General features: G+C 44.5%; 9 protein-coding genes and 5 long non-coding RNA genes across 44 annotated transcripts in view; 8 read left to right on the top strand and 6 right to left on the bottom strand.

The window, feature by feature from the left end:
- Positions 1-16,743, top strand: part of grid1b (glutamate receptor, ionotropic, delta 1b) — a 218,995-nt gene extending 202,252 nt beyond the window's left edge. For 6 of the 7 annotated variants that reach the window (XM_081697688.1, XM_035533703.2, XM_081697690.1 and 3 more), the window contains 5 exons: positions 5,594-5,789; positions 7,040-7,206; positions 9,411-9,651; positions 11,024-11,162; positions 14,205-16,743. In XM_081697688.1, the coding sequence (XP_081553814.1) occupies positions 5,594-5,789; positions 7,040-7,206; positions 9,411-9,651; positions 11,024-11,162; positions 14,205-14,605 (1,144 nt within the window). In that variant the 3' untranslated portion in view covers positions 14,606-16,743. The remainder of the gene's footprint in view (positions 1-5,593; positions 5,790-7,039; positions 7,207-9,410; positions 9,652-11,023; positions 11,163-14,204) is intronic. The other variant, XM_035533704.2, reaches the window with a different exon arrangement.
- A 60,537-nt stretch (positions 16,744-77,280) lies between these two features.
- On the bottom strand, positions 77,281-85,467 carry LOC145651264 (uncharacterized). The gene is made up of 3 exons (XR_014117105.1): positions 81,864-85,467; positions 80,334-80,506; positions 77,281-79,457 (listed from the first exon to the last, which is right to left on the bottom strand). It is a non-coding gene; the product is annotated as an uncharacterized LOC145651264 (long non-coding RNA).
- A 12,415-nt stretch (positions 85,468-97,882) lies between these two features.
- Positions 97,883-137,024, bottom strand: ccser2b (coiled-coil serine-rich protein 2b). Of its 4 annotated transcripts, XM_035533780.2 has the most exons (12): positions 136,726-137,024; positions 125,425-126,807; positions 124,700-124,902; positions 118,741-118,840; positions 117,695-117,806; positions 117,103-117,256; positions 113,234-113,314; positions 111,527-111,613; positions 106,946-107,047; positions 102,925-103,009; positions 101,551-101,590; positions 98,438-98,696 (listed from the first exon to the last, which is right to left on the bottom strand). In XM_035533780.2, the coding sequence occupies exons 2-12, from the start codon at positions 126,764-126,766 to the stop codon at positions 98,570-98,572; spliced, it is 2,433 nt and encodes an 810-aa protein (XP_035389673.2). In that variant the 5' UTR covers positions 126,767-126,807; positions 136,726-137,024; the 3' UTR covers positions 98,438-98,569. The 4 variants fall into 4 exon arrangements, with proteins under 4 accessions (XP_081553459.1, XP_081553460.1, XP_035389673.2 ...); XM_035533781.2 differs by lacking the exon at positions 101,551-101,590 and having other exon boundaries at positions 98,456-98,696; XM_081697333.1 differs by lacking the exons at positions 101,551-101,590; positions 102,925-103,009 and having other exon boundaries at positions 97,883-98,696.
- Positions 137,025-137,208: 184 nt separating this feature from the next.
- si:ch211-207i20.2 (uncharacterized) lies at positions 137,209-141,302 on the bottom strand. Of its 8 annotated transcripts, XM_027026171.3 has the most exons (6): positions 140,470-140,617; positions 140,106-140,231; positions 139,767-139,935; positions 139,588-139,646; positions 139,025-139,124; positions 137,209-138,709 (listed from the first exon to the last, which is right to left on the bottom strand). In XM_027026171.3, exons 2-6 carry the CDS (start codon positions 140,106-140,108, stop codon positions 137,700-137,702), a joined length of 1,341 nt encoding a protein of 446 aa, XP_026881972.1. In that variant the 5' UTR covers positions 140,109-140,231; positions 140,470-140,617; the 3' UTR covers positions 137,209-137,699. The 8 variants fall into 8 exon arrangements, with proteins under 8 accessions (XP_026881972.1, XP_026881971.1, XP_026881970.1 ...); XM_027026170.3 differs by lacking the exons at positions 140,106-140,231; positions 140,470-140,617 and adding an exon at positions 140,968-141,302 and having other exon boundaries at positions 139,606-139,646; XM_027026169.3 differs by lacking the exons at positions 140,106-140,231; positions 140,470-140,617 and adding an exon at positions 140,968-141,302 and having other exon boundaries at positions 139,767-139,932.
- On the top strand, positions 140,983-144,111 carry dnajc9 (DnaJ (Hsp40) homolog, subfamily C, member 9). Of its 2 annotated transcripts, none has more exons than XM_027026175.3 (6): positions 140,983-141,117; positions 141,974-142,149; positions 142,227-142,367; positions 142,819-143,073; positions 143,364-143,447; positions 143,595-144,111. In XM_027026175.3, the coding sequence occupies exons 1-6, from the start codon at positions 141,096-141,098 to the stop codon at positions 143,697-143,699; spliced, it is 783 nt and encodes a 260-aa protein (XP_026881976.2). In that variant the 5' UTR covers positions 140,983-141,095; the 3' UTR covers positions 143,700-144,111. The 2 variants fall into 2 exon arrangements, with proteins under 2 accessions (XP_026881976.2, XP_026881978.2); XM_027026177.3 differs by lacking the exon at positions 140,983-141,117 and adding an exon at positions 141,334-141,727.
- A 497-nt stretch (positions 144,112-144,608) lies between these two features.
- Positions 144,609-150,106, bottom strand: nudt13 (nudix (nucleoside diphosphate linked moiety X)-type motif 13). Of its 8 annotated transcripts, none has more exons than XM_081698411.1 (10): positions 149,596-150,103; positions 148,476-148,630; positions 148,258-148,348; positions 147,946-148,085; positions 147,738-147,845; positions 147,549-147,655; positions 147,201-147,326; positions 146,590-146,701; positions 146,152-146,306; positions 144,609-145,953 (listed from the first exon to the last, which is right to left on the bottom strand). In XM_081698411.1, exons 3-10 carry the CDS (start codon positions 148,332-148,334, stop codon positions 145,759-145,761), a joined length of 1,020 nt encoding a protein of 339 aa, XP_081554537.1. In that variant the 5' UTR covers positions 148,335-148,348; positions 148,476-148,630; positions 149,596-150,103; the 3' UTR covers positions 144,609-145,758. The 8 variants fall into 8 exon arrangements, with proteins under 8 accessions (XP_081554537.1, XP_026881966.2, XP_026881964.2 ...); XM_027026165.3 differs by lacking the exon at positions 149,596-150,103 and adding an exon at positions 149,130-149,262; XM_027026163.3 differs by lacking the exon at positions 149,596-150,103 and adding an exon at positions 149,109-149,224.
- Positions 149,144-162,267, top strand: p4ha1a (prolyl 4-hydroxylase, alpha polypeptide I a). 2 transcript variants are annotated; one of them, XM_027026159.3, is made up of 15 exons: positions 149,144-149,254; positions 151,165-151,252; positions 151,434-151,530; positions 152,568-152,719; positions 152,954-153,091; positions 153,365-153,616; positions 153,943-154,142; positions 155,454-155,630; positions 157,286-157,356; positions 158,699-158,798; positions 159,956-160,009; positions 160,317-160,382; positions 160,495-160,563; positions 160,719-160,815; positions 160,945-162,267. In XM_027026159.3, exons 2-15 carry the CDS (start codon positions 151,165-151,167, stop codon positions 161,013-161,015), a joined length of 1,632 nt encoding a protein of 543 aa, XP_026881960.2. In that variant the 5' UTR covers positions 149,144-149,254; the 3' UTR covers positions 161,016-162,267. The 2 variants fall into 2 exon arrangements, with proteins under 2 accessions (XP_026881960.2, XP_026881961.2); XM_027026160.3 differs by lacking the exon at positions 157,286-157,356 and adding an exon at positions 156,122-156,192.
- Positions 162,266-167,339, bottom strand: arg1 (arginase 1). The gene is made up of 8 exons (XM_027026167.3): positions 167,104-167,339; positions 166,863-166,935; positions 165,251-165,425; positions 164,951-165,110; positions 163,649-163,743; positions 163,444-163,548; positions 163,208-163,344; positions 162,266-162,655 (listed from the first exon to the last, which is right to left on the bottom strand). Exons 1-8 carry the CDS (start codon positions 167,230-167,232, stop codon positions 162,492-162,494), a joined length of 1,038 nt encoding a protein of 345 aa, XP_026881968.2. The 5' UTR covers positions 167,233-167,339; the 3' UTR covers positions 162,266-162,491.
- A 479-nt stretch (positions 167,340-167,818) lies between these two features.
- On the bottom strand, positions 167,819-184,027 carry heatr1 (HEAT repeat containing 1). The gene is made up of 45 exons (XM_035533253.2): positions 183,894-184,027; positions 183,505-183,658; positions 183,182-183,398; positions 182,840-182,981; positions 182,594-182,695; positions 182,353-182,499; positions 181,899-182,110; positions 181,579-181,709; positions 181,217-181,322; positions 181,001-181,105; positions 180,690-180,807; positions 180,412-180,519; positions 180,202-180,297; positions 179,836-179,924; positions 179,399-179,610; positions 179,135-179,256; positions 178,758-178,976; positions 178,506-178,674; positions 177,959-178,107; positions 177,478-177,670; positions 177,220-177,392; positions 176,842-177,000; positions 176,492-176,734; positions 176,183-176,314; positions 175,753-175,856; positions 175,462-175,599; positions 175,057-175,172; positions 174,830-174,951; positions 174,628-174,756; positions 174,084-174,311; positions 173,607-173,736; positions 172,996-173,156; positions 172,833-172,885; positions 172,612-172,735; positions 172,374-172,514; positions 171,969-172,270; positions 171,350-171,500; positions 171,071-171,229; positions 170,685-170,819; positions 170,459-170,563; positions 170,108-170,276; positions 169,608-169,798; positions 169,013-169,171; positions 168,620-168,728; positions 167,819-168,393 (listed from the first exon to the last, which is right to left on the bottom strand). The coding sequence occupies exons 2-45, from the start codon at positions 183,644-183,646 to the stop codon at positions 168,305-168,307; spliced, it is 6,501 nt and encodes a 2,166-aa protein (XP_035389146.2). The 5' UTR covers positions 183,647-183,658; positions 183,894-184,027; the 3' UTR covers positions 167,819-168,304.
- A 1,153-nt stretch (positions 184,028-185,180) lies between these two features.
- Positions 185,181-206,861, top strand: ppp1r9bb (protein phosphatase 1, regulatory subunit 9Bb). Of its 4 annotated transcripts, none has more exons than XM_035533265.2 (10): positions 185,181-187,017; positions 195,999-196,131; positions 196,948-197,068; positions 197,180-197,284; positions 198,043-198,178; positions 199,028-199,183; positions 199,444-199,497; positions 199,834-200,063; positions 200,613-200,709; positions 205,209-206,730. In XM_035533265.2, the coding sequence occupies exons 1-10, from the start codon at positions 185,614-185,616 to the stop codon at positions 205,431-205,433; spliced, it is 2,661 nt and encodes an 886-aa protein (XP_035389158.2). In that variant the 5' UTR covers positions 185,181-185,613; the 3' UTR covers positions 205,434-206,730. The 4 variants fall into 4 exon arrangements, with proteins under 4 accessions (XP_035389158.2, XP_081554207.1, XP_081554206.1 ...); XM_081698081.1 differs by lacking the exon at positions 205,209-206,730 and adding an exon at positions 206,759-206,861 and having other exon boundaries at positions 185,182-187,017; XM_035533266.2 differs by lacking the exon at positions 205,209-206,730 and adding an exon at positions 201,224-204,256 and having other exon boundaries at positions 185,186-187,017.
- Positions 206,862-215,911: 9,050 nt separating this feature from the next.
- LOC113587493 (uncharacterized) lies at positions 215,912-219,110 on the top strand. Its single transcript, XR_014117280.1, has 4 exons — positions 215,912-216,050; positions 216,152-216,204; positions 216,906-216,947; positions 217,072-219,110. It is a non-coding gene; the product is annotated as an uncharacterized LOC113587493 (long non-coding RNA).
- A 6,006-nt stretch (positions 219,111-225,116) lies between these two features.
- On the top strand, positions 225,117-243,920 carry LOC118242392 (uncharacterized). Of its 3 annotated transcripts, none has more exons than XR_014117277.1 (4): positions 225,117-225,656; positions 226,046-226,145; positions 234,952-235,098; positions 241,729-243,920. It is a non-coding gene; the product is annotated as an uncharacterized LOC118242392 (long non-coding RNA). The 3 variants fall into 3 exon arrangements; XR_014117278.1 differs by lacking the exons at positions 225,117-225,656; positions 226,046-226,145 and adding exons at positions 230,205-233,305; positions 234,525-234,626; XR_014117279.1 differs by lacking the exons at positions 225,117-225,656; positions 226,046-226,145 and adding an exon at positions 232,725-233,305.
- A 19,635-nt stretch (positions 243,921-263,555) lies between these two features.
- On the top strand, positions 263,556-267,288 carry LOC145651369 (uncharacterized). Its single transcript, XR_014117281.1, has 3 exons — positions 263,556-263,760; positions 264,888-265,220; positions 266,914-267,288. It is a non-coding gene; the product is annotated as an uncharacterized LOC145651369 (long non-coding RNA).
- Positions 267,289-281,874: 14,586 nt separating this feature from the next.
- Positions 281,875-285,637, top strand: LOC145651371 (uncharacterized). The gene is made up of 3 exons (XR_014117283.1): positions 281,875-282,079; positions 283,191-283,523; positions 285,186-285,637. It is a non-coding gene; the product is annotated as an uncharacterized LOC145651371 (long non-coding RNA).
- The last annotated feature ends 2,001 nt before the right edge of the window (positions 285,638-287,638 follow it).

Genomic DNA, 287,638 nt, shown 5'->3' with positions numbered 1-287,638 from the left:
CGCTTTCCTGCCTTAGCGATGGACGTGCTGTTTAGGAGAGCTGCCTCCAGGGCTGACCTAATCCCTCCCAGCTGCCTTTCAGCGAAAGGTATGAGCAGGTCCATCAAACCATACGAAACAGCTTAGAATTCAGTGCCAGGAATTCTAGTCATAGTGCGCTGGGGGTTGAGACGATCCTTGGGTAAATAGAAACTCCCTCTCCTCCGAGGCCTCTTAATCTACCCCTCTACAGGAGTCCCCGTCTAGCATCCTGGAAGGGAAATGTATGTTACAGACAGTTAAGACTGCAACAGTAGAAGTAAATGCTCCCAGTTATTGACACACGCACAAACAGACACACACACACACACAAACAAGCTTCAACTTAATTAATGATTCAATGAATAACGATTCAAACTGTGAGCTCTAAGCAGACATCTAAAAATGGCCTTTCAACCTACTGCCACTAAACCCCATTTTAGGTTTACAGCAGAGGTTACCAAAAAGGTGTGTGTAAACAAGTTTTGTGAGAGGGCTAACTAATGGCTGTGATTGGTATGCCTACAGAAACATGACATTAAAATGAAGATTACGAATATGAAAACTCAAATGCAAATTGCAGCGTCACAAATCCATCTAAATGAATTAGAAATGAGAAAGGAGACACTTGGAAGCATGTCAAATATAGGAAATGTCGATAAAACAGTCCAGGTTACAGCAGCCAGACCCATTCAGAAAAGGATACTGCTCATACATAGTACTGAGTGCGTTTTTATTCTAATGCCCCAGTTTTGGTATAGATGGGGTGCCATAGCTCATTGGTTTCCCTGGATACGTCCTGTTGATCACTGGATGAGTCGGGACTTCCTGTGCCTCCGCAGAAAGAAAAAAACAAAACAAATGGGGAACCAAAATCTGTACATTAGTAGAGGAGCAGAGGACAGCGAGGGAATATCTGATTAATTCCTCCTGGGGTCTATACAGCTCTCCAGAGTTCTGCAATTGGATCTGGACCCAAGGCAGTCAGAAGGCCCAGGGTCCATGTAAACAGGAATATTATTTAGTTTAGTTGTTGACATGAAGTATAACCATATGGTATGTAAGTCAGTACCTGTATGGAAACACATCTACAAGCAGATAACATTCCTTTACATCTAACCTTCACTTCAACCAACCATATCCTGCACAAAGCCTCAGCAGATCCATCTATGTAACATGTCCCTTAACCTTTATTGCAACAGGTGCTCTTACACCTGTTACAATAAATAAAAATGAAATCTTACAGTTTCAAACAAGAGCATTGCCACCAACTTAAACACAGAGAGAAGATATGGAACCATGCTTACTGATACTATAACACTAGGCGAGGCAGGACAGTGAGGAGACATCTTGATTAAGCGCAATTAACATCTTGATTAAGCGTCTAGCTTGTCAGCAGGTGTCAGTTATCGTTCGAGACCACTGTTGGAGTGTTTTGGGTGTGCAGGCCTTTCTTAAGCTGTCAGTTACAGACGTGTGGAAAAGCTCCGGCCACACTTCTGGTTCTGATCCCAATCCCAAACTCGTGGTTGTAAAAGCAGTCCAGATTTAAGAATCCAGTAGTCACAAAAAATGGTGAACTCATTATAACCAAAAACAACAACAGTAGCATGTAAGACAGGGAGCCAAAAAATGTTACCTTTACCAAGACTTTGCAAACGCTAAATGAAATATGAGCGGCGTAAACACACCAGGACTAAAAAAGGCACAGGCGAGGAACCTTAGGGGTCGGTAACACCTAAACTCGACAGAGCAGAAGCATGAAAATAAACAAAACAAAGTGGCACGGTCACCATTGAAACTGCAAAAACAGGGGGCCATGACATACATGCCCTCCAGTGGGTGGGAGGGGATGTAGTTAGGTTGGTTGTTAGAGTGTATAGTTGGGATGTAAATGGGGTGTGTTGAACAGGACAACATATACAGTAGAGTCTAGGGGACTTGAATTACTGCAGAGCCCCTGTTGTGTCCATCTGCATGTGCTTTCATGTCCAGAGGTGAAAGGTTAAAGGCATAAGGGGTAAAGCCATTACCTACCTAAAGTTGTGTTTGTTGTGTCAGGTGAACCTGAGAATGATCCAAAGCTGCTCTGACTACTATGTGGAGAAGATGTAGCCAAATGGTGTAATTTGGTGTAATTGTCTACCCCTCTACACCTACCCTTCCCCTTAATAAACCACACCTGAACCTAATCTACCCCTCTATACCTATCCTTCCCCTTAATTAACCACACCTGAACCTAATCTACCCCTCTATACCTATCCTTCCCCTTAATTAACCACATCTGAACCTAATCTACCCCTCTATACCTATCCTTCCCCTTAATTAACCACACCTGAACCTAATCTACCCCTCTATACCTATCCTTCCCCTTAATTAACCACATCTGAACCTAATCTACCCCTCTATACCTATACTTCCCCTTAATAAACCACACCTGAACCTAATCTACCCCTCTATACCTATCCTTCCCCTTAATTAACCACACCTGAACCTAATCTACCCCTCTATACCTATCCTTCCCCTTAATAAACCACACCTGAACCTAATCTACCCCTCTATACCTATCCTTCCCCTTAATTAACCACATCTGAACCTAATCTACCCCTCTATACCTATCCTTCCCCTTAATAAACCACACCTGAACCTAATCTACCCCTCTATACCTATCCTTCCCCTTAATTAACCACATCTGAACCTAATCTACCCCTCTATACCTATCCTTCCCCTTAATAAACCACAACTGAACCTAATCTACCCCTCTATACCTATCCTTCCCCTTAATAAACCACACCTGAACCTAATCTACCCCTCTATACCTATCCTTCCCCTTAATAAACCACACCTGAACCTAATCTACCCCTCTATACCTATCCTTCCCCTTAATAAACCACACCTGAACCTAATCTACCCCTCTATACCTATCCTTCCCCTTAATAAACCACACCTGAACCTAATCTACCCCTCTATACCTATCCTTCCCCTTAATTAACCACATCTGAACCTAATCTACCCATCTATACCTATCCTTCCCCTTAATTAACCACACCTGAACCTAATCTACCCCTCTATACCTATCCTTCCCCTTAATTAACCACACCTGAACCTAATCTACCCCTCTATACCTATCCTTCCCCTTAATTAACCACACCTGAACCTAATCTACCCCTCTATACCTATCCTTCCCCTTAATTAACCACATCTGAACCTAATCTACCCCTCTATACCTATCCTTCCCCTTAATTAACCACACCTGAACCTAATCTACCCCTCTATACCTATCCTTCCCCTTAATTAACCACACCTGAACCTAATCTACCCCTCTATACCTATCCTTCCCCTTAATTAACCACATCTGAACCTAATCTACCCCTCTATACCTATCCTTCCCCTTAATTAACCACATCTGAACCTAATCTACCCCTCTATACCTATCCTTCCCCTTAATTAACCACACCTGAACCTAATCTACCCCTCTATACCTATCCTTCCCCTTAATTAACCACACCTGAACCTAATCTACCCCTCTATACCTATCCTTCCCCTTAATTAACCACATCTGAACCTAATCTACCCCTCTATACCTATCCTTCCCCTTAATTAACCACACCTGAACCTAATCTACCCCTCTATACCTATCCCTAACCTCAACCAATGATATCCTGAAGATATATCATACATGTCACAGGGTACCGTCCACGTCACTGTGACTGTACCAGGTTGACTTTGTGCTGACAAGCGTCTCTTGCGGTAGGAAATTCTTCACCTTAGTGGATGCTGTCCAGTGTCTGTGCTAGAATCACATCACATGGTTGTGTGTTATTTTCACTTCCTCCACCAGACGGATGCCAAAAAAACTAGCCGGATCCTGTCACCTAGCAACTTTAGATCAGCCGGTTAATGAGCACTTTAAGCTGTCACTCTGTTGTAAACTCAAATGAGTCATCATCACTCCAGGCAGGGCTCATATAAGAGTTGTTACCTCCATTCTGTCTGCCATTTCCCCTAAGAAGCTTTCATAAAGAGAGGATACAATGTACTGCAAAGAGGTCAGTAGCAGTAGTAACAGTGATTATAGCCCTTCTAGTAGCAGTAGTAACAGTGATTATATCCCTTCTAGTAGCAGTAGTAACAGTGGTTATAGCCCTTTTAGTAGCAGTAGTAACAGTGATTATAGCCCTTCTAGTAGCAGTAGTAACAGTGATTATAGACCTTCTAGTAGCAGTAGTAACAGTGATTATAGCCCTTCTAGTAGCAGTAGTAACAGTGATTATAGCCCTTCTAGTAGCAGTAGTAACAGTGATTATAGCCCTTCTAGTAGCAGTAGTAATAGTGGTTAGTGCCCTTCTATTAGCAGTAGTAATAGTGGTATAAGCCCTTCTAGTAGCAGTAGTAATAGTGGTTATAGCCCTTTTAGTAGCAGTAGTAATAGCACCTCTATGTTTATAGGTGCATAGATACACATGATAAAACTTTTGCAAGAGTACTTCTGAAATTTGCCCTTTTTGCTTATTTTTATTGTATTATTGCACTGACATTGCACAATGCTCATCGGAAGAGGTCACTGGTAATGAATGGCGAATTAACTTGAACGGACAAAACGGAAACTTTTCAAAACCTCTCCATGGTGTGTTATATGCCGTGGCAACAGGGCTGTTGGCGTTCTCCAGCACTGGAAACTAAATTAAAGGTCACTAAGCCAATTCTTTCTGGAATTAGCTTTCATCATAAGAACAGTTGTTCAGCAGATGGTGAGCACAGAGATGTTTATATCTTTCTTCAACCCTGTGAGCATAGTCTGTGGGTTTGCTTCTATATCTGATCATCATGTCTGCTGGGCGGTGTGCTGCTTTAAGAAGGTCCACAGTTGATAAAATGCTCACTTTATTAAAAAAAAAACACTTCATAACAAACTGCTAAAAGCCACGCACGGCCTACCCTCCATCTGTCGTCGAACACTGGCTTTGCTAGCCAGCGTCTAGCCTGTCAGCAGGTGTCAGTTGTCCTTCGAGACCACGGTTGGAGTGTTTTGGGTGTGCAGGCCTTTCTTAAGCAGTCAGTTGCAGACGTGTGGAAAAGCTCCGGCTGCACTTCTGGTTCTGATACACCGCCATCAGGTAGACCAGACCAGTATAGTGCTGTGTGGAGAATTATCCAGCATCCATGTTATATCCAGCTTGGGAATGTTCTCGGATACTGACCACGGCTGAGCACTACTGACCACTGAGCGTTACTGATACTGACCACTGATGCACCGGATGGACAGACAGGCTGAAGTTTGAAATTGTACGCTTATAACGTGTGTTTATAAAATATATGTAGCTAATAAAAGGTAGATGCAGGGTGTTTCTAATAAAATATCTGGCGAGTGTATGGAATACTAAATGTAAAATAATCTCACGAATACACCGTACTGTTAAGTAACTTAAAGACTAAAGCAGTAACTCAGTTGCTTTCATTTTATTCTCTCTCCTTCTTTCTCCTTCCCACTCTGTCTCTATACTGCCAGTCCATTTCTCCCTCTTTCTCACGCTTGCCCTGTCTCACGCCCTCTTTCTGCCCCGGCTCCCTTCAGGACCTTTCAGGACCTGGCGAGGCAGGTGGACTTGGACTACGGCACGGTGCGGGACTCGGCCGTGTACGACTACTTCCGGGCCAAGGGGACGAATCCTCTGGAGCAGGACAGCACTTACGCAGAGCTCTGGAGAACCATCAGCAAGAATGACGGGCAGGACCACTCTGTGTCCAGCCCCTCCGAGGGCATCCGCAAGGTACAGCCCGCAGAGCCCTGCTACATCTCCAGACGCACTCCCCGACCACTGCATTGCTTAAACAGGGGAGACTTGCGGTATGGAGCAGGGGAGGGTCCATTTTGGTAGGGCGAGACTCTAATTGGGTTAGAATATGAAGTGATAAAATGATGACCTCAGTGACATTTAATGGAGCGTGATGGGTGTTAATCTCACTCACACTGATCGTGTGAATGGTTTACATTCGTTTTGGATAGAGGTCTTTTCACTGTGACCCAAAAACATTGTCACAGAAACAATACACAGCATAAATTAACCTCCATTATAGCTTCTGGCACAAAGACGGAAAAAGAGAAAGTATTCGCCTCGTTTTCAACAACTCCAATGTGATATGACAACAAATATCCCATTCTCCAAAACGAGTTCCACCCGATCTCTCTGACACAAAAGCTACAGAAGCATATTAATATTTATGAAGGTTAATCTCTAAACTGGCTCGTTTCCACACATGTGGGAGCAGAATTTGTTGCTCACACGTGTGCTGGACGTGTCACTGACTCATCCGTGGCAGTTATTCACAGTTTAAGCAGTTTAATGCGTCAGTGTTTTGAGTGGGCCCCTGCTGTTGGTTTTTTTTTTGTTTTTTTTATGAGCACTACCAACACAGCAGCTTCCGCTCAGTGTCCAGTGAAATACCCACTCGCTAAAGAATCTGTCCCACGCAAAACAGCTTTGTTTGTCCTCCCAAGTCGTCGCGCTAAAGCCGACGTGTGGCATCTTTCAATTTAAACAAGGGGTGCTTTTAAGCGTTTGTTTAAACGTGCAAGAGAGGATACCAGAGAGTAAAGGATCACAAATACTGCAGAAGAAGGACAGAATCGTATTTGTGTCTTTCGGCGAGTAATGATCTTGAGCAGCGGACGGCTCTTTTACGGGTCTTCCTGGAGCTTTTTGGTCGGAGCACTATTGCACTTTGACAGCTTTACATGTATATACGGGAAATCCGTTTGCCCTTCAAACAGCAGCATAACACATTAATCCCTAAAATGTTACCACTGTAACACATTCATCCCTAAAATGTTACCACTGTAACACATTAATCCCACTTCTTTCCTCATGGTAAAACGTACTGCAGTTATCATGAAATTGTCCAAGTTGCTTTATTGGTGGCAATAAAGGCTGTAAATGAGAGGTCTGGATTCCAGATCCAGCTCAGCAGTCACATAGAACGACACGTACGCTCATCCTACTGCTACTATGTACATCCGCAGGCCAAGAAGGGCCCGTATGCCTTCCTGTGGGACATGGCGGTGGTGGAGTATGCGGCGTTGACAGATGACGATTGCACCGTCACTGTGTCGGGCGGAGGCGTGAGCAGTAAGGGCTACGGCCTCGCCCTGCAGCACGGGAGCCCCTACAGAGACCTCTTCTCCCAGAAGTGAGTGCCCGTCTGTCTGTATAACCCCGCCCCATTCTGCCTTCATCACCGTTCACATCCAATCAGCCAACTCACACCCCACAGTTATCCAGGGAGCCCTGGGTGGCCGGAAAACATTCCGTATAGGTGAATTTTATCCGGACGAAGCATAGCCAAGCAAAGCAAGGTGGATATTCTCCTGAGGATATTTCACTATTTGCTTTTGTTTTTACAAGCATCAAGTCCTTCGGTAACCTAAAGTCATTAACCCAAACTTGGTAATTTGAGGAAAATGTCAGCAGAGATGTCTGAAACCTCTTCTTTTGTTTATCACTGCCCCCTTTTTTAAGTGCAAAGTGCTGCTTAATTAGATGTGTTTTCCTGAGCCAGGTTTTACCGAGCATAAACTGGTTCCTTTGCCAGCAGAACAGTTGCGGGCAGATTATACAAATCTCTACTTGTAACCAACTAAGATTGTATAATCATACTGTTCCTGTATGTGGAGAACAGGCAGAGCAATCTTTTCCTCTTGACTTCTCTTTCATGCAGTCTGTATTGATCCATCTAGAATATCCGAGCATGACTCAACATCTTGCAACTCCGACCGCGTATGATTGCTGATCGTCAAGAAGCTTGCGTAACTCTCTCAGATCCTCGCAGGAGCCTTAATGACTGCCAGACTTCTCAATTAGCCTGGACCGTGTGGACTTAACCCCCACGAATCCAAAAGCCAATTACTTCTTCAAAATGTTGGAAAGTCTGGCTGCATGAGCTCCAGCGATGACCAGATGTAGGAGCTAAGAACAGTGCTAGTATGTTTTTACGCTCTGGCACTTGGTGAGAGAAAACCGGAGAAAGAGCCGGACTCCACTCAGACTTGTTTTCATGTAAAAAGTTCATTTCAGCCTGATTACATCATCATGTTCACAGAGGAACTAGTGGATAGTGGATAGTGAGCACAAAGTTATTGAAAACTATTATTTAATTTCTACCTACTCTGTACCAACTCTGGTACCAACTTGCAGCAAAGAATTAACATAACAGGCACAATGTGGCTTAAAACCTAAACTGACCTTAAAACAGGGTCACTGACCAGTGAGCAACAGATTCTCTTCTATTGCAATTGCTGGTAAAATAGATATTTTAGTTTTAAATATTTTTTTTGTTTCTTTCTTTGTTTACCTGCCTGACAGATCAGCGTAAAAAGTGAACTTCCGTCCATGGAGGCCATCTCCACGTTAACTCCCCTGTGGTCATCTGCCAGGCAGCTCTAGGGCTAATGGGCCTGTAGCCCGCATGTCATCTTCTCTAGAGAGGACGATTCATCTTACTTTCTCATTTTCTGCACCCCCCCCTCCCCAAGCCCATAGTGCTCCCATTTATCTGCTCCCCCCGCCCGCAGGTCTCTTGCCGATAAAGGTGCGACTTGTGGCTCTGTCGTGGCTTTCCCTCATTAAATGTTTCTTTACACATCCAGTGCCTGTTTGTTTCACTTCCATTTCCGTCAGTGGGCGACCTCACAAAGTTGACATTTAATTAAGCTGGCCGAGGAATTAAATGTAGTCACGTCGGGCTCGGCGCAGGCGAGCGGTCCCAAATGACATTGCCTGCAGACATACGAGTGAGCGCTACGTCATAAATCAAACATCCTCATAGTTTAATGCCACTTCATACAGTTGGGGTGCAGTTAAGAACAACATATGCAACTTTAATAAACCACCTTTGATGAAAACTCGCCAAACTTTTATGTCTAAAAACCTAGTGCCACCCATGGGTCTAAAAGCGCGACTAATGCATACAGTGACACTGCTTCTCTTCCTTTTATTATTTTCTTATAGGCTTCTTACTGATTAGTTCCAATGTGAGGATGGACCTTTGAAGTTGCAGGTTATGGTGAATGATGCAGCCTAATCTGGGATGGTTGAGTGGTTTTTATGCATCCAGGCCAAATCTGGGATGCCTCTTCTCATGCTGAGTGGTTTTTTTTTTTTTTGCATGCAATCCTTTGTGCTGACTTGCTCACTCCCTCCCGTAGGAGCATAGTGTCTTTCCTTCCCCAACACACCTGGAAAGCCCTGGAAAGGCGTCGGAATCACCCGATGAATCAAAGAAGAGAGTGTGCAGAGTACTAATCCACTTGAAAGGTCCATCTTCACATGGTGCTAGTTAGCAGGCCTATTAACTGTCTCTCTCTGAGCTCCAGACCCCACTTCCTCTTCCTGCAGGATCCTGGAGCTGCAAGAGAAGGGCGACCTGGACGTGCTGAAGCAGAAGTGGTGGCCACGCTCGGGCCGCTGCGACCTGAGCGGCCGCCGGGGGGCGCCGCCCGACGGCCGCTCGCTCAAGCTGCACAGCTTCGCGGGGGTCTTCTGCGTCCTGGCCGCCGGCCTGGTGCTCGCCTGCTTGGTGGCTGCTCTGGAGATGTGGTGGAGCGGCAACCGCTGCCGACAAGAGCAGTCCAAAGAGGTGACCGAGCTCAGAGCGCGGAGGTCCATGCAGCAGGGCGAGGACAGAGCCACACTCTACTTTAAGGATCCAGCCACAGACGCAGGCCCTGACTTAGTCGAGCTCCAGTACACTCAGTTATAGGTGTGCTCTGCTGAAATCAAAATTGGTCTCATCCATCCTGACAGAGGAAAGCCCCAGGAGCAGGTTGTCTCGGGGTCGCCACATCCACCCGCACCAAACCGCCCCGCCCCCGCTCACCTCGTCACCACCCTGCCAGGCCAGGCTCAAGGACAGAGTACTGTCTTTTACCAATACAGCATGAGTCCAGCAGTTATTGGGTTTTGGGGGAGCCGCTGAAGGATCTTTGAACCAGATGGCTTTTTAAAGCATTTACAAGAGTATTTATGTAATTGTGTAACAGAATAAGAGCTGTATTCTTTTGTTCTATTTATATTGTAAATGATCTCTTTGGCTTTTTATTTCATTGTAAGATTTGAATTCTTTATTCAGAACTCCACCAAATTGCGTCAGTTGGGGGAGAGGGTTGGTCTATATTAATATTATTCCGTCAGAGTTCTGTCAGATAATACTTCTGAGTGCAATAGAGATGACCCCCCTGATTCTGTTTCACCAGTTCATTAAGAAACAGGTTCCAGGTGACTGAACTGGGATTAATTCATACCAGAAGGTCCATGAGAACCTCTTCCAAATCCCAATAACTAAAGACTGTAATAGCTAATACTCTGTAAGGAGAGATTTAATTGCCTAGTCCTTTGACTAAAACCCCTTTCTCTGCCAGAGCTGACATTTGTATTACTATTTTGACTGTTTTCTTTGTATCCTTTCGAATTTTTTCTTTCATCATCGTTGCTGACCCTTCATGCTGGCAGACAAACGTTCACTTTGCTGAGCCGTTCTGCTTCTTTGTTTTTTCCTTCAGCAAACCACAACCGCAACTAAGCTTCTTAGCCAGGCTCGCACTCGCACCTTAGGATGAGTCGGGTGTCCTCTCAAACGAACCCTGCCACTTTACCCCAGAACCCCCCGCACAAACTCTTCGTGATAGGTTGGCGCGGCTTGACGTGGATCCATAAACTAAAGTGTCGGCAGGAGGTTGCTTGCGTGGGTCTGTCTGTTCAGTAGTTCAGCCCCTAGCAATGAAGACACACCAGTGCACACCCCTCACTGCAACCTGACTAGTCTGCCATCGCCAGCAGCACACAGCGTGACGTCATTTTGCAATGATATGTCAATGTGGACCAGTTTGAATTTCTCTTTATTATTCCCCTCCCCCCATTTCTTCACATTTACTTCTATATTTATTTCCTTTTTTTGTTTTGTTTTGTTTTAATTTCGCTTGCTTTCTTGATATGTTTATGATCTCGTGCAGGTTACTAAGGATTACAGAGGGGCAAGGGTGTCAGATCCATTGAGATATAATGATATTGCTACTGCGTCAGCGGAGGGGAGCAAGAACATTTGGACAGAGAGAGAGAGAGACTGGGATGAAGCAGAGGCTATTGACACAGGTCAGAATAGCGCCCGTTAAGATCTGACATGCTACGCGGGGGCAGACCGGGGGCCGAGAACGACGGGGTTGGGGCAGAGGAGGGGTAGATACCCATCTAACAGGAGATCATATGTCGGACTCATCTAACATGACAGCATGATAGGTAACGCTCGTATAACATGATAAAATGATGACATGATATATAGGACCGATATAACATGATATCATGACATGTAGGAAGATGATATTATAAAATGTAAGACATATGACATGATAACATCATATGTTGGACCCATCCAGCATGAGAACACAATGTGTCAGCCCCATATAACATGATAACATTACATATACGACCCATATGACATCATAACATTATATATAGGACCAATATAACATGAAAACACAATATGAAGGAGCCATATAACACAATATGTAGGACCCGTTTAACATAACAAGATATGTAGGACCCATCCAGCATAAGTGGATATGTAGGACCCATCTAACACGACGAGTTCCAGTTTAGCTTCTCTTGTTTCATTTGATCTTCTCTCAAAAAGTAAATGTACTCTTGACAGCCATCACGCTAAGAAAAGGACATCATCCCTTGTGAAACCACTGTGAAATTCCTGACACCCAGTTTATAAATAACTGATTTGATTATACATTGTTTAAAAGACTGCTGTCAAGTTGATTAAACATGAAGTAGTCTGTCTCGTCAGCCACCGGACATGCATTTCTGAGCTGATTTGTGATTCAGTAATAATTTGCAAATTTAAAGTTTGTCTTTACAAAACACAGACGTGGGTTAAGTGGTGGCATTTATTAGTGTTGCCTTCTGATAAGTGCACCAAGATCAGGAACATAGAATGAGAACATTTTTCTAAGACAGCAGCATTATCAAAGGGTGTCGTCTACCGTAAATGTTGTGTTGTCTGGACTGATGGCGTGGGGTTTGTCTTTTGCAGTAGCTTCCCCAGAAAACCAACACAGACCATTTTACCCAACACCACAACACGCACGAGACAGTGACAGCCCTTATTATATATGACGCATTCGACAAACCCGGGGAGGTCTTTTAAAAAGCATTTTGCAAAGTGCCAGGGGGGAGATCAGTGTAAACGCAGGCGAGTGCATTTCAAGCACAAGTGTGTCGGAATGATCATTTGGAGCGAAATAGCTGGTCCACTTTGAGCAAAGTTAGTTAGAAGTTGGGCAGGAACCCATTGACCCATGTCCTTCAGGCCTTCCTGGGACAACCAAATGGTCAATGGCTAATAAACATTCCTAAGAATCTCAAGTAATTGTGCTCTAGCTATAGGCTCTTTGGTTCTAATAGTGCCGTAGTAATAGTGAGAGTAGTGCGCGAAGTGGCAGCGGAAGCAATGCAGATTCACTGATATAGCTTAATTGACCTGGATGAGTTCTTTCTGAGGTCCTGTCCTCAGAGGAGAGTTAAGGCCTTGTGCTGAGGTACTCGCCGACTCCATGTAGGCCATGTAGTTCCCTGTCTGGGAAGCCCCAAGCTATTCCGAGTCATCAGTAGCTCTCCTGCCTTCCTCGAATTAATAAAGAGCTTCTGGTATTCTGCCTCCTTGGTTAATAGAACACCTCATCCCATTCCTCCACCTATTAGATAAGTCAAATTGAATTACTCCAACGAGATGTACAGACCACCATTCTGAAATAACAGCAATTCCTGTAATAAAAAATCCGCTTTAACCTGACATGCCTAATTCACCCACAGTAAATGGCTTTGTTATCCCAACTCGAACTTCCTGCCACCCCACCCCCCCCCAGATTTTGATTACTTCCCGCTGTGGCTCTGTAATTCCCACTTGTGGCTCAATAGTAGAAGTGTTTAAACATGCTCACACATCTCGCGGAGACAGAAAAGGAAAAAAGGCAACGTTGATTCAGATCGCCTCGGGAGTCAAGCTGGGCAGCTTTTACATATCTTTATATCATTTTAAAAATATTTTTATAACACCATTAAAACCCCACTGTTTCACATACTCGAATTTAAAAAGCCGACACGAATTCAAGGATCTAGAGTGGCAGACGTCTTTATTAGGAGGCGGTCTTTATTCCAACTTCATAATTCTTCCCCTGTAATTCCATCTCCCTGTGCAGTAATTAAAAGCTTAGAACCGGAGCATAATATCGTTTAATGACTGTGTGGTTCGCGGCATGGTGTTGGTGTGAACTAGCATTCGAACGCTCACACTAAGCAATAAATTAACACGCAGGTCTGTCTGCTTGCTGTTATTAGCACCATTAGAGAACGCAAGAGAACGCAAACCATATTGGCTAATATGTTTAATCATTATAATTACACAGAAAAGGAACATTTGTAGTTACAGATAGATCTTCAAGAAAATTTCACCAAGAGATTTTCAACTGATCAGAAAGCACATTTCTTCTCGCACTGATGATATTGTCAATAAAGTAACAGGAAGCCCTTAAATTACAACATAATCGTGAACAAACAAAACGTACACGCTCTATTGAAGGAGAGTCACTCTGATGATGACATCGTAATCCACGCTCATTGCCGCTTGCGATGGATAAACACACCCATGATCACGAAAGCACTTGGCAGAACATCTCTCTGAGATTTTGGTCCAAACGCAGCAACCAAAAAAGATCTGGCCAGTCCTGCTCGTGAATCAGCTGGAATCGAGTCTCCTGGCTCCTCAGACGTTTCCACAGAGCAGTCCGGCTCCACCGTTATCTCCATGTGTCTCACTTTTCTCCCTGAAACGCCAGTCTCACTTGGCTTTAAAATGGTTTCCTGTCCTCTGGCCAAATTTGATTTCAAGGTGCACATTCTATACTCTCATTCCAAGCCTCATTCAGCCCCTCGATGATTCCAATTGGCCCTATATCGTGTGCGACCCGACCGGCGAAACAAACCAAAAACAAGGGTACAAATGAATTGCATGGAGCTTCGGTTCTCAGACAGAAAGCTAAGAAAAGCAGGCTGCCTGCAGGCCCAGCCAATCTCAGCCTCTCTGTCCCTTCCTCCCTCTCTCCCCTTCCTCTCTTCTCTTGCCCTCCGCAGGACAGGGAGGTGAACCTGGAGCAGGTGCGTCCGCGTATGAACAGTCTTATGGACGAGGACATGGCGCACAAGCAGATCACCGGCCACTCTATCGAGACCTCTGCCCTGGACATCGCCGGCATGCAAGCCAGCCAGCCTCGGGAAGCTGGCCGAGATTTCCCGGGCGTGGCGGCGCTGTCTGTGAGCACGTTTCTCCCCGAGCAGACCCATGGGGTGGGCCGGGCCCTGGCGCCGGGGCCCGGCAGCGCCCTGCCCTTACCTCTCAGCCTATGTCCCATGCCATCCATCCAGTGCAAACACAGGGCTCCCAACGGGGGGCTCTTCCGGCAGAGCCCCGGCAAGATGCCCATGCCAACGTCCTATCTGCCAGTACCGGGAGGACCCATCCCAGAAGCCACTGAGCCCACGCACAGCACGTCCATCTGAGGCTGCCCGCCAGGCGAGGGACCCCTTTTGCCAGAGGGGTGCAGGGACGAACGAGGGGACAAACAAGGGAAGAGGCGACTGGACCGGCCGGAGTGAACCATGTAAAAACAAAATGCAAGGATGGATTGAGGAGTAAGAGATTTTTAATAAAGATACAAAATGAAAACATCCCTTTTCTTGTAAATATTTGTAAATAATGAAAGAGCGAAGTGAGTAAAAGTGTATTTTGAATATTCTCAATTTTTGAAGTTGAGTTATAAAAACAAAATGAAAACAAAAAAAAAAAGAGAAACTATTAAAAAAGACTCAAGGATGACTGTTTGAATGGCTTTGTACATTTTGTTCTCTATGGATAAAGACGCAAATTCATTGTGATTGTTTTCTAAGTGCCGAAATAAAAGATGTCTCTCTACCCTTTGGTACTAGATTATCAGACACTTCTGTATGGATTATCAGACATTTCTGTATGGAAATCATGATGAATATTAATAATTTTGCACCCTTTTTATGGTTCCAGACATTCTTTGGTCTCAAAGTGCACTGTGTCCATTTGGATGTTCCGCTGTTTAATTTTGCTGTCTGCTTCTCTTGTATGTCTAATTTTGCTGTCTTTTAAGCGTCTTGCGTTAGCACCAGGCCTGCGATATGCCCGTTCATGTGAGGTATTCAACATAAACATTTTGGAATGGTAGCAGGGCCATGGGACTCACTCTTGAAGTCCTTGCTGGATACGCGTTAACGCTGAATTGTCCGGTGAGCCTGCAATTCTTTGAGCACAAGAATCCTTAAGGAGAACGTGGGATATCCACATCACACGGTCACATTTTCTAACTCATATTTACCAGTGTTGGGCTGCTGGAACAGTTTTGTGATGGATAGTGATACAATGGAAGTTTTGTTTCTTTTTTTCATAATTTCTTGATGAATTACATGATGATATAATGTGTAACATATAGAGATAATTCCCTTTACAGAGTAAACTGCAAATAAATTATATGGTTTTATTGTTCAAGAATATAAGAACACTGTAGAAACAGTCATGTAATGTACAAAAGGTATGAAAAATACATACTGTGACTATTTTTTAACAGAAAAAAAAATACAATCGTGCAAAGAAAATTATGATTGTATCTTTATGAAGTAAGTCACTGTATTTTTTATGAGGGAGATTGTGTTTCTTTGATGGAATTATAATGAGATATTTCTTCACAAAATGACAGGTTCTGCCCCTAACGATATAATTATTTCCATTACATGATACGAGATCTTGCTGGCTAAATTACTATATCGGTAGAAAAAGATATTTTTTTCACTAAATTTTCAATTGTGCAGTCACGAATATTCTTTGTGTTTTCTATTCTGTCTTTTTTTTTTTGTTGCTTTTTTAACTTTACCCAACGTGACCACCTCAGGCTGTGAATGAGTGCGTGTTACATTTCAGCCGCAGTTGACCATGCCCGCCTAGTGCTATCCAGCCAATAATCAGGCTAGCTGCCTGGCTGACAGACCAAACACCCTACACCAGCTCCACATAGAAGGGTTTGTCTCTAGGAGGTCCACCAAGCAATCCCTAACATTTTACTCATCTTTTCCAAATTGCCAGTTGCAGGACGCTCCTTTTAGAAAGCAGGTAACATATCAGCAGGTTCTATGGGAGGAGGGGAGGGATTGTGACATCAGCAAGCTCCACCTATGCTTTCTTGCCAATCACAGTCGTAGCCTGTATGTTTTGTACGAGTCTAAGTAGTTTCTAATGTGAACCAAAGTGAATATCATATTACACTGTGTAATGCAGCTTGTGGCTCTGAGACGCTGTTAGTGGAAGTGTGGAAGAACTTTACAGTACAGCCTTGCGGGCTCTCATCGCCTTACACACACACACACACACACACACACACACACACACACACACACACACACATCCCTCCCCTTCCCAACTTCAGAAAAGGGTGATATAAAATTTAAAATATTTATAAAATAAAAAATAAATTAAAAAAGCAAAGTCTATCATAGTGTAGTCTGTAACATTACACCTGAGGGAGACTCTTATTTTGTTTATGAATATGCTGCTTGGAGTTTCTTAATCTTTAATAAAGAAATATGGTTTACATGCTTTGAATGATGGCCGGTCAATTGTTCAGCCGGGGTTGTGCAACGGCATCGCTCTCACAATGCTGCATGCAAAAATGATGCTGAATTCAGTGTTTTGCTTCCTTGTTTTTAAGGCCCAACTTCTCAGCAGTAACATTTGTGCCACTGAGCTTGTTGCTTGGGTCAAGTACTCTGAGAAAGCCTTCCAATAATATGGAGGGATCCCATAAAAAAAGCTACCCTCACACGCACACACACTCACCCATCAATGTCTCTCAGATCGGGTTGTATGTAGTTGCTGAAGGACGAAGGATCGGGAAGTCCAGCCTGTCATCGGCTGGTCCGGTCTGCCGCTGCCGTCTCCACCGTGAGCCGACGCAAAATTTGTCCTCTCACATGACATATAGCAACCAGAGTGCAAACGCTCAAACTGGCAACTTCCAAAGCCGTGTTGCTGCGGTTGAACGTGTTGTCAGACGGGGGACAGCTCCTGAATGCTCCTGATCCCTGACGTCCATGCCTAGATGAGACACATCGTGTCTCCTCTAAAAGCAGGCGGCTGATGAGCGAGATGACTAAGAGACGCTGGGCACGCACCGATACGTGCAACGTAGCTAAGGTTGAGTTGAGTGCGCTTATATAAACCATTAAGTCCAGTTCAATGCCGTATGTTATCCAGAACAGCTTAAGGAACTACAACTACATCACCCTACTGCAGAGGGTGATTGGTTATTGCTCCATAGAGCTCATAGTGTAAGCAGGCCTTCTCTGAAACGCTGGCCAAGTCGTTGTGTTACATGACATCGTACAAACAGAGCCTGAGTGTTTTGTATGAGCTATATAGCAGGCCCCATAGGGCCAGCCAGAGACCGGGTGCCCCCTGGCGCACCCAGCCATCCTGCCTTAGCAGGGTCATGGAGGTTGCGTTCCAGAGCAGAGTGGAACGAGTCAAATCCAGAGTGGGAAAAATGACACACAGTGGGAAAAAATAACTAAAGATCTAAAACACCCACCTCGCACAGAAGTTCTGTTATCAAGACAGCGAGACGGCGTGGTCAGCGAGAGAAAAGAGACAGTAGAGTCAGCGAGACGAGGCGTCGGCCTCGCAGGTGCTCTGACCACCTGATCAAGTGCCAAACACAACACGGCCAGTCAGCGAGCTCTGTTCATAATGCGGAGGAACAGATGTGCCCCATGGGTGAAACCCGTGGAACATAATGTACCAAACCTTTCCTCAAGGCCAATTGCACCTGTGAGAGTTTGACACTCCTAAACCTGTCATCTCCGTAATCATCAGATGGGCTGTGTTGACACACCACAGTTGCCCAGGTGTTGCGTGCAGAGATGAGGACAAACAAAACGCTGTGGGAGAAGCAACGCGCACACATCATTCATTCAGGTGCGTGCGCTGTTCCAGCAGCGTACATCGGTGTTGAGGCAGAACGTGGGGCGAATATTTCAACTGAGGTGGAAATACTTTAAAGGTCTTGGTTGTCGACTGCCACCCGAGCTGAGCGAACTCTTGTGTCAAATTGACAAAACTCTTGGTTCAGACAGACACCAACCCCTGCCACCTAATCTCACTATCCTCTACTGTGACACTCCCAACTGTGTGATCACAGAGTCGAACCACAGAGAGGCTAACACCACCCTCCCCGGGAGGCCAGTAAGCAGGCGGCTGCAGATGAGCAGCAGGGGGTGATGAACTGATACTGGGGGAAATTGCATCAAACGACACAACTCCCTGATCGTCTTCTCTCCAGGTCCATTTTTCGCTCTCTGTAAAAATGGTCCGACCCATCCGCGAAAGTGCATCGCACATGCAGCGAGCACTGAGCTGTTAATCAATGGCAGGGACCTACAGTCAATAAACTGAGAGCTATCAATAATCGTTTCGGTCCCACATGACACCAAAGGGCCCCGTGTTCTGCTAACAGCATACGTGAGCGCGCCCTGGCGCTGCGTGAGCCCGACTCGCGTTTATCGGTCCTAGCAGGTGGCTGAGGTTAATGAACCCCTCTTGCACCTCATAGAAAGCGACCCCTTTACGCACTGCGTTCTGCCATACGGCACCACACAGCAAAACCAAAAGAGTTAGCACCCATGGCGATCGTTTAAGTCCAGCTGGATGCTGAGTCGATCCAATGGCGGGGATTTCACAGAGCGAAACGCAGCTCGAGGACAGCCGTCACGTCGCCCATGGGTGATAAACCGTGCAGCCGGGAGCCGGTGGGGAGAGGCCGCATGGATTGAGATCTGAGAGCATGCGAAAGTAGCACAAAGGGAAAAATCAAAGGGGGGGGGGGTGGCACTCACTAGCACACGTCCTCCGATTCCCCGCAGCCCAAATCCAGCGCCTCCGCCCAGGGCCTCTGTAGACACAGCCGAGAGCTGGAACTCGAGAGATATCGGCACTGAGTAAAGGAGAAGAGGATGCAGGGATGGACTGTTCAGATGGGCGCCAGTCAGAGGGATGGGGAGACGTCCGTGGAAAAGTCTAATTCCATAAGCATGTGACATTTCACTTGAAGAATTTCTCATAGTGAATGCTGTTGAAGTAAGCAAACGGTAGGTAGGTGGCCTATTATACTATCATCTTTAACCTCTTAAACTCATTCCTACTTCTGCAGTCATGATCTGGGTCCTCAAGTGTGACAACTTGTGCCAGAGAATTTTTTTTGTCATTGTAGAGAGAAGGATTTCTTTAGCACTGAATTAATTGTTCCCCCGGTATGGATAGCCACTCACAGAAAGGTAGTAATTGGTAATTGGTAGCACAAACATTGAGCTGTAGTCTTTATCGTTCCCTCAGGCATGCCGATATTCCTCTCAGATTTGGACGACCCGAAGAAGCGGTCAGAATGCCAGCCTGAGCGATGCACCTCTGGAGCTGCTCTGGCAGCCAGATTTCACTGCTAGAAGATGCCTGGCTTAAGCTGCATAACAGAATAAGGTGGATTCGATTTTAAACCACAATCTTTGTCATCACATGGTTAACACCAGTTCACCACATTCCGTCCCTTGCCAATCCTCTTTCGGGAGGCAGACGTTGCAGGCGATGCAAAGACCTGCCTGGAACCTGCACGAGTCCACCAACAACAGGATATAAACGGAAAAACTCTCTCCCAAGCAGCTCTTCAGCTGAGAGTAAAAAATGCCTGACAAAAGCATTACTCAATCGGCTGCCTGGATTTTTCTAAAGAGGGCTGCACAATGAGAAATCACATCCTGTTCTTGCCACGGCACACAGTATCGACGGAAGGTGACAACAGCACCCACCGGTTTGCTTAGTCTGGCACGTGTTACACTGCGCGTCGCCGCTCTGACGGTCCACGTTGGCCGTTTATTCCGCGTTCGGGTATTTTTGCGGGACGACTCTTGGCTAAAGGCTCAGGCCGCTCGCTGAAGAGCGCGACGACGACTGTCAGGACTCCCTCTGCAGGCGTGCAGCTGGCGTGGGAAAACATGGAAGCCGAGCGGCGAGACGCCACGTGTCTGCTTGTGCATGCTTCGCGCCGCTAAATGGCCGTCTGCTGATTCCTACTCCTCCAACAGTGATTCATGGACCAAATAAAAGACGCGCAGCACATCCCAACAGGTTTTGTGGCGGAGGTCATGTTTTCCGGCAACCCCCGACCCCTTTGCCATGCTGCATGTGTGTGTGTGTGTGTGTGTGTGTGTGTGTGTGTGTGTGTGTGTGTGTGTAAGTGTGTGTCTGTATGTTAGGGTGGTCCAGACCCCAGTGTAGACATTACCAGATTAATCACAGTGACAGCACTGATAAATGGAAGCCCCTCAAGAGGGCCAGCTCACTATGCTGGGGCCGTGTACAGACCACCATTAATTATCATTCAGCCAAGCCCCGTGGGCCCTCAGATCTGTCATCGGCTAGCCACACCCTCAAGAGCCGGCCCCGTCTACTCACACACTAGTTTCAAGGACAGTTTCAAAAATTTCTGACTGATATCATGAAATTATATATTTGATGATGTTCAGTGTAGTTGTAAAGCTTATGTAATTTGTTGCTGACAAGTTTACCCTCCAAGAAATATAAAGCAGGTCTGGTTTGTTTAGGTTGTAAATGAATGAGATATTACCGTAGTCAATTTTATTGTTTTCATCTCTGAAAAAAAAGCCCTTCTGTTTTACCTATTAGCATACAGCCATTGCTATTCTGTACTCACAGTTAGAGACGCATATATGGTTAATACACTGTTCACCTTATTGTAAAGTTATTCAAACAGTCCCATTTAAAAGTTACTAATGCCTTGCCCTTTTTCTTAGCAGTTCTGAATTCACAGTTAAGTATTTAATTGTACTTCGTGTCTGCAGTCCGTGAACATTTAGCGGCAGACAATTTACCCCGATAGCCTCATGAATCACTCGCCGTCATTTCCTAATGAAATCAGCCCATGGGTTTGAGCGTGTCAGTGCAGGTGCCACGGCATTATCTGTGACCTCGCCGTTCAGCTAATCTCACGCAAACAGAAAAATTGCCCCTAAATCAGGGTTACGCCCCGCCAACACTTTTTGAGATGAAGTAATGATAATGCCGTTTTATATTGGCCATGCAATTAAATATCTGAACATGGTTTATTAGCGTTCCGAAGTAATGGTCTTAGCGAAATGTGCAATATTATTGGTGCAGGCTCACAATACATCGCCACCAACAACTGGTTAATTACGCACAGACATTTATGTCATTGTGCAGTGAAAGATGTTCCTGCAGAAGGGAGCGGCTGCGTGCATTCTGAGTAGGCAGCACGCAATGCAGATTCAGAAAGCCATCAGAACCTAACTGGCACCGCACTGATTAAACTATTGTTTTATTGAATATGTGGTATTATGTGATAGCACAATGTGAGCGTTGTATCAAAGTTACTGTGTTGCAGATCGGTGATGTCTGTGGGTGTACACACAATGGAATTTCCATTTGTAAATGAGTTTTTGCAAAAAGTGATTTATGTATTTGTCTAATTCATATAATTAATCTTAATTATGAATGGAGCATTTTTAGTAAAAGTTTCTGATCCCATTTTTTTTATATTATAGATAGAACATTTCAAACACACACACACACACACACACACACACACACACACACACACACACACACACACAAACACTTTGTCGTCATTCTTGCCACTAGCTTTGAAATAAATGTTATGCTTTAAACTTTAAATATCTTTTGAATTTGAATATCAACTCATTCACCTCGTTCAGCAACAGAAACACTTGTATGTGTGATTAAAGGACTACCTTCCAAAAATATTCACCATACATATGCACCACACAAGCAACTCAAAGAAAGAGCACTTAGGATCAGCTGTTCACTCTCACAACAGAACCACGTTCATTAGGACCTGAGTGGCATAATCTGGTCCCAGATCTGCCCTCACACTGTCTCAAAGGTCTGGTCTGCATGGCGTGAGCTTGCTGCTCACACAGGGATGGATGCTGGGCGAGGAATAAGAGAAGCCTTGGCCTGGGCAGCCGGGACGCTGTAAACAACCTGCCAGCTTCAGATCAATAACTCGAAGACAGGTCTACGCTGGATTCTGACAATCCATTAAAGTTTCATCCGATTCTTCGGAAGCGCCAGGCACAAGCGTGAGACTTGGGTTTAGGAATAATCAACAGACACAGTCTCTCTGTCTCTTTAACCGTTGCGTTTCTTGTCAGTGGTCTCCATAAACATCAGTGTTTGTGTTTTTAGTTAACTGGCGCCAAAACCTAGGGCTCAGCGCGTAATACATACAAGCGCGCAAACACGAGGCGTGCTGTCTGAAGGGAGGTTCAGCAGCGTGCATACTGGGGCTGCCCTGCCTCGCCCAGGGTTCACGGCTTCTCCTCCTGCGTGGGCCGAATGCTGAAACAGGGGCGGTGGTCTTGGCTATGTGCAGCCTGGTTTTGTTTCTCTCGTATCAGCTTCCCGCAGTGTTCAGCCGACAAGGGCACGCGTCCCCATCAGGGACGTCCTGGCGGTTTGGAATTAACAGATTAAATTGGGGGGAGGGGGGAATTTATTTATTTTTTTGCATTATTATTATTATTATCATTTATGACTGCATTAGGAATGACTTCTATTTTTTTAACACATGCAAGAGTGTGCAGTGCTGCACTATCTTGTGTCAAGACGCCTTGCACCTTGGGGTTTATGCGCTAATCCAAGTCACTGCAAAGAAATTACACATGGCACAACAAAAATGCAACAGACTAAAGATCGCTAAAACGCATTCTGTGCAGAGTCTCCGTCCAGACGCAGTCTGTGCAGAGTCTCAGTCCAGACGCAGTCTGTGCAGAGTCTCATTCAACATGCAGCCTGTGCAGTGTCTCAGTCTCATAGCACAGTTCTCTCATTCAAGATTCAGCATGTTATTGAACATTGCCCAGACAGATCTCATTGAATCTGATTCTGAATGGATCATGGGATACTTCTTGAATGTGCCTATTAAATGTAAGATGATGGTTTGTTTGAGAAGTCTTTATATTATGTTATATTAGATGGTAAAATCATACAGCATCCCTAAAAATGCTCTGGATGTTGTCCCGGGGGCGTCAGTGAAGAGTACGCCTCAATTGATATAGAAAGCATTTTCTGCTCTGAAGCCTTCAGAAGCATCACTTTAAAGTGAAAGGCTGCAGTGAGGAGAATCTTACAGGTATGAAGTGATGTGGTATAAGTCAGAAGAGATCTGGCTATTGGAAGCAATCAGGACAATTACAGGCTCACAGTGCAGAGAGTAGCGGAAAGAAGAGATGGTCTCATCACGTGGAAATATCTCTAAAATATCTCTCTCTCTCTCTCTCTCTCTCTCTCTCTGTGTGTGTGTCTCTTTCTCTTTCTACTTTTGTTATGATTTGATCTGAGGTGTGCTTGTCGGCTTATTTGTTCAAGCATTTTTCAGACATGCACCACGTGCAACATTTATTTATTTAAATCCAGTTTACTTCAGGTTGATCTGTACAGTCCTTTTTGCAATAGACATCAGCTAAATGTAGCAGTACCTTCAACTAGGTACAGGCCTCTAAGTAAGACAGGGCAACAGGAGAAGGCAAAAATGTTCAGAGACGGTAAGTAACCGCGAGCAGAAACAGGACTCTAAAGGGGAAGCCATTAGAACTAGAAGATTACTGTCTTTCTCACTTTTTCCTGTTTTGATTCCGCAGTAGCATCACGGCAGCAGCACTGATAATGTTATAACTGAAAGGAATGCATGGTAAATCTCTCCCTTTCTCCCTTTCTCGCTCTCTCTGCTCCCATGCAAGCCTTTTTGCACAGTACAATTTCAGTTAACTTAGATCATATTTGCTACAGCAGGCGTTTGATTTTGAAAAACAAGATCTAAAAAAAAATTGGTCACAGTGCCAATGTGACCGGTAGTAAAGCACCCCATCAACACGCTGTAATACCTTGGGGGAGGAGGCTTTAAATCAGAGCCGCTTGGCTTCTAAGGTCCAAGCGATGGCAGCGCTAATCAGCCAACACCACTTAACGCGGTATTAGCACCAAAAGGAAAAGCTACAAATTTGGTTTTCCATTTGCCGAGACGTCGCGCTAAACAGCGCAAGGGGCGTGTGCCTGCCCGAGATCACACAGTAACCAGCCTGCACATTAGTGCCAGTGCTGTTGATTAGTTAAAGATAGAGCGGCTTGTTAGCGGGCCCCTCGCAGGCGTTTGGGGGAGGGGGCACCAACTTCATCGCCGAGCTCCTTGCCAAAGATATGGTTTTCTGATGTACGGCTGAGCAGAAGGGTTTCGGAAATGTTAACAGCACTTCGCAGCCTTTTGTGGCAAGTGCACTGTTGTCCGGGAACTCTGCCGAAATAGCACGGCAGACGAGCTGGAACAAATGAAGCAGCCTTTCATCAGGCACGACTCTGCAGTCACGCCGCACCGTGGGAGCCCGCGCCACACGGCACCGATGATGAATGGAAGTTGCAAACCAGATGCCTGCAAACGGTTTATCTTCCAGGAGCGGAAGAGATCACGCGCAGGGGCGGAGGCGGGGGCGGGGGTGGGAGGGAGGTGAGGGATGCGTTTGTCTCCTCGGAGATATCCGAAGGAGAAATGGTGTGCAGCATCACGGACAATGGACCGAATTTGCGCTCTCCGCCCACATTGTTACAAACATTTATATATCAGAAAAGTCTCACGGGGGCTGTAGTCAGAGACTGAAGCCCGTCTGTTACTGTGCAAGTGGGACCGGAGTCCACAGCACCTACAGATCTGCCATTAGTGTGTTTGTTCTCAGCTGATCAGCTCTTCCTCTGTGGTCAGCTCATGAGCGCCAGACTGATGCGGACCGCGGGGATTTACAGCATCACAGCTGTGCCTGGCTCACCACTGAGGAATGGTAGCTTGGGTTTGCCTGCCAAAACGTGCCCAGAACAAATGGACTGTCACTGCACATCTGTAAAATGCACATATAAGGGGAATGTACGTAATAAATTTCCCAGTGAGTGTAGGTGAAAGGTACGGTCTTTCTAATAAACGGGTGGTGAGTTTACCGAAGGTTACCAGTTTTTGTGCTTTCAACACTGTAATGGCTGCCTCTTCTATGCCCTTGACCATGTCATGCCTGTTTGGTTTTGTTTGTCAGCATGTCACCATATGTGCTGTGTTTCTGCTTCGTTCCTCTTCTGCTGCCACAACCCACTTTGTTCCCCTTCTGTCAGGTCCGGTTAGCGTCTAGTTAGCGTCCTCATCACTACCTGTATAAATGTCATCCATGACTTTCTCATAGTTGTCGGTTGTTGTAAGTGAATGTCTTCATGGATGTATGTTATGTTATTTTCTTGGCTTTTGCTTTCATTAAACACATTCATTTAGGATCACTTTTTTAGCTGTAGGAACATAGCAACAGTAATAAAACTTCCATGTTATTTTTTATCATCACTCTAAAATCATTAGCGAGGTATCTTATCAAATAATAAATGTATCACAATGACTTTATCACAGTAATATTGACCAGCTTGAAAAGCCAAAGGCAGAAGAAATTTCAAAGTCTAGTTTTTAAAATGTAATAAAAAGGAAGATGGAGCCAAAAGGTAATGCAAGTATGAGGGCACTCTTGTACAGTCCACATTTAGAGCTGAGTATTCTCAGTATACATCTCATTTAGAGCTGAGAACTTCTCAGTCCACACATCTCATTTGGAGCTGAGTACTTCTCAGTCCACAAATCTCATTTGGAGCTGAGTACTTCTCAGTCCACAAATCTCATTTAGAGGTGAGTACTTCCCAGTCCATGCCGCATTTAGAGCTGAGTACTTCTCAGTCAACACATCTCATTTAGACCTGTGTATTTCTCAGTCAACACATCTCATTTAGACCTGTGTATTTCTCAGTCCACACATCTCATTTAGAGCTGAGTACTTCTCAGTCAACACATCTCATTTAGAGCTGAGTACTTCTCAGTCAACACATCTCATTTAGAGCTGAGTACTTCTCAGTCAACACATCTCATTTAGAGCTGAGTACTTCTCAGTCAACACATCTCATTTAGACCTGTGTATTTCTCAGTCCACACATCTCATTTGGCACTTACTTCTCAGTCCACATGTCTCATTTATGGCTGAGTACTTCTCAGGTCTGACCTGTGCTTCTCTAAGGCAGGGTGCTCTTAACCCCGTACGTCAGTACATACTCCATTTACAAGAACTGCTTTAAACGAGGGAGATCTAAAAGTCATAACCACAGTCTGCTGCCTGACCTCAGCTCTGGGATCTCAATAACAAATGACAATGAGAATGACAAAAAGTGAGGCTTGCCTTTAAGAGCCTCCCAGTTATTACCGAAGCCCATAAGGTGTGAGCTGGCTAGATACTTTATCCCGTGGGGTCCATCACCACGAGGAAGGTGGGCAGGACCAGAGCGCACACCGTTAGGAGTCGTATTGCTGTATTTAGCCTTCCAACCCCGTCTTTCTATAAGCAAAAAAGGTGTAATGTATGTAAAACATAATAAATGTATGTGACTCCAAATTATGATTGCCAATTATCCTGGGAAGATGTCAGGGGCGATTCACTGGGAATGGATTAGTGCAAGTTATGAAAAATGGCTGTAACCAACTAGAAAGTTTCTCATCGCTAAATTACCTGAATGTATGGTTTTGGCAATACACAAAACTGTAGCTGTTTTTTCACTCCTGTTAGTTAGTGCTTAAATATTTACATTATGTGCTTTATTTTTAGAATGATCTGATCTTCATATGAGCTTACCTGTTCAAGGTAATACAGGCTTTATTACCAAAATACAAGCCAATCAGTTGCACATCACAATTGGATAGATATTGTAATGAAGCTATACAAATAATATTTTAAATATAGGAATGCATTATAGAAAATACTACTTGAATGTTACCTAATAGATGGAGAGAGAAAGACCATGGGAGAGATTTTTCCAATACAGCCTTGTTTCAGCTCCACTCCAACTCTCATCCCTAGATTTCATATTCCTTCAGTCTTACCTTGACCAATCAAAAGTGACTTCACACTACGAGCATCGGGTCAACCATCAGGCATTCACTGTCAGGATTTACAGGCCAGAATAACAATTTACTATTGGTGGTGGGGAGGACCAGGGGGACCACTGTGTTTCAGACTCCCTTATCTGTTTGAGAGACCACAGATGTGCATAGCAGGGTGGGCAAAAGAGCATAAGACTTCAAAGACCAGCATCTGGCCTACAGCTGTGTATTCCTCACAGAGCAGGCAGAAAGGTTGCGGTCGGTCATTTTGAAATCATGATCACGTGACCAAAATTATACTGCTATTCCACAAAAAATATACACTGCCTGGTCTCACACACTAATATTTAATTGGACCGCCTTTAGCTTTGATTACGGAATGCATTCACTGTGGTATCGTTTCCACAAGCTTCTGCAATGTCACAACATTTATTTCTGTCCATTGCATTAATTTTTCCCCATGATCTTGTATTGATGATGGGAGATTTGGACCACTGTGCAAAGTCTTCTCCAGCACATCCAAAAGATTCTTAATGGGGTTCAGGTCTGGACTCTGTGGTGGCCAATCCATGTGTGAAAATGATGTCTCCTGCTGGTGAACCACTCTTTCACAATTTGAGCCCGATGAATCCTGGCATTGTCATCTTGGAATATGCCCGTGCCATCAGGGAAGAAAAAATCCACTGATGGAATAACCTGGTCGTTCAGTATATTCAGGTAGTCAGCTGACCTCATTCTTTGGGCACATAACGTTGCTGAACCTAGACCTGACCAACTGCAGCAACCCCAGATCATAGCACTGCCCCCACAGGCTTGTACGGTAGGTACTAGGCATGATGGGTGCATCACTTCAGCCACCTCTTTTCTTACCCTGATGCGCCCAACACTCTGGAACAGGGTAAATCTGGACTCATCAGACCACATGACCTTCCTCCATTGCTCCAGAGTCCAATCTTTATGCTTCCTAGCAAATTGAAACTGTTTTTGCCGGTTAGCCTCGCTTTATTAAGGCTACACAGCTGTTTAGTCCCAATTCCTTGAGTTCCCTTCACATTGTGCATGTGGAAATGCTCTTACTTTCACTATTATACATATCCCTGAGTTCTACTGTTGTTTTCTATGATTTGATTTCACCACATATTTAAGTGATCACCAATCACAATCATTCAAGAATTTTTTCCGACCACATTCCTTCCTCGAAAAAGATGTTTCCCCACTGTCCTTCCACTTTTTAATGCGTTGGACGGTTCTTAACCCGATTTTAGTAGCTTCAGCAATCTCCTTAGATGTTTTCTCTGCTTGATGCATGCCAATAATTCGATCCTTTCCACGACCACAGGATGTGTCTTTCAACATGGATGTTTAACAAATGAGAAGCTACTCACTGCATCAGTTAGGGTTATATAACTTGTTGCCAGCTGAAGCATAATCACTCATGCAGTAATTATCCAATGGGAGGCTCTTACCTATTTGCTTATTAAAATCCAGTTGATGACCTTTTTTTTGGCCAGGCAGTGTGTGTGTGTGTGTGTGTGTGTGTGTGTGTGTGTGTGTGTGTGTGTGTTTGTGTGTGTGTGTGTATGTATGTATGTATGTATGTATATAAATATATATATATATATATTAGTTTGATACGGTCTGGACTGAAGGGAATAACAACGCTGGTAATTCCTAATTCATTTGAATAAGAAGTAAACAGAAGCAAACTGATACTTGTCCCCTGAAATACGCACTTGCCTCTGAGCTGGATGAATCTAGCTGCAAGGTGGAAAGTAATTTAGCACATTTTCGATCAATAACATTCATGTTTACACAAATGCTTCGCACCTTGTCACACATCTGAAATCTCTTGAGGTCTGTGTAATGCATAACGTGGTCTTGAAAACCTGTGTCACTACTCCTTTCTTTGGTGTTATTTATTCATGTATTATGGAGTTTATTATGGAGTTGGTGTTATTTATATGGATATTATAAGCCTCTGGGAGACTGTGTACATGGAGTGTAATAGGCTGCGTGGACAGGTTGATGATTGATCTTTCCAGATTGATGATTGATCAGGAATTGGCTGCAAGCAGCATGGTCAGGAAGCTTTAGTTATCCCGACGCGTCCGTGCGTGGCGCCGGTGCCAGCCGCGATGCCACTTACCGCCGGCATTAAACGCAAGTTGATCAATCAGCACAGCACGCGGGGGCAGAGCTACGAAGCATTACAAAGTGCTATGAAGCGCTAATGCACTGAATGATATTAAGATCCCCGAGAAGCTGTAGGGAACAAATCACATGGGCCCGTGCATGTGGAAAGACTGATCTTTAAAACGCTGCCTACTTGCGCATTAATTCCATAGGCAGGTTAGGTCGGACAGGGGTGGGGGTAGGATTGTGCTGAGCAGGGGACCACGAGGAGCAGGGCCAGGTATTAGGCCTCTCCAGGAACAAGAGCGGATCCGTCTCATAACACGCTCACGGCCTTGTTTGCACTTCACTGAAACGGTTAACCTTTGATCACTGCTCAAGCTCCTGGGTCACGTACCCGTAGCTGAAACCGATGAGCATTCATTGCGGGGAAATCCGCAGTTTGATGCCCTTCTCACGTAGACAGCCGGGCAGTGCCCTGCTTCACGGCAAGCCCACCTTTCGTTTTGGTGGTCGAAAAGGGCATAAGTCATCTGGCGGGTCCCCTTAAAAGACATGTCAATGTTCACTCCGAGCTTGTCGTCTTGCTCTATGCCGTTGAGGAGACCCTAGCAAACCTCGCTGGGACACGCTTGGACAGGTCCGCCCAGATTTCAAACACCGTCCTCTACAATGTGGCAGGTTATGTTTAGTTTTTACGGTCTGCTATTGGCGTGGATTCCAGTGCGGGCGTGAGTGACTGATGCTGTTCTCATTCGCATTAAAATAAAAATCAGACCTCGTCTTCTTTTCCTTTGTCCTGTAATGCAGTAAGACGAATTGGAGGAAGTGGTTTGTATGCAGATCACACGTTTGAACCGGCGTGAACAGTGTGCCGGGAGTCCTCTGTGCACGCAGTCTGAGAACAGCCATAGGAATGATAGCAACCAAGATTGTTGTATCGGTCAAACTTGTCCTAGAGAAATATATAACATGCTGGTTCTAAAGAAGACTCATAAGAGCAGTAATCAATTACAGTGCAGAGTGCCACAGTATCTTTCCAAATCAGACTTAAATGCAGGCATAAACTATTTATGTAGCATTTTTTATGCAAATCAAATGAGACAAAAATCGAATATAAAAAGGCTACCATGAAACAATCATTCAGAATTTAAAAAGAAATTGGCCCAAAAAAGAAATAATTTTTTAAAGAAAAACTGCATAAAATAATGTGATTTCAAAATGGTGTAAAAATAAAAGGGGAAAAAAAAAAACATTTATGAAGTCCAGTAAAAAAAAAAAAAAAAAAAAAAAGCCAGTGTAAAAAAGCCATGGGAAAAAAGCCAGTGTAAAAAAGCCATGGGAAAAAAGCCAGTGTAAAAAAGCCATGGGAAAAAAGCCAGTGTAAAAAAGCCAGTGTAAAAAAGCCATGGGAAAAAAGCCAGTGTAAAAAAGCCATGGGAAAAAAGATCTCGAACCCCCCTCACAGTCACATGCTTCAACAGGTGGCCCAGTGGCAGGGGTTTTTTCCATCAGGGACTGCGCATGCTTCATGGCTGCAGAGAATGACTCTTCCCCTGCACGTTGGCTGCATTTTTGTTTCTGTTTATGTCACCCCAAGAGGCACAGGGAAGCAGGCGGCCTGAACTCAACGGCGTGGAAGGCATTTCCATTTAATTATGTCGTTTGGTAGCTTATTTTCAAATTATGACTCAAAGCTTGCTGGTAGCACTTGCTATGACCCCTTTTTTGCATAATACATTATAAATACATTTATAATGGGTTACATGCTATACGTAATGCCTTATGATGATTGACATTAGCCATTATAAATACTCATAATTAAGAAAATAAGATTTGTTAAATATATGTTCAAAATAGTGCCGCTTACAATTTTTTATGAAGTACATGTTTATAGTCAATTATAAACACGTTATAATATATATTTATATAACATATTATAGAGCACTGATAAGGTATTATAGTCTTTTAAATATTCAAAAAATGAACAGTAATAGTAATGATAATGATGTGTTATGAACTGTTCTCATGATGTATTATAATTATAATTTATAACAAGCTCTATAACTAAAGCCAAAGCAAATGTGATTTATTAAAACAAGGACAGTTTTCTAGGTTGCCTGAAACAGCATAACCACTGTAATACTATATAGCTCACGTCAATCGTTGGAACGTATATATACTATATATAGTATTGCTCTGTTATAGTATGTAATATGTCTTTTCAATGCCTAGATTTGCTGCTGTGTTCCACACTTAACTAAAATGATATGCAATTGTAAAGAATAGTAGAGGGCATTATAAGTTATTATAAGGCACTGTAATGGCATCTTATAAATGTCTTTACAATATATAGATAAGAATATATCACATATATAGAATTTATTAAGTGTTATGCATGTTTTGAACCTCATTTGTCCTATTTGGTGCATACTGGCATACTGTTTTGTCTCATGTCCAAGATTTGGAACACCACTCCTTCTTCCCTGTTAATTCATTTTAGCACTCCAACCCCCCACCCCCCCGTGCAGGGCAGCAGATTGAGAGGCTAAAACCAGCAGTGCTGGGCTGGTCAGTGAGCCATTAAATTCGCTCAGGTTCGTGCTGTGCTCGCCGATTCTTCTCTTCCCCAAAGGGCTTCCCAGAGGACAGAATCATCTACTGTGGGAGGTTAACAGGAGCACAAACACACACACTCCCTGTTCCCACTTCATTACCTGCCGTGTTTCTTACACTCCCCTCACTCTGTTAGGCCTCCACCGAACTTCACCCTAAAAGTGGAATTTCAGGTGCTCACCCAAGGGAGTTTTCCTAAACCAACCTGAGAAAGTGTCGCTAATTCAAAGAGGACGGAAAAAAAGATTATCCATAATCAAAAGTTAAGTTTGATATACAGAAGCGTGTTTGGCAGAGGGGACATGGCCGAGCGTTGCCTGTGGGCAGAGAGGCAGCGCAGGTGAACCAGCAGGTGATTAAAATTGGTCGTACCTGTGGGTCATTTACGGTAGCCTGTTTACATGCTGTCTTTTATCCAAGTAGGCTACCAGACTCAGAGAGCCGACCTCCAGAGACTCCTGCTAGGAAGCAAAGCACCTTTGCTGAAAAGTGAATTTAGAAAAAGAAATCTTGCATTCTTTTCGTTGCTGCTGTTGTTCTTGTGTTTACAATAAAAAGGGACTGATTGTCATATCCCTGCCTGCTACATCCTCATTCCATTCCCAGCAGCATGGAAGTGCTGCAGTATGTTAGCGTGGCTATAAGGAAACCTGATGTCCCTAAAAATGCCATATTATAGGAGAAATGTAACATCTTGTCAGTGAACCCACTAGATTTTATTCCAAGTCATTTTGGTCCATTTCTGTTGGTCTATTCATCATGCAATATTCCTACAACCTAAATGGCAGTCTATGTTTTGGATAGGTATATTTCTGTTCTTGAATACCGCAAGTTGTTTGTTTAATGGACCGCCACTGCAGTAAAATTACTGTGCAAATGGCAAATGTCCCTTTTAGAATTGAAAGCTCACCACCAAGCTAAACGTAGGTTGATCGCGCATGACCTCTTCCAAGTTTGGAAATCTGACTGAAACAAGCCACCTGCGCATGCATTCTGCTCTCTATGTCAGTCTGCTCTCTGTGCTCTGTGAAAAACATCACGGAACGTTTCACAAGCGGAAACTGCTGTCTCAGCTATGATGCCACTTAATTAGCTGCTTGGCTAAAACCTCTCATTTAGGCAGATTAAGATGTGCTGAAGTGTTAGGAGGTAAATAAGAACAGTGCGGTATCCTGTTGCTGCTTGTTCACTGAACAACAACTACTTTGCTACCTTCGGTAACTGCTTTACCACATGTGCTCACTTAAACCCGAGTTCTCTGTAGAAATGATCCATGATAGTGGGATCACTTAACCAGTTCCATGCAACTCAGACTTTGCTGCTCAGATAAGGCCTGGTGGGTGTAGCGTCCCACTACGATAGTGAGAAACAAGTGACAGACCATCAGAGGACAACGTGGGAAAAAAATCCCCAATCAAAGCGGGAAGCAATAACCACCAACACCTCTGTGACTAACCTGTGCTGACACAAAGGGTGTGCCAAACACACCTGCAGCTGCAACAACTTTTAAAATTAGGTTAAGGTTCTAAATAATGAGTCCTAACTACAATTTGCAACCCTTGTGTACAACCTACTTTTGTACTACAGTGGTCAACACTGATTAGGCTTGTTCTGTTTCAAGTACATTCAGTCTCTAACAGCACCACCTCATGCATCCAATTCTCTGTGAAATGAACCTAGCAAGACGCCCAGCCTTGAGCCCACATTTTAGCATATTCAGGCAGGCCCATAGCACTACATTTATAGGCCAATCTGGAAAGTCACAAGCCAGCCCTTTTAATATTACTCTCCTCAAATTCTGCCTGTGCTCGCTTTCCACATAAATCACCAACATCATAAATTCATCGTTGTTTCTGGCCAGCCTTATCACTGTCAGCTCCAATCAGTTGAACAGTTACCATGCGAATCTCAGACCTTGTTCTTACTAAAACCATGGAGTCTGTTAGACTCCAGATCACTGCTCAGTTCTAAGACCATTTGTTCTAAGACCACTGCTCAGTTCTAAGACCATTTGTTCTAAGACCACTGCTCAGTTCTAAGACCATTTGTTCTAAGACCACTGCTCAGTTCTAAGACCATTTGTTCTAAGACCACTGCTCAGTTCTAAGACCATTTGTTCTAAGACCACTGCTCAGTTCTAAGACCATTTGTTCTAAGACCACTGCTCAGTTCTAAGACCATTTGTTCTAAGACCACTGCTCAGTTCTAAGACCATTTGTTCTAAGACCATTGCTCAGTTCTAAGACCATTTGTTCTAAGACCACTGCTCAGTTCTAAGACCATTTGTTCTAAGACCACTGCTCAGTTCTAAGACCATTTGTTCTAAGACCACTGCTCAGTTCTAAGACCATTTGTTCTAAGACCATTGCTCAGTTCTAAGACCATTTGTTCTAAGACCATTGCTCAGTTCTAAGACCATTTGTTCTAAGACCACTGCTCAGTTCTAAGACCATTTGTTCTAAGACCATTGCTCAGTTCTAAGACCATTTGATGACCAATGATCTCTGGCTAGCTTTCCAATCCAGCTTCTGTAAATGCTCTTTCAGCAGGTCTGGATCACTCTGTGTTATTTTATTGGACCTCGGTGCAGCTTTTTCACACCATGAACTTTAATGCTCTCTTCCGAAGGCATTACTGGCCTGGTCTGTGAATGGTTAACCCCTTATCTCTCTGACATTCAAGAGCTCATATCTCTAAACTCTCTCAAATCCAAATTCCCCTGTTACTCCTGGTGTTCTACAGGGATCAATATTCGGCCCTGTACTCTTTATCATTTATCTTTTTCTGCGGGGCCTTACAATCAAACAGTACAATAGTGGGTATTCCATTGTTATGCTGATAATACCCAGTTCTACATTTTCACTTTGTCTACTCCCTCCTCTGTCATATCTTGCCTCTGTAAAATATCTAACTGCATGACTCACCTTTTTAATGCTCAGCTATAACAAAACAGGCCATTTTAACAGGCTCAAACAATCTCAGCAACCTCTAAAGCACCTATCTAATATTTCCTTTGATGGTATTTCTCTGCCCCCTTCGGCATGAGTTTAGACACCGTTCCCGACAGCACTCTTTCCATGGAATTTCATTCTAACTCCCGTTAATGACACTGCCTGTTTTCATCTCCAAAACATCTCCAGACTTAACCTCTCCTTTTTCCCCCCACATAAAACTGAAATCCAGATCCATGTCAATGTTATCCAGGCTAGACTACCATAATGCTCTATTAATGGTTTACAAAAAGATTACTCAGTAGATTCCAGATGGTTTAGAAATCTGCAGCTTGTATTATCACTACATTACCCTTTACAGTCCATGACCTGGCTTCCAGAAAGGCAGATGTTTTTCAAAATAAAGTTAAAAATGTACACATTTTACCATTTTGTTTTCTATATGCCTTTCATAACAATATTATTATAACATGTTTTATACAGAGGAACAGAAATCTGCTGGCACTGGGAGCTCATCAGTATAAAAAAATATGCTTGTTTGCTGAATCACCATGTTCTATTTACCAGCCTGAAAAGAGCAGATAATGGCTGAACTTCTGAAAACCCATATGCACACACGTACTTACGCGCGCACATGCTCGCACACAGATGCTCACACACACATACGCACACGCACACACACACACACACACACACACACACACACACACACACACACACACACTAAATATGATTCATACAACGTAATATGGAAAGTGTTAAGTTCATAAATCTCTACAACGTGTATTTTTAATTCTATTCATTAGCAGATATTTCCTTGACAAATTTCTTTGTGTATGGACTTTGAGTCAGAATAGGAATTTAACTCCATGTGGGTGTTTAAATTACAGGAACTTCTTGGTCTTTGTAAAGACAGCAAGGCTCCGGGTAGGGGCTATATGAAAGAAGGGGAGAGAGATTGAAAGAGGTTCCAGTAAGAGCATCTGATAGGTCATCTTCGCCACCATGCTCTCACCAGTGAGGCTTCTCTGTCCCGAGCCCAGTGGGCCAGGCCCGACAGCAGCAGGGCAGACTTTCAGCGTGTAGCTGCACGTGGCTTGGTCGCCTCGTCTCTCGAATCATGTACTGAGGCGCTGTCCCTATCAGCAGTGCTGAAATGTTAAGCATGGTCGCTGTCCATGGTCCTGTTCTAGAGACAGGGCAAGAAAGATACCAAATATGGCAAAATAGTTTCTTCTCAAAGTGCCTGACATCTGGCAGTTACTAGAAAGAACGCTATGCTTTAGTTACAGGAGTTGAAAATATATCGAGGAAATAGAAAATCTAAATATATAATTAAGCCTTATGTTCATACAGGTCAAAGGATAAATTAGTTAGCCGGAATCCAATGTTGCAAAGTTTTTATTTTCTCCATCTAATGAATATTTTAAAAAATTATAAATAGCATTATATAACAATCAATGGCCCAGATAAAAAAAAAAAAAATTAAAAATAAATAAATAAATAAAAAATTGCTGAATCAGTGGACACAAAGTCATAAAATTTCATAAAAAATCCTAACAGTGCTGATTCAAAAGTGTAATAAATGGTAAATCTAGAAGCTGGAGCAGCTCTAGGAAGATCACACATTATATTTCTCTCTTTTTTCTCACTCCCAGCCCTTCCCCAGCTCATCTGTCTTCCTCTGGCCTCCCTCACCACCACAAACCCCTATGATCTCTCATCGATTGCTTTCCCCTGTCTGTCCCTCTCGTGACACAACTGGCCATTGTGACGATCAGTGCTCTGAAGATCAGATCTTATTGCTTTTTTGTCAGGAAAAAACTAACTAAAGCTTTTGCCTAGAAAAAAAAAAAATTCCCAGCACGCAACAACCTGTGTCATCTGAGCCCATTTGAAAGCCACTTTTTGAAAAGTGCCAAAGGAAATATGGCGTTAGTGAGCAGTCCGGTCATTGACGCTGGAAAGCTCGTGTCAGGCTAGGGCCAGTTATAATGAGGGTCAGCTGCAAAGGCCTCCATGATACTGCGCTCTCTTCACAGACTGTGATGCAAGCTTCATGTTGAAGAGACCTGCCAACTTCATGTTGGACAGACATGCCAACTTCATGTTGGAGACAGATAGCCACCAGCTTCATGCTGGAGAGACCCACCAGCTTCATGCTGGAGAGAGACAGCTACCAGCTTCACGCTGGAGAGAGACATCAACTACATGTTGGAGAGACCCGCCAGCTTCATGTTGCAGAGAGACGCCAGCTTCATGCTGGAGAGCATTGCTAGCTTCACGCTGGAGAGAGACGCCCACTAGCAACATCTCAGCATCTGCCTGGTTGTCCTTTAACTGCCTGAGGCCACAACTGAACCAAAGCTTTGTCTTCCTGTAGAATGCAAAATGAAATGGTGTTTTTGGACTGCTGAGCGAGAGAGAGAGAGTGAGAGAGAGAGAGAGAGAGAGAGAGAGAGAGGGCGAGAGGGAGAAATGTGCCTCTTCGTGTCATTACCTTTACCTCCACAGAAATGAAACAGGGGAAAAGCTGATAAATAGTGTATTAACTGTTACTGTGTGTTAGGTGCACAGTAGAAGAACATTTCAGTCCCTCTATATTTTTTATTATCTTCTCTTTTGTTTCTGACACTGACACATCAACACTTTGGGAAAAAAAGCTTGCTTGATATGGAAGTAATAAAAAACAGTAAAAAACAAAAAACCTTCAATAAGATCTGTTTCAAATAGCAAAGGAAGGCTTGGTGCAAGGGGAGATTTACAACTGCTGCACATGACGTAAAGACATTTTGTACTTCCAGTGACTATTGTTTAAGCACAGCTGTTCAATTACAGACCATTTAGCACCAAGATTAGACATCCATATTCTGTCCTGTTTGATTAATGCCTCAGCTACTGGACTCAAAGAGGGCTCCACCACCCCCACCCACCCCACGTCCTCCATACACCCCGCTCTGTGTCACTGTGTCCCATGCTGTCTGCTGTGTTAAATAACCATGTTTCAGCCACCGTTATGAATCATTATCATGTCAATGTGCCGATAGGGAATGAATGGATTGTGAAATTCTGCGTGCACTGTACTCAGGAGGAAAACTGACTTACATGACTTATGGGGGCGGGCCGGGGGAGGGGTGTTAATAGCTGCCATCTATATGTGCTGAAATAATGGCGTCACTGTTAACTGCGCCGTCGGTTTTCACCTCATTTACCAAACGCTGTAGTTTTACAGTTTCATTTGAACCACAGGAGTGCGAATAAGGAGCATGTGATGCACATCCTACGCAACATCACCAATGAATGTTCATATGAAATGTTTCTATGGAAAGCTGAGCATTTCTGGGTTGTGCAAGTTGGGTCTTCCTATTGAACCCTTGTACTGATAAAAACCGCTCAAAATCATAAGAGCACAATCACGGGCGGAACTTTGTCCTCCGGCAAAAGAAGCCGCGGTAATTGATGTGTGCTGAGCAGCAGGCAGACCCTAGTCCATGGTCGGCGAGTCCCACCAGGAAAGGCTGCTGTTTCAGAGCCGAGGACGGGAACGCAAGCGGCACAGGGGTGGATCTGACATCATCGGACTGTGGTGCGAGTGATTGGCCTCAGTGAAATCAGAGAGATAGACAGAGGGGGGCAACGCTATAGAGAGGGGCATAAATATATTAAGAGCGAGGGGACAGAGATAGAATGAGAGAAAAAGAGGGGAAAATATAGGCAGAGAGCAGCTGGGAGAGAGAGAGAGAAAATAAGAAGATGAGAAGAGGAAAAGATCGAAAGGGACCAAGGCAGGGAAAGAGAGAGAGAGAGGCAGAGACAAGGAGAGAAAGAGGCAAGGATAAAGGCAACGATAAACGAGAGGGAAGAGAGAGAGAGAGAGAGAAAGAGAGAGAGAGAGAGAGAGAGAGAGAGAGAGAGAGAGAGAGAGAGAGAGAGAGAGAGAGAGAGAGAGATCGCCCTCTATGCGTTGGAGACTGAAGACTCAGTGTTCTCCCAGAAACGCCAGCATCTCAGTATCCCACATTCACCTGGGCCACACAGCCTCTGACGCGATTTGACAGCTAAAGCACGCCACGTTTTGTAAGTGCATTACACGGAGTGTAATATGACGGCTTGAACTGGCCATTTATATCCTGACCTCTATGCTTAATGCAGTAAATGTCAGTGTGGTGTGATTACTGGCCCGAACGGACAGTGCCAAATTCATAGGGCATGACTCAAGGCTTTAAAAAAACAGATAAAAGGACGAAAGGGAGTTTGATGGCCCCTCTGCAAAAGCTGTGTGTGTGTGTGTGTTTACTGTTCCTACTCACTGCTGCCACCAGCCTAATTTAAGCTGTTTCTGTTGCTTCATTCATGCCATTTGTCTGCAACCAATTACACACAGTCAGAGAGTCAGGAGATGGGCATCTCCAAGGCCCAGGAGGGAGCCGGGCTGTTCTCACAATCCCAGGCCCAGATCAGGCCTGCGTGCATGTGGTAGCCCTGTATAAGCCCGGCAAGGAGTTGTGAGGTCCACCTTGAAGCGTTCGAGCGTGTGCAGCGGTAGTATCTGGAGTGAATGTGCAGTGCTCAGGTGCAGCCTGTCATGAGTACATCACTACTGTCACTCTCACAATAATGCTAATACTACCATAATATTTTGACAGAAAACTAATACTGGCAAATTTCCTGGTTCGTTAAAATGATCAGAACCCCTAATGCATATCAAATGCTTGTATGCAGATTTTCAGCGCCATGGTCAAACATTTTAATAAAATTGTTGTTTATTAACACTTTGGTTGTAATAGCTGTTTTAATTAGCCATTAGAGTCCATCAAATATAAAAATGTTGGTCACTAAAATGTTGTAACGAGATGTGAACCAAAGCCAGAACATTCTGTCAACCCAATTAAAAATAGTCAATAGCAATATAATTAATCTTCCCCTGCAGAGAGAAATCTGCGGTCCATTGACCTGCCGCGACTAAATTCTGCTTTCACAGTAAGAACAATGATAGCGATTATTACATTACTTTTAATAGCTGTTTCGCAAATAAAGCGTCAGGAAAGTTAGGAACGCTCTGTGCCGCCTGAGTTTGTTCCGCCATGTGCTCAGTAGTTGATTCTGTGTACAGGATAGCAAGGATCAGGGGAAGGAGAGATTCTGTGCTGGTTTCAGCACCGGGGCCTTTTGCCAATGACTCGTCGTTTATCGTTTAATGAGCCATGCGTCACCCTCATCTCTTCGGTTTGGGCAGCCTCCTATACTGCCTGCTCGCTGCGGAAATGACCGCAGCACTAATTACTTCGCTTCAGTGTGGATTTTAGTGTGTGTGTGTGTGTGTGTGTGTGTGTGTGTGTGTGTGTGTGTGTGTGTGTGTGTGCGTGCTTTTCCAAATACTCTGCTGTTACATTACTAAAATCTGGCATGCAGACGTAGTGACTAGCTATCACTATCTATCTGCACATTCATATGCAATTTCATATTAGAAACCAGACAGCGAAGTGGTGTATAAATCTTTTTTTGATGGAAACCACCTTGGCGTGTAACGCACATAGTATAAAACAGGCTCTAAAAAGCCATTATGGGACATAATGTGTCATGCAGGAAATTCTGGGAGGAAAGATGGCCAAAACTGTGCAGGCATGTCATTTCAGTGCACGATTAAAGGTTACGCACACCTTCTGACGAGCGGTCCTTAGCTTCCCGAGGGCTTCGCCGCATTGTCAGACACCCGCAACTCCGGGCCAAAACGAGGCTGTATGTTCCGAGTCATTTCCGGGCCCTGCTGGAACACAGAGAACCCGACCGGGAATCTGACACGAAGACATAATTGAGCATGAAACGCGTGCAGCAAAATCACCCTGACTCCATTTACATAAGTCTACAGTTTTTTATGTGTTAATTAGCCTCTATTTTAACATATAGGCTGGTGACAATTCCATTAGCACTATTCCTTTAAATGCTCTAATTAAGTAATAGAACTCTGGCCATTTCTGTCTATTGCAAATCTTTCCCAGGAGTGTTGTTTGTTACACTACGCTTTATGGAAGATTTCAGCGAGGCCTACTTGTTTGAAACCAAAGTTGTGAAACCTTTTGGTGGACACATTCCTCTGTTTCATTGGGGTTTTTTTATTTATTGAACAGTGATGTCAAAGATGGAGTTTACACGCTCACTCGGAAACACAGCATCTCAGAATAAAATGGAAATACTGTAGCACCACTCTTGCAGCATGTCCATTACAAGCTACTAAATCCATATATTGGGTCAAAAGATAGACACCATTTGCTTTGTTTGCTGTGTGTTTACTGTCATGATATATCTTCAGCAAGTCATCTTATGTAAAAAAGGAAAAGAAGAAATGAAATCCTTTAATATAACTATGTTCTCCTAGATTGCCATGAAATGAGATTTAAAGGGCTTCCAACGTCGTCTTTGAGATTCCCACACACTGTGCCTCTTCTTCAGTATCAACAGAGACCGCGACAAAGAGCACAGTGTGCTCAGATGTGAAAAATGATGGCTACATAATCATTTTCATGCATTTCTGAGACTGATCAAAATACAAAGCCCCAAGTATGAACTCAAAACACTTTTCCCTCCAACACTAAATCACTGAATTTATGATCGTCTTAGCAATCCACATTAATTGGATAACTCTGTACATTTACTGATTCTCTATTGACATTAACATATTAGTACATTTTCTCATCATTTCACAATTTATATAGACACTTTAATACAATTCTTGTGCCATTAAAAAAAATCGATATATATTTCTTGTATTATCCAGCGGTACATTTTATAGTTTGTCCACTCATTCAATCCAGTGCTTCACTGAATGGAAAAAATTAGGAGATTCCAGCAAGACAAAAAAAATGTCCTGTGTAGTGCAGATTATCCTATAAGGACATTTAGGAGAAATATATTTGGCAAAAGCTGACAGTAGAAACAGATGTGGGATTTACCGTTACCATTACTCCTGAGCTATTGAAGCTTGACCCTTTGAGCAATAATGTTTTCCTATGGGGAGGTGTAAGATTCAAAGCACAGAGATTAAAAAGTCGAAAGATAAAACGCACAAAATCCTGTGGCAAAGAACTCTTGCGCTCTGTAAACGTGGTTGCACCTTTCAGTTGCAGCCAGGAGGAGCTAATTGAACAAAATGAATATTTGGCCTTCCTGGCTAGGGTGGGGTGCTGGGATATGTAGTCTGAGCTCTACAATGCTGGGTTATTTTTGGAGAGTGTGAGAACACTTCACCCTCGCTCACTAATTTTCACATTCTGCTAATACCCTGTTTAAGAGAGCTGAATACTGCAACTGTTTTTAGGATATTTGCCGGTGTGGCGTCGGCTCCTTATTCCGTGGCGTTTCAGAGATGAGCAAAACCGGAATATTTCAAAGATGATTCACCGATTGACTGCGAATGAGTGACTGCGACAGCTTGCCAATTCCCTATAGGCACCTTTCAGTCTTTCCCTGTCACTAGCTGTTCTGGATCGCTGCTGCCAGGCCTCGAGAGGAATTTTTGGCCCTGACACTTTCTAATGTTACAGCGCGAAGTGAACCAGCTATACATCCGATCAGTGTGACTACACGCTCAAAGAGAGACCAACCGGGGACAGGATGGGACGACCGAGGAACTGGCATGTCTGTGAACAGGACGAGTCATCCCAATGTGCTCAGTCAGGGATCTATAGCTATATTACTACCAGGTGAAGCGCTGAGAAAACTGTGGATGTGACAGATTCCTGCAGCTGCCGGATGATCCTGCAGAAACCGCAGGACGGCAAAAGGAAGTCATGGCGCAGTAGCGTGGGTTACATTCAGATTCATCATGCCGTATCGCTCCCAGCGAAGGGGACCATCGCTCCCGCCCGTCTACGCCAATGCGGAGGAGCTCCACCACAGCAACAGTCACTGATGCAATCGCCACCGGAAACGAAGGGACTTCGCGGCCTGTCAAATCTGGCGGGCCTCCCCGCAAACGCCCGCGCACGACGGCCCTCTCCCGCTGCCCCCTCCGCTCCTCCTGCATGCCACTGCGGCGAGAAGCGATCGGGAGAGCTCTCTCCAGGCCGCGTGTCGACGACGCGAGCGAGCCGAGCGGGGGCCGTAACAGCAGCGCGACCCACGCTGAGAAAACGGCCGACGAGGAGGCCCGGCTGAGAAATAGAGAAATAGAGCCGACATGGTCGGCAATCCCACGCATTCCACCGCTGTTTCGGAACGTGACGCATCACCGACATTAGCCGGCATGAGGAGCCAGGGATAGACAAGGACAAACAGGAAGACAGAAAGGAAGGGCGTCTGCGGCAAATGCGCCGGCCAGCCCATGAAAGCGGGACCGGCTCTCCTTTCACCGTTATTGCTCTCCAGTAATTCCTACCCTCTGTAGACAGGGATAAATCGGAAGACAAAGACCCCCACATTCATAGTTACCTATGGGAAAGAGGTGTCGCTCCAAGCCTTATTTCAGTTTTTTTTTTTTAAAGATGAGAAGGGAATTTAAAAAAACCAAAAACAAACAAAAAAAAAAACTGCCAGAGTGATTTTGACAGCTTGACATTTTAAGCATTTCTTAGATCAAGTTTGTGGTCTGAAGCCGCGGCACAGAGAGTGAAAGGTCTAAACGATGTGGACGTCATCGACCACTGAGGAGGGGGAGGGGCTTTACATCTGCAGATCACATGAAATGCCAGTAGTGTTTGCATATGTACCTAGCCCTTACATGTACACACTTGACTGTTGACACTGCGTGGAAATGAATATTTAACTGGCACTCTCTGTATAGATCAGACCGCCACCTCTCAGACTAACTCTGCATGTACCCTTGCTCACAAAACACACAGCAGCAAACATCTGACCCCAGACCTCATCTCAAAGCAACACCTAAAATCTAAATAAATCACAATTAATAAAGCAAAATCTAAGCTAACTACCAAGTGGTGTGATGCAGACATGCCCATATTCACCTATTCCTTCACAAGCATATGCACCCAGGTTTCCTGTTCACCACTGAGAAACTGACTTGCTCATCTACCGTACCTAAATCACACTTAACGACTTTTTGTGGCAGCTTGCGGCCAGTTAGTGGGAGCACACAATACCACAGCAATCTCTGCTGTTCACAGACACACAATACCACAGCAATCTCTGCTGATCACAGACACACAATACCACAGCAATCTCTGCTGTTCACAGACACACAATACCACAGCAATCTCTGCTGTTCACAGACACACAATACCACAGCAATCTCTGCTGTTCACAGACACACAATACCAGAGCAATCTCTGCTGTTCACAGACACACAATACCACAGCAATCTCTGTTCACAGACACACTTGCACACACACAGAAATTAGTAATGCAGCAGCAGAGGCTTGGAGGAACACACACACAGACAAAACACACACAAGAGTGTGTGTGTGTGGCGGGGGCGGTTAGTTAGTTAGGTTGATTCTTGGGGCTTGTGGTGTCTTTCTGGGACCCTAAAAATGTATTTGGTGGTGGGCCGTATTTTATGCAAGGGGCCCATATCTGGTGGCATGCATGTGTATGTGCCCACACACACACACACACAGGAGAGGAGGAGTAGATGTTGGAGTTTAATGTGGGCATTAAACTCCCATTGATCAGACATTTGCCTCACCACTACGGACTGACCACGGCGCAGAGGACATCAGGACAGATCAGTGCAGGACAGTGGGGTGACATGCAGCATGCTGGGATTCAGGACGGTAAACCGCAGGGCAATGTGGTGATGCTTCTTGCAGAATGAGAGAAACTATGTTCCAGACAAGATTAGTCCCTAAACCTAGCCACCCCCCCGCCCCCAAAAAAACCCAAAAACTAGTTAGTCTATGGCTAGCCGTTACCCATGTCTACAGAACATATATTATTATAAATGTAATAAAAAAACAACATGAAGATGTTAAAATAATGTGCCGCAAAGTCTTGCTGTCTTTCTGTGGAGAGCTGATTGCATACTGGAGTCAGCGACTACAATCAGCCTCTACTTCATGCCCACAAAGGATTCTGAAGGCTTGCCAGAAAAAAGGGGGGGAAAAAACCTAGACTGTAAGTGAAATCAAGTGCCCAAAACTCAGCACACATCAGTGGAATGCTGTTTGGATCTCAGTTCAGTGGCGAGATTAAACAAAACCAGAGGCTCAGGAAAGTCAAAGCGCCAAGCCTGAGCCTGGTCCGGATCTTTCAAGAGGACAGCATCCGAAACCCACTCAGGAGCGGTTGCCGTGGTCATAGCAGGCGCAGAAAGCCGGCAGGGGTGGTTGAATAGAGGAAGAGCCCCAGCCACTTTTTATATTCTCCCTCACTTCATTCTGTACTCAGTGAGAGTCCGTTATCTTGACAAAGGAATAAAAGGTGCTAATAATTATGATGTATTTTGAAAAATGAATAAATAGATAGATATATACAGTATATAATGTAGTTTTCTCAAAAACACGTCACAGTAATAGGCACTGACGCACTCAGAACTTCTTTTAACATCCTCTTTTCTTTTGCATAATTTTACCTCACCGAAAGGTTAGAGTTCTTTCTGTGTCCATTGAGATGATCAACAAGAAAGATGTTATTTTCAAAGCTTTTCAGTTTTTCACTCTTTTTTTTTTAGTAATTCGTAACAGCGGCGTTCTAATCTTGCCACCGAGACCTCGCGACAGTCGGATCAGACAAAAGCCTCCATGCGTACGGCGGGGAAGTAGGGTTCCAGCGAGCAGCCCTGCGTGGACGCGGCAGGTGGTGGGACCACGGTAGGACGCGTTGGGCTCTCCTCAACACTCATCGCCCCTACGAGCCTTTCGGGTGGCAGAGGAGATCTGCACCAGCGTTCACACCAATCCAATTTCTCCATCCAGCGTTTCTCACATGTAGTGGCATGGTTTTCTAATCACTGCTTGCTTATCCCCTTTAATTGAGATTTTAGTTATTTGTCTTGAAAGGTTGCTCAAATTGTGATACAAATGATCAGATCATTTACAGCATGCTGTTTTAATGATTAAAACAACCATATGGTGCCATATAAATAATTACTGTGTGTAGTGCAATAAATTAACAACAATCCAGATTACATGCCTCACAGCTGCAGAAGAGAAACCACATTGGCATCTCAATCCGTCTTTGCTTTCTCCACAGATTAATGTGATGTTTGCTGGCCTTAGTTTCCTGCAGAGTAGATTTTTAAAACTGTTTATGCATTTTTCAGTTTTAACTAATCCTTTGTACTGAAATTTCTAGCCTGGAACACTATATGTGCCTGACTTCAGATATTTGTTTGGTATGTTGATGCACAAGGTGTATTCTACTCTTCTTCTTCTCTCTCTGTTTGTGTTTTCCCCAAGTCCACAACAGTGGGGGAGCAGACATTTGACCCCTACTTTAAGTCCCGGGGCAACACCCCACCACTCACTTGGTTGGTTTATTTCGAAAAAAAATACTCCACTCTGCTTAGATTTCTTTTTACAGTAGGGTTACATGCATTTATCAACACTGAATTTACTTTTCCAAAACTCTTCATACAGCTTTCTGAACCAACATACTGCCCACCACTGCAGTTGATCTCGCACAAGAACATTTGGTTATTCATTATACTTTATGCTGAAAAACAACATCAAGTAGCATTATAAGATAGTTTTGTCTCTGATGGTTTTATTATAAACCAGTATTCTGTTACAACACAAAAATGAAAGTGCTTTACTGTGTAGAATGTACAGTCCTTATAACATGAATGAATCAGAAATGATGAAATACGTTTTAGTGTACTTTATGTCTGCCATTTTTGCAGATAGTAATTCCAAAATATGCTAAATGAAACAATGGTTGTCCCAAGAATGTATATAAAAAATACATTTCATTCCTATACTGCAGATACACTGCCACATACAGATATAGACAAGTAATAAAAATACCCTGATGTAAAAATGTAAAAAAAAAAAAAAAAAAGTGATGCGCTAAATTTACGATTCAAAATTGAATAAATAATTCATACTGCAGTGGCTGTGCAGTGACTACACTGATGTATTATTTTAATTATATTGTAATGTGGAAATTATGTAAAACTGAACTACTGCGCTGTAACGCTAATCAACTGTCTCCTGCATTTGGCTGCATGTTCTCACCCACATCACACAGGACACCATGTGGAGCAGTGCACCTGGGACAGAATCTCTTTTCATGCCTGATCCGCCGCTGGCGACCTGCTACGGTTATGTCCATGGCATCCAGCATGCACCGCAGTAAGGGGGGGATATCGGGACATGAGGGTGCTGATCACACGCCGCCCACTTCCACTTCCAAAAGAATTCCTCCACGGGACTGAAGAAAGGAGAGTAAGGAAGGAGGAAAAGGAATATAATGCTTGGATGAGCCGTGAACTGTTTGGTTGCTGCAAGGGTGGAGTGAAATGTCACACTGTCCAGAGCTATTCCGAAAGTCTGAACGTGTTGTCTCACATGCACGTTCTCCTCGGGGGGCCATGAGCGGTCCCTACAGGTCACGCAAGAATGTCATGAGGCGTTCTGCACTGCATGGTCCAGTTAGTGGTTTATGCATGATCAAGCCATCTGGGGCTACTGCTGCGCTCATTTTGTTATCCGCTCCCCTCTGGTGCTGGAACGTTCGCGCTTGCTTGTTCCCAACTCACATTGCTCCCTCTTCCACGTCGGCGTGCTTTGGCCAAGATGGGACCGGCTTCATCCACAAAGATGAATGCATGGGGTGTTTGGCTGGCTTCGCGCTCCGTGACTCGGCCAGAGGAGGACGGGCCCACCCTTTGAGTCTTGGTTTCTCTCAAGGTTTCTTCCTCATGCTCTATAGGGAGTTTTTCCTTTCCCCTATCGCCCTTGGCTTGCTCAGTAGGGGCTTGAACTTGGAGATTTGTAAAGATACTTTGTGACATCATCTGTTGTAAAAAGCGCTATATACATTTTGATTTGATTAGATTTGATGACTCCGTAGGTATCAGCATTGACTCCTGTATCCAAGTTCAGTGGTATCCTTGACTCTGACCTATTGCACTGGCTAGGATACATTCTATGGTTGGATGAAAAAGCACTTTTGTAAATCACTCTGGATAAGAGCATCTGATAATTGCTGAATATAAGTAAAGTAAAAAATTACATACATTTTCAAATATTCTACATGCATATCTAAAACATGGATGTGTGTGCTGTGCCAATTTTTATTACATTTTTCAAAACCAGTTGCTGGTTATGCGTCCTACTTTTTTCTTTGTCAGTACTGTATCAATCTTCATCACATACATTTCAAACATTTCCAAACATAGTGTTGTCTGTCAACGCTCCATCATATTTCATGACATTTATGAAGTTTTATGAAACTGGTAGCGACCAGATAGATAAGATTTAAACCAGGAAAGGGCTGTTCCCCTAATCCCAACAACATTTTCGTATCTATCTAGTAAAATGCTGTGAACTATAGAGTGAAATGCTGCACTTACATCAAGTAATATAAGCAAAGAGACATAACCCTGGTCAGAAGCCAACAACAGGTCATTAAGTACTTTAATTAGTGCTGTATCCGTACTATGATTAGGCCTAAATCCTGACTGAAAGACTTTATGTATTTGGTTCCGATTCAGATATGAGTTTAGCTGCTGAGCTACATCTTTTTCTAGGATCTTGGAAATAAATGGAAGGTTTGAGATCAGCCTGTAGTTTGATGGCTGACATGGGTCAAGGTTAGATTTTTAGATTAGGTTAGATTACAGTTATGGCTAATAGAAAAACTGATATACAGCAGGCTTGGGATATTTCAAGGTCAGTGAGTTATGCTCAAGTTAGGACACGATATAGCCTGTAAGAATGTTGTTTAGGTGTTTGTTTGTTTAGGCCTACTGTTTGTTTCATCGACATGTTGAAAATGGAGAAGGTACTTTAATAGGTTCAAAATAAGAAATTACATTTCCAAATTATTTTCTGCAATCACCAGGAATTTACTCTTGAATGTGTCTAAACAGCCAAGCTACTACTAAGTTTCAATCCACCACATTTGGAGGTCTGGTGCCACTGCTAGTTGAAATTGTGGATTATACCAAGAAACATAAATACCTTGCACTGACATAGCACTGACTGTCACACCGGCTCCCACTAAATCCTAGAGGATCAGGCGTGATCCCATATTTGACTAGGAAATGCCAGCTTGTTTTGTCTTCATCAAAAACTGTGCAAAGCAGTCACTGTAAATTTCATCACTTAATAAATTCTATCACAAATCCGTAAAAACGTAATTTAATAACCCGTAAATCTTAATTAAGCTTTTAATGTGGAGCTCTTGTAACAGATTGACTCCATGACCCGCCGGGAGGTGTTGACATTCGGCAGTGAAGAGCGGTTAATAATAGTTGCTTCGGTATCAGTCCAGCTCTTTTTCCTCTTACCCGTAACCTTCACACTTCCAGCCACTGATCATTCACACCAGTAACACCGTTCTGCTCGGTGAAGAAGTAATTCTGCACAGTTCTGCAGTGTAAAGACCCTCCTTCGTAGATCGCCACACTGTGCACTTCACCCATCTTTGGCATGTCATGCTCACCCTTCCTAAACAAACGCAGTCATAATTTTAAAGAAGCTTATTAAATTCAGCAATGCTAAATGAGGATTTTAAAGAGTTTTATGCAGTTTCACTACAGGAACAGCCCGTTGTTTATCATATCCCTAAATTAGCGTAATTAATGAAACCGTGGATAATCACAAGGCACTGGATCCTAGCAGAGTTGTGACGGAATTAGTGTTTGTGAGGATCAGTGGATCCTCACCTTTAGAGAGAGAGACGAACTTCAGTCCAGCTCACAAACCGGGTGCGCAGTTCGTGTTTATTGAATTGAGTCTTTTTCCTGCTCTCGGTCCAGAAGAGGAAAATGTCAGCACGGGGGGCTGCTGTTCTCCTTTTTTAAAATGAAGAGTACAAAAATGAGCACGGTGCCATGCACACGGCGATCGGGTGAGCAGTGGTGTAAGAGGATCCCTCTATCCACCATTTGGGGTAAATTTTAGAGCAGCATATGGTTCAGTTCGATGATGATAAAATATTAAAAGCTTATTCGCGGCCTGGGGCGATAAAGAACTTCTGCAGTCTTCAGCACTGAGGGTCAGCAGAAATATATTTGAGTGCCAGTAAAATCCACTCAGACAAAAGAAGAGCCAAACCTTCCTAATGAATCGATCTTTCTTGAGCAAAGACAAAAGCATTTGCATGCAAACGTGATATCAGGATTTTTATATCCATGAATTTTAACACATTCGTTAGAGATTTACCTCAAGGAATGAGACCACCATACAAGAAGTTCTTAAACCTCTTAAACGCCAGAATTATTCAGACATTAGGCATACTATTCTAGCGTGAATTATTCCATAACTACACCGAATGTAATACAAAACGTGGAGTTACACAAGTGAGGAATGAGACTTCTGGGTCCACTAGTGTAAGGGTCAAAGTGTCATGGCCAAATGGCCAAACGTGTTGTATAACCCCTATCAAACACCTCCTCATGGAGCAACTGTTTACTGCAATAATACTATGGTTCAAGATCCTAGGTCCTAAACCCTAGTTCTTCCTGTCTGAATGTGACTGCAGTACCATTTAACAATATGCCAGTTATTCAACACGGTCTCCAAAACTGCAATACCAGTCCCTCTGGTCAAAACAATATAATAGCTTAATGCACCATTATACTGGTGGCCAGGGGCTGTTAGATACATCTTTTCACTTGGTTATTTCTATTTGCCCTTTCAACAGACCGAGCCCATGCTGATACAGCGGGCCACTCACCACTGCTCCTGCCAGTCTGTGATGCACTTCCATTCCTTCAATAGCGAGTTAGCTAATCGCCATTTCATTCACAGGGGTGTGTCAGGCACAGGTCAGTGGGGCACCAGTAGGAGATTCATCAGAAGGGGGAAGGCTGCTACCCAGAGAGCCATTTTGCAGGGGAGGGGCTCTTCACTCCAGAGGGCGGGGCCAGAGGTTGCAGGAACATGTGGTGTGGCAGAGATGGCACGAGACGGAAGGTTCCACTGAAGCAACTGGGCACTTTAGCGCCACAAGATGGATTGGTGCGGTGGAAAGCAGCATCGGCCAACATGGACTATTTTTTAAAGACAAATACTGAAAATGTTATTCCACACAAACAAAATACTGCCCCCTCTCTACACAACACAAACAAAATACTGCCCCCTCTCTACACAACACAAAACAAATACTGTTCCCTTTCTACACAGCACAAATACTGCCCCCATTTCTACACAGCACAAATACTGACCCTTTTCTACACAACACAGTGAAATACTGCTTCTTTTGTTTACAGCACAGCACAAATACTATCGCTCCTTTGCTACAAATCATTGACAAATACTATCCCTTTTTACAACAAATTAATCTTTGTTTATATATAACAGCATAATACTGCCCCTTTTATTTAGAAGTGAAATGCTACTCTTCTGCATACAACACAACCACACACCACAGCCTCCTTATACAAAATAGTTTGTCCCCCAAAGGCAAAGTTTGCTGTTGAATTTGCCTCCTTCATTTTGGAATAAAAGCATGCTTTGAAATTCCTAAAAATGGCCAAACATTCATTGAATACAAAATAATTGTCCAAAAAAATTTTAGGAGAATCTTGTATGTTTTCACTGAGAGTGCATGATATTCCGGGAAGGAAGAAGGTATTTATGTAGCCAGGAAGAGGAACATTCGGTCAATGTGATGGGTTTTTCTGGAGAGGACCAGGAACAACATGTGTTTGAAGTGTTACCATAGGTCCCCATTTTGTGAGCTACTTTTAGTTTGTTCACCAGAGCTCCTTGTTTTTATATGATCTTTGTCATGTACTTTCTTCACTGATGCCTTCATGTCAAAACAAATCAAGTTCATGTGATATTTTTAAGGTAGGTACATATTGCCCCGTAGCAACAGGAAAAAGTCTTCACCTGGGAATTTTGGAGTATCTCTGATCTCTTCATTGTAAACCTGGATCCAGCTGTTCACATTCAGACATTTCCTCAGCAGACCTTTAAACCAGTGGCAGCTGTTGTTTTATTGCATGGGCTAGAGACTGAGACTGCTCTTGTGCCCAATGATTTCTTGTCTTTTATTCATGCTGATTTTCCAACAAAAGGAAATAAAGAGCTAAGGAATCTGACCTTAATCCATAAAGGAGAGAGATTTTACAGGTCATTTAGCATTCATGTTAAGTACTGCTGTCTTGAGATCATATGACTTCATATAAATGAGTTCATTAGCTCAGTGTATGTCTATTTCAAGACAGCCCATATAAAATAGTACTTTAACTCATAACATGAAATGCATTGATCTTGATTTGCCTAAACATACTTTTACAAAATTGACACATGGAAAATAATTTTCTTTGTGCGTACAAAACTTTTGCATTATTGCTTTGTAAAAGCTTTCATAAAGCACAGTTAAAAAATTTGCTAGGCTGTACCATGGTGAGATGGATAGTCATGGAACACAAAAGAATATTAATATTCTCTCAGTCTGCACCTTTAAGCTATTTATTCTTTTAAGTGGTCTGGCGTGCTCTAATGATATTGGCTGAAGCTGCTTAGCATGGGATATCATGCCCATACAAACTTCTTTGCTAGAAAAATGTCATTTGAAGCACCTCTGACTGTGTTCATCTGCTCCTTCAGCACTGAGCGTGTGGGCCATTGGCCTTGTAAAGCTCTCTTTAGCTGGGAGTGAAGCAGGTGCAGATGGATGGACTCGGTTGTGAGAGACCTCTGGGACGAGTCTCCTCACTGCAGGTGGCATTCTGTTCTAATCATGTTCGTCAGGTCATCCATCCCTGGGCCTGAATCACATGCTCCTCCAGCCGCGGGCCACCCGTCCATCTCCAGATCCCACCTGTGGTGCCAAGCCCCCCAAATTAATTGCCGTCACCGGCCATTGCTCCCTAACTCGGTGTTAGTCGTTTCAGCGCCAGTCATTTCGTTTCTGTTTGCCCTTTTTCCTTCTTCGAGTATCTTTTTCCCCCTATCCTTATCCTACCTTCCTTATGTGCCAGAAAGGTTTTTCCCTTTTACTTGACACATTTGCCCCGGATAAAAAAATTTCTCTGCATGGATTCCATGCTCCCTCTGCTTTAATGTCACTGGGAAAATCTCAAACTTTTCTGGAATGACTGCATAACTGTGACACTCTGAATAATACCAGTGATGGATCAGTGCTGGGTTTTTGACCTTTTACTAAAATTACAACCACTCACAACAGGGCCAGTTCTGGATTATAACGCCCACCCCGTATTTAACGTGTCATTCTGCCATTCTTTCCCACTTGCTAATGTGCGTTACCTTGCCTGTTACCTTCCTGATCGACTTGAGAACCTAATTACCGTGAGATCTGAGTACCACTGGACTATTTGGTAAATATATCCATTTCAGAGCTTTATTGACTAATCTAAGGATAGCCATTCCACATCCTCACCCCCGCCCCACCCCAGACCATCATTAGATGAAGCTCAGTCAGACGGAGCCAAAACGCTCCTCTTGCTGAGCGCAGATACAGGACTCTTTGCCCAAACTGTGTGTTCCTTTCACTAACGCTCAATAGGCTGCTTGACTCATCATGCACCTCTCCAGACCCCTGGAGACCGGCTGGTGAGCTTGGACATGTCCGCCAGCGGACCCTCAGCAGAGCGGCGCCAGGAACGAAGGGTCTGATAACAGAACGGTGTGGTGGACAGGGGACACAGAGGGAGGCCTGGCACTAGCGAGTATGGCATCGCAAAAAAACACCTCCTTCCTTATCAGTTGGCAGCACTGGAACAGTACTCTGACACTCCTAACATAGCCCAACAGTTATTTACAAAACCATACGTTCAAAATGTAGCATTGGCTCAGGTATAGTATGGGTAAATCCTAAACTGTGCAATGTAGTGCTGGGGTCCTCTGAGACTGGAGAAGCCCTTCCCTTTAACACAAATCCCTTTAATAATGTAACATTGTCACAATGACCTGCTCCTGAACAGCTACCAGGCTGCAGACCTTCAGCTGCAATCCATTCCCCCTGTCTAGGTATACTATACATTTCGACTATTTATCCATCTGTCTGTCTCTGTCTGTCTCTCTCTTTATTGCTGTCTTTAGAAGGATTAGGTACATTAGATTAGGGCTGTAGATTTTTATCTACAGGACCTTGTTGGGCACCTCTGTTACAGCGGTGGGAAAGTACCTAACTCATGGCTTTCTGTCTCTCCTACCATTTTATTGGATAGTGAAGACTGGACCCTTTTCTAGGAAGGTTAATTTAGTGACTAGGCCTACAGTCAGCTAAAGGTGCTGCATCCCAGTCCTAGACAGTCACAGTAGTGTCCTGGTGCCAGATTCAACTGATTCAATTCATCGACTATTGAAAAGGTTTCCCAAGCATTGAATCACCTGTGTCAGAATAGGGGAAAAAAACACCCAGGTCACCTTCGAGGTCTGTGACTGCACTCATCATCCTACCATTCTTTACAGGCCCTAAAACCAGTTACAATCAGCTGTCTAACTCCTAGATCACTGCAAACAAATTGAGATAAATAGTCTCATCCTCACAGTTGCACGTGTGATGCTTGCTAATGTACATACATGCCATATTATTAGCATATTTTAAATTGCCATAAATACTACACTGGGCCTGGTGATCACACTGGGAACAGAAAGGTATGAATATTTAATGCTGACATGTTTTATGCATTTTTTCCCATGCCTTCTGGCTGAATGTCCTGATTACCTTTGATGACAATGATAGTCTCTAAACTGCACTAAACTGTTCCAGAGAAGCAGGGAAGACTCACTCCCTGACAGACTCTTTCTCCGTTTGCACATCTCTAGGGTCCAAGGATATACTGAATTTGGTCGTTCACCCTTCGGAGACTGTGGCGTGCCTTCCATTACTTCCACATTTACGATGTAACAGTGCTCCCATTTTGACTCCTAACTATGTACAAGCTACAAGTGCAGACTCCCCGATTCAGCAGTCCCTGAAATGGCTATTGGCTGGGTACTGATAGGAAGAGCATCTTTCAACAACCATTTGTTTTGGGTGGGCCATAGTACTTCTGGCCTACAATAAGAGAACTTAGAAAGTATGGCAAGTTTTAGAACTATATCTCAGCTGTCAGGAAAGATTTGATGCTTGCTCCCTCCTTAATCAACAGTACAGCCTAGCTCCCAAAGACCGGTACTCACCCCTGTCACACATACAAAGCCCTGTTTTCTTACTGATTATCAATGAACATGACAACTCATCCCAATGCACAATTATCCCTTCCCCAATCCAATACAAATTGCATTTGTTGCCCATGGCTCCGTATAGGTTTTGCAAAATCCTGGCAAAATCCAGCCCCATTGGACTGGGCCAACCCAGGTCGCCGCAGGCTGTGCGGGTGCACATGTGTGTAATAAAATTTTCTATCATTACTGTTTACAGTTTCAGACACAAGCGCAGTAGCCTGGGTGATTCAGACACTGCAAACGGTGACAGAGAGACCAGAAAGCGCGAAAGCGCCATGAGAGAGCAGAGAGGAGCAAAGAAGAGCGCTTACATCACCACGGCAATGTACTGTCATTTCAAGCTTTTTCGCACTGTAATCTCACCCAGCTATCAAACCTGATTACAGCTCTATTACTTATATGTCTATTTTTTACTCTAAATGGGCAAATATATGCATCTTGTATGCACTAGCCTTGTGTATGTGTATATAAAGATATATATATGACAGCAGGGTTTTTTTAAACTCAGATGATTATGGTTATCGTTTGTCTCGTCGTTATATCTGTCTCTCTCCGACGTTCCCCGTGGAGCCTTGTCTTCCATGCACTTTTTTCTCACTCCGCACGCCCAGACCGATCTCCATTACCGGGGAATTGGCTGCGGCGTTCCCAATTTGTAAAAGCCTGTCAGTGAACCGGTGGGGCCCCCCACGTACCCCACCGCTCCACTAAGCAGTCCAGCTTGCAAAAGCTATTCAGCTCCAAGACCCCATACCTGTCCAGAGAGGATATTCGGGGTATTTTGGAGGGGACAGATGGGTAAGGAGGAGAAGGTTGAGGGGGAGTCTGTTCTGAGTAATGCTGTAGATCTACAGAAAGTTTTTTTGTTTTCTTTTATTTTGCTTTGTTTTTGTATCAGAGTAGGCAATGTATATCAAAAAAAGTTGTTTTTTTCCTGGTGATTCCAGGAAGTGTTTTTTGGGAACACTGGAAATAGCACACATTTCTGTTGCTCTTGATGGTGTCTCTTAAATGGCATGTGGGGGAATGGAGGCAGGAAGCCTAACCCGCCTCTTTTTTTTCTTTTTTTTTTTGCTGCGTTTGATTTGCACCTGACTGTGGATCAGTACATCTGTTTTTGTTTGCCAGCTCTCCAGCTGTAAAACTCTTAAGACGTGTAAGGCCAAAACGTGTCCCTGTAATTATATATTTAGAAGGATATGTTCAGGGATATGAAGGTAGAAGTTATGCACAGCCCGAGGAACTCTGTTAGTTCACATGAGTGTTGTGCATTTTCTGCTGAGTACATTGTAAGTGCAGAGAAATTCACATGGTATGTTCAAGGTGGTTTATAGTGGCATAAATTATATCGCCATAATAAAAAGGATGACCATCTGTCTAATGGAACATAAACGCTGCTTATCTAATGTCTAGGATTTTTATCTGGTTTATGTTGGCCTTCTAATAGGCTACTAGAGAGACTTCAACACTGTAATCCATCTTCAAGACTACTACTATTGCAACAGCCATAATCTAAAATTGGAATTATTAATTTACTGATTACTGAAACAGATAAAACTGTTTTTAAAGCACCTCTGACATCACATATTCAGAAATTTGATATTTCTAAGTCAGCCTGAAGCATTTTTTCATTATCACCTCAGTAAGGATCTAGTTTTTATGCTCTGGTTTTTTATCTATGTCTTTATAACTTCTGCTGTACTTATTATTTGTTACATTTTATGTTGATTTTTGATGTCCCAGAGGGAATACAACTTTGGTTTCAGTTATTTATGTGCTGAAATGTTGCAGAAATGTCATAAAAGAGAGAAAAAAAAGGCTTACTCTCACTCACTATCACATACTATCACAAACATGCTATGTTGTACAGGGCTTACTTATAGCATGAAGAGGGAGAACCCATTTATAGGAAAAACTACCGCGGGGTTCAAGCGGACCATTGAAGGAGATCATTAAATCCGGAAGACTTGGCTGAGGGGTTCTAATTGCTGGGCATCTACCCAGCTGCACATGCTAGCAGGTAGTATTAGCATGACACTGCTAACATAGCACTTGACTGACAGGGCCTGGGGAATAGTAGTCACTAACTGAGCCTTTGATTACGAGCTAAGAGCATCCAGGTATGCACTGTGGCTCCATCTGAAACACTTTCCCCTCGAGTTCTCCAGGGAATGGTCCTCCAAATAGCATGAGGAGGTTGCTCTGGATGACAGAGAACATTCCTTCTGGCAGTCTGTCACAGTGTTATTAATCCGTCCAGTGTTTCCATTTACCACAAAAAAAACCAAAAAAAAAAACAGTCGAGGCATAATTCAGCATTGGTGGCAACTAGAAGGCAACTGCAAACCTCTAGCCTTAATAAACCATTTGTAGATTTTTGCATGAACTAAATTGTGCAAATTACTGCAAGTCATTGAGAGCCTGTTGAGTCCCACAATCCTAGGGTTTTATAAAACTAAGAGGAGTAGAAGTTCTCTGTGAAATTCGGTGACTATTGTGAAATGTTGCGCAAACTTGATGCATTGCACCGAACATCACCTCTGCTCTGCTGGCTCCTTCATTTTGTGACGCCTTTCACTATTCTGTGAAAGACGCACTAGTTAGCCCTGCCATTTCCTTCAACGCTAATTAGCCAGATTTGACTTCACATTATTCTCACGAACCCAACAAGTGAACATTGAGAGCAAACTGGCGCTTTTTTTGGAAGCATAGCTACCTTCTGGACTGCTGAAAACAAATGCCCCAAGAAAAAGGCAATCAGGCATGACTGAAATTAAGACTTAAGACAGGGCAGATAAGTTGAAATTTATGATCGGGGAAGATGCCAATTGAAATCTACCTCAGACCTCCAGCCATACCAAACAGGTTGTGTTAAGCTCAGTGGCTGCTGGGATTTAGGTGTTATGTAGGTGACCCAGGGCATGCAGATAAATAAGTGTGTACTGTTTGGAATTTACTGATAGAGCGAGATATTGCTTTCTCCTGCTGGAAGACGCAGTCTCGTCACTCCAAAACACATCCTGTAGATATCTACACTTAATTGACAGGGGATACGAGCTCGACAGGCCAAAGCAACAAATCCCTGCTGCTGACAAACAGTAACTCGATATTGGACAGCTTGTCTGGGGACACCCCCTCATTAACCCATCAAACATCAGCCGTTCAAATGGCAGAAAAACAGAAGTCGCGTCAATTCCATTTCAGACTGATTCAATTAGAGTGCTGATGGCAGCGGTGTTTAATTGAAGGCACTTTTAATTAAATGGCATTGTTTGTTTGTTTTTTTTGGAGTTTGAGTTCCAATCTACGGAGGAAAACAGAAGGCTTATGTCAGGGCCAGCGTGATGTCAGAATCTGCTTTGGACTTGCAGTAAAAGCAGCTTCCAGTGATGTGAATCTACCCTCCTTACTTGCCAGTCACCTACAGATCTCAGGTGCAGCATCATGATGGCCAGCCTTTTCAAGTCCCCAGTGCATTCTGGGACTTTGGTATCATGAGGACCATTAGGCTGAATCAAATCCGTCAGAGCGCACATGACGCGCAATGCATCAGAAGGGGGAAAAAAAGACAGAAAACAAGTTGCGCTCATTTATGATCCTAACAGCTGTTGACATTTGTGTCCAAATATAATCATATTTATTTCTGAATGCGTTATGGCAGGCTGGCATGTAAACTAACTAGGCAGACAGAATCTGTCATACTCAGATGAATGTGTTATTGACCCTGCACCCCAAAGACTGCGGTGTCATTATGAGAACGAATGCTCTCGCATTTCTGAGCATGACAGGGCAGACCGCTGTGCAGAGGAGACCGATGGGGTGGGCTGCTACATGGAAGGTTACAAGAAAGCTCTGCAGATACCGTTGGTTTGCGGCTGCGGTTGTCTTAGAGGGCAGAAGGATGAAAATACGCAGCTGCTCACAGAATCCCTTTTTAGGACAGATTCAATGCATTTAGGGCATTACAAAACAAAACAAAACAAATGCAAGGATGTGATCTTAACCACGATTATCCCAATGATCTGCTCTCATTTGTGCTATTTCCTGAAACTGTTGTAGGCACCAGTTAGCTACTTTGTTTGTTTCCGTGACAGCACTAATTACTGTTAATTACTTTTACTGTTAATTATATAGTTATTTCCCATGCTTGTCACAAATCACTCACCTTAAACATTTTAAATAGGATATAAAAATACACTCTGCAATTGTGTGCCTGACGTGAAAATAAACCTTGATACGTCTGACTTCCTATTAAATCAAAGTGGATTCAGTGGTTCAGAACCAAGCTGGCACAAGGTCTCAGGGCATTAAGACAAAACAGATTGCATACACTCGCTTTGGACAATCTTCTCTATTGATCCAAGGGCAAAATTTCCCTAGCCAGTTCATGACCTACACTTTAGCCATGAAAAGCTGTGTGTCTCTGATCCTCATGTCAGCCAGGACTGCGCCCCCCCCCCCCCCCGACACACACATACACACACACACACACACACACACACACACACACACACACACACAGCGAGCAGCCTCAGTCTGTTTTTTGTTTATGCTGTCTCTTTTGTTTCACAAGCTTTATTTTTGGTGACACGCCATACACAGGTGGCACAGGTTTCCATCCCTTTCGCCGCACCACCTGCGTGTCATGTTCTCATTTCCTTCCATTCAAAGCCTTCAAACCTTTTTGTTTTAACCACTTGGTCGGTTATTAACGCTGCTTGGTGTTTCGTTCATTTTCACCCGTGCGCCAGTTTTGAGTTTCATTCCACTCGCTTTTGCTTAGTCTTTTCTTGACCGTTCTTCGTCCATGACACCAAGTCAAATGGGAAACATGGACCAAGATTTCAGGCCTGTACCTTTCTATCAGATTCCAAACGCGGTCTTCATTAGGGAATGTCAACCCCCCGCTGCCGTGTTTGGAAAGGGAGTCCGTCGCAGTGGGTTTGTCTATTTGTCACAGGCAACTACGCCGAGATGTGGGTAGGCTACTGCCTCACAACTCCACCAGCCAGCACAACTACAGGCAAAACAACTCCACCACAAAAAAGCTCTGTCACTCGTACACTACACTATAGTCCTATACAAGAAACAAGTGAATTTTTTTCCCCCCAATCTATAAACACATTATACTAAACACTTGTTGTAATCCCTTTCTAAAACAAGTATATGTGGCATTTCGGTAATTTTAGCCCTTGTCATTATAATGACGGCCAACGAGGCTGTAATTGCAATAGCAGAAGTGTAAGAGAGGGAGAAACAGGACGTAATTAAGGTAGCCAAAAAGGTCTGGAGCCCTAGGAATCTGTTCAGTATGTAGGCTAATTGCCACGGAACTATTCAGCAGTGCTACGTTCCATTTGTTTCTGCTAAAGAATAAGAAATAGATAATGAGATAACGATCTCCCTCTGCATTTGCTTGAATAGCACAAAAGGGTGAACCGTGCTGTCTGCATATCTGTGCATGAATGAGGTGCCCTTTCCTAATTATTAATGTGAAATTGAAGTGTTGTGATGCAAAGACATCAAGGATATTCTGACAGAAAAATAAGGCGCATACAAACTAAATATAAGCAACAAATAAAGCAAAATAAACCCATGAAGCAGCTGGTGTAGTGGCATCCAGCTATGCATGCTCCAAGATAAAGCATTCTTTCAAGCAAACAACTTTTAATAAAGATTAAGGTTTGCTGTGGATTTTATACATTGACTTTTTTCAACCACCTACAGGTGCAGTTAGTTAAGCAGCGTAGTTACCTAGACGGTTTCAATAATCGTCACTTAATTGCAGTGTAAATGACAAATGTTATGAACAATATAATTGTAATTACCTTTGGCAATACTTCCAGAATATTCACACAAATTATGCTAACCACAAGGTGATCGCCAAATCCACTATTATACATATTACACTTATATTACACTTATATGATATATACCAATATCAAAAACCTAATTTAACTAATGATTACACATGGCATATTAAGTTAGCTACCTAGTCCCACATCTTGTTATTGGCAGTTTCAAATTAAACATACAAAGTTCTGTACGGTCCACCTGTTTAGTTTGTGGGATATTAAACGAGATCTGATTAAAGAAATAATTCACGTCAGTCTTTATTGGCTACCTGATCTCATAATTTTACTTAAGTAAAAGAGCAGGATCATTTCAATTACTGTTTACTTCTAGTTGAATAATTAATATTTGACACTAACAATACCTTGAGTACAGTTTATGGGTCCTTGACCCACCTCTGTATCCATCGCTTGGCCATGCAGATCCTGGCGCGCTGGAGAACGCAACGGCATCATCAGCTGCTCCAGCTGACTTTAGCGAGCTAGCAACGTCAGCCTGTGCTGCCACAGCGCTTACAGCGCCGGACGCCTGGCCCTGAATGTGACCCAGCCTGTCCCACTGTTTGTATAAACATGCTAAAATTATGTTTATTGGGTCAGTGTGGATGAGAGTGTGGAACGGGCTCTTTATTGGGCAAGTTAGAAACCACGGTTGTTCAAGCTTCAGGGAGTTAGCATATTAGCTTTAACAGTGACGTGTCCCTGCCTCGCCTTGCAGATACTCAGCACTGCCATGCCAAGAGCATGCCCTGCAAGAATGACATCCATTGTAAAAGTCAGCTTTACTGGGTAAAGTTCTTCCGTACAGCTGACAATCAATGATGATTGATCCGTTTCCTCCCCAAGTTACCACGGCTACTACACACAGATACAGGAAAATGAAAGGAACTGAGAATGAGTTCATCCAGACTGTGCAAAGGGGATTAGCTGTGTGAGGAATAGTACCTAGTAAAACATGGTGCGGTGGCTTTAGAGAAAATATTAGAGCACAGAAGAACATTAGAGAACAGAATTGTCTTTGTGTGGTGATTTATACATAGCCTACACAAATTTGGTAATATCTATTGGCAAAGAAACATTGTATTAAAAATAAATATATTGTTATATTCTTATACAGCACTTAAAAAAAAAAAAAAAAGATAATAGAAGTATCAAACACCATGAAAATCTCCCCAAACCCTGGCAATTGTAACCATAGATCATGACATGCTGTGGATCAACAAAGATGCTGTGGTTTACTATTTAATTGAGGGTTAAATGGTTGTAACTTTAAGGCACAAATGTGCTTGCAGGACATATTTTTGTCCAGCTGGTTTCAGTGGGGTAGCATGTTAGCGTTAGCCTGTGGCAGGAGATGGCAAGCTGTTGAGTCAGAGGCAATAGCTGGACCAAATGGTTGTGATCGGCTGCTCTCCGCTCTGCTGTGGTACCTGCAGTGGTTGGAGACGGTGCTGTGGTGGGCGTGAGTGCCAGCTGGCCTCAGATCAGGAGCTAAGCTGGGTTATTTTTCGCCGCTGTCAGATGGAGCACCACCCTACGCCTGGCAGCCTTTGTGCAGACACCTCTGCACCTGTCGAGGAGGTGCTATGAGGGATTTTCAAGCTCAAACCTGACCCAAATTAAAAAAAAGTGTAACCCCGTGAAGTGACAGAAAGTTAGGTGGAGCATTGGCAGGGGGGATTGAGAAAAATGCAAACGACGTGTCGGACAAGAAGAGAGCTCTTCGGGCCCTGAAAGTGAAGAAGCTATGATGCCCTAATCCAGCATGTCGAATCTAGCTGAAAGCATCTCTCGGGTTCATCCAAGCTCAGTGTCATCCATCACCTCCGAGCAGCTCCCAGCAAACCGCCGTCCTTCCCAAATCTTAACTAGCAGTAACTGGCGGAGCCTAAATGCACCGAGTGATTCGGCAGTCGAAGCCTTGACTTTCTGACTCAGAGCATTGCTTGCTCCTGACTGAAAGACTCACCTCCCTCCCAAACTCCTGCAAAGGGCTCAGCAGCTGGTGCCCGGAAAACATCCTTTTATCGGCGCGTCACAGACCCCTTTTCCCACTTGCGTTACTTCTATCCCACTGATAAAAGCGAGAGCTCGTCACATCCATATCCCATCCAGTCCCCTTTGAGTGACGTTCAGCAGTGCAATGTTGGCCATCCATGGTTCAAATTTGAAATCAATTTTGAAACATTTGGAGGCATGTAGCAAGGTGTCGCAAGCAATCTTTCTGCACGCATAACAACGCGGCATGAATAGCGCAGATTGGTCCGACATCTTGTGTTTAAGGCATCCATTTCTGGGGACGGTTTTGCCATTTCTTTAATTAGAGCACTAATGCAACATTTACTACCCAGCATGCTCTAATCTTTGATTGAAGCTATTAAAACGCACGTGTGGGCTGATGTTAGGCTGAGACTTCCGTGCTTATAGTCGGTATGTCTGCGTTCGAAGACAGGGAGAGGAGGAGTCTACGTACATGGCATGGCATGCAGCCAGGTTTGGGTTCCAGCGTTTGACAAATGCATTTAAAGTAATAGTTTCAATCACCTTACATAATGAGTTTTTGTGGTGTCTGCCACTAATTGAAAAAGAAGCAAATAGAAAACACAATCAGTCACTTTAATTAATTATGTTTCCCACCAAAAGCCTGAATGAGTCAGGGCTACAACTCAATATTCATGCTGAGAGAGAGTGTGAGAGAGCAGGGGTGATAAAGAAGTTGTGTCGAACTGTTGCAAGCATAGGTAACTTTACTGGGTTTCCTGTGCATCACTTGAGAATGGCTAGGACAAGTAACCCTAATCTTTACCTGTAACTTTTTGAAGTAACTTGTGAGTTTCTAACAAGTGTGCAACAATGATATCCCATTGGGGAAATAAGACAAGGAGATCTACCGTGCCTTTCCTATGCAAATGTAAGGCTCTCTCTGTGAATCTGTCGCTTCTAAGCAAGTGCTGCCTGTTTCTTAGAGGCTTTTGGGTGTCGCTGTGTCTAGGTGCCTCAACCTTATTCATACTTTGTCTTAAAACTTTTATAGTGTCAATCGTTAGATCCCCCCTGGAGCATACACACTAATAAATGTATATGTGTTATTCCAGATTAGGGCATCTGTCCTGTGCTGTAAATGTACTGCAACTGTTTATAACAAGGCAATTCAAGACTCATCTTTCAGGAAAATATATTAATCATTGCTGTTAAGTCAGCATAATACCTTTCACACAGCACCATTTTTATCAATACGGAGAATTAAATAAACAAATTATGTGTACATTAGTCTTCCCCAGGCAATAGAGAAGAATATATTTATGACTGTTTAGCTAAGAGTGAATGTGTTCTAAAAATGACATGTTCTCCCCCAAACACAGTTTGCTTCCAATTTTGCAGTCATTTATGTCAGCGCGTCCATACTCAAAACATCGAAACATCACGCCTTTTATTGTATATTTCACTAGAACATCAAGTTCCTTCACAGATGAATTAGTCTTCTATCTCTACACTGACCATTTTCTATAATCTTTTCTAGGCATTGGTCCAGTGATTTGCTACAGGGGAAGCATTAGTAGTTATTTCTCAGTGCTGACTGTTATATGGAGATTTTTTTCCTGGTAGTTCCTACAATAAATAAGCAGCCGGGTATCACTGCAATTCTCGATGTCTTTGACCGAGTAACTTACACGGCTGCAGAAACCGCTGCATTGGCCATAGCGTTTCTGTTAACGTCTCCTTCCCTCAGCCGTGGTTACTGCCAATGCACGATATTGTACATGCAAGCAGAACACTTCCTAACAAGGTGTTGGGTGTCTCCTTCACTCGCGACCGTTTCCCTCTCAATTTTGAGATATTGCCTTCTTGCGCTTCTTATGCGCTTTAAGAATTATTTATGAAGCAGGCTCTTTTTTTTTTTTTTGGTTTATTTTTTGATCGCGTGACGCAGATACTGGCGTGCCCTCCCGCGCTGCGGCAGACTGGCTCCTCCGAACGTCCCGCGAGCTGCAGCGCGTTTTTTTCTGCCCTTAGATGCTTGGAGCAGGACTAAAACAGGCCAGGCATGTAGACAACGGCACTGGAGGAGGAAGAGGAATGCTATACCGTGCTGTTAACACACGTGCTGTCCTCCCCGGCGGGGCCTCAAGGCTTCTGCTGCTTTGAAATATTCATACACCGAGAATACGATGGAGGATTAAGCGCAGACCAAGATGCATTTCCACCAGAAAACAAACAAACAAACAAACAAACAAACAAACAAAAAAACCTTCACACCTGTTTTTCATTGTTTTGTTTTGTGTGTGTGTGTCTCTCTCTCTTTATCTCCCTCTTCTTCTGTTTCTCTTTCTCTCCCTTGATCTCTTTCAATTTTCAAATTTCAATTTAAATTAGCTTTAATGGCATGACAAAATCATATTGTATTGCCAAAGCATTTGTCATAAACATAAGTAACACAAACAGGAATATTTAAACACACATGATAAACAGAGTAGTCAACAGAAGTTTGCACATTACATACCCTTTACAGTGTGTGTGTGTGTGTATATATATATATATATATATATATATATATATATATATATATATATATATATACATACTATAATATGCATACAAATACTGTATATATACACATACATACAATATGCTATACATAGTACTGCAGAGAGCAGCATGTACTAATGTAATGTAATGTAATGTAATGTAATGCAGCACATCACTGATGACTCTTCCCTCAGTCTGTGAAAAGCATGGACATTTTGCAGCAACTTCATTCTCTCCAGTAAGATCTGCAGTAAGTGATTATCCTTCAGTGTTTTAAATTCTAGAAGAAGTGTTTAGAATCTGGGGCAGAATATATCTTGTAGTTGTGTATATTGACTACAGGTGGTGAGGAAGTGTAGCCCTGTCTCCACTGTGGCTCGACTACAGTGGACACAGAGGCGCTATGGTATGGCCAGCCAGGTGCGTCTGTATCTGAACCATCTCTACTGCATGGCTGTGTTTCTCAGTCTGTACCTTCTTAGAGTTCTTCTTTGTTTGTTGTTAGTCACTGTGCTCAGATAATCTTCTGTTGTGTATTCTCCGTGGAGGGGCAGAAGGTTGATTTTGGTTGTTTTAGTTCAGATTCCATTTTCTTTTTATTAGTATGGGCCGAATTCTCTGTCACAGTCCTGCTGTTATCTGTTTGCCCTGTTGATACCAGCAGTGTGTGAGAGTGTGTGGAGCTTCAGTTCTGTCTGAATCAGGGGACTTGTTTCAGTGTTCATCTCTTGGTTCTTTAGGGCTTTGAAATAGTAGCAGCTCGATTTACTGTATTTTTTTATCATTTCAGAATTTGGTGTTTTTCAATGTGGAGTAATCTTGTGTCAGTGCCTAACCCTGCCCTGCATGCGCTGTCTCTGAGGATACTCTTACAGGACTCTGCGTGCAGTGTTTCAATGGGTGTTTGTCCCATTTTTCATATGCATAACTGGTTAGTGGCTGTATAATGCAACAGGTTCTATCATTGACTGGAAAATTTAGAGTCGGGTTCTTAATGGTAATTCACACTGAATAGCTCTTTTAATAGCCCAGAAAATCTTCCTGGTTTTCACTTTTACATTTTTCATGACCAAGTTGAAATTACACAAACTGATTTTCAGCCCGAGATGTGTAAGATTTAGCCTGCTGGATTGTGGGTGTTACAATGGTTAAATTGGATTTGTTTTCCTGACACTTCGATTTTTTTTCTGGAATGTTAGTATCCAGGTTTTTTGATGGTTAATAGTCAGGGCCCAGACACAGAACTGTCTTACAGAACAGATTTAGTGTGTCTATGTGCTGCTGTAAAGCCTGGTTCTGTTGGGGATAAAAGAACCACATCATCTGCAAAAAGCAGAAATGTAATAATGAAGTCATGTAAAGGGAGACAGGAGCTGGAGAATGGTAGAGTGACGTAGCCGATTGGTTAATATAGATGCTGAAGAGGGTAGAGACTGGTCGAGTGACATTCCTGATTGGTTGATATTAGATGTTGAAGAGGATGGGTGAAAGTGGGCATTTTTGCCTCACACCACATTTTGGACTGAGGAACTGAAGATTTTTTCCAATCTTAATGGCACATTGGTTGAGTACATGTTTTTATAATATTGTATGTTTTCCAACCCTTTCCATGTTTAGTCAGTTTTGAAAATAGATATTCGTGCCAAATGGAGTCAAAAGCCTTTTGGAAATCTACAAAGCAGACAGAGTTTAGATTTATTTTGGTGCATATATTTCTTGATTAGAATATTTGCTCATTAGAATATGTGAGAATGTGGTCTGACATTCAGCAGTTTAGTAAAAATCTTGCGTTAAATAGCTTGCCAAGATGACTACTTGCAGATTTAGCTGGCACTTTTATCCAAAGCAACTTATAGTCAATACAGCTTGAGCAATTGAGGGTTAAGGGCCTTGCTCAGGGGCCCAACAGAGGCAATACCAGCAGGGCTTGAACCAGCAACCCTCCAACTATAAGTCAAGTACCTTAACCATTGAGCTACCACTGGCCAGACTGCACTGGAATTATTGGAGTGTAGTTTGTCTCCACTCCTAAATATGGGTGTATTGAGTTCAGGTATCAGGGAAGTAATCCACAATCAGTTTTAGGATAGCCAGTCAGAATTTTTTTAGCATCTCTCTCTCTCTCTATCGCTCTCTCTCTCTCTCTCATATATATATATATATATATATATATATATATATATATATATATATATATGTGTGTGTGTGTGTGTGTGTGTGTGTGTGTGTGTGTGTGTGTGAAGCACACAGTCCACTTTGAGTTCTTAGCGCTTGGTTTTTAAGCATGTTTACTACACACTTGGGCTACAAACTCTCTATAATCTCCTCACTTACGTGTGTGTGTGCAGTTCTGAGGGCTCTGCAAAAAATATGATTAAAGCATTCTCATTTGATAGGTTCAATCCATCATAAAAATACCATAGACTCAAATGGCTTCATGCTTTACCTTAAGATTTGCATTGTTATCCTTGCCGAGTTGAACCTAGAGCAGGTCCCTAAAGACACATTTACTCTGCAGGGAAAGCAAAACACACCATAAATGTTTGCACTATTGATATTCAGTAAGGGTCTTCATCAGAATAAAGTACACTAACACGGCAATGCTTTTGATTAAAATGCTATCCTTAAATTCTGCAGCCTGTATGAATTTAGCACCTTTCAAGAGCTTCACCATTGAAACGTCACAACACATTTGCTAACATGTGCATGATGCTCAGGTATTGTGTGGGAATAGAGTTTTCCTAATGATCAGTGGAGTTCAACAGTAGCTCATTCACTTCACGACTCCTGGTATTTAGCCTGGAGCTATCTCTGCCTCTCACATCCCCCAAAGAGGCTTTGCCTGCTGAAGGTTCCGAGTTTTTTCCAAACTAATGTATTTTATATTATCACTGTTGCTTTGCCACGTTGCACAAACCCAGCTGGAGTCAATAGTGCTGTTGTGCGGAGAGGAGAAGCATCACTCAAACATAAGTCGAACATTCTCCTTTGAATCGAATAATTAATGAAATGCAAATCAGACCACAGAGGTGTGACCAAATTCAATTAACTTTGCTAAGCAGGCCCGTGGATTCATCATCCCCAGAATCCAGCTTGGGAAGCACAATGGAGTGATCTGGCAGTGGTAAATTTCTCCCTCGGTTGACAGCCTCATTAGTGAGAGGTTTGGCTTTTTTTCTAACATCTTCACTGAACGGGGCGTGAAACCTGACGTTCCAGGTGACACCACAGGGAGTCCAGAGGTTACAGCTACTTCTCAGAAACCGAGGGCTTCTTTTGATCATAGGTGAACACGTCGCTCCGCACGGCTGCAGCTGTTTGATCACTGCTGTTGACCTATTTAATTGTGGCTTGCTCCTGGGTGAGGTCCGACTCCTGGCAATCCCTGCATCCACTTTGGAAATGCTGAAAAAAACTTCTTCTCTGACTTGCCACCTATGCAACATTTTATTTCATACTACCGTGAAATTCTCTAAATATTTAACTAAGAACAGAACTAAGATCAGGTGGAGTGGACACGAACCCCAAACATAATCCTAACCTGATCCTCAAACCTAAATCTCATAAGGGAACTCAAAAGAGTGCTCTAAGATAATGAAAAGGGGGGAATCTTCCACTCAGTTGGGTTTTAATTGCACAGTACGCGGGGAGCATAACTCCTGGCCAAGCTTAATTTCCTCAGATTATCTGTACAGGGCAGGCAGGTAATAAATAACCTAAAACCCTGGGCTGAACCTGGATCACACATCCCAGCTCTCTTCGCTCATAGACACAGCTTTGAAGCAGCACATCTGAAAGGATGCCAAAGGAATGGCGGGGAGGTGGAGAGTTGCTCTGTCTCTTCCCAAGCTCAACCTCCCGATAGGAGCTATTTTGAGTTCGACAGGGAAAGGTGGTTCCTGGATATGCACGTAAACCAGTGGTTTTACCCTCAAGAAAGAAGAATGACTGCTTCATGTATAGAGTATGCAGTTAAGTTCAGTTACTGTGGGTGTTTACAGTGCATCCTAAGAGTCAACAGCTAAGATTGTGCCGAAACTGTTGGAAAAACTTACTATGGCGGTTCATTATACGAGTTCATGTCTACAGGATTCTCGGCTGCACCTGTAGCATCGGCAGTGAAGAAGGACCAGGAAGTGCCGCTCTTTCAGATGAAAATGCTCTTTTAAAGAAGCCTAACAACAACAGGAAAGAGACTGAACTACTGGGGAAAATGGGGAGGGTGACTAAAATACACACACGACTCTCTCGCCCCGTCTTCTCTCGCTCCGAGTCCCCTATCACCATGTACCCTCTCACCCCGTGTCTTTTCTTGTCCCAGGTCCTCTCTCATCCTGCTTCCTTTGACCCAGGCGGACAGCTGAACACAAGCACGTGAGGTATCCTGAGCTCACAGCTTGGGCGAAGCCCTTAGGGGATGCCCGAGAGGTGAGGGCACGTCATGCAGTAGTTTCACACTTGCTTGCTCCACCGTCGTATGGAAATCAAAACCTCCTTCTCCTCCATGAGTCCCCCCACTACCTAGCACTGTGTTTTTCTCCATAGCGTCTTTACACCGACAGTTAATTTCTGCCCTCTCAGCCTGAAAGGCGGTCGCTCGGAGGCTGGCAGTGCGGCGATCAGCAAGCACCTGCAGTTCTTTCCTTTTCTGTGTTAGGCAAACATGTGTCGCATTGACGTTCAGCCATGATGCCAGGTGGCTACTTGCAGCTGACCGGGGTATAGTTCCCAGGCATGCAGGGAAGACACGTATCGTCCAAGCCATTGCCTCTCTCTTGCCGGGCACCAGCAGTCTCAGCCTTCCTTGCAGGCTTCTTGCTCTCGGCTGGCTGGACCCATCCTGCAGCGGGCGGGCGTAACGCACGGCACCCACTTCCTGTGAGCTACTGTGCCACCCTCCGTCAAGTTCATTGATGTGCCGCTGGATTTCTTTCAGTTCACCAGCCACATCCCACTTCAGACGCCAGCTCAGCGGTTAAGGTACTCGATTTGTAATCGGACGGTTGCTGGTTGAAGCCCCACCGCTGCCCAGTTGCCACTGTTGTGCCCCTGAGAAAGGCCCTTAACCCTCAATTGCTCAAGTTGTACTCGGTCCTAATTGAAAGTCACTTTGGATAAAAGCGTCAGCTAAATGTAGATCAGGATGTGACATTCCTTCAAATGAAAATCATAACAACAAGGAAGGGACTGAACTAACTGGGAAACTGGGAGATGGTAAGCATTAGAATATCGAACCATTTCATGCTCATGTTGCTGGAGAAGCAACACGTCAAACCACAGGCTCTGTCCAGTTCGAATGAACTCAGTTTAATGAGCTCACATATGGCACAAACCTAAGACACACAGGCCAAGGCTTCTCAGCTACGTCATTAGAAAAACCAGCCCCTTCCCTTGATTTATGAAAGCCCCTACCGGTCCTGGTTTAGCATTAGATTTAGGGTTTAGGGATTAGGATTAGGTGTTAGCAATTAAGATTAGGTCTGGGCTCTCCACCAGGCCTGCTCATTCGATTTGTTCCCAGCAGCCCAGCGACACAATCATGAGCAGTTAATCTTTCCCTTCCTCCACAGGTGGAGAAATTTTTTTTTTATCCACAGCCCTTCTGCTATCTCTCTCTCTCTCTCTCTCTTTCTCTCTCTCTCTCCCTCCCTCTCCCCTGACAGAGCCGTATTAATAAATCTGCCTCTTTGTCAAATTAGCTCACGAATGTCCCACAGTTTACCATCCATAATGCTCTTCATCATGCTATGGCTGCACAGTTCGCTGGACCATGGAAAGCAGTCTCGACCGTCCTTCTGCGTGCTAATTGGTGTGGGCGGAAGATCTGAAACCGTGTGGGGCTCCTCGCCCGGGAAAAATGGGAGCGACAGAGGAAGGCTGTCTGGAGGGGAGCAGCGTGGGCGGAACAATGCCAGGGGAAGTTATGAGGTGTTTCTCGAGCTGGATTTCAAAGCCCACGTGCAGCTGTGATAATTGCAGTGGCATTCCGCGCCATCTCTGGCACGGAACCGATCCGAAAGTATTCCCCCGCAGAATTCTATCAGGGGCGTCCTCGTCACTCGGAAAGCCCGAGGGCTCTTTTCTCGGTTGCTTTCTGCTTTAGAAACTGCGGCAACAGAGCATGCCCTGCCTATCTGCCTCAGCCCCCAGCTCTTGGCGGGAGAGAGCGTACGCTGTGCCGCATATATCCTCCTCTCACGTTAAGGAACCGTATATTCTTAAACCCTCCTTCACAGTCTGCCTGTGGCTTTCGCTGATTCTCTGGCAGCCTGTTTGGCATCTCACAAAGACATGCATGTGCACACACACAAACACACACACACTCACACAGAGTGGAGGCTCAGCAGGTGTGAATGGCTTCCACCGGGTGCTCATCTGCGGCCTGTGGATTAGAGCAGGTGGGGGGGGCGTTATGGCCCTGGAAGCACACACCTGATTTACTTTCACACTAATTACTTTTAAAAACAGACACCGCTCCTCCTCTCCACCACGCGAGCGCGCTCGCTGCAGGTTTAAGCGTCGAAATCCAATTATGGATTGGCAGATTAAGTGGACTGCAGGACTGGAGACTCCTACGCTCCGAGGACTGTGTGGGAGGCCATCCCCAAGGGAGCGGATGGACACAGACAGCTCTATTCACCGGGTCAGGAGACGAACGCCACGTAGTTCTTCGTAATCTGTATACAGCCGCCGCGAGTGCATATGCAGGTTGGCTTTATTGTTAAGAGCAATATCCGTGCTCGGCCATTCTGGTTTTGAGGTCTTAACACAGGATAGGCATTACACAGTTATCCATTTTGTGGAACTCCTGTGTGTAACAAGTGTCTGATCCACAGGGACTGGATGTACCGGACTGGATGAATGAGAATCCATGAATCTCTGAAGTTGGGAACAAAATCTATAGACTGGAGTTCATATAATGACCTCAGGAGGAGTGGCCATATTTCTCGGAAACTGCCTCGTTTTATAGTGTTGGTACTTCAGAGGCCAGAGGTTCTAGCCACGTTTTGAGTGCCTGCCTCTGAACGAAGGCTGAACGAAGCCCGGCTTCTTTACGAGTCCTGCAGTGGATGGAGAGAGTCTGAAAGGGCGCCGGGGGTTTCTCTAGAAAATAAGTGCTGTGTGCAGACCCACACTCTGCTCGGATTTGTTTAGCCTCCTCAGTATCACACCTGAACAAAGGGCAAAGCAGTCATCATACCCCCCTCCACCCACCCTTGCCCCACCCTCGCCCCCACCCCCGCCTCACCCTCGCCCCCACCCTGAACCCCTAAAGTCTTGCCTGGCCTTGCTAACACGAGGGCTCATAAAAGCCTCACCAGGGGCCTCTTCAGCAGTGTGCCAAGCCATCTTTACTGCCTATCAGCCTTATTTTTACTTTTTCAATTGACAGCGTTAGGGGCGGAGCTTGCTGTCTGGCTCTGCTCGGCCTAGACGCGGGAAGCCTCACGGTAAACCCATGAGTCAGCTTTGGCCCACGCCGGCCCCGTTGATAGCTGAAATGACAGCTGGACACATGATTCTTTCACATGATTTTTATTTCCAGCAAATCAATTCACAGATGTGACAGGACAGAATTTGCTGTTTTCCATCAGTATGGCCACGACCCCAGTCTCGCGGCGTCGCCAGACCGGTGTCACTGGGAGGACTCCGGCTCGCGTGCGTACGGTTGAACCCGACTGCTGTTGGTGTCACACACGAGGCCACTCCCTCACTTGTCTGCTGGCACGCATTTAAATGTGCTACAGCAGATCTGGGTGAAAGGGCATCTTCTTCCCTGAACAGAATAGCATTAAGACGTGCCTACCGTTGCTCTCCTGCAGGTCTTGACAGCTCGGGTCTCGCCGGTGGTCATTTTCGATCGCGCTCACCTCTGATCTGCCGGCACTCTCCACCTGAGAAGCGCTGCATCTCCCTCTCCAGGCTGGCTGGGGATTCAGCCCTTTTATGATCGCCGGTCCGGTCGATTCCGTCAGCTCCGCTACCCCGTCACGCCCTGCCATTACCTCTGTTTTCCCCCGCAAGCAAAAAGCGCAGCGCCCCCCTCCCAGGAGAGGCTTTCCCCTTTTCACAGCTTAACTTAACTTTACTTAACAGCACTTCCCGGTACGAGCCCCGCGCCTGCATTTGCATGTACGAGTCTAACATGCTTCGACAACCTTGACCTCGAAGGCTTCATTGTAAACAGAACATGATGAGAGCGACGTGCGCCTAGCAACGGGCAGCACCCCACGCATGCTCAAAACATGCCTGAAAGTCAGTAAGCAGACAGCCTCACACATATACGCTGGAACAAACAGGCAGGCTCCCTGCTACTCGGACAACGTGGCGGGCACACACGGGCCCAAATCCCGCCCTCCCCCGGACCGTCCGCTTCCCTTGAAAGGCTTTCTGTTATTCTTTCCCTGTCCTTTATCTTGTTCTATCCTTCTGTCTCCATTCTTTCTTTCTCTCTCTCTCTCTCTCTCTCTCTCCCCCCCTCCCTCCCTCTCCCTCTCTTTCTCTCTCTCCCTCTGTCTCAGTGTGATGCCTTTGGTTCCCCTCGTCAGCTAGTTAGACTGGAGATCAATGGTGCCCTCAGACACTGTTCTAACGATAGAAACACAAGGCCACACTCATCAGACACCACCATAATCCCCAGGAATTCTGTGTGTGTGTGTGTGTGTGTGTGTGTGTGTGTGTGTGTGTGTGTGTGTGTGTGTGTATGTGTGCGTAAGAGAGAGAGAGAAAGAATGAGAGTGTTTATGTGCCGATCAGACAACCCCTAATTGCTTCTGATGCATATTTGAGTCGATTTAAAGTGTTAGTGAATACATCTGTCCACTCCACAATTAACAGTTTTTTTTCCAGGGACAGGTGTGCTTTTTCGGTGGGTAAGGATTTGAGAACCATTTTCATGAGGAATCCTTGAGTGGGAAAAGTGGATCCTTGTTTGAAAGCATGCCAGGGTTATACAGATACGCTTTCTCTTGTGGTTCGGTCCTTGTAGGTGATGAATCTGAACAATGCACAGGCCATCTGATGAAATCGCAATCCAAAGCTACTCTAATTAGAAAAAATAATATAATACGTGGTGCGCATCTACACAGCCTTCTTATCCATCATTGTAATACGATCCCATGGAGCCCTTCTGACAGAATTAATTATGCGCCAAGCCCTGTTGCTTACCTTTCACTGCCAATATGATATAATTAGAGATGGTCAGATTTGCAGGTCTTGGCAGTTCAGCTCTGTACATCATCTAGTTCAGCCTATCACGTAGTAGCTGACTGAAAATAAACCACAACTACAGCTTTATCGAGTTATTTTTAAAGCTTCTAAACACGCTAGAATCAAGATGATGAAATTTGTACAAAACATCTTGGAAAAAAAAGACACAAGCGAAATCCCAGATAAATACTGTCAGTAGGAGCAGCCGAACAGACCGAACTGGACAAAGACTCAGAGGTGCTTCAGACAGAAACACCTCTTCTCATGTCAATAATGAGCATTACAAAGGCAGGATGAGGGCGTTGGGAAGGGGAGAAGGAGGAGGGAAGAGTCCTGACATTCAGGACCATTTAGACCAGGAACAAAATGTCAGCACACACCTCTGCTGAGGCTGAAGCTCTAATCACAGTCTCCCCACGCAGCCATGGTGCGTCAGAAAGTGAGGCCTGCTCGGAGCCCTCGGTCAGGTCGCCCCGCTACTTTTATATTATAATTGCATTCAAATTAAATCCTGCCTCCCAGCTCTGTTCATTCTGCTGGTAAGGGGGGAAAAATGTCCATTTAATTTTGTAAGGGCCAAAAAAAAAAAAAAAAAAGATTAAATAAATAGAAAATGAGTATGTCTCAGTACTCCTAGTGTCAGAGTAGTATGTGTGGTCAAACAATGGCTTTTAGATAGAACATCCTGTATAATTGCACACTGCTTTTTCTTTACATATACACTGGCCGTGTTAGCACTGGCACAGAATAAATTAAGAATAAGCAAAACTCACTTTCATCAGGTGCTCGGAATATAACCTCGGGGTAAACCTATTCACCGGGGCCGGATTTCTCAAAGCATGGCTACGGCGAGACGGCGATGACATCAGCATGCCTGCCACCCCGCCTCCCTCGGCCCATTCGCACAACGGGGGCGCCATACGGAGTCGTAGGAGTGACGGAGGTGAGCGAAAGCACAAGAGCAGCTGGTGCCTAGCTACGCTGGCACGGGGCTCGCTGGCAGGACAGTGTGTTGAGGGCCCGGGCACCGGAGGCGAGATGAAACTCCACAGTAATCCAACTTTTTTTCAGCAGCGAGTCTGCAGGTCGGCTTTGTTGTGAAAACGCCGCGCCAAGGTGGAACCGGTGACTTTATCGTAAATACAGTACGAAGTCTTAGCATGGTGCTACAAGTCAAATACAGTAGGCTGTCGGAGGGATGCCAAACACAGCATTCTAGAGTTTTGCTCAAACGGACGAGAGTAGAGGTATGAGCAGGAGCCAGACAGAAGAGGAGGGGAGAGGTTGCTGTTTTTCTCTTATCCTTTACCCACTCCCAGTTCTCATTAGCTCAGATATTTCTCTGTTCTTCTCAAAGGTTTAAAACCAAAAAAACCAAAAAAAACAAATTAACAACTGCACAGTATTTTCTGATTTTCCATGTGCACTTGATGTCCCTCACCAAATTAGGATACACCGACCGTACGCAGACTGCTGTATTAACAGTTGCCATGGTAGCTGCATACAAATGGTGGTGGTGATGGGATGGAGGTGTGGGTGGGGGGGGTAATAAATGAAAGGTGGGAAAAACGTTTCTTCTTCCTCATGCGCCACTCGCTATGCACACAACCCTCCAGCTCCCCCTAGTGAGTCTGTAGCGCAACTTGCCAGCGGCACTACAGGTCCTGCAGCTGGACGCCACGGGGCTCCCACATGTGGCGTTTGCAAATGTCACCGCCTTTGTAATTAGTTCGCAAAACTGGGCCTGGTGGTCCCAGTCCCAGGCTGGTTACTATGGCAACCCTTCCAACAGCGTCAAAGGACCCCTTTTATCTGAGAGGGGTTAGAATGACTTGGGGAGAAAGATTTAATGGTAAAATGAATGGGTGGAGAGGGGAGGGATCGAATGATCCCATGGCTATAAGTGCTCGGCGAAGAAAGGATTTTATCATAAAGGACACAGGGTCTCTTCTGGTAGAAGAAGGACAGATTTCACACTAGTGTCTATTTTTTATACAATAAAATGAGAATTGTGGTACAGCTCTGTTATCTTAATTCTAAGACGGTGCAGTGAACCTAACTTCACCCAGAAGGCCAAATTAGCACGTCCATATGCTGCTCCGAAAGCCCCGGTGTTATAGGAGGGCGGCCGGTGAATTACACTCTGTCGTTCTCATTTTCTTTAATGAGAACCCTGGCTATATTAGTACACACCACATGGTGCCAATAAAGAAAAGAGAATCTCAAAGCTTTTTTTTTTGTTTCTGTGTCTGGTTTGTTTGGTTTTTTACAGACCATGTGTGCCACAGGCATGTGTTCGTTTGCTGGAACCGCTGCATCCGTACAAGTTAAAAAGATTTTCTTGGACGTTTTTGGTCATCGTTTCTAGAAAATGACGAGAGCTACTTAACTGGATGAAGCCAAAAAATTCTTTGCAGTAATGCACAATGCAGTAATAGAAAATTCAGTGACAGAGAACGCAGTAAGGGAGAAGTGCAGCAGTAGAGAGTGCAGTGAAGAAAACTATAATGCAGTAATGCAGAATTCACAAATGGAGAATGAAGTGGGGAGGATGCTGTAATGAAGAATGCAATAGTGAACAATGCAGTAACGGAGAATACCGTAATGAAGAATGCACTAATGGAGAAGGCTATAAAGAATACAACTGATTAACCAGAGAAAAGAGCATCAAATGGGTAAACAGAACTTTGTCATCTTCAAATCAACGTCATCCTAGCTGCTTTTGATAAAAATAATACCAAAGAGAAGAACATTATTCTTTTTTGCAGTGAACACATATGGGGGAACCCCTTCCCCCCGTTCGGAATGAATCATACGCTGAAAGGGTGCCGTGTCAGAGGTGAACAATTCATTATTTACAAGGGCTCCTTTTAGAAAAGGTCATGAGGCCTTTTGGCATGGCAACATCCCCATCTACCGCCTCGGTCCTTAGCTCACACGGAGCGGTAATGTATGTTATTATCGATTAGATAGGCTCGAGTGCGGAAAGCAAAGAGAACAGAAGGTGCTGTAGGCGCTTCGTACCACGCACTCACAAGGCGAGGCGTCACGCGGTGAGGCGTCACGCGGCTGCAGCACTGAGCTTCCGGACAAGCCAAGCGTGGCCAGGGAGGACTTCGCCGTCCGCTCCGCCGAGGGTCTGCTTCCAATTCCAGGTGATGCCTTCCAAAGCTCACAAACGTCCACTCGGTCTTCTCCCTCACACGCCAGCCATCCGATGCTATCCACTGGGGTTGCTTAGCAACAGCACACAACACTTAAAGGAATAGTGCTCATGTGCTGTGCAGTGAAGAGTGTGTGTTAGCAAGCTCCACTGAAGCCTTCAGTGTCCAGAGCCTCATACTGAGCGTTCCACTCCTACTAATCACTGCTGCTGGGGAAGGACACACACTCCTGCTTAACCCTGGAGTGCTAAACAGAACCACAGTATCCAGTACTAGACAGAACTACCGAGCCCAACACCGTAGAAAGCCCAGCACTTATTAGAGAGCCACCAAACCTAACGCTTAACGTATATCAACAAATCAACCAAGCGAATACTCCTACATATCAGCCAAAGTCGGCGCTCGTAAGAGATCAACCAAACTCAACATTTATTACAAATCAGCCAAACAAATCACCCTTTACAAAACAGCCAAAGCTAACACTCATTACAGATAAACCAAACAGAACACTCATAATAGATCAACTGACTCTAACATTCATTACAGATCAATCAATCCCATAACTCTGGACCAATTTATACCAAAAAAAGAAAACATGAAAAAAATTACTGCAATTAAATAGAAGAGTAGTACTAGAGTCAAATCTCAGTGATGGACTTAGAAGTAGACTTCGAAGGACACTTGCGAAATGACACAAAACTACAGAAGCCAATCTTCACCTTGGTGATCCAATCCTGACAATAAAACTGAAATCTGGGATTAATGGTTGGGCAGAGCGATAAAGCAAGTTTTCAGGGTCGGATCCTGGTGTAAGGAGCGCAGTAACTGGGCATGTTCCATTTATCCTGAGGGTTGTGTTTCACCTTTTTTCTTCACATGGATGTGTTATGTATGTGGAGAAATGCAGAATGTCTGCTGCTAACAGGTAACGATGGCAGAAGATCTATAACGGTATTGCAGCCATATCAGTGTAGCAGCAATGTTCAGCTGTTGTTCTGCTTGGCCCAAAAGTCCCTGGGGAATATGAGGCCATTTCACAGGACCAGGTATATGTAATGTACCTTTCGACGTACCTACATTTCAAGACAATAATACTCACTAATACAGAAGCTCAGGGTTTTGGAAGTTCTGTAATGGGGCAAAGTAAGTAGCTTTCCATATACGACCCTCAAAGAATGATCCAATATCCCAGTACACACAGTGCGAGACTTACATACAAGTCCCTACGTTTTATTAGGCTAGTTGGTTTTAATGTATTGTTGTTTATTTCCATTATTTAGTTTTACACATACAGTGGTGTGAAAAAGTGTTTGCCCCCTTCCCGATATCTTTTTTTTTTTTGCAAGTTTGTCACACAAATGTTTCAGATCATCAAACACAATTAAATATTGGACAGAGATAACACAAGTAAACATAACTTGCAGTTTTTAAATGAAGGTTTTTATTATTAAGGGAAAAAAAATCCAAGACTCTAGTTTTACCTTGTTATTTATGTTCGCTCACGGTCCTAACTCACCTCCGTGGGAAAGGTCAGGGCACTTTATCTAAGCAGGAATGAGAGACATTTTGTCTTTAACGCAAATAACTGATGCAGGACACTACAAACAGGATGAGAGCAAAACCAAGCCTGGCTCCCAGCATTCATCTCACATGTGCCAGTCATCAACTGACAGGCACTTAACCATGGCATTCCAAGAAGTGTGCCAAGCCAAAAGGCCTCTTAACCGACTGTGAGAGTGTGTTTATATCATTTGGTCTTGGCTGATACCATTTTATTTAATTTATTTTGTAAAAGTTGATTTTTCACTTCTTCCCTTTCAGGATCTTTTTGGTGCAGTTTATGAAGTGCAAAAACTGCCATAGCTGGTAGTATTGATTTTATTTTCTATCGCTTAATCGTTATTACTGTGCAATTTAGTATTTTATTAATATGCTTGAAAGCCCAGTATTGTTTGTTTATTTAGCTTCCTGCTGTGTCCCTAAAGATCTGAACTCCACTACTGGCCGATTCCACGACCCAATCACTTCTTCACACGTAAACCTAGACGAAACGAATACATAACACGTCCTTTGATATTTGCTTAATTTGACAATGGATAATCTCATACAAAATAACAGAAACAAAACATATAAAACATTTTTAAAAAACAGGTATGCTAGTCTTATTCCTCACCCTTCTTCTTTGTTCTATTTGCCCACATTATTAAAAGCTCTCCAGCTGCAGTGGTCAGCTGTAGATCACCACAGACATGAGGGTGCTGTTCCTCTCCACCCACTTAAACACTGACATATCAGCTACTGAAGACTGCAAAGGCTTCGATGTCTGATAGTTACCAGTTAAAGTGTTAATACGCGTTTTAATATGTTCGGACAAGGGAGCAGCAGGCGGGCGGGAGGGTCCAGTTGTCGCGGACACTTACAGTTTGTGTGCAGGTTTTGACAAGCCTCCTCTTCTGAAGCAGATGGCACAGGCTCTGCAAAATCACTTTCAGCTTTCAAATGTTCTCGTGTTGGACCACAAGATGAGATGATAGTGGCAACATTTTGCTCCAGCGGGACTAATTTCAGTACATGGAGGAAATCACAACTGCACCTGGTGGATAAAAGAGATGCAATCTGCCGCATTATGCGCTTGATGTACAAATAATATTGTTTCCATCCTATCAAATGCCAAATCTTGCTTCACTTAAGCTAAAAGCTGGAAGGTGCTTTAATGTGTTTAGGTCATCCATGATTCTTCCTGTTTTTAAAGCAACTAGCCTATAGAGAAACTCTGAAACCAGAGTAACTGCTGAAAAAGTAAAGTGTATGATAACTTTTTTTTTTCTTTTTTGAAAGATAGGAAGGTGCCCTTCCAGCATAGTAGGATAAATGTAAGCACTTGTGGAGGACCCTATTAGCCCCCCAAAGATTCTAATGGGAGGTGGGGGACACTATTACGCTGCTATTCTTTATGGTCTGCCATCTGTCCTGTCTCCATTCTCAACAAGCGCGCCACACTTAAGCACATGCTATTCAATCCACAAGCACTCACTACTCAACACATACATTCACACACCAACACACAAAAAGCCAGACAAAAACGATGAACTGGTCCTCTCAACATGGGCTATTTCGTGTGCCAACAAGGTTCAATAACTCTCGAGAACACACAAACGCCGCGAAGCCTCCAAACTCCCTAACAATGCGGCACCATAAGATCCATATAAACTCTTTAACATGAGAAGTGAGGGGGGGGAATGTCTCCGCCTCTCTCTCGGCGACACCCCCCTCCCACACCTCCCAGTGGCCTACTCCACATTAGCAGGGAGGCCGGGGGCAACGCTGACGGAATGACGGAAGTACGGCGGCGGACGCCGGCGTCCAGAGGACCGGGGACGGACGCCTATTCGTAAGGCTCAAGTCAATCGGTGTGAAGTCTGACCAAGGGAACACCTGGATGTTTCGCAGCATGCAGCCAAATTGCCCTCTTTAATAACTCCAGCAGCTGCCCACACCTGCACGTCCAGCAGTGGTCGACAAATGAAATATATATATATATATATATATATATATATATATAGAGAGAGAGAGAGAGAGAGAGAGAGAGAGAGAGAGAGAGAGAAGGTAATAAAAATGTCAAAGATTTACACAAGGTTTCAGGGAAACAGACTGTTTTGATACAGATGTCCTTCATCACCTTTGCCAGCAAAAGCCCTCTGTCCAAATTATCCTATTATATCCAAAATATCCCTGTGTCCAAAATATCCTTTTTCTCTGGAAATCCAGCATACTACTCTGCAATGTTTACTACTTCTACGTCTTTGACCTCGGTTCCCCTCTTTCTGTGAGAGTGTGTGAGCTATCATGTGCCTGAAGGTTGTGAAGGTGGTGGCCAGGAGCAGGCTGAACCCAGCAGGAGCCACACCAGAGAAGCGGCTTGTCTGTCTGAGGGTCTGTCTGGTTCCCACCTGCCAGTCGGCTGCGCCGGCCCTAGCACCACCCTCATTAGTCCCCGAGCTCCAGAGCGCTTTGACGAGGTGAACCTTGTCAGCCGCGGACCTCGTGATCCGAGGCCAGGGGAACCAAGAGAGAGACCGTGGTGGGAGGTGCGGGCCGAGCCAGTGCCCAGTGGCGATGACGGATGAGGTGAGGCCATGTAAGAGAATGAAAAAAGAATATCTCACTGTAGCATCATTAGAGGTGTTGACAGCACTTCAATAGCCACCACAGATAAACAATATATATAAAACAGATTCAGCAACACCTCGGACTGTTTTGTCGTTAGTACCGGGGGAGCACCGGGTGGTTCAGCGAGTGTAGTTCACCTAACAAGCTCTCTGAACAGAGCTGAGGTGGAGAGCACCACGGCCCGGTGAACACCGGTGTTTACATAAGAACTTCACAGCGCACCGTGTGGTTATGTACGTGCTTCTCAGATCTAGCCAGGATTACATACTCCCTTCCATGCCGTCATGGGTGGGATCGCGCTCCACTCAGAGCACTGAACGCACCCCTTCAGCGCTGTTTAGGTGTGCAGTGCAGCAAGCCGCAGAGTCAGGGTGAAGTGCTCATCACAAAACAAAGAGATTTCGGAGGAAGAGCCGCACTTTTGTTCAGTTGTGTGCAGTTCTGTGTTGTTCAGACACAGCCAAACAATCCAACTGTATAATCCAACTGTATAATCCGACTGCATAATCCAAGGTTTCCCAACAGACGGAACTTTTTGGATACAGGTCCTTCATCAGCTGTGTAAGCAATGTAATTCACTTTTCAGCTCTGACTATATTTATGTGTGTGTGTGTGTGTGTGTGTGTGTGTGTGTGTGTGTGTGTGTGTGTGGGCGTACGCATGTGTATGCATGTACTTGAAAACCATAGCTTTTAAAAGGCCCTAGAGTTCAGAGCAATCCTCACTGCATGCTAGAACTTGAGTTTCAGAATGAACAAAGCAATCTGGAGGAAAGTAATGTGTTTCTTCAGGAAACCAAGTGTCTGCCCTACTTTGGAACTATGGAACTATGCCGAGTGTAACTTCTGTTTCATTAGTGTTGGAGTGCTGTATGCTATACACACCTTACAATGTCCATGGTCACAGAGATAATGGATTTTATAGTTTTCACTATAAATGGCAGAAAGCAGAATTACTGTATTTTATGGTTTTCATATGTTAAGTCGTGCACTATGGAGGTATTTGTTAAGTCTGCTGTAGTATTGTCTTTAGGTTTCCTTCCTCTACCAAGTGTAGCTATAAGTGTGAAAAAATGTAATTTATGAGACAAATGTATTTGAAAGGCACTACAACCAGAAGGTCCAGTACTCTATTTGTGAAAACCGTCTGCTTAATTAACATACTATTAGCATTTGTTTATTGTTTGTATTTAATTATGTTAATGCTGCCAAAATTTTGGCAAGGACTTATAGAAAATGAATGCAGGGGAAGTTTCAGCACTGTAGTGTGCTTAGGACCATGGCAAAAACTCTTTTATTTACTGGCATGGTTTTCTCCAAAGTACTCCTTCTCTATGATGCCCATCTTATGGTGTTTCTGCCATCACGTCTCTGCAGAGAATTAAGTTTGCAATAACTGCTTCAATATCAGTGGCTGCCTTTTTCAGTGGCTGTAGTGTGAAGGGCCAGCGAGGCTGAAGTGTGGAGGGCCTGCAAGGCTGAAGTGTTGAGGGCCTGCAAGGCAGCAATGTGAAGGGCCAGCAAGGCTGAAGTGTGGAGGGCCTGTGAGGCTGAGGTGTGGATTGCCTGCCAGGTTGAAGTGTTTAGGGCCTGCGAGGCTGAAGTGTGAAGGGCCTGCGAGGCTGAAGTGTGAAAGGTCTGCAAGGCTGAAATGTGAAGGCCCCGCAAGGCTGAAGTGTGGAGGGCCTGCGAGGCTGAAGTGTGGAGGGCCTGCGAGGCTGAAGTGTGGAGGGCCTGCAAGACTGAAGTGTAGAGAGCATGCCTCTAATTATGCCCTGTTTTGCTACATCAAGAAGTTTGATAAAACTGTTTTGTGATCATATAATAAGCAATTGTGAACATAATGTATGTTTGAGCCTCAGTGGTAGTTTCTTAAAGCCTTCTTTTAAAACAGAATTTATACAGGTTTCTGATGATTGTGTAATGCACACAGACTAACAGCAAATGAAACACAAATCGTTATGTTGATGCACTAGCAAGCAAAATATCTGAAAAGCACTATTTAGGATAGAGTGCTACATTACCAACACCTACTACACGTGCATTGCGCTAATCCTGTTGATAACATGTTTAACATTAATTGTTCTCATTGAATTTACAGAGTTGTCGACATAATCAGTAACAGACACCTTCAGCTCTGTAAGAACATCTGGTGACCAGAGAGACTGAAGAGGGTAACTAAATTGAAAAGTTTAATTCAATATAATTTTGTAATTAAAAGAAATGTTTCTGGTCACTGGTTGTTTGGCTTCCATCACTTAACCATGATTAGCACATAGTTAGCGAGTCTTCAAATAAGCCTCCGTAGCAAGCTGTTAGTCAGCTAGCCGAGCATCTTACACTCACAATGGAGCAGACAACCATGAGAGTTAAGGGATTAATTTAGTCCTTTCAATGGCATCAATTTTATCGATCAACTTAATGAAATTGGTTCAGTGTATTTGTTTATAGTGGCTCTTTTCCAAATGAGATGTACTTGACATGTTTACCAAAGGATTATGAAAGAAGCATACTCTATCATACAAGGCCCTGTGGTGAGCTGTACACTGAGAAGCCTTTTACTTATGAACTCCTGTTATGAAGCCTGTCTCATTTGTTTTAATTATGGCCTATATGATTACTAAGAAAAAAAAAAAAAAAAAAAAAGTACCAACATCCCTGAAGCAGGTGGGCTGATTCAATGGTGGTTCTATATATCCACTGAACACTCATATGGAGGCTACTTAGAATGCAACGTAGAAAAACGATACTCATTTTTTCATTGCACTCTTAGTTATGGGGTTATCTTTTCAATATATGAAGCTATCAAAATAGCTCAATTATATGGATCTATAAGGACAAAACTATATTATCACAGTAAATGCCAGGCTGTGAAGGCCTTTTCTCATCCCCACCACACTTGTCTCTTATCCGGAGATCCTTCCACTGAATGGATCTGAAGTGTAGAATGACCTGATTAGAATTTCAGATCGGACCAGGGTAGACAGAGGCGCTGGCCCCGCAAATTTGCCAGGTGCCACGTGCATTCCATGCTCTTTGCTGCTGTTGAGAGGAATGAGCCATTAGCTTATAGCTTCGTCTGCCCTTGAGCCAGTCTGAACGGCCGCGTGTGGGTACCACTGTCGCAAACTCAATCAAGGGCCTTTTGGAAAGTAGCATGACACGTGACGCTGTGTTTGAATCAGAAGCGTGTCACGGAGTCATGGTGTAATTATGATCAGGGACAGCGATGATCATCTAAAAGTCCAGTTGTTGAGTACAGCACAGTGTGGAGTCAGCTTCATGCCAGCACAACGAAAAGCCCACAAAGAAAAGAAAACCCAATAAATGTGAAAAACCTCAAAACCTTTGTAGTAAACTGTATGACTTTGGATGAGATTCTGCACTCGTGTTTGTTAGTCAATGTTAGCCACCCCCCCCCCCCCCCCCCCCCCGCATAAGATAACTACTGAACTAAAACTAAGAAACTGATTTTTGTTTTCGAGATGAGCTGGTGGAGGCTTTTCGGTGGTTGTCGCGTTGCTCGGTAGGGAGTAAGTCATGCTGTAGTTTACGAGTCATGAATATTCAGTGTGAGGTAATCTGTGATTCAATATGAGTTAGTGTTACGTGTGATGCATGGTGTCTAATGTAATTCTGAAAATGTGGTGAGTGGGCAGTGTAGATATTTTGAAATTTCAGGGACCAGTTTAATGCACAACATGTGTTGCACCAAAACAGAAGTATACAGAAAATAACAGACCTGCTAACAGGGATTATGTTAGATGGGAAAATATTATACAGGACCTTTCTGTAATTAGTACTCACTGAGGAGCAGACCACTGACTACACAAAGACTCTAAATAAAAGGCCTTGAAATATATTCCTGTTCACAAATTCCAAACATAAAACAGTTAAAAACATTCACCTTAACTTAGACTCTTTTGAGAGATGGTTTGAACAGCTGTAATGAACCCATTTCTCATGGCCTCATATCAGATGATATATTCTGACAACCAAACCCACATGGGAATTCTGATATCAGTTTCATCCCATTTGAATTCCTCCTTTATAATCAGGCATGGGATTGATTGTGTGGGACAAGCTTGTCCTTTGATACTGACTCATATTCACAGAACTACAATAAGAGGTTCACAAGGCCAATGCATGAGTTTTTAAAGAGGAATCACAGGCAAGCATCCCAAATTCACATCCTTTCCCCCACTCTTCCAAGCTTACTTTCCACTGGAAAAGCATTAAGACATCCTAGTCTTTGAAATTTCTGTAAGAGGTATATACAATTGCCTGCTGCAAAGCCAATCTTTGCACATAGAAATATGACTGTCCCAGGTTGGGCCTGAAAATCAGCAATACGCAACATTAGTGCAGAACACATCACCGAGAAACCGTTAAGCCTCCATCACGGCCAGTTTCCCTCATTCCTCTGTCTAGGTTCTGAAATTTTCACACAGCTGCCCCAAAACAACCCCAGCAAAACGTTTCCTACAGAGGTATAACCACACAGACACAGAACACGCCACAGGCCAAATTTTTTCAGACACAAGGTTTTATTCTTATGCTCTCTTTTGTCAGGTGACCTTTCTTCTCAAGATCAAGAATAATTTTTTTTTTTTTTAGCATTTAGGATATGGAATTTCTGCCTTACAAGTTTTCCAAACAGCAGACTGCCTCAAAGTCGATGCCTTTGTCATCGTTGATTGCAGGGTGGAGCAAAACACTCCACCGAAACTCCATCACCTGGAGGTCTTCCAGAATGTCCCCCTGACAGTGCCTAGTGCTGGTGATGAGGGAATGCTCCAATGCGCCCCATCTCAGGACCCTTTGAACTGATTAAAGTGCCTGTGGCTGGCAGGAACAAGAATTATTTCTGTCAACTTGAGAGACCAATGGCGAGCAAGCCCTGAATTCATGAGATTAGTTCTGCAGTGCAGCACTGAATAAGCTCTGATGTTGCTACCAGTGACGATGGAAAGTTCCACCGGGATTAAGGCCACAAGGCAAATGAATATGTGTATAACCTCAGACATCAAGTAGCACATTTGAGCCATCAAATTCTTAGTAGTAACCCAGACTAGTACAGTGAATGTGCCCATATAGCATTTATAGGCACTGCAGTTATCAACTGGGGATTCCATTTAGCTTCATAAACCTTTACACGGTCCCTGGTTATTTGCAATTCCTCAGAAGTATGAGATAACTTTATTGGCACTATACAAGTTTAAGCAGATATTATTTGTAGCAAGCCTGCAGAAATATTCAAGGTTATAAACACTTAAAATACAATCTTTAAAAGAAAGACAAATGCTAATTCAAACTGCAAAGTGCACAATTACAAGAACCGCAACAGTGGAAGGTGCATAGCCACATGGCATCTGGGTGGTAAAGAAGTTAAGATCAGGGCCAAAGAAGGCCATTACGATGAAGACAGCAGGTCACATTCTCCTGAGTCTCTTTCCTCTTGCCACAGTAATATGACAACAAGCACAGTGCTGTGTTCCAGTTTATGAGCCTTGAACACGCTTTTGATTCTTATTACTGTTTCATTCCCTGGATCCGAGTACTTGTATCATTAGCATACTGTGCACCAGCACGCCTTTATCTGATTCCACAGAACCGCAAGCTGGATAATTACGCTTGTAATTACGCTCTTTTATGCTGAGACAACTACACCTAAACTACTGCTCCCCGATCGACCCCCAGAAATCTGTCGCACAGGAGAGCTGGAGCATCAAGTCACTGCTGGAAGGAAGAGGAAGTGGAGCTTTCAGCACTCAGGAATTCGGCACAAGGCCTAGTGTTTGCCCCTGGGGCGCTCTGGAGTAGCAAATGAAAGCAAGCTGGGTATGGCAAGATAGCACACATTTCTCCTATGCTAATGGATCCATAACCTGTGGCATGTGTAATGAAGAACTTCGGAGTATTTATTCTTTTTTTTTTGCTGCGAAATTTTAAACCATCATATGTAAATAAGTATATTGTCAGTCCCTACATTATTATTAGTGTATCAGTGAGATTTCCAAACTATGCAAAAACTTAAAAAGCTTCAAACTATGCATTACAAGGTTTCTTCATATTGATGGCATGTAACTATCATAGGAAGCATAGCTAAGGGTCCTGTGTAATTAGCATAACCTTTAATGCAGAAGTCTACCTGGGGATAAATCAACATTGCATCATGACACCTTGAGTGGTAGCTAGCACTTTTTCCTCAGTTTGCTAGCTTTGATAATGCTAGCTGTGTTTATGCTAGTTATGTGTATGATAGCTGTGTTTTGCTGGCTCTGTGTATGCCAGCTTTGGTAGTGTAATGTTACCATGTTCCATAATGCTTTTGGTTACGTAACGTTAATGTTGCACTCCAGGGCCATCTCAGCTGTTTACAACCTGCCATACTGTGACTTCTAGTCACAACAAACCTGCTCCAGGGAAGGTGAGAGACACTCATCTGAGGTTTCCTAGGGGGGTGGGGGCCATCATGGTTGTTGGGAGAATGGAGCCTGACCGGTCTACCAATGAGGCTGCCTCAAACGACTCAATGCTGGATCCAGAGGCCCGTGAAATTGCCAGACGACTGCACTGAAGCTCTGGTTGAGTGGCCTCACTATGAAATAAAGGGTTCCACACCATTCATTAATAACTGAAATGAGTTTTCATAGGGAGCAGTAAGTATTCCTTCAGGAGCATATGAAGATATAGTGTTTTTTGGAATTCAGACACATGAAAGGTTTGTGAATTCACTACAGCATTAAACAGCTTGTGAGGTGCTTATGTATGTGAGACTCTCCTTTGTAATGTGTCATAGTTGCCTGGAGATCAGATTACCTACAGCCTGCAAGAAAACAGGCAACGGATATTACAAACTCAAATAATTCCAGTTTATATGAAATAAACTGCATTTTCCTGCTTGCCCCAGCTTCAAGAGCTGTGCTAGCGTTTACTGCCTCAGAATCGGGAACTCGCCAAAGTGCTGTACCATTCTCCACAAAGGCATCACACAAACTGGACTTCTTTAAGACTGTCAAGCGAGGGAGAAAGGAACAGTTCACTCCCTTGACTGTCGGGAACACAGGGGGCCAGCTTCCCAGGGATCGTCCACCCAGCAGGGCGAAGGATTTACCTGACGGTGCAGCACTTATCACAACAGAGCATGTTTAGGCTCGGCTCTTCCTATTCCGCCCCACACAGCCGTCGGACAAAGAGGCAGAGGAAGGGAGAGGCCTGGATTGATGAGGAAAACTGGAGATAAGTACTGGCCGTGAGCCGATTACGAGCCCCCCCCCGCGGCCACTGCAGCAACCTGCCGAGCAGAGCGGACCCGCAGAGTGTTGCGTTTCGGAGAACAGAGTCGCCCCGCATGCCTAAGGGTGATACAGGCTCTCGTGGCAGAGGCAGAACAACTGGACCTTTTTTCTTTTTTAAATATGCAGATGAAGTAGGGAGATGGCCCTCTGCCCAGCATTTACAAAACCACCAACCTGAAACGTTTACGTAAGTGTGCCGTTGTGGGAGCTTTTCTGAAATGCCTGCCGTTCCAAAGCTGAAGTGGACTGCCTGAACAGAGTGGAGTGAGAGAGGTGTGAGGTGTTTCAGTGCACGGGTCGAGGGTTGCCGCGGATTGCAGAAATGAATACAGAATTCCAAAGACTTCACTCATTCGGTGCCGCAGAACACCTTGCACAAAAATGTTCTGGAAAGAGGACACTCAGTAATTGTGTAAACTCTAAGTTAAAAGACTTTTCAGAGAAAAAAAAACGAAAGAATTATGACTGACTAAAGAATTATGAGGTTTAAAAATAATAATAACACTAATAATACTAATAAAAGAAAGAAATAATCTGCTTCATTGCTCTGCAATGCTGTCCTTAATCATAGCGAATGCCAGTCGTTCACCTCAAATTAGCTCGCGCTTTTGGTCCTGTGTGCTCACCCACCCCCTCTCCAGGGTGCTCATTACAAGCCAAGCATACTAATTACACCCGGCTGACAAGGCACCCAGAGCCTACTCATTCCACGCCTCCGCGTGCAGGGCACCTGTTCCTGACAGCCAGGAAGCCAGGGCCGGCTGGGACAAGCCACTTACGCACGGGATAGCGGGCCGCAGATTTGGGACTCACGCCTTCACACCTACGGGTGTTTTTTCCAAGAGTCTGAGCTTAGTGGGAGGAGGTTAGTTCATCTCAGCGGAGGCTTAGTGGCATGCATGTGTTGTGGGGTCTCTCTCCCTACATCTACCCCCCACCTCCCCATGAGCAGGGCAGGTGGTAACAGCTGCACACTCACACACCCGCTCGAGCTCAAACCCAGCCTGCCGACAGTGTCGCTGGGAGCGCGGGGATATCTCAGTCTTCCTGGTCCACGCTCACAGCAGGTATTGGAGTCACTGGAGTGGATGCAAAGCTCTGTCAGGGATCAATAGTCTGCTCTAACTGGGAAGGAGGATGAGGACAAAAAGATGGAACCGAAAGGCTCCTCAGGGCTCTTAAAAACAAAAGAAGAAATAGCCCAACCGCCCTATAATAACCCCGCAACATATAATGACTTCATGCCTTCGCACGTATCTGTGTTACAGTCTTTGTATGGTGTCCACACAGCCTGCAATGCCTATTACAGGTGCAAAGATAAGGATGAAAAAGGGCCCCTTATAATGACAATGCTTTAAATGTGCCACATCTTCACCGTGACTGTCTGGCCAAGAGTTATTAGGGAACACTGGTGAAAAGCGTGGGGAAAAAAAGTAAAGAAAGACGACAGTTCGTTTTAGGTCCACTAATTACGCTCGCTGCATCTTTTTCTGTTTGGCTGTAGCGGAGAGGTTAGGAGTGGCCCCGCCCACCGCCTGGCCCACAGGTCAGAGTCACGGTGAGATCACAGGGGCCTCTCTGGTCATTACATTTCCCTAGGGTACTTATTCCTGTTCCAGAGCTGCCTTATTCAAACTGAGAATCCAATTACACTTAAAGCCAAATAGCAAAGTCTTTCACTTCCAGAAAAACCAAACCATGCTGCCTCCAGTGTTCAGCAAAATGTACATTAATTAAAGGATTTGCACAGTGTTCTTTTTAGACATGAAAGACTAATCACCAGTGTCAGAAGGGGTATTTTAAGAAAGCATTACTCAGCAGTCTGACCCGTCTGTTTTCACAAATCTAGAGAATTATGCTGTTTCACTCACTCACTGCTTTTATTAAGGGTATTATAACGGTATCCAGGGCTCTCAGCCACTGGATAATAGACATGGTCAGTTTCAACTGCTGCAAATTTTTGGGATCAGACCACTGCATTCTCGAGTTCTGTTTATCCAGAAGGGCCATGCTGAAATCACCTTCAGATGCATTCTGCCCCACCTGGTGGGCTTACAGTAATGAAGGGCCATCTGCTTTCTAGTACCACCCAGCAACTGTGACTGCAGAGATTACCTCTATACTACAACATATGCGCACACACAGACACACACACACACACACACACACAGACACACACACACACACACACACACAGCTTCATAACATTTTTTTTCCAGCCATACAGGTTTGTGGAATGGGGAGGGGGAGTCTAATTAAAACTAATCTTCTCTAATCTTTTCTTTTTAATCCATACATCCTGTAGATTAATTCTGGCTAATCTAGCTAGCAATATTAATCTAAACGTAATGAAGCTAGAAGAAGGTGGCATATACAAGATGAAACAATAACAATGTCCCTTTTATTTAGCACTTTTTAGGAACATCTTTAACACCTTATAAAGTGGCTGCTTTGCACAGTGTTTTTGACTTTTAATAAGATTTTACTTTTCATTTTCAATTTAATTTTAGTTATTTTTAATAAGAATGCAAAGTTCGATGCTGGAAGACAAAATAAAAGGCACGCTGTCATGTTTTCAAGTACGTGCCAACCATGGTTGAGCTCCGCAAAGCCCAATCAGGAAGAGCAGGACAGGAGCAGGAACCTCCTTCCTCGGCTCACGATAATGGAGAATATTGGCTCTGACAGAAGTGAAGTTAAAAATGCCTGCCTCAAAAAGAAATAAATAAAAATAAAAATCTGACAGACCATCATCCAGGTGGAATTTTTTGTTAAAGAGAAATAGAGCATGTCTTGAGCCTAAGGCCATTAAAACACCATTAAAACTGCTTTTCATGTTCATCTGACAAACAGAACATCACGGATCGAGCCAGTGACAGGACGGATGTGTAAGATAAAAGGGAGACTAAATAAACTGAAACTGCCAGTTGATTAGGTTGGAAAATTAGAGAAATCTTTCGCGGGGATGAGTGGGACGGAGGAGGATAAGGAGTCTGAAGAGTCTGCGACAACAGGCTGAGTAAAGAGACCTGATCGCCTGGGTGTGAATTCCTGAAGCTTCGCCGGAGAGCACCGAGCTGCAGCCGTTGGGCGCCGTCCTCTGTGGTCCCCTCAGTTTGGTGCTGGGAACAGGACATGCTGCAGGGTGGTACGCATACGTTTACAAGTCTTTTAAATCAGCTTTTTAAAACTCAACCACGACATCAGCAACAAAATACATGCATTTTCAGAAATTACTCCCAACACTTGAGGGTACTTAAAAAAGTTGAAAAGCAAAAGCACTTTAAAAGTTATCCGACACAAAGAGGTGAGAATAAACTCGGAGTGTGCAGACTGGTTAGCTTTTAAAGTGTTGCCAGCTTAAACGGAACTCACACTGAGAGTTTGCATGATGGCACGGAGATGTGTCGATGATGAGGGTTTTTTTTTCCCAAACTAAATTATCAGCTTTACCACACGAGAGCAATTATCTACACAAGAACAATAGATTTATCAGTTTTACTATGTGTAAATAAAATTCAATCCTTTCCAGCGTTGGCCCTTATCCCTTATGCAATGTACCAACCCCCCCCCCACACACACACACACAGAATACAGTGTTATGCAGTGTTTGCAAAACCGAACCGTTTTGTTGCAGTGTTTATTTGTGCTGTGCTGCTACAGAGGTTCCTTTTCAGTCTGCAGCAAAAGCATTGCAGTGCACATTGAGACGCATGCACAGCTAAACCTCACAGTGTGTACTGGAGTGTATTAGGGAGGCGCAGGTTGGTGCGGCATTCTCCGGGAGCCGAAGGAGCTGCTCTCGCTGTTATTTCTATACACACTTCTGCAGCAGAGGGGAGCGGGGACGCTGACGTGACATTGTGTACCGCGAAAGGGGGCGTACATTTAAATCTAACCGGCTCTGTGGGTTAGCAGCTCGACCAGGGTTGAGAGGGAAGAAGAACAGGGGCTGTATCTTTACAGACGAGGCCACGTGGTTCATGCTCACGGTAATGACAAGCTTGTTTCTCTCCCCTTTGAAGAAACAAACCCCCCCGGGGGGGGAAGTTAAACTGAGAAGCACATTGAATTCCGATCCCTTTCCGAACGGGCCGTCGCTGGTGTGCGGCTTCGCCAGCGTGAGGCTCCACTGTTGTGTGCCTCAACCGGAGCTGTGGCAGCTGGAGCGCAGCTACACTGGTCTTCTAAGGTATGACCCCTCTGTAAGTATGTTGCTGTGTTGCAGAACATTCCCTCCTGGCCCTGCTAACTCTTATCCTCAGAGCACATTTGAACTGACGGTCTGCTACACAGATAGTGCTGAGAACAGTACCCCACTGAACCACTAATTGAGCATGCATTTACACACACACACACACGCACGCAAATATGAACACGACACTAACAGCAGACGTTCGTGCTGACTTTATTTCAGGCTCTCAGACACTCTGCCTAAAGAGAATGCATCAGGACAGAGAGACGCAAACATTGCGAGCTTTCTTCCATCATCTCACGCCTGTGCATAAAGTGCCTTACTGACTGAGGCTGTTGTCATGGTTTTTTTGTTTATTTGTTGTTGTTTTGGGGATTTAGTATACAGTGACAATGACACATTGTAATAAACATTCAAATAAATAACACAGAATTGTACATCATACAACAGTGCATACACATTTGAGTGTTTATCTATTCTCTTATTGCACAAATTAAAAATACGTTATGTAGACAGAAAGGAGTGGAACACAGCCGTCAAGCCACGAGGGAAAGAAAACCAGTGCAGAGCATTTGTCAGGGGGAAGCAGCATCGATGTGACGCCACCCGCTGGGCGCTTGCAATAGCTCAAGGATGGCCACAAGCCGCAGGGGCAGGTTGGGTAGTGGTGTGGACAGCACACGGTTGGAGTCCCGTAGGCCTCGGAGCACACGGCGACCAACGGCTTCTCTGTTAACGTACTCGCTCGCTGGCAGAACGCATATTAGAATGGTTACGAAGCAGAGGCGCCAGGCCAGCCAGAGCGGACCGGTCCACTGGTCCTCGTTGGGGCCAGGCAGACGGAGACCCTTCCACTCAGACATCGCGCGGTACAATCGCGCCAAGAACACTGCCAGAACACCGTGTGCTTGGTTACAATAGTAGGCTATATGACATGCAGGGGGATATCGTGGGTAATGCCGCCATGTTTGTGGGTGGAGCGGGGAGCTCGGCTGGGGAGGTTATAGAGACGGAAACCCAGCCTGAGACGCTTGCCGTACCCGCAGGCATTCGGACGCGCTTCTCCCGCTCCGGAGGACCGCCGGGCTTGAGCACTTCGCGGGCTGGCCAGTCTGACGGGGTAATGCTTCGAGCTGGCCGGAGACATGAGCACAAGACTCATACATGTTACAGGCTTAAAAAGCTGTCTGAGAAAGAAAGTTAATGCAGAAAGCTCAGCTCTGCATCGCAACATGCCCCTGGTGTTGTGTGCGAGTGTGTGAAGGAAGGAGGTGTGGGGGTGGGGGGGGGTTCCCTTACAAACTTTCCATTGCCCTGCATAAAGCAACGGCTGTTGCAAAATGGAATCCTAACAGGAAAACCCCATATTCAAACACAAAACTACTATTTTACCGCCCAAAGCCCAAAGCACGAGTCTGCCGGAACCAGACCGAGCACTCTGAAATGAGGGACCCCAAAGCAATTACAAGGCACGTGTGCTCTAGGCATGACGTATGACACAACACACCAGAACAGCCAGAAAACATTCAACACCATCAGCTTCCACTCTTAGACAGGCTTAGTCCCTGTCTATCCTGTGCCGCATCTTCAAGATCTGCCCTGTGTGCAAACAAGTGTGTGTGTGTTTACAACCGAGTGGCTCTCTTACTAGCCCACTCTCTTCAGCTGCAATCAACAGGAACTAAACACACTTCAAGATCTATGAACTCACTCTCTCTTTCAAACACACACACACACACTTTAAGAACTACCTACTCACTCTCTCTCTCTCTTGCTCTCTCTCTCTCAAACACACACACACACATTTCAAGCCACTTTATTCCAATACTAACATCTCATGACTGTAAGAGAGGCCACATCTGGGCATGCTCACTTGTCTACTCTCTGAAGAGTAGGACTTGTGTGTGTGTGTGTGTGTGTGTGTGTGTGTGGTCATCGGGGGTGGTAGTCGAAGGTGGTAGTTGAAGGGTAATTAGAAGTCAAGAACACTTATAGCGGGATTTGGGGATTACAGAGAAGGTGTCTTGTTTAATCTGGAAGAAATCACCGCAGTACCTGGTCTCAGGAATTAGGCCACCGACCACAGAGTAGTGAGATCGGGGTCTGTTGCGCTTGACCTACTGCGCAATCATGCAGACATACACTGGTTGTTACCTGTGAAGCCTTAGTTAGAGGGACAGCCAAAGTATGGGGTGACAGCCGAGCTCGATCCGGCGAACTAGCACGGAAAGGGCATTCGGCACAACTAAAAAAGCGGGAAATCCCGGACTGGGTCCTATGGCCTTTCAAGACTACCAGGCCTAGCTGGAGACGTGATGGTTCTGTCCAACAGAGGCAGGAGAGCTGGGCCCGTTTACAATCTGGAAGCAGCTACTGACTTGTCACAGGAGAGTGAAGAAGAGATTCTACGTAAGGCCCATCCACCTCGACCCACAGGGCAAACGCACGAGTACACGCAAAAACGGTTCATGTATCCTGTTCATATCATCTGAAGAAAAGCCCATGACCAACCCTGAGGGGAACCCCGTTGCGGGCCTCTGGGTAAAATTCCTGTCGCTCAGCCAGTGGCCGGCGCCCCCTCTTTCGCGCGACTGATCTAAGAACGAGCGCCCAAGCTCACGCTTCGGCCAGAGGGGATGTGTTGCATAGACAGGCGGCTGGGCTAAGCGCACTTTGCACCGCTTTGTTTACTTGGAAGTGCGGAGTGCAGACAAGGAGCTGTCTACGGGATCACGGGGGAAAGCTACTGAAAGCAGACTTTTAAAAATAAAGTTGTATATTGTACAATAGGCCTGAACCTCCCACCGGCTTCCGCGAATTACGGGAGATCCAAATTACGGCTTTGCGGAGAAAAAGCCATGCGCCATCCTGCTCTGTAATCTTGTCATCATGAACTGCTCTTACTTTGCTTCTTTATCTGATTTTTGGTACGACATATCAAAATTACAGGGGACAAGATGGTAATTCCAGCCCGGGGGGGATTGGGGGGGTGGGGGGATCGGCCAATAGGCTGCTGCCACAGCCTGCGTAACCATGCCAACCGGCCACGAGCCTCTCGTGGCACGGTGGCAGTTTTCTGGTGATGCGCCCATTTTTTCTTCCCCGACTCTCTGGGGCGCATTGGATGGCTGGCCGGGGGGGGTGTTCTGCCCCGCGAGCTCCAGGCTCCACCTGCTGGTGAGGACTCAGGTGGGGCTGAATGAGGCCAAGAATATTTTTAGTGGTGTTCAAGACTGACTGCACATACCGGGACTGGCAGAAGCGCGAGAGGGCTTCACGGAGCACTCTCACTGAACACCCACACACATGCAGCACCCTCACACACACACACACACACACACACACACCAGAGTAGGCCAAAGGCAGGTCTCAAGGTGTCCTGGTGAGGGAGAGGTTGTTTGCGCTCAGGCGTTAGGAACAGAAGGAGCCTCCATGCTGTACTGTTTCCTCAGACTGTGCGCCTCCCTCTTTTGTGGCGCACGCACACACGCACACACACACACACACACACACACACACACACAGACACACAGTATCTGATGCAATCAGAGCAGTGCGGGGCTCTTACAGGGCAACAGAGGATGATCAATTCGCCTAAAAGCTTGGACAAAGCAGGCGCCACCTTTGGCTCCCAAGCCGGGCTCTAAACAGGACAGCGGGTCCTGCGGTCGACGCACGGAGTCCGACCTTCATTCAGAACACGCAGCTGACAAGGAGAGAGCCCTCAGGACTCTCTCAGTCATCCGGTGTGGGCTTAAGTCCGGTAGGCCTTCCAGCGCGATCGCCCCGGCGCATTAGTGAGAAACACGAGGAATGAAGTGGGGTCAGTCTGGGCTACCCAGAGCAGGGTTCTGTTAACGTCGAACCGAGTCTGCGTTGGCAGAGAAACGCGGCTCACCAGCAATCAGTGTCTTTGTGTGTCTGCTTTTCAGCTGTCACAACTGCCTTCCAGTTGTTCTTTGTAGTGTATTAGCAGAGCAAAAGGAAAAAGTTCTTGTCAACAGCTTTCCACACTCAAAACGTATTACATTTATAAATAGCATTTTCTTTTCTTTTTGGGGAAAAAAATGTATTTAGATTTCACGTGGCAGAAACAGTAGGAAAGTCAGTGGAATACACAATGATCGGATTTTGCACTGGAGCCATTTTGCGTTTCTTTTTTGTTTTTTACGCATCTGAGGCTTTCCTGATGTGCTAGATAACGTGGGCAACTTGACAGGTGACCTTGAGTGCATGTCTTATTTAGAGAGCTCAGGCAGATCAAACACAGCAAACGCACCCCACAACTGTCGACGGGGGGGGGGGGGGGGGGGGGGGGGGGGTTGTGTTACACAGTATCAGCAACACCGAGAGGGGGTGTGTGTGTTTGGGGCCGGGTCCGCTTGTGGAGGAGGAGAAGAGAGCAGAGGAAGGTGTGGGGCGTCAGTGGCTCTTTGGCGTGCGGAGGCGTGAGAAGCAGGGTCGGGGTAGCTCGCTTGCTCGGCCTGAACCGGGCTCGGTGTCTCTGGTAGTGGAAGCGTCCCCGAGGACGCGGGCGGGAGCAGCGGGCGGTGGCCGGGCACCGAGGGTGGCAGCCTGCGGGGCCGAGATGATGCAGGGGAGGCCTCGCGACGGAGGCGGGAGGCGTCTAGGCCAGGGCGGAGCCCCGCCCGGCGACTCTCGGCCCAGGCCGATCCGGGCGCTGACCCGGGCGCCCTGCGGGGTGGCCGTTCTCTGGGCGCAGATGAACGACCGCGACGGGTGAGGGTCGTCGGGTCGCGGCTTCCGCCCGCGCGGGCCGCGGACCGCGGCGCTGCGCAGGTCCCCGATTCGGAGGTGCGTGTGGAGCAGCAGGCGGAGCCCGTCCGGACCGGAGTCCCGCGTCGAGCTGGAGGCAGCGATAGCGGCGGTAGGCGCGGTGGCGGGCGCGACAGCGTTGGCGGGAACAGCAGACAGGACGACAGCGTTACTGACGGAGGAGGCAGGCAGGACCAGAGTACAGGGCTGGGGCCTCACGGAACCGTCACCAGGCTGGGCATCCACGCGGTCACTGGGGGCCCCGGTGGGGACCGGGCTTGACAGCGTTTCCAGCTCCTGGTGTCTGCTGGGAGACTCTGGGGCAAGCTGTAGTATCTGAGGCTGAAGGAGGAAAGGAATAACATTAATGTGGAGGCTTGACAAGTCAGCTCTGATACGCCTCCGAGAACACTACAAGCAGCAAGCGCCTGGGAAACTGCATTCACCTGATTAGCGAGTCACAGCATGGTTCTACAGCAGGACGTGTATCCCTCCTTCATTCTACTTTATTCAATTATAAGCAAACACAGCTGCAAGGCAATCTCCACTGCACATGCACACGATGGTGTGAGCGCGCGCTCAAGACCTGATCCAGTGCGCCCGACATTGTGCGCCGCTCCAAAATAAAGCCGGCGTGCCACGGTGCCAAATCTCGCTCGCGACTGATGTGTGCCGTCTGCAAAACCCGCGCCGGATCATCCCAGTGCCTGGCTGGTCCGACGCAGGCGCCACACACGGCCCGCCCCCTCACCTGCCTCGACTGGAATTATTCCGAATTAGTCGAGTTATTTCTGGCAGGAGCTTGTGGGTTTGCGCTGGGCCTTTGCGGAGGCCTGCCTTTGATGTGCACTCTGCCGTTTCGTTAGCGCGGCCACCCCTGTTGCTTTGAGGTCTGACCGAAGGGATAACACGGCAGAACTGGGATTAAACACCGCTGCCTTCGCCGGGAGGGCTTCGGATCGAAACAAAACACAGAACAGGTCTCGAAACACATAGCGCTCACTGGGGAGAGCCGCCCAATCCGTAACCATGGTGCAACTCTTTCCAACGTGGCCCGAAATGGATTACAAGCTGTGGTAATCTACAGATGGCGCTTTAAAACCAGATTTGGCAATGCCCTGTGGAAGCCAGCGGCTTGGAGCCGTGGTGGCACAGCAGGTCAGACAGAGCAGGCTGGACAAAGCTCGACGCGCCCCTCACCTGTGGGGCACAGTCGAGGGGCAAATCTCCTGGCCCACAGCTCCACCTATTGGTCACGGCTGGTAACAACAACCACTTACTTGCACCCTCGGTAAGAAACCCCAGCACCTTTTCATAATGCTGGCCACGTCAAACAATGCATCTCCCTCCCTGCCTGTCAATATTTGCCCCTGGCCTCTGGCTATGTCTTCAAAAATACATTCTTTGTTGTTGCTGGGTTGTTGTTGTTGTTTTTTCCCTCCTCACTCATGGATTCAACGAGAGAGAAAGAGAGAATAACTCCGGAAGAGGGAGAGGAGAGGAGAGGAGTCGAGGGGGCGGGGGGGGGGGGGGGGACCACGTTCCTCGGCCCAGGCCTCTGTGGCCGAAGCATGGCTCCTTCAGGGAAGCTTTTGTTCGGAGTGCACGCCGCAACCGGGAAGGGCGCTGGCCTCGAGCTGCTGCTTCATCAATAATTAGTGGCAGCTCGTCCGGGATTAGGAACCGACTGGCTGACAAAATGTAACATGCCGTTCTTGACGAGGAGGTAGGGAAAGACTGAAAGGGAGAGAGTGAGCGAGCCGGGGAAATCTACAGGTTACGCTAAGAAATGATTTGTTGAAATGACATGAAGAGTGACAGAGATCCGGAAGGACAGTGTGACAGAAAAAAGAGCTAAACAAACAAAGACAGACAGGAAGACCGAGAGGAAGGAGAGAGACAGGAAACAGTGGAGGCGGTGTGACAGAGACAACAGTATGATTGATAATCCACATAAAGTCCAAGAAGGGAGAGTTCGTGATATCCAAAAAGCCCTGGTAGGCATGCGCTCACAAGTGACATCACCCACTCAACCCTGCTCACCACCCACCCCCGATGCACGCTCTCCCCTGGCTGCGAGCTAATTTCGGTTTAATTCACTACCATCTAAATTGACTGCAAACACACATCCGAATAATGGCAATGCAGCCCCTCTGGCAATTTCCGCAAGTGTGCAACACTTTAAATAATAATTAGAATAACAATAAAAACACAGCAATCAAAGCCACTTCCTCTGAGCCATTGACGAGCCAGCCACGAGTGATTAAAGTCGATTTTAACATGAGTGGCGCGTCGTCTGCTCCCGTGCTGAAGAGGTGCCATCGCGCTGATGTCATCGCCATGACTACAGAGGCAATCAGGGGCGGGGTCAAGGGCCACACATGCTGCCAGGTCACACCACTGGACCACTTTGCGAACAACCTTTGTGGACCGGCAGCGTCTGGGTAAGTCTAAATTGGATGAGACACCTGTGACGTTTTCGGGACGTTTCTACCACGTGCTTATAAAAGCGCCTCCGCGATCTCGGTTTCCGGGATGACCACTTGGTCCATGGCAGCGGCTCTCTCGGAGAGCTCCTCTCTGTAGGGGACGGGGAGGTGATGTCGTTCCACGCTGCACTGTGATTGGTGCTGCCATATTGTCAGGTACGCTGATCTGTTTCAAGTACTCTGGCTCATTGCGTCCTATTTGCATTCGGCCATTTCACGCACGCGACACACCAGGGAGGCGGCGTTGCAAAATGAACAGCTTAACGACACAGCAAGCAAGTGCTGCCCTTGCCCCAGAATTTAACAAGAACCACTTTCAGTTCCTCAAAAGAAGAATCTAATTGCCTACTTATACATTAGACAAACGTTTGCATTGCCACCTGTTGCATTTGAAATCTATAAAACAGAGCAGGAACGAGGTGGTGGGATGGTAAAGGGGATAAGCAGGGTGGGAGAGGAGCAGTACAGGGAGAGACAGAACAGGAAGAAACTGGATGGAGGAGGGGAAGAATACAGTCCAGGGAGGTAAAGACACTCAAAACAGCTGGACAGTTACGGATGGACTGTCCATATGAAAAGGGGAGAGAGAGAGAGAGAGAGAGAGAGAGAGAGAGAGAGAGAGAGAGAGAGAGAGGTGGGGCAGGGGTAATGCGGTGAGCGTGAGGGTGAATCGGGATGTTTTAGAGAGAAGTCAGGCAGTACTGTACCACGCTGTATCTCTGATGTAGTGCACTAGCTCCTCCACTCCTGTGCCGCAGGAAGTTTGGGAGAGGCAGAGGGAAAGAAGGAGAGAAGAAAAGGAAGGAAGAAAGAATGGACCGTGGTCAGGGGACACGCTCACACGCACACGCGCACACGCACACTCGCCACCCACAAGCACAACACCCACGCGACTCTCTCTCATGCGGTTTGGTCACAAGCTCAGCATGTGCTCGCTGTGGTTCAGTGTCCTCCAGCTGCTATGTCAGTGCCTGAGGCTTCATGCATCGCATGCCAGGGTGCAAACAAAAACAAACGTGGGAAGAAAGAAACAAAAAAAGACATGGCCAGAGAGTGGGGCGGCGGCCAGAGGCGGGAGACCACCTCACCGCCACGCCACTCGTAAATGACTCATAGTCTAACATCACCTGAGCGCTCCAGCACCTAAGGTGTGTGGGTTCAAGGCCTCTCACACTGCCTCTGGGGCTTCAGGAAACGAGCAGCGCATGCGTTCGCGTCTTAAGTGCACACGTGCGGGCATGTGCAGGAGTGAGAGAAGCGCAATACTGCCCCCCCCACCCCGCGAGGCTGCGGGTGGTACTGCAACTCTGCCGGGCCGTCTCGTAGGCAGCACTGTGGAGAATTAGTGTGCGACCGTGCATCTCGCTCGCGCACGCTCGCACACAGAGTAAAAGGAATTAGAGCGTTTGCAACACCGCCGAGCGCTATCAGAGTCCCGCAGGCGTGCTTCCTCCCTTACGGAACCATACTGACTAAATCAGCCTGGGGCGCGGGAGCACGGTGGGCAGTTTTCGGTTCATTTTTCTAATGTATTATTTCATGAAACCTATTACATCTGCTCCTTCTGAAGCCACTTAAGACTGCTGGGAGAAGCGAGAGCAGGTGAATGTAGCTGGAGTCTGTTTGGTGGTGGTGTGTATCTGTTTTCTAACCGAATAAAGCATTAAAAGTTGTGTGACTGAGGAGATGAATTGGCACGTTATTGTCATTAGTTCCTGATTGCCCCGTTGCCCTGAGGTGTCCTGATCCAGCCGTGTGGAGGATCCTGGTTTGTTCCGTAGCGGGTGAACGGCACTGGTAACTGTCTATGGCTCGGAAAGAAAGAGGACAAAGACGAAAATAAAAATAAAACGCGTTGACGAGAAGGGGGTGAAATGACCGGGAGAGGACGGATAGCGGCGGAAGGGGGGGGGGGAGCGACCGGACCAGCACAACGAAAAGACTGGAGGACGGAGGGATGGAGGGGAAAGGGGCGTGGCCAGGGTGGATGGGGGGGGTGACTACGTGCGGACGGAGGACGATCGCAGGCTGGCAGCACACGTGTTGGGCGGGGCGGTGGGCAGGGGCGTTAAAAGACTCACTCTGGTGGTGGTGGAAGGGTGCGCGCAGCTGCGGAGTCCCCTGCTGTAGACGCTGGGGAGAGAGGAAAGAAGAGAGGGGCGTGGCCTGCACACAGAGAGAGAGAGAGAGAGAGAGAGAGAGAGAGAGAGAGACTGGACTCAAACACACACACACACACACACACACCCACCCACCCGCACACAAACAAACAAACGCATGTAGCCACACACACTCACACGCACCCCCACACACAGGCGCATGTGCGCGCATGCCTACAGCTCTGTCTGGTCTGCTCAGTGTTCGGTTCGTGAGCTTGATTTGAGATGGAGGGCAGGTGTGTGAGTGCGTCAGTGCACTGCACCATCTCCCCGAGTCAGCTCAATTGCCGCGTGTTTATTAGTAAGAGCGTGCGTGTGTGACGTGCTGGCACTAATGTGGTTCCTAGAGGCTTTGTAAACCTCACACTCTCACAAACAGCATGGAAGACTCTTTTCTGTATGAACAGCCTTCTTTTACCCGCCCTGTCCGTGGCGGGTGTGTCCTCTCCTCTCCCCTCCTCTTATCCCTTCGCTAGAGATAAGTTGGGTGACCATCCTACTGACGTTTAACTCCAATGCTTACATTTGTGGTGGGAGCAGATTAGAGGCTTCATATTTATGTTTTTGTTGTTGTTTTTTTGCCTGCATATGTGGCCTGACTGATCTATGAAGTTCAACAACCTCTTTGTCTTCTTTTAGTTTTAGTGTGTTCTCAGATCTTCTCAGTGGTGGCAGCTGAGTAAGAGGTGGTGTGTGTGTGTCACCTCATATTCGCTTTGTTCAACAGTCAAACGGGAAGCTGAATCAACCGTTAACGTCCTTAAAGAGGTCCCTGAGGATGTCACTTTCACTAAACTATATCTAAGAATTTTTAACCATGAAGATTTTGAAGTAAAGATCCAGTTGGTCACGAACAAAAAAACATTTCAACGGCATTTGTGATCACCTTTGCTAAGGGTGGCAATAATTAGAATTCTGTATATGACAAACTTCAACGTGGCATTTAGCTTCCTCAAAAATCCGTTTTAAAGTGACTGATTTAGCTGAGGACATGAGGAAGAGCTACTTCACAATCAGCCAGTCATGTGCTGTGCCATCCATATGAAGGCCTTCTGAGGTGACCCAGGTGCAGATCCAGGACCATGTGGCTCTTAGGAGACGAGACCATGCCTGTTACTGACAGGGGTGCTTCTGCACTTCTCCCGTACAAACCATCAGGGTCTCTTACCCAGCACTTGTTTAAGATACAGCACCGACTCTGTGATACCCAACAGCAACGTCTCTGCACGGGTTGCTCGCCAAACGCATTGCTTAGTGCTAAAGTGGCTAACAAAGACTGAAGAGCAATGGGAATGAGCTAGCAACAGAATTTTCCGCGTTACTCTTCATTCAGTATAACCAACATGTTCTTTAAGCACAGGTTTCTGTCTTTACAGAGAGGGGAAATCCTAGCTGAAACTACAAATATGCCATCTACTGGACTACTTTAGCTTGAATATAAACCCAGATGACATCTAATTACAGTCTCCCTAATCCATGTCTCCTCGCACTGCCGTGGAGTTAAGGTCATTCCTGAGTGGATAAAAACAGCACTGAAGGGCAGAGATGGCACTCTACTGAAGTCTCCTCTGCTCGCTTGTCTAGACACTGGGCAGACCCCACGCAGTAGCTCACACACCAAAAGGCAGAGTTGGGTCTGGGCCGATTTCATTTTCTCTCCTTCAGCGTTTCAACCAGCCTCATAAAACACAGAGAGACAAAGGGAGATATGGGAGTGGTCATTACCTCGCTATCTTTGTGTGTGTGTGTGTGTGTGTGTGTGTGTGTGTGTATGTGAGTATGTGCGTGTGTGTGTGTGTGTGTGTGTGTGTGTGTGTGTATGTCTCTTCCACAAGGCCTCTTTCTCTCTTATCTCCAAAACAGCCACAAAATCCAGAGTCCCCACTATTCGGTGAAAATGTCAGCTCCGTCACACGCTGCGGTTAGCCTTCAGAACGTGAAAATGTCAGCTCCGTCACATGCAGAGGATAGCCCTCAGAATGTGAACGTGTCAGCTCCGTCACACGTGGTGGTTAGCCCTCGGAGTGTGAAAGTGTCAGCTTCGTCACACATGGCGTTTAACCTTCAAAGCTTGAAAGTGTCAGCTCCGTCACCTGCAGTGGTTAGCGTTCCGAATGTAAACGTGTCAGCTCCATCACACGCGGCAATTAGCCCTCAGAACGTGAGAGCGTCAGCTACTTCACGATGTTAGCGTTCAGAAGTGGCCAGCAGCCGTCACGAATGTGATGGAGGTGCACGCTTTGAATCCTGTCCATCCCTGAACAGCGCTACAGGACATTTGCAAATTCGATTAGAGTATCAGCCCCAGGCTTTCCCCACCCTGCCCAGGTGACTCTCCTTGCTTGTCCCAGCCTGCCGAGCAGCATGGCTTCCTCGTTCACAAAGTCCTGCCACGTCTTCCTGTCTCTCTTCATTTGCCTTGCTCTCTTCCGCCGGCTGCCCCCCTTCGTCTCTCTTCTACCGCCTCGTCTTCTCATTCTCTCTGTGCCTGCTTTTTTTCCTTCCCAAGATGCTCATCTCTGTACAAGCATATCACATCTCTCTTTCTCTCTCGCCCTCCTCCAGTTATTACCTTGAGTTCTCACTTCTCACGCATCTGATTAAATTATATTAGAATAAAGGGATATTAACATTTTTAAAAATCTGTTTCTCTCCTTCTCCCCATGAATCACTTTCTCTCTCCATTTCCCTCCCTCCTGTTATTACCTTGCTCAGGTGAGGCCAGTCAAAGGTTTATAAGTCCCCACCCCCAAGCCCTACCCATGTACCCACGATGCCTTTCCTCCCCAACCGGGAGATGAAGGTGAATATATGCCTGTGCCGAGGGCCAGCTGCTTGGCGGTGTGCCAGCCGCCCTGGCCGTGGGATTAAACACTGGGACTGCCCCTGCATGCTGTTCATTTTCCCCGCCCCTCAGACGCCGGGCACCGGCCGTCAGCATCGGCTATTGCCGGATGTATTTCACGCACGTTTCTCAATACGATCCCCAATGCTGCTGCTCCTTGCCTCACCGCCGGACTGATGGGGGAGAGAGAGAGATGATGGCCAACACAAAGCAATTTCCATGTTATTGCCGGGGGTAAGCCAAGAGAAGGTCTTTATCTGCCGCTTGCAAACAGCGCTGCATCACCTGCCAGTGGCGTGGGCCACTGTGGATCTCTGCAGACCCATGGTTGCACTTTACCAGCCTCTATCAGTTTATATCACACACGGCCAGCCTCTATCAGGTTCCACGTCTACGCAGGACGTCTGCACAGGAAGGCGTAGACCTCACCCAAACCCCACCCGCACAGGAAGGCGTAGACCTCACCCAAACCCCACCCGCACAGGAAGGCGTAGACCTCACCCAAACCCCACCCGCACAGGAAGGCAGGGACCTCACCCAAAGCCCACCCACACAGGAAGGCGTAGACCTCACCCAAAGCCCACCCACACAGGAAGGCAGGGACCTCACCCAAAGCCCACCCACACAGGAAGGCGTAGACCTCACCCAAACCCCACCCGCACAGGAAGGCAGGGACCTCACCCAAAGCCCACCCACACAGGAAGGCAGGGACCTCACCCAAAGCCCACCCACACAGGAAGGCGTAGACCTCACCCAAACCCCACCCACACAGGAAGACATAGACCTCACCCAAAACCCCGCCCACACAGGAAAACAAAGACCTCAGCTATGTTCCAATTTGTGTACTTGTGTTCGGTGTATTGATATACTAGCTAAATAATGCAATTAAGTACACCAGCAAGTTTACTTTCTATCAGTACTGAGCTACTCAGGAACATAAAATTTAAGTACATGCAGGAAACATGAACAGTGCATCCCTCAGCTTGTTTGCAATTAGTTTGCTAATATATAAATTTTACACAGGGAATGTAGGGTAGTAGAATGTAACATGTATACTCAGGGTGTATACTCGGGTGTTCTCTCGGGGTGTGTACTCACGGTCTGTACCCTCCATGGTGTCTGAGTGCCCTTGTCTTGATGCTCTTGTGTCTGGGGCTCCCCCTGTGGGCAGTGGCACTGGGTCACATCCATGGGGGTAGACTGTTCAAGGCGACAAATAATATACACATTAACATGTGTAAATACAGCATTTGGATAACTGGCATGCAATGTACCCCCCCCCCCCCACCAGTTTCAAATCCACAGGCACATACATCACACCCTTTCCATATAGTCCCCATAACATTTCCAGAAAATGACATACTGCATCTGTGTGTGTGTGTGCGTGCGTGCCTGAACCATGTGGCCATTAAAGCCTTCCCCTACACAGACGTATGTGTACACACACAAAATAATGACTGTGTCTCTGTGTGTGTGTGTGTGTGTGTGTGTGTGTGTGTGCTGCTCTAATGGCTGCTGGCACTAGTCAGGATGCCCCAGAACACAAGCTTTTATTTCCCAAAGAAAACAGCAGCTCGAGAAGACAAATTAATCCTGTCCTAGCAGAGCAAAGAACACAACAGAGAGTGAACAGGGACTAAGAGACAGAGATGGAGAGAGGAAAGGTGAGGAAGGGAGAGAGCGTGTGTTTGTGCGCACGCGCGTGTGTGTCAGGCTCTCAATCAGCTTCCTCTTTACATTCTTTGGCATTTTTCATTAGCTGGAGCAGGACTACACAGAGACAACAAACAGCCTTGTCCTTCTTCTGAAAGAAACAGCCACCTCTCTAAAGCAGCTTGGTCAAACTCCACCACACACACTCACTCACACACTCACTCACACACAAAGCTTGTTCATTCGCCACTACACGTGCACGGCTTAGTCAAAGTCCACTACACACACACACACACACACACACACACACACACACACACACACACACACACTAGAATCAATTCTTAATGTAGCTGTATCATTGCCCTCTGAAACTTGGAATGCATTTGTATATCTGAATAATCATTTGAAACAGATTACTGAAATAAGTTACTTATGAATATGCACATATTCACCACTCAGTAAACTGTCTTCCAAAGCCCATCTTAAAATAGGCTACCTCTAAAAGGTGCAGTTAAAGTCAATATAATGCATGTTTATTAATAAATTGTTTGTTACACATGGATTTATTGTTTCAGTCCCAATTTCTAAAATTACTAAACATGGCTTCGCCACATATATATGACTGCCTTTAGAAAGAATTGCATAATTATGCATGAATATGCAAATTTGAGAGCCCCCAACCTGGCTCTACTACTTGTTATGCTATTACCGATGGCTTACTCTTATAAAATGGCGAAAAGGAAATGTTGGGAAAGCCTAAACCTGTGAAAATATGATAATCTTAGACTGACAAAAACCCAAACATAATTCTTTATTTGATAAACAGCACCTCCCACTGCGCTAAGCGTTGCTCCCATAATATAAACATGTCACAACACACCATGATGAGAACAGTCACTAGTTTGCAGGAAAGAGCCTATAGGAAATGAAAGGTGGAAGTTCCACTTTGATTTCGTACACAGATTAAGCTGAGGCTGGCGACACATGCAGAGACGAGCGAGGTTTACTTAGCACAGATTCATTCACGTTAACCGTAATGCGGTCCTTATTCAGATATACTCTAGACAAAGACGCGCAGATGGAAAATATAGTAAAACAAAGTCAAAGAGACATCTTTACAACAATGACCAACAACACAAGAGCCATAAGTACAGGTAGATTAGGAAGAGGTTGGAGTTGAAAAGTCAGAAGTGGAATAACAGTAAAATGCAAAGTCTGCTGAACGTCAGTTGCAACTAAAAAGTAGCAGCATGAGCAATTTGTTCCAGCATATATGACAATCACAAATACAAGATGCTTTCCCAGCGGCACCCAAAACACCTGCTAAAGACAGCTATTAGCCCCTTCATTCCAAGTCCTTTCTAATTAAATCAACCAAAATGTGGTTTGAATAAAACTGTCATTTTCCAGACCCAGAGAAAGTGAAAGTGCGCCATCAGCACTGTGGTAACAAATGCGGTCAGTATACCAACGCGTATATAATCACAGTTAGACCTCCAACATGCTTCTCAGACGGATAAGTGACATGATAAAAGTCATTACCGACAAGCTACGAGGAAGGAATTGTAAATTCTAGTTTGGATAGAGGGGAAAAAAAAAAAAGAAAATCTATCGCATTCCTGCGCAACATCCTCTGGAGTGTCGGCATAGCAGGTGTGTCTGACCTAATCTGTTCAATTCATCAACGAAAATCAGCAAAACAGAGTTTTATCTCCCTACAGAACACCAGCTGAGCTTTAAATAAAGGCAATGAAGCTTCAGTTTTTCCAAGTAATTATAAGTTGTTTATTGCACACCAGAAGAGGGTCTAATTTAGAAGGTGTGGGACTCATTAAAGCAGAATAACAGAGACTTAATCAATAAGGAGCTAGTGACAGCAGGATTTCATTTCTCCTGTTTATGGAATCCTGTAAAAATTTCCTCTCATGATTAGCCAAAGCAAAGGAAACAGGAGACACAGCAGTTCAGACAATAATGGCACTGCCCGAGCGAGAGAGAGAAAGGAAGGGAATCTTAGGTGTGCGAGTAGTCGTAGCACATAGTTTCCCCACAGGTGACACTCTGCAATATAAGACCTCCCGTCCCCTCAGCTCCGGGAAGCAGCAGCAGCCTCTTCTTGACTAATTAAATGTGTAGTTTTGGTAATGAGCCAATCTCTTTTAGAACGGTCAGTTAGGGTACAAACAAACTAGGGATGGGTCCAAATGTCTGAATATCAATACAGTCATGTTTTTTTTTTTTATAGTAAACATTTTTAATATAAGAAGTTTAGCTTATTTCAAATGTTCTATGTTCTTATAAGACCAATGTGATATGAATTAACTCATTCACATTTTCACAGTGTCCAACAGAGGGCAGAGCGGAGCCTGCATCTTACATATGAATCAAGTGAAGAAAAACTACAGACAACGTAGCACAGAAGGTAGGGGTGCTTAGTGCTTCTTCTGTGCTATTACACAAGAAAACTCAATGAAGTTCTGAATTGGATCTGGACTGTCTAAGCAGTAAAGTCACCAATGTCCAACCCCCACGGGGTCTAGACTACCACACCCTGGCCAACAACCCCACCAAATATCCTGCCCACGTTGTTATAGCACATGGCATCACAGAAATATGCCGGTTAGCACTAAAGCATTTTACTCTCTTGCTTATAAATCTGTACATCATTTTGTGAATTTATCACATTTGGTTTGAGCCAACTACCTCTTTACAAGCTCACTGTTTTCAAGCTAAAGAGAAGTTACGATGTGAATAGGCTTGTGTTAGCCGAGATGAAGTCACATATATCTGTTGAACTTAAAGATATTTGGCTGACCACTTAATGGAAACCCCAACAACCTAATATAGATATTTGTGGTCAGTAAGACGTTCAATGGCATGTTTTTGGACATCGCAAGCCATTATTGGATCAGTTTTATTCCATTAATATGAGCTGAATCCGACCAGTGAGGCAGGAGCAAACATTTCAACTTACATGCTATCGTCAGAGCTCAGCTTCACTGGTTGGATTCGGGTCATACTAAGTACATAAAATGTATCAAAACATCTGCTGGATTTTCCTGACCTTTTGGCAGTGTGTGGGCGACATTCTTTATTTTTGTGGACATTCTACTATTGGTTTCACACAACTACAGCAAATTTCTTTGTTTTTTAAAAACATTTTTCTTTGGATTGAGAGCAACTATACACCTTTTGTTTTTCAGTGAGACGCCATTAATTTAAATAAACTTTCAAAAAATGTTCAAATAATATCTTACAAATTAAAATATCACGTGATCAAAAAGCCATCCTTAAAACAAACAAACAATTAAAAAAAAAAACTCTTAAAAGTTAAATGAACTAGCCACTGGCATGGACTTGAAAAATTCTAAAACAAATTATGGATCCAAAAAAAGGAAAGGGGGCAGAACCTAGAATATCGAATCAAAAAGCCGATAAAACTAAATCTTCCATGTTCTGACGCATGGAGCGCGCCACCCGAGCTCCACCGAAAACCACGGGAACAGCAGGAGCTCAGGGGACGCCTGCCCGGCGGGATCAGCTCGGTGGGGCCAGATCCTTCCACAGCACTGCCGCCTTTTGATCGCATGCGCGTGTGCTTCCCCTCCTCCCAGTCTGGCAGCGCTCCGGCTCCGCGGGCTCCCCTCTGTGTGTCTGGTATGAGGAGGTTGGCCAAGCACTCGCGTCTGCTGCTCTGGGCTCGAGCGTCTCCTAATGGCTCCTCCTCGCCACGGCGTGCATGTGTGTGTATGCTGTGTTTCTTCGGTGACTTTAAGCAGCAACATCCAACGCACGAGCGCATATTACAACCACCAAAGGAGCCAAGGGAAATAAAAACATGAAAACATCCTGCACTTCGCGTAGTCGTTTAAACGGGGGACGAAAACACGCAATTAATCTCATCTTCAAATGAGGACTAGTTTTCTTTTGGTTCCTAGCTATGAAGTGTCTGGGGTTAAAGTAAACAAACAAAAGCTGTGGAAACTGAAGTTGGAAGGTCCTTTTCAGACGATACTGACTTACCATCTGCTGAGTGAGCTGAGTGATCAGTCGCTCTTTTCCCCTCAGCTCTTCTCTCAGGACCTGAACCTCTTTGAGGAGCTCCTCCACCTGGAACAGAACGAAGTGTGAGGATAACCCAACACACACACACAGGCACACACACCTGGAACAGCTCAAAGTCTACGGTTAACCCAACACACACACACACAAGCTGCAGCCCTATTTTTTAAGATTGGTTAGATTGATTGGGGTATATAGCCTAAAGTACCTGTGAAGGTTACTGCCCTTCACAATCCTTCAAATCTTAAAATCACTTTAAGAAGCAGGTCTTAAAGATCAGTGTAAAGCTTCAGGCCAAAGGTGAGCCATTTAAACCATTTTTAAAGACAGACTGGTGGATTCATGTCTGTTTAAACTATTTAAACCATGCCATTTACACCAAGACAGACAGGCGGATTCATGTCTGTTGAAACCTCTTTTCTGCGGAACCCTTTCTGCTTCTACATCCGAAGGCGAGTCACAGAAGTGCACTATACCAGCAGGGTCAAATCCCAGGTGCGCCATGCGCCCCCCGTGGCATAGAGTGGGTGTGTGCTGCAGTGGATGCTGGAGATGGACAGCATGGATGTGTCTCAGTGGCAGAGAAATGCGCGGAGATTCAGTCATACATGGTTGCATAGCAATAGCCTCTGTCGTCCTCGACTACAGGCAGCGTAGTAAAGTGTGCAGAGAGACATGAGAGAACTAGACACAGAGGGCTATCAGCGCGAAAGCAGAGGAGGTGATCAGCATTAAAATGCATGAACCTCAATCTCTCTCTCTCTCTCTCTCTCTCACACACACACACACACACACACACACACACACACACACACACACACACACACACACTGCTGTGGGGAGGGGTGAGAAGAGACAAGAGCATGCTGGTGGAAAACAGCATCAAAAAGACACCGCGAATGAGCGGAAACACGCAAGCGTCGAGCAACAGCCGAGCCACCGACGAACAAGCCCCCACACCAGTCGCCCCAACACAGCCGACAGGGCTTCCAGCGTGCAGGTCCAAACACTGGATCACTCGGGGGGGGGGGGGGGGGGTGTCAGTACCAGCCCCGCAACACGCGTGCAAGTCTGCGTCCGCTCAGACAGCACCCCCCGGTGGACGGCTGAGGGTACTTCCACAGCCCAGGAGTTAAAGGTACAGGGCGTTCCATTTAAGCTCCGGCTGAGTGCCGTCATTCTCCGGCGCGAGCCATACGGACCGCAGCCAAGGAACCACTAGGGCCGAACAGGCGATAAGCAGGGCAGCCCTAACGACAAGTGTCTCACTAACTGGCGGGGGGGGGGATCAAATGAAAGTGAATTCACGTGGCGGTGGAGGGGTGCTGTCAGGGCTTTCAGATGCCCTAGCACTCCCAACGGGAAGGGGGCTTAATCATATTTTCCGACAGAGTTACAGTAAATGAATCGGTACTCTCCTGACACAGAGGTACGAAGGAGAGAAGCTTACGGAGAAAAGAGGTTTACATGGGTACAAAAGCCACCAAGTCTGACACGTTTTAAAATCACAAGGGGAAAGTGGTCTATTTTGAGGTGTTTTTTTTTTTTTTTTTTTTTTTTTACTTTATCCATACAGCTTTGTTTGGCATATGGACGCTCAGCTGAGATGCTTATTTAAACGGTAAATCAGAGAGATGTCGTTTTCCCTTTTATACACTTCAGGCTTACTTGCTGATGGCAGCTTGTGTCTTCAGAAGACGGACTGGCGGTAGATTCTCCGACGTCGTCTCCGCAGTCGTCCTGCTCCATCTACAAAGTCATGGGCAAACGCACAGAGCAGCTCAGCCTGTTTAATTCTGCACAATGGCCCACCCTTGGGAAAGTCCTCTTTCTGCTAAGCTGCAACCCTGACTTCCCATTGTAAGTCACAATAACACTCACTCTGGGCTGTAATGGAACCAAAATGCCTTCTCCTGCCCGTGTTTAGAGAACAATAAGGAGACTAAATAAGAAAATGGAAATTAATGGTGCGTGGAACGCCACAAAACTGCTGGCTTAATTATGACATGCAAATAAAGGATAGACTCTTCACCAGTGGAGGTGCTCCCTGTCTAACGATGGAATTAATCTGGGCCGGAGAGCAGAACGTCAACGGGCGCCTGCCGCGCTGAGGAGAGTGCGCACGCCCACGCATAACTGATCCCCTATCAGCCTTCAAGTCCTCTTGACGTCTCGAGCCCTAATCATATCCATCATGATGCGCATTAACAAACTGACCCGAGAGCTGGTGATGGAGGAAACCTGGATGCTGGTGTGGAATGCATATGAGGTAATTGAGATAGCCCCACCACCCACCCCCACCAACACCACCTCCACCACCACCACCGCAGGTGAAAGGAACGGACCATCTGTCTCACAGACGGAATACTGCACAATGCCTTAAAGGTGTTGTTCGAGATTCCGACCTGACGGCTGGCATACGGTCCGCACAGAGAGCCCGTGCTTGGGGCTGCTGAATGAAACATACATCGGGGGCATCAGAGAGACAGCCTCAGAAGCCAGGATGAGCCCGCACGCTGGGCGGGGTGGGCCGAGCACTTTCACTAAAGCTAATCCGCTGACCCGCGCTCCTTTCTCTTCTTCTGTAAATGCCACGCCTTACATATATCTCCATCAGCTTTTGATAAAAAGCACTACCCTTTTAGAGACTGGTGGGGGGGGGGGTGCAGACAAGCTATGTGGACCACTGTGTCTTTCATATAACTGTCAGAAAACTACAGATCATTTTCCAGCAAGCTTCCTCAGCCATGGCCTAAAAAGAAGCGGGAGGGTGTGGAGCCGATCAATCTAGGGCCGATCTAGACGAAGTCTTAAACGCATAATGCAAGATCTCGGCATCACGCTAAAAGCTAGTTTTGAACATCTCAAATGGCAGGCAGTAGGGAGAAGCCTGAGTGGTTCTTTGCCGTGTGGATTGGTGAGAGCACCCACTCAATGATGAGGGGCAGACCAGCAGAACAGGACAGACCGCCTGTGCTTCCAGCCGACTGATCTCTCCGTCCTTCTATTTCTCTTTCGATCATCCTTTTATCCCGTTTGAGTCCCCACCAACACTCCCTCCGAACCCCTCAGGAAAGTCAAGAATCAAACCGGAATGCTGCTCCAACTTCTGCCAGCATTTTAAGTACCAGGACAGTCACAAGTCCACCCCTAGAACCGAAGCTGATCCAACATCAGCTAGTGTCCGAGGGACAGTGAGCGTCTCGGGGCGTGTTCATCACAGCAGAACCAAAATTACCTCTGCTTCCAAATAACAATCCTTCTAAATCTATCGCATCTGTTCTGAATGAGACCGGCTCGCTATGTTTCCATCTATTTCTCGCAGCATTTCCGTTTAAAAGGAGGTTACGTGAATGACGCCGCTTCTATCAGGAAAGCGCCTGGCTCTACTCCTATGTCTACCAAAAGCTTTCTTGACACCACATATTAAACCATACAGAAAACAAGGCAGCAGTAACCCAAATAGATGTCTTGGTAATTACACTCTTCTGAAACCTTGGTGAAGTCACGCATCAAGCCTATAACTTCTGTCATTGCCACAGACAAACTAGCATGTAGCCTTTGTGCACCACTATCAAAAGGCCCTGGGTATGTAAGGAAACTAGTAGCTTCAGACACCGATATTGACATTTCCCCCCCACAAAAGGCCACAACAATGCAGGATGACACTTTATTGTGTAGCTTGTTTGAAAATTGTCCCTCTGATTGCAGTGCATACAGCTCCATTCATCCCGCGTGGGGAGTCAATGTCATTTGCGCCGCGCTGAAAAGCAGTGACGGCTCTGAACGCCATGGCGGGAGTGAGACTTCTACAGGGCCTCATGAATCCTAAAAAGCCACATTATGCTCGGAAAGCATGTATGAAAGAGGCAAACCGACAAGTCCCATTGACAGCGCAGGACAAGTCAATTTCGGCTGCAAAATAAATGCGCATACAATGAATGGCAAAGTGGAGAAAAAGAAATGCAACAGCATTTCAGGGTAGTTTGGGTGGGGCGGAGGGGAGGTTGTTTGACTCCGAAGTCCGAGTGACAAGAATGTCTAACAAACAACTGGCAAGTGAAACTTCATGTAGCCTTATCTTCATTTTGCCGTGTTAATTCCAAGAAGATTAAAAGGTCAAATACATAATTGAAGTGTTTGGACTGCAGAAGATCCATCGTAGGACTGCCTGAGGGAGAACAGTGTATTAGACATAAAACCTTGAAAAATAGATCCCAGTCGTTAAATCTTCTCTTTCTTCTATGAATGTGTGGTTTTAATCATGTAGTGCAGTCTGAAATTTCAAGGAGGGGATTGATTTCTCCTGAGGAGCCCTTCACTGAAGTCTCAAATTTCTCCTGAAAGCATAGTTACTGTTTATTGTTACCAGTCAGTTCATCCATTTGACAATTATTCCGATTGTACAAACAACCTATTCCACTACATGCCTGCAAGGTGTTCATCATCTCCTTAGAGGAGCATCTCACCTCTCTCTCTCTCTCTCTCTCTCTCTCTCTCTCTCTCTCCATTCCAGTGGTCAAAGTTTCTGCAAACTTTCACTCAGAGGCACTGAGCCCTTGTCAAACAGAGACAGCATGAACCAACATGCCCTGCTAATGAGGGTTACGCTCCGACCCACAGGACGCAGCAAGCGGACACGCCATTCCTGCCCAGGCAGGCCGGCCTCGTCTGGCACGGCGCAGGGGCGCCGTGGCAACAAAGGCAACACGTGCATGGAGCCGATCGATGGCGGGCCGTGCGCGGCGGGCGTGTTTAACATGGGTTAACGAAAGCTCGGCTCCTTCCCTGCCGCTATAAAGAGCGTTTCGGGGAGAAACCTATAATCACGGAGGCCGGCGAAGACGGCGGGATGAGGATCGGCAAAAATCGATGAGAGAGCAGGACTGCTGACAGAACAGGCTGGTACGTATTAGTCACACACAGTGGCCAAGCAACCGCACATCGTCAGCAGAGGAGAAAACGGAATCGCACAGCCAACCTGACTGAAATCACAGATGGGCCGGCGTCCATATTGACATCCAGTAATATCTGTGATCAAACATGGCAGACGTGCCCCTGTAACTTGCTCATCAACTGTAAGAAAAAAAACCCAAAAATAAAAGCTGATACATAATATGGCCACACACTCATTAGTTGCGCCACTGGAGCATCTTGGAACGAAGGGCATTTAGTAGATTTGAGCAGAACACTACAGCTTAGCCTTCTGTTTTTCTGCTTTATTTCCATAGCTAGATGTTTCCTTTTGTTGTACCTTCATTCCAATAATGTGTGTTAAAGGAGCTCTATGAAAAGACACACTTGTATACACTATATAAGCCTTGACAGACTATATACTACTTAGTCGTTGTTAACTTCCAATTGCTGGAGCAGGAACTAAACTACAGGCTAAGACACAGAATACAGGGGGCAGGGGAGAGTTAGCTCAGGGTGGGTGGGTTCATGTGTGTGTGTGTGTGTGTGTGTGTGTGTGTGTGTGTGTGTGTGTGTGTCTGCGTGCGTGCGTGCGTGCGTGTGTGTGCGTGCGTGTGTGAGACCTGCAGCAGTCTTCTCAGCTGAAGCAGCTGTTCTTTGACGCATGAGCAGTCCTGGGTCATGTGTTTCAGGATCAGCTCGTCGAGAGGCGCCTGTCCTGAGTCTCGCCTCCCCAGATACACGTGCCCGTCGTCAACCGAGCACCAGACGCCTCCTCTGTGGAACAGACAGATGGGAGAGAAAGGGAAGGGGGAGCGTGGAGGAGGAGAAGAGTCCGCGGCCACAGACGTTCGGCAACGTCTGACGTTCGGAATAAACGTCGTGGCCAAGCGACCTCGGGGTCGCGCTCGGGGTCGTCTCCTGGCTCAAGTTCGCTTAGGCTGCGTTGCTCTTTACAAACAAGGGCATTCAATCGCAGAGGGGGGAGATGGGATCGATGTAATCCTAATGTGACAGACCCATGACGCGCTGGGCAGTGACCGTGCATGATCCGAGGGCCAGTGGGCGGGGGTGGGGGGTGGTAAAGAGAGATGTGTGCTTGGACGTTACAGGTTACAGACATCGCGCCACACCAGCTAACCGGCAGCCGCGTTTTTACCAGCTGGAGCGGAGCATCTGGGATAAAAGTGCACGGCAACAAGCTCCGCGGCTCACCTGTTGTCGTCGTGGAGCTTGTCCTGCCTCCCCCACCACTGCTGCTGTCTCCTCCACGACCCCGGCCAGTAATCCCCCTCGGAGCGCTCGTAGTGGCACATTCCGTCAACATCTGCAACAGCCACACGGACACAGCAGACCGAACTATTGAATCAAGAGGGGGGTAAATAAAAGACGATGCACGCCGCATGGCTAAGGACCAACGGCACTCGCGCACAGGCGTTCCTCGGTACAAATACGGCCTGACCGTTGTTCTGTCCAGCTGGAGAACTTAGAAACAAACTAGAGAACATGGCTAAATCAGATAGCAGAGACTCTGCCTTAGCAGTCCTCGTGAGATTTTCAAAAGTAAAGCTCGCTCGCTCGCTCCACTCACACACACACACACACACACACACACACACACACACACACAGAGCCAGAGCGTGGCTTTATGGATATGATTTCATCTTCAGCAAAACCGAACTGCCTCTCAGGTATGGTAAGATCTCAGGCGAGGAAAGTCAAAGCACTCCCGTTTTGTCCACCTGAGAGAAAACGGTCAAAAAACAAGAATCACGTAAACCAAGCCCACATCACCAGCCCCCTCTCAGCCATCCCTGTAAACATTCCACTTTGTGGAGCTCGAACGCAGACAAGCCGGTGTCTCCGCCGGCCTCGTTGACACAGCGAACAACAAGCGCGGCTCCTTGCGACTCGCGAGGGGGGTGTTCGGGGGGGGGGGGTTCTTTCTTGTAGCTGACCTGACCTGCAAACACAAACTCTGAGAGAAGATGCTGAGATGGCATCTTTTATTCAGTGGAGGTAGCAGACCCGCCGAGTACGTGTTCCAACAAGTATGCCGTGAGATGTTTAAAAAAAAACCTCCAGAGCTGTACGATGACCTGTAGGGTCTTGAGAGTGGAGTCTAATCTCACTTAATGATTGGACACACTTGAGATAAGCAGCTTTCAAGCAGCCACTGGAAAATATAACGACCCGTCCGGTGAAGCCGGCAAACACGTCGAGACGGCACAGCTGAGGCTCGCCGAGCCGTTAACACTCACCGCTGTGAAAGGAGACGTCTTCGGGCAAGTCCACGTCGAGCATGAGGTCGTCCTCCTCCAGGTGGCCTGACTCCAAGTTGTCTAGGTTGTTGAGAATGTCCTTGGGGACGTGAACAAAAGGTGCGACAAAAAAGGAGAGGGAAAGAGTGAAAAGAGAGAGGGATGAATGAGAGAGAAACAAAAGAGCGATACAGTTTCGGTGCCGAATGATCACGGACCTCAGATGGGCAGAGGGTCAGTGCACTTTATTTCCCTACGTTTCACAATGCAGAGAGCGTCTTTTAGCGAAAAAAAGCCCTTGAAAACAACAAACAGCGTTATTGGCAGAACTAGCCGGTAAGCAGAAGTGCAAAGCAGCTTTATCGATACTGAGGCCATCTCGTTTTGTTACGAGACGAGAGACCCACGCCATTCAGTGCCCCTGAATGGCTTGAGATAAGTGTGCTTGGAGATCCTGGGTACAATCGATACTCTCAGGCGACGAGCGACGGCACCGATGCTCGACGCTCAGGCGCCTTATCTGGACCTGGCGGCACGGGCCATGGGTTGGAGTGGGGGGGGGGGACCCTCGAGCGCAGGACGTTTGCCCCGTATTCCCCCCCCACCCGATACTTGATAGGCCAGCCGTTATCTGTGTGGGCCGGTCCCATGTCCGTGTTCCGCTCCATCGTCTGCAGCGGCACGCGGGAGCTTAGTCCCAGTCCGGGAGATCTGGGAAATGACTTTTCCCCCATGAGCAGCTCCACTCGTCGGCGCAGGAATATCGAGGGTGCGGGAGGCTTTACTGTGGGGCAGGTATGAGCATGGAGGAACAGTGGCTTTAGAAGAATCAGGGTCTGCGATGGGGCACTAAACCGGTTTGACTGACGTGGAGTTCAAAGTGGAAGGCTAGCCTGACAAAACAATCGGGTCGCACGCTGAAGGCCGAGGAACCGCGCGTCTGTATTTGGCGTGGCCAAAAGGCATGGGCCACCGTCAAACTTCGACTGCTTTAAGGGGAAGAGAAGAGTCCTACAGGGCTGTCAGTAATGATAGGGAGGCAAAGCAGTCTCAACTGTGGAAGCCAAGAATCAAAAATGAATAGATGGAGAGATGCAGAGAGAGAGACTAACCTTCTGCGCGTTGAACTCAAACCGCCTTCTCCAGTTTTGGTCATTACAAATGCAGTTGTGTGTACGAATGCAGTTGCGCGCGTGTGTTTTTTTCTGTTCGCGAGGTGGCCTTGTTACGAGCCGTCGCTCGATGCGCCGCGTTTTTTTAATCCCGTTCCAGGCTGTGTTTTTGTGCCAACTTCACAAACCCTCCTCTCAGCCACTCGTGTGCCGCTTCAACGCGCTTTCTGTTCAATTTCACACAACAATGCCGTGGTTTTTTTTTTTCCTCAATGGGGTCCTTCGTGCGGCGTAGTTCCCGTCTCCTCTGTTCACGGCCCCGCGCTCCCGTGCGGTTCCGCTGCCCCCCCGCTCGCTCCGGGGTGACTCGCACGTCGATGGTGATTTGAATGCATGCGTGTGCACACATGTACGACGCATCCGAGGCGCCCCGAATGCCTGCCGACCTCCGCCGGCACAAAGCAGGAGATCGATGGACACGCTGTCGGAACAACTTATGGAAAGAGGGAGAGACGCGCCGGAGCATTCGGACCAGGGAAGATCACTATGCCCCAGCAAGGTTACGGGCGGCAGGAGAAGTTCTCAGTATGCCCCTGTGACCTTATAGCTTAATAAAACCTCTGCGGTTCGCCATTAGTCATCTGGCAGGAAGGGGTAAAAAAAAAAAAGTAAAAACAAAACAACGCAAAAATAAAATAAAAAAAAAAACGACCCATGATGATGTATTAGCGGGGTGAAATTCAGAGAGGCTGTTCAGCGCTGTGGCGGGCAGGATGCCTGGACGCGCCCAGTAGGCAACAGTAACGGCAGCGGGCTGCCCTGGGGATGCCGGAGATCGGGCGTGAGTGACACACCCTGCTCGCATATTATCTGCTCTAACAGCCGAGGTGATTGGTCAGATCTGAAGGAGCGAGAGAGAAAGAGAGAGACAGGGAAAGAGAAAGAAAAGAGAGGGGTGAGGAAGAGGAAGAGAGAGCAAGAGGAAGAGCTGAATCAACGTGTAGTGCCCAAGCGCTAACTAGCCCTCTGCAGCCCTCGCTTTTCTCACCGTGGAGCAACAGTGCCCACTAGTGGCGTGTTGCGTCATGTCCACTCACTGCAAGGGGACCGGTATTGTGGGCTCTCTGATCTGCAGGTCCTCTCCAATGCTCAATTCTTCCACCCATGAATTAAATTGGGTGTCCGCCGCACGCAAGCATCAGACGGTTGAGCAGGGTCGTCTTTTAAGATCCTGAAACAAACCTACTCACACCCTGGTTACTCTTCAGTTTTAGCCTGAAAAAAAAGCAAGCTTTTGTCCCATTCACCCCTTCAACGCAAGACTAGATATAACATATTTAATATTGATTAGTGCTACCCTGTGGAAATCCATGCTGAATTATTCCAGTGTAGTTACTTTTTTCCAACTGAATGTATTATGCTGAACAGTGATCATCTTGGCCATTTAAACAAAACTCTAAATCGGTCCAATCATCTACGGGGGACAGAAGGTCAGTCAGGGTCGAAGGGGCGGAGTTTACACCTGAAACCACTGCGGCACACACGGCTAGGACAATGATTCTGCAAACTTACATACGGACGAGACCAGCACTTTGCAGAGGGAATGATGCAGCGGGTGTGTGTGTGTGTGTGTGTGTGTGTGTGTGTGTGTGTGTGTGTGTGTGTGTGTGCGCACAATCAGATCCCCTCTAAGATGTCCCCTACAGATGACCACAGCACTGAGCTCCATTCCTTTGTCTACAAGGGGATCTGAACTCTGCAGGGAGGCAGAAAGCTAAACGTAGACCCAATTTAAAAGGTCGGGCTCCTGAACAGCTCTGGAGGAGCAGGACCCTGGTAGGAGCATCAACTGTGGCCCAGGGCCGATAGGTGTTCCCGGGCAGGGGTGGCAGAGGTGTGTTGTTTCTCGCTTTAATACCTGGCCTGGTACGGATCGACATGGGAGAGACCGCATGATAACATTGTGGTGGGGGGAGAGAGAGAGAGAGAGAGAGAGAGAGAGAGAGAGAGAGAGAGAGAGAGAGAGAGAAGGAAGGAAAGACAGAGGGATGGAGAGGAAGATGCAAGGGGCAGAGAGAGAGAGAGAGAGAGAGGGAAAGATTGATTCATCTAATCCTTTTGTGCCGATAACAGGCGTTGGTCTGAAAGTGTGAGGGAGACATTTAAGCTGTTGCTAAAACACAGCATAAACTCTTAAAGGACGCACAGGTCATAGTGAGCGCCCAGAGCACGCACAACATGGCAGCAGCTGAAAATTCTAAATTAAACATGGGGGCTGTCCATAGTTCTTGCCAGGTTAACATGTACACACGTACATAGCACCTGAAACCTCTTAAATGTCAGCTATAATTGTGCAAGTTGAAATGATCACATTGATGCATTTACAGTTCAGCACATACCACAAATAATTCCATAACATTACCAGGGAATTGATCAGGAATGAAATATCGGTATGGTGATTTATCATGGGGCAGTGGGAGTATGGGGTAAACACATGTAATTGTTATGTAATTTCATAATTAAAGTCACTATTAATTCCAAAACATAGTGCAACACACACACACACACACACACACACACACACACACACGGGGGAAAGGCCCATATCCTAAACCTATACGCGGGTGACGCTGCATTTTGGTTGCGGCTTGGGAACTCTATGCAATAACAGCGGGCGGCCACAAGAGGGTGCTCGCACACCAATTATTCGCAGACCCAAGGAGCAGCAGCACTTAAATGCAAAAGGATTTCACCAGAACCTGCTTATAACGTGAAATAAAGAAAACAATTATACTGTCATGAGTTACGTCGGAACGGAAGCTTCTCTACATGAGGACACTCACCGTCCCACCAACAGATTTCAGGTCAGGTCATTTGGATTAGCAGCGTGTCATTGTCATCAAGGATTTCCCCCTTGATAATAAAATGCACATCATTGCTGGGATTCCATTGCTTGTTTTTTGACCCTAACGAGAGATTTAGGGGTTTATCAGAATTCCACCGTAGGTAAGCATATTATGTCAGTCCAGGGTCCGAACTACAGAGATATGAAATACACTTAATAGGCTGAATAAGAAGAACAATATAAATATAAATGCCTTTTAAGAGATTAAATATTTAAAACAATTCAAGATACAATATATCTATACACATAAAATATATGCGTGGGCTACATGTTAAATATACATTTCTAAACTCATCACTCAAAAAAGAGGGTTAGGTTGAGATTGATTTTAATCTCGTGCTTTCATCTGTGGAAGGAGATAAACCCGACTTTGGTAGACTTTGGAGTCCTGTGGTCACGACTGCACCGTCATTCCTTCAATTAATTCCCACAGGTCTGCTTCCTGACAGGGCATGTTACGAGCATTCTGATTGGCTGTTGTGGCAGGTAAAGGGAATAGACCACCAGAAACAACCAATCGGAGCCCTAATGGATAGGCATCATTTCACAGGGCACAGTCAGTGGCACGACTCCAACAGCAGAGGGGTCTGCGTGTCAGCACAAAGTGTTCGGCTGCTAAGCTCTGCGCATTAAAACTGAATCACGCTACGTTTACATTTACAGGGGCTGCCAGATTGCTCAGAAAGACTTCCAAAAGTGCTCTGCTTGGAAAGTTCACATAGTAACTTCATCAGAGACAGGAGCCAGTACAGATACATGAATACACATAAACTACAAACGTGGGTTTTTATGTTGTTGTTTGTGTATTTGTTTTAGGCTCATGTCCCATACACATCGAGCCCCATGCCAGGTCACTGGTGCCTTACGCATTATCCCCTTGGCATGGATACAATCCAGAGGTTTCAACAGGAGATTGTTACAGAGTTACTGACAGTGTTATACTGACAACAGCACGGATTCCAAGCAGCGACACACGTAAACAAACATGGCCCCACCCATGTAAGTCGGCCAGACTAGCGAGCCCTCGCTGCATTCCTGTCGTGCCTGATCTGTCGTGATCTGATCTGATCCCAGTGGGCAGAGCAGAAAAGCCAGCGGTACCCTTGCGTGCAGAAACGCGTGTCCAGGATTATCCAGCAACCTGTGAATGTTTACCACTGTTGATGCTGAAGAAGTCAAAAAAAGAGGAAAAAAAATGAATAAAAAGATTTGCCTTAGGTGTCCAGTGACATTCCCTTCTTCGGAAAAGCCAAGAGAACACAAACTGCCACTGTTTACTCGACCTACTGATAAGCACACTGACATGGCCATCAATAAGATCAAACGTCCAATCCATACGCTCAACTATAGTGTAGTATTGTATAGTGTAGTATAGTACAGTGTAGTATAGTACAGTGTAGTATTGTATAGTGTAGTATAGTACAGTGTAGTATAGTACAGTGTAGTATTGTATAGTGTAATATTGTACAGTGTAGTATAGTACAGTGTAGTATAGTATAGTGTAGTATAGTATAGTGTAGTATAGTACAGTGTAGTATAGTATAGTGTAGTATTGTATAGTGTAGTATAGTATAATGCCTCATATGTGGGAACCTGAAATAAGGGGAAGCAGAATGTACGGACTGCCGTCTTTGCAGCACCCGCAGTGGAGTTGTGGTTTTGTGGTAACGGTTGGGTACAAGCAAATGAAATCTTCAGATAAACCCTCTTCCCAAAGCTCTCTCTTTGGTAATGATCGTGTTTCAGCTCAGAAGTGGCCAGCCTCAGCGAGGCCTTCTTCATCACTTCCTGATACCATGAACCGTGCGTGAAAGAGGGCGCAGGTTGTACTGCGGCTCACAGAGCGATAAGAGAGAGAGAGAGAGAGAGAGAGAGAGAGAGAGAGAGAGAGAGAGAGAGAGAGAGAGAGAGCTAATGATCAAAGAGTGGAGTTTGCACACACCATGCTGTTGAGGTCAGAGTCGTAGCTTCCACACCCATGCGGAACTGCTTCTAGAGGCTCCAGGACCTCCTCGTCCCACATGTAGGTTCCCCCAGAGCTGTCAGAAGGAGAGAGGTCCAGCGAGGAGCCGTGGGGTGCGTCCCCGCTCACCGACAGTACCTCGCTCACACAGCGAGGGGAGGGGCCAGCCGCCACTCTGCTGCCTGCACAACAAAAACATGAGGATCCAATGAGGTCCCAGAGCCAAACAACCTGTGAACCAAACAGTGAATACATAACACAAGGGAGCAAACTGCATGTCTTTTTTTTTTTTAATTGGACTGAAGTTGTTCGAGCGTTTAGCTTCAGATGTTTTTTTGTTTTTTGTTTTTTACAGCTGCCAACAAAAACAGCAGACCAACTGCTCACATAAACAGACAATAGGTAGTCTTTATGCCTCTAAAACCTCTAATAAGTGCAAAGGTTTTGTTTACAGTGTACAATATTTTCATTCTCCAGACATTTTTACTTACTCTTGAGGTCCTGGAACCCCTTACTGTTTATTTCGTCAGCTTATATGTTTTTGAAAATGTTAACTGGCTAGCTTAGCATTAAAGCCTGTTGCCTTTAATGAAGGAAAATATATTTAAATACATTTAAGTGTGTGCATCAACTGCACTATAACATGCAGGATATAACAAATACTATACGCGACCCACTGAACAAAGCGGTCGACTGGGTAGTACCTGTGATCCCCATCTCAGCCCAGTCTACTGTCTCAGATAGGAAACTGTGTAGACTAGTGACCGACGAGCCCTCCTGATACTGGCTGATGAGGGCATTATCGTCCTCGCAGAGCGCCGCCTGGACACTCCCCCGAGCCGCCAGCAGCAGGGACCCACCCCCGTTGCCCAGGTCATCGAAGTCGTCCATGTACTCTTCGCTGATGTCATTGCGCTCCAGAGAAGATGTGGACGATAGTGACATGTCCTCCGGGACCTCCAGGGCTGGACCACGGCACACATCCGTCTCCTTCCCAGAGGAGGGCTCCTCCGGCGTGGTTCCAGCACTTTGGGTGTTGCTGGAAGGTTCGGATATGGGCGGGGCTGTTGCCTGAAAGCTCATATCCCTCTGGGTTAACTCCGTCTTCGCTTGGATTTTCCCTGCCAGTAGAGGGCGGGGCTGCTTGATGAGCGACGGCCGCATTAGCCTATAGCTAAGGGCTGACGGCTTGCCAACAGAACAGCTAGGCAAAAGGGATTTCTTCAGGGCCGTGGGCGGAAGGGGGCATCCGCTACTCGGGGCTAACACAGGCTTTGGAAAGCCAAAAGCTCCCACCTTTTCACTGGCCAGCACCAGAGACGGTTGAGTGGCAGGAGACCTGGCCAATGGGGACTGTGCCAGTGGACGGGGGAGCTCTTTGGCCAGCTCTGCCGCCCGGTTGAAGGAGAAGGAGCGGGTGAGTGCAGGGGCAGTGGAGGAGGTGGGGTTCTTTAAATAGCTGAAGCTCCGGGAGCGGACCACGTGCTCCATGGGGAGGGACCGGAGGCTGTCGTTAGACTGCGACAGCGGGGACAGGGCAGAGGCCGCGCCAGGCTTCACGCTACCCGAGCTGGAGGAGATCCCGTTGACGCCGGCTCTGCTGGCGCCCAGCGGCTGGCCAGGGGAGGGGGGTTTGGGCACAGTGGCGCGTGGGTTGGCCCTGGTGGACTGGAGGGGTGTTCTAGGACCGGGGCCTGCTCCACACGGGGAGGGACGTGAGGCTTTACCCACCACGGTGGCCGACGGCTTCCTGATCTCCCTCGCGGCCACAGCAGAGCGCTGCGGCTGCTGCTGCTGGGAGCGGGGCGGCACTCCGACATCCTCGCCAGTATCCAGAACCTTCTCTCCGCCGTCCTCCTTACCCTTCTTCCCCTTGAGAGAGAGGGACGGGGGAAACCGAATGACGCCGTTCTGCTTCCCTTTAGACCCGCCGCAGGAAACGGGTAGCGCGGAGCCGTTGGAGAAGGTTCCGGGCGCAGGGGTGCGAGAGCTGAACTTGGGCAACCGGGACACCATGGCAGGCTGTTTGAGGGCCGTCTCTTCCATCGGCTGTCTCCCCTACCATGGGTCTGAGCACAGGGGTGGAACTGGGAGAGAGAGGGAATGACAAAGATGGAGAGAAAGAAAGAGAGGTAAAGATACATACGCCGGGTGATGAGGCTCAAGGACATTTTAAATGTAGGGTATGGGAATACGATGTCTCCTGGCCCTGTGATTGGTCATGGTACAGGAACATGTCTCCGGGCCCTGTGATTGGTCACGCTACAGAAATATGATGCCTCCTGGCCCCGTGATCAGTCACGTCTGCGAAGATTGCATTTATGACAGTCAGAGAGTAGCTAAAGGGAAGGGCTAGAAAAGTAATGAATGAGTCATGACCACTCAGAGCAGTCAAATCACATTATCAGCATGGCCAATGAGATCACCACAAAGCTAACCGCACCATTTCCCTGCCATTATGCTCAAACAGTAATGACCACGCACTCAAAAAGAAACAAAAAAAGCCTCAGTTTATAACCCCACCTTTATTAGTCAGAAAATGTGGACATTCTGCTCATCTAAGTTTTATTTGTGCAGTACTTTTTAAAGCAGGTGTCATCAGAAAGCAGCTCGAAATCCGAGTGGAGACCTTTAACGTGCAAGCCGAAGGCGATGATGGAAAGGGGAAAAAAAAAAAAAAAAAAAAACCAGGACAGCAAGAGGAACATACTTTGAACCAGACACAAAAAGGGAAGCCATCCTGTGCTGAGCAACACAAGCTAGTGGAGTTTGATGACTGAAGTTTGATAAGGAAATAGAACTGCTAGTGGTCACAGGCCTTGACCGACATCAGGCCCTATTTCATAGCTATCGGTTTCTAATCAGAAAGCTACACTGACTGCAGAGGCTGGGAGCTACGGCACAGAGCGGCGTTAACACGGAGGGCTTTGACGATCTTACCTCCGCTGGAGCTTCTGCACCTGCTCCAGGGGTCAGCAGGGCCATTCGAACAAAATACGACTATTTTCTGAGGACGAGCCGGCTCCTCGTGCTAGACCCCAAAAGGCTGGTGGATCTCCTGGAGGGCCAAAGCTCTCCAGCTAACTTCTAATATCTGCAAAACCAAAGCCTCTTTTCGCTCCCAGACACCAACACTTCTGTTACAGGGCTGGTGTTGGAAGGTACTACCACTTCACCGATAGCAATTCCCTTCGGTTTATTCAGTGGTCGCCACATGAAAGGAGGAGACGGTACCTCTGAGTGCCTCAGCCTCAGAACAAGGCCACCAGGTGAAGTTCGTGGAAGCTTATAAGAATGCCGGACCAAAAGAAAAGCTAAGAAACTCATGACACGCTCACTCCAAGCGTGTTAGTCTGCAGGGTTGGGAAAGCAGATGTATCGCCAAATCTCCCGTCCCCGCTGACAATCCTAACACACTCTCTTTGGGAGGAGGGAACGCTAAAAGTCTCATGTCCCACCATCAGCAGCTCAACCCGAGGAGAAACTCTTGATAGCTCAAGCACAATGCGATGATTGCATATCCATGCCCAGGCCGTTCCGATTCATCACGTGTCTGTGCAAAGCCGTGCAGTAATCGATGGCCCTCCGCCTGGTGCCCAGAGAGACCATAAAGACTGGCTGTAGAGTGCACAAATGTGTGTGTGCTGCATTTAAGTTTGCTTGGTTTACAGTGCATTAGTGTTCTAGGAGTGGCAATGATTTTCTTTATGCTCATGAGAGCCGGCTGAGGTTACAGATCCACATGGGCCGTGCGTCACGTGGGAGTGGCGCACGTGTGCAAGTAGGGTGGGAGCAGGCGGAGAAGAGGCACTGCTGCAGGTCGCGTGTGGGCGCGTGTTCTCTGCTGGGTCTGTGTATGCACTGCAATATGGCAAGGTTGGCCAAGGACAGGCCCTGACGGATTGAGCTGCACTGTGGCAGGGAGAGCAGTTTCACACTCCACAGCCCTGGAGTGTGCACGCACACACACACAAAAATACACCCCACATCCTCTGAGCAGGGCTAATAGAGAGATAAAGCTTAACAGAGGACAGCAGTGGTAGCCCCTGCATCTCTCACTTACAGGCTGGTGGACACACACACACACACACACACACACACACACACACACACACACTACTCCACACATACTCTCAACAGGCCCACTCTCACATTATCTAACATGTACACACACACACTCTCACTCATACATGCTGACTCACACATACACTAATGCACACACAAGCACATACACACAATTATGTCTACCCCTCAGGTCTTTATATATACAGACACCACCTCTGGACACAACCTCTATCGCTGTATAGATGGCAGTGTGATCACCATGTTCTGTGGAAATTAAAATTCATTTAAAATGTAGTCTGTAGTCTGCGGGGGGGGAAAAAAATTGCCCACCATTCCATATTATTTCTCTTGAGCCTAAAAGTCACTCAGAGTCAGCACGACACTTTAGATTCCACACAGACAGACAGACAGACGCAGACACAAACCATAAATTCACACTTATTTTGTGAGCCACACTCTACCTTCCCTCCCTTCTGACACTCTCAGCCCTTGCTACAAGACGCGCATGTGTGTGTGTGTGTGTGTGTGTGTGTGTGTGTGTGTGTGTGTGTGTGTGTGTGTGTGCGCACCTCCCCACTGGTCAGGGTAATTCCCCTTGAGCCCTCCCCATATTCAGCATTCAGAACTCATAACCAGGTCAGAACCAGCAGCCAAGTCCTGTCACTTACTGCACGCGCGCGTGGGGGGGGCGCGTGGGGTCTGGCACTTTATGTGACAGGTGTGACGTATCTCCCAGCAATTCGGAGGGAGCCCCACAGGACAGTTGTATGGCCTCGCAACTCAGGATTCAGAGCAGGAGCGCTGGCGTGGAGCTCAAACGCCACGACACAGGATCCTTTTACATGTAGCCACCGGATCCCTGGCGACAGGGAGGAGAAAAAAAAAAAAAGCGTGAGCCTAAACCCTCTAGAGCTCCTCGAAGGACAATTTATAGCAGCGAGTGCCATGTGAGCCGCTCGTAGTGGGTCGATGGAGGGAATAAAGGAAGTCTGATCACCATCCGCCCTCCCCGAAGCACCAAAGGTAGATATAATACAATAAAAATACGTCAGTATGAGAACATGTAATGGCTCTATTATGGTCATTAACTGAGCAAAGAGAGAAGGTTAAAATTTCTTCTGAGACCTAGAAGATTCCATCACACTGAAGCTGGATTTGCACATTACAGTGCTAAGCTGTAGCAGGAAAGACACACAATCATTAAATGTTGAAAGGGTCTGGGTTTTAAGTGCCTCCCTGCCAAACAAGTCGTGCTCCTTCATGGTGAAAGATGCTCAACCTTTATACTTCACCAGTTCAACTTTTAAACTTCAGTTTTAACTTCATCTGTAGATGTTGACATACTTTTAGAGGAGACAAAGCCATAATAGCAGAAGGCTAAAGGATGGACAAACAAATATGATCTCACAAAGAACATATTGTTAAAACAAGCTATTGGACCTAATGTTCACTGATCATTTCTATCAAGTGGGTGCTATCATCTTAATCTGGGCTAGGGATCAGTCAAATTCTGATATCTGGCAACCAGTATTCAGCACACATGAAACCTAAAGAAGCTACAGCAAAAATAGCAGCATTTATCAGCTGTGTGTTAACTTTATGCAGGTTATGTCATCAAGGTCTAAAAGTGTACAGTCTGCCCCATTCAAAATAATCAGAACCCTGAATAGATCAGATATCAGGAGAAGACGATAAAGACCAAAGAGTGCTTAACTGAAAGGAATACGAGGCCATTATGAGATTTATAATGGAGCTATATATGAATTCACATTGCAAGGGTTTACTTGATTCGAAACAATTGTTCTTCCACAGTCAGGCCTTCTACACAACCAAAGGTCCACAGATAGACCTTCTACACAACTAAAAGTTCCTTTTTGAACTTTTGAGAACTTTGAGAACAAATCCCAAGGAAAGCTTCTCTCCTGTCCCCCCACGTTTCTCTTGGAGTGTGCCGAAGCATAATACCTCCAGGCCAATATCGACGCAGCCAACCAAAATTCAAGACCTAGATTTCCAGCACATCATACGTGTCTCCATGGCAACACTGTACAGCACGTCTGACCGCTCGTCATACATGCCCCGGGGGGTGGGGGTGGTGGGGTGGAGAGAATCTGAGGCCTACTTTAACACACGTGACTAGACACATGGGCGGGTGCAGAAGCAGAACAGACCCAACCGGAATATGAATTTCGTGAGGTTATTAATGCTAATAAGTGACCTTATTACCACAATCCTGAGGTAATTCTATGGGTGAAGTCTGTCAAGGGACTTTCATCAGGACTGCAGGAGTGCTCCTCTCCGGGATATAAAGGAACGATCATTAAGAGGTTTTGAATGGAGCAGTATAATGCTCATTGCACATTAAGACTACTAAACGCTCTGAATCAGTGAAATGTTCATGTCGCGCCTGTCTTTCCTAACCGATGGTAAACAAAAAATAGGGACTTTAGCACTGGCAGTCAAGATTTTGCCCACCAACAGAATTTCCTCCATTCCAGACTGAAACTGTGGGGAATGCGCAGACAGCAGATGCTCTCAAAGGCATCTCTCACAAGAGTCGCTCCATGCATGCCTCTTCGAATGTGTCAGTCACCGAGCCCAGTAAACCGAATCAGACCGAGCAGCACTATAGACAGGCTTGGGAAAAGGACATTCCTCTCTCTCCGCAGCCGGTTCAGCCCCCCGCCCCCCCAGTGCAAATCTGGAACAAAGCAAGTGCAAACAGTGCAGCTTTGCTCATTTTCGCGCGAACCCTGACGTTCAAGAAGCACCTGCTAAAGGTTTGTAAAGAGAAACCCCGTGCACCTGTTGTCTGTTCACTTTCCTCGCCGTCGCGAGGTGTGGTCCCAAAGGGACGAGCAGGTGCAGCCTGGTGTTTGCCATCCGAGTGGATCTGGAGCCACGCCTATGATTACCGAGTGGCACAGAGTTCAGCCACTCCCACGAGAGCAGAGGATGGACACGGAGAGATGGAACATCACAGAGAAATGCCTTGTAAAAAAAAAATCTCCACAAACTCGAACAAAACAACCACCCTGGTGACTCATTGTCTTCCCAGGTGTCACCAGGCATGGTCACCTGTTAGTAATGTGGAAGTCTCTTTTCAGGAGCACCAGCATGCAGCTGAAAGCAATGCAAACTATGTTTATAGACCTTCTAACGTTCAATTAGCTGGAAGAGGTTAGATATATACTTATAGCAGTGGAAAGGGTCTGGGCTGTGTGCCAGTCATGGGGTTGAGCTCGGGGCTGGGGATGGAGTTAAGGGTGGAGCTGTATGGGTGGAGATTATGCGGTAGTGAATGAGGCGTAAACACTACATTGTTCTGTCACAACAGGTCTCAAAGCTGAAGTAAATGAACAACCGTTCTGAGACGGAAGCATGTAAAACGCTGCAGTAAATCTATATGGTAAATCTTCAAATTAGCCATGTACATTTTAGGATATCTGAAAGAAATCAGACCGTGAAAAAAGATTTTAACATCTGGCTTGAGCAAATTCACATTAATAGTGATCCGTACTGCACAAGGGTATCATTTTACCTGTGACAGCGATCAGTAAGGCACACTTCCTTTTAAAAGCTGATGTTCTAGTTCTAGCGTGTGGAAAATAACCATTGCACTTCATGGTTTGTTGTTGTAGTATTATCCTTAGCAGACCAAGCGTTAGTTCATCATAAAAAGCGGACAATAGGACCCTGCAGCTCCACACAGCGGGGCATGCGGCTTCACGCATGGCTCATCAAGCTGCCAGATGCCTGCCACTCTGAGGAGAGCAGTGAGGTTAATATTTCATGAGGAGTTTGTGTCTGTCCCTGCCGTGACTCTGGGGAGAAGGACAGCTGATGGCTCTGAGAGAACCACTAGCAACCCACGGCATCGATGGATCCATCATGCAGCACCATTCTGGCATCACCCACCTAATTAAACATCTGTGAAACTGAAATTATTGTTTGGCCCATAAAAAAAATTTCTCTTGCCCCTCCCTAATTGAAGTAGGTGAAATGCTCCCATTTCAGTGTATTCAGTGACACTTCTCCTATACTTTTGTTAGCGAGAAATATCAGCATTAGGTTTAGGTCAAATTAAAGTTATTAGTCCTTAGATGTTGGCAAATAAATACCCATATGGTGTTACCTAATGATGAATAGCAGCTAAAATTTTAATAAAGCACATTCTTATGACAAAGTAAGTAATTAATCCTTAGATTAGTTCATGAATTAATGACATACTGCAAGACGTCATTTCACATTTCTTATAACTTCGATTTCCGGGAACAGAAGGTAAAGAAAGCCAAAAAATGTATAAAAATTGTACAACATGGCCTAATTATAAGATCGATTCTATTTAAAGCCCTCCAATATGACGGTATAAAGAAATAACCCTATTTCTCCCCACTAGGCAGTAACAGTTTGTGATATACAAACAGGCACAAGCCTAATTTATCTCTGTGGGAGGCAGATCTCAGTCTGAACAACCCAGCAGCAACAGTCCTGCTGGTAATTGGTACTGGTAGTCTTACTCATAAGAGCACGCAATAAATTAAGAGAGAGAGAAAAACAAAAAACTAATTCATATTGATCAGCAGTTGAACAATGGAACATAAGGTGTAGCGGAAAGCATACGGTCACGGTTTGACTCAGCACCTTTCCGAGGAGACGCACCTGGGCTACTATAAAACAGGAGGTCTGGAGTGGAGATGAGCATTACTGAGCTAAGAAAGCAAACACTAGCTCAACTAAAAAGCAAAAAGAAAAGGAGGGGCATCATCATATTAGCTGTCTGTGCGCACAGATGGTCAAGCTCACAAGGTCACTGCAGAGCATCCTGCAGAAATGCTAGCATCTGGCCAAATCAACTTTTCCAATCAATCACTGAGCTGGCTCCGCCACACACAAAGTGAACTTTAAGTACATTTCTCTTTAAACTATGCAGGAGAAGCTCTCCATGCTAGCAGATGGTGCTAGTTCATGTCACCTTCACCTGAAACCGTAAGTGATCGGCTCACGCTGGCCACTGAGGTGTGGGGTAAGACGGTCTTAATACAGTTCTCTAACCCAAGGAGCATGCATCAGGAAATAAATCTGCCATATTATATGTTCTATAGTGTACTCGTGACAGACGGAAGAGTCCATGATTTGCAGTCACATTGTAATGGTTGACCAGGAAGAGGGACCTTATTCTCTGCAGTTATTTTGATGGCTTAACAAAACACATATTGTTCAAGATAATTAGCTTGTCATCCATATTGTTCACTATTCGTGGTGTACAAGTTTTTGCTTACTAATAACATTAGAAAATGTCATGTGGCCATATTTCATGTAGCCTATAGTAGCCTAAAAAAATGTTAACAGGTCAAGAAAATCTCGACCCTAAGAAAGTCCCACAGTAACTGACTTGCTAAAATTTACTCTAGCTTTCTCAGCCAAAGAAAATAAAGAGAACACCAGAAAACAACTGGATAACTGCAATAACAGACATTTTGAGGCACACTCAGGAGTGTAGAATATTTTCTATGAGAAGATCAAGTGTCCTTTATGGTCACCTGCGCTTGGATCAATATACCACAATATACCACAGTTTTATCACACCACTTCCAATACTGTGTAGGTAGTGGAGATGTGATCCTTCACAGCACACCATCAAACTCACCTTTAGCATCTCAGGAGTGTTCATTACACCAGTGACATGGTTCAAGTTTCACGAACACAAAGAACTGGCAGAAACACGATCGCAGGCATTTGACATTATTTAGGCCTGTTTATTCTTTTCCATTTTTATATTTTGAAGTACTGTTTTGTTATTTTATTAACATGTCATCATCCTTGAGATCTAGAAACTAAAATTGAAAAAAGCACTATTTAAGTGATGATGATAACATTGACTATTACTTCTTTGATCATCGTTATTAAATTGTGTACATCTTCCCAGCGTTACCAGCTCTGATGCATTAAGATGCTGATGAAGAGCATCGCTGAGCTCTAAACCTCCACGGCTCTGTTCCAACCCCATCGTGTCTCCATCAATCCGGGACCTCAGAAGGCCCAGTGTGATCATTGTAGCCTCACCAAACACAATGTGGCTGTTGTCCAGGGAGAGGGAGTCAGCTTGCCCCGCACATGCTCAAAGAGCCTCGTCTCCTCGTCGTCGCAAGGCCACCTCGTTGCTAGCCCAGGCTCCTGCTCGGAGCTGCCAAACACACTCAAGTTCGATCCCATGACACGTATGGGGGGGGGGGGTTACCTTCTCAGATGGCAGAAAAAGCATGAAGTGACAAAGACAGTCTGTTGTAGTAGTACATACGTCTGAGTGGGCATTCCACGGAGGCTCAGACAGACTTTGGCCTGAACATTACAGAGGCTCTCCAGGCCGGTGTGTATGCTTAGTTAAAAGGACAATATGGGCAGCATGGGTGTATGAATCCCGGCTCTACTCCAACAGAACATCCCAAGTGTGGAGAAGGTGAGTTGGGTGAAGCATAACTGGCTGAGAAGACATGTCTGCTTAGTCTCTGAAATACCCAACTTCAGGAGCACAGCTAGGTGATCAGCAATAGTTTCTCATCGTGCTCAGACTAACCCCGGGTTGCCCAGACCACAAGACACACACACACACACACCCACACTGACATACGTACACTTACACACACAAACCACACCCAGAGAAACCAGAATATGAGTGATCTGGGCAGATCAGACACTACAAAAAGCCACAGATGAAATGCAGAGGAATATGGAAACCATGAAAGAAGAAGCAAAATCATTAAATGAATATTCTGCAATATCTTTGGAGTTTTTCCCAGGAGACATATTAAGTAAAAGTTTATCTACAAGCATGATACCTATGAAGTAAGTGTATGTTTATGACGCGGAACTCTACTGTGGCAGCATTAACTATCTGGCGACTAATCTTGCTAGAATGTGTGGTGAAGAAACTTAATCCTTTCACAACTGTTAAAAAGACACACTAGGGAACTCGTCGGCCCATTTCCAAGCCCCTGTACAGTTTGTGACCTTCACAGGCCAGGGCTGGCACTCGTCTTCCTTCTGTCCGTTCCCGAACAAAGGCAATGCAGACGTAAAGACTATGAGTTAAAGAAAGGACGTGCTCACGGTAACTCACTGCCTTCTCACACTTCTGAGATAAGGACTACAGCAATCAGGAGGCTGTGTAAGGAACATGGGCCACACAAATAAGGAGAAGGGAGTGTGTTTCACAGGACGATCGTATGGCGCTACCATTTGCTCCCGTACAGCGACATCACATTTAATGACTAAGCACAGTAATGGCTCTATAAGCCGGAGCCTGAGGGATGAGTGACACCTATAATTTTAAAGTATTCCTGGAATCCCATTCAGGAATACACACAGACCCCCTTTACAACGGCAGGCCACCAAAGCTAGCTGCTAAAGAAGCCAACCTAGCTACTGACATCCGGCGTTATCGGAAAGAAATTGTGTCAGAGCTAACCTATATATTCCCGGGAGAATTATTCCCCCCTCAGTGCTGTTTTTGGACATGGAGGTTGAATTCGAAACTTTCAGGTACCTATTTCAACTGAAACAATCCATCAACCTCCAATTCCCGAATCTACATTAAATATAAATGTGGGTCATAGCAGCAAGGCTTCACCCAGGGATTTCTGTCAAGTGATAGTCAAGTAAAACGCCTTTTAACCAGTAAATAGATCATACCAGTAAATGATAGGCACAGTACCAAAAAAACATATTATCTGCAGAAAATACTGTCAGAGAACTCCAGCTTTCTGGAAACTTGCAATGCTGTACCTGAAGGTTTTGTAAACATTGGAAATAACAGTTACAATGCAACGTTGGCGAGCGCATGTAAACAAAGCGTGGGCCGACACGAACACACGAGTCCTAACCTAAAACCAAGCACTTAGTTTCATAAACGAGTACGATAGGTATAATCATCCCCATACCTTGTCAGAAAACCGGCTTTATCTGCTTTATCCGACTGAAAGGGCACCGAGCCAGCCGGTGCGTCCAAATCAAATCCGCGGGGGTCACAACGCAAACATGCTGACAAGCTAGCCTAGCCCTCCAAGCTTACCTCTTGAGCTAAAGCAGCCAGCGGACCCCGACTGCTCTGTCACTGTAACTACGCATTTATGTAGACATTTTTTAACGCATAATCATTCAGATCGATAATGTCAAGCTGATATATTAGCCGAGAGCTCCAGTGCCTGACCGGTGTGAGACTGTGGTGATTTTCCCTGAATCACACCAGAGAACAGCTGACACTGACGTCACTGTGCCCCCCCTCAACAACAACCACCACAACAACAACAACAGCGCCCCCTGCTGAGAGTCCCGAAAGTCCCTTCGTGATGGGACGATTTATCGCAAGATCAATTGGGGTAAAAAAAAAACATTTTTTTAAAAAAAGACAAAACGCAGTTGAGTAAAATGTTCGAGGTTTATTCATACGAGAGAAAGAGGGACAAAAGGAGAAAAAAAAAATGAAACAGCTTGGCTACTGGGAAAGTCACGCAGTTTATAAACAGCCTGTGGTGAGAGACAGGATTTTTACAAGAGGAGGCACCATGTTAGCATCACGCAGCTGCTTGGTACTTCACATGTGCTTTGGGCTCAAATGCAGCAATCACAGACAGACAGGGAATAGTGTGATGCACTTTCGATCAGCCTAACATACTTAAAAATAGCTCTTTGGAAATCTTTTCTGAAGAATAATACAAAATCAATCTATTTTTCTTTTAGACAAGATATACATTATAAAAACTTGAGAAATACTTTCTATTCTTATCTATATTCAGTACAAACTGCATTAGTGCAGACTGCTGCCCTGAATTTGAGCCAAGATAGCAACACACATCCTGGTGAAAGGCTTAGCCATGTCCTATGATTCCCATCAGCCTCTCCCTCAGGGCACCGTTCAGGCATACACACACTTATGCAGCTTGAGGTTGCGCGGGTCGGCGTAGCGCTTGCCGCACTTGTCGCAGATGTACTGCTTGCCACCGCCGTGGATGTGTCGTTTGTGCGTGCGCAGGTGGCTGCCCTGGCTGAAGCGTTTGCCACAGTACTCGCAGCTGTAGGGCTTCTCGCCCGTATGCACGCGCTCGTGCAGCTTCAGGCTGTTGGAGTTGTTAAACCACTTGTCACAGTAGCGGCAGCCGAAGGGCTTGAGGTCCGAGTGCGTGCGCCCGTGCGAGATCAGGCTGCTCTGCTGGCTGAAACTCTTGCCGCAGTCCTTGCACGTGAAGGGCTTCTCGCCCGTGTGGATGCGCCGGTGGATCTTGAGGTTGACCGCCTGCCGGAACGTCTTGCCGCACAGCTCGCAGGTGTACGGCCTCGCGTCCGTGTGGATGCGCTCGTGGTTGCGCAGGTTGACCACGTGCCGGAAGGCCTTGCCGCAGACAGCGCACGTGTGTGGCTTCTGGCCCGTGTGGATCAGGTGGTGCGTGAGCAGCGTCTTGGCGCGCGTGAAGCTCTTGTGGCACACGGCGCACGTAAAGCTCTTCTGGCCCGTGTGCGTGTGCTGGTGGCGTGCTAGGTTCTGCGCGATGTTGAACTTTTTGCCACACACGTCGCAGGCGAACGGCTTCTCGCCCGTGTGGATGATCTCGTGCGTCCTGAGGTGCGCGGCCTTGCCGAAGCACTTGCCGCACACCTGGCAGACGAACGGCTTGTCGCCCGTGTGCACGCGGTGGTGGTCCGCGAGGCTCTGCTTGTGCGCAAACGCCTTGCCGCAGAGCACACAGCCGAAAGGCTTCTCACCCGTGTGAATGCGCTGGTGCGACTTCAGGTTACTCAGGGTGGAGAAACTTCTCCCGCACTCCGAACATATGAAGGATCTCCTTCCTCCGAGGCTTATGGGATCCTGACTGCCCTCAGCACCCTCTCCTTGTGCTCCCCCTTCCCCTGAACCAAGGCCAAAGTGATCTGCAGGGAGTGCAAACAGACATGGATTACAGTCACATTGACTAGTCACGTCATTCAAAAGTTGCTTTCAGTCTCTTCAAATGGCCTCCGTCACTGTGTAAACAGGCATAAAGGGGCCAAGAGCCTCTTGGGAAACAACTTCAGGCTTTATTGTGGCAGACGGACATACACGTGAAATTAAACCAAAAGAACCCAAGATAAAGTAACTCAAACGATTCCTTGTCGCATATGAACTCAGGAGACCAATGTGGTTTATAATGATGTAGCGCTTTGCAATCTGAAAAAGTAACAACTTTCTAAATATACCAAACTCACCCACAATAATGGACTTCAAGTCAATGTTTCCAAACTCATCTTTGATCGACACAGCCAGGGTGAAGGGAGACTCGGGACGCTGAGACTCTGTGTCTGCAGTCTGAGAGAAATGGAGTCACTCTACAGTGACACCTAATGGACTTGAGGTTGTTTTTATTTAATTTACTTATTTATTTTTGATCAGGCAAAAAAATTAAGCTTTATAAACAATACCACATATGATGCAATTCATGTAGCCTAAGCCTATTTAAAATAATTCTCCATTTTTGCCAGTCCCCCCCACTCTTTAGACATAATCACTTCCCTTTTAGACATGAACTAAGATGGAGGCTAATGAAAACTGCGCTAAATGGCTGATCTCCAGAATATTGCAGCAGGTGTGAGAGGAGTCTGTGACCTTACTGGCCAATGACAGGGGAAACTGTTTAAAAAAAAAAAAAAAAAAGTTAGCCGTCACTCACACATCTGAAGCCTGTTTGTTCAAATGCTGAACTGCTCCCTACATCGAATACCTGTAACTATTTCAACAAACAACACACGAATATCCACACACGGTAGCCGACCTCCATTATGGTTCTTGCCTCAGAGTTTCTTCCACATCCGTCATAGGAATGTTCTTCCTCTGAAATTTGAGCATAAGAAGACAAGGCAAAACAAAAGGATGTTGCAACCTTCAACAGAAAGAGCCACACAGGCAGAACCGGCGGGAATGAACACAAACAGCCCCACAGGAGCCGCTTACCCAGGCCTCCTGCCGACAGGATGTTTAAGAAGCTTCCCGGGTGCCGCGCCCTTTTGCCGGAAAATGTCTTGCATTCCAGATCCAACAGAAACTTGGTCTCATCCACGAGCTTGATGACTCTTCCCAGTGCCTCGTTGCCCAGGACTTCCATGATTGATGCAAACTGCTTCTGTCGGAATTAAAAGATTTGTTTCCATTCTAAATAATGACAATATTCAATTGTCCTTCACAGAAAATATTAAAACACACCAAGCAAACACCCAAGAACACCATCTGGAAGCAAAACTCCCACTTTCTTAGCAATTAACGGCGTTTCCTGTGTCAGTTTTATAGACACACCATTTACAGAGAGAACCAATGCTGTTCCATGGCCGGCAGGTGTCATTTAGTGCGTAGTCATCCTTTGGTTTGAGTGTGAACGTTAGTAGTTTAGTTTTGTTTGTCATTCCTGGTGGCATGTTTGACCTATGTGAGCATTTCACATGTTAGAAACATCCTTAGTTTATTAGTTCTTCCAATTAAGCATTTATTGTACCATACTAAAAGTTCAAAGGCTATTTTACTGGCTCAGGACTTAATCACAGTTTAAAAAGGCTTTTCTCCTGCAAAGTGTAGAAGGCCCAGCAATTGACGGGTGTGAAATAAAACGCTGATATCTGAACATTTCATGCCAGCTGATCTCCCATTTTCATGTTCACTGTACCCTTTCCACTTTTCCTCATGCTGCTTTCCGGTTTTAAATTCCCGTTCTGGTGACTGGATATACGTATTATGAAATCGTTAGATTGGGACACATGCTATTTGAAAGCCTCTGCTTGGTTGCTTCTTCACTGAATTCAACATCTCATTCTTAAAACGCATTATTTATGCGTTTAACAGCCCAGTATCCAGCCGTTGATACATGTCTCTGAAAACAAAGCAAACACACTGGGGTGAAAAGCGAACCTGTACAATTTTCCTGACTAACGGGTAGCTACAATGAACAATCAAAAAACAATCTAGTACTGGACGAACAACTCGGATGGTTAAAAGCTAAATGGACGCAAATGCGTTAAATGTCCACACAGACCTGCGCAGAAAGGGTGCAGATCTTTATAGTATGTGCTCATCTGCACTTAGGGTGGCTTTCACGTATTTTGAAAGTCGCCATGTTTCGGCATTCAGGCCTACAATCGCCATCCCAGCGAACTCTTGAACCTACCATTCTTTGGTCGTTTTCCTTTCGCATCTTCGCTTTTAACTCCTCGTTTTCGTTTTGTTCGAGTCTTAAAACAAAGTCAGTGCTTTCCTCGACAAGTTTGCACATTTCCGCAACTGCCGCGTGGATTAATGCCTCCACGACCGAAGCCAGGTGTGTTTGCAAAGCAACGCAGTGCGACATTCTGCCACCGCCGAAAGACTTGCACCAAGTGCTCGATCCTTTAAATTTTTACTGATATACTTAACTGAACACACGTTAAAATAGCTGAGTCCGCATTAATGGCTTTTGTAAGTAGTCAAACATACAGTTAAAATACTTTAGGAAACAATCGTAGCTGTTGGGGGAAGTACAAGGTCATGTGACATTTTAGCTCTGGGTTATATCAAAATAAAAGTCTTTTTTGTTTGCGCAAGATTGTGATTCACTTTACTGTCCAGCACTACCCGGATTAAGCAGATTGCTCTCGACTGTAACAGAAGATCGTTGGAACTTGATAGTCCTTCAGTATTAACATCGCTTATATTTTTAATCATATTTTATATAACCTGTAGGTGGCAGTACTACGTTTTGCTGCCTGTAAACCGTCCGTCGTAAACAACAAAGAACCTCGAATTTATGACGTACGAACAAGTACTGGCGGGAGTTTTTTTTACCGCGACTTTTCTGTTTCGTTCGCTCGTGTACATCTATCGTAAACTAGAGCCGTTGGCTTACCGTTAGCTAGCTGTTTGTATATCTGCTACCTGCCACCTGCCTAAAGGTAAGTTGTCGGGAAAAACGACAAATTCATTAAATTTGTCTTTATTTTTGATTAGCCACTTATTGTCGGATAGGTAAGCTAACTTTGATAGCAAGTATTGCTACGACGAAACTTGGCTAGCGTGCTAATTTGTAGATTCAGTCTCTCAAACTGTTTTATTTAGTGCGAAAGGAGTTTAAAGGGCTCGGAGAACTAGCTAATCCTGCGTTATAATGGCTGGTGTGTTTTATATGGTCATGTACGCAGACATGGGTTTACTGGAACAGTGCGAGGAGCTCTTCCAGACATCAAACCTTTACGAGGTGCTCGGCGTCCCCAAAGGAGCGTCAGACGGGGAGCTGCGACGCGGCTATTATAAACTGTCCCTGCAGGTGCATCCCGACAGATCCCCAGGCGACCCCCAAGCGACCACCAAGTTTCAGGTAGAGTCATTCTTTTTTTTTTGGAAGCCTCTCAAGTGTTCAACTTTTGTTCTGAATTAAATAGTGTCGTTGGACAGGTAGTAGGGAAGGTGTACGCTGTGCTGAGTGACGAGGAGCAGAGGTTGGTGTACGACGAGCAGGGTACAGTGGATGAAGGGTCTGGCTGTCTTAGTGGAGAGCGGGACTGGGAGGACCACTGGAGAAGGCTCTTCCCAAAGGTATAATACCAACATACAGGGCCCCACCTGGCCTTTTGGTATAGGAACAAATAACGCGCAAACAACAAGCAAAAATGTTGTTGCAGTGATGCAGTCGCAATGATGAAAGCCTGACCTGTAGCTGCTGTTGTGGAATAGTTTTTTCTCAAGCACATATTTTGTGTTACTAATTGCTTTCCGTCTTTCCCTTCCTTAACTCGGGTATAAATTATTACCGTAGGGTTAGCATTGTATGACCCTGACTTGAACAGGGGGCATGTGTACTGAATAAAGTATGTGTACACGATAAGCAACTATGTAAAAACGAAAGACCCATAATGGATCACATGCGGCACCAGTAAGAACGTGTGGCTGACCTCTGCGAACGTAGAGGCCTTAGGTGTTACGTCAGACAATGACATGAGGTTTGAGTGCTAACACCAGCATTGACCCACGTGCACGGCTGCGCTAGATCTCGCTGCAGGACATCCTGGACTTCGAGAAGCAGTACAAGGGCTCGTCGGAGGAGGATCAGGACCTCCAGAGGCTGTACATGCTACACAAAGGGGACATGGACCGCATCATGGAGGGGGCGCTCTGTTGTAGCCACGCCGACGAGCCGCGCGTCCGCGCTGTTCTGCAGCGTGCCATTGATGCCCAAGACCTGCCTGCCTACCAGGCCTTCACCCACGAGAGTGGCAGGAAGGTGGCCAATCGCAAGAGAAAGGTTTGTGTGCTGCCCACCTGGGACGGAGGTGTTGAAATTTCAGAAGAAAAGTGTACTGACTGTTGGTGCTGCGCTAATTCATCAATTCAGATTACCTTGTCAGGATGAATACAACTACTCACCAAAATGTGCTTTTACTAAAGCTACATGTTTCTTTGTTTGGTTTGTTACAACTTAATGGGCAAAAGATGGTTTCGTTTCTGAGGTTAAGATGGGGATTAGGTTTATAACATCCTTGTTGCTTATGTGTAATATTTCTCGTTCTCGCGTGCTCTCTCTCTCTCTGTCAGGCACAGAAGGAGCAGCGGGAGGCGGAAGCTCTGCAGAGAGAGATGGGTCTGAACCCTGAGGACAACCTGGTGGCCATGATCCAGGTGACAAATCCAAACTGGGAGGGAGGGGGTGACCAAAATGTGTCTCTGTGACAGGTGACAGACTGGCATGACTAACATAGATAAAGATCAAAGGTTATGACCTCAAACTGAACTGAGTGCTTGCCATTTTCTGTCCTTTATCTGTAGCAAAGGCAGAAGTCCAAAGAGAAAGAGTTCAACTCGCTCATCTCCGATCTGGAGGCTAAATACTGCAAGAAGCCCTCCAAGGGAACAAAGGCAAAGAAAAAGTGAACCGCTGCTGAGTCCTGACTAACCATGGCACAATTGCTTTTTCAAAATTGCCAGTAAACAAGTGTACAAAAAGCGATTTACTGGGTTGCTTTTCCAACTGCACACCCACGTTCTGTTCTTGTGGGTTGTCAAATATGGTTCCGCTTTTCTTTTTTAACGTTCGTGTTGTGGACCCCAGTGAAGTACCAGCGTGCGCACATGAAAAATTCGGCCAACTGGCACACATTGTCCAAAAAGCGACTTCTCCTGTGGGTTTTATTCTTGCTGTGCTTTACTTGGCAACCGCAGGGAGAGAGCGTGCGCTCTTGAGAAGACGTGATCTGATTGGACCCAAGCTGGACACTTCCTTAGATATGCCTGCTTCCCACGGGTCACAGCTTGTATGATCAGTAATGAAGTGATTCACCTGCTTCAGCTGACCCCAGTGTGTTTTATTTCACAGTCTCCTGCAGCCAGCCAATGCACAGTGAATGGTTAGTGCGTTTATGTATAGTTTGTGTACGTACATCTACACGCATCATGAGAAAGAGGTCAGAGAAAACGGTGGAAACATTGTATGAGTTGTGTGCAGTATATCTTATCTACAAACTGATAGAAAATTTCCAATAGTAAAGCCCAAAAACTCAGGCTTTTCCATTTAGGACTTGCTGTATAACCGGTTTCTAATGGCCAGCTTTGCAAGTTAAATGTGCCTGATAAATTTGGAAGGCAGCTGTAGCTAACAGTAATGTGGTTTCTAAATTAAGCTTGTGGTAAGTACTTGTATGAAGCTTGTGGTAAGATTGTAATGTTTAATTCTGTTGTACTGATCATTTTTACCAAAACAAGTGAAAATTTAGGAAGAGAGGCATGTGGGTGCATGTTTAAATTTTGATCTGCCATTCTGGCAGTGAAATAAGTTGCTTCAAATTGTCTTGTGGCATGTTTTATTGTAGATGGATCATAACTATTAGAACTCAATAAAAACATTTTTTTTTTTTTAAAGGAAAGGTGTCAGTCATCTGATGCTCAAGCATTGTAAAGATGTTATGAGCTGCACATTTGGTATACTTTAAAGTGTAGCAAACTTCACCTGAAGGTCTGCAAATCTACACTAAACCTGGTCACAGTTTAGTTTAAGAATATATCAGCATTGATCACTATTCTACAGTATTCTAGTTCATTGGACTCAGGTACTAGGATAAATGACAAAGCACTTTAAGTCGCTCTGGATAAGAGCGTCTGCTAAATGCTGTAAATGTAAATATGTGTGTGTGTGTGAAATGGTGGTGGTTTTTTTTTTGTTTTGTTTTGTTTTTTTTAATTCAAATTAAGTTATCTGAAGACAGCCTGCAGTATCTGCCTTTGGAAAGGGAAAAGTCCAGACTGCAGACTTCGTGTTCCACGTGGCTGCTGTCTCCCCTGCAGTCGTGCTTCCCTGCCTCACTGTTAGAGCAGCATACCAAGGCCTCTCGACCTCTACGTGAGCCCGGGTGAACCAGCCGTCAGTAACAAGGCAGCAGAGTTGTGGCCGAATTAGCGTTCAAGCCTGGTGACCAAAATTGTTACTTGTCGACACGGTCAGGGGCACACTGAACCTAAGAAGGCCCATCTAAAAGCTGCAGGATCACCAAGGGTAAGGTTTAGAGGAGGGAACCACCGGCAAGATTACAAAAGGCTCATGTCTGAGCTGTGGATTCGGTGGCGTGCTTCAGGCAAGTAGCGGTAAAACTGGGCCTACGAAGAAACAAGCTGTGCCAGGGTGTTGACTGGATCAGGGATTACAACCAAAAAGCAGTAGTGAGTCAATATACATTCAGCACAACATGTGTGCCTTTCTTTTGAAGTTCATGTACTAGCATCTTCAGTTGAAATACTTTCCTTCGACATTTTTCTATGTTAATTATATTTTTAAAAATGCATCAGATTCCATCATGTAACTCTCATTGTGTATCTGTTGCCTTTCTCTGGGTCGCTCTGGAAGATGAACAAGCATTTTGAGTTCATCTGCTCTCACGCTTGGGTTTACTGTGATGAGAAGGCTCAGAGGTGACCTATACATTCCACACGGAGACCTGCGCTATTTCAGTTTAAGCCCTCGCTCGTCAGCCCACTCCTGGATGAGCCGGTTGGCTACGGCGTAAGCGGGTGGGATCCAGAAGCCTGGAGGTTGTGCCTCTGGGTTATGTGGGGGTTTCCTGATCGTCAGTGCTGCCTGGATCTCTTCCAGACTGCACCAGCGGGCATCTTCCAGCTCTGTCTTATCCAGGCTTACCTAACACACAAGATGAGGAGGACCAGAGGAAACGAGAGGGCTTCAGAGTTCCTGGGAGACATCGCAAGCATGTCATGATGAAAAGCCTGAGAAGCTTGAATATCAAGCCACTGAAAAGCTTGGCATGGCATTAAATGTTCCCAGGAACCATTACCTTAACGAGCTCCGTTAAGTTGTTAATCTGCCTGCCCCGCTCACCTGCGTTTTGTGTGGGCTGACTGTAGCGTGGCAGGCCACCATAAACGAGCTCTGAGGGAACGGCCAGTGCTGTGACGCTGAGTAGCGCAGATCCTCCGCCTCCAGCCCCACCTCCTCGGCTAGCTCCCTCCGCAAGGCCTCCTCGAGCGTCTCCCCTACGCGCACCACCACCGTTACCTCGCACCGTAGCCACTTGGCATCGTCAAGCAGCTCAAAGGGACCACTTACCAAAAAAGGTTAGGTTGGCTAAAAATGAGCAAGAGCTCAAAGTAGGGATGAGTTACCATGACCTTTAAGTTCCTCTGTAAGTTCCTTGCCAAGAGTGGCTTCACATGTGTAATGTTGGTGAGTGTGGTTAAAGGGTTCTGTGTCACAGGTCTCGGAGCGCCGATATCAGCCATTCTGGTGTATCGGCTGTGCCGGCGGCGCAAGACTCACCGAGGTCACAGAAACCAGCCAACGCGCTGTACATGCCCGTAGGGAACGAACGCTGGCGAGCCAGGAGACACCTGCTCCCATCCGACACCAGAACTATCACCACTGGCGCCATCTGCAAGCCATCAACACCCATCACAAAACCCATTACATGCATACACTGGAGCAGGGTGAGTCCATCTGTTTAATCAGTTAATCTCAATCTCAGTTGATTAAACACACTTTGTAAACAAGACTGGTCACACCTGGATTGGAGTTACTAATCTGTCATATCCTAATAGCCAACGCAAGTGGATAAAGCCCACATTTCTGCACAGGTTGAATCAAGGACACTAAATCACATTCTTTTTGTTATATTCCATATGCCTCGTCAAGTGACAAGGACATCCCAAATCTTGGTCTTGCTCGTCTCCTTTCCTCTCCTCAATCATTTGAGAGCATAACACTAAACAATAAGGAAAAAAGGGCACAAGACAGAAAGGTTTTTGGATCGTACGTTCGGCGCACACTCTTATCTGGAGAGATGTCCCCTAGGAATCCAACCCATGACCTTGATGACATTGCAAACGCCTTACTCTACCAGATGATCTGTTGTGGATCTAGCCAAAGCTCACCTGGGGGTAGTAGGTGACGCCACTGTTGGGGCAGACACGCTGGCTGCCAGACTGGTTGCGCACCGTGGGCTGCCCAGTGGCACTGCAGAACCCATGCGTCTGGTGCCAGCGCAGGAGGGCCTGGCCCTGGGAACCGAATGCAGCAGGAAGACAACCAGGCTTTTATAAGATCCAAGAATGCATGTACTGCACTGCATGAACAAAAATACAGTACGAAAAATGCTTAAAAAAAAAACAAAAAAAAACACACACATCCAAAAATAAATACAATCAGCTCCGGTTAGGTTTGGCTTAACTGAAATGATTGTGTGCAAGGTAGAGGAACCTATTCTTGAATCAGGTGCGTACTTTAGCTGCCAGAGAGGCCTCTGGTTCTGTAAGCAGAAAGAAGGCTTTCCTAAGATCAGTGAAAACACCGTTGCAGAGCTGCTCCATCCCATTCCGATCGAATCCGCCTGCAACACAAAGGGTCGTCAGTTCGCACAATGTGCCAAGAGAACCAATGCACAGTGTTGCGATTCTGTGCGGTGCTCTCACCGACATCCAGGGCAAACTGAGGCACGCCGGTCTCTCTGCAGCCAAGCAAAACTGCCTCTCTGATGAGCTCTTTACCTTTTCCCAGCTCCTCCAAAGTTCTCCCAACATCTTAAAAGACCAAGTGTAACGCACCACATTAGTCACGGCAAAAAGAGGCCGAGACTCTGTAGGAGCAGTGACCACGCGTATTGAGGCTGCATCTTCGTACCTGGACAGGTAAAACGTGCCAGGTGACAGGTGCCTTCGCTGCGCCGCAGGAGAGGCGCGAGCTCGTGGTAGAGCAGCAGGGTTCCGGATTTCAGCGCGTGCCGGCACGCTTCGTCGTCCTCTTTCAGCGTCATCAGATACCTGAACGAGACCACGCGTGACTCTCAGACTGCAGTAGAAGTTATTCGCGCAGTGTGTATAGATCACGATCAGTAGAGGTGAAGTTATTCGCGTAGTGTGCCAGCGATCGGTTGTTTTGTACTTGTATCCATGTATACGTGTGTGGAAAGAATGCATGTGGAAAATGTGAGACCTCGTGCGGGATAAGTAGGTGGAAAGGGGCCGGGAGAACAGCAGATTCGGGTTGAACAGGAGCTGCAGCGATCGCATTTTCAGCAGGCTGCCTGCAGGTTGCATTCAGCAGAAGGTTTTAGAAGTTCACAGGAATGAGACAAAGGGTGAAATTTTCAGTCTTGGCATGCAACGGCATAACTGCATTTTTACGTTTTGCATCAACAGTTCATAACTTACAAATGATTCGCTTGTAGGAATTATTTTCTTGCCAAATCTCAGGGAGACTAGAGGCTAGTTGTATCTTACGGAGGACAATTCGACGACGGAGGACGTCTTGTAATATTGGACGGACAATCGGTAACTTTGTTTCCTTGGTTTTCTTATCCGACTTTCTAAAACGCAGTATGAAACATGTCAAACACCGGCAGCTAAGATCCCTCCCTGGAACAAAGACAAAACTATGCTACCGACGTCATCCGTGGTTCCTGTCCGGCCAGCGTGGGAGAGGAAGGCAGCGCCCCCTGCTGTTTGTCCAGTGTAGCATAAAAGAGACTAAGTGTAGAATAACATTTATTTACTAAACAGGGTGCAAGGGCGACCACCATATGACAAATGCTCTGCTTTGAATTTGCCAGACTTATTTTATTTATTTATTTATATATATATATATATATATATAATTCTGGCAAATTCAGGAGAATTTCACAGAGACGTCTTAGGTGAATAATTTAATAATATCCCAAACTCTGCTTGGAATTCAGTGGCTGTGTAATAAAAATGTAATATAAGTGGTCTGAGCTTGCAGTCTTAGTTATGATGGTCCCCCCGTTGTACACCCAAACGCTGTAATCGCAAGACTGCGTGGTGTACCTAATGTGCATATACACGTACACATCATGAGGTGGCGACACTGAGCAAAGGGTCAGGCTGCCCTCTGCAGCAAGCGCTTGTAGCGAAACTGGAGCAGCGGCGGAGAAACGTTTATCGATCGCGTTGTCGGTAAACCACAAGATACGGTAAGTCCGCGGGGGCCCGGGCAGTAGGGTTGAAACGCCCAGGTGGTCAGTCACGTAGCTACATCATGATCCTCCAGAAATGCCCTCCTCATCTCGACTCATCGGCAGCGTAGACATGGCTTTCCCGTTTGTTGTTGTGATCGGCCGCTTTTTAAAAACGAACAAAAAAATAGTCAGCCAAGAGATTTGGCGTTTAAACCGCGACGACTAGGTGTCTCCTACCTCAAATCTTTTGGTTTGTTTTTCTTTGTTAACGTGTGCGCCGTTACGGTGATATAGAGAAGCGGAACTGTGGAGAACCATAGTTTGCGTTTAGAGGTCGGCGTTTTGTCGATTCGTACCAGATTTATGGAGACCGAGGATACGCAACCCGGCTGGCGGTTAACCGTGTAAGGTTTCTCTCTGCGCTTCCTGCAGCTCCCTCCTCAGATTGCGGAAAGTTGATGGGTTTCTCGAGAAAAAAATGACCACGCATAGACCCCGGTGACCATAAACGGGCTGTGCGCACAAGCGCAGGGTGTGGGCGAGGACATAGGGGGGCAAAATTGCTAACGTTCATCCCAGCGGCAAACTGGCCGGCCAGTAGAAGAAGTACCGAATTGCGTTGCGTTATAGTCCGATTTCCGCTGTATCATCCGCCGCTTGGGGAACAGCAGTGAGGACTATCTACTGGGGGAGGGGTGGCTACGTGGCAGTCCCCCCCAAACCTATTTTCAGATCCTATGGCAACATGCGCTATAAAAACCATATAACTGCATTCCTCTGTTTCTCCCCGAGAGAAACACGGGGGACGAAGCGTTCCAGTAATGCATGACTGTCAAAGTCTTCCCCCCCCCCCCCCCATTTGCTCTTGGTCTTGAACATTTGTTCTCCATTTAACTTAAATGTAGGTTCATTAACACAAGAACTTATTCAGAGGACATGCTTCTAGCAGATTGCTGTATTAGGAGCTAGAGGCATTTTGGCCAGTCTCATCGTGGGCCGTCATTCGCTGGAGGATTACGCACCGGCTGAACATGCCTTGACTAGTAGCCTTCTAATTCCTGTGAATTGAGTTGGAGGTTGGCGGAGACCCAGGGTAGGGTCTGTCTTCTTCCAAAGATGTCCTCTTTCTCCTTGGCTGATCGTTTCAGTCTGTTCAGGAGCACAACGCTAGTGTGGAACACGTCCTCGTATTCCTGTGGGTTTACTTGATGATACATCTGCTCCTTCTGATAAGACAGTAGCTGTAGATAATTTGCTTATGAAATGACTTGCTGTTTCGTACAGTTAATGTGATCCAAATCACCACATGTACAAGACATCCGTCCATCTCGATGTCAGACATTTGTTCTTTTCACAAAGATCTCATCGAGTTTTTAATGGGGTTGTTAAAGGCAAAATGGTGCTTGTTTTGTTCTGTTTTATTCTATGAATGGTGTTTTATTCTACGTATAAATAGATGTCAGAGTGGAATACACAGATGTGGGCGGGATGAATAGATGTGGGTAGAATTAGTAAAGCCTAGTGAATGTGGACTGGGACAAATGGGTGTGGGTGGGACTTTTGAATGTGGGTGCGATGAATAGATGTGGGCGGGGTGAATCAGTGTGGGCGGGGTATGGAACAGAGCAGCCAGCCACAATGCAGGGCAGGCAGCTTCACTAATCAGTGACCCATTACAATGTCCAGTTACAGGAGTGAGGGGATCAGTTACTGACCCTCAGGTGGACTTTCACCGTTCCCAGCACTTGTGCTCTCTGGGCATGAACAGCCAACCATGTTTGTTATCCACTTGACCTTGATCACAACTGCTTAACCTCTGTCACAAAACAAAACACACAGAGCAGGAAAAATAACTACAGTGAACTAATATTCTAACTACATTAGAAGGTAATAAGGATCCATTGGATGTTTGTGTGTGTGTGTAGATGGAGTTTGGGACTATGTGGTGCGTGCTCCTGTTCAGCTGTCTTCTTCGCGACTGCTCCACCCACAATGACTTCTTCACATCCATAGGTGAGCCCCTGCCTCTCACCATGCACAAGATCGCCCTGCATGCAATGCTGTCCACGTCTTAGTCGCCGGAAGCTCGTACCGCTACGATCGGCCAAAACCATCTGACAGTTACTTGCTGCTGGGCCCAAAATCCATAGCTGCCGTTTTGACTTTTTCGAAACGTGTCCACCTTTTTGTCCAGGCCAGATGATGGACCTGCTGTTTACAGAGAAGGACTTGGTGAAGTCCCTGAAAGACTACATCAAAGCGGAAGAGAGCAAACTGGAGCAGGTTAAACGGTCAGTCGCGCACCCTGGATTACCATGCACTCAGCCAGGCAGATGAAGCCTTACTCAATTAATTAGATTAATACTCTAGCGTCACGACAGACATAGCCACCCAAGGACTGGCAACCCATCCACTCTAACCTTTCTCCAGATCGTCTCCCTTCCCTTCAGTGACATGCGGTGACATCCTGATTAGTTAACGCCGCCAGATCCTGTAGTCTTCAGCTGCTGATTGCAGCACCCAGTCAGCCTTTTTTTTTTTTTCCTCAAAGACTCTTTAGCCGTAATGCTCTTAAGAGCATTTCTTATAGCAGCTTTAATTAAATTCACACTTACACAAATTTTTGCTCACAGGGAGTTAGAGAAAAAGCACATTCCGATCACACTGGTGCATGGTGGTAGCATAATCTCGTTTGTGTAATGCAAATGATGAGCACTACTTTGGCCATTTACACCTAGCTTCTGTCTCCAAAACCTGTCTGGTAGTGCAGTTTAAACCGGAGACCAGTTTGACCCAACTCGATCACCCTGGTTTATTCAGACCCTTTTTTTTTCTTTGGTTTATTCGTGAAACGGTCTCATGGGAGTTTCGGTTTCATTCCTGCGCAGCGTTCAGTATGTCCTTGTCACACTAGAAACAGGACTTTACAGGAGCACCCAGTCCGTTGTAGCGCGGTGGCGAAATATGTTGAATATTCCCATTTATGAATATTCCTGTATTCCAAAATATTACATTTTAGGTAAATGTAGGTAGCAGGGTGGGCCCATTGTAATGTGCAGGGAATGTTGAAGATACACTTGCAGTGTTGAGAAACTCAATATTGTACTGGGTTGTTACTTACAGTAGGTTGGGTCAAGCTTACTGCATATCACATTATGAAACTGATGACGCTCCGGGGTGTAGCATTTCCCTGAATTCCTATTGTTCGTAGCTTTGTTTTTCAGCCGTGACAGAGACTACCGAGGACAGAGTGTTCTCTTTAGTCAGTGACCCATTAAGTCAGAGCAATAAGGAACGTGTGTGAGTGTGTGTGTGTGTGTGTGATCAGGTGGGCTGAGAAGCTGGACGAGCTGACTGCCACGGCTACACAGGACCCCGAGGGCTTCCTGGGCCACCCCGTCAATGCCTTCAAACTGATGAAGAGGCTGAACACTGAATGGAGCGAAGTGGAAGACCTTGTTTTGCGAGACATGTCTGACGGTCAGCTGCATGGCTCTCACACCCAGCTCAGTTGCCCCTGCTAAACAACGAGTGACCCCTGGAGTGTATTTTTTACTCTAGTGAATTTATTTTGAAACACTGTGGGTCAAACCATTTGTTCTTTGAGTGTTTTTAGGCAGTGTAAAGTACTTCAGGAGCGAGTTCCCACTGATTTTATGAGTTAAAGATCTTAATCTGAACGCAACTGGTGACTGGCTGTTTGACTTTCTACAGGCTTCATCTCCAACCTGACCATTCAGCGTCAGCATTTCCCAAGTGAGGAAGATCAGACAGGGGCGGCCAAAGCTCTGCTCAGGCTCCAGGACACCTACAAACTGGATACACAAACCATCTCCACCGGAGACCTTCCTGGTGAGTCTCTCCAGAACAGGAGCAAATACTGGCCCCTGTATTCCTTATGCAGCATACAAACGTTGGTCAGAATAATCCCAGCATGTGTTTAATGTCAGTTTACATGTTCACCAGTGGATTTTTACCATAGAGGCTTATCAAGACCAATCATGTGGTGTTCGCAGTTTAATCATAATTTCTACTTTTTTTCTCCAGTCTCCTTACAGCCAAATCTGATTGGATAGGGAGTTTGAACCTGGAACGGTGGTGCAGTTTTCATGTGTGTTCTTACAGGGGTGTCCACAGATTTGCCTTATAAAAGTACTTTGATGCCGGAGGACTGTTTTGAGCTGGGAAAGACCGCGTACTCTGAGATGGACTACTACCACACGGAACTTTGGATGGCACAGGCTCTCAGGCAGCTGGACGAGGGCCAGGTGTCCAGCTTGGATGCAGTGACAGTCCTGGACTACCTCAGCTACTCAGTTTACCAGCAGGGTGGGCTGGAGAGAGCCCTGGAGTATACCAAAAGGCTGCTAACACTGGGTAGGGTTAAGCCTATTAAAATGAATGCCTCTCACACAATTGAAATCGGTAAAGATCGAAATGCTAATAATGACTAAAGATTGGTTAGCATTATCATTGGTTAACTTGAAAATTGTTTAGCACAATCTTATTAGCATAAAGAAAATTTCCCTTTGGAGGTTTATAAAATGTTATCTTAAAATGCTGAGTGAGCCCATGCTTAAACTGTGAGGTTTTGTCATTTTGTTCAACGTAGCCTTTAAAAGTAAACAGTGGTGCTCTGCGCCTGACGCTGGCACAGTGCCTCCTGGTGGGCTGGCTCTCAGTAATCGCGTTGTAATGTACAGACCCAGACCACAAGAGAGCTTCCGGTAACCTGAAGTACTTCGAATACCAGCTGGCCAAGCAGATGAAGGCGGCGATAGAGCCGAAGAGACTGCAGGAGGTGGCGAAGGAGGGAGAAAAACGAGAGAGTGAAAGAACGACAGAATACCTTCCGGAGAAGAGGAAGTATGAGCAGCTATGCCGGGGAGAAGGAATCAAACTGGTGAGGTTCTGCTGCTGTGAAGATTCGGGTTTTTTTGTGATGCTAGGGCCGATTCTATGAGGGGCAGTGGTCATTTTGCACAGTGGCTTAGAAAGCAATGTGGAGAGGTTCAGCACTGACAGCGTTAGTGTCCGGTTGTGATGGTAACCTTTGTTTCCAGGAGACAGTTGGCCAGACTGCTGAGCTGGAACTGGTTTAGGGAGCCATTGGCACTGACCAAACCCCTCTTTCCATGCCAGCCCTCTTGTGTGTGTCTGTGTGTGTGTGTGTGTGTGTGTGTGTGTGTGTGTTTGAGCGTGTGCATGTGCGTGTCTTATCCTGCTGAGTGATTCAGAATATGGTTGCGTCGAAGCAGGAAAAATCCGTGTGCTGTGTGGAAGCCCGGGTTGTTGTTTAGTCTGAACCCATAAGGCCCTGCTTCTGAACATTAATAGTCTCGGAATGTTCCGCCTTCATGTGCAGTTACAGAAACAGCATCTCCTCACTGGCAGGAATCCTTTCAGCAGGACTACAGTTTAAAACAGTCAGAAAAGAGTCCCTGTTGCCTTGAAGCAGATTGGATCTGAAATAATCAGTTATTCAGTATGACAGTATGTCATATTGCATTTTCCAGAACTACCGTATGCACTCTGTTCCCATGTTATCACAGATATTTCTTCATTAGGAGCCCCTTGCAGGGGTGCAGTCAGAGAGTGCAATTTTTGCTACCATGTGCTAGCCAACCCCAAGCTTTTGACTACAATACATCAGGCGGCCAGATATTCTGGGGTGGCAGACAGCTCTAAACCCAGCCGTGAGTGTGGGTGCGAGGTTGCATCTAATAGTGAATGTGTAATTTAATCAACTAATGTAACCTATTAAAAGTGACTTAATGTATTATAATATGATTTTATTATTATGATTTTATTGTTATTATTTTATTACTATGTGTAATAAAGTAATCAAGTAATAACTTAATGTGTAGAAACCATACTTGGTTTGGTTCGATGCTGTTGACAGCCACTTAAAAGCTAAGCGACACCTGTTAGGAACTAATCATGAAACAGAACACTGGCTGTCGTCTTTCGTCACGTTGATGACATATTTAGTGGTCAACATAAGTTCTTTTTCCTTTTTTTTTTCTTTTTTTTTTAGGATGGAAAAAAATAGCCAACAGTGTAACAGATTTCTTAGACCATTCCTCCACCATCTTCAAAAATTATGCTTATTACCCCATTTTAATACAGTTTCCCAATGTAGTAAACATCGACATCTTAAATCTCAGATGATCGCTCCTGTTTAACCTTTGACGTGTGCTCTGGACCTCAACAGACCCCACGCAGACAGAGCCGGTTTTTCTGCCGTTACTACGACAACAACAGGCACCCGTACTACATCCTGGGCCCGGTGAAGCAGGAGGACGAGTGGGACCGACCACGCATCATCCGTTACCATGACGTCATCAGCGAGAGAGAGATGGAGAAGATAAAGGAACTGGCCAAGCCCAGGGTGAGCTGGAGCAGCCGTTGGGCTGCACTCAAACGCCAGTTAATGTAGTTGCCATAGTTACCACATGGGCAGTCAGTGGCATCTCTGACACCAGGCAAACTGTACTGGGCCGCAACCCCCATGTGTTTCACTGAGTGAAATGAGTGATTTTCCCACAAAAAACAGGTCATAAACAGATGGTGGCCAAACAGTTTCTATAAACCTTTTGAAATGTGTCCACTATATTTTAGACTTGACTTTAGACTTGTGCTAGGTCAGTTTTGGCTAAGCCAAGGAAACCCTGAGGATATGCTGCTGGCTTCCTGAGGTGGTCACGAAGCCTAACAGTGTGCTGTTGGTTTATTTGACGTTGAGGCTGACTGTCCGTGGGGTCCCCAGTAGTGGTGCGGTCCCAAACCCCTGCGCCCAGGGTGGGAGGTGGGAGTTGGTTCAGGGGCAGGGGCGGGAGCGCAGCATGTAACTCGTCTCCTCTCGGCCGGTTGGCTCCACAGCTGCGCCGAGCCACCATTTCCAACCCTGTCACTGGTGTGCTGGAGACTGCCCACTATCGCATCAGCAAGAGGTAAGAAGCCCATAGGCAGACGGCCGTGCCAATCCTCCGGCCACGCCTCCGTCCCGCTTTCCAACTCAGCAGCTTTATTGAGGATGGAGACAGAGGACTGTAGAATAATCCCCAGCTGCAGAAGCAGTTAAACCTGAAAGTGTAAGACCAAGTAAATGCTCTTGTGGCTATTACTGAATGAGAAATAGTAGAGCCAGTTACTATAATCCCATGATAACGAGCTATGCCCATTAGCTATCATACTCCCATGTTCTCATAATCTCATGCTGTTATCGTAATATCATGATAACTAGCTGTGCCAATTATTTTAACCTCACACTAACAGCTATGACAATCTCATACCAACTAACTTTGCTAGTTGCCGTAGTCTCATGCTAAATGTTATAATGGCCTCATGCTCTGCAGCTGTGTAAATTGCCCCAGTTCCACCCGACTCTCAAGACGGAATTCAGAGAAAGTGCGCTATAGTCTCACACCGTTACCATAATGGCATGATAAATATTTTTGCCAATGATCATAATCTCAAAATACCGATATCTTAATTTTATGATAATCAGTGACGTCAGTGATCATAACAACATACAAACTAGCTGACATGTTTTTTTTAGCACTTGCATGCTAATAGGCCCAGCCTGGTCTTATTTATTGTTTGCCACATTAGCCATTTTGGTGAAACATGTGTACGTGTCATGCTGCTATTATCACCGTGACTCAATTCCCTAGAGATGTGGATGAGCTGTAAGCGATGTGTGCAGTGTGTTCCTCTCGATATGGCTGATCACGGTAAAGTGGGGGATACGGGATTAACCCCGTCGCCCGCATCTCCCCGCATAATCGGGATTAATACGGTCGATCGAACAGCCATGTAACTCTCGACGTTACCGAGGCAGCAGTGGGCCTCAAGCAGGTGCCGTTGGTAGTAAATACACAGCCTGTGTTTGTGCTCCTGCTGAAGGCTTATCGCAGGATATGGGATGGTGAGGGCCAGGGTGGACATTAGGAGGATTAGTAAGCAGTGATGCACTCTTTTTCTCTCATTCTCTCTTTTCTGGCTCTGTCCTTCTCTGTCTCTTTCCTTTTCTCCTCTTCTTAGCTCAGACGTGCCACCGTGCATGACCCCCAAACGGGGAAACTCACCACAGCCCAGTACAGAGTCTCCAAGAGGTAAGGGGTTGGGGGTGAAGGGTTGAAGGTCAGGAGACATGCATCCTCAACCCATTTGGGTTGAGGTGGCCCACATGTACGTTGATCCGCTCATTTACCTTGTTGTACTGAAACACAAGTAACCAAAATCTCACATAAAAATCTACAAATCCACATACAGATGTGGTCGCACCAGGGGAGTGAACTGTTGGAGACTGAGACAAAGCAAATCTGGGTCTTTGGCTGCAAGGCTGGTCTCTCAGATGTGTGTGAAAGGGCCACACCCACTGGTTCTGCACGATCTGCTCTCTCCCAGTTCACAGCCACAGGTGTCTTTATGACACATCCTCATGGCCGAGCTACGTGTTTGGTTTGGTCACAATTAGGAGCTTTGTGTGTATCTCAGGTTTTGTGAGACAGGACAGGACAGGACTCTTTACTCCCTGAGGCTTACACTGGCTAATTCTGTGTTTGCTTTTCAATGTGGCCTTAGAAAGTCAGTCATTTTGTAAGCTCCTATCCTAAATCTCCAGGTCTGTCTGTATTTACACAATACTGTGTGCTCATGCAGTCGCTGGCTTTTATTCCAAAGGGTTATGTATAGTTATATGCAGCTGTGTAAAACTTTACTGTTATAGGCTAGTTTAAGAGAGCTATGTGTGGTCTTCACCCAGCCATCAAAGCCTGTTTGTCCAACATTTCCTTCACACAAGAGTCAGCTGCCGAACTGTCGTTCATACAGATCGGTGCAGAGTTGTCCCGAAATGACCTCTTTGTCAAGAGTGGAAAAAGACTGAAATCCTTTTAAACGATGCCTTTCCCATTACTGAATTTCAACATTTCATCCATCTGACCATGCTTCTAACATCATCTTCTAACATAATAAGATAACCCTGCTCTCCTGCGCTCCCCAGACCTCCCCAGACCTCTGGAGCGCTTCACCCAGCAATGCTAAGGCTGCCAAGAGTGACTAAAGCCTAGTAGTGGCCTGGTAGTGTTATGCAAATTAGTTTCCCAGGAGCTTTTTGATTCGTGCTTGGCTGCGTTAGTATTTAGAGGTGAAGTTTTTTTCTTCAGTCCTCCTTTATTACGCTTAGCAACCCCACACCACATGCTGCATGCTGATGCTAAACTAACCACTCAAATCCAGCTATGCTGGGTGTTATGTAGTGTTCTCACTGGACTGTGTTGACACTCATGTTCCACTGAACCTTTGGCTGGGTTTCCCAAAAGCAAAGCAAATATCATCTTTAAATGGTAGAGGAAGTATTACTCTTATTACTTGGTGCTCTTTCTCTCGTTTAAGATGATCTAAACACTACAGTGATTTTGGGAGCCCTGATTAGTTGTTTTCTTCCCACAGTGCCTGGTTAGCAGCCTATGAGCACCCAGTGGTGGATCGCATCAATCAGAGAATCGAAGACATCACAGGTCTCGACGTCAAAACAGCAGAGGAGTTACAGGTGTGTGTGTGTGTGTGTGTGTGTGTGTGTGTGTGTGTGTGTGTGTGTGTGTGTGTGTGTTCTACCAAGCATAAGTATCTCTATAAAACTCTCTCTCCCTCTCTCTCTATCTCTATCTCTGTTAATTTCAGTTCCAGTTCAATTAAAGGTGTTTTATTGGCATGTGGTTCCTTGATTTTTCCCAAATTCCAGTAATATTAAGTACACTCAAATAGAAAAATAAAGATGCAGACTCAAGAATCAATTGAAGAAAACAGGAGATCTCGTGTTAATATGCAGTTCAGTATAACGTACAAATGAGGCATTATCCAGAGAATGTCCCAGGAGGGCTCGGTCTTTGTACACTTTCGTCAAGGACAGTTACACAACCACTTTCTTTTTTTTGTACATAGTACTTTTCAGGGTTTTCACCATTATGTCCAAATAAATCAAAATACAATATCAAGTTTATATCCAACCGTGAATTTATTTATTTTTTTAAAAGGTGATCTCATCCAAACCACCTGGTGCCCATCGTGATATTGTTTCTACCGGTGCCAACCCGAGATATCCCAGCCTTAGACCAAGGACTTTGGCTGAGGCCTCTAAAGTCCTGGCACAGATGCCTGCTGATGAATTACACTGAGGCCTACAGAGGCCTTTTTACAACATATTTTAGACCAGCCAATATAATTTTATTACCTTCGGCACAAGAAATAATGGTAAATTTGATTGCTAAAGATTGGGTTACAGAGTTGGAGAGTATTAAAGAATAAAACAACTACAAATTGAACATTATATAGTTTATGAGACTAGAGAATTGTTACGATTAAGCTGTTAATTGTTACGATTAAGCTGTTCAACGCATTAAGCATTGCAATGTGCAATTTTCTGGAGAGAGAAAACTCCAATAAATAAAGGTTTAAGCTGTAGGGTGTTTGTGTTATAGTGAAACAGGCAGGTTTTGGGGTTTTTTTTCCTCCCGTGTGTGCATGACAGCACATGTGTGAATAGGTGTGTCTACCCCCCGACATTGTTACACTGTGCCTGTGAAGCACTTGAAAAATTGCTGCCTGATTTATGGTGGCGCGCAAGGTCGTATTGTGCTACTGATGTACTGCACCTCCTTATGTTCCCAGAGCAGATGTGGTCATTTCTCTTTCTCTCTCTCTCTTAAGGTGGCTAATTATGGTGTAGGAGGCCAGTACGAACCACATTTTGACTTTGGACGGGTAAGCAAAGCATTCAATTCCTCTGTAACGCTTGCATGCAGATTAAAGATAGGGGATGCTAATTAAACCTGTATTAGTTGTTACTTTGATCTTTATGGGGATCTCTACTTTGTTTACCACAATTATGTCTTGTGCTGATTTTTTTAGACTGATCAATACAGTGACCTTATAATGATCGTTACCTCGACCTCTGTACCCATCTATGTACTAAATCTCTGTGCTGATCTATATGCTAATTTCTGCTTTGATCTCTGTACCGGACTGCCTACTGATCTCTCTATTGATCTCCCCTTTATGTCTGTGACAGAAAGATGAGCCAGATGCCTTTAAAGAGCTGGGCACAGGGAACCGCATCGCAACCTGGCTGTTCTACGTGAGTGACTTTAAGACAGGAAGCCAGTCGCATGTGTCTATTTACATAATGGATAAGTCTTCCTCCATGCTGTAAATGCAAATATGGGCCTACTTGTTCTTTTGTGTTGCAGATGAGTGACATAACAGCAGGGGGCGCCACTGTCTTCCCAGAAGTAGGCGCTTCAGTAAGGCCAAAAAAGGTACATGAGGGAATGGGGAAGGTCACGATTTAGGATTAGACTGCTAGGCGTGGGTGCTGGGAACGCCATATTTGTCATGTCATATCTTTTCTCAACCGTGGTTTCTTCATCGCCGCGTGCAGTGGTTAACCAAGTCTGTGTTTACTTCACTCCAGGGCACCGCCGTGTTCTGGTATAACCTGTTCCCCAGCGGGGAGGGTGACTACAGCACGAGGCATGCAGCCTGCCCGGTGCTCGTAGGCAACAAGTGGGGTGAGTGACTCGGGGGGGGGGGTACACACCTTCCTCACACCGGACCTCATTTCCTTAAACCACGTCCCACGTTCATGTGGCACTCTGTTCATCAGCGGTTTCACCGATTTCTGCCCTCGTGTCTTCTAGTGTCAAATAAGTGGATCCATGAGAGGGGCCAGGAGTTCCGGAGGCCATGTGGCCTGCGGGAGACGGATTGATGGCGCTACTTGCTCACTCCCCTCATCTTCCTCGCCCATTCCCTCTCTCGGACTCAGCGGGCGGAGCGCTTCAAGGTGCTCTTGGTACCCCAGTGGGTTCCCCTTAACAGCCAACATGCATCTCCCACATTATATTTTTATTCGAGGTGTGTGTGTGTGTGTGTGTGTGTGTGTGTGTGTGTGTGTGTGTGTGTGCGTGCGCGCACGTGGTTGCGCTTGTGAATGCCGCTAGTGCCTTTCATTGTAGCACCCAACAGCTGCGTCCGTCTGCAGAGGGGAAAGCATGTCCCCTTCACCACACTCCAATCCACCCAGCTCCCTAATACTTCCACAGAACTCTCAGACCTTGGAAAGCAGGCCTGCACGCAAAAACACACAGAACCCGCTCACATCAGCTGGCACTGAGTCTGGAGCAGTGCCTTGCCAGTTGTGTGTGTGTGTGTGTGTGTGTGTGTTTGTGCGTGATGTAATGACTAGGTCATGATAAACCTGCAGAAACGCTGACGCGACAGTCGAGGCTTATGGGCCTACGTGGTGGGTCTCGCAAGGCTCTGTACCCACCACTCACGGCCTCATTCTTGCACACACCCACCCACACACCCCTTTAGAAAGCCAGGACACTGAGATCCAATTTCAGCATGAAGGCCATTCACACAGTGACAAACAGTCCAACAGCGATATTTGAAGCCAAAGTACATGATGTGGTCCATATCTCTCGTCAGTAGAGGTGCAAAAGAATAGGACGCATATGGATCCCTCTCTCAGGGAAATGGAGGTAGTGCAAATGCTAACATTGGGTTAAATAAAGTAAGGACCTGACCCCTTTCCCATAGCTATACCACCTGACCTGTCAACATGACCTCATTCACACAGAGCTATACTAAATGACCCTTGCTAGTTCTCATGCATCATTAGGTACACAAGTGGTCGTCAAATTATTCCGCTGTCAATCAAAGTGCACTGCAAGGGTTTCACAGTAGGTTTGGAGAGATAATGTTGGCAAAAAGACGTCCTTTGAGGTTTTAAGAGTAACAATTTTAAGACCTTTGGTTTTAACTCTGTAGTGTAGATTCACCTAAAATGTGTCTTACGTCCTCTTGGCCTTGTTGAAACCCCCATTACCTGTTCTGTGGTGGTTTTTTTAAATACATTTTCCAACATGCAGTACATTGCTGTGTGCCAAGATTTATGATCATATATTTTGTAAATGTGAACATTATTTTTTCTACAGAAATAAATCAGCTCAAACCTTTTTGCCCCTTTGTGGCCTTTTATTGTGCAGAACACCAAAGAAGGAGTCTAAAGAAGGCAGCTATGGAGTCAAAATAAACTGAATGCATGTCCAAATCATTAATGAAAAGGTTTGCTGTCATTATTACATGTTGCTCCTGGGGATATTTGAATCATGAAACGTACAAATACAAAAAGATCAGTTGCAGTCTGGTTTCCCTTAAGAAAGGAGAAGACCTTTTGCACTCAGGGGTCCGGAATTTTGTAATCAGCCGAGTGCGAGCCTTCACGGACTCGTCCGAAGCAGCCCAGCAGGAGATCCACCGCTGCGTCTACTGTTGAGCGGACTCCATTGTCCGTTCCGCCTCGCTTCGGATTCACTTCCACCATGTCGACGGCGGAGAGCAGCCCTGCAGGGTGGCACACATGGGCTGGCATCAGGCCTTCTGCTCCGGCAGTAAACTCTTACACTTTCAAACTCCCCCCTTATTGTTTGGATATTCATTTCCAGGGTTAGACAACAGCTAATTGTTTTCAAATATTTAGATATTCATTTTAAAGCTAGGCAACAACAACGCTGAACCCTGACAGCGTTTAGTTCGGTTGATGCAGATCTTAGACAATTTAAGATACTAGTGTTGATAGCCTACTCGGAATACCATGGCTTCCTGCAGACACATCACACATTAAGCTACATTAAGCTACTTAGGTTTCTACGTAGGATATTTTTTTCTAGTTGCATATTTTTAATGTATTAATCATATGTTCTGTTGATCATTCTAACGCTTCGTTGTGTGTGTAAGTGTAGGCCTCGATAACTCAGCATAGTTGTTTTGTGGCTGTTCCAAAAGTGTATGTGGAGTTAAAATATTTTTTAAATTATTTCAATATAACATTTATAATACTTATATTTTAATACAGCATTTTAAAATATTTGACTGCAAGTCTTCAGTTTGGCTCACCTGTTTGACAGATGTGCTCGGTGATATAAATGCCCTCTCTGTACGTCAGACCTCCCACCACTGGGGTCCCAGTGGCAGGAGCCAAAGATGGGTCCAGGGCATCGATGTCGTAACTGAGGTGGATGGGTTTCTTCACTCTGCTCCAGAATAAGGCAAAGTTCCAAAACCTTTGGACCGACCCGAACATATTTATTGTAGCGTTTGTGCTTTAAAGTATGTCAATCTGGAGTACTTGCTTTGAAAAGATGTGATCACACGTCTGTTCCATAACTTTGGCAATTCCAAGATAATCCACCTCTGTCATCGAGAAGGTCTTGATACCAAGATACTTCAGGATGTAACTGGAACGTAGGATGTTTTCCGTGTATATGTGGGTGCTTCCAAAATCTTTCTGTTCATTTGTGAACAATCAATGGCCTTGTGGTTCAGCTCTTAACTTACTGTTCTTCTGGGTCTACATCTCTGAGGCCGATGTACACTACATCCTCTGCAGCTATACATGGCTTTAACCATGAGAAGTTTGGCATAACAGGAATCTACAGAAGAAGAGAGACATAACACAGTGTAAACACTGGCTTGAATAAATAAGACGAAAACAGATCAGGTGTTCAAAAACTCCAGAAAACGTATTAACAAACTGGCTAGGCAAGTCTGATTTATAATGACTAATTTATGTGCCAAAGCTATCAGGAGGTGAAGTCTATCAAACAGATCACAGAGATATTTGTTTTTAAAGTAAATGAGCCGCTACAACAGCTTGTTCAATGAGTTTCTCAGGTTCTCATTCGTGTTGCTGCCTCAGAGACTGCCACAAAACCTGAATGACATGAATGGACATGTTAGTGCGGAGATGACACTCCCTTGGTCCACTCCTTAGGTAAGCTAAGTGTATCTTTGTCATTCAATAATACACTGCCTGGCCAAAAAAAAGGTCACCACCTGGATTTAACTAAGCAAATAGGTAAGAGCTTCCCATTGGATAATGACTGCATGGGTGATTGTTTCAGCTGGCAGCAAGTTATATAACCCTAACTGATGCAGTGAGTAGCTTCTCATTTGTTAAACAACCATGTCGAAAGACACATCCTGTGGTCGTGGAAAAGATGTTAATCTGTTTCAGAGGGGTCAAATTATTGGCATGCATCAAGCAGAGAAAACATCTAAGGAGATTGCTGAAACTACTAAAATCGGCTTAAGAACTGTCCAACGCATTATTAAAAAGTGGAAGGACAGTGGGGAAACATTATCTTCGAGGAAGGAATGTGGTCGGAAAAAAATCTTGAATGATCGTGAAATGTGTGGTGAAATCAAATCGTAGAAAAACAAAAGTAGAACTCAGGGATATGTATAATAGTGAAAGTAAGAGCATTTCTACACGCACAATGTGAAGGGACCTCAAGGGACTGGGACTAAACAGGTCCAAATCTCCCATTATCATTAGAAGATCTTGGGGGGAAAAATTAATGCAACTCTGGACAGAAATGAATGTTGTGACATTGCAGAAGCTTGTGGAAACGATGCCACAGCGAATGCATGCTGTAATCAAAGCTAATATTTTGTTGGACCACCTTTAATGTGACCTTTTTTTTGGCCAGGCAGTGTAGTTCATAATCCATTCACAGTACAAACAACTTCCACCACAACTGCAAATGTAGTTTACCATGGCCTGTATTGACATATTTGACATATTTATGGTACAACACTTTTCTCTACAAAATCAACAGTGTGGAGGCTGTGAGTCACCTTAGAGCGTAGCTCGTGAATGAGATAAGACATAGGCTGCCCGTGGATGTTACCAGTGGGAGTCGTCAGGGGGGTGTTGATGTCAGCGTGGGCATCGACCCACACCACACTCAGCTGGGTTCCACATGCTGCGTGTCCGTGGATCGAACCGATCGCTAAGCTGCAGGAACCATCCAAAACACACAAACACCACCCACTCAACAGGTCTGCAGTGCAGAATGTGTTCCTGGGATATAAAAATAATATATCAAGAGCTTCTCTAGTTGTGTTCGTGTTCGGTTTATGAATGATGAAGGGTACCTGTGATCCCCCCCGAGCATGACGCAGGCATGACCCTCATTCTTGATCTTACGCACAGCTTCGGAGAGCTGTTTGTTTGCCTGGCCGACAGCCCGTGGCCTCTTCGCCCTCCCAGTGGTCTCATCCTTGGCCACCTCCTCGAATGTGAGATTCCCATAATCCTTCACTGTGCAGCCTGTGAGAAAGGCACAGCCTGAATGTGTCAGTAGCTCAGTCAACAGTGGAAAAGCCATTCCTTTGTGGCCTGTGTGGTGTGGGAAACAGTAGGAAGACAGCTCAGATTCGAGTTCTGTTTTTGGTTTATGCAGGCTTCAAAAACAAAACAGGAAGTTTGAGGTTGATGAGTGACAGAAAAATAATCACCGCGACAGCATAAGGCATTCGAAAACAGCCGAAGCACTGAATTGTGCAGGATATATCAGCGATAAGGCACTTTGTGAAACTCAGCAGAGGTTCGACTTGTCTTTCACCTAATATACACACAACCAGAATAGTGACACTGGACACGTTTGTGTGTTTGTGTGTATGCACATTCATCATGGCTTCTCAGAACTGTTACTATGCCTGCTAAAAACACACACACACACACACACACACACACACACACACACACACACACACACACACACACACGGGAAGGACAAGGTCAATGAAGCCCGTATTATTATTTTGTACTACCCAGTCGTTTCTCTTAAGTTCAAAGAATATAACACTACACCCCCGCCCACACACACACCCTCTGCTCTGCTAACAGTTCTAGCTATGATCCTTAAATTCGACCACACACTCTAACTCCCTCTTGCACTATCTGGCACACCCCAGCCTTCCAGTGGACTGTTTACTGTTACACTATTTTTTTTATTACTCAGACTGGCCATATACATTCTGAGAGTGACTGATCTATGGAGAGATTACATCTACTACCAAACTTCTAAAAGCCATTTTAGTGTCCATTAGTGTAATTATGGGCAAGCAGTGCAGGGAAGCATGCAAAAATGCATCATGTTGGCATGGTAATCATATCATTGTAATCACACACGACGAGCAAAGCAAAGAGAATTTAGCAGAAATAAGTCACAGATAGTAAATTATTATTTCTTATTAAAGAACCAATTGTGTAGATGTAATTCGTCTAGAGACATGGGCTTGAGACTGAAAGGTTGGTGTTTTGAGCTCCTGAACCTGCTGAACTGCCCTGGAGCAAGGCACCTAAACCCGGTTGCACCCTGGGTGCTGTACCAGGTGGCTACCGACTGTTCAATGCAGATGGGTTAAATGCAGAGAGGAATTTCCCTAAGGGGACCAATAAAACAGTACTTTTTTTAAGAACAGGTTTGTTAGACATTTTTGGCTACTTCTGCGAAGAGCTGAACTTGATTAAAATTTATTACCAGATTCCACTGGAAAATTGCCTACTTCTAGCTCACTTTGAAGTGTCTTTGAATTGTAAAATGTATTCAAGTTCATTCTGCAAAACAAACAAACAAAAAAAAACCAAAACCCAAAAAACTACTATTATGTATTAAAGCTTTATCGTTTGCAATTAGACTATAGATACAAATATTTAACAGAGTTTTCTACATTAAATTCTGATTGCAGAGAGCAGCGCTACCTTGTCCTTTAAGTTTCTCCACCAATCCGGCTGCGCGAATGAGATCCGGTCCCAGTTGAACACCATCTCTGGACTGAAGCAGGACAGTCATTTATTGGAAAGATTATTCTCCATCGACAAAAGGACCATTAGACAAGCAAAGACAGTCGGGTCACTGACGATCATACGTCAGTGTGGTACATGCAAACGCGCGTAAAACCGTCAAACGATCGATTTTATTCCTAGCAGAACCACGGCTCACCTGGCCTTTGGAGAAGGGCGCGCCGATGATCCCGACGGAGTGGTGATTTCTTCGGAATATCTTGAAAGCGCCGTGTAGAGCACCGGAGCCCTTCATCACGAGGAGGACTCGAGTCACACCCGTCCGCATTTAACGGGCAGCTCGTCGTGTGACGATACGGCACGCCGGTTCGAGTTTTTTTTTGCGCCGCCCTAACGCAAGCCTTCCCCTTCCCCACGGTGGCCACTTCATCCGATATACCGGTCATACCATTTATATACGGGAATATTTGGGATACAATTCCAGGTTGTAGCTTATTTATTTACCGACACGCACTTTTTTTTCCCCCCAGCCAGTCGATTGGACTGGAGCTTTTTTTTATTTATTTATTTTTTTTTAATAAACCCATGTGGGAAGGTCACTTTTGGGTGGAGATTGGTAAAATGCCAAAACACCTGCCACCAGTGGTCCAGTGTTCAGATGAAGAGCCACAGGATGAACACATGGTCACAATCTAATTGAGCACTAAATGTTGGTTAGGTTTCAAATAAAGTGAAGAAGTGCAAGTCAACCTGTTTCTATACATTTTCTTCCCGTGACACGCATTATGTACTAAACCATACACCTTTGGTGGTTGTCTACCTCATTACACACCATCAGTTTAGATGTAGAATATTGACAAGGCCATGTTTAAAAATAATCATAATCATTGTGTAACATAATGGAGAAAACAGGGTTTAAGTATCCAGTATGACATTGTTTTAATCATCAAGATACATTTTGCCACAGGTAGACGTCCATAGAACAATACAATGTATCAAAAGAAAATATCAATCTTCAATGCATAAAGTTTTTTATATAAAAAAATGAAAATCCAAACTAGGAATACAGTGAACACATTGTTCTTACATCGGTAGCATTTGACAAGGTTTTGGGGGTTAAAAATAATCTTTTCTGAATGTCTGAGAGAAGGTGACCGTACAGACAGGCAGGGACTCTGATCTCTAGTCCACCGGTCAGTCCGTGCCTTGGACTCGCCAGCTCATTCATGACTCGATCATTTGTGCAAAATGAGACAATTAATGTGTAAACCTGCCGAGATCAATCCAGCCACGATCACGCTTCGGTCCGGCCTGGGCCAGGACTCCACGGAGTAGGAGTCACGCTTCTGCTCGGCCAGGCAGAGGGGAAGCAGGCGGAGCCGAGTACCCCAGTGCTGGCGTTAGAAGTAGCTCTGCAGGGATTCTCCGAGGATGGTCTCCATCTCCTGGATGACGTTCTGAACGTGGTACTCCACCTCTTCACATTCATCTACAAGAAGACGTCATTGCATGTTGATGCTTTGAGACACTCGGAGGTTAGGAGGGAATGTTTAAAAAGACCACTGCATCAACGCTTGGGGTTAAATGACAGACACCGGAATTAAAGGGGCAAGGTGGTCTTGCACACGAGCGTCTACTGCTAAATATGCGCAGGACGACATTTGGCGCGAGACATATGAACACACGCGCACACAGTGTCTGCACGCACAGCCTACCTTCCATGAGTTCAGCCAGGAACGGAACTGTTTCTGGCAGGAGGACCATGTAGTTTTCCTTCAGTTTTCCAGCCAGCTCCAGTATCATTACCAGAGCAGAGAAGCGAACCTGTACCAGACGACAGGAGCATGAACACACATGCCATCAGCCCACAGCGCTTGACACTCATGTTTCCTTGGTTCTCATGTTTCCCGTATCAGTTTACAGTTACGCTGTTTAGCTGACCTTTTTTTTTTTTTTTTTTTTTTTTTGGAAAAAAAAAAAAGTTGTCTGGTGAAACAGAAAAAGTGACAGAAGTGAGAATGTGCGTGTGTGTGGTGTGCACGTGCCGGGGGGGGGGGGGGGGGGGGGGGGTTGGGTGTACTCTGGGCAGCCTTTCGGCCCCGTTTTACCTTGGGAGAACTGTGGCGTGTCTTCAGCAGGATCTTGTAGTTCAGGACCTTCCAATGCGAGTCGTCGCCCATGGCAACGGCAAACTGAGCGATGCATGGCACCAGGTGCTTGATGACGCGAGTCTGGTACACATCCTCTCCGCCGAGCACGTTTTCCAACTGCAAACAGGCCAACGCATCGTCAAAAGCCTCGCCAAGGCGAACCCAACAGCAGGACGCCACATCAGCGGAAGCTGGAGAGCAGTGAACTGACGCATCTGTGAATGTTCAACTGGGTCACGAAAACAACTGTACCAAGAACCCTGGTGAATATTTGGTCTTTCTTGGCATAATGTCTGAGATCGTGTTACACTAGAGTTTCCAATTTGACAATTAGGCTTTGAGTGCCGACAGTAGATAACGTTGCATAATAACATGCAGTAATTGACACACCCTGGAAGTACCTGCCCACTGTTCTGAAGCAACATCGCTTTATGCTGATTGTGACTGTGTGCTACTCTGGTTCTACAGTGTAAGGTACAGTACAGTGGCAGGTTGAGCTTCTGAAGTTCCAAAGTCGTCTATTTTTAGTGTCTGGACTGGCCGTCATACCCACCTGATCCACTAGGGAGCCCAGGAGAGCATCTGCTCGCTCCTTGCTGAGGAAGCGCTGTGTGTCGTACAGGAAGATCTTGTGCAGGCAGTCCAACATGTACTCCAGCAGCAGACAGCTCTTCTGCACATTGCTTTCTTCACCATCATTATCGATATCGTCGTCGTCATTCTCCGAGGTGAAGAAGACGTCATCTAAAATAGGCACCAGACAAAGAAGCGGACAACTAATTGCAGTACTGCGATCCACAAGCCTTTGGTACGCTCCTGTAGGGTAGAGATATACCTCTGGTGCACGACTGTAAGAATCACAGTCACTCCCAGCAAGACGTCGCAACCGCAGACCAATCCCATCTTACAGAATGCTCAGTGTTCTGACCAATCACAGTTGCCCATGCAGCCTGAGGGCAGGTGACCATGCACCGATATGCACCATCAACCGAAAATTAGCAAACATCACCTGCTGTTGGTGCTTTTGGTCAGAAATGCATGAGGCAGGCCTACCTGTGAGCGTGGCGTTGAGCTGGCGGAGAAGGTCCGAGAACGGTTTCACCAGCTGCCCAGCGAACAGCACGAACAGGCCCTTCAGCTTGTCTGCAAGGCGGTCGGCCAGCCTGCAGAAGGTCAGCATGCGCTCTTTGGATGCCCCCTCCGTCTTGCTCCAGTTGAACAGCTGATGAAGAATAGCATGAGATGGTCAGAACTCCCCCGTTACTAAAGAAATGGCTTTTCTTTTGGGACTAACTCAGCAGATGTGGGCTTTGTTGTTAATCTGAGCATGGTCACAGATGCCTATCTGGACTGAAGGTGGCTATGGAGTACCGGCCCACCGTGGCCGCTGGAGCTTCCTCATACCTTGAAGAACAGTGGCCTGAACGTGACCTCGGACAGCTTCATGACCATCACCAGTAGGCAGTCTATGACATAACCCTCGATCTCCGCCGTCTTCTCCAGGTTTCCCTGTCCGACCAGACCAGGCATGAGAGTCAGCATGTTTCCAAGGCTTATTCGTTAGCGGCTGCCATGGAAGTACAAGACGACTTCTCAGACTGCTGGAATCACGTTTGGGCAGGACGGTTACCTGGCAGTGCTTGGCACGGTAGTCGAGAGCAGAGAGGAAGAAGGAACTGAGCTCTGATTGGTGGGAGGCCAGCTGATCCTTCTCCATGTGACCAATGTGCTCCTTCAGGATGTTCAGGAGGGGGCCGAGACGGCTCTGAACGAGAGAGCAGGACACACGCGCGCACGCTTTGAATCACTAATACTATACATTTCTCAAACCAAGGTTGTGGACAATGGATTTCCATTAAAATATAGATTTACACAAAACAACACCAACCACAGCTACATTTAATCATCATCATCATCATCAATCAGGTCTTCATACAGAACAAAAAGCCTCAAAGCAGGACTGAGGCCTTTCCATTTCTGCAAACGGTATAATCACGCACACACATACGCACACACCTTCTGGGAGTCCACCATACTACTGTAGCACCTGGTGATGGTGGGTAATAGGACCCTGGAGGAGACCTTGGTGGCCAGCGTTGAGCTGAGGGAAGCGAGCCTCGCGGTGAGCTGGGGGCAGGAGGGAAGGCGCTCGGCGACCCGCGTCAGACGCGACACCTGCGGCGCGACGGTGGAGGAGGGGAGGCGGTAACGCGTTGTTGTACAGGAATGATGTTACTGTGAAGTTGAAATCCCAGAGCAAATGAAACACTGGGCTGGAGTGTGTGTGTGTGTTACCTGCGATACAGTACCCTCGAGGTAGGGGCTGATGAAGTGAGGCAGAGTTTCTGCTGTTTTCTGTAAGGCTGTGACTGCACTCAGCAGGTACACCTCATTAGACAACAGTTCCTTACGCTCCTTCAGGGCCTGCAACACTGCCGGCATCAACCTGACACGCGCGCACACAGTATATAAACAAGGTTAAATAAATACATGGTCATCTCTACCTTCCTGGCCATTAAAACCCCAGTTAAATTAGCAGCAAGACGCAAATCCCTAAATATGTCTGCATCTCGCACCCTAAAAACTCCAGAAGCGTGCACACTAACATCCTACTAGATTAGAAACCTAGAGTTACAGCAAAAACACAACCAGACCAGGAGTACTAGTACATAATTCTGATGGGAGGATTTAATATCTTGGAGATTACTCTATTTCAGAAGAGTACTGTAGGTCAGGTCAGAGATTAGTAGCACATCATTCGTGGAGTGGAAAACCTGTACAGTGAGGTGATCAGTAGTGCCTCATTCTGGACGAGGACTGTCTGCATTAGGGGTTAGTAGCCTGTTCTGGAACTCCCTGCACAAGGGGTTAGTGGTCTACCATGGTGACCCAGGTCAAGGGGCTCCCTCCATACCTGTGTATCTGGGGGATAGCAAGGGCCTTCAGCGTGCTCGTGACCTCGGCCACGCATAGCAGCGCGCTGCCCATAACATTCCTCTCCTCCTCGGGGTTCGCCACCAGCTCCACCGTCCGGCTCAGCACCGGCAAGAACGCCTCCTGGTGGCCGGCGCCAAAACTGCGGCACATCAGCTTGAGTCCGTAGAGGGCTGTCTGCCTATTAATGGCCTGCTCCTCTTCCTCTTGGCAGCTGGCCTGGGCGCGGTGCCGATCCACGATGCTCAGGAGGTCTCCGATCAGCTCCAGCAGCATGGCCACCTGGGATGTAAACGGACTCGGGAGGTCATCCATCTGGTTGCAACTCGTTTCAGGTAAGAGTTAGGTAAGCAGGAAGCCTGTCGGAGGGCGTGTCTGTCTGCACCTGTGGCTCCTCCCACTGGGTTCTGTGCTGCAGCCTGTTGTTGAGCAGCTCCAGTGCCTTCCTCCGCACCGACGGCAGCTGATTACCCATCAGCCCCCGCACCACCGTGATGAACGTGTCCATGGGCAGCAGGGCGTTGACCTTCCAAGGAATATGTGAAACATGAAACGACAACACACCCCACCGCGGCCAAGATTTAAAGCATGTCTAGAAGGTTCTACAGCAAGGTTGGCCCTACCTTGTCCAAGATGTCGTAGGACTTGGTGAGCAGCGCCCTCCAAAACTTGGCGGTGGGTTGTTCCGAGTTCTGCTCCACACACAGGGCCACGGCGTGGATGTATCGCAGTGTCTCCTCCAAGAGGCTGAAGGCAGACGTCACAAATGTTTTTTTGTGTTTGTTTTTTTTTTAACCAATAAGCTATTGTGGTGTCTAACAAGGAACCTTAAAAGGCCTCTCACCTTTGCTGAAGTTCCTGCAGGGCGTGACCTGTCAAGTCCGCACAATCGACCACCTGAACGGGACAAACACGAAGTGTTGAGATTCACAGGTCTTTTGGGGAGCACAGGTCAGGGGTTAAGACGCTGGGGGGTTTGGTGTGCGACAAGGCGGCAGCGGGCTCACCTTCCCCACAAATCCCCCGGAGGCCAGGAGCTGGCCCATGAAGGACAGGGCGAGGAACTTAAAATGACGGAGCTCTTTCCCGCTGTGTGCCTCCACGCTGAAGATCAGATCAGCGACGCTCTCCTCCCGCTTCCCCGCCCTTGCGCCTTTCCGCTCCGGGACTACGGGAGCACAGCAGGAGATGCACGACACGCATCCAAAAATGTTACAGGCGATGCAGGAACACAAGTCTCCAGACAACGTGTTTCAGTTCCGAAAACAACCCGCTGTACGCGAGACCCAAGGCGTTTTAACATAAAAATTTATGTGTTTAGGGATATTTTCCAACATCAAACAGCACTTCAGCTGAACCAAGCATGAGGCTGTTGGCTTCTTTCACAAACTTATGTTCCAACTGAAATGTGATGCACAACAGTTACCTTACTCACATTTTCTGCCCCACCTTAATGGCCTCTTACTGAATTTGTTCATTCCATCATTTAAGATGGCGTAAAATAGGAATTGAAAAGCCAACTCTGGCTTCACGAACGAGGCGACGTGTTTATTTGATACATTAAGAAACCAACTCAATCTGTGCTTGGGATGGCAGACCTCGTGGGCGGAGCCCTTACCCTGCTCTTTGTCTTTGGGCAGGGCCATGAGGAACTGCAGGATCTTGATGAAGGAGGTGAGCTGCTCCTGCACCTCAAACTCGCAACACACGGAGACCCAGAACTCTTGGTCCTGCTCCAGAGCCGCCTCCTGGACAAACATGGACAAAGACTTCAGAGGCTCCCAAGAACCTAAAAGGCTAGCTCTCTGACAATCTTGGACCAGATTACCGATGGAAGGCACAGATGTCCCTCCACAAATAGCCGTCTGCGGCATTGTACATGCTTTAACTCAGTTCCCAGATCAATCGTACTAGGTATTCTGTGTTCCTGATTGGTTGGATCAGGTGTGTTGTTAGCTGGGATATAGAATCTAGTCCATTCCCAGGAAGGACCAGAGAATGGGTTAAAGGCGGGGCTTGTACTCTCTCTCAGCAACGCTGTGGAAGTGCTCGAGGCCGAGAGGCAAGCGGAGCGGAGATTGTGAAGCCCACGTACCTTCTCAGATGCGGCGCGGGAGCTGGAGGTGCCGGTGTGCTGCTCGAACAGGAGGAGCAGTAGGACCCAAAGGAAGCGGGCGGGCCCCAGTGCGGACAGCAGCTGGTGCAGGACGGGTAGTCGCCTGTGCTCGGGCACATGGGGCAGGGCGTCGACGAAGACACGTAGGAGACGGGTCACCGCTGCCTCGGTGGCCGCCTGCGAGCTGGCACTTGCCCCCTCGTGAGCCTGGCGAGGGTGGAGACACCAAATCGAAATCTGACTCCTATAAAACATCACTACTGGAATTACACTGCAAAATTATAATAAACAACACCACCACCACCACAACCACAGATCTAAATCATTATGCAAATGATCTTAACGGAAGTTTCACTCAAATAGCAAATTAGGAAAAAAACGAACAAAAAACAGCCTTTTAAACCACTTAGACCTCGGCAGTGAAGCTCTCAGCCATTCTGAACAGGTACCGGAATAGCGGTGTTCCCGTTGCTTTAACAGGCTTTGCTCCGCTTTACAAAACCCAACCCGGCGGTAAACGTACGCGGATGAGGGCGGGGATGACGGCCTGCACGGTCCTGCTGATGACCTGCAGGCTGTACGAGTCGTCCAGGCGCATGACGTTAGCCCCCATGAAGGTGAAGATGGCCATGACGTTGTGCAGGACCTTCTCCTGCGGGGCAAGGGAGAAGAGGCGGTCAGCCGGGCTTGGGGGCGGGAGTGCGCGCGCACGCTGAGGGACTCACCGGGAAGATTCCGGCCACGGTGCTGAGCAGGAGGAGCGCGTGGTGGTGCGTTTGAGGAACGACAGACGTGCGCACGCACTGCACGACCAGCTCCACGCTGAACTTGTCCTCATCCAGCACGTCTGCAACGTAAGGAGATCAGGGGTATATATTAATACCCCATATATTGGGGTGTAGGGCATGTGCACGCAGGGGTAATGGAGGCGCGGGGGGGCGGGGGCAGCTACCCTTGCTGACGGCGCCTCCATGCGGCGAGAGCTTCTGGCACACGTTGAGGAGAACACTCAGCAGCAGCTGCTTGGTGTACTCCATGTTCTCCTGCTCCAGCGACGCCTCCAGGCACCTGCACACAAACGGCGGGGTGAAGCGGCCCCGCGCGCAACCCAACGCAAGGTCACTACAGCCCAGGAAAACCATCGTGCGTGTAACCCAGAGAAACCTCAGAGCATTACGAGGAAAAACAAAACACAGAAATCTCATTCATCGTAGAATACCAGTAAATCCTAAATGAAAAATCTAAAACACCAAAAGGTAATGGAGACTAGTTGTACGTGCTCGCTGATGTGTAGGGAATTCTAGGAAGACGTGCTCCTCCAAGTCTCGGCGCATGGGGGGGTTGTCTGTAGCTCTACCTGGCTAGAAGGTTGAACAGCGTTGGGACCAGCATCTGAGGCCGCCGGAGCTTCTTCTTGTGCTGGAGGAGCTCGAGGATGAGGGTGACCCTGGGCCATGACACGGCGCCCTCTTCAGGTGTGGCATCCAGAGCCTTCCTTATGGGGAGAGGAAAGAAAAAGGACATTACTATTATTGTAGTCTGGCTTAACCTGGGTTTGGGCGCCTGATTAGGCCATGCGGGTCCTGGGTGGGGTCAGGCCAGGCCGGGGCCCAACCAGAGCTCGGGCCCGCTGTGATTGGTCGCTTACTTGAGCTGCAGCTTGCTTCGGCGGGTCTGCTGTACGCTTGCCGACACTCTGGGCTTGTTCGTGGGAGTCAGCTCGTTAGACACCAGCTCTGCATCTACAGTTATCTGCAAAGCACCACAGTCATAACCACTCCTAAGCTCTCATAGCCAGCATGGATTTGGCGCAACTCCTTCCAAATCACCAATGTTATCCACTCTTCATATTCCACTGCTTAGTCATTACGATAACTCTCTCCCTCATCCCTAATCGTTAGTCAGTCATCTTTTTTTTTTGCTTAATGCTCATTTTGCTCAAAGGAGGATTGGGCTCTGCCTTTGAGTCTCGGTTCCTCTTGAGGTTTCTTCTTCGGACTCTAGGGGCGGTGGTGGTTTTTTGTCTCGCCACTGTGGCCCTCGGCTAGCTAAGTTTCCATTAGGAGCTGACCCCTCACCCCTTTGAAGACGCTACTGAGGGTCTGGGAGCAGGCAGGGTCTTTGGTGTCCACCAGCACGTCAAACAGCACTCCCAGGATCCTCTGCTGGACCTTCTCGTCCGCCAGGGCAGCAAAGAACGGCTTGGTGATCTGTGTTCAGCGGGAGAAGAAGACGTGTCCACTCAGTGCCGACGCAAGCAGCAGTGCTCCGTGTAAACAGCGCCTGTAAGCTTAAAGCCTGAAGGCTGGAATGAGCCAGGCTGCGGGGACAGCGACGGCTGGAATTCCGGACCGCCGCGTGGCACGGGGTCGCCGTTCCTCACCCACCTGCTCAGCGGCGACGACCTGGAGGCTGGTGATCCCAGGGCGGGGCGCGGAGGAGGTGCCCAGCGCCGTGAGGAAGAGCTCAAGGCTGCGGGGGTGGCGGGTCAGGAGAGGGGCAGCCGACGCGGTGTACTTCCCTAGTAGCAGGCTCAGGAGCAGGGCCTCGTCCGGCAGCAAGGGGGCCGCATCCGAGGCTCGCTGCTCCAGGAGGCGCTCCATGGCCAGAAGGAGCGTGGACAACACAAACTGGCAGGGAAAGCAGAAGGGAGGGGCACAAAAGCACGCCTTATATGATTTGGCTTAGGTAATCGTACAGCATTTGGTGCGTGTGCGTGCACGCGCGTCCCACACACCTCTCCGTTGACGTCACGCAGGGCTTGGAGCAGCACTGTGGCCACGTAGCAGGGACAGTCAGGGGACTGCACACAGCGCAACAGCTGCTCCACGGCCGCCAGCAGCCGGGTGCCGCTCTTCCCCGAGGACATCGCCTCCTCGTAGAGCCTGCCCAGAGCCTGCAGCCACCCAGACACACACACCCAGACACACACACCCAGACACACACACCCAGACACACACACCCAGACACACACACCCAGACACACACTCTAAACCTGCGAGTCCAGAGGTCCAAAAACACTTCCTAAACAGTCATTTACTAGGTTTAAAAAAACTTTAAAAAAGCTTCATACACAACAAACAGCATTTATAGCGTTTTCGCACGCCCAGGGCACCTGGCTGAGGTAGGATGGGTCAGAGATGAGCTCCTCGGCTGCGCTGAGCAGTTTCTCCACCAGGGGGCAGTACGGCGAGGCAGTGGTGCCGGCGAGTAGCTGGAGGACAGCCAGCGCTGCTCTCCTCACTTCGGCCACTGCGCAGCCCAGACACGCCAACAACGACGGGACGACTGCGGACAGCAAAAGGGTGAGCTTGTTCAAAAAAAGGCGAATAACCCGGATACCCTGGCTGCGTCGGCCTCTAAGGCGGCGTACCTGGCGAGGAGGCCGAGGCCAGCGCCTCGCGTGAGCCGGCCGGGACGGAGACAAGAAGAGCCCGGCCCACGTACAGGGCGCGAGCCTGCAGCAACGGTGTCACCCGGAACTCCAGCTGGTCGCCTAGGTTACTGCCGTAGACCCATAGCAGTGGCAGAAACCTGAAGAGGTGTTCAGTCGCTTGCAGGTGCACCTGAACAGCCAAAGGACAGGCGAGAACTGCGTTTTGGCCAACGATTCAGAGCCAACTCGCTCGACCGTATGAAAGCAAACCCAACTTAATTTTAAACTTTCTGGGAATTCTTTATCTACATTATTGAGCATGCATCCAGCTACGTTACTCATTTTCATATCAGACGTTGCAGGGGGATAAAAATCGCCAAACGAATCAGATGGAAAGGTGCTAATGAGCCAAACATGTCAGGCAAAGTTATGTAGGATTTCCTAGGAAACGAGCATGGCGAGCTGCTCGGCGTGGTACCTGGAGCAGAGGCTGCAGGAGGGCCCTGAAGCTGGGGGCCAGGGGCCCGCGGTTGGCCCCGCCCACCACCATGTCCAGCAGCCGGCACAGCAGCTGAAGGTAGCAGCAAGTGCTGGCGTCCAGCTTCTCGGGGTTCCACCAGGGCTCCTCTGCAAATGCACAGCCAGCACGTCAGAACTAAGGCCCGCACGGCTACGCCCAGTCTGCCGACGCTAGCGGCTGACCCGATCGTACGGATCAGCGTAAGAAACCTGGTCACCATACAATCTAACAATCTCCTGAAAATGATGGGGCAAAATTACATTACTAATTATTACAATATTACTAGTGTGTTAAAGAAACCACACTAGTTTGGTTCACCAACAACAACAAAAAAAAATCAAACACTTAAAAAAATGTACTCTCAATGCCTTGATGTTTTTACCGAACTATAAAGCTTTCTTCCATAAACGTTTCTTGACCCTGAACCACAAGGTCATGGCCCCGAGCTGCAAGCCCCTCCCCCGGCTCCTGCCACACCTCGCTCGTGGTAAACAACTGGCAGTACCTTTAAACGTAGGCTCGGGGCATTTGAGGGCGCTGATGAAATGGTGGAGGAGCGAGAGGAGGACGAGGCCCTGCTCTCTCGTCGCGCACAGCCCCGCGTGCAGCTTGGACAGGAAGCTGGCCAGCAGGGCGTCCGTGGATGGACTCTGCCCCTCGGGGACCCCACACAGCTGTGAGGGAGGATTTTAAAATGATTACCACAGGAGCGCTGGGAGTGTGTGTGTGTGTGTGGGAGCGCTGGAAGCATGCTGACCTGCTCCTCCTCTTCCTCCTCCTCCTCCTCCTCCACCAGCGTGGCGAGCGTCCTCAGCGCGGGCTCCAGCAGGCCGAGGAGCGTCTGAGCCGTGTGGAGGTGCTGGCTCTCGCTCAGGGTCCCGAGGGCCTGCAGCAGGGCGCCACTCAGCACCACAAATGCGGCCCTGTCCCTCACTGTTGCGGCCGTGCGGGCCAGCAGCGAGCACACACTCTCAATCTGTCACACGCACAGAAAAGCAGTCATTAGCCAACAGCATGCACCCATTTTGATTAATATGAGGAATGAAGCCGTGAGTGTTGGCTTCATAAGCGAGATAAGCAATAAGCTTATAAGCGAGAACTTGGGTTGGTTGTCATGCTGACGGTGGCCCTTACGGCATTGCGTCTGGCCGACGGCTCCATGCAAGCCAGGTTTTTGGTCAAGGTGCCGGTGAACGCTTGGCTTGCCTCGCCCACCACGTCTGCTGGAGCAGTGTTCTGCAGCACAACTCCAAGTGCTGTCCACACACACACACACACACACACACAGGTTGATGGTGTTCACAACTTGCTAAGAAATCTTACGAGCATCTGTTGTAAATGATCGTATGATCACATGACCTTTAAAACCTTCAGAAACGTGTGTGTGTGTGTGTATACCGTTGGCCCAGCCTCGGGTGAGCGGATGCTGGGAGAGTAGGTGGGTCTTAGACACACACAGCGCCAGCTGCAGCTCTGGCGACTCCGCCGCAGGATTGGTCACGAGCAGGAAGGGCAGCAGCTTCCAGCCAATCCGAGTACAGAGATCTGGGCTTCCCGCAGTGAGGCGTGGGTCATCGAGCATTCGGACCACCTCCTCCAACACCAGATACCTATAGGGCCCCAGCCATTGGTGGAGACTTAGTCATTACTGTCTGGCTGGACTCTAGTTATCTAAAGGTTTTGAGGCCGTAGTTGATAATTTGATCCAGCAGAGGGTGCCCTATGCCTTGATCAGTCAGCTTTAAAAGCCCCCGGTGTTAAAACCACACGTCATGCAGGACTGGAGGAATGTGAACACAAAGTTATGAACATGGAGGCATGCCCTACACACTCACCATTGTCCAATGGCTGGTGACTGAATTCGCTGGAGAACAGAAATAAGGCAGGAAGCTGTGTTCTCCGGGTCAACGTGGTCAGCGTACAGCTGGGGAATAAACCAGGAAACAAAACCTATTGAATTGATGTTTGGTAGGCTTAAAATACACCTGCTAAAATGGCAGGGAGACTGGAAGATGATCTGAGCCAAATCTGGTTCTTGTGGCCATTCTGAACACTACCAAAACAACGTTCTAACCAGCAGTTTGAAGTCCAGATGGATGAATGTGTGAAAAACAGGAACTTTTCCCTTATAGCAACGGAACTGCTCCTGAGAGGGCACCCAGGTTTTTATAGGAAGCAGCAGAACAGAAGAGCACCCTCACCTGCAGGGCTGAAACTGCTGACATCACGACCTCAGGATCATCATCCTTTAACCTCTCCAGCAGAGCATCCTTCAGAAATGCCTCATCAAATCCCTCCTGCCAGCACGCGCGCGCGCGCACACACACACACACACACCCCTCAAAATCTGCTCCATGTGGTAAACCTCTAAGCAACTGTGTGCTAACTGCACCAGGAATGAGGACACTCACCTTTCCAGAGATGAGAACCTCCTTCAGATAGTCTACAGCCATGTTCCTCACAGACGACAAAGGGTGGTTAAGACTGAGCAACAGAGATGTGTCAGAGTCTGGCAAAACCTAAACACACACACACAGAGACCATGCATCCAGCTCTGCACTAGAAGATGTCCAACACAGGGAGGCCAATGTTCACAGGAGTGTACCTCAAACACTTGGCTCCTAATTGGTCCTGAACCCTCCAATGTAATTAGACAGACAGAGAAGAGTTTGCAAGCTTCTCGGCATACCTGGTACTTCCCGCAGCTCATGGTCAAAGAGAGAAAGTGATGGAGAAGTTTCTTTTGCTGCTCTGACCTCTGTGCACTCATGTGGCCTTCAAAAATGGCATCCAGAGCAGTGGGACACCTACCAGAGAAGCCAGGATTAAGGTTAGAGGGATACCGTGACACCGACCCAACACTGTCCTGACAGGCCCAACCAACGGGGATACAGGATCACCAAGCCTGACCCAACACTCTTGCTGAAGGCTCACACCTCAGCTTGTAGTCACGGGTGAACAACTAGAACCCTGGGCTGGGAGTTTTAGATCAACACTCACTTGCACTCGAAGAGTCTGACGATTGGCTGCATCTTCCCGTTGAGGGTGGCGAGTCCGTTCGAGGACAGTTCCGTGCCCGCTGATACATATCCGTCAAAGAGGAGCCTGCGGACATCAAACAGCGGTTACCACGGGAGTCGGCTCACGCTGAAGAGGCATGGGCGTGGCCTGACCAGAGGACAGAAGAGCCTGGTCTGGGCCTATCCCAGCGCTTACCTCCCCACGGTTGCCTCCAGATCGCTGTTGAGGGGAAGGGTCTGGAGGACGGACTCGAGGAGTCGGCCGTGGGCAGAGCCATCCGAACGCTCGTCCTGCAGCTCGTCTGTGTCGAGGAGCAAGGCACCAAGTGTGCAAATGAAGACGAGCTCAAAACGCAGACACTGCAGGAACGTTACATTTCTGGCACGTGGAAGCTCTTGTACAGAGAAACTTCCATATTCATCAGGACGACTGGGAACTGAACCGAAGACCAATGCTACAAAAGGTAAGAACATTTTACACTCCCTTTGGCAGCGGGGAGCAAGAGAAAAACTAGAATAATGCCCCAGGACACAATCCCTGCATGTAGAAATGGTTACCGTGGCATGCGAAGACCGAGTGGACGAGTTGTGGCAAAAGGTAATGTAATAGTGGACTGATGTCATAGGAGGCTGCGATACTCTGGAGGGTTGGCACCAGAGTGGGCACTGCACACAGGTACCCAAACGTCCTGCGGAAGGATGGGAGAGTCTGATCACAATCACTCTACCACAACCGTCTCCGATGCACCGACAGACCCAGAAGTACGTCTGAACATAAACCTGCAACCGGCCTCTGATCACACCACTGTAAAAGACGTCAAAATCATCGCATGTGGCTCACTTTGGGCCGAGAGGTCAACAAAGTCCCCGAAACTCACTTTGGGCCGAGCGTCGCTTCCTTCTGGTTCTGCAGGAGAATGATGAGGCAGGCAAGTCCCTCGGAGGCCAGCACCGGAACTCTGCCCAGCGAGCGGCTCACCTGCACAGCCAGCGAGTCCGCCAGCTCTGCCTGCATAACCACCTTCACAGCCAGCTGGGCCACGATCATGTAGGTGGCCGCTTTGTAATCCACCAGTTCTGATTTCAGACCCTGGGGTGAAAAAGAGAAAAACGCGTTACATCTACTGTTTGTGACCTAAATAAGTGATTAAACTAATGAAAAGTCAAGGAACAGTTCTTCTCATGTCCAGATCAGGGTCAAACGGTCCATCTGACTTTGGGCCAGCTTGGCCGCTAACTCGGCCCAGTCTTAATGCTCGTGTCTCTTTGTGACATATCCGCACTCGTGCTTTCAGCCGAACCCGTTTAAGGCCCTTTAAGATCAGACCTTACCAGGTGCACGTATGGGAGCAGCTTAGCTATGACTGAATCCGTGACCTTCTCCACAGCCTCCAGGGACGGGACGATGGCCGCAGCATAAAACGAGAAAACCACTCGCAACTGCAGGCACTGTCCATCTCGAACAGCTCCTGAATAGGCCTAGGACGCATACGACGCGGCGTTAATCAGGCTGCAATAGGTTAGCACCCTGCGTCAACCACAGCTAAGTTAAGAGTGGGTAAAGACGATCTACCTTGACTGACTTGGTCACCAAGGTGCAGACGAAATCCATGAAGCTCAGATCTTTATAGCAGTGAGTCAGCAAAGTACCTCTGGCCAAAGGAACGCCAGGTTTCTGAGGGGGTAGGCGTGTGTTTTTAGTGCAATAAATTAATTCAGAAATAATGGTACTGTGGAGTTAAAAACATCATTTGAAATTGCGATAAAGCATGAAGCACTGAAGTATAACCATTCTCTTGACGACAACAAAATGTTTCACCTGAAGTCCATGTAACCAGTGCCATCTGTGGGTGGGATCATCTATCTTTAAAAGCTGAATGACTCTCACAAACACTTTGGTTTCATGATACGGCAAGACACAGGCAATCAGGCTGTCCTGGTTGTACAAGTGAATGTGGAATCTGAAACACATTCAGCAGAGGAAAAAAAAACAACCATTCATTCAATTCATTAATTCATTCAATCATTCATTCATTCTCAGTTCACACGAACAAAAGATAAGAACTTTCTCAAAATATGCCCAGTTTTAATGCGGACATCACAACGCCTGGTTTAGGAGTGCGGTATGGAGAACGAGACGCCGCAGTGCGTGAAAAGGCACCTGTGAATGAGCCACTCCAGACACTTCAGGGCCGGTTTAAGCAAGAAATACGGGGACAGGCGGGCGAGGAAGAGCGAGATGCCCTTGTCCAGCTGCTTGTTGACAGCCCTGTCCTGCACACTCCGCTCCATGCTTAGGGAAGCCTGACTAAAGAGGGTCTGCTGGAACTCCGCGAAGGCTGGTTCAATCCCCAGTAGCTCCTCAAGCCCCGTGCAGCCTGTACAAGATCAACATGGAAAGATTATGGGCACGACGCTTGCAGCGATGCGACTCAATGCAGCTGCGCGGGTTACGAAGCGCTCCCGTCGAGTAGCGCGTCGCACCTAGCGCGTGGAACGTGCTCCCGTCCATGCTCGCGGCGTCCTTCGGCTCGAAGAGCACGGAGGCAGTCTCGCGCCGGCTGAGCAGACTTGGCTCATTCTGCGGCAGCGCGAGCCGCTTCAACTGGTGGGCCAACGAGGTCATCTTAAACGTTTTCTGCAAATTAAAAAAACAAAACTATTATAAGGCTTCGCGTATGACAGCCCAACTCACACCGTTACCTAGCTAGCTAGAGAGCACAGCAAACAGGCTTAAAGTTAGCTAGCGAACATTTTTATCAAACAAAGAACAACAGCAAAACGAAAACACGTTTAGTGATACGTGTAAATTGCAGTTGCGATTAACTCCACCAATAAATATGACAAACGAGAGAAACGCAGTTTTTTCGTACCTTAGGTCCCACATGTGCTGGAGCCGATTTCTTCTTGTGTTTTGCAGTAAGGACAGCTGATAGTCAGGGAAACACCGCCACCTACTGTCATGGGGGCTCCATTACTCCGTGCATTGTTAATCGGCGTCAATTTAGCAGATAAACTAAATGGTGCGTATCCACGTAATTGGCCTTATTTATAAAACTTACTTTCACTCTACCAAAGTAACATTAGTTCCTCCACTGCAGACCCAATGACGTTTAATGTTGAAATTAGCCCATGTAGGCTAAATAGACGTATATTAGATACAATACAAACTCTAATCTAGGATTTTTAGGCCTTCTTTTAAAATTAACTTTAAATATTCTGTTTTGCAAGTTTAAAACTACAGCGTGCTAGCCTAATGAACAATGACTGGCAGTGGTGAAACATATCTAGCAGCAGATGGCGCTGTATTAATAGGGCGAATCTGCCAGTAAAGCAGATGGCACTCTGCAACGGAGTGCTGGGCAGCACGCGAGAAGCGCCGTTAACACAGAAAAGTTTGAAGTATTGTGTGCTTTATATTGATTTGGGAACAGCTGCTTCCACACAAATCCCAGACGAAATCACAATGAGAAAAGAAAAGTCAAACTGACCTCAAAACATATTTCGTTAAGTACTTCATCATGAACAGTGTGCGCATAGACGAAACGCTGACATGCTTACTGGATATATGCAGTATGATTTGGGACAACTAATAGCCAAAAGGGCTGTTATGTCATATAATAGCTTGGAAGTGTCGTTTCACCGCATTGAAACGATACACAGCGTTGATGGTCGTCATGAAGCATTTTGCTCGGAAGATCCAAAATAGCTGTCTCAGCATAGTGTTGCTGGGTTAAAGAAATAGGCTACTGTCGACACAGCAAAGCCTACAAAACGTTCATATGAAAGCCTGATCTAGTCACATGGTATAATCTGTTTAATTACGGTGATATGCAGTAGTATTATAGTATTTGTATTAGTTTAGTATTATAGTTACTGTACAGCAATATATAATATAGCTATAGCGATCACAGTATCACCTCACCCTGGAGTTCATGAACAAACTAGTGAAAATTCAGAGGTGCCATGTTTCTGTTTAATGATGAAATCCGGCTTTGGGAACGTGGCTAAATAAACGCATGTGGCGAGGTGTCGAGATACATCTGGTAGGATATTCAAGGCGGATTAATAAAATTGCGCTTGTGCCTAACTCGGCGCGCGCTATGACCCTGTCGCGCGAGTTTTTCTTTACAGCAGCGGGTAGCGAGCCGCTGCTGCGCGAGAGCCAGAAATCCGCAGCTGAGAAAATCCAGAGATCAGGAATGATGTGGCGAGCAGGGATTAAACGCCAACGGGAAAATTCCGGGGTGCACCACCGCTCCAAATTTTCACGATCTGCACGAATGCTTTAGTGATCGACCGCGTTTTACGTGGGTTTGGCTTGAACGTTGCAATAACGGCTGATGGAAGATGCAGAGCTCGTCACCCTGGTCGTGTCCGGCTTTTAACGGATATTGTCCTTATATTTGTCTGCATTGATCGGCTGCTTTTTAACTTCGTTTCTCGTTATTTTTTTTTCTTCCGAAAACTATCTCGTGCCAGTTCAGTTCTTATTGGAAACATTTATTTCATTAGAAAATCTGTATTTTGCATGTCGGGGCCAAAGCGACAGCAATGTCTCTAGTGAACCGCAACGGAAAAGCCTAACGGACGATGATGAAGACCGAATCCTCATCCTCTAAACCAGCTAGCACCACGCTTCGGAGCCCCTCTCCGCATCGGAACGCGTATGAGGCGGGGATTCAGGCGCTGAAACCGGCCAACGATATTCTTAACAACGCCGCAAACGGCGACGCTCAGGATGGCAAAGCGAAGCCTTCCACTCGCGGTCGCACGTACGGCTCGAACGTGCACCGCATCAAGAACATGTTCATGCAAATGGGCGCATCCTCTCCGACGGAGGGAGAGGCCCCGACCAAGGCGAACGGCGACAGCAAACCCGTTCGCCTTGCGCTCCCCAGGGCTGGAAGTCTGAACGAGAACGTGGATCACAGTGCGCTACTGAAGCTCGGAGCCACGGTGTCGGAGCGCGTACACCGCTTTGATCCCAAAGCGGAGGGCGGAGATGCGAGAGGGTCCTCCAGTTTCTCCAAACTGCAGGAGACGCGCAAGATATTTGAACAGCAGCACCAAGAGAAACAGGCGGCTTCCAACCGAATCTTCCTCAAGAAAGAGCGCGCTGCCGGCTTCCAGGACGGGCGTTTGGATGTGGTAGCTCGCTTTAACGGGAGCACGGAGTCGCTGGACAGTCTGGATGCAGTCGGCGGAGCCGGCGAAGCCGTGTCACCCACCGTTAGCCAGCTGAGTGCCGTGTTCGAGAGGGCCGCGGAGCTGCGCAACAACCTGCACCGCCTGTCCAACACGCCCCCGCCGCCGCCGCCGTCGCGCGGAGTCACAGCCCGCGCGGGCGCGCTCAACTCCAAGATCATCACTAAAAGAGTGCGCACCTTCCCCCCGGGGGCTAACAAAGAGGACGAGGCGGACGAACGCCGGGAGCAGGATGGGACGTGCAAGACGCTTAAGGACAAAGAGCAGGCGCTCTACGCGGAGATCCGGAGAAGGACGGGAGACAGTGTGGGAGACTGCCACAGTGAGTCTCAGGCCGCTGAGAAGGCTTTGTCTGAGCCGGCCGGCGACGCAGCTGTTATCCAAGCCGATGCCCATGCGTCTCTTGCTAACGGGACCGTGTCCACCAGTGAGGAGTCCTTGGTGCCAGGTTTGACCCAAATGAGTGTCAACGACGCCGGGCAGGCAGAGGATAGCGGCTTGACGTGTCACCCCAGCCGCTCCGTGGGGGTCAGCAAGGAGGAAGACGAGGACGACGAGGGCACCCTTAAGGAGGACTTCTCTGGCGCCGACCTGGTGGACATTAGCACCTACAGCGCCGTGGGGGAGGACTCGGGGGACAGCCAGCCGGAGGACGAGGAAGAAGAGGAGGAGGAGGAGGAAGAGGAGCCGTACGAGGCAGAGTCCGGCTGCACAGAGGTGTCAGGACTCCCCGTGGAGGAGGACCTGCCCCCGAGCCGCAAGATCGGCTTCAGCACGGCGCCCATTAAGGTGAGGTGGTCACATGCTGATCTGGGTCCTGTTGACCTTAACTCACAGATGCCATGAGCGAAAGTTACACGACTGGTCTTAGGTAAGTAGCACAGGGCAGTGTCTGAGTGAAACACTTTCCCCAGGGGCTACTCTTGTTCTCAGCTTTGTAATCACTGGCATGGCCATTAGAACTGTGTGTTTGGCGATGCAGGTTTACGTTGACTTATTGTGCAGCAGTGAAAAAACAGCTCCGCCCCCTGCCACCAATCACCACTTTCGGGTTAAGTAACACAGAGGGAGCTCATTTTAGTGCCCTTATGGAATACAGCCATCTTGGGACCACTGAAGTGTAAGAGAATGTCTGAGCTTGTATGCCTGCATGTGTGTGCGTGTTCCTGTGTGTGTGTGTGAGACAGGGTGAGAGAGCTTGGTCTTTTCCGCTGTTCAGTGTTGTGTTCCTCAATAGGCCCTTTCTGCTCCACAGTCAGGCCGTCAGAGTACCACGCTTGGCTACAGTGAGAGTGAGAAGGCTTGCGTGCGGCATGGAGACCTGGAGCCGGGAGACGGGTCTTGCGTCCCACGACCTTGCCAAAGCGACGTAGTCAGATGCGCAGCTGTTAGTTACTCGCGGCAAAACGAAGGGCTGCAGCAAGCAGACATCAAGAGGGAGAGAGAAAGGCACAGAATGAGAGAGAGAGAACAAAAGAGAGAGAGAGAGAGAACGACAGAAGGAGAGAGCGAGAGAAAAATGAGTTTGTTTGGATATTGCAGACATTTCACCTCAAGCTTTGTCTATGCAAATCCAGTGTTCACTGAACCTGCTTGACTGGCATTTCTCTAAGAACGTCCTAGACATACAAATATCTAAATGCGTATCAGCTTGTGAATCCTGCCGTTCATACAGCATCAGTGTGCTTTGGATGAAAGTTTCCTGCACTGTTTGGCTTGACTTCAGTGGAAGATTCTTTACAGCGTGTACTGTGCGGCTGAGATGTCTGAAGATCTCGGAGGCGCTCTGAATTAACCAGCTTTCAGTTATTAGACAGCATGAAGCATCTTTAGTGTCTGCACAGACAGTGTGTGAGGACACTTCAGCTCACAGGAAGCATGTGACGTGTTCCTGAGACATAGCTGAAGCTGACAGTGTGACTGATGGGCGTATGTGTGTGTGTGTGCGCGTGTGTAAGAGAGAGTGTGAGATACACCCACACATGTGAGGTGTGTGTATTTGTGCTTGTTTGGCGGGGAAGAAAACTGAGAGGCGGGATCTATAAATGGAAACGCTGAAAAGCTGTGCACGAGGTAGAGCAACAGTGGGAGGTGGATGGTGCCAGAACAAGGTCTTCAATACGGACGAACAAAAAGATATATACTGCAACGACAAAGTCACAGTTGTTGCAAAAAATGCTTAAACTGCAAACAAAGCTGGAGAATTGTGATGGTTCATTTTTACCATGCAGCAATTTTTTTGCAATGCTTTTTGTTTGCATTTCACATCTTTTTGCTACAACCTCTTTTCATGCTCCTTTTCCCCATTTGAGTTCCTCTTTTTTCCCGTTTTGCGGGTCTACACACACTGCCTGTCTATACACATGGCCTGTCTATTCCACCTGTCCATACACTGCCTGTCTATACACACGGCCTGTCTATACACACTCTAATACTCGCTGTGAAATCCACTGTGCTCAATCCAGACCGCCTGGGGTCAGCAGAGGGTTAAGATGCGCAGGGGTCACAGAGCGGCTATACAGACATCCCCTCATGCCGGTGTGAGTCTGAGCAGACTCTAGGCATGCTGCCTGGTGATTAGCAAGCACTGAGCTATAACTGGCTGTGTCGTTTCTTTTCTTTTCTTTCTCTCTCCCTCTTTCTCTCTCTCCTCCGTTCTCACTGTTTCTCTCTATCTCTCTCTCTCAACCCCTCTGTCTCTCTGTCTCTCTCTCTCTCTCAACCCCTCTGTCTCTCTCTCTCTCTCAACCCCTCTGTCTCTCTCTCTCTCTCTCTCTCTCTCTCTCTCTCAACCCCTCTGTCTCTCTGTCTCTCTCTCTCTCTCTCAACCCCTCTGTCTCTCTCTCTCTCTCTCAACCCCTCTGTCTCTCTGTCTCTCTCTCTCTCTCTCTCTCTCTCTCTCAACCCCTCTCTCTCTCTCTCTCTCTCTCTCTCTCAACCCCTCTGTCTCTCTCTCTCTCTCTCTCAACCCCTCTGTCTCTCTCTCTCTCTCTCTCAACCCCTCTGTCTCTCTCTCTCTCTCTCTCTCTCTCTCTCTCTCTCTCTCTCTCTCTCTCAACCCCTCTGTCTCTCTGTCTCTCTCAACCCCTCTGTCTCTCTGTCTCTCTCTCTCTGTCTCTCTCTCTCTCTCTCTCTCTCTCTCTCTCTCTCTACCCCTCTGTCTCTCTGTCTCTCTCTCTCTCTCTCTCACTCTGGTGATCTAAGACCCAGATCTCACACTGGCCACATTGTTCTTTTTTCCTCACTCCATCTCTCCCTGTCAGTTGCTCTCTTCTCTCCCTCGCTCCTTCTCCACTCCTCTTTTTAATCTCTCTCTCTCCTCCTCTCTCTCCCCATCTGTGGTGTTCCCGCAGCCCTCCTTTAACCCACTCGTCCTTACACACTCCTTCCATTTCACTCATTCCTCTCAATTCCGGACTATGATTTTCCCTTCCAACCATCTCTCTCTCTCTCTATTATTGTTTTCTCTTACACACACACACACACACACACACACACACACACACACACACTCACACTCACAGACACACACTCTGGAGCTTAGGCACAAAACCCACACTGTATGTCTTTGCAGTCAGTAAATGCTTACCATTCTTCTCCATGATTGAGCTGTAGACAGTGAGGGCTTATGAACATCTATCTGGAGAGGAGAGTTAAGGCCCTCTGAGGTTACAGAGTATAATTAAGCCATATATCTTCAGACAAACACCCCCCCCCCCCCAGAATAGCTGTTACAGTGTTATTCAACGCTCTCCAGAGCACATACAGTAGCATACAAAGACTGAGCTGGTTTGTATATTGTCTGTTAATAATGAACTACGTTTGTCGTCTGTTCACTTTGCCTAACACAAGTAGTTTCCCCATTTGCAATGGCACCTACATTTGCCTCAGTGTTTTTTTCTTTTGCTTATCTCTTGGGGACCGACGGTAACTGGACCTTTGGCTGTGGGGAAGACCTGTGGCAGACTTCTGCAGGATGTGGATGGGAGTCTAATACAGTGTTCTGATCTTTAAGTTGATTTGAAGAAGGATTCCACCATGTAGCCCAGAACTGTCAGTGCTGCTGAGAGGGTTCGCACCCTAAAGGAATCAGGTCGTGTGTGTGTGTGTGTGTGTGTGTGTGTGTGTGTGTGTGTGTGTGTGTGTGTGTGTGTGTGTGAGGGGAGAGCTGGTTAAACTCCCAGCAAGGAGACTGTGCCCTACTTCTGCGTTTCTCTCTACTTTGCCAGCACTTTCAAGGCTTCCCCTGGACCAGACCAGACTAGTGCAGGAGAGAACCAGAGCAATATGCCACTGGTTACCCTGGTTACTCACTCCCGATGCTTCACGGAAGACACAATAATCACCGTGTGTTTATAGAGGAACACAGCTGGCTGAAAATGGTAAAAATGTAAAAAGAAAAAACCCAAAAACATTTCTGACATGCTTTCCAAAAGTGAGCTTGCATGTACAGATCAACACATGGTCAGGCAACAGAAATTATTTTACACCTCCTTCTGCAGGAAACAGCATGTAATTTCTTCCTGTTCCTTTTTTTTTTTTTTTACGAGCCAGGCTCTAGACATCTGGGTAATTTCATACCTCAGTTTTACCACGACACTCGGTGTCCAGCCTGCGTTCGTGTACACATATTAATTTTTTTTCTTTGGTTGTGGTTACCCCAGTTTGAGTATGTTTTACACATCATGTGTTCACATCTGCCAGGTTTATTTCTGAACTGCCTCCTGTGTGTCACAGTGTTCAGTAACATGCCCTCCAAGGAAATCACGTACACTTTTCCTGGCTGTGGTGTGAAAGGTATCATGTGAGGCAGGTCAGCGTTATCCTAATGATCCATCGTGCGGGTGACTAGCCGCCTCTAACTCAGCAGCAGAGGATCCACAGCCCAGCATGCCCCGCGCAGCTTCTAATTATGGGTGAAAGTGGTTAAGGCCGTTGTGCACCATGAGAATCAGATCATGAAAATGAGTGTTTGCATGGTGTTTTTTTTATTTTTTCGCCTAAAAGTTCCAAAGCGTCACCAACATACAGCCTGTGACACACATGCACGCACGCACACACACACACACACACACATACACACACTCCTCTGTCTGTTGTGTAGTGTTATGTTTAATGTGCTAGTACAGAAGTGAGGTGGCTTCTGAAGTGCCTACTACCGTAGCACTACACACACTCAAACACATTCATTCTGTCTGTCTCTCTCACTCAATTTCATTCTGTCTCATTTTCTGTCTTAACCTAGATGAAGTGTTTATTTGATGAAGAAGTATATGAAGAAATGATTTGATTCTTTATGGCTTTATTAGTAGTTTAAGTTACTGAATGGTTCAGACTGTACCTAGATATACTGTTCCTGGGTGTTTGGGTGTTCCTGGACATGCTTCTAGTTGTTGGCCTCTTCATTTGATGTTATACGTGGATGTTTGGCTATTCGTGGACATATTTCTAGTTAATGGACTGTCCCTTTGATGTTGGACTATTCCTGGATGTTTGGCTGTTCCTAGACATGTTGTTGATAGTTGTTGGATGGTCCCTTTGATGTTGGACTGTTCTTAAACTGTTTGTGGCCGAGACCTAAAATGTTGGCTTACAAACATTTATTACCATATTACTAATTTTAGGTTATGCAGCGATGCCATGGAGGTGATGATGTTTGTGTGAAAAGACCATTTTTTGAAACGTGTTTACGACAGTCTGGGTGGAGTCGTTTCAGCCCCACAGCACTGTAAAAAATCTCTGTACTGTATGTGGATTGGAGATGGATGCGGTCTGTTGCGCATTCTAGGCTGGCTTGCTCAGATAACCCCCCCCAAACGCCACTGGTCCTACAAGGGCTTCCATGTTGCTGCAGCGCCTAATGTGGTGAACTGGGACACACAGCTGAGACACGTCATCCTCTCTTCCATGTACCGGAGCCGGAAGAGCGGTTTTTCAGCAAAGGACGTTTACAGGGCACTGAGGACACTTGCACCACTGTTAGACACACCCACAGGCATCAGTACACATACGGTCATCAAAACGCTCACAGTGACCTTAGCCCCATTTCTGACATGTTAAGATCTCAGAGATCTAGTTTTAGACACTGGGAGACATCGTTAGGGAGACACTGTTAAGAGGGTCCAGGAGCTGCTATGTGAACCAGCAGTGATGGAAACAGCAGAACTGGCCACAGCCCTCAGTGGGGCAGAGCCAGGTGGGGGTGGGAGAGGGGCAGCAGAAGGCAAGGTGGGGAGTTCCTGGCCATCTGTTCAGAGTGGCGACCTACTCTCTCTGCCTTACAACTGGAGAACTGCATTTCTCCTCCCTCATCCCAGCTCTCTCTCTCTCTCTCTCTCTCTCTCTCTCTCTCTCTCTCTCTCTCTCTCCATTTTCACCTCCCTTAATGCTGATGTTTGCATCCCAGAGTGGGGCTGCAAACTGGTCTGAATGAGCTCTGTGGCTGGGTGGGTTGGTTGTGCACACCCACACAGGATGGGATAGCCTGCTGGTTGGATGCACACCAGGTTAGTGGCGATTTCTTGCTTAGAAGGTTATGGTGTTAGACGGTCACATCGTCGCTTTATTTTTCTGGCATGTAAAAACTATTTAAGAGAGAAAACACAGAAGCTTGACGAATCTTAACGCTTATGCAACCCCAGTGGACAGATGGTTGCTGTTTCCCAGGAAGCCTTACTCCCTGCAGACTTTCAGTCTGGACATCTGACAATTACATAATTACATTGTTTATTGCTGTAAATGTAACCAACGCAGCCGAATGCCAAAATCTGCCTCCGCTTAAAACAGGCCCTATAAAATCATTCAAAAATCAACCTGTGACCACAGAAACCACAGTGATTGGTCATGGGTTCTTAGGCGTTGAGTAAAGTAACAGGGCGGGATAAAAAGGCAAGCAAATGGTGGAAAGAAATCTGCGTTAATTCGTGGCTGATTGGTGGCACGTGAGCTGCATGTTCTACAGGTTCTTCTCGTGGACAGCTGGCTACATTTTCTGGGTGCATATAGGCAGGGTGTCTTAACTAAATAGACCAGCATCTCCAAACATGAGATTTCAGATAGAGGTAAAAAACACAAGCACAACAACAGACCAGCATATTAAAGTGAAATTATAAACACGCCCAGGGCCTCGACAACAGGAGTATTGGAACTTGTAGGTAGAGCTGGTAACTTTCTCAGCTTTGATTGTGGCTGATGTCTAGCGTTTGCTTAGCTTGGCTGCTGCTGAGACACAGAGGGCTTGCCTGATATATTGTATGTAAGCTTTTATCACAATAGCGGTGTTTCCATTAAAAAAAAAAGAAAAAGAAAAGATTAAAGCAGAATTTATTATGGCAAAGCTGTCAAGTCAAAGCAACTTCATAGATGCCCAGGTCTATTCTCCCAGTGAACAAGTCAGAGATGACACAGCCAAGGAAGAAGTCCCTCAGAGTATGAGGACGAAACATTGAAAGGGATCAAGACTCAAAGTGGGAACCCATTCTTCTCTGGTTTACACTGGACACCACAACAGGAACAAAATGAGCAATAAAAAACAAACAGAAAAACAAACAATCTGAGGAAAATAAGCAATAGAATTCTGGGAATTCTAGGAGTCTGGGTTCAATGACTGCATGTCCGAACTCCATCCGGAACCACTCAGGAACAGCTGCCTGATATTCACCCCAGCCAAGTGAACCTAGAGCCTTCTCGATGTTTCGGGAAGGGGAGGGAACCAAGCGGGTGGAGAAGTGGAAGGGTGGTGATTGTGCTGATGAGGGTGGGAGGAGCTACAGCAAGGGAAGAGATCAGTGTGTGGGAGGATCCAGAAGAGGAGAGATCAGTATGTGGGAGGAGCCACACGAGGAGAGATCAGCGTGTGGGAGGAGCCACAAGAGTAGAGATTAGCATGTGGGAGGAGCCACAAGAGGAGAGATGCTCAGCAAGACCATGCCATCTGCGAGTAGATGTACCTCGGCAGAATGAGAGGATGGTTTAACATGGTCAAATAACACAGTGTGAAAAATAGGAGCATATAATGTGTGCAAGGGTGGACTCTGCATCTAGCTATGGTAGCACAGATAAAATGATAGAGCCAGAAAGGAACAGAGACTTAAGGGCTCCCTGGAATATCAGAAATTCGCTGCTCTCAGTAAACAAACTTGATTGACAAACGAGAGGTGAAGAAACAGCATCATAACATCCCAGTTTACCATAACTCTCAATGCCGATGGACCCTCAGATCTACACCTTTACCTAATATAAGATATTTTTAACCAATTAAGAAGTCCAGAATATTAAAAAAATGACTTATGTGTTTGAAGACAGTAAGGAGAGATCTGATTTGTGTGAGTGTGTGCAGGGGGAGGGTGGTCTATCTAATATATAAGAGGTATGTAATGTGTGGAATAGACACGTTGGGTGTGGAGAGTTCGTATCGGTATCTGAGGGAGACAGGCAAACCTACTGAGCTCAGAATCCCAGAACAGTCCTCCAGATACCACATATTTTAAACAATTCATCAAGTACCACAAATTTTAAATGATTAGGCAAGTGCTGGAATTTTTACCACAGATATTATCAAATTGTCAGATTAATTTATCTTGCCCAAGGCAAGATATTCAACACATTTATTGTTTCATGACATAGCCAACACAAATGAGAAGCAGAATGAAAACAGTCCATGTAAATGACCAGGGAAACAGCACCTAAAATGTTTAGCCACAATTAGAAAGTACTTCAGCTAATAAATGTGTAGCTATGTGTTTTTAACAGCTGTTTTATTTTAACTTGCTGAGAGATCTGAAAATTATATCAGCCTCACAACAAAGGTGTGTAAATAAAAACTGAATCAGAGTGCTGGGTGGTTGTCATGGTGACAAAGCCACAGTATGCACTGAGTTCGCAGCAGTGCTAATGTACTCGAAGCAGCTGGCAGAGGATGGTTTAATGTATTGACTGAGCCACAATATGGCAGGGAAAAGGTTCTAGAGATGACCCTTTTGCATGTCAGAACTGATGGATTTGATTTTAAGATTCAGAACACTAATAGATCATTGCAATAAGCTTAAATATATTATATTGCATATACATGCATTTTTCTTGCAAATACATGTGTTTACCTGTATTACATGTATGTGCAAGTGCAGGCTTGTGCGTGCATATGTCTGTTCACATGTGTATATGTGTTTGTGTGCATGTGTTCAATTATGTTGTTTTGTGCATGTGTGTGCACATGTTCACGTGTATATGTTTTGTGTGTTTGTGTGCACGTGTATGTGTGTGTCGAAATGGCTGAAGCTGTAGGAGGATTGTCATCTGCTGTGACTAAGTGGGTTGTTTAAACTGGCAGCAAATCTGTGAAGTTCCCCTGAAGTGCAACTCTTACCGCCCGCAATACCTGATCCCAGAGGAGCTCTGTGCTACACACAGTAGCTCTAATGCACACAGCTCTGCCTCTCACAGGGCAGCTCAACTCTACCCAGAGCAACAGCACTACTCCACACAGAGCATCCCTACTCTACACAGAGCAGCTCTACCCCACCTAGAGCAGCTGTAACTCACAGAGACAAAGCACATATTCCATCCAAATTGCCTTACTCCACACAGAGCAGCTCTGCTCCACCCAGAGCAGCTTTAATGTTTTAGACCTAGCCCAGGAGCCCAAGCTGAATCTGTAGAGGAAAGTGTCTCTCAACTACACTTTGCTGTTTTATAAGTGCAAAAACTGAGCAATGCATGATATTAAAGGACACAGTAAATGTTGTAATAGTCATTGCTGCTGTCACCCACAGGTTTTCCTGACCTACTCCAATGAGGACTATGACAGGAGGAATGACGATGTGGACCCCATGGCTGCCTCGGCCGAGTATGAGCTGGAAAAACGAGTAGAGAAGCTTGACCTCTTTCCCGTGGAGCTGGAGAAGGGTATGGTGGAATAGATGGATGGATGGATGGACTTGTAGAAAAAAGACAGATTGGATAGAGGACATCAAGTCATCAGTAGACAGATGGAGGCATGGATGATAGATGAATGTTTTTAAGGGATGAATGGTTGTGGTGATTGAACATTGTGGAAGGGTGGTTAGGAGAAATGGTTGGACTGAAGCACATTTCTTTCTGCATGTACCAGTGACAGAACATTACCTTCTAGAGGTCCCTCATGCCTTCAAAATATTGTTTAACATGGGTGTATGGATAAAGAAGTGAACGAAGAGATGAATAAAATGATTAGTGTAGAATCAGAAGAAGACAAGCAGTTGATTTTTCACAACCTCTCTCATGTAGATTCAGCTGAGTTGCAGTTGGTCCTTTAAAATAAAGTGGAGATTGATTTTTTTTTTAGGACCCATTGTATTTTGTGAGAGCTGGATCATTGACTGCCACAGACAAAGTCTGAGGACAGCCATACTTGATAAGCATTCCCAGGGGGCTTAGAGACAAAGGACACGTGCACCCATGTGCCACTTGATGTAGAAAAGAATACACAAAGAAGCCTCCCTGTAAAGATAACAGTTATATGGATGTAGTGAGGAGGACAAAAATTGATCCTTCCACATCCTCATAAATGCACAGAGATGCACAGAGACATGTTGAGATGACTACATAATGCATAGTCTACTGTCACGTGTAGTCTTGAGAAAGGAGTAGATGGACGAAAAGCTGGAGTCAGAGAATGAAAGGGGAAGGGGCCGAAGGCAGAAGGTTCTGAAGCTGTGTGGTTCGGCTTGGTTGTGTGTGCAGACAGAGATGGACTGGGCATCAGCATCATCGGCATGGGCGCAGGAGCAGATATGGGACTGGAGAAGCTGGGCATATTTGTGAAAACTGTCACTGAAGGAGGGGCTGCCCACCGGGATGGCAGGTGCACACACACACACACACACACACACTCACACGTGCATTCACAAACACATACACAAACACACACATACACAGCCTCTGATCTCTCTCCGTCTCTCTTTCTCTCTTTCAGGATCAAAGTGAATGATTTGATAGTGGAGGTGGATGGAACCAGCCTGGTTGGAGTGACTCAGAGTTTTGCAGCCTCCGTGTTAAGGAACACATCCGGTACAGTTAGGTGAGAGACACCAGCTTACATATTCACACATGCAGACGCCCTCACAAACACACATGCACACACACACACACTCAAACCCATAAACCTACACATATCCAAAGACGCACACACATCCGTACCTATCCAAACATACCTGATTGAACCTAAAGAAGAAACAGCAAAGTTTGTATCTTACAGTGCTCCAGCGCTACATTCAGCATCCTATATGGAATAACGTGTGAATACTCACAGTTACAGGTGTATTTTAAATCTTGAAGAACATTTTAGTGCTAATAAATCAGAAGCTGTGGGATGATTGTCATAATGGCAACCCACACAGTGCCAAACTAAGTGTTAAGATTTAGGTGCAGGTTTGTCCTCCACTTAAAGCTTCATTCTGTATTTCTGTGCTCTACTGTGTATCTTTAGCCTGCTGTTCTGGATGGAGCTCTGCAATATTTCCTCATGACCTTACAGTAGGGCACTGCGAGACAATGGAAGGTTGAGAATAAAGCTGCAACAAGCCTGCACGTTAACCACAGTAGATAGTTTACGTATTTTACATACAGATGTCACCGTAGCTACCTCCTGACATTGCCAGTCATGTGAAAAGCTGATCAAGCAGTTTTTAAGCAGCTTCTCTTCTCTTCTGGTCAGCGCTGGGATTTGTAGTCTCTCATCCTGCCTGTTCACAATCCAAAGCACTGAACAGGTGCTGGCTTGTTGATGCACTCGCGGTGCTTTGATTGGTCGGTTCAAGCAGGTGCGGCTGTGCGCAGGTTCACAATTGGTCGAGAGAAGCCGGGTGAGCAGAGCGAGGTGGCCCAGCTCATCCAGCAGACCCTGGAGCAGGAGCGCTGGCAGAGGGAGATGATGGAGCAACGCTATGAAAACTACACGGGAGATGAAGAGGAGGTGAGCGTGTGAGTGTGTGTGTGTGTGTGCACATGTCTGTATATAGCCCAGCTTGTTAGGTGTTACATAGTGTTCCTGACATGGTAAAGTGCTTCTCACACTTATTTTTTAAACTGAAATGGCAAAATCTATTTTTGGCTAGGGTCAAAGTTATGCTTCAAACACTGTGTGTGTGTGTGTGTGTGTGTAAGCAAGTACAAGTGCCCCAATTTATCTGTCTCATGGCCAAAAATGAGAAACATGAAGTATAAATGGTACTGTGACAACCACATGAGAGACTGAACATTACTTCCTGTAGTAATGTAACCGTTGAGTTTTCTGTGGATCCGTGTGTAAGCCACTAATAAACCAGCGATTTCCATGTCCTGTCACCTCCTATTGTGGCCTGTCATTAGTTACTTCACCACTGCCACGGCCAGAATGGCCAATCCCCATGACAACCAAACCTACAGCCAGTCCGGTGCCTTTCTGTTGCAGGAGGATGGGTTGGGGTTTAGTTTGCAAGTATCCAGTGTTGCAACATGCCATGTTCCAGCATATCTAATCAGCTTCAGTATGACAATCATAACATGATTTGATTCACTAATGATGCACCGTTGCGCTCAAATCAGAAAATGTGAGTAGTGTCAAGAGGGTGGCATGACCACAAAGCAGTTTGTTTGTTTGGAGTAGGCTGCTGCTGATGAAGTGGTACATACGGGTCTGAAAAGTCCAATGGCTCCATCTTGTGGCCAGAATTCACTCCAATGCCACAAGGCCATACCCATATCGTCCCACTAGGGCAACAGAGCCAGTGTTCCTTACAAGTTCAGTTGCTCAGCTCAGTGTCTATCTGCCTCTGCTCATCAGCCGGCGGCCTACGGCACTGATGAGGAGGAGGAGGAGGAGGAAGATATGAACTCCACATACCCCAACGCCATTGAGGTGTTTGACCTGGCCGAGAACGAGGACATGCTTTCACCTGTGGAGGTGGACCCTGAGAAGCTCGCCCACAAATACAAAGAGGTAATTAATAAACAAACAAACAAACAAACAAATAAATAAAGAGAATGCAAATGCTCTTTTCAGCACTTAATTAGCTGCTGTCTTGTTGCAAGCAGCATCACTGGCAATGAATTTTTTCGGAAGCAGTGTGCTCAGATGTTCTCAGAAAGGGAGGCCCTGTTGTTCCTGTACTAGCTACAGCATGCTGTGTTCAGTGGGAAGGGGGCGGTGGTATGTTTGGTCACATGATTTACTGCTGACTGTGTTGGTTTACGCTGCAGCTTCAGATCAAGCATGCCGTAACTCAGGCCGAGATCCAGCAGCTCAGGCGGAAGGTAGCCCCACTCACTTATCACTAATGCTTTACGTCACCTGTCTCTCATAATTAAGGTCTCAAAGTTTCATAATTAGAACTGTTTGTGTTTGTTTTCACGTATTTTCTAGAAGAAAATGTGTTGATTGTGTAGAAAAATGAGAAAGACGGGGGTAAGACGGGACTCTGTGTGTGTGTGTGTGTGCACGCTTGTGTGCGGGTGTGTGTTTATGTATGTCTGCACATGTGTGAACATGCTTGTGTATGGGTGTGTGTTTATGTATGTCTGCACATGTGTGAACATGCATGCATGCATGTGTATGTGTGCGTGCATGTGTGTGTGTGTGTGTGTGTGTAGCTGAGCCACGCAGAGCAGGAGAAACAGCGCTGGCGTGGTGAGAAGACCCAGCTAGAGAAGAGCGTGCATGATAACCGGGAGCGGATGGAAAAGCTGGAGGGTTATTGGCTGGAGGCACAGAGCTTGTGTCAGGCCGTGGACGAACACCTGAAGGAGACCCAGACACAGTATCAGGCCCTGGAGCGCAAGTACAGCAAAGCCAAGCGCCTCATTAAAGAATACCAACAGAAGTGAGTGCACCAAGCAGAAGCCTCGGATCCTAAACTTCACATTCTTGTAGTTTTTGTGTTCAAAGACTTTGGTCAGAAAATGGTGGATGATTATTATTTTATTTGTTTTAGCCTACATGGTCAAAGACACCACGTTACATTACACATTAATGAATAGAACATGGCCCTGGCTGAAATCATTGCAGGAAATAGGTTGCCAGGATTGTGCAAATATGATTCAGCAAAGATACTGTAATGTAAAAAAATTATAAAGAGTACTCATTTCCTGTTGTATATAAATATTACCAGAGTATTTATAGTTTCCACTGAAATTGGTTCACTGCTGTGGTGATACGTGTGGGGACAGCATAAATCTGAACCTTTCTAAAATAATTAAATATTGCCATGTGTGGTAAGTTAGCAATAGCCATCAAAAGTAAGTAAAATACTTGGTGACAGCACACAGTGATAGCCATCTAATTGTTCAAGTGGAATCCTGTTATGCCACCTTATGTGGGATTTGTTGGTTTGCTAATGGACGCCCTACGCATCTGCCCCCCTTGCATGTAGGGAAATTGAGTTTTTAAAGAAACAGACAACTCAGCGGATGACTCTGGAAGAGACAGAAGCGTCACACAAAGAGGAGGCTGAACAGCTCCAGGACAAGGTAGTGTATGGGTGCAAGCTTCATGTCTCACTGCTAGTCACTCTGAGCCCAGATAAGCGCTGTAATATGTTTAAAATCTACTCTCAGCCTAGCCTTTCTCTTTGAGGTGTGCATGTTCATTTTGTATATGAAATATTAAATATAGTGTAAAACATGATGTGTCATGCTCAGATCAGTCATGTCAGACACCTGAGACCAGCATGTTAAAGTCTGGCACTGGGGCAGATTTTTCAGGCACATGCAGCGTCATTAAAAGTGAGCAGTGGTAAAGTAGTGTTGCATTTCCCTCACCTGACTGTAGATTATTGAACCACAGGATAACCAAATTTAACCTGATTCTTTAAGCCTTTTTTTTTTGTTTTTTTTTGAGAGGGGGGGGGGGGGGATAGCTAGACTATGCACACATAGGTGGATTTAACACTTTTTAAGTAAGGTAAAAAAGGTAAAATCAATGTTTCTGTGTATATTACGGTCAACAGGGTGAAGAACTTACCTCATTGTTCTCTGTATTTAGGTCACTGATCTGGAGTGTCAGGTGGAAGAACTTAGGTCACCAGAACTTTTATAAGAATGGTTTATAAGAACCATTTTGAACTACTGTAAGAGAAGAGGTGCTGCAAGATATGAAGATCAGACAGCGATCCACTTAACTCCCTACGATTTTATCTCCAGGGTTCTTTCTTGTCTTGAACATTTCCTATGTGAATATTCCTATGATCAGTGTTAGTTTGGTTTCTTTTACCTGCAACCCTGTCACACATCAGATGAACTTCACCTTGGTCATATTTAACAGATTCAGACTGTTCCTGAGTCACTTGACTTTCTTGAGTAAAAACCCATTTGAGACCTACTAGCTGATGAGTCTGGTCCTACTTTTACCTGCAGAAGATGTTTCAGAAACTTGGACTTGGTGGTTTGCCTTTGCAAATACGACCCAAACATCTTACTGTATGATCTTCTAACCATTTCCGTTCATTTGTTTCTACCGTGTTTCTTCTGCAGTGGCATTGGTCTTTATGTGGTAAGTCCATCATGGCAAGTGTGATTTGTATATATTCTTTATAAATATATAATAACATAATCGTAATGTTTTAAATCTCTTGGGCAAATTGGTAAGCACATGCTTCTGGGTGGAACTGTGCGTTTTAAAAATGAATTTGTAGGAAAATGAAAAGGCCTCTCATTAATCCCGTCTCTTGAAGGTAACGCTAAGATTGAGTAGCGTATGACATACGACGATGTAGCCTCCCGCCAAACGGCCGTTTCGCGTTCCTGCAGACGTCCGATTATCTTGGCCTTAACATATCTCCTCTGCTTACAGCATCCACACCTTGATTCACTTTCTGCTTCTCAAGCCATGTGTTCACTGTACACTCTGCCCAGGGCTTGGACCTTAAAAACCAACCGTTGCCTTTCAGTGTTAGACCAGCGGGAAGAAGTGATGCGGGCTTCCACTACTCCGGACGTCGCTTAAACGGCTAATGTGTGCAAACCAGTCAAGGCCGGTTAGCAAAGGGCTCGCGTGCGCATCGCTAACTAGCTCCTGCTAGTTTTCACTCATCAAAAACCTTTTAGCAGCTTTTCCGATACAAATTCCTTAAAAGAATACAGGCTCAGATGTGTTTTCTAGTCATGCTAGCTGTTTAGAAACCCGCTCCCGCTCCCTAGTGAAGATCAGTTAGTTTTAACAGTGATCAACCGTTTCCCAGTAAGCCTGTTTATTTTGTGTTGTCTTACTGTGATAGAGAACAGACATGGAGAAAACGATTGCCAAATTTCTATAGCTCGTTCTCCTTTTTCCTCTCTTAAATAAAAGCTGTTATTTTGTCTGGCAAGAGTAGATATAATTTAAACAAAGAGGGGCTGAAGATCTGTGTGCATCTTATTTCACAGCAGCAGCCTTTAAAGTAGGTATTCTTTCATGATGGAAAGGTTTAAAAACTGGTGACAAACTGAACCACATTAAAAAGTATTAGTTGGATATATGCTGACTGTCATACCATCTGCAATAATGGTAAAGTGATTGTCAAGAAACAGTGAAACAGCACGAATATCTGTGAAAATGTATCCATGCAATACATGTGAAGGTAACTGGAATTATGCTTGTGAAGTAGTGCTTTAGATTCCGCCATTAGTCTCCGAACAGTGGTTGACATGAAATTAGGCATGTACTAAAGAAACAAAATGGGAGGGGCTTGTATTGAACAAGTTGAAGAGTTTTGTTAACGTACTTTTCTGAAATAAACGGTCAACAGTGAAGTTGCGGTGAGTGTTGTTTGGTGCCGTTGTCGTGATGAAGATACTGTGATGTGTTGATGAAGATCGTGTTCCTGTGATGAAGATGTGAAGATGCTCAACCTGTGTGCTGCCCTTGCGCCTGTTGTGCAGGTGTGACTCACCGACTGAGCAGCAGGTGTAAGTTCATCGGTCAGAACTGGTTAGGTAGCTGCTCCAGTCTTCTCCCAGCTAGGAATCTTAGACTTCAGTTTTAATGAACCTTTCTTTAGTTTACCAGACTTTTAGTTTTAACACTTTTCTTTAGTTTCCATTAGTTTGAACACTTCATTAGTTCATCAGGGCACCTGGCAGCCAATTTTTTTTCCAGGTTTGTAAACTGATAAAAAGTCAAATAAATCCTGCTTCATGGTATTTTGTAAATTGCATTGTTGTGCACTTGTAATTCTTAAAGAGTTTTTACAGACATTTTACATATAGGTAGAATAATCAGCAATTGGAAAGTTATTTTGACCAGTTTGAATATTCATTTGACTTTATTAAAAGACACTATTTGGTACACTTTCTGGTAACTTAAAGGCTCTTTTGGCCTGTGCATTTGCAATGTTTATCTGATAATCAGAGAGTCATAAGTGAACTGTTGTACTTTTTAAAATCGATTAGCAATGATGTCAATGCAGCATTAATGTACACATGACCTATATGTCAGATTTCAGCAATTTAATCTTAATATCTGTAATTTGGAATAATTTCCAGGACTTTGATTCATCTTGGGTCATACACACAGTTTTCCACCAGTCCACTAGGCACCATTCTGCAGTTGGGAGGAACCCAAGCTGTGTCATAGCCATTAATGTGCCAGAATTTCGGCAAAGGATGGCCTTGATAATTGATCTTCTTTACCTTACCCACTCAAACTTTCAGCTTGAGGACTGCCAGCTGTTCGTACCTTGCATTCAGGGGATACCACCGGGCTTTCGCAAAACTATGACTCACATAGATGCCACGGCCCATCATGGTGTGTGTCGGGATGGGATGAAGCCATATTACATGATCTGATAAGCATTGTACCTTGTCGTGCCATGGTACATGATGCAAACATTTCTGTTTCTGTGATGTCTAATGGCAGTCCGCCTCATATGCCTCTCTTTGTTCAGCTCCTCATCCTTTTCCATCTTCTCCAGGTCCACCTGAAACTCCTTCATTGTCTTAACATCTTCCTCATCCATCATGGCTTCAAGAATGGATCTCTATATGTGTTCACAGCTGCTAAAGAATAACACACACACACACACACACACACACACACACACATATACATTATACCAATGTCATAGTTGGCCTCTTTCATTTTTTCTGACTAACAGTGCCAACCACAGGAATATGCATTCCTCAGTGGTGGAAGTGGTACTGGGTAGGGCTTTAGATACAAGGGAGGTGTAATGAGGAAGCATTCGGGGGAGGGGCCGTATCGTGACAGAGCCCCTCCCCAACAGCACAATTCCTGGCATGTCAGCCTATTGGGCCATGGCCCTGAAACCAATGCCAAATGGCGAGGCCGGAGGACTGATTGACCCGACATGGGCCAGCGCAAGCAAGACAGAGGGGGAAAGGATAAGGACCAAGACGACAACAGATGCAGGGATGGACACACCAACTGGCACAGGCACAGACACCAAAGGGGACAAAATGACTGTCACAAATAACGTGATGGGGACACGCACAGTAACTGGGACGGGTACAACATTATTTAACAAGTTAACAAGTCCAGGTAAGCTGGCGAGAGCCCCGGGCTGTTCCCCAGTTGTCGGCTGGGTTGCAGTCTATCCCGCCTGTGGGGAATCGCTCCTTGCCGATTTGGAGGGCGGCAACCTTTGCTGTCCCACCACAGGGGGCGCACCAGCCTTCCTCCTTCCGGCATCACCTCCTTCCTGCCTCTACAAGGCTTCAGAACGGGTGCAAGAGTTCCGGGGCTGTGTGCCCTAGTGAATGAGGCTGCCTCTAGGTGTCTCATGCTGCCTGGCTTGCTTGAGCCTGGGCGATACCTCCTGGGCGGAGCCTTGTGCTGCCTCGTCGGTGCCAGAGGCTCGTCATTCTCGGAGATGTCAGACCGAGCATCACTGTCCGTGGGTGAATCCCCATGGAGGACCTCCTCCACCTCCATCGGTGGATCCTCTGCATAATCGGACCCCATGTCCTTCCCTGCGAGGGCTGTGGAGCGGTGTTTTCTACCCTTTTACCCTTCTTTTTCTTCCCTTTCCCAGGCATCCTTGGTCGGTCTGTGTTTCTGTAACGAGGAGGTTCAAGCAGGACGCGGGGACGAGTTGCAGACACAAGAACAAACGTTTATTTACACACAACATATAACAATTAACTTGAAGGCTAACGGGGATAAATACAGACAATACAAACTTGTAAACAATAGACTTTTATATGTGTATGCTAATGACACAATGAGGAGCAGGTGTGAGACACAAGGAGGCCACTGACGAACACCCCCCCCCCCCCCCCCACACACACAAAGGCGTTCGGAGGAGGGGCCATATCCTGACAGGAGGACAGTATGGACCAGCCATGGTAGGGAGTGTTTAGTGGTGTAGCAGGTACAATCCATATGGAACTGACAGCACTGATCATGCATTAATGGTACCAATTTGGCTGGGTATGGCCTTAGTCACTGGTGAGGCCATTGTGGATTTTATGATTCATTTTGATTGGCTGTGCAGACAAAGGTTGGTGGGTCAACTTGGAGACGGTTGGGTCAGGGATGCCAGACCTCACTGTTGAGCATCCTGGAGCTGTCAGGGGCCTAATTCAGCCAAAAGCCAATGATGGGTAGTGACTACCTGATGAACCCTGTGACGAGCTTGTTAAGGATTTAGGTTTATGTGGAGTGTTATTAGTGGACTAGGCCCTATGTGAAACCATAATAGTTTGCCAAAGGAAATTTGAAATCTCATCCTGTGTATAATTACATTTTGTGAGTTTTATTTTTGCATAAGTGCAAATAAAATAATTTAATAACAAGTAAACAAAAATGTGCCTGTTCTGTCTGTTTTGCTAAACAAATTGTCATTTTGTCAAAATTCTAGCTGATTATCACACTCACAACATTGGCTACACTCTTCTCCACCTGTTTCTCATCCCCCTCCCCTGTTAAATAACCCTCTCACATTACGTTTGGTGACTTTGGTGTTCTCTCTGCAACTCTCTTTTACCATTGCTGTCTTATCATTTTGAATCTGCCTGTGCCTTGCTTAGTTTAATTTACTGCTGATCAACCAACCTGCCAGTTCTATTGAATATGTATTTGCCTAAGATGAAGATTGCAGTTTTTGATGCTAGCAGGTAGCAAGCAGTGTTGTATTTTTAAACCCATTGATTTTTAAACTATGCATACTAACCATCTTGCTTAGCAGTCTGTGTTACAACTACACAATGTCAAATTTATTCTAGTAACTGGTTTGCTTCTATAATATAATAACAAATGCAGAGTAGTCTAAACTTATCAGACTCGCAGATACAGTTGAAACTTCTTCAAAATTGCTGAAGACTGACACATCTTGAAGTCCTTTAAGAGCTCTTAGACTTGAGACTGATCACTGCGAGTGGAGATTAACTGTGAAAGCCCTGTTATGCCCATAAACACTTGACATGCTCAACATACTTCTGGTGAATTTTACATGAAAAACTGGCTCAGTTTAATTTCACTTGATATGATACAGGCCTTACTCCATGTCAAATACTCCATGTCTGTGTTTACTATAGAATTATTTTCTGATATTTTTTTTCAATGTAATCATATATCTTGCAGACTACAGCAGAAGAACACATTTTTCTCATACTTCATACTTTTTTTCACAAGAGAAAACTTTCCTGTTTCTGACTGAAACTTGGCAATAAAATATGGATTTTTCCACCTGAATGAACTTTGCCCTACAGATTGTTCATTTGCTGGAGCTCCTCATTTGTCAGTCGCTGTGGAGGTCTTGGTGTGGTTTGTATAATTCAGAATGCTGCTTTGAGACTTCCTACTAAGTCAAAAAGATGGTCTTACATTACACCTAAACTTAAATCTTTTCACTGGCTCCCTTGAAATATCCATATCCATTGAAATTTCCATTGAGTGCTTGCTGACAATGCATGCTGCAAGCCATCTTAAGTGTTCACGTTAAATCATGTTATGCCACATTATGTGGGATGTGTTGGTTGTTAATGGACACCATACATGTCTATCCATGTTTCCTGTAGGGAAATTGAGTTTTTAAAGAAATGTAGCTCAATGTAGGACTGTGTAGGAAGTGTATGGGTGCAGGCTGCATGTCTGACCTTTTATTACATTTTTATAAACCAGACTTTCTTTAAGTTTTAACACTTTTGTGTAGTTGTAACAGTTTTCTTTAGACTTTTCCAAGACACCTAGCAACTAATCTTTTTCCAGGTTTGTAAACTGATACAAATAGTAGAATCCATAGTGAACACACAGTGATATTTCATTCAGTTAATTGGTACTATAATACATTGAATAAATACAGACTGAAAACACTATCATCAGGCTCTGTATGAATCACTAATCTGTAAAAGTGCTTAGCAATGAAGTTTTCTTCATTTTTTTTTTTTTTACTTTGAACACCTAAAAAACAAAATATGTCAAGTTTCCCATTCTGCAATAAAACCATTGGTAAGACACAGCCTTTAAGACATTATACAAAGGAAGACACTCAAAGGAATATTGGTCCTGTTGGAATGAGCCATCTTGGACCAGATGAGTCCACCTGTGTTGCTCTCCTTTTCACGTCTGTGATGCGTCTGTGATCAACTGTGACTATGGCTTCCACTGACGTTGTCTATGGACCACACTAGCAAAGATTCTTCACTAGCAGGTACACAAAGGAACATGAAAGAGTCCTGATAAAACTACGCAAAAATGCACAGTAATGTAATGTCTGAAAGATGAAAGATAAATAGACATATTCATCATACATATTGATAGCTCTTGCAAATAAATTCAAGTGCACGGAAAATTTTGGTTGGCCTGGTTAAAGTTAAAGTATGGTATTTAACAAAATAGGGTTTAACCCGTAGTAGAGGTCTGCAAAGTTGTGAAAGGCAGGATATCCACACATTCCCAGCTTGTGACTTTATGACCCCTAGGGCCAGCAGAAGATGACAGGAGGGTGTAAAACATGTCCTTGTGGAAGTCATAAACCTTCATAACACTTTAATCCTGTTAATGGTGCTGCTGCTAAGACTTACTGGTGTCAGGTGTGTTATAAGGCTTGATACTTAGTTATCCCATGTGGTGTATTGTATGTTCCCTGGAAGGTGTATGTAAGGTTTTATGTAAGTGGGAATTGTCCGTTCTCCACAACAGCGCATTCTTTATGCTGCTAAAACCACCTCACATAAGTAATATCACTCTGCGTAATTATTCAGCAAATATGTTGTGTAGACAGACATATCTAGAAGATCCGCTGAACTTCCATATATTTAAAACAGAAGCCCCTCCAGCTTTTGATTTGAGCTAATGTTACTTTCTTGCTAAGGGTTAGAAATTCATCTATAATGTACATGTTCATATACAAATATTCTGTAGAATAAACACGAGTATACGTTTGCATATGTTGGGTATTTGAAACGAAGGCACGCACACAAGAAAGAGGATCCAATTGAAAGAGGTTTTATTCAGTTTTGGGAGTAGGTGGGGACTGAATGTTACAAGTCAGGTATGTGGGAGTTAGCAGGTACTCTAGGTCAGGCTGGTTATAAGAGTGGAAATACTTTGCAATGAGAGTGTGAGGGAGGGGATCTTAAATAGGAGAGTGGTTAAGAGAGAAAATAGACAACAGGTATGTTTAATTAGTATCCTGGAAATTCTGTTGTTATTTCACACTTGTTTCAATGTACTTGCCGCTTTCAATTTGTTTGGCATTGTCTGACTCTTTATCACACGTCTGTCTCAATTACAGACTCCACAAATGCTTAAAAATGAAGAAAATACTGTCACGATTGGGCACACCATCCTAGCGACCCTGTTCCCGGTCGTGTCTGTTTTCCTTTACCTGTTACGTTCCTTGGTTTCGTTTTCTCCGCCCCTCGTCTGTTCCTTAATTCCAGTCCTTGTTTTGGTTCTCCAAGTTCATATGTTCACCTGTGTCTGGTTAGTGCTTGATTGTCTTGGTTATTTAAACCATACATGAATCTTAACCATCTTGCTTAGCAGTCTGTGTTACAACTGAGTTTGTAAAATGTGAGATATTCCACTCCAGTTCAGAACACAGTAGCAAGCTCATTTGCTGACATACTCTGGCATGTTATAATAATGTCTCCATTACCCTCTTTTATTTTTTTTCTGACTATACCATGAGATGAGAAAATATGTGTGGCAGGCGGTATGGATTTTCTCAGTGTATAGAATGACTAGCTGTGCAGAGGTATGTTGGTGGTTGATCTTGGAGAAGGGTGGGATTAGGATGCCAGACGTCATTGCTGAGCCTTCTGGAGGTGTTTTGGGCCTAATTCAGGTAAATGACAACAAAGGGAAATGCCTGCCTGACGATTCGTGTGAAGAGCTTTCAAGATCATGGGTAGTGGGTTCTTAGAGGATATTATGGAGTGATGGAACTGGGCCCTATGTGAAACCCTAATGGTTCGCTGAAGGATTTTTGACATCTCATAATTACATGATATTAACTAGTTTTATTTTGCATACATGCATATAAAATAACAGAATAACTAAAAAAATAAGTAAACAAAAAAATGTAACAAAAACTTGCCTGTTTTGCCAAGCAAATGGTAAATCTGAACTTTGACACCAGCAAACACTGATGACTGTGATAAAACATGATAAGATAAATAAAAGCCCTTTGATTTTGAAACCACTGGTACACATTAAACATATAGTTATGAATTTTATTTGTTGTTTCTCATGTCAAACTACAGCAAATGTAAGAAATTTTAGCTCATTGTCATGCTCACAGCCTTTCTCCTTTCCTCTGTTTCCTGGCCTGTCACGCATCTACCCCTCATTAGTTCCCTACTTAAACCTACCCAACTCTCCTTCATTGTGAAGTCTTATTGCTGAGCGGGGTTTTTTTTTTTACTGATTGATATGTGACCTTGTTGTGTAGTTTTGGGTCTTGGCTGTGGCTTGTTTTCTCTGACTGCATTCTTTGGATTGCACTGTAATTTGTAAACCCAGTGATTATTAAACATCAATAAGTGCTAACCATCTTACTTAGCAGTCTGTGTTATAGCTATACAATGTCAGATGTTTGCTTGAAGTAACTAGTTTTATTCTGTAATCTAATAACAAATGCAGAGTAGTCTAAACTGAAACTTCCTGAATATTCCTAAAGACAGACATTCTGAATGCATTTAAGGGCTGTTAGACCTGAGACCTGAAAGCCCTGTTATGCAAATAAACACTTGAAATACTCATCATTACTTCCGGTGAATTTTACATGAAGCTTTGGCTCAGTTTACTTTCACTTGATATAGGCATTACTCCATGTCTGACTTTTTTTAGAACATTTACTATAGAATTTTCTGTTTTTTTTTTCAAACGATATAATCAGAAATCTAGGTGACTGAAGCCCAGCTTTTACCCCAATACCAAACAAAAGAAAACTTTTGTTCAGAAAACTGGCTACCTCGTTCACCTTGTAATAAAGGTTTTGGCTAAACCCTTCATCTAGGTTTTGGTAGATTTTGTTTGCTGGAGATAATTACCGGAATAGTAGATTTTTTTCTCATAACTTCCAAGAATTTTATTGCTTATGGCATAATATGCTTTGTGAATCTTTGTGCTGGAATCAAACTGTGGGCCTGGGCCAAATGACCAATAAACAATCTTGAAACAAGAGGTAGCAGGAAAACTGGTACTTAAGCTGCTCTTAACTCAAATGGCATTAAAGCCTTTCCTGTAGCTGTGACTGTGCTGTAGTTGTGACTGTGCTGTAGCTGTGACTGTGCTGTAGCTGTGACTGTGCTGTAGTTGTGACTGTGCTGTAGCTGTGACTGTGCTGTAGCTGTGACTGAAAAAAAGCACTTTGGAAGTTCAGACAAACAGCTTAACAGCTCCAAGGTATGAACCTATTTGTTCCCTCCCACCTGTGGGTTACAATGTCCTTTTACTAAAAGATTTTAACAGTTTCTTACCTAATAATTAACATATTGGTTATGAAGGGCATCATAAACTGTAATTTAACCAATTTGACTTATACTATTCGCGGCTCATGTGTGCTTTTGACACTGCAGGCCTGACACCAGTATTCAGTGTTCAGTATTCAGTGTTCAGTGTTCAGTATTCAGTGTTCAGTGTTCAGTGTTCAGTATTCAGTGTTCAGTGTTCAGTGTTCAGTATTCAGTGTTCAGTGCAGTCAACCTTATTCTGGTCTCTGTATTATCTGACATTCTCAAAGGCCAACAGTACAAGAAAAAGAGCCCATGGTAGTAGACTCAGAAATGCAGGATCAGACTGCACTTATATTTTAAAAGAAAAATAATATTTGAGCATTTAATTAAAGAATTAAAATAATAATCATAATAATAATTTTTAAAAAGTACTCACCCTCCTCACACAAGTGCTAGTTTCAACCTGAGTGTTATGCTCTGCACATTTGTGAAATAGATGTTTAATGTTGTTGTTGTTTTTTAAAAATACAGCTGGCATGCATTTCAGAAGCTGTCAGCTGCTGCTTCTCTGTGTTTGTGTGTGACTGAGGCACACTGCAGGTCCTGCTGCTTGGATCTCCTGGTGTGGTGCTGTAGAGCTTGGGATGTCTCCTGTGGTCAAGACCAGTGTAGCGTGGCTCGTGCTTTAATTGCATTCCCGCTGATGTTGACGTTTTGGTTTGGTGGTGACTGATAATAAACAGCTTGAAGACTGTGACAGCATAAAGGGACAGAATAATGGGGATGTGCTGTAGCATAAGGCATGTTTTGGGTGTCATAATACTCTAGTTTGAAATAAAAACTAAGGCAATGTAAGTTTATTTATGTATCACTTTTAATTCACAGTAACGTTTCATGCACATTTAAAATTCTTAACAATTATAATCTTTTTTGAATGATTGAATTACTTTAAAATTTATTTATTTATCACCTCAAGCTTAGAATACTGCCTTGCTGTACGGATATGCCAATAATACATTTAAAAAAAAAAATCAAAATGTTGGTTATTTTGGCTTTCCATGAACTATAAATAAACTAACAACTTACAAGAACTCAAACCTATTATTGTATTTGACAAGTGTGCTCAAAAAGGTCAAGTGATTAGGAAGGCTGTGCACTCTCACTGCACACAGCACACTCTCTGTGTGTACTGTATGAAGACTTCAGTAACACAGCACACTCTCTGTGTGTACCATATGAGGACTTCAGCACTACAGTGTACTCTGTGTGTACTGTATAAGAACTTCAGGACCAGAGTGCACTCTCTGTGTGTACTGTATGAGGGCCCCCAGGAGTTGCAAGACATCACTGAGGCTTCAACCTCTTCTCGTGAGGGTGCTGAGGAGGTCCTAGAGCCGTCCGACAGGCGGACGATATGTACACTCTTGGGGCAGGCAAAAGTCATCTTTGACAAGAAAGTGGGACATTTTGAAAGCAATGTGTTTACTGTCTAGCAGGTAAATTTCATATGGCTACAAAATATTATTATTGAAATGATCTTGCCACTAAGTCCCTAAGCAATGTTATCATGCAGTATGATTTGCCGGGAATACTATGATAATAGGTTGCCGGATGCTTAACCTGTCTGGGATTTATGAAAATCTCCTGCAAAGCCCCTCAACTACATAAAAACTACCCTGCAAACGTGTGAGACTCAGACACACTCATTCTTTAAATGTAGGCTGAAAACCTATTTGTTTAGTCAAGTCTAATAATGCATACCTAATACTTAATGCATCTGTGTATCTGGTATATCTGTTTGTTATATTTCTCTGGTAAGCTGTATGTCTTCCCCTGCTGGGTTACACTAGCACATCCTAGTTACACTAAGTTACACATTATAGAGACCTAACAGACTGCTATTTCTCTCTGATGAGGTGCACATGTGTACCTGCTGTCTGATAGGATGCTGCTGTGTGGTACCATGTCTAGGTTGTCATATCAGTGCCCCTCAGTTTCCTGGACCAGCTCAATCTAACACTTAATTACAGTTGTGATGATTTTTCATCTGGAACTTCGTGGTCTATTGTACCATCTGTATTTTGTTTTATGATTGTGTTCTTCCTAGACTAACAGAGTGATTTTACTCTAACAAGAATTTTATTCTTACAATAAATGAACAATACTACAGCGCTCTCTGTGTGTACTGGAAGAGGACTTCAGTACTATGGTGCACTCTCTGCGTGCACTATAAGAGGACTTCAAACTCTCCTGGCATACTTGCAAGTTGCAGTCTCATTTCCTCTAAATGTCATGGTTTCCCAGTAACTCATTCTCTCCTCAGTATATAACCCTGCAGCACTGGGGCTTTCTCTTCAAGTTCAAGTTCGGTTTATTCGTCACATACATAGTCATACACAGTATAACACGCAGTGAAATGGTGGAGAGTGCTCTGTCCAAACTGAGGAAGAGAACCAGGGGTGCATAGAGAAAAAAATATATATATATACAGATAAATATATATATTCTATGTATGTACAAAAATATATTAACAATGTATGTACAATATATGTATATTATGATTATATACACAATGTACAATGTATATGGTTGGGTATATATGTACACAATCTACAGAATGTACAGATCCATTTTGTATAATACCATATCTACAGTTGTTGTGTAACAGGGTAATTGAGTATAAATCTAAATCTATATATACAGATGTACAGATATACAGTCATGTTACATGGTGGTGGTGGTGGTCCCCACAGTTTATCAGTTTCCCTGATTCAGGGCCCGAATGGCCTGTGGAAAGAAGCTCCTCTTCAGCCTCTCTGTCTTGGTCTTCAGGGAGCGGAAGCGCCTCCCTGACCTCAACAGAGAGAAGAGTCTATTGTTGGGATGGGTGGGGTCCTTCACAATTTTCCTGGCCTTGGTCTGGCACCGCTTGTAGTAGGTGGTCTGCAGGTCAGGAAGTTCCGAGTGAGTGATGCGCTCTGCTGAACGCACTACCCTTTGGAGTGCTTGTCTGTCCTGCTTGGTGCTATTCCCAAACCAGACTGTGATGTTCCCCGTGAGGATGCTCTCGATAGTGCAGGTGTAGAAGTTCTGCAGTACCTTGGAGGGCAGCCTGAAGTCCCTTAGGCGTCTGAGGTGGTAAAGACGCTGACGAGCCTTCTTTGCCAGGGAGCTGCTATGGCGGGACCAGGACAGGTCCTGCGAGATGTGAACACCAAGGTACCTGAAACTATCTACTCTCTCCACCGTGGTTCCACTGATCCTCACAGGTTGGTAGTGCCGCTCCTGCTTCTTGCTGCAATCCACGATCATCTCCTTTGTCTTACTGACGTTTAGGAGGAGATTATTTTCCTGGCACCAGTTTTCCAGGTGTTTAATCTCCTCCAGGTAGGCCCTCTCGTCGTTGTCCGAGATCAGACCCACGATAACGGTGTCGTCAGCAAACTTGACAATGATGTTAGAGCTGGAAGTGGCTGTGCAGTTGTAGGTGTACACTGAGTAGAGCAGGGGGCTTAGGACACAACCCTGAGGAGCTCCAGTGCTGAGGATGAGGGTGGATGAGGCGCAGTTGCCCACCCGTACTGATTGTGGTCTGTCTGTTAGGAAGTTGGAGATCCAGTCGCACAGGGATGTATGCAGTCCTAGATCTCCCAACTTAGTAGTGAGTAGGGAGGGAATGATAGTGTTAAATGCTGAACTGTAGTCGACAAATAGCATTTTAACATAATTTCCCCTCCCTTCGTCCAGGTGAGTCAGTGTAGTGTGGAGCAGATGTGCAATCGCATCGTCAGTGGAGCGGTTGTGGCGGTATGCAAACTGCAGTGGGTCCATGGAGGCTGGCAGTGAAGATGTGATGAAGTCTCCGACTAGCTTTTCAAAGCACTTCATCACGACTGATGTGAGGGCGACAGGGCGGTAGTCATTGAGGTCGGAGGGTCGAGGTTTCTTCGGGACGGGGACGATGGTGGACTGCTTGAAGCTGGACGGGACAATACCGAGCGTCAGGGAGAGATTGAAGATGTCGGTGAATACCGGGGCTAACTGATCTGCGCAGGCTTTGAGGACCCTCCCGCAGATACCGTCTGGTCCCATCGCCTTCCTGGTATTCACCCTTTTAAACACTCTCCTCACGTCACTCTCCGTGATGATGAGAGGGCGCTGTTCTATGGTGGGCCCCGCGCATGTGCCATCGGCTGCGCTGATAGTGCCATTAGCACTAGCGCCGTTAGCATTGGCGCTGTTAGCACTACCGCCGTTAGCATTTGTGCTGCTAGCATTAGCGCTGCTAGATGTAGCCTCGAAGCGAGCAAAGAATGTATTCAGCTCGTTCGCCAGAGACTCATCCGCACTCAGCAGTCCGGAGGGTGGGGTCCTGTAGTCCGTGATCGTCCGTAGTCCCTGCCACAGGGATCTAGAGCCACTCTGCTGGAACTGTGTCTCTAGTTTCTTCCCGTAGCGCCGCTTCGCCTCCCTCACCGCCCTGCGCACTCCGTATGCTGCGGACTTGTACTCGTCCATGTTCCCGCTGATGATCCCCGCATTGTAGGCAGCAGTTCGAGAGTTCAGAGCCTCTCGGATGGTTCTGTCCACCCAGGGCTTCTGGTTGGAAAACTTCTTGATGGTGATTCTTGGGATCGTGTCGTCCACCAGTTTCCCAATAAATCCTACTACTGCCTCCGTAAACTCGCTGACATCATCAGTGCTGCGCCGGAACATGTCCCAGTCCGCGTCATCCAGAGCGTCCTGCAGAGCGGCCACCGATTAGTCTGTCCAGCGCGCGACCTCCCTCTGAACCGGAGCTTCCCGTTTCCGCGGTCCGACTTACCAAACGGTGGATGAGCTAGTGCCTTGTAACTGTCCTTGTATGGGGTGTAGCAGTCATTCCTCAGTTTCTGTGGAGAGACCGGAGCAGTTGATCAGAACAACCTCAGCTCATTTTTTTTTTTTTACTTCCCCTGCAGTGATACAAGGTAAGACTATATGACAATTCACTAGTATGTAGTATACAGTGTAGCCTATCTTAGGCTGTTACTATAGCCTTTTTGTGTTTTTTGTATATTTTGTGTCATAGGGGACAGCAAACGACATGAAGACATGTGATAGTGAAGAAAATCAACACAAAATGTAATCACATTAAAAGTATAAAAAATTATTCTTATTGTATATGTATACTGTAAATTTGTAATTACATTTATTGCAGAGGGGTTAAAACTAAAATGTTCATCTTTCAAACAGTTCGGCAGAGATTGATTGATCTTTAAATAGTCTGGACATGCTGCATGAGTGTGTTGTGTGCTGCAGGATTTACACTGTGGCTGTATTACTCAGATAAATCTGTTCTCCTCCTCCATCATGCAGTCAGGACTTGTGGCTTGCTTCTAGCTGTCTTATTGCTACTAACTGATATCATTGCTTGGCAAAAATGTTGCCTATTCAGGTGAACTATTAGGTAACTGCCAGCAAAGTTTTCAAATGATGCATGAATAATTTTTTAAATAATTTTTTATTAACTGTGTTGTTTCAAACATTTTGATAGAATAGTAGACTAACTGCACTCCTGTTAAGAGCTGCTTAACTTTGCAGGTTGCATCTTCATGACACCGCCGACACCACGCCCACTTTTGAAAGACACCCATAGACACCCACAATTTAGTGCGACTTTGTAAATTTGCTTATTGAGTAACTCCTGGGTTCTTAGATTGTTTTGGGTTTCAAATTGCTATTACTGACAGAACCAGTTGGGTCTGGTTACATGGCTGGAGGTGGATGTGGTACACACACTGCCATAGAAGACTTGACTGTTCATTTTTCTTTTTTAATTTCAGGGAGGAGGGGTCCTACCAAGCCACTGAACAGATCAGTGTTGAGTTAAGCCATCTTACTAAGTTTAAATTTCAATTGCAGCATTGCTTACATTTATGTGAGCACAAAATATTCACTGTTTACTATAGCCATTGAACACTAATATTTGTGTCATTCTCTGAACTGCAGTAGAGGCAATACAAAAGGTGCTGACATGGCTTCTGCTCATCCTGAGACACTTCATGTCCTCACCTGGAATGTAAACGGCCTACCAACTGCATTACATCCGAACAAAAGGGTAGATCCAGAGACTAATGAACATCTATTCTCAAAAATAATTAAAGATGCACATGTTGTGTTGTTACAAGAGACTCATATTGGCGAGAAAAATAAAAATGTTATCCAGAAGCTTTCATCCAACTGGCACCTGCATTACACAGTGTATAAAACAAAAGAAAGAGGAGTTGCTATATTGGTGAACAAGAAACTCCAGTTCCAGGTATCAAAGGAGTTTAAACACAGTTATGGAGAATACATAGTCCTCCAATGTGAAATAGAAGGTCAGACGTACATTTTGGTGAGTGTTTACAACCATAAGTCTGACAAAGAACTTCTCAGTGGACTTTCAGATCATCTACAGCAATACACCACAGGAGTCTTAGTGATTGGAGGAGACTTCAACACTGTACTAAACCCATACATGGACAAACTCGTGGAAACAACATCTCAAGACCAATCCGCATTACTACCTAGCCTAAAGAACTTCATGAGGGCTCATCAGCTAGTAGATGTCTGGAGAAGGTCTACAAAAATCAAATGCTTCTACACTTTCTACAGGAACAATAGCAACTCAAGAATTGATTACTTCTTCCTGCCAGAAGAGTGTGTTTGGCATGTGAAGAGATGTGAAATAAATGACGTACCCTCTGATGACCATCTGCCCATCAGTCTTTATTTGAACTCAGGAGACAGTGCAGCCAACATACCCCTAAACCCTATAGTCAGAGCCCAACCCTGGGAAGAATCGATTCCGTGGATGTACAAAGTACGCAGTACAGAGATTGAAGAGGCCATCAAGGCTCTACAAGTGTCTGACACACCAAGGCCTAATGGAAGACCTGTATCCGATTACAAAAAGCGATCCCCTGAAGTCATCCAGGAGCTGATGGACACCTATCACAGAATCTGTAATGGGTTATTTAACTTTGATACTAGCTTCAGTGCATCTTTTGCAAAACAGAATTTTCTTTTCTTTAATGTTGACTATGTCATCTTGGCGACAATTGTGGCCAGGCACTTAGAATGTTCCCTGGAACCGTGTAATCATAGAAGGGTAGACTATGAAACACATGTCCCCATCTGCTATCGTATTGTTGGACATGATGTTATATCTGTTGAATGGGGGGAGCTCGAGAAAGCTATTTCAAATGTTCTTCAAGCAGGAAATCCCCTTTTGAATATCCTGGAGAGAATGCTCCCCAGAGAAGGCTCACGGATACTTCTATACTATGGCTGCCCTTTGACTCCAGTGCTGAGGAGCTTTCTCGTGAGGAATCGTGCTGAAGATGATTTGGAACAAAACCTGAACGTCACACCAGCCGAGCCCCTCAGGGTTTATGGAGATGATGTGATCGCGGTCATTCCTAGAGTACCGCCTAACTTTGATCAGGATTTAGAATGTGGGGCCTTTATAGTGAGACGAAGCACTGCATCTGTCCTTCATGTCTTACATTACAATTAGAGACTTATTCCTCACATTGATACCTTCACACCTTTATAATAGTGTCAGTGTAGTCATTGAATAATTCATGGTGAGGGATGAAATTATTGCAGACCAGCCACTCCTACTACAGCAGTGTTGCTTTGGAGATGATGGTTCAGACTGTGGAGCTGCAGTCTATGAAATAGCTTTGTTGCCTTTACCAGGCTGAAAGTATAGACATTATTTAATCTCTAGAATTCTTAAGAATGCATATACTAATGAGTTATGGGTATTGTAATTTTGTCAAGTGTACTGTTGTACATGCATGATAATCATGTTATTGCGTATCTCAGCCCTTTGGTGGATATATAGCGATGTTCTAAACACCTGTTGAGGAGGGGATGAGCTGTTTCTGTGTTACTGTTACAAATGACACTGCATGTGAGTCAGTCTCGCTGGAATATTCTAGATGTGAAGACTGGCTCCCTGGCACACCTTATAATAAAGGTTTTTGCTAAACCCTTCATCTAGGCTTGGTTTTCCCGTTACTCTCGATTCCACTTATTGCCTACCCCTTGTTGGATTTGTCTGCCTGTGTTTTTGACCTACGGTTTTTGGGACTCCGAGTGTTTTTCTCTGATTGTGATTACCCTCGACTGCATCTCTCTGGTTCTGACGCTGGCTAGTTGAACCCCTACGGATACGGATTATAATATAACTCCTGCCTTTTGTCCGCAAGCGTCTGACTCTGCTTTCAGTGTTGCGAACACTCCAGGCTTGACACCACAGTTCAATGCGGTTAACATTATTCTAGTCTCTCTGTATTGTCTGCCCTTCTCAAAGGCCAACAACACATGATAAGAAACCCCCTACTGAAGTAGTCCAGCACTAATGCAGAGTCAGATCGCAGCCCAGCAATTGTAATTAAAAAGAATAAAAACCATCTTAACATGTAATTAAAAGAAATTTAAAAACTGAAAAAAAGATACACACGAAGCGCATCTTAACCAAATGCCATGTAATTTTCAACCAGAGTTTTAACCTCTGCTGAAGGGTGTTCTTAAGGCAGTATATTACAACAGAGTGCCACAAATTCAGTACGAACAACTTTATCACAGGGGCACAAAACCAAAACAAACTGAAAACACCAGGCAAAGAAACTACACAGAACACGAAGCGTCGCCGTGGGAACCACGATGCCAGAGTAGGGATAATCTTGACACTCAGCATTGCTGCACTGGTGTTTATACATTTATACGTAACTTCATGTGTAACGTTTACACATCTCTTGACTTTCATCAGTCTGTACAGAGAAAATACAGTAATTTGGCAAATTTCTTTGTCAACCGACAGAATACCTCCATACATGCGGAATCTGAGGATAAAGCCAGAAAACCTCCTCTGTGTTCTCTGTGTTTGGCTGAGACTGAGACACGCTGTTTGCCCTGCTGCTTTTCTGTGTTTGGCTCGGTGTAGTGTGGATCGTGCTTTAAATGCATTCCGGCTGAAGTTGACATTTTGGGTTCTTTATTTAAATCACTGCATTGACATTCCTTATTGGAGGCTTTCTGGATTGTTATTGTGTTTTGCATCGAATTGTTTTTTTCTTGACTTTTATAAGGTGGATTTGTGTCATGTTAACCTACCATAGTTTGTCAACATGCCGCAGCAGTTTTTTGAGTACACAGCCTTCCTAAACAAAACAGGTCATGCAACAAAACAGATAAAGACCAGCAACACGAACCAATAACCAGTCATAGAACAAAACAGGCTAGGCACAACACAAGTTAACAAGAAGACAAGACAGGGAAAACACAAGGTTTAAATACACAGGCTAACAAGGAAACAAACCAGGAACAGGCGAAATTAATGAAGGGCAAAGAACTAAATAACGAAAAGATAGCATGGAATAAAACCAGGAAGTATACCGTAGCAGAGCACGTGACAGGCTTGCTGTGGAAACCGCAAAGTTCGGTAGGAGCCAACCATGTTGTTGCTATACGGACTGATTTTCAACACTATTCGCGGCATGAAAATTTTCCCTTTTGTCTTAAGATAAGACAAAGTGCGCAGTACTATTTCATGTTGTTTGAACACCGGAAACCTTTGTGGATAAGGCACAGTGAACTTTTTTTTTTTTTTTTTTTTTTTTTTTTTTTTTTTGTGGGGATTTGCAGGTGTGGAGAAAACTAGAAATGAAAAATAATTTACATCTTCAGCTGAGGCACTTGTCCTGTCCGCTTCCTAGCGTAGGGCCGCCCCGCCGCACATGGTCGCATGGCCTGCTTTATTCTCTGTGAAAAATATCAACGTGTTCACCGTGTTTTTTTAAGCCCCCCCCCCCCCCCCCCCCCCCAACGGTTACTTGCAACTCAAAATATGTTTTAATATTTGATCCATGTCTCAAATTCTAATGATTTTGAAAAACTAAATATCCCTGTCAGATTGATATGATACAATGGAAAAAAGATGTGTGCTACATGTTTATATGGGAGACAGAACTCCCCATGATAAAGTAGAGCTACACAGCAGATCATTTCTTCAAAATGTAAGACCAAAAAGGGCGCTACATAAAAAAAAGAAACGGATATGCACTCTGTACGGTGTTTTCATTGATATATTGTTTTCTTGTTATATACGGGAAAAAAACACATACAAAATTTATACACAACATAAACTGTCTAAACAGGAGTATTTCTTCAGGGTGGGCTTTAAGCCAACACAACAAACAAAAAGTCTACTAAAGTGAATTAAATCTTTAACTTCCCTAAAACAAAAGAAAAGAAAATGCAAACTACTCTTAATTCAAGTCATCACAAAAACAGAAATACAACAAAGCAAAAAAAAAAAAAAAAAAAAAAAGAACATGGCACCCACACCTACAACTCCAAGCAATAAAAAAGAACAATATTCAATATTTCTGGCAAACAAATATCTGTATATGACTCTCAGTGGTCCTTTTGAAACTGGCTGTAACAACTCAATGCTGCTAATGGAGAAGCATTTCCTGTAGCTACTCAAGGCCCTGTGCATAAAGCCTCTAAAGAGTGAGTACCTGTCAAAGATTCTATTGAAGAGCCTAGCTGGACAGCAAGTAATAACTTATAAGGCCCTATTCAAAGAACCTGGGACAGAAAAAGAGGACAGTCAACCTCAACACCCCAATCTCAAAAAGAGTCTGCCACAAGCAGTGATTGTATCAAATCAGAGCCCTACAGAGCAGCGTCTAACGTGGCACATGAGGGGTCTACTGAGCAAGACACCACGGGGCCACTACACATTCATGACACAGATTTTTAACAGGAGGTTAATTATCCCTTTAACCAACCAGGTCATCCGTTGTTGTGAAGATGTCATCTCAACAGCTCACTGGTTCTCAGTGTGCCCTCGTGTGGGTAACCTGAACAACAAATTCTAACACCACAGCACCAAAAAAATAACTCAAAAAAGGTCCCAAGGACATATCAGTCCTCCTCTGAAAGACTCAAAAATGAATGGTGCATGATGGCAAAAAAGCCTATATTACCCAACACATGGAGTAGAGCTATCTTCATATGAGGCTAACATGCTACATTTATATGGTTATTGATTTGATTTTGTCTTTATTGCATAGCAAATAGGCCATGCAGCTGTTGGAGAAATTGCTATTCCCCACCAAAGAAAGCACTTTTAACACACAGAGTAAAGCTTTCTTTATTTGTAAGCAATGATTGAGTAATCAAGCCATAAGAACATCTCCAAAGTACACACATGTACCACTTCCCCTTATTAGCACATGCTCTTGACACCACCCCTCTGCATCAGCAGTTTCTCAGAATAACATGTGCTCACACCCCAACACTCCATATAGGAACAAAATCAAGCATGCATTCAAATAAACTGTTAACACTGAAACCGTTAACTGTAAATACATCAGTGCATGAGATGTTAAAGTTCCTCACACATCAGCAACTGGATTAGGCAGATTTCATGGAAAGCAGTTCCAATTTTCAGCTAATACTGGTCTGTGCTCAGGAAACTGCTCTGTATTAAGAGGTCACATTTGTCAATAAAATTGCATCCTGCATGAAATCAACACAATGCCTTTTTAAAATTCTTCAAAGGCTGCTTTTACTGAATATTGCACCCCAACATACATTGTTATAGTTCATACTGCTTCATTAGGCTTAAGGTAATCGACAAATTATGTAACTAATACTCCCCCAAACTGGAATCAGATCTATTCTCTCGTCAGATGTCTCAAATATGTGACAGATCATGTACAAAGACCTGCACATTGCTTCTTCTAGGAGTTACATAACCACAATAACCACAAGGAAGCCTTTGTTAGCTTAACAATTAAAGCAATGTCACCTGAGAGATTCTTACATTACCCTGAGCATCTCCAAAGGTTTGTCAGAATGACAGCATGCGTTCTCTTGGAAGAGAACTCATAACATTGGTGTTGTCAGCATCTTGCTTTATGAACAATTAAAATCCCCCATTCTGTAGGTATTTCAGCCATCAGTCATGATGCCAGACCAAATTTTAAAGACAGTAGACACTATTACCTGAGCATATTTTCTTCTGCAGATGATGAATAGGAACAAAGGATGCTTCCAAGTTTATGAAAGGGCCACACCACTTACCTACCCTCTGCAAAGTAAGGCCAACTTTAGCTTTCAGCACCCACAAACCTTATTGCATGAGCTTGTGAAGGAGTTTGTTCCTGAGCAGTAACACATTCCAACAAGAAAGACAAGGGTTTGGCCATAAAAGCAAGGACAAAGTGGTAGTGCTTTAACCTAGAACCTAAAATCTAGAAATGTGCATTTTCTAGAACACACAGTGACTGTGCAGCTTAAGTGATTCCTGCGTAGTTATTAGGTGGTTCCCATAGTATCCCCAGTGGTTGCTAACGTGGGACCAAGTTGTTGCTATGGTTGCAATGGAGTCCCATGTGGGGGCTAGGGTGTTACCAAGTGGTTGCTATGGTCTTGCTAGATGATTGCTAAGGTGTTACCAAGTGGATGGTAGGGAGACCCAAGCGGTTACCAGTTTGTTGCTATGGTCTTTGTAGGTGGTTGCCATGGTATGGCAGGTGACAGCTATGCGGTTGCTATGTTGTTTCTAGGTGGTTAAGTGGTTGCCATGGCGTCCCAACTGATTGTTAACCAGTAGTGTGTAGGCAGTTAGTGTGTAATCAGTTAAGAGTGGTCATGGTATTGTACAATCACTAAAAATATACTGTCAGATAACAATATTGATTGCAATTGCATCACGTAATCACTAAAAACATAAATTAAAATAAAGACAAAAGAAAAATAGATATTTCATTCCACTGAGGAAATTAAAAAAAAATAAAAACAGGCTTGCAGTTCTCATTCAAAGTTCAGTCCAATACAAACTACTGTCCCATCAAAAATAATACTCAGATCTGAACTTCAGTAGAACTCACATTGGACAAAAAAATACTAGGCTAAGTCTTTTCTAACATACAACAACTCCTTTGGCCAAAATGTGATGGTTTGCTCAGACCTTGTCTTAGGAACCACAGAAACCCACACTTCCTAGTGGGGCCATCTTTTGATGCCAGACCTGTTCTTTGGTTAGCATTCTCCACATGCTAGATAACTTTTCAAAATTTTAAGTAAGCTATATTATCTAGTGATTGTGATTCTGAATCGTTCAAACCACTTGAGCAAAATGAATCAACTGATTCTAACGAATCCTTGAGAAGCATGAAGAATTTGAAGCAAATGATTTTAAGTAGTGGCTATTAATGTCATGTGGGTCATTCTGTTTGCATAGTTCTTAGTTCTGTACATGTTTTGTTTTTGACCATTTACTAAAAATATAAGGGAATAAAAGTAAACACTTTTTACACGTGTATAACAACAAGAATCAAATACTAACTGTAGGAATCAGTTGTTAATGTATTTATTAACAACAGTATCTATGCCCAAGGCTGTTTTGTGCATTTGTTACCGGTATTAGGATAGATACCGGTACCTAAGTAACTGTAAAGAAGATGGAGAACCAGACATGCTTTAGTGTGCAAGGTCCTGAACAAATAATTTATTTATCTATGTTAAATCAAGTATGCTTCCCTTCATGCATAATATACAACATCCTTTTTTCCCCCATGTATTGATGGTTCTGTGGAAGTTCTACTTTCTCTGTTGTATTATATATTTACAAAAATATAAGTACAAAAATGTACAATAAACAAGCCCAATTGTAATGGTGTATTTTTTTTACTTTGACCAGGTATTTGTTAACTAAGAATGTATTAAAACAACAACTATAATCATGAATAAGCTTCTTTCTGTTAAACATTCTGTCATCTTAACATTTTCTAACTTGTCCAGGATATCTGACGGCGTTTTCACACTAGAGCTTGTTTCTAGACCCAGGTCCGCTTGCTCTGCAAATTCGACCCATTTGGTGAAGTGTGAAAGCAGTTTAGGAGCCCGGGGGCAGTTCAGGGCACTGATCTCTGGTCCTTCTGACGCCGGTGGTCTGGGCTTCGTTTCTGACGAGCTGTAGTGCGGTTTAGTGCAAGTGTGGAAGCTATCAGCTCCTGGCGCCGTGTGTGGGGCAATGTCATTGGATCATTTTGCAATGTGACTGCTTTTGTAATGTGATTGCATTAATTCCCTTTTCAAGTTTCATGTATTTTCTGAGTAAATAAACGCTCCAGGGGAAAAAAAGATTTTTTTTCTCAGATACATACAATTTCTACACAGCACTGTATAGTATATTTTACAGGAAAAAAAACCCACTCTGTATACATAAACCGCAACAAAAAATCTCATACGAGAACGGCTCCTTGTTTCCATGCATCCTAAACGCGCTGTTCTTTGCCGATTGAGTGTTTGGATCCAAGCAAAACAACAAAAAAGCAGCAAACGAAACTTTTACGTGCAGAAAAGTGACGTGTGGAATTGCGCAATCGACAAACGGATTTTGTGTGTGAAAGCCCAGATTGATTGGTTGTGGCGTTCATTACCACTGGTTTGCTTTCACGCTGAAGAATTCAATTTGAATCGTGGATCGATTGAGCAAGTCCATATTTACTTTTCTGGCGCAGGTTTGTAAAATGGTAACTAAAATGTTAGCTTAATTAAATCAAGTTATATCTTACTCACTGAACATAACTCACTTACATTTTGAGTTGCTTTGTAACCATAACTTCTCTTGTTACACAAAGGTTAAAAGAGAACGATGTGGGTTTTCCACAACATATCAATATCTTAGTTCGCTATCTTAACATAGCTATGGTTAATAGCATAGTTAGGAAATTGCAGCCGAGCAGATTCATCCAGCACAGTATAACAAAATCTAACATTTCATATTTTAGTCGTCATCTTCTGTCACTAATCAATGCGATTTTAACTTAAGATAGTGTAATCAACGTGTTGTTTTAGTTTTGCTCAATATGTGTGATACTGTAAAACTTTTCACTTACATGTAACCAAGATGGGGACCCGGACCAGCTTTAGTGTGCAGGTTTCTGAAGAGACTTGTTCAGAACCTCGGCTCACTATAGTGGCTAGTGCCCTCTAGCGGTTTTACTGAGGTACGGTACTCCACCTTTTTTGAAGCACAATAACTTCAAGTCTAACGTCAAATTAAAAAAGAAAAACGCATTAATTTAATAATTGATAATTACAGTATAAATCAATAATCACAACACTTTGATCATTAGCAAGTTAAAAATCAAGAGTGAATTGTTGTACATTTACCATCAGTTAACGATTATATCAATGCAGCAATAATGTTTATACAATATATGATTTATACATTCGATTTTAATCATTTCACTTAACAAGATTATTTGGAATAATACCCAGGACAGTGATTCGTCTTGGGTCATACACGCAGTCTTCCTCCAGTCCGCTAGCTACTATCTTACAGTTAGGAGGAACCCAAGTTGTGTTATAGCCATAAAAGTACCAGGTTTTCTGTATGTAATGGCCTTGATAATCAACCTTACCGAACTGAACTTTCATCTTGAGGACCGCCAGCTGCTCATGCCACGTCATTGCTCTAAACTTGGTTTTAGAGGCGATATGTTAAGGGCAGACGTGAAAGACTTAATAGAAGTAGCTGAAAGGGCTAGACAGTGGCTGTGGATGAAGAGAGCACAGGCTAGTTTGGGAAATGCAACATAAAGATGGTATAGCTGAGGTTTTCGTTGTTTCAGGTATGTTGAGGGCCAGACAGGTGAGTGGACTGTCATGTCATGGTGTTGTCATGTCTAGACTGGTAACTCCAGATGGAGCTGGGGGCATTGAGCATTTAATGGTGCCAGTGCTGATGAGTATGGCCTTAGTCACTAGGGAGACCTGCATGAATCTGCTGTGTTAGGGACGGTTTGGTGGCATAGTTGGTAAAATGCACTGATTATGCATTAATGATGCCAGTGGGGCTGGGTATGGTCTTAGTTGTTGGGAAGGCCAGTATGGATTCACCAGTTCCATATGGATTTTACTAGCTCACCATTAAGCCTTCTGAAGATGTTGTGGGCTTAATTCAGCAAAACAGCAGCAAAGAGAGGTTCCTATCTGATGACCTCTGTGAATCGCTTGCGAGATAGTTGGTTGTTAAAAATGTAAGGTTTCATATTAGTGGAGTGTGTTGGCTGGTCCTTATGTGAAACCTTACTGCTGTACTGCAGGGTATTTGACATCTCATCCTCTCTTTTGCTCTTCTTAATATTCTACCCTGAAATCATCTAATATATGGAGGTGCTTATCTGACCCCTGTGAAGAGCTTGTAAAGTAGTGGATTCTTAAAGGGCAGTATGAAGTGGGTGGAGTGGGATCTGTGTGAAACCCTAATTGGTTTGGCGCAGGATGTTTGGCATCTTATCCTGTTCATAATTACATTGTATGAGCCAGTTTATTTTGCATAAGTGCAAATAAAGTGATCTAAAAATAAGCAAACAATCAAACAAAAACATACTTATTCTGTTCATGTGTTTCCATGCAAAATGTCATTTAGGACTTGGAGCCCTTGGACCTTAACGAACCACTGATGGTAGCATCACACAAAACAGATTTTATTACATGACTGAGACATAATAAGTTAATATAAGTAAAACCCTTTAATTTTAAAAACACCACCTTAAACACCTTAAACATATAGTCATACATTTTACTGAGGTCTAAGGAATTTGATGTTTCCCCTGCTGTAATTGATGTAGCAGATGGAACAATCAGATTGTAAGCACCCTGATTAGAAGATCTCATATATACATATCATATATAAAAAAATATATATATACATATACAATGAAATACCTTTTCCCACATATCCCAGCTTCTTTTGAGGCTAGGATCAGCCTTCATACAGCCCCTCTGAAGCCAAGATGCTTAAGGACCTTGCTCAAGGGCCCAACAGTGGCTGTATGGCAGAGCTGGAATTTGAACCCACAACCATCTAGTTTGTAACCCCCAACACTACACTACCACTACCCTTGATGGGCTACACCTTGTTACAGAGAATGGATTCTTCATAATAAGGTTTATTCTTGCTTTTTAAACAGTTGCTGTGCAGTGTTCTTCACTTGTCCTGCACCTAAATTGGAGAAGAGAGAACTCTCTCCACAACAATTGCACCGTTGAGCACTAATCAATTAGCACGTGGTCTCCCTCTAGTGGTGGCATACTGGCACTGCGAGCCACCTCTTGCATCCATCCCTATGCTACCTCATTCTCACACTCACAGCCTTGGCCACACTTTTATCCACCTTATTCTTCTTCCCTGTTAAGTAACCCTCTCACATTTCACTTGGTGTGAAGTTTCACTTGGTTGCTCTGAACTGAGTTCTAAGCCATGTCTGCTGCTCGAACGGCCTGCCCATTCTGACTGTTCTCTTGGTTCTGTGGTTACCTAACCCTTGAAGCTGAAGAATGCAGTTGTATGGTGGTATAGTGAAAAGTGCTGCTCACAACCCAGAACAATATATCGTAATTCCCAATTCCATAATTCCACCATCTGCCTTTTAAGGTCTTTTCTTGCTGGTCCCCGCCACAAAGCAATAACCATTTTATCTTCTTGTTGTGGATATTTGAATTTAGGTATGCATTTAGGCATTGTGAATACAGAGTTAGCCACAGAAACACCCTTCATAAATACTACCATAATCCATCAGAATACTCATGTCACAAAGAATAATAACACATACTGGTTTGGATGTTCTAAGAAGCGATTGATTAGCCAGCCTGAGAAAGCATTACTTATACCTTTCTCAGTGCTGCAGTGACGCTGACATGGTAGAACTACATTATACTGTATGGTATGGTAGTACTACATTATACTGTATGGTATGGTAGATCTACATTATACTGTATGGTATGGTAGAACTACATTATACTGTATGGTATGGTAGATCTACATTATACTGTATGGTATGGTAGAACTACATTATACTGTATGGTATGGTAGAACTACATTATACTGTATGGTATGGTAGTACTACATTATACTGTATGGTATGGTAGTACTACATTATACTGTATGGTATGGTAGATCTACATTATACTGTATGGTATGGTAGAACTACATTATATTGTATGGTATGGTAGATCTACATTATACTGTATGGTATGGTAGAACTACATTATACTGTATGGTATGGTAGTACTACATTATACTGTATGGTATGGTAGATCTACATTATACTGTATGGTATGGTAGTACTACATTATACTGTAAAAACTATTGTCTCCTGTGCCCTCACCTGAATTCTATCTGCTTCTTTCCTTTATTTTCCCCATATGTTCCTCATCTACCCCTCATTGTTCCCTATATAAACCTGCCCAGTTCTCCCTCGAGCATGTACTGATCTTAGACCTTAGTTCTGTGTTTGGATCTCCCTTATTTCTTGTTTTCACTGACTGCATTCTTTGGATTGGGTTATAATTTGTAAACCCACTGATGTGTTAAACCGCACATGAATCTTAACCATCTAGTTTTAATCATCTCACTTAACCATCTCGTCTGTGTTACAACTACACAATGTCAGATTTTTTCTAGAAGTGATTGTTATAAGGTTATAGAAGCAATCCAATTTTTGAGAATTCTAAACTGAAAGGACTCACAGATGCAGTTCAAACTTCTGGAAAATTCCTGAAGTCCGACACATCCTGAAGACCTGTTAGACCTGACTGAAACCCGTGCTACGCCCATAAAGATATGACATACTCAACATACTCCTGGTAAATTACACATGGAACTATGACTACATTTACTTTCACTTGCTATGATACAGGCCTTACTTCAGCTCCGAGACACCTTGTAATTACCACAAAAGATTTTCAGCACATTTACTATAGAATTTTTTTCCTGATATTTTTTTCAAAGTAATCACAAAGCAGTCCAGCTCTGTCAACAGTACCAAACTCATTTCAGTTAAAGTATTTTGTAACATTTTCCTGTTGTTTTTGTCTAAATCCTATATTATTATTATTATTATTATTATTATTATTATTATTATTATTATTATTAATGCATTATGTTGATCTAGATGGTCAAAGACACTATGTTCCCATGTCATTTTATGGTGCTTGCACACTAATGAACAGTAAGATGGGCTTGCATCCCCTATGTGTCTGCCCTTGTTGCATGTAGGGAAATTGAATTTTTAAAGGAGCACGGCTCAGCTGAGGACTCTGGGGGAAGCATATGGATGCAGGCATCATGACTGACAAAATGCTAGTCATTCTGGCTCCAGATAAGTACTATTTCATGGATAAAAATGGCTAGCATTTCACTCTGCGTAGTGCATTTACATTAACTGCACTACACAAAGTGAAATGCTAGGTATTAATTAATGAAATATTAATTGCAACACAGTGTAAGACATCTTCAGGGTACAGTGCAGAAACATCCAGTTCAATCCAGGTGGTCAAATGGTAGTTCAATGAAAATATCCTGGTACCTTGGATATATGGGTGGCTGAAATTACACTCATAGATAGTGAATTTTGTGCATACTGTGCCCATACTAAGAGGGAAAGATTGGTGATAAATTCAATTGAGAGATGGGCAACAGGGCTTGAGGGTACAGGAAAAGAAATAGTTTTCCATACTGTACATGAACTAAATGTCAAGTTGACTTCCTGTGCCAACATTGGCAATGGTGGGGCTTGAACAGACAACCTTCCAAATACTAGTTAAGTACCTTAATCACTGAGCTACGACTGCCCCAGCATACAAGCAACATTTTGACATTTAATGAATTTGTTGTTTCCCAAAAACATTCAATTCTAGGTTATCTAGCTTTCTTTTAGAAGTACTGTATTATGTCTTTGGATATGCCTCTGTTGCACCTAGTTTAATCTGTCTGCTGGTTGACCAACCTACACCTTTGCCTGTTGTCTTGATTACGTTTTTGCCATCCTGAAAATTCCTGAAGGCTGACATCCTGAAGACCTGAGATTGAAAGCTCTGTTATGCCACTAAATACATGACAAATTTCTGGTAAATTACAAATGAAACAATGATTCAGTTTATTCTCACTTGAGAAGCCTTTCTGTTCTTTTGACTATGTATTTGCCTCTTGAAGGTGAAGAAATAAATAAATACATTTTAAGAGCAGATTAGGGGAGTCACAATACCAGATCTTCATTATACGATTCTTGTTGCACAAAAGAATTCACAATTACAATGTAACTGTGACATCACTAGGAAATTGTAACATCTTTGAAAATATGCACACGAATCTGTTCCTTTCAGAGAAACCAAATTGACTAATCACACCCTGCCCATGCAGCTGCTTATGTCAGCTATCGAGTTTAAACAAGAGAGCTGCATATGAGCAAACTACAGTTGTTTCAGGGATACAGATTTTGTGTACACAACAGTGAGTAACAATGAGTAGCCTGTGAAATGTGATCTTAGATGCTGTGTGATATTAGATGCTGATCTGTTATTGTTATTAGGCAAATGTTTTAGCAAATGAGTTGATGTGGAGAGTCCGTAACCATAATTGTACAATAGCTACAAATGCAATAATTAACAGATAGTGAAAAAAAATAACTAGATGAATGGATAAACAAAAGATCCCTAAAGCCTAATATCTGTCTTAGTCACAAAATATAGTGAGGTTCATAGATAATTGGACCACATTTGAGGGCAAGCCTGGCCTTTTAGGGCAGGATGGTATCCATCCTACTTGGGAGGGCGCTGCCCTCCTCTCTTGTAACATAAGCCAGTCTTATGACAGTTCTAGTTAATCTTTGACAATCCAGAACAGAGACAAGGCAGCAGACAAAGAGGCTTAACCAACCTGCTGACCGCTATGGGATGTCACCCTAGGTACACCATATTGACATTGTGTCTGTTCCCTAAGATAAGCAGGACATGTATCAACTTAGTATTATTGAGGAATGCATAAAGGAAATCAGACACTGTATGTTGAGGAGCCTTCTATCACTTAATCCTGACAAAGCAGAGGTGCTTATATGAGGCCCACAGACAGCTAAGTGCTCGCTCTCTAAAGACTTAATGAACCTCAATCGTCTTCCGAACACATCTTCTTTAACAGTTAAAGCTCTTGGAGTGATTATGGATCCCAGTTTCTCGATTGAAGCTGAGGAAAATAATATTTCTAGGACCACCTTTCTTCACCTCAGCTCCTCTGAACAACTTCTCTGTTGCCCTTAATGGACATTCTTTTGTGGGATTGGTCTCGGACAAATGCACATCACTGGGACAAGACTAGGACCTCTAGAAAGTTGGACTAGACATTAATTGCTTATTTTTTTCATTTTTATTTATTTTTCTCTTAAATTATCAGAGGAGGACGTCCCCCCCCTTTGAGTCTTGGTTCCTCTCAAGGTTTTTTCCTCATACTCTATAGGGAGTTTTTCCTTGCCACTGTTGCTCTTGGCTTGCTCACTGGGGGCTTGGAATTGGACATTTGTAAAGCTGCTTTGTGACAACATCTGTTGTAAAAAGCGGTATATAAACACATTTTGATTTGATTTTTGATTTGATTTGAGTGGGAACAAAAGAGCATCTGCACTTAGATGGAATGAGTCTACGACTAAATGAACTGCCCAGTACCACAGTTCCTCATTGAGAGAGTGAGAGGGATTGTTAATATATTGACATTTTTTAAATCAATAAAGAGCAAACAGGTCTATATCCCTCACATGAAGTTGATTCTTTACCCTCCTTATCCATGATTGATATGATTGATGATCCCTTATAATAAAAAAAAACCCCACAGTTTACTCAGGGAGCCTTCAACAAATCTCTTCCCCATTTTTTTTACAATAAAAATCTTTATTATTTGGGTTTGCTATTAACTATAACCAAAGTAAACCATTAACTTGGAAATTGATCCTATTATTGTTTTTGACAAATTGCTCTCTGTGTGTACTGAACAAAGACTTCAGTACTACAGCACACTCTCTGTGTGTACCGTATGAGGACTTCAGTACTACAGCACACTCTCTGTGTGTATCGTATGAGGACTTCAGTACTACAGCGCTTTCTCTGTGTGCCCGTGTGTCTCCATACACCGACTGTCCTGCCATGCCTTTCCTGTATATCCTGTATATCTTCTTTCCTGTATACACCCCATAGTTTCCAGGCAACTCTGTCACTCCTCTATAAAAAACATTGCAGTGCTGCTTTCTCTGCAATCCTTTTTACATTCCAAACCAGGGCAGTTGCTCAAAACAACTTCTCATTATTTTCTTGACTTCCTCTACAATGATACAAGGTAAGAGTATTAGACTACTCACTAGTACGTACTGCACAGGTTTTTTGTGATAAGGGAGTGCACTACACAGACAGCAAGATATGCCATGAAGAAAGGAACACGCAAAGTTTATTCCATGATAAATTGAATATACATTATGCACTTTTTATACTCACATTGTATTTATACATACATTTTATACATTTACCTAAAATGCACACTGGAGAGCCCGCTGTTTGGAGATTACATAGTGACTAGAGCCGCCCTCAGAATGCACCCAAAGATGCATGTTTTCAGAAACCTTGACATTATTTGCAGGAAAACTTAGACTCCAAGAGTTATGTGTAGATGGTCGTAAACTTAGTTTTTGGTTGATGCAGAGCAACCTTTTCAGTTGAAGTTCCCATTTCAGGTGCGATTATTAATTCTATGGGAATAAGTGGGTGCAAGTTTCATGTCCAAAAACACATCAGCTGCCCGCAACCTGTTTGACTGATCCAGATATTGCTTTTCACATAGCTTTGTAATTGTTCTTGAGTCACTGTTTAACTGACTAAGTCATGATATCATATCAAAATTACACTTTTCTATTCATTCGAGAAGGGTAAATGAGGTAGTTGTTTCATATTGTGCTAGACGTGTCAACTATTGTGAATACAATTCCACAGGGACAGGATTAAGGAAAATAGGGAATTTTTCCTTAAACACTAAATAGTCCACAGCAGGGAGTTGGGCCAATGGGTGGGTTGTCCAATGAAAACAATTGTCGCTTTATTCTAGAAAAGTTATGCTGCAGTGTTGAGCTCCTTTACATCTTTACATGCCCATCCAACACCCCTGTGGGTAGCTGATTCAGGTAAATAATTGAGAAATAATGGCAGCAAAGAGCTTTCAAATAAAACCTAGATAACATAACATTTCTTTAAAACCCACTCCCCAGGTATGTGCCACTCATCAAACATGTGAAAATAGCTACAAAGGCTGTTAAAGTGTGGACAGAAGGGGCTGTCTCCTCTCTGCAGCATCAGTTTCATAACACAGAATGGAGCATGTTCTCCTCACAAGCCACTGTGGACTCTCACTCAGATCTGACCAAATACACCTCTGCTGTCATGGATTATATAAACTCATGTATTGATAATGTCACCACTGTCAGATATATGAAAATCATGGGAAGTTATGGAAAATAAAGAGCATGTTAGTTCAACTTCTCGCTTCCTCTCTGCCGTCCCTGTCACAGAATGCTCAGCTATCAAGAAGCGAAGCTAGCAGCCCTGATTGGGCTCACCTGCTGGCTTTCCAGGGGGCGGCTCTGGATCAGCAAAGGCAGGAGACTGGGGAGGTTTGCTCTATGGCACAGTTCTCTGCTCATGAATGATTATGCGGGTTTCATTAGAGAACTGTGAGTGGTATTCAACCATCCCCACCAGGGAAGGCTCTGCGGACAAGTGCTGTTGGGCCTAAGGCAGGGATTGAGATCCATGGCTGACTACGCCATGGAGTTCCGGACCCTGACTGCGGAAACATGTTAGAACGAACCTGTGCAGATTGACGTATTTGTGAACGGGTTGCGGGCTGAATTGCAGTCAGACCTAGCCTGCAGACAAGAGGGGAACACGCTAAACGAGGTCGTTCATCTCGCTATAACCTATGACCTCCTCCTGCAGGAAAGGCGTCGGTGCGTACAATGGGACTCCCCGCAACAAGACGGGACGGCAACCGCCAGACAGACCGACACCCCTGAGGAGCCCATGCAGCTGGATGCAGCCGGGGTGCAGCAGAAAAGAGGAGAAGAAAGAAGAGGCAACAGTATGGTGAGTTGTTCTCTGTCTCGTTCTATGTTTAAAGTGCCAGTTGAGGTGTTGTATAAAGGCCGTGTGCTTTCAGCCTCTGCCCTAGTGGATTCGGGAGCTGCGGGAAACGTTATGGATTGGGGATTCGCAAAGAGGCTAGGTATCAAGGCCATCGCCCTACGCTCCTTGCTAAGGGTACAGGCCCCGGATGGGGGTCCAGTAGGCCCAGGCTACATCACCCATATCACTCCTCGTGTCCTCCTCGTCACCAAGGAAGGACACACTGAACGCATCGCCTTTTTCCTATTACCCTCCCTCTCACACTCTCTCACCCTAGGTCTGCCATGGTTGCGTACGCACAATCCACAGGTGCTGTAGACAAAAAAATGGATCCTGCAGTGGGCACTGTCCTGCAACCAGAAGTGCTTCCCTAACAAGGGATGACCCCTCCAGTCGACCTCGATAGAGAGTCCAGAGGCCGAGAAGCAGGTCCCGATTCCCCAGGAGTATGAGGATTTGGTGCAGGTCTTCAGCCCCATCAAGGCCACGCAGCTTCCGCCCCATTGAGACTCGGACTGCGCCATAACCCTCAAGGAAGGACCGGTGCACCCCCTGTGTAGAATCTATCCCTTGTCGCAGAGGAGCGGGCAGTGGAACAGTACATCATGGAGGCGTTGCAACAAGGGTACATCCCCCCTCTGCCTCTCCAGCATCAGCAGGAGTCTTCTTCATGAAGGAAAAGGATGGGGGTCTGAGACCATGCATGGACTACCGGGGACTCAACAAGCTGCTGGTGCAGTACCCATACCCCCATCCCCGGGTTCAAGCAGTGCTTGAACAGCTGAGAGGAGCCAGGTACTTCACGAAACTTGACTTGCGCAGCACATACAACTTAATCTTGGTAAAGGAGGGAGATGAGTGGGAAACAGCATTTAGCGCATCCAAGGGCCATTGAGTATCTGGTTCTGCTGTATGATCTGGCAACGGCTCCATCAATATTCCAGGCCTACATTAACGAGGTTCTGAGGGAGTTCTTGTCATCCGTCGTGGCCTATATCGATGACATTTTGATCTGTTCCCCTGCTCCAGACCTTATTGCGGAACCATCTGTACTGCAAAACTTTAAAATGCAAATTCCAATGCAAGGAAGTTGACTTCCTGGGGTACGCTATTCAGGAGGGTGTCACGTCCACAGACCGGAGCGTTCCCCATTTCCCGGGCAACCTAGTTACTTCTGGGTTTATGTCAGTCTCTGTGGTTACCTGTCTCCTCCCCTTAGTCTCCAGCTGTTTTGAGTTTGTCCTTAATTGTAGTGTTATAAAAACTCCGCCCCTACGTATCTTGTTTGTTGGTCATTGTCATTGTCTTAGAGTGTCTCTACCATTGTATTTCTGATTCGATCTCGTTTTTTCTCTGTGTTTAGTCCAATCTTGATTGTTCTCTATGTTTAGTCTGATCTCGTTTGTTCTCTGTGTTTAGTTCGATCTCGTTTGTTCTCTGTGTTTAGTCCGATCTCATTTGTTCTCTGTGTTTAGTCCGTTCTCATTTGTTCTCCAAGTTTAGTCCAATCTCATTTGTTCTCTGTGTTTAGTTCTACCTCGTTTGTTCTGTGTTTGTTTACACTTGCTGCATGCTGCTTTCCTTGTTTAGTTCTGTATCTTCGTCCTCAATATTGTTTGTTCACCTTATGTAGCCCGGTTCTGTGTTCCCATTTGTCTGTCTTTATGCTCACCGTTATGTTTTATTATTGTTGTTCTCTTTTAGTCTTTCTTTAATGTTTTATTCCCTCATTGCCCATTTCTCGCCACCACCCTGTTATCATATTATTTTTCTATTAGTCTGTTTGTTCTTCATTCTAGTTTGTATTGTTAGTCTGTGTTGATTATTAAACTTATTTGTTTATTCTAGTCAATCTGTTTGGTTCGTTATGGCGTCGTCACTTCGCACCTGCGTTCACTCTCCACCCCCTCCCGCGTTACAGAGGGATGTGTAAGTATGCAACCAGGCAAGGTGGGGGCAGTGCGAGCTTGGCAAAGGCCACTTAAAAACGCAAGGCATTGCAGTGCTTTCTTGCCTTTGCCAACTTTTATAGGAGATTTATCAAATCCTTCAGTTCACTGGCGAGGCCCCTCACAGACCAACTCAAGAGACCTGCACAAAGGATCAAATGGACCCCTGAAGTATAAAAGGCATTCGAGGAACTCAAGACTTCTACACCTCACCTGTCCTACAACAACCTGACCCAGAGAGTGTGTTCATGGTGGAAGTGGATGCCTCTGACATAGGAGTGGGCGCAGTGCTGTCCCAACTTAAGGAGAGAGAGGTGGCCTGTGGCCCATCGCATACTTCTCCCGGAAGCTGAGTTTGGCAGAGAGGAACTACGGGGTTGTGGACTGTGAGCTCCTGGCTATGAAGCTCGCTTTCGAGGAGTGGCAGTATTGGCTTGAGGGAGCACAACAACCATTCACCGTGTATACTAACCACATGAACCTGGAGTACCTCCAGACCACCAAAACATTAAATGCCAGACAGGCTAGGTGGTCAATTATTATTATTTTTTCTCCAGATTTCAGTTCCGGGTCACCTACAGGCCTGGGGAGAAGAACACACGAGCGGACACGCTCTCTCTGCAATACAAGGCGGAGGCCTGGTCAATGACCACAGAGCCTGTTCTCTCGCCCTCTTGCTTTATGCTGTCTCTAGAGTGGGAACTAAACCGACAGATCAAGGCTGCTAACCCACATCCATAGTGCCTCGCCAATCGCCTCTATGTCCCACTGACACATCGAAGAGCCCTCATTACATGGGCCCATAACTCTTTGGAGACGGGTCACCCAGACGCAACCCGCACCACACAACTGCTAGGGGCATGGTATTGGTGGCCAGCTATGCATAAAAAGATAGTGAGGTATGTGGCTTCCTGCACTGACTGCTCACGCAGCAAAATGCCCCAGGTACCTCTAGCAGGTAAACTCCTACCCCTGTGGTGGATTTTGTGACTGACTTACCGGTCTTGGATGGCAACACTGCTATCCTGAGAATAGTGTATCGATTCTCAAAAATGGCTTTTTTTGTTCCTTTGGTAGCCCTGCTACCACGCTAGAGATGGCAGACATACTGTTCCGCCAGGTCTTCAGACAGTTCAGTCTACCTGAAGACATCATTTTTGACTGAAGCCCCCAGTTCACATCACGGGTGTGGAAGGAACTGCTAGGGAAGCTTAACATCATGGTTAGCCTCACGTCCGGCTACCACCCTCAGGCTAATGGGCAGGTGGAAAGGGTTAATCAAGAGCTGGGTAAATTCCTGCACCTCTATAGTAAACACCATCCAGAGACATTGAGTACGTACCTCCCATGGGCAGAGTATGCACAAAATTCTCTGACACACAGGAACCAGTCTCACCCCATTTGAGTGTGTTCTAGGCTACCAACCATCTCTCTACCCCTGGAACACCCCTACATCAGAACAGCCGATGGTAGACAGATGGTACAGAGACAGCGAACGGACCTCGGAGGAGACACACCAAAGACTGGCGACAGGCGATCCCTGCCTACAAGAGGAAGGCGGACAGGAAACAGGGAGAGACCCCACAGTATGCTATCAGACAGAAGGTGTGGGTCTCTACCAAGGTCAGCCGTGCTGGCACCACAGGCAAGCTTGAGGTGAGATGTGAGGGCCCTTACTCCATTACTGTCAGGATCAATGAGGTAACCTACAGGGTTGGCCTGACAGGGAGCAGTCGAGCTTCCCGGGCCTTTCACGTTTCTGCGCTGAAGCCCGTGAAGGAGGGTCCCCTCGCCGAGCCGGAGCGTTCCTCGGGAGGCCTCTGGAGATAGAGGAGCTTACAGTATGTGGGCTCTGCTGGACTCCCATAGGAGAGGGAAGGGCATCCAGTACCTAATGGACTGGGAGGGGTACAGTCCGAAGGAACGCTGTTGGGTCCCGGCCTCCCAGATTTTGGGCCCCGAACTCATTGCCTTGTTCCATAGGCTGCACCCACTGAAACCTGCCCTGAGCAGGAGGGGCCGGCCGCGTGCCAGAGGCCTGGGGTCTTTGGAGAGGTTCTGTCACGGTAGACTAGTCCCCTACCGAGAGGGATACACCCCCTACAGCCGAGCAGAGTAAACGCATGGAAAGTCGCTGGTCCTGATGGTGTTCCAGGATGTGTCCTCAGAGTGTGTGCAGAACAGCTAGCTCAGGACTTCACTGACATCTTCAATCTGTCATTGGCTCAGGCTGCTGTTCCAACATGCTGGAAGACATCCACCATCACGCCAATGCCAAAGCCGTCTTTTGCAGCAAGTCTGAACGACTTCTGCCCTGTTGCACTCACACCCATCACGATGAAGTGCTTTGAGAAACTTGTTCCCAGTCATCTGAAGGCTGCACTACCACCATCACTGGACCCCCACTAGTTTGTGTATCATACAAACAGATTGACCGAGGATGCCATTTCTACTGCTCTTCACTCTGCCATCACCCACCTGGACAATAGGAACACCTACGTACATATACATTTCATTGACTTTAGCTTTGCTTTCAATACAGTCATTCTACTAAGCTAGTTACCAAGCTCATTGACTTGGGAGTCAGTAGCCCCCTGTGTAACTGCGTGCCGCAGGGCTGTATGTTGAGCGCTCTGCTCTTCTCTTTGTTCACCCACAACTGTGTGCCTCTGCATAGATCTAACATCATCGTTAAGTTTGCAGATGACACAACCGTGATTGGACACATCAGCGATGATGATGAAACAGGGAGGCGATCCAGCATCTGGCAACCGGGTGTTCCATCAATAACCTCTCCCTCAACACCGAAAAGACCAAAGAACTCATTGTGGACAACAGGAAGACCAAAGGCTGCACATACTCTCCTGTTCATATCAATGGAACAGAAGTAGAGCGTGTTTCCAGCTTCAAGTTCCTGGGCGTCCACATCTCTGAGGATCTTTCATGGACACTCAACACATCTCATCTGGTTAAGAAAGTGTACCAGCATCTTTATTTCCTGAGGAGACTAAGGAAGGACCATCTGTCTCCTCAGATCCTGGCTAACTTTTATCGCTGTACCATCGAGAGTGTTTTGACCAACTGTGTGACAGTGTGGTACGGCGGCACCACTGTGGCTGACAGGAAGGCCCTGAAAAAGGTGCTGAAGAATGCTCGTTGGTACACAGCTCCCCACCATTGGAGACGTTCACCACCAGCGCTGTGTACACAGAGCACGCAGCATCATCGGGGACTCCTCCCACCCCAACCACACACTGTTTAACCTCCTGCCATCTGGGAGGAGATACAGGAGCATCCATGCTAGAACCAGTCGGCTCAGGTCCAACTTCTTTCCATTCACCATCACTTTACTTAACTCTACAATACACCGATAAATACCGCTGCCCCTACTTCGTCTATATGGTGTACCCTGGACTTATTTATATTTAGCATTCACCATACTGGATATAGTGTATGTACATGATACACTGTTTATATCTATTCTGTACATGCTATGTAAGGATACACTGTAAATATTCACTATATTATTGTATGTACTACCTACATTGTATTGTAATTTATTTTGTTATACTTAATATATTATGTATATATCCTGTTATACTTTATATATCTCACATATCTTGTTATACTTTACAGACACACACACACACAAACACACACACACATATATATATATATATATATATATATATATATATATATATATATATATGCACACACACATTACATATATATATATATATATATATATATATATATATATATATATGTGTGTGTGTGTGTGTATGTGTGTGTATGCATGTATGTATATATATATATATATATATATATATATATATAAACAACTTTTACATATATATTTTATATAGTTATATACTGCATTTCGTTGCGTTGTACTTGTACTGAGCAATGACAATAAAGTTCTATCTATCTATCTATCTATCTATCTATCTATCTATCTATCTATCTATCTATCTATCTATCTATCTATCTATTATGATGGTTGATCCTATGTTGGAACCTCAGATGCTATAAATGTATTCTAAATACTTTAAACCTTTTGTGTATTTGAACAAAATTCATTACTAAATACATGTATCACATGATATTCAATATTCAGGTGTCAAAATGTGTTTAAAGTATTTCCCCAACCCTGCACTCCTGTTAAGAGCTGCCCTTGCAGGTTTCATCTTTATGACACTGCTGATATAATACTGACACTACACACACTTTTGAAATACCACACCCCCAATTTATTTCTACCTTGTAAATTGAGTAACTCCTCAGTTGGGTTTTATTTTCTCCAAGTATTTATCCCTATTAGAGTTCTAGTCAATTCCCACCCCTCAGGAAATTCTCCTGACACACAACAGCTGCCAATCAGGGAGGGAAAGCATATTCAAATGCACATGCAGCCAATCACCGCATCTTTTCAAGCTGCAGTTCATACATCAGGGGGCAGAGTAACATGCTCAGAGGACCCTCTTCTTATGCATGAGCTCACAGACACCCATGATTGGCAGCCTTACCGTAACTGACAGGAGAGTGACTATGCCACCCTTACACTCTCTCTGTCTCACACACAGACATACACACACACACACAGCCACAGAAAACTTGACTGTTCATTTTTCTTTTTCAGTTTCAGGGAGAAGGGGCCCTACCAAGCCACTGAACAGATCAGTCTTGAATGAAGCCATCTTAAAGACTTCAAATTACAATCGCAGCATCACTTACATTTACGTGACCACAAAATATTCACTGTTTACTATAGCCATTGAACACTAATATTTGTGTCATTCTCTGAACTGCAGTAGAGGCAATACAAAAGGCGCTGACATGGCTTCTGCTCATCCTGAGACACTTCATGTCCTCACCTGGAATGTAAACGGCCTACCAACTGCATTACATCCGAACAAAAGGGTAGATCCAGAGACTAATGAACATCTATTCTCAAAAATAATTAAAGATGCACATGTTGTGTTGTTACAAGAGACTCATATTGGCAAGAAAAATGAAAATGTTATCCAGAAGCTTTCATCCAACTGGCACTTGCATTACACAGTGTATAATACAAAACAAAGAGGAGTTGCTATATTGGTGAACAAGAAACTCCAGTTCCTGGTATTAGAGGAGTTTAAACACAGTGATGGAGAATACATAGTCCTCCAATGTGAAATAGAAGGTCAGACGTACATTTTGGTGAGTGTTTACAACCATAGCTCTGACAAAAGACTTCTCAGTGGACTTTCTGATCATCTACAGCAATACACCACAGGAGTCTTAGTGATTGGAGGAGACTTCAACACTGTGCTAAACCCATATATGGACAAACAGTATGCAACAGTATCAAAAAATCATTCAGCATTACTGCCTAGCCTAAAGAAGTTCATGAGGGCTCATCAGCTAGTAGATGTCTGGAGAAGGTCTACAAAAATCAAATGCTTCTACACTTTCTACAGGAACAATAGCAACTCAAGAATTGATTACTTCTTCTTGCCAGAAGAGTGTGTTTGGCGTGTGAAGAGATGTGAAATAAATGACGTACCCTCTGATGACCATCTGCCCATCAGTCTTTATTTGAACTCAGAAGACAGTGCAGCCAACATACCCCTAAACCCTATAGTCAGAGCCCGACCCTGGGAAGAATCGATTCTGTGGATGATTACGAGTAGAGAGATTGAAGAGGCCATCAAGTCTCTACAAGTGTCTGACACACCAAGGCCTAATGGAAGACCTGTATCCTATTACAAACAGCGATCCCCTGAAGTCATCCAGGAGCTGATAGGCACCTATCACAGAATCTGTGATGGGTTATTTAACTTTGATAATACTAGCTTTAGTGCATCTTTTGCAAAACAGAATTTTCATTTCTTTAATGTTGACTATGTCATCTTGGCCACAATTCTGGCCAGGCACTTAGAATGTTCCCTGAAACTGCGTAATCATAGAAGGGTAGACTATGAAACACATGTCCCCATCTACTATTGTATTGTTGGACATGATGTTATATCTGTTGAATGGGGGGAGCTCGAGAAAGCTATTTCAAATGTTCTTCAAGCAGGAAATCCCCTTTTGAATATCCTGGAGAGAATGCTCCCCAGAGAAGGCTCACGGATACTTCTATACTATGGCTGCCCTTTGACTCCAGTGCTGAGGAGCTTTCTCGTGAGGAATCGTGCTGAAGATGATTTGGAACAAAACCTGAATGTCACACCAGCCGAGCCCCTCAGGGTTTATGGAGATGATGTGATCGCGGTCATTCCTAGAGTACGGCGTAACTTTGATCAGGATTTAGAATGTGGGGCCTTTATAGTGAGACGAGGCACTGCATCTGTCCTTCATGTCTTACCTTACAATTAGAGACTTATTCCTCACATTGATACCTTCACACCTTTATAATAGTGTCAGTGTAGTCATTGAATAATTCATGGTTAGGGATGAAATTATTGCAGACCATCCACTCCTACTTGCTTTGGAGATGATGGTTCAGACTGTGGAGCTGCAGTCTATGAAATAGCTTTGTTGCCTTTACCAGGCTGAAAGTATAGACATTATTTAATCTCTAGAATTCTTAAGAATGCATATACTAATGAGTTATGGGTATTGTAATTTTGTCAAGTGTACTGTTGTACATGCATGATAATCATGTTATTGCGTATCTCAGCCCTTTGGTGGATATACAGCTATGTTCTAAACACCTGTTGAGGAGGGGATGAGCTGTTTCTGTGTTACTGTTACAAATGACACTGCATGTGAGTCAGTCTCGCTGGAATATTCTAGATGTGAAGACTGGCTCCCTGGCACACCTTGTAATAAAGGTTTTTGCTAAACCCTTCATTTAGGCTTGGTTTTCCCGTTACTCTCGATTCTGATTATTGCCTACCCCTTGTTAACAACAAAACCAAAAGTTATCACATACAGAGTGAAGCAGGTACAGAGAGCATGGGTACAGTACTGGCACTGAGAATATAATAGAGCTCAAGATTACACTGTCTGTTATACTGAGAAAACGTAGGTGGATAAAAGTCTGCAGGATACTGTACTGCCATTAGACCCCGGTCTGGCTACTGAGAGTGGGGCTCTTAGATCTCCTCTATTCATAAGACTCTGTAAGCCAAAATAAAGTACAATATCTGTCTTTAAAGTACATTGAAGAAGGCAGTTTTTGGAGAGCAGACAGGAAACATGGTCATATAGGCTTCTGTTTCAGTTCCACTTGTTTAGAATGACTTTATCAGATGAATACTCAGAATTCCAGGGAGCAAGATTAGTACAGGAGGAAGTGAGACTAACAGCAATACAAAAGTAAGGTGGTCTTGAATTCAGCCTGCTGTCTTTTTCTGAGTTCTCTATGACAAAACGGATTAATCTGTATGAACTGTAAAATCAGATTTGCTGGAGAGAGCAAAATGGAGATGAATGAGAATATATACGCAAACACAGAAGTTGCTGAAGACAACAGGTCTGATTCAGAAGACAGTCAGAATTCATATGAAGATATCAAGGATGAACTGGACATTCACAGGACCAGAATTAAGGGAGCTGAGAGCTCAGGTGAGTGTATTCATATATTTTCTCTCTCTCTCTCTCTCTCTCTCTCTCTCTCTCTCTCATATGTATGTCTTTCTTACAAACTATTCAGCTAGACTCTGAACAATACTTTAGATGATGCGTGTTCACATCATCTCAATCTCTGTCCTGATTTGCAGTGAAAAAGATTTTGTAAATCGTACCAAACAATGAAATATATATTAATATATCATCAGCTTATATATTTGTAGAAAAAAGCAGACTTACAAAGAGAGTGCAACAAAATAAATGAAAATACTCACAGCAGGGTGTAACTTTTCATTTAAAGCATTAACATCAGTGCAGTATAGGTCACCTTACGTAGGTGTTATTAACACCAGTCATCATATTACTTTAAACATTTGAAGGAGTGTAGTGTAGTATCAAGTTTTACAGGTCCCACATACATACTTACTGTTATGGTTGCAACAGAAAGCAATAGGGAGGCTGGACACAAACACTTAGAAGAGCAAGATTTATCCAGGGTTGAACAGATCCGGAATCATGGCCAAACCTGCAAAACAATAAAAACAAAACAAAACAAACACACAAACAAACAAAAAGTATGAAAGTAAAAGAACAGAAGCAGAAACACAAACAAGCAAGAAACTAACAGGAAACAAGGCAGAATACCAAATGAAACACAAAAACAAATAAATGGACAGCTTACATGGACAGCTTATCAAACAATGTCCAGCAATAGGGTAAGAATCAAGATTTAAATAGACAGACTAACAAAGGCAAACTATGAACAGGTGAAACCAATACATGATGAATAAAACTTAAACAAAGAGAGCACCAGGAATGGAGCGAAAACAAAGAGAACATAACAGGGTTGTCAAGGGAACCACAATGCCAACGAGGGGAACCCTGAGAAAGGATTATTTTAATTAGTTCTTTAAAAAAACACATACGACATTGTTTCCAATTATGCTGTGATGTTAGCAGAGGGGAAGGGTAACAGTGGTCTGAATTCCCTGATGTAACCTTCAGTAGTCCTCCCTGTTTCGCATGTAAACAACTGATATAATTTTTTAATTCTTATTTTTAAAAATGATTATCTTCCAGCTTCAGGAACCAACACTGCAAGGAGCCGATGTTCCAGACTGGCTTCAGTTTGTCTGGGGTTGCTGTGTGTTCTCCTGCTGGCTGCCATCACAGTGATGTGGGTTAAATTCACTGCAGAGAGAGACCAGTTCCAGACCAGTTACAACAACCTGACTATAGAGAGAGACCAGTTACAGACAATACTCATCAACCTGACTATAGAGAGAGACCGGCTACAATCCAGTTACAACAACCTGGCTATAAAGAAAGATGAGTTAGAGACCAGTTACATTAATGTGATGAAGGAGAGAGACAAGTTACAGAACAGCCAGAGAAACAAGAGGGCACAGTAACAGAAGGAGAATGACAACCTGCAGAAAAAGTTGGCAACTTGGTGAGTAACCAAAACAATAAATCAAAGCAAACTAGGAACTTCACTCAGTACCAAAAAGAAACCCTTATGCTCACTAATACACTAATATTGCAGAGTGACACGTGACTCTGAGTCAACTTGGAAGGTACTTGAATTTGTTCTAATAACCTTGCTAGAAGATGGTCCATCTGAGTATACACAGTCTGAGTACATCCGTCTTTTATATATTTAAAATAAAGTCAAAGTCAAATTTCAAGGTCAAAGTCAGCTGTATTGTCATTCAGACTATACAACAAGTAGTGCACATCTGAACGAATTTGCGTTTCTCCAAACTCTGATGTGCAAATATACACTATACATAAAGGTAAGTGCATGAGACAAGACACAGTATAAATACACAATTAAAAAAAATAAATTAAAAAATATCTATCTATCTATCTATCTATCTATCTATCTATCTATCTATCTATCTATCTATCTCTCTCTCTCTCTCTCTCTCTCTCTCTCTCTCTCTCTCTCTCTCTATATATATATATATATATATATATATATATATATAGTACAAGTATATATATAGAAATTACTGACATTGTTCCAGTGATTATTGCACAGTGTAACCAGTATTGTAACTCAGCACTGGAAAATGTTATATAAAGTTATGTATAGCCAGTACCTAGATAGTTATCATATGTGGTGCCACGAATGTCATTAAGTCTTCACCTGGGACTTCATACAGTCGTGTTAATCTAGGACATTTACATTTAATAAGATGTAATATAATGTAATAATAAGCAATTAAATGGGATTTTTCCACTTGTACCAGTTCAATACACACTAATATGCAAACATCATGTCAGTGTCACTGCAGTGCTAAGAAATCCACCACCCAGATAATGCTGCTCTGCTGTTGTATGTGTGTGTGTGTGTGTGTGTATGTGTGTGTGTGTGTGTGTGTGTGTGTGTGATAATGCTGCTGTGTGGTAGTTGTTGTTTTTGTGTGTGTGTGTGTGTGTGTGTGTGTGTGTGTGTGTGTGTGTGTGTGTGTGTGTGTGCGCGTGTGTGTGTGTGAGACATGTCTGGTTCAGGGCGTGTGTGAGGTTCCACGTGCAAGCCTACAGAGGAGGTGCTAAGCAAAATGTGAAAATAAATTGGAGTGGGGTCATGCCAAAAACAAACCTCACAGTTGGAAAGTGGCAGCTTGACAGTGATGGGAACTTGCAATTGTCCAATTATAAATCAGTTACCTTAAGTGAGCTACCATGTCTAAGTACAGCAGTCTGAATTGCCTTTGTGTATAAATGTGTTCCACAAACCAACTTCCCTCTGTTCTATTCTATTCCATTCTTTAGAGAGATTTAGGTGGCTCCCATAATCACTGTGTGCAGAGTGTGAAGTTCTCTAAGGATGTCATTTATTTCAGCTCCTGAGAATTTCATGCAAAAAAACACTGGAAGATTGATATGATACAATAGAAAAAGGTGTGCTACATGTTTATATTGGAGACAGAACTCCCATGATAAAGTAGAGCTACACAGCAGATCTTTTCCTCATGTAACCTACTGGATAGTGTGACACAGACCACGAAGCACATTGCACAACATGACCCATTCAAACTCTTTTTATAATGTCCTCCTCTGAAAGACTCAAAAATGAATGATGCATGATAGCAACAAAAGAAAAAAAATTGCCTATATTACTAAACAGCGCATGGAGTAAAGCTACATACTAGCCTTCATATATGAGGCTAATATGCTACATTTTTATGGTTGTTGATTTGATTTTGTCTTTATTTTAGAGCAAATAGACCATGAATCTACAGGAGAAATTCCCCACCAAAGGAAGCACTTTCAACACGCTGAGGCTAAAGGTTTCTTTATTCTTAACTGCGAGTGGGGAGTCAAGCTGTAAGAAGAGTCTTCACAACACATCTCCAAACTACACATATCTACCAGTGCCATTTATGACCACATGCTGATGTCACCCCAATTGACACCTGTCTCTTCATAGAATGAATGTCCTCACTAATTAAACTCCACAATGGAATTAATTTGAACACGCCCCTTTCATTAAATGAGTCAATTAAACCCAATTAGCAGCATGCATGTTGATTGCGTTGGATGCCCATTACTCGGCTACACCTAGTCCTGAATTTTTTCCCCATGTTGTGTGATCTTTTCTACCAAAATCAGTAATTAAATACCTAAGTGATGTTAGACTGCTATTATTTTGCACATAACTGTATTTTTGATCATTTTACTCATTATAAAAAATACAAGTGAAGAAAATAAAGAAAGTGTGTCTTTTTCAACATTAACGTACTGACCAGAGGAATCAGTTGTTAATGTATTTATTAAAAATAGGCTATATGTTGGGTGGCTCATGATTGAAAGGGTCACCTTAAAAGATACATATGACACTGTGATTGTGGTCAAGTAACTTCAAGTTGGGACAACCATTCCATCTTCATTTTTCACGATTTTTATTTAAGGAAATTATTTGTTTTGCAGTGCTAGGGTTGACACGACTTCTCTTACTGATAATGTCCTCCCAACCTTACAAAAAATATGCTATCACTGATGTTGCTGACAAACACAAATATACAGATGCAGATAAACTGCTGATTTTTCCCACCAGTATTCTACTGGATCTTCAGGTCTGCATATACATCTGTGAGGTATGTGATCTGTTTTCCAGATTTTCTACTGGGAAAACATTTTATGGTGGAAAAAGATCTTAAACCTTTGCTCAGTGTAATGCTCTGTGTAAACCCTAAACTTTTTTAAAAAGAAAGTTTCATACCTAGCAATACCGGCCTATAGGTCTACACCTTTATACAAGGGATATAGTCCTGCCCAGCTTCTTATGGGAAGATGTCCATCCATATCTGACATTTCCTGTCCACTTTAAAGAATGGCAGAAAAGGAAGTCAGATGTGCAGATCTTTAGTAAGCACCACAGAATCAGAAAGAGTCAGCTACATCTTGTAAGTGAAGTTTGGACTACAGACTCCAAGGTGTCAGGAACTGTACACCATTCTAATGTGATCTTATCTGGTGGATGCACCCTTTGGTACTGTATGGCAGAACTGCTATCACCTGATTTCTGTGAGGAAAAAGTGACAAGCTACAGCAACCTGAGGAGCCTGCTACACCTCATCGCCTGCATCTCCAGAGTGTATGCCCAGAACTGGTGAAGCACCACTACAGAATGCAGAAATCAAAACTAGATCTGGGTGAACAATAGTGAGGCCAAACAGACTGGACATATAGGAAAAAAAAAGAGAACAGGGAAAAACAAACAAAAAAAACCAACTGTGGGCCAACTTTGAACACAATTATTACTAGAAAACGCAACAGTCTATCCCATAGTTCTGTTAAAATGTAGTAACAGTATGGCTCAAGCAGTTTTGGAATATACTTTGTGATAGTTTACTTAAACATCTAGAATGACCAGAAGTAGAAATAGTACATCTATATCAGACATCAGAGTGAGGTAATGGAAACTGATGGGAAAAGTTTAATTATTTCTGAACACAGAAGAAAGACCCAACTTAGACTTACAATACTATATCTGTTGCAACAGTGTGTGTACACACACACACACACACGTCACTTCCTTCCAGGAAGAAGAGTGTGAAATCTTTGTAACAGCATGCAAGTAAAATGATCAACACTATTCCATTTAGGCTCATCTTTCAAATGCTTTCTTAAAGGAGGTTTTCCTTATTTTTCCATATTACATTCTAAATATAGCTATATATACAAACATTTAGCACAGCCATTGTATGTTTCAGCTCCTTCACCAGATCAAGAATAAATTTGTTAATCTTAATGAGCTGTTTATGCAAAATATGTGCATTAATTACAACCAGGTCTAGGAGGTTGTAAAAACACCAATACAGGCCAATGGTGGGTGCCTCTGTAACGGTGAGCTGTAAGGAGGCGGATGCATGTGGGAGAAGAGCGAGAATTATTTAGGGCAAATCTAGAGTCGTTGTGAGAGTAGTGCAGGGTCATTGAGCTAATACGGAGCTTTCGAGGATGCATGGTCCAACAAACAAAAACACACAAAGGCAAACAGGCTATAACAAAGATGAGAGAAAACTCGGGTCTAAGAAACACGAACGCTAGGATACACGAAGCACAAACTTACGGGTATAGAGAGACGGGCTTTCAAAAAAACCATCGAACCTAACAACCACAATGAACACACGCACCGATTCAAATAAACAACAAGCAGCCAAGACACAGGGCACACAACAGGGTTTAAATAAAACGAACTTAATTAGGGACAGGTGTAGAAAATCAAACGGAGAAAACGAAACTACAGCATGGTACTAAAATACACAAGACAGGGAAAACACGGAACACGGAGGATAGGAGGGACTAATCGTAAGAGCATCCCTTTACCGAATACAGCCATTTAATCTATAACATCAACGCCACATTTAGTGGTGTTGTTTCAGGCAGCTTCTTTGCACCATTATCAGTTGAAACTGTCCGAAGCGTCATGCTCGGGATGCATATATTTGGTTTTAGGTTTTCCTCGATAAATCATCTGTTATTTTCCTGCCCTCAGCAGCTTGGTGGAAAGTGATTCAGACTGTCCTGTGTACATGGGGTATCTCAGGTGTCAGCAGTGTCCCAAAAATGGTGGTTGTGTTCACCCAAAGGTTGCTTGCCAGTACAATGGGGTGAAGAAATTGTCTGACGTTACATCTCGTACTTTCCACAGCAAAGGTTCCATGTTTAAATGCAACACAGTGTTTTCTGATAACCGTTGACCAGCCGCTCTGCTGCCATACACCCCTAGATAGGAGGGAATTGTGTTCAGCATATATTTTGTTTCAGCATGAGCAGCCACACGGAATTTAATACCAAATTTATCAGGTTTATTGGACATGTACTGAATCAAACGACACCACGCCTTGTTAGCGATTTTTTAAAAGCATGTACTAGTACAATATAAATGTTGAAAAGGAGAGAAGATATGAAATTGTTCTTTGTGCATCCAAGTTCACTCAAAAAAAAGGAAATTATGGGAAAAAGTAATTGAAAACATGCCAAAAATCACCGATTTATACCCAATTATTTTACATAATATATGCATTCACATAATAAATGGTGGCTGATGGCCCTCTGATCCTTGGAAAGAAGGAGGGGTTATGTCCTTGGGATTGAGAAATTTCCTGCCACGAAGTGTTAATATGATAAATACCAATCGCAGAATTCATGCAAACTGTTAAGCATTTATTAGGCAAAGCATGACACACTCAGTTTGAACTTTATTTGATTAATTTCATTTCTATATTTAAATCTTTATTTATAAAACTATGTAATGTGGGACATTTGTGGGAAAAAAACCATTTTTTTCATTACACAGACACATTTGGACCTTTATTTGATTAATTTCGTTTCTAAAAGTGTTGTTCTTTATTGATTTCAAATAAAGATTTATTTACAAGTGAACCTTTTTCGACACCCTCTGGCAGAAAAGAGAATTACAGCTTTGAAATACAGGCGATGACGGCAATTTCACTCAGATAAGGGGGAAAACGATTTAAACTGGCTTGCACAGGAATTACTTTAACAATTTAAGGATAATAATTTATATAAAAAGTACAATTCTAGGGGAAGTCATGAAAGGGGGCCTCTGGAATTTGATACAGGGAAAACAATTTAATGAATTTAATGGGGTTCGCTGCAGTCAAGTGACTGGCATCAGCACTTATAGTGAGACGTCACAGTGATCAAACGACCGCCTCTTGGCGCTTCTGGTTAACCTGAAGGAAGGGCCTCACTATTATACTACTATTATAGAAAAGAGCATAAAGAAGTATGAAGAAATTACATCGAAACAGCCGCAAGTTTGCATTTGTTAAAATTGTGTAAAACATTGATTATGCAATAAAATTGTAGAAATTATTCTTGAATTTATGTTTCTGAAATCAGGTCAGGCAGAAATGGATGTAAATGTGGAATTCTACCACTAACCATTCTGCTGTATCTTCCAGGTAGGATTTCACTCTTCACTGTTTTTGATTTATTTTTTTGGTGGGGGGAGGGGTTCTGTTTGGAACTTCTACATTTAATACACTAATGTTGCATTCACAAATATGGCTCACAGATATGGCTCAAAGTCAAACCTTGCTCTAACCTCGACTCAAACTCAAACCCTACTCTAATCTGCCCATCCAAATGAATGCCTAGTTATAGGTTACTGATAATAGTCTTTTGCAAGCTAAGAATTTGTCAATGTGTAAACATGTCTCTTTCCAAATAAATATTTTAGAAAAGGCAAGGTTTTTTAAATTATAAATTGCAGTCTGCTTATATTTTGTATGTGATTCAAGGTCAATGTGTGCGATTAGAATGTACATTTTAGATAAAGGACAAGTTCCCAATGTTGTTTTTGCACTGATGTTGCTACCAGAAGCAGTTTGGGACTTTGTGGTGAGTGATGTGACAGAGGGTGGTTTTTACACACTTCAGCAATCAGAAGCTCCGGTCTGTGAGATTCTGTGGTTTATGGTCTAGCTAGTTTTGGTCCTAGACACCACAAGAATGGTGTGTAGAGTTGACTGGGGCAGATGTACCAGGGCAGAAATTGTGGTAAAGGTGGCATCCTATGATATTGTCACTAGGCTCACTATGAAACTGAGCTTTTCAGTGCAAACCATTCTACTGCCTATGTTTGTCAAGTTTTATTTGTCACGTATAAAGTCAAACATGGTATAACTCGCAGTGAAATGCTTTTGTAGGTGCTCCTTCTGAGCTGAGGAAAGATACAGGAACTACAGTATATGTATAATATGTATATATACACAATGTCCTTTCTGCAAGTCAGGAAGTTCTTTATGAGTGATGTGCTCTGCTGAACGCATCACCCTCTGTAGTGCTTGTCTGTCCTTCTTGGTGCTGTTCCCAAACCGGGCTGTGATGTTCCCTGTGAGGATGCTCTCAATAGTGCAGGTGTAGAAGTTCCGCAGCACTTTGGAGGGCAGTCTGAAGTCTTTTAGACGTTTGAGGTGGTAAAGACGCTGACGAGCCTTCTTTGCCAGGGTGTGTTGGGACAGGTCCTGCGAGACGTGAAATCCAAGGTACCTGAAACTGTCTACTCTCTCCACCGTGGTTCCATTGATCCTCACAGGTTAGTAGTGCTGCTCCTGCTTATTGCTGCAGTCCACAATCAGCTCCGTTGTCTTGCTGACGTTTAGGAGGAGATTATTTTCCTGGCACCAGTTCTCCAGATGTTTAATCTCCTCCAGGTAGGCCCTCTCGTCATTCTCTGGCCCACGACGATGGTATCATCAGTGAACTTGACAATGAAGCTAGAGCTGGAAGTGGCCACGCAGTCGTAGGTGTACAGTGAGTAGAACAGAGAGCTTAGGACACAACCCTGGGCAGCTTTGGTGTTGAGGGTGAGAGTGGATGAGACACAGTTGCCCACCCGTAGTGATTGTGGTCTGTCTGTTAGGAAGTTGGTGATCCAGTCACACAAGGATGGATGCAGTCCTATATCCTCCTACTTAGTAGTGAGTCTGGAGGGGATGATGGTGTTAAATGCTGAACTGTAGTCGACAAACAGCATTTTAAGATAATTACCCTTCCCTTTGTCCAGGTGGGTCAGTGTGGTGTGAAGCAGATGTGTCTATGGAGATTGTATGGCTGTGTGTTTAATTTGAACACCTTTTTGCAAAGGGTGTGTCCTTAACACCTGAACTCATGAATAATTCAGTCGTGTCAACATAATTGTGGTCATATAGTGTATATAATATATTGTTCTGACACATTAAAATGGAACATGTGATCATTCAGAAAGTAAAGCGTAGAGAATTTAAGTTCAGATGTAGACTACACAGGGCGTGTCAGTGATAATAAGACCACAGCAAACAGTTCAACTCCTTATATAACAGGCCTGAAACACAGACTCAGGGGAATATCACCTCCTGTGCATCACAACAAAAGCAGAGAAATATATAATTTCAGAAGCAATCAGTCTAACAGTTGTAGGAAATATCAACAATGCTATAATATGCTTAGTGATTTGGGATATTTCTATGAACTTGTAATAGACTGTGTCTCCATCCAGACCTGCAGGCGAGGATGACCTCTGATCAGAGTGGAAAGACAGTGAACCTCAACTGTAGCACTTCCTGCCAGCTGACCTCTGAACCTGATCATTATTATCGGTATAAGAACAACATTTACACACAATTATTTACAGCTTACAAAAATATTCAGGAGTGTTAATGGCTCAGGTGTGGTAGGAGCTGTTACAGAACAGGTGGAAGGTTGAAATTGGTAGTAATATGGTTTTCAAATGCAAAATTCAAATATTTTTATCGTTTCCTTGCTGCAAACTATTATTATCGATATTAATACATTAGATGGTCCAGGAAGCCCGGAGAAAGGCCTGGATGAAATCATAATGTTGATTTTCATCAGTCTTTCTGGCTCTAGTACTCATTATAGGAACTCTGTGGGCGTGGTAGGTAAACACTGCAGTTTGCCATCTTTAAAGATGCATTCAAATAAATGCTTGTTTTTGTTCTGTATGAATATTGTGCTGTTGATTGTGTACTCATTAGGAGAAACTCCAGCTCAGCTAAAGGCCACAAGAGGACTGGGGCAGGTGAACAGGTAAGCCTGTTTAAGACCCTTTCCAGCCCATTAATGCCATAACTGGAGTATAAAGCCAGTCCATGACCGCTGTATTTACATTCATACTGGTTTACCAGAGCCAATCAGAACACTCTGCTCAGTTTGGCAAGGCCAAGGTAAAGCAAGTTTATTTGTACTTTTCACACACAGGATTCAAAGTGCAAATCAAAGATAAAAGCTTATTACAACGTGAGATCTATCACCTCAGGAAGAACTTTGCCACATACACTGTGTGCACAATTATTAGGCAAGTTGTATTTTTGAGGATGCATTTTATTATTGAACAACAACAGTGCTCTTGGTCACTCCAAAATGTAAATAAACTTCAAATCTGAAGATTTAAGGAAGGGAAAGTGAAGTTTGGGCTTTCTTAGGAGAGTATCTGCATGTACATAATTATTGGACAACTATTAGTGTGCAGAATTATTATGCAACTAAATGAAAAACAGAAAGTTTCCCATCTCACTTGTTTATTTTCATCCATTAAAGTGAGAATAATCAACAAACAACTCAAAATGTACAAATAAACATTTCTGACATAAAAAAAATAAAAAATCAGTGATCAATATAGCCACCCTTCTTTTTAATAACAGTCATAAGCCTTCCATACTGGCTAGTCATGCTGTGGAGTACTTCGATGCATTGTCCCACATAAAAATCATGGTATACTTGAAAGATAAAGACTTTTTCCTGTACCACTGCTTGAATAAAGTGTCTTCTAAAAACCGGAAGTTGGTTTGGGAGTTGATTTTGAATCCATCTTCAAAAGGGTGCAACTAGCTCATCTTTAACAATACCTGCCCATAGCAGTACCCCACCTCCATCTTGCTGGTGTCTGAGTCAACGTGGAGCTCTGTGCCGATTACTGATCCAGCCATGGGCCCATCCATCTGGTCTGTCACGAGTCACTCTCGTCTCATCAGTCCATAAATCCTTTGAAAAATCTGTCTTCAGATATTTCTTGGCCAAATCTTGGCGCTTCACCTTATGTGGCTTGTTCAGTGGTGGTCAGGTTTCAGCCTTCCTTACCTTGGCCATGTCTCTGAGTACTGAACAACTTGTACTTCTGGGCACTCCAGGTATGTTGCAGTTCTGAAATATGACAGCACAGGAGGATAATGGGTTCCTGGCTGCCTTATATTTGATTTTACTCAAATCTTTGGCAGTTAAATTTTTTTTTTCAACATGATTTCTTGTGACCCTGTTAACTATTTGCAACAAAATGTTTGATGGTTCTGTGATCATGCTCCAATATCTTAGCTATTTTAAGAGTGCTGCATCCCTCTGAAAGACTCCAACTTTTGACTTTTCAGAGTCAGTTAAATCTCTTTTTTGGCCCATTTTGCCTGAGGAAAAGAAGCTGTATGATAATTATGCACAACTTGATATAGGGTGTTGATCTCCTTAGGCCACACCCTCCCTTATTTCACAAATAAACATCGCCTTATATGCTTAAATCCAATAAGTATTCAAGTGTATACAGCTTGGAGTTGGAAAATATGCATAAAATAATCATATGGTTGAAATACTCTATTGCCTAATAATTGTGCACACAGTATAACAATAGGAAAATGTTAGAAAATGTATTAAAATTAAAAGTAGAATATTAAAATAAAAGTTAACATATATTTAAAGATATAAAATGAAATATTAAGCGATAAAATAAGATTGAATTTTAAAACACAAAATGATGCAATAGTGCCATCTAAATGAAAAACTACTTAAGTTGGGGTTTTAATTGTTTACTACTTAGAATTATATAGCCTTCTGACAAAAAAACATGCTTTATTTCCCACGGTAATGTTTTCTCTCAGAGTGATCCCATGTCAGCCCAGGCCATGATCTCAGACGCCTTAAAGAAAGCCTCATTACCTGGTGATGGTGAAATTCAGTATGCCAGCATTCATTTCATACCCCACTGCAGACAGGAAGAGTCCTCGCTCCCTCCTTCCAAGCTTCCTATAGACACCACAGAGGGAGACAGTGTTCAGTATGCTGCTGTGAACTTCAAACGGGACACTACTGCCACACAGTGAGCAAATCATATCATTATAATGACAATAATTCCAAAGTGCTTCTATGATGCTAGTTTATCATCATCATCTACATTATGTATAAAGTATTGACTTCATACTATAGGTTATCCTAGGCCATTTCTTTATGTTTCTTAATTGAGGAAATGTAACATCTCAGACCTAAAGTCAGATCCAAAACCTCATGCATCTTACTGCATGTACCTTGTTTCCTTATTTGATTGCTTCTGACCTAATATATATTTGGAACATCTATTAATCAGTTCTATACATTGATTTCAATTCAAGATGTTCAAGGGAATTTCATTTCAAGCTGAATTATTTTATTCATTGTTTGTGTAAAGAACCCTAAACTGCACATGCGTATGAAATGTTTTTCATAAATAAACTTTGTTTAATTTGAGTGTATTTTTCAGAGCTTTGGGATGAAAGGCAGGTCCTATAATCACTGTCCTCTGACCGTGAAGGGAGTACTCTAATTATTTCATTTATTAAAGCTCTCGTGGTTCCGGGCTTTATGCGTTTGAATTTAATAATGGGCATTCGTCTTTCTTCTGAAGCCTTATTTGAATATATCTTATACAGTGCCGTGCATGTTTTTCTGGGATTAGTAACAAAATGTATTTTATCTGCTTTATTCCCTATGGAAAATATCAGTGTGTTCACCTCATGTTCTTTCAAACCTCAGCCCATGAGTCACGTCCACAGACCTGAGCATTCCCCATTGTCATGGCACCCAATCACTTCCGGGTTGTCATTCGTCTCCATGGTTCCCTGGCTCCTCCCCTTTCACGCCAGCTGTTCCTAGTTTGTCCCTGATTGTAGTGTTATAAAGCCCCCCCCCCCCTCCCTAGGGGTCTTGTTTGTTGGTCATTGTCTTTGTCATAGAGTGTCTTTCATGGTTTCTGGTTTAATTACCCTTGCTGCATGTTGCTTTCCTTGTTTAGTTCTCTTACCCGTATCTTCGTCGTCAATATTGTTTGTTCAACTTACGTTCTGTTAGCCTGTTTGTTCTTCATTCTATTCTATTGTTAGTCTATGTCAGTTATTAAACTTATTTTTTATTTATTCTATTCAATCCGTTTGGTTCGTTATGGCGTCGTCACTACGCACGTGTGTTTGCTCTCCACCCCCTCCATGATTACACCATAATTGCTTGCAACTCTAAATATTTAAAAATCACTGTAATAGATTCTGCTGATTTTGAAAAATTAAAATATCTGTTGAAGATTGATATGATACATTGGAAAATGATGTGTGTTGTCACAGCACAAAACACAAAACCTGTGTGAGCTCACCCATTTCAGCTCTGTCCAAGATGTTCTACTCTGAAAGACTCAATAATGAATGCAAAGTGGCCAAAAAAGCCACAGTTACCAAACAACACATGGAGCAGAGTTATATTCATATATGAGGCTAATGTGCTACATTTGTGTGTGTTTACTGGTTTGTATTTTTATTTATTTTAGATCAACGATCATGTATCAGCAACTGAGTTTTCATGGAATGTGGTTCACTGAGGGCGCACATCTGACAATAAATTACCATCCTACATTAATGTAGCACACTGCCTTTTTTGATTCTTCCTTTTTATAAGACACAATTGAACCATGATGTTTTTTTTTTTTTAAATTTCATACTACTTCATTAATATGTAACTACCCCGTACACACGCTGGATTAATTGTCTACGCAGTTATAAAGATGAATGAAATAATTTACTACTCATGTCAAGGTCAAAACAAAACCGAAAATTTGTCGTTTTCAATAACACCCACATGAGAGCCTTTAACACCAGAATGATTAAAGCTACGAAACATTTTGTAAACCAGCCACCCAGCAGCCCACTCCCCTGCTGAGAAGCAACTAGTGCCTGTTGTCTTGGTAATGACACCCACATCCACAGAAAGCTTGTACAACACTTAAAATAACCAATGTGACACCTGTAAGGCAAGCTAAGTTTATCTGAATAGCACGTTTCTTACACAACATCCAGATATTACAATCTGCATATGTGTATTACTGAGCTAGTAGTGCAACAGAAAATTTGACAAATTGCTATGTTGGATAAGAAATGTTTGGTTTGAATCCCATTCATTACAAAAACATTGTTCTTACTGGAAATGTAAGACCATGTTTTATTGTCATCAAAACACTTACAATTATCTATTCACTTCCGCATGACTAAAATGGACTGTTCTACAGAAAACGGTATGACTGTGGATTGAGTTTCTACTAGTTTTTCTGAATTGCTACAACAGTACACCCCCTTTTTCAAAAACAAAACCACTGTCAAACTCTCAAAACTTCATTATTATCAAACACAGTTGGTAAAGCTTTAAACACTTTTCATGTGGTTAGACACAATTTGCAAATCTGAATCATCCATTTTTCAAAACCCTAAACACACTCTCATTCACAAAACAAATTTAGCAGTTTGGTGAACTTTGACCCAGAATGACTCACACAGACCCCACAAGTTAAAGACAACTAACACACTGTTGTCATCGTTAACACACCACCACTCAAAATTGAGAACATGTGTTGAACCCAATGAGTAAACAGGCTATAAAGCAAAGTCAGCTACAAATGGCATATGTGATTTCAACACTGGAAGGCAGAAGAGGAAGAGGAGTGCAGGTCAGAGGTGATTGGGGAGGAGGAATACAATGAGGAAGACCATGACCAAGAGCCAAAACCTCAGGAGAAATCATAGCACCAGTCACAGACCATATTCTTTTTCATGGATTGAGTATGAGGGAAGACGGACTACCTGTTCAGCCTCATTTAAGTAGGTTCTCAGTGCCTTCCATAGTCAGGACCTTCAGAGAAGTAATCAGGTAAAATTATTGTAATTTTTGGGAAAAGTCTTCTTTACAGTAATATACTGTGTATAGGGTATTCCATAATACTATACAGTATTAGTGGAAACATGCCAGTGCAAGATTACAATAACAAATTGATCTTTTTGTAGAATATAAAGACTGCCACATGAGGGTGGAAGGACACATATATTCCCACAAAACCAGGAGACTCTCAATGTTGATATGGTTCTTCAAAATAATGCAATTTGACTGTGTGAAATACAATAGCAAGTTGCTGAAGACAACTTGAATTTTGAAGGAATCAATAGAGTTTTTCCACAATTGACCATGTCCTGCAACACAACCTGATAAGTATTAAAAAAGCCTAAGGATTACCATTTGATAAGTATGAAACAAGCCTGGCATGCAATGTCATTTACAAAATGAACATAGTCTAGTTTCCCTGTGTATAGAGAATGTATGAATCGGACTCCATGGTGAGGCATCATGAACACTTCTTGGATGAAGATGGGTTCAGTGTCGTAAAAAGAAGAAGGAGACATCACAAAATCATTGGTCAACATGCCATGTATAGGTGTCTGAGCAGGGTGGTAGCAACGTGACCATATGTGCTACCATCAACTGTGCGCTTCTCCACCATATGACTTTATGGCCATACAACACTGACCATATAATAACATTTCTAGATGGTCTACAGGATGCCTTGCTCAGATAGTCTGCAAGATGGCACCGGTGAGGTCGGCTGCCGTCACGACTTCTCTGTCCACACCTGGCACTTTATTCGCTCTTTTCGCTCTTCCCGCTATCCCTGATATCTCCACAGCCCTTCTCTCTACACCACGACGTGCATCTCATACAGCAGAGATGCTCTTCTTTCTCTTAATCTAGGAAGGCGGTGGGACCAGACGGTATCTGTGGGAGAGTCCTCAAAGCTTGCGCAGCCCAGCTAGCCCCGGTATTCACGGACATCTTCAATCTCTCCCTGACGTTCGGTACCGTCCCATCCAGCTTCACGCGATCCATCCTTGGTCCCTGTCCCAAAGAAACCTCGACCCTCCGGCCTCAATGACTACCGCCCTGTTGCCCTCACATCAGTCATGATGAAGTGTTTTGAAAAGCTAGTCAGAGACTTCATCACCTCTTCACTGCCAGCCTCCATGGACCCATTGCAGTTTGCATATCACCACAACCGCTCCACTGATGACGCAATTGCACATCTGCTCCACACCACACTGACCCACCTGGACAAAGGGTGGGGTAATTATGTTAAAATGCTGTTTGTCGACTACAGTTCAGCATTTAACACCATCATCCCCTCCCTACTCACTACTAAGTTGGAGGATCTAGGACTGCATACATCTCTGTGCGACTGGATCTCCAACTTCCTAACAATCAGTACGGGTGGGCAACTGTGTCTCATCCACCCTCACCCTCAGCACTGGAGCTCCTCAGGGTTGTGTCCTAAGCCCCCTGCTCTACTCACTGTACACCTACGACTGCGCAGCCACTTCCAGCTCCACCATCATTGTCAAATGTGCTGAGGATACCGTCGTCATGGGCCTCGGACAACGATGAGAGGGCCTACCTGGAGGAGATTAAACACCTAGAAAACCGGTGCCAGGGAAATAATCTCCTCCTAAACGTTCAGCAAGACAAAGGAGCTGATCGTGGACTGCAGTAAGAAGCAGGATCAGCACTACCAACCTGTGAGGATCAATGGAACCACGGTGGATAGAGTAGACAGTTTCAGGTACCTTGGAGTTCACATCTCGCAGGACCTGTCCTGGTCCCGCCACACCAACTCCCTGGCAAAGAAGGCCAAGGAGACCAGACCAAGGCCAGGAGGATTGTGAAGGACCCCACCCATCCTAACAACAGGCGCTTCTCGCTGGTGAGGTCAGGGAAGCGCTTTCGCTCCCTGAAGACCAATACAGAGAGACTGAAGAGGAGCTTCTTCCCACAGGCCATTCAGGCCCTGAATCAGGGCAACTGATAAACTATGGGGACCACCACCACTGTAAATCTGTACATTTGTAAACTGGAATTATACATTGTGTGCATACACATATATCCATATATACATTGTACATTGTGTATATATACATATTATACATATATTGTACATACATTATTATATATTTTTTTGTGTATATATATATATATATATATATATAGATAGATGTATCTTTCCTTATGCACGCCTGTTTTTTTTCCTCAGTTTGGACAGAGCATTCTCAAACCATTTCACCATGAGTTAAACTTTGAAATGGTTTGAGAATGAACTTGATATGAGCAGAGAAGTCATGAGCAGGCTGAGCATCCTGTGTTTGTTGTAATTTGACACAGTGTGAACATTCACAGAAATGTGTTCCTCCCACCATGCTCTCCCTTCCTTAATCGTATTGAAAAATGTTTCTCAGCATGGTGGTGGAAGGCGTATGTCTGAAAGCTGAAAATGTCTGAATCTCCTCCAGTCAGTGAATGCAGCTTGTGACAACACAGGAGTGGAATCTATTCAAGACTGGTTTGAAAATGCCAAAGGATTCTTTTCCTGTTGTCTAGAGATGGAGAGGATTGCCTGTGATGTAAATGAAGTCCTGTGGCCTCTGTAATATACTCTGTAATATATTAATATATATTTAAATGTACTAATAATAACATTTAATAAAGTTTAAATAAATCTTAATTGCCCCCTCATCCTACAAGTGCTCATACATGAGAATGTCTTCATTCATAGGTGGTACCTCATGAAGCTGGTTAAGAGAACACCAAAGGGTGGCTTTGAATAACATTATTTGTTTAATTTTGTGATACCTTCACTGTTTTTCTAAAATGTTGAACCCCCCCCCACACACACACAAAAACAATACGAGTAGGTACACAACCCTGTTTTATACAGTACATAATTATGAATTGATTAAGAATGCTGTGTGTGAAAAATTCATTACTGTTTTTTAAATGAGTCTTTTGATTGAAATATCACGTCCAACCTTCTCTTTCTCTCTCTGATGTAGATGGCCAAGAGTGTTGATAAGTTACATTATGTCCAAAACTGTTCAGCACATCCTCTAACTAAACCACACAAATGTATCTTCATAAACACTGTGAGAGATCTCTAATCTGTAGAACACTCACTAAAACACTGATGTGCATCTTGACTCTAAAATACTGAAAGTGAATCTGTTGGCAGGCATTCTCCGTCTGAGAGTTTTCTCATTAATATCAGCAAAGGCTTATCATACATGTTATAACATTGCATATCATATAATTAAATTATAATCCTCTGGTATAGTTCATCACAGACTTGGTGTGTGTGCATGTCGCTACATTAGGGTTGGTAGACAGGCAAAGGTGAAAATTCAACTAAAGCGCCTCCATATGACATACAAAATCTATTTTGATACTCTGTTGCATTTTTATGACACCACTGCTGTGGTGTAATAAAAGTTTAATAACATACTGCACAAAACATAATCATCCATTACACATTATACATGCACATGCACACACTATTCTAACCTTTCTGGTGTTGGCACAGATTAGATGGTCAGTTTTTCATGAAAGTGCTGCATGCATGATACAATATTTACATTTTTACACTTGGGACAAAGTTATCACATACTAACAGAAGCAGAGGAGCGGTAATAGTACAAAGAACATAATTCCGCATAAGTCAACATTATATCGTCTGTTATATCAAGACAATATTTTGGGCGACACATATCTAGATACAGTTGTCTAGTAAAGGCTTGTATCTGTCCCTAAAATACATTAATGAAGTTTTAGGGTAGTGCACAGGCAACATGGTCAGATTGGCTTCTGTGTTTTGACTGTTGTATTTGGCTTTACCGATACCTTAATTTCACACATTTTGCAGCATGCAGAAGTCCAGGAAGCAACACTGATAAAGGCGGAAGTTAATATTGACACATGACAGTTTCTCTGAGGCAAAATGAATTCATCTGTATGAACTGATTCACCATTCACCGTAAGATCATAATTGTTGAAGAGAGCAGAATGGAGACGACTGAGAATTTATATGCAAACACAGAAGTTATAGAGGTCAACAGGTATGATTCAGAAGACAGTGAGAATTCATATGAAGACATGAAGGATGAACTGGACAGTCACACGACCAGAAACAAGGGAGCTGAAAGCTCAGGTGAGTGTATTCATATATTTTCTCTTTCTCTCTCTCTCTCTCTCTCTCTCTCTCTCTCTCTCTCTCTCTCTCTCTCTCTCTCTCTCTCTCTCTCTCACTCTCATATTTATATCTTTGTAACAAACTATTCAGCTAGACTCTGAACAATACTTTAGATGATGCATGTTCACATCATCTCAATCTCTGTCCTGAATTGCAGTGAAAAAGATTTTGTAAATCGTACAAAACAATGAAATATATATTAATATATCATCAGCTTATATATTTGTAGAAAAAAGCAGACCTACAAAGAGAGTGCAACAAAATAAATGAAAATACTCACAGCAGGGTGTAACTTTTCATTTAAAGCATTAACATCAGTGCAGTATAGGTCACCTTACGTAGGTGTTATTAACACCAGTCATCATATTACTTTAAACATTTGAAGGAGTGTAGTGTAGTATCAAGTTTTACAGGTCCCACATACATACTTACTGTTATGGTTGCAACAGAACGCAATAGGGAGGCTGGACACAAACACTTAGAAGAGCAAGATTTATCCAGAGTTGAACAGATCCGGAATCATGGCCAAACCTGCAAAACAATAAAAACAAAACAAAACAAACACACAAACAAACAAAAAGTATGAAAGTAAAAGAACAGGACCAGAAACACAAACAAGCAAGAAACTAACAGGAAACAAGGCAGAATACCAAATGAAACACAAAAACAAATAAATGGACAGGTTACATGGACAGCTTATCAAACAATGTCCAGCAATAGTGTAATAATCAAGATTTAAATAGACAGACTAACAAAGGCAAACTATGAACAGGTGAAACCAATACATGATGAATAAAACTTAAACAAAGAGAGGACCAGGAATGGAGCGAAAACAAAGAGAACATAACAGGATTGTCAAGGGAACCACAATGCCAACGAGGGGAACCCTGAGAAAGCATTATTTTAATTAGTTCTTTAAAAAAACACATACGACATTGTTTCCAATTATGCTGTGATGTTAGCAGAGGGGAAGGGTAACAGTGGTCTGAATTCCCGGATGTAACCTTCAGTAGTCCTCCCTGTTTCGCATGTAAACAACTGATATAATTTTTTAATTCTTATTTTTAAAAATGATTATCTTCCAGCTTCAGGAACCAACACTGCAAGGAGCCAATGTTCCAGACTGGCTTCAGTTTGTCTGGGGTTGCTGTGTGTTCTCCTGCTGGCTGCCATCACAGTGATGTGGGTTAAATTCACTACAGAGAGAGACCAGTTCCAGACCAGTTACAACAACCTGACTATAGAGAGAGACCGGCTACAATCCAGTTACAACAACCTGGCTATAAAGAAAGATGAGTTAGAGACCAGTTACATTAATGTGATGAAGGAGAGAGACAAGTTACAGAACAGCCAGAGAAACCAGAGGGCACAGTAACAGAAGGAGAATGACAACCTGCAGAAAAAGTTGGCAACTGTTGGTGAGTAACCAAAACAATAAATCAAAGCAAACTAGGAACTTCACTCAATACCAAAAAGAAACCCTTATGCTCATTAATACACTAATATTGCAGAGTGACACGTGACTCTGAGTCAACTTGGAAGGTACTTGAATTTGTTCTAATAACCTTGCTAGAAGATGGTCCATCTGAGTATACACAGTCTGAGTACATCCGTCTTTTATATATTTAAAATAAAGTCAAAGTCAAAAGTCAAGGTCAAAGTCAGCTGTATTGTCATTCAGACTATACAACAAGTAGTGCACAGCTGATATATATATATATAGTACAAGTATATACATATATTGCAAATAGGAATAAAATACTGCACATTATATATAGAAACTACTGACATTGTTCCAGTGATTATTGCACAGTGTAAACAGGATTGTAACTCAGCAATGGAAAATGTTATATAAAGTTATGTATAGCCAGTACCTAGATAGTTATCATATGTGGTCCCACGAATGTCATTAAGTCTTAACCTGGGACTTCATACAGTCGTGTTAATCTAGGACTTTTACATTTAATAAGATGTAATATAATGTAATAATAAGCAATTAAATGGGATTTTTCCACTTGTACCAGTTCAATACACACTAATATGCAAACATCATGTCAGTGTCACTGCAGTGCTAAGAAATCCACCACCCAGATAATGCTGTGCTGCTGTGTGGTAGTTGTTGTTTTGTGTGTGTGTGTGTGTGTGTGTGTGTGTGTGTGTGTGTGTGTGTATGAGACATGTCTGGTTCAGGGCGTGCGTGAGGTTCCACGTGCAAGCCTACAGAGGAGGTGCTAAGCAAAATGTGAAAATAAATTGGAGTGGGGTCATGCCAAAAACAAACCTCACAGTTGGACAGTGGCAACTTGACAGTGATGGGGCTGGAACTGGCAATTGTCCAATTATAAATCAGTTACCTTAAGTGAGCTACCATGTCTAAGTACAGCAGTCTGAATTGCCTTTGTGTATAAATGTGTTCCACAAACCAACTTCCCTCTGTTCTATTCTATTCCATTCTTTAGAGAGATTTAGGTGGCTCCCATAATCACTGTGCGCAGAGTGTGAAGTCCTCTAAGGATGTCATTTATTTCAGCTCCTGAGAATTTCATGATGGTCATTCCTCTTTTTTGAGAAGCATTGCTTGAATACTTGGTCATACATACTTGTTTTAGTCATACAGAATACAGAATTTTATTCCTTATGAAAAATATCAATGTGTTCACCATGTTTTTAAAACCCAACCCAAGATTGCTTGTAACTCAAAATACTTTGAAATGTTTGAGCCATGTTTCAAAGTTTGTTGATTCTGAAAAAAAAAAAAAAACACTGGAAGATTGATATGATACAATAGAAAAAGGTGTGCTACATGTTTATATGGGAGACAGAACTCCCATGATAAAGTAGAGCTACACAGCAGATCATTTCCTCATGTAACCTACTGGATAGTGTGACACAGACCACGAAGCACACTGCACAACATGACCCATTCAAACTCTTTTTATAATGTCCTCCTCTGAAAGACTCAAAAATGAATGATGCATGATAGCAACAAAAGAAAAAAAATTGCCTATATTACTAAACAGCGCATGGAGTAAAGCTACATACTAGCCTTCATATATGAGGCTTATATGTTACATTTTTATGGTTGTTGATTTGATTTTGTCTTTTTTTTAGAGCAAATAGACCATGAATCTACAGGAGAAATTCCCCACCAAAGGAAGCACTTTCAACACGCTTAGGCTAAAGGTTTCTTTATTCTTAACTGCGAGTGGGGAGTCAAGCTGTAAGAAGAGTCTTCACAACACATCTCCAAACTACACATATCTACCAGTTCCATTTTTGACCACATGCTGATGTCACCCCAATTGACACCTGTCTCTTCATAGAATGAATGTCCTCACTAATTAAACTCCACAATGGAATTAATTTGAACAAGCCCCTTTCATTAAATGAGTCAATTAAACCCAATTAGCAGCATGCATGTTGATTGCGTTGGATGCCCATTACTCGGCTACACCTAGTCCTGAATTTTTTCCCATGTTGTGTGATCTTTTCTACCAAAATCAGTAATTAAATACCTAAGTGATGTTAGACTGCTATTATTTTGCACATAACTGTATTTTTGATCATTTTACTCATTATAAAAAATACAAGTGAAGAAAATAAAGAAAGTGTGTCTTTTTCAACATTAACGTACTGACCGGAGGAATCAGTTGTTAATGTATTTATTAAAAATAGGCTATATGTTGGGTGGCTCATGATTGAAAGGGTCACCTTAAAAGATAAATATGACACTGTGATTGTGGTCAAGTAACTTCAAGTTGGGACAACAATTCCAACTTCATTTTTCACGATTTTTATTTAAGGAAATTATTTGTTTTGCAGTGCTAGGGTTGACACGACATCTCTTATTGATAATGTCCTCCCAACCTTACAAAAAATATGCTTTCACTGATGTTGCTGACAAACACAGATATACAGATGCAGATAAACTGCTGATTTTTCCCACCAGTATTCTACTGGATCTTCAGGTCTGCATATACATCTGTGAGGTATGTGATCTGTTTTCCAGATTTTCTACTGGGAAAACATTTTATGGTGGAAAAAGATCTTAAACCTTTGCTCAGTGTAATGCTCTGTGTAAACCCTGAACTTTTTTAAAAAGAAAGTTTCATACCTAGCAATACCGGCCTATAGGTCTAAACCTTTATACAAGGGATATAGTCCTGCCCAGCTTCTTATGGGAAGATGTCCATCCATATCTGACATTTCCTGTCCACTTTAAAGAATGGGAGAAAAGGAAGTCAGATGTGCAGATCTTTAGTAAGCACCACAGAATCAGAAAGAGTCAGCTACATCTTGTAAGTGAAGTTTGGACCACAGACTCCAAGGTGTCAGGAACTGTACACCATTCTAATGTGATCTTATCTGGTGGATGCACCCTTTGGTACTGTATGGCAGAACTGCTAACACCTGATTTCTGTGAGGAAAAAGTGACAAGCTACAGCAACCTGAGGAGCCTGCTACACCTCATCGCCTGCATCTCCAGAGTGTATGCCCAGAACTGGTGAAGCACCACTACAGAATGCAGAAATCAAAACTAGATCTGGGTGAACAATAGTGAGGCCAAACAGACTGGACATATAGGAAAAAAAAAGAGAACAGGGAAAAACAAACAAAAACAAACAACTGTGGGCCAACTTTGAACACAATTATTACTAGAAAACGCAACAGTCTATCCCATAGTTCTGTTAAAATGTAGTAACAGTATGGCTCAAGCAGTTTTGGAATATACTTTGTGATAGTTTACTTAAACATCTAGAATGACCAGAAGTAGAAATAGTACATCTATATCAGACATCAGAGTGAGGTAATGGAAACTGATGGGAAAAGTTTAATTATTTCTGAACACAGAAGAAAGACCCAACTTAGACTTACAATACTATATCTGTTGCAACAGTGTGTGTGTATATATACACACACACACACACACATACACACACACGTCACTTCCTTCCAGGAAGAAGAGTGTGAAATCTTTGTAACAGCATGCAAGTAAAAATGATCAACACTATTCCATTTAGGCTCATCTTTCAAATGCTTTCTTAAAGGAGGTTTTCCTTATTTTTCCATATTACATTCTAAATATAGCTATATATACAAACATTTAGCACAGCCATTGTATGTTTCAGCTCCTTCACCAGATCAAGAATAAATTTGTTAATCTTCATGAGCTGTTTATGCAAAATATGTGCATTAATTACAACCAGGTCTAGGAGGTTGTAAAAACACCAATACAGGCCAATGGTGGGTGCCTCTGTAACGGTGAGCTGTAAGGAGGCGGATGCATGTGGGAGAAGAGCGAGAATTAATTAGGGCAAATCTAGAGTCGTTGTGAGAGTAGTGCAGGGTCATTGAGCTAATACGGAGCTTTCGAGGATGCATGGTCCAACAAACAAAAACACACAAAGGCAAACAGGCTATAACAAAGATGAGAGAAAACTCGGGGCTAAGAAACACGAACGCTAGGATACACGAAGCACAAACTTACGGGTATACAGAGACGGGCTTTCAAAAAAACCATCGAACCTAACAACCACAATGAACACACGCACCGATTCAAATAAACAACAAGCAGCCAAGACACAGGGCACACAACAGGGTTTAAATAAAACGAACTTAATTAGGGACAGGTGTAGAAAATCAAACGGAGAAAACGAAACTACAGAATGGTACTAAAATACACAAGACAGGGAAAACACGGAACACGGAGGATAGGAGGGACTAATCGTAACAGCATCCCTTTACCGAATACAGCCATTTAATCTATAACATCAACGCCACATTTAGTGGTGTTGTTTCAGGCAGCTTCTTTGCACCATTATCAGTTGAAACTGTCCGAAGCGTCATGCTCGGGATGCATACATTTGGTTTTAGGTTTTCCTCGATAAATCATCTGTGTTATTTTCCTGCCCTCAGCAGCTTGGTGAAAAGTGATTCAGACTGTCCTGTGTACATGGGGTACCTCAGGTGTCAGCAGTGTCCCAAAAATGGTGGTTGTGTTCACCCAAAGGTTGCTTGCCAGTACAATGGGGTGAAGAAATTATCTGACGTTACATATCGCACTTTCCACAGCAAAGGCTCCATGTTTAAATGCAACACAGTGTTTTCTGATAACCGTTGACCAGCCGCTCTGCTGCCATACACCCCTAGATAGGAGGGAATTGTGTTCAGCATATATTTTGTTTCAGCATGAGCAGCCACACGGAGTTTAATACCAAATTCATCAGGTTTATTGGACATGTACTGAATCAAACGACACCACGCCTTGTTAGCGATTTTGTAAAAGCATGTACTAGTACAATATAAATGTTGAAAAGGAGAGAAGATATGAAATTGTTCTTTGTGCATCCAAGTTCACTCAAAAAAAAAAAAGGAAATTATTGGAAAAAGTAATTGAAAACATGCCTAAATCACCGATTTATACCCAATTATTTTACATAATATATGCATTCACATAATAAATGGTGGCTGATGGCCCTCTGATCCTTGGAAAGAAGGAGGGGTTATGTCCTTGGGATTGAGAAATTTCCTGCCACGAAGTGTTAATATGATAAATACCAATCGCAGAATTCATGCAAACTGTTAAGCATTTATTAGGCAAAGCATGACACACTCAGTTTGAACTTTATTTGATTAATTTCATTTCTATATTTAAATCTTTATTTATAAAACTATGTAATGTGGGACATTTGTGGGAAAAAAAACCTTTTTTTCATTACACAGACACATTTGGACCTTTATTTGATTAATTTCGTTTCTAAAAGTGTTGTTCTTTATTGATTTCAAATAAAGATTTATTTACAAGTGAACCTTTTTCGACACCCTCTGGCAGAAAAGAGAATTACAGCTTTGAAATACAGGCGATGACGGCAATTTCACTCAGATAAGGGGGAAAACAATTTAAACTGGCTTGCACAGGAATTACTTTAACAATTTAAGGATAATAATTTATATAAAAAGTACAATTCTAGGGGAAGTCATGAAAGGGGGCTTCTGGAATTTGATACAGGGAAAACAATTTAATGAATTTAATGGGGTTCGCTGCAGTCAAGTGACTGGCATCAGCACTTATAGTGAGACGTCACAGTGATCAAACGACCGCCTCTTGGCGCTTCTGGTTAACCTGAAGGAAGGGTCTCACTATTATACTACTATTATAGAAAAGACCATAAAAAAGTATGAAGAAATTACATCGAAACAGCCGCAAGTTTGCATTTGTTAAAATTGTGTAAAACATTGATTATGCAATAAAATTGTAGAAATTATTCTTGAATTAATGTTTCTGAAATCAGGTCAGGCAGAAATGGATGTAAATGTGGAATTCTACCACTAACCATTCTGCTGTATCTTATAGGTAGGATTTCACTCTTTACTGTTTTTGATTTATTTTTTTTGGTGGGGGGAGGGGTTCTGTTTGGAACTTCTACATTTAATACAATAATGTTGCATTCACAAATATAGCTCACAGATATGGCTCAAAGTCAAACCTTGCTCTAACCTCGACTCAAACTCAAACCCTACTCTAATCTGCCCATCCAAATGAATGCCTAGTTATAGGTTACTGATAATAGTCTTTTGCAAGCTAAGAATTTGTCAATGTGTTAACATGTCTCTTTCCAAATAAATATTTTAGAAAAGGCAAGGTTTTTTAAATTATAAATTGCAGTCTGTTTATATTTTGTATGTGATTCAAGGTCAATGTGTGCGATTAGAATGTACATTTTAGATAAAGGACAAGTTCCCAATGTTGTTTTTGCACTGATGTTGCTACCAGAAGCAGTTTGGGACTTTGTGGTGAGTGATGTGACAGAGGGTGGTTTTTACACACTTCAGCAATCAGAAGCTCCGGTCTGTGAGATTCTGTGGTTTATGGTCTAGCTAGTTTTGGTCCTAGACACCACAAGAATGGTGTGTAGAGTTGACTGGGGCAGATGTACCAGGGCAGAAATTGTGGTAAAGGTGGCATCCTATGATATTGTCACTAGGCTCACTATGAAACTGAGCTTTTCAGTGCAAACCATTCTACTGCCTATGTTTGTCAAGTTTTATTTGTCACGTATAAAGTCAAACATGGTATAACTCGCAGTGAAATGCTTTTGTAGGTGCTCCTTCTGAGCTGAGGAAAGATACAGGAACTACAGTATATGTATAATATGTATATATACACAATGTCCTTTCTGCAAGTCAGGAAGTTCTTTATGAGTGATGTGCTCTGCTGAACGCATCACCCTCTGTAGTGCTTGTCTGTCCTTCTTGGTGCTGTTCCCAAACCGGGCTGTGATGTTCCCTGTGAGGATGCTCTCAATAGTGCAGGTGTAGAAGTTCCGCAGCACTTTGGAGGGCAGTCTGAAGTCTTTTAGACGTTTGAGGTGGTAAAGACGCTGACGAGCCTTCTTTGCCAGGGTGTGTTGGGACAGGTCCTGCGAGACGTGAAATCCAAGGTACCTGAAACTGTCTACTCTCTCCACCGTGGTTCCATTGATCCTCACAGGTTAGTAGTGCTGCTCCTGCTTATTGCTGCAGTCCACAATCAGCTCCGTTGTCTTGCTGACGTTTAGGAGGAGATTATTTTCCTGGCACCAGTTCTCCAGATGTTTAATCTCCTCCAGGTAGGCCCTCTCGTCATTCTCTGGCCCACGACGATGGTATCATCAGTGAACTTGACAATGAAGCTAGAGCTGGAAGTGGCCACGCAGTCGTAGGTGTACAGTGAGTAGAACAGAGAGCTTAGGACACAACCCTGGGCAGCTTTGGTGTTGAGGGTGAGAGTGGATGAGACACAGTTGCCCACCCGTAGTGATTGTGGTCTGTCTGTTAGGAAGTTGGTGATCCAGTCACACAAGGATGGATGCAGTCCTATATCCTCCTACTTAGTAGTGAGTCTGGAGGGGATGATGGTGTTAAATGCTGAACTGTAGTCGACAAACAGCATTTTAAGATAATTACCCTTCCCTTTGTCCAGGTGGGTCAGTGTGGTGTGAAGCAGATGTGTCTATGGAGATTGTATGGCTGTGTGTTTAATTTGAACACCTTTTTGCAAAGGGTGTGTCCTTAACACCTGAACTCATGAATAATTCAGTCGTGTCAACATAATTGTGGTCATATAGTGTATATAATATATTGTTCTGACACATTAAAATGGAACATGTGATCATTCAGAAAGTAAAGCGTAGAGAATTTAAGTTCAGATGTAGACTACACAGGGCGTGTCAGTGATAATAAGACCACAGCAAACAGTTCAACTCCTTATATAACAGGCCTGAAACACAGACTCAGGGGAATATCACCTCCTGTGCATCACAACAAAAGCAGAGAAATATATAATTTCAGAAGCAATCAGTCTAACAGTTGTAGGAAATATCAACAATGCTATAATATGCTTAGTGATTTGGGATATTTCTATGAACTTGTAATAGACTGTGTCTCCATCCAGACCTGCAGGCGAGGATGACCTCTGATCAGAGTGGAAAGACAGTGAACCTCAACTGTAGCACTTCCTGCCAGCTGACCTCTGAACCTGATCATTATTATCGGTATAAGAACAACATTTACACACAATTATTTACAGCTTACAAAAATATTCAGGAGTGTTAATGGCTCAGGTGTGGTAGGAGCTGTTACAGAACAGGTGGAAGGTTGAAATTGGTAGTAATATGGTTTTCAAATGCAAAATTCAAATATTTTTATCGTTTCCTTGCTGCAAACTATTATTATCGATATTAATACATTAGATGGTCCAGGAAGCCCGGAGAAAGGCCTGGATGAAATCATAATGTTGATTTTCATCAGTCTTTCTGGCTCTAGTACTCATTATAGGAACTCTGTGGGCGTGGTAGGTAAACACTGCAGTTTGCCATCTTTAAAGATGCATTCAAATAAATGCTTGTTTTTGTTCTGTATGAATATTGTGCTGTTGATTGTGTACTCATTAGGAGAAACTCCAGCTCAGCTAAAGGCCACAAGAGGACTGGGGCAGGTGAACAGGTAAGCCTGTTTAAGACCCTTTCCAGCCCATTAATGCCATAACTGGAGTATAAAGCCAGTCCATGACCGCTGTATTTACATTCATACTGGTTTACCAGAGCCAATCAGAACACTCTGCTCAGTTTGGCAAGGCCAAGGTAAAGCAAGTTTATTTGTACTTTTCACACACAGGATTCAAAGTGCAAATCAAAGATAAAAGCTTATTACAACGTGAGATCTATCACCTCAGGAAGAACTTTGCCACATACACTGTGTGCACAATTATTAGGCAAGTTGTATTTTTGAGGATGCATTTTATTATTGAACAACAACAGTGCTCTTGGTCACTCCAAAATGTAAATAAACTTCAAATCTGAAGATTTAAGGAAGGGAAAGTGAAGTTTGGGCTTTCTTAGGAGAGTATCTGCATGTACATAATTATTGGACAACTATTAGTGTGCAGAATTATTATGCAACTAAATGAAAAACAGAAAGTTTCCCATCTCACTTGTTTATTTTCATCCATTAAAGTGAGAATAATCAACAAACAACTCAAAATGTACAAATAAACATTTCTGACATAAAAAAAATAAAAAATCAGTGATCAATATAGCCACCCTTCTTTTTAATAACAGTCATAAGCCTTCCATACTGGCTAGTCATGCTGTGGAGTACTTCGATGCATTGTCCCACATAAAAATCATGGTATACTTGAAAGATAAAGACTTTTTCCTGTACCACTGCTTGAATAAAGTGTCTTCTAAAAACCGGAAGTTGGTTTGGGAGTTGATTTTGAATCCATCTTCAAAAGGGTGCAACTAGCTCATCTTTAACAATACCTGCCCATAGCAGTACCCCACCTCCATCTTGCTGGTGTCTGAGTCAACGTGGAGCTCTGTGCCGATTACTGATCCAGCCATGGGCCCATCCATCTGGTCTGTCACGAGTCACTCTCGTCTCATCAGTCCATAAATCCTTTGAAAAATCTGTCTTCAGATATTTCTTGGCCAAATCTTGGCGCTTCACCTTATGTGGCTTGTTCAGTGGTGGTCAGGTTTCAGCCTTCCTTACCTTGGCCATGTCTCTGAGTACTGAACAACTTGTACTTCTGGGCACTCCAGGTATGTTGCAGTTCTGAAATATGACAGCACAGGAGGATAATGGGTTCCTGGCTGCCTTATATTTGATTTTACTCAAATCTTTGGCAGTTAAATTTTTTTTTTCAACATGATTTCTTGTGACCCTGTTAACTATTTGCAACAAAATGTTTGATGGTTCTGTGATCATGCTCCAATATCTTAGCTATTTTAAGAGTGCTGCATCCCTCTGAAAGACTCCAACTTTTGACTTTTCAGAGTCAGTTAAATCTCTTTTTTGGCCCATTTTGCCTGAGGAAAAGAAGCTGTATGATAATTATGCACAACTTGATATAGGGTGTTGATCTCCTTAGGCCACACCCTCCCTTATTTCACAAATAAACATCGCCTTATATGCTTAAATCCAATAAGTATTCAAGTGTATACAGCTTGGAGTTGGAAAATATGCATAAAATAATCATATGGTTGAAATACTCTATTGCCTAATAATTGTGCACACAGTATAACAATAGGAAAATGTTAGAAAATGTATTAAAATTAAAAGTAGAATATTAAAATAAAAGTTAACATATATTTAAAGATATAAAATGAAATATTAAGCGATAAAATAAGATTGAATTTTAAAACACAAAATGATGCAATAGTGCCATCTAAATGAAAAACTACTTAAGTTGGGGTTTTAATTGTTTACTACTTAGAATTATATAGCCTTCTGACAAAAAAACATGCTTTATTTCCCACGGTAATGTTTTCTCTCAGAGTGATCCCATGTCAGCCCAGGCCATGATCTCAGACGCCTTAAAGAAAGCCTCATTACCTGGTGATGGTGAAATTCAGTATGCCAGCATTCATTTCATACCCCACTGCAGACAGGAAGAGTCCTCGCTCCCTCCTTCCAAGCTTCCTATAGACACCACAGAGGGAGACAGTGTTCAGTATGCTGCTGTGAACTTCAAACGGGACACTACTGCCACACAGTGAGCAAATCATATCATTATAATGACAATAATTCCAAAGTGCTTCTATGATGCTAGTTTATCATCATCATCTACATTATGTATAAAGTATTGACTTCATACTATAGGTTATCCTAGGCCATTTCTTTATGTTTCTTAATTGAGGAAATGTAACATCTCAGACCTAAAGTCAGATCCAAAACCTCATGCATCTTACTGCATGTACCTTGTTTCCTTATTTGATTGCTTCTGACCTAATATATATTTGGAACATCTATTAATCAGTTCTATACATTGATTTCAATTCAAGATGTTCAAGGGAATTTCATTTCAAGCTGAATTATTTTATTCATTGTTTGTGTAAAGAACCCTAAACTGCACATGCGTATGAAATGTTTTTCATAAATAAACTTTGTTTAATTTGAGTGTATTTTTCAGAGCTTTGGGATGAAAGGCAGGTCCTATAATCACTGTCCTCTGACCGTGAAGGGAGTACTCTAATTATTTCATTTATTAAAGCTCTCGTGGTTCCGGGCTTTATGCGTTTGAATTTAATAATGGGCATTCGTCTTTCTTCTGAAGCCTTATTTGAATATATCTTATACAGTGCCGTGCATGTTTTTCCGGGATTAGTAACAAAATGTATTTTATCTGCTTTATTCCCTATGGAAAATATCAGTGTGTTCACCTCATGTTCTTTCAAACCTCAGCCCATGAGTCACGTCCACAGACCTGAGCATTCCCCATTGTCATGGCACCCAATCACTTCCGGGTTGTCATTCGTCTCCATGGTTCCCTGTCTCCTCCCCTTTCACGCCAGCTGTTCCTAGTTTGTCCCTGATTGTAGTGTTATAAAGCCCCCCCCCCCCCCCCAGGGGTCTTGTTTGTTGGTCATTGTCTTTGTCATAGAGTGTCTTTCATGGTTTCTGGTTTAATTACCCTTGCTGCATGTTGCTTTCCTTGTTTAGTTCTCTTACCCGTATCTTCGTCGTCAATATTGTTTGTTCAACTTACGTTCTGTTAGCCTGTTTGTTCTTCATTCTATTCTATTGTTAGTCTATGTCAGTTATTAAACTTATTTTTTATTTATTCTATTCAATCCGTTTGGTTCGTTATGGCGTCGTCACTACGCACGTGTGTTTGCTCTCCACCCCCTCCATGATTACACCATAATTGCTTGCAACTCTAAATATTTAAAAATCACTGTAATAGATTCTGCTGATTTTGAAAAATTAAAATATCTGTTGAAGATTGATATGATACATTGGAAAATGATGTGTGTTGTCACAGCACAAAACACAAAACCTGTGTGAGCTCACCCATTTCAGCTCTGTCCAAGATGTTCTACTCTGAAAGACTCAATAATGAATGCAAAGTGGCCAAAAAAGCCACAGTTACCAAACAACACATGGAGCAGAGTTATATTCATATATGAGGCTAATGTGCTACATTTGTGTGTGTTTACTGGTTTGTATTTTTATTTATTTTAGATCAACGATCATGTATCAGCAACTGAGTTTTCATGGAATGTGGTTCACTGAGGGCGCACATCTGACAATAAATTACCATCCTACATTAATGTAGCACACTGCCTTTTTTGATTCTTCCTTTTTATAAGACACAATTGAACCATGATGTTTTTTTTTTTTTAAATTTCATACTACTTCATTAATATGTAACTACCCCGTACACACGCTGGATGAATTGTCTACGCAGTTATAAAGATGAATGAAATAATTTACTACTCATGTCAAGGTCAAAACAAAACCGAAAATTTGTCGTTTTCAATAACACCCACATGAGAGCCTTTAACACCAGAATGATTAAAGCTACGAAACATTTTGTAAACCAGCCACCCAGCAGCCCACTCCCCTGCTGAGAAGCAACTAGTGCCTGTTGTCTTGGTAATGACACCCACATCCACAGAAAGCTTGTACAACACTTAAAATAACCAATGTGACACCTGTAAGGCAAGCTAAGTTTATCTGAATAGCACGTTTCTTACACAACATCCAGATATTACAATCTGCATATGTGTATTACTGAGCTAGTAGTGCAACAGAAAATTTGACAAATTGCTATGTTGGATAAGAAATGTTTGGTTTGAATCCCATTCATTACAAAAACATTGTTCTTACTGGAAATGTAAGACCATGTTTTATTGTCATCAAAACACTTACACTTATCTATTCACTTCCGCATGACTAAAATGGACTGTTCTACAGAAAACGGTATGACTGTGGATTGAGTTTCTACTAGTTTTTCTGAATTGCTACAACAGTACACCCCCTTTTTCAAAAACAAAATCACTGTCAAACTCTCAAAACTTCATTATTATCAAACACAGTTGGTAAAGCTTTAAACACTTTTCATGTGGTTAGACACAATTTGCAAATCTGAATCATCCATTTTTCAAAACCCTAAACACACTCTCATTCACAAAACAAATTTAGCAGTTTGATGAACTTTGACCCAGAATGACTCACACAGGCCCCACAAGTTAAAGACAACTAACACACTGTTGTCATCGTTAACACACCACCACTCAAAATTGAGAACATGTGTTGAACCCAATGAGTAAACAGGCTATAAAGCAAAGTCAGCTACAAATGGCATATGTGATTTCAACACTGGAAGGCAGAAGAGGAAGAGGAGTGCAGGTCAGAGGTGATTGTGGAGGAGGAATACAATGAGGAAGACCATGACCAAGAGCCAAAACCTCAGGAGAAATCATAGCACCAGTCATAGACCATATTCTTTTTCATGGATTGAGTATGAGGGAAGACGGACTACCTGTTCAGCCTCATTTAAGTAGGTTCTCAGTGCCTTCCATAGTCAGGACCTTCAGAGAAGTAATCAGGTAAAATTATTGTAATTTTTGGGAAAAGTCTTCTTTACAGTAATATACTGTGTATAGGGTATTCCATAATACTATACAGTATTAGTGGAAACATGCCAGTGCAAGATTACAATAACAAATTGATCTTTTTGAAGAATATAAAGACTGCCACATGAGGGTGGAAGGACACATATATTCCCACAAAACCAGGAGACTCTCAATGTTGATATGGTTCTTCAAGATAATGCAATTTGACTGTGTGAAATACAATAGCAAGTTACTGAAGACAACTTGAATTTTGAAGGAATCAATAGAGTTTTTCCACAATTGACCATGTCCTGCAACACAACCTGATAAGTATTAAAAAAGCCTAAGGATTACCATTTGATAAGTATGAAACAAGCCTGGCATGTAATGTCATTTACAAAATGAACATAGTCTAGTTTCCCTGTGTATAGAGAATGTATGAATCGGACTCCATGGTGAGGCATCATGAACACTTCTTGGATGAAGATGGGTTCAGTGTCGTAAAAAGAAGAAGGAGACATCACAAAATCATTGGTCAACATGCCATGTATAGGTGTCTGAGCAGGGTGGTAGCAACGTGACCATATGTGCTACCATCAACTGTGCACTTCTCCACCATATGACTTTATGGCCATACAACACTGACCATATAATAACATTTCTAGATGGTCTACAGGATGCCTTGCTCAGATAGTCTGCAAGATGGCGCCGGTGAGGTCGGCTGCCGTCACGACTTCTCTGTCCACACCTGGCACTTTATTCGCTCTTTTCGCTCTTCCCGCTATCCCTGATATCTCCACAGCCCTTCTCTCTACACCACGACGTGCATCTCATACAGCAGAGATGCTCTTCTTTCTCTTAATCTAGGAAGGCGGTGGGACCAGACGGTATCTGTGGGAGAGTCCTCAAAGCTTGCGCAGCCCAGCTAGCCCCGGTATTCACTGACATCTTCAATCTCTCCCTGACGTTCGGTACCGTCCCATCCAGCTTCAAGCGATCCACCATCGTCCCTGTCCCAAAGAAACCTCGGCCCTCCGGCCTCAATGACTACCGCCCTGTTGCCCTCACATCAGTCATGATGAAGTGTTTTGAAAAGCTAGTCAGAGACTTCATCACCTCTTCACTGCCAGCCTCCATGGACCCACTGCAGTTTGCATATCACCACAACCGCTCCACTGATGACGCAATTGCACATCTGCTCCACACCACACTGACCCACCTGGACAAAGAGAGGGGTAATTATGTTAAAATGCTGTTTGTCGACTACAGTTCAGCAATTAACACCATCATCCCCTCCCTACTCACTACTAAGTTGGAGGATCTAGGACTGCATACATCCCTGTGCGACTGGATCTCCAACTTCCTAACAATCAGTACGGGTGGGCAACTGTGTCTCATCCACCCTCACCCTCAGCACTGGAGCTCCTCAGGGTTGTGTCCTAAGCCCCCTGCTCTACTCACTGTACACCTACAACTGTGCAGCCACTTCCAGCTCCACCATCATTGTCAAATGTGCTGAGGATACCGTCGTCATGGGCCTCGGACAACGATGAGAGGGCCTACCTGGAGGAGATTAAACACCTAGAAAACCGGTGCCAGGGAAATAATCTCCTCCTAAACGTTCAGCAAGACAAAGGAGCTGATCGTGGACTGCAGTAAGAAGCAGGATCAGCACTACCAACCTGTGAGGATCAATGGAACCACGGTGGATAGAGTAGACAGTTTCAGGTACCTTGGAGTTCACATCTCGCAGGACCTGTCCTGGTCCCGCCACACCAACTCCCTGGCAAAGAAGGCCAAGGAGACCAGACCAAGGCCAGGAGGATTGTGAAGGACCCCACCCATCCTAACAACAGGCGCTTCTCGCTGGTGAGGTCAGGGAAGCGCTTTCGCTCCCTGAAGACCAATACAGAGAGACTGAAGAGGAGCTTTTTTTTTAAAGTGCTCATACATGAGAATGTCTTCATTCATAGGTGGTACCTCATGAAGCTGGTTAAGAGAACACCAAAGGGTGGCTTTGAAGAACATTATTTGTTTAATTTTGTGATACCGTCACTGTTTTTCTAAAATGTTGAACCCCCCCCCCCAACACACACACATAAAAACAATAAGAGTAGGTACACAACCCTGTTTTATACAGTACATAATTATGATTAAGAATGCTGTGTGTGAAAAATTAATTACTGTTTTTTAAATGAGTCTTTTGATTGAAATATCACATCCAACCTTCTCTTTCTCTCTCTGATGTAGATGGCCAAGAGTGTTGATAAGTTACATTATGTCCGTAACCGCACATCCTCTAACTAAACCACACAAATATATCTTCATAAACACTGTGAGAGATCTCTAATCTGTAGAACACTCACTAAAACACTGATGTGCATCTTGACTCTAAAATACTGAAAGTGAATCTGTTGGCAGGCATTCTCCGTCTGAGAGTTTTCTCATTAATATCAGCAAAGGCTTATCATACATGTTATAACATTGCATATCATATAATTAAATCATAATCCTCTGGATTATAGTTCATCACAGACTTGGTGTGTGTGCATGTGGCTACATCAGGGTTGGTAGACAGGCAAAGGTGAAAATTCAACTAAAGCGCCTCCATATGACATACAAAATCTATTTTGATACTCTGTTGCATTTTTATGACACCACTGCTGTGGTGTAATAAAAGTTTAATAACATACTGCACAAAACATAATCATCCATTACACATTATACATGCACATGCACACACTATTCTAACCTTTCTGGTGTTGGCACAGATTAGATGGTCAGTTTTTCATGAAAGTGCTGCATGCATGATACAATATTTAAATTTTTACACTTGGGACAAAGTTATCACATACTAACAGAAGCAGAGGAGCGGTAATAGTACAAAGAACATAATTCCGCATAGGTCAACATTATATCGTCTGTTATATCAAGACAATATTTTGGGCGACACATATCTAGATACAGTTGTCTAGTAAAGGCTTGTATCTGTCCCTAAAATACATTAATGAAGTTTTAGGGTAGTGCACAGGCAACATGGTCAGATTGGCTTCTGTGTTTTGACTGTTGTATTTGGCTTTACCGATACCTTAATTTCACACATTTTGCAGCATGCAGAAGTCCAGGAAGCAACACTGATAAAGGCGGAAGTTAATATTGACACATGACAGTTTCTCTGAGGCAAAATGAATTCATCTGTATGAACTGATTCACCATTCACCGTAAGATCATAATTGTTGAAGAGAGCAGAATGGAGACGACTGAGAATTTATATGCAAACACAGAAGTTATAGAGGTCAACAGGTATGATTCAGAAGACAGTGAGAATTCATATGAAGACATGAAGGATGAACTGGACAGTCACACGACCAGAAACAAGGGAGCTGAAAGCTCAGGTGAGTGTATTCATATATTTTCTTTCTCTCTCTCTCTCTCTCTCTCTCTCTCTCTCTCTCTCTCTCTCTCTCTCTCTCTCTCTCTCATATTTATATCTTTGTAACAAACTATTCAGCTAGACTCTGAACAATACTTTAGATGATGCATGTTCACATCATCTCAATCTCTGTCCTGAATTGCAGTGAAAAAGATTTTGTAAATCGTACCAAACAATGAAATATATATTAATATATCATCAGCTTATATATTTGTAGAAAAAAGCAGACCTACAAAGAGAGTGCAACAAAATAAATGAAAATACTCACAGCAGGGTGTAACTTTTCATTTAAAGCATTAACATCAGTGCAGTATAGGTCACCTTACGTAGGTGTTATTAACACCAGTCATCATATTACTTTAAACATTTGAAGGAGTGTAGTGTAGTATCAAGTTTTACAGGTCCCACATACATACTTACTGTTATGGTTGCAACAGAACGCAATAGGGAGGCTGGACACAAACACTTAGAAGAGCAAGATTTATCCAGAGTTGAACAGATCCGGAATCATGGCCAAACCTGCAAAACAATAAAAACAAAACAAAACAAACACACAAACAAACAAAAAGTATGAAAGTAAAAGAACAGGACCAGAAACACAAACAAGCAAGAAACTAACAGGAAACAAGGCAGAATACCAAATGAAACACAAAAACAAATAAATGGACAGCTTACATGGACAGCTTATCAAACAATGTCCAGCAATAGGGTAAGAATCAAGATTTAAATAGACAGACTAACAAAGGCAAACTATGAACAGGTGAAACCAATACATGATGAATAAAACTTAAACAAAGAGAGCACCAGGAATGGAGCGAAAACAAAGAGAACATAACAGGGTTGTCAAGGGAACCACAATGCCAACGAGGGGAACCCTGAGAAAGGATTATTTTAATTAGTTCTTTAAAAAAACACATACGACATTGTTTCCAATTATGCTGTGATGTTAGCAGAGGGGAAGGGTAACAGTGGTCTGAATTCCCTGATGTAACCTTCAGTAGTCCTCCCTGTTTCGCATGTAAACAACTGATATAATTTTTTAATTCTTATTTTTAAAAATGATTATCTTCCAGCTTCAGGAACCAACACTGCAAGGAGCCGATGTTCCAGACTGGCTTCAGTTTGTCTGGGGTTGCTGTGTGTTCTCCTGCTGGCTGCCATCACAGTGATGTGGGTTAAATTCACTACAGAGAGAGACCAGTTCCAGACCAGTTACAACAACCTGACTATAGAGAGAGACCGGCTACAATCCAGTTACAACAACCTGGCTATAAAGAAAGATGAGTTAGAGACCAGTTACATTAATGTGATGAAGGAGAGAGACAAGTTACAGAACAGCCAGAGAAACAAGAGGGCACAGTAACAGAAGGAAAATGACAACCTGCAGAAAAAGTTGGCAACTGTTGGTGAGTAACCAAAACAATAAATCAAAGCAAACTAGGAACTTCACTCAGTACCAAAAAGAAACCCTTATGCTCACTAATACACTAATATTGCAGAGTGACACGTGACTCTGAGTCAACTTGGAAGGTACTTGAATTTGTTCTAATAACCTTGCTAGAAGATGGTCCATCTGAGTATACACAGTCTGAGTACATCCGTCTTTTATATATTTAAAATAAAGTCAAAGTCAAAAGTCAAGGTCAAAGTCAGCTGTATTGTCATTCAGACTATACAACAAGTAGTGCACATCTGAACGAGTTTGCGTTTCTCCAAACTCTGATGTGCAAATATACACTATACATAAAGGTAAGTGCATGAGACAAGACACAGTATAAATACACAATAAAAAAAAAAAAAAAAAAAAAAAAAATACATATATATATATATATATATATATATATATAGTACAAGTATATATATAGAAATTACTGACATTGTTCCAGTGATTATTGCACAGTGTAACCAGTATTGTAACTCAGCACTGGAAAATGTTATATAAAGTTATGTATAGCCAGTACCTAGTTATCATATGTGGTCCCACGAATGTCATTAAGTCTTCACCTGGGACTTCATACAGTCGTGTTAATCTAGGACATTTACATTTAATAAGATGTAATATAATGTAATAATAAGCAATTAAATGGGATTTTTCCACTTGTACCAGTTCAATACACACTAATATGCAAACATCATGTCAGTGTCACTGCAGTGCTAAGAAATCCACCACCCAGATAATGCTGCTCTGCTGTTGTGTGTGTGTGTGTGTGTGTGTGTGTGTGTGTGTGTGTGTGTGTGTGTGTGTGTGTGTGTGTGTGTGTGTGTGTGTGTGTGTGTGATAATGCTGCTGTGTGGTAGTTGTTGTTTTTGTGTGTGTGTGTGTGCGCGTGTGTGTGTGTGAGACATGTCTGGTTCAGGGCGTGCGTGAGGTTCCACGTGCAAGCCTACAGAGGAGGTGCTAAGCAAAATGTGAAAATAAATTGGAGTGGGGTCATGCCAAAAACAAACCTCACAGTTGGAAAGTGGCAGCTTGACAGTGATGGGAACTTGCAATTGTCCAATTATAAATCAGTTACCTTAAGTGAGCTACCATGTCTAAGTACAGCAGTCTGAATTGCCTTTGTGTATAAATGTGTTCCACAAACCAACTTCCCTCTGTTCTATTCTATTCCATTCTTTAGAGAGATTTAGGTGGCTCCCATAATCACTGTGCGCAGAGTGTGAAGTTCCCTAAGGATTTCATTTATTTCAGCTCCTGAGAATTTTATGCAAAAAAAACACTGGAAGATTGATATGATACAATAGAAAAAGTTGTGCTACATGTTTATATTGGAGACAGAACTCCCATGATAAAGTAGAGCTACACAGCAGATCTTTTCCTCATGTAACCTACTGGATAGTGTGACACAGACCACGAAGCACATTGCACAACATGACCCATTCAAACTCTTTTTATAATGTCCTCCTCTGAAAGACTCAAAAATGAATGATGCATGATAGCAACAAAAGAAAAAAAATTGCCTATATTACTAAACAGCGCATGGAGTAAAGCTACATACTAGCCTTCATATATGAGGCTAATATGCTACATTTTTATGGTTGTTGATTTGATTTTGTCTTTATTTTAGAGCAAATAGACCATGAATCTACAGGAGAAATTCCCCACCAAAGGAAGCACTTTCAACACGCTGAGGCTAAAGGTTTCTTTATTCTTAACTGCGAGTGGGGAGTCAAGCTGTAAGAAGAGTCTTCACAACACATCTCCAAACTACACATATCTACCAGTTCCATTTATGACCACATGCTGATGTCACCCCAATTGACACCTGTCTCTTCATAGAATGAATGTCCTCACTAATTAAACTCCACAATGAAATTAATTTGAACACGCCCCTTTCATTAAATGAGTCAATTAAACCCAATTAGCAGCATGCATGTTGATTGCGTTGGATGCCCATTACTCGGCTACACCTAGTCCTGAATTTTTTCCCATGTTGTGTGATCTTTTCTACCAAAATCAGTAACTAAATACCTAAGTGATGTTAGACTGCTATTATTTTGCACATAACTGTATTTTTGATCATTTTACTCATTATAAAAAATACAAGTGAAGAAAATAAAGAAAGTGTGTCTTTTTCAACATTAACGTACTGACCGGAGGAATCAGTTGTTAATGTATTTATTAAAAATAGGCTATATGTTGGGTGGCTCATGATTGAAAGGGTCACCTTAAAAGATACATATGACACTGTGATTGTGGTCAAGTAACTTCAAGTTGGGACAACAATTCCATCTTCATTTTTCACGATTTTTATTTAAGGAAATTATTTGTTTTGCAGTGCTAGGGTTGACACGACTTCTCTTACTGATAATGTCCTCCCAACCTTACAAAAAATATGCTTTCACTGATGTTGCTGACAAACACAGATATACAGATGCAGATAAACTGCTGATTTTTCCCACCAGTATTCTACTGGATCTTCAGGTCTGCATATACATCTGTGAGGTATGTGATCTGTTTTCCAGATTTTCTACTGGGAAAACATTTTATGGTGGAAAAAGATCTTAAACCTTTGCTCAGTGTAATGCTTTGTGTAAACCCTGAACTTTTTTAAAAAGAAAGTTTCATACCTAGCAATACCGGCCTATAGGTCTACACCTTTATACAAGGGATATAGTCCTGCCCAGCTTCTTATGGGAAGATGTCCATCCATATCTGACATTTCCTGTCCACTTTAAAGAATGGGAGAAAAGGAAGTCAGATGTGCAGATCTTTAGTAAGCACCACAGAATCAGAAAGAGTCAGCTACATCTTGTAAGTGAAGTTTGGACTACAGACTCCAAGGTGTCAGGAACTGTACACCATTCTAATGTGATCTTATCTGGTGGATGCACCCTTTGGTACTGTATGGCAGAACTGCTAACACCTGATTTCTGTGAGGAAAAAGTGACAAGCTACAGCAACCTGAGGAGCCTGCTACACCTCATCGCCTGCATCTCCAGAGTGTATGCCCAGAACTGGTGAAGCACCACTACAGAATGCAGAAATCAAAACTAGATCTGGGTGAACAATAGTGAGGCCAAACAGACTGGACATATAGGAAAAAAAAAGAGAACAGGGAAAAACAAACAAAAACAAACAACTGTGGGCCAACTTTGAACACAATTATTACTAGAAAACGCAACAGTCTATCCCATAGTTCTGTTAAAATGTAGTAACAGTATGGCTCAAGCAGTTTTGGAATATACTTTGTGATAGTTTACTTAAACATCTAGAATGACCAGAAGTAGAAATAGTACATCTATATCAGACATCAGAGTGAGGTAATGGAAACTGATGGGAAAAGTTTAATTATTTCTGAACACAGAAGAAAGACCCAACTTAGACTTACAATACTATATCTGTTGCAACAGTGTGTGTATATATACACACACACACACACACACACACACACACACACACACACACACACACGTCACTTCCTTCCAGGAAGAAGAGTGTGAAACCTTTGTAACAGCATGCAAGTAAAATGATCAACACTATTCCATTTAGGCTCATCTTTCAAATGCTTTCTTAAAGGAGGTTTTCCTTATTTTTCCATATTACATTCTAAATATAGCTATATATACAAACATTTAGCACAGCCATTGTATGTTTCAGCTCCTTCACCAGATCAAGAATAAATTTGTTAATCTTCATGAGCTGTTTATGCAAAATATGTGCATTAATTACAACCAGGTCTAGCAGGTTGTAAAAACACCAATACAGGCCAATGGTGGGTGCCTCTGTAACGGTGAGCTGTAAGGAGGCGGATGCATGTGGGAGAAGAGCGAGAATTATTTAGGGCAAATCTAGAGTCGTTGTGAGAGTAGTGCAGGGTCATTGAGCTAATACGGAGCTTTCGAGGATGCATGGTCCAACAAACAAACACACGAAGGCAAACAGGCTATAACAAAGATGAGAGAAAACTCGGGGCTAAGAAATACAAACGCTAGGATACACGAAGCACAAACTTACGGGTATACAGAGACGGGCTTTCAAAAAAACCATCGAACCTAACAACCACAATGAACACACGCA

This window comes from Electrophorus electricus, chromosome 15 (assembly GCF_041902795.1).
Source record: "Electrophorus electricus isolate QZ-2024a chromosome 15, ASM4190279v1, whole genome shotgun sequence".
Lineage (NCBI taxonomy): Eukaryota > Metazoa > Chordata > Actinopteri > Gymnotiformes > Gymnotidae > Electrophorus > Electrophorus electricus.
This window is presented reverse-complemented; position numbering and strand designations above follow the sequence as displayed.

What these genes read in the sequence shown, in the direction of transcription:
- p4ha1a (XM_027026159.3), top strand. Translation starts at nt 151,165, where the DNA reads ATGGAGTTTGGGACTATGTGGTGCGTGCTCCTGTTCAGCTGTCTTCTT. An exon ending in TCGCAACCTGGCTGTTCTAC is followed by an intron (nt 160,383 to 160,494) that starts GTGAGTGACTTT and finishes TTTGTGTTGCAG; the next exon opens with ATGAGTGACATAACAGCAGG. An exon ending in GCTCGTAGGCAACAAGTGGG is followed by an intron (nt 160,816 to 160,944) that starts GTGAGTGACTCG and finishes CGTGTCTTCTAG; the next exon opens with TGTCAAATAAGTGGATCCAT.
- ccser2b (XM_081697333.1), bottom strand. Translation starts at nt 126,766, where the DNA reads ATGGAAGAGACGGCCCTCAAACAGCCTGCCATGGTGTCCCGGTTGCCC. An exon ending in AGACGTCTCCTTTCACAGCG is followed by an intron (nt 117,807 to 118,740) that starts GTGAGTGTTAAC and finishes TGGCTGTTGCAG; the next exon opens with ATGTTGACGGAATGTGCCAC. An exon ending in ACACAAGCTGCCATCAGCAA is followed by an intron (nt 111,614 to 113,233) that starts GTAAGCCTGAAG and finishes GTTCTGTTCCAG; the next exon opens with GTGGAGGAGCTCCTCAAAGA.
- dnajc9 (XM_027026175.3), top strand. Translation starts at nt 141,096, where the DNA reads ATGCCTCCACGACCGAAGCCAG. An exon ending in GGAGAAGGCTCTTCCCAAAG is followed by an intron (nt 142,368 to 142,818) that starts GTATAATACCAA and finishes CGGCTGCGCTAG; the next exon opens with ATCTCGCTGCAGGACATCCT. An exon ending in ACCTGGTGGCCATGATCCAG is followed by an intron (nt 143,448 to 143,594) that starts GTGACAAATCCA and finishes CTTTATCTGTAG; the next exon opens with CAAAGGCAGAAGTCCAAAGA.
- si:ch211-207i20.2 (XM_027026168.3), bottom strand. Translation starts at nt 141,147, where the DNA reads ATGTCGCACTGCGTTGCTTTGCAAACACACCTGGCTTCGGTCGTGGAG. An exon ending in AGGAAAACGACCAAAGAATG is followed by an intron (nt 139,936 to 140,967) that starts GTAGGTTCAAGA and finishes TAATTCCGACAG; the next exon opens with AAGCAGTTTGCATCAATCAT. An exon ending in AGGCAAGAACCATAATGGAG is followed by an intron (nt 139,125 to 139,587) that starts GTCGGCTACCGT and finishes CATTTCTCTCAG; the next exon opens with ACTGCAGACACAGAGTCTCA.
- heatr1 (XM_035533253.2), bottom strand. Translation starts at nt 183,646, where the DNA reads ATGACCTCGTTGGCCCACCAGTTGAAGCGGCTCGCGCTGCCGCAGAAT. An exon ending in TGAGCTGCGGGAAGTACCAG is followed by an intron (nt 180,520 to 180,689) that starts GTATGCCGAGAA and finishes GTGTGTGTTTAG; the next exon opens with GTTTTGCCAGACTCTGACAC. An exon ending in AGGAGGAAGAGGAGGAGCAG is followed by an intron (nt 178,675 to 178,757) that starts GTCAGCATGCTT and finishes CCTCCCTCACAG; the next exon opens with CTGTGTGGGGTCCCCGAGGG.
- ppp1r9bb (XM_035533265.2), top strand. Translation starts at nt 185,614, where the DNA reads ATGATGAAGACCGAATCCTCATCCTCTAAACCAGCTAGCACCACGCTT. An exon ending in AACACATCCGGTACAGTTAG is followed by an intron (nt 197,285 to 198,042) that starts GTGAGAGACACC and finishes GGCTGTGCGCAG; the next exon opens with GTTCACAATTGGTCGAGAGA. An exon ending in ACACGGGAGATGAAGAGGAG is followed by an intron (nt 198,179 to 199,027) that starts GTGAGCGTGTGA and finishes TCTGCTCATCAG; the next exon opens with CCGGCGGCCTACGGCACTGA.
- arg1 (XM_027026167.3), bottom strand. Translation starts at nt 167,232, where the DNA reads ATGCGGACGGGTGTGACTCGAGTCCTCCTCGTGATGAAGGGCTCCGGT. An exon ending in GGAGAAACTTAAAGGACAAG is followed by an intron (nt 165,426 to 166,862) that starts GTAGCGCTGCTC and finishes CCTTTCTCACAG; the next exon opens with GCTGCACAGTGAAGGATTAT. An exon ending in CGAGCACATCTGTCAAACAG is followed by an intron (nt 162,656 to 163,207) that starts GTGAGCCAAACT and finishes GCCACCCTGCAG; the next exon opens with GGCTGCTCTCCGCCGTCGAC.
- nudt13 (XM_027026163.3), bottom strand. An exon ending in TTCCTACAAGCGAATCATTT is followed by an intron (nt 148,349 to 148,475) that starts GTAAGTTATGAA and finishes TGCAACCTGCAG; the next exon opens with GCAGCCTGCTGAAAATGCGA. An exon ending in TCAGTTTGCCCTGGATGTCG is followed by an intron (nt 147,656 to 147,737) that starts GTGAGAGCACCG and finishes TTTGTGTTGCAG; the next exon opens with GCGGATTCGATCGGAATGGG.